The 288,358-nt window shown below is 41.3% G+C and overlaps 3 protein-coding genes across 9 annotated transcripts; 2 read left to right on the top strand and 1 right to left on the bottom strand.

The window, feature by feature from the left end:
- Positions 1 to 62,373: 62,373 nt before the first annotated feature.
- LOC308502958 (ras-related protein Rap-2a-like) lies at positions 62,374 to 63,033 on the bottom strand (the record flags this gene model as incomplete). The annotated part of the gene is made up of 1 exon (XM_081080767.1): positions 62,374 to 63,033. The coding sequence occupies one exon, from the start codon at positions 63,031 to 63,033 to the stop codon at positions 62,482 to 62,484; it is 552 nt and encodes a 183-aa protein (XP_080936893.1). The 3' UTR covers positions 62,374 to 62,481.
- A 2,696-nt stretch (positions 63,034 to 65,729) lies between these two features.
- On the top strand, positions 65,730 to 156,718 carry LOC308502960 (uncharacterized protein). Of its 4 annotated transcripts, none has more exons than XM_081080773.1 (22): positions 65,730 to 66,150; positions 69,573 to 69,687; positions 69,850 to 70,023; positions 75,375 to 75,481; positions 76,783 to 76,920; positions 79,232 to 79,302; positions 91,560 to 91,610; positions 94,242 to 94,275; positions 96,797 to 96,869; positions 107,864 to 107,903; positions 108,274 to 108,332; positions 110,383 to 110,455; positions 112,478 to 112,657; positions 113,317 to 113,350; positions 115,896 to 115,947; positions 120,727 to 120,766; positions 121,140 to 121,198; positions 123,754 to 123,826; positions 125,801 to 125,980; positions 126,653 to 126,686; positions 129,207 to 129,279; positions 154,496 to 156,718. In XM_081080773.1, exons 1-22 carry the CDS (start codon positions 65,900 to 65,902, stop codon positions 154,661 to 154,663), a joined length of 2,079 nt encoding a protein of 692 aa, XP_080936899.1. In that variant the 5' UTR covers positions 65,730 to 65,899; the 3' UTR covers positions 154,664 to 156,718. The 4 variants fall into 4 exon arrangements, with proteins under 4 accessions (XP_080936899.1, XP_080936898.1, XP_080936901.1 ...); XM_081080772.1 differs by having other exon boundaries at positions 120,727 to 120,853; XM_081080775.1 differs by lacking the exon at positions 125,801 to 125,980.
- LOC308502959 (ankyrin repeat domain-containing protein 26-like) lies at positions 154,617 to 237,390 on the top strand. Of its 4 annotated transcripts, XM_081080768.1 has the most exons (17): positions 154,617 to 157,083; positions 159,886 to 159,956; positions 161,129 to 161,269; positions 162,689 to 163,618; positions 164,957 to 165,106; positions 168,625 to 168,695; positions 169,035 to 169,128; positions 175,358 to 175,467; positions 176,746 to 176,800; positions 183,803 to 184,005; positions 191,572 to 191,800; positions 199,691 to 199,893; positions 201,099 to 201,324; positions 221,382 to 221,587; positions 222,810 to 223,035; positions 233,932 to 233,980; positions 235,297 to 237,390. In XM_081080768.1, the coding sequence occupies exons 1-17, from the start codon at positions 157,056 to 157,058 to the stop codon at positions 235,413 to 235,415; spliced, it is 3,111 nt and encodes a 1,036-aa protein (XP_080936894.1). In that variant the 5' UTR covers positions 154,617 to 157,055; the 3' UTR covers positions 235,416 to 237,390. The 4 variants fall into 4 exon arrangements, with proteins under 4 accessions (XP_080936894.1, XP_080936895.1, XP_080936896.1 ...); XM_081080769.1 differs by lacking the exon at positions 233,932 to 233,980; XM_081080770.1 differs by lacking the exons at positions 175,358 to 175,467; positions 176,746 to 176,800.
- The last annotated feature ends 50,968 nt before the right edge of the window (positions 237,391 to 288,358 follow it).

Below are 288,358 nucleotides of genomic sequence, written 5' to 3'. Positions count from 1 at the left end.
ACCTCCCATGTGCCCTTTCAGTGGAGCCATCCAAGTATCCTATCTGAACTTAACCTCTACAAGTGTCTAGCTCATTCTTGCAGCCATTCAATGATTGGAAAGTCAGAGCAATTACACACACCAGTTTTTTATTTCCCTGGAGGCTTCACCGGTATTTAATTTTGTTTAGACTCATCACATAATACTAACAAGGAGGTCCTCTTCACATTTTCTCACTTCAAAATGGGGCACTGAGTCCAAGTGCGGTCTCCATATCTTTCAGATACGTGCAACTTCTGTAAACGATTGGAACTCAGTGTACTAGGCGTAGTCTCTGTGTTTTGTTACGTTTCTATAACGCCTCAGCTCATTCAAGATTTTTCCTACAAAAGCTGTGTGTTGGGGATTTGGTTGCTCAGCAAACTACAAGATATATCTAGGTCCATCTTTAAGTCTACTGGGTCATCTGCTCAGCTAGCTGGTGAATTAAGGGAACAATAGTTGGAAGTGTGAATAAATTATTCCTAATGTACCTATGGTCTCCTGCCACTAAGATGTCACAGGGTCTATCTATTGTTGTGTATTTCTCAGGAAGTAGCAGCGATGATGAGGGAAGATGTCTTCCCATAAACAGAACCCACTCATCAGTTTCCAGCCAGAGATGGGAAAGAAGAGTGCGTGAGCAGCCACGCCTCAAGTTCTACCCTCACAGGGACCCTGCAGAAGGTATTGCGGATCTATGCTCATTAGGTTAATTCAGAATGAAGAATTTTGTGTCCCAGTTTTAACAGAAAACTATAAAAATGCTAAGCCACGTTCTTCTTTTATGCCTGCAAATTTAAGTATCTTCACGAAATTAGTACTGCTGTAACTATGAAGTCAAGATGCATTGAGAACTCAAAATATCGTTCACGTTGAATAGTAAACAATGTCCTGAGCTAATGCTCACATTAGCTGAGTGTTTACCTTTTGCTGAATAGATCCCTCCGGAATACAATGTCTTTAGATTTGGAAACATTGATACACCTTGTTGAGAACAGGTTGGGATTCACAAAGGAGTTGACAAGACGATACACAACGTTCCCACAGCCCACCAAGCCAGTCATTGCAATGACATCAATGTCTTATTGATTAAAATGTGCACAGTTCAGGTTCAGGTTCACGTCTGCTGCGGTGACATTCTATAAGTTGGGCGAAGATCATAAGAGAAGGTGTCACTGTGGGAGGATCCCAGGATATCAGCACACGGCAAGCATGTCATGCTTCACAACAGCCAACAGTTGCAAACTTTTCCAAAGTCCATCAAGTGATGAGTGGATAAATACAGTCTGATATATACCCAGAGTGGACTGTCTTTCAGTCGTGAACGGGAATTGAACTTTGAAATATGCTGCAACATGAAAGGACATTGAAAAAATATCATGCTTAGTAACACCAGGCAGACACGGAGAGACAAATAATGTGTGATTCCACTTACATGAGGTCCCTGCTACAGGCAGATTCACAGTTGAGAGACAAGTAGAGATAACAATGGTTGGAAGGAGGGAGAACGTAGAGTGATTTGTTAAAGGGAACTGAGGTGGATATGATGAAAAAGATTGGATCTAGATAGTAGTGACGAGTCTGTAGCGTTGTACATATAATCCATGCTCCAGACCTATATAGTCACAAATTATGAAAAGCAGCGTAAATAGCATTTCTTTCTCATCACTGTCAAAAAGTTAAGAAAATCCAATAATAGAGATGATGAAGAGAGGACAGCGTATATGAATTCATGGAAAACTGAAATGGTCTTGTAACATTTCAGGAAAAAGGATGACTGTGTTGTGTTTTAAAATGGGCAGAGAAATTCATGAAAATCTCTCACTGAAACACAACATGCATTTATTTGTCTACCGGTTTTAAGAGTATTTCAAATTAATTACATTCTATTTAGCTAGACACCAAAGGCCCCATGTCTCACTTCTTTCCTCGCCTCTCCTTGGCCTTGCTTCTTCCACCAAGGAGTTCAGCACGGCACATGTTCAGCTCATAGATATGAAAAACCCATAGCCACACAGTCTCTCTCACGTTCACATCAAGCTCATCTCCCTGAGTAGGTTTGAGTAGTATAACCGATGACACATTTACTCTGTGTTCTTGTAGTTCTCCGCGACATCCCAGAGGAAGATGAACTTCCTGATGATTGCAATGAGGACATCAAACCTATCACCGTAAGCTTGTTTTTTATCCTCTGAGACATAAATCCCCTTTAATACACTCAGTCAAACGAAGATTGAAAATGTTAGCAAGTCCATTCCCAATAATACAGACAAATCTTCTGGCTGAGGAGAATGTTGAGTGTGAATTTGTTACCAACTGATACTTGTTTTGAATATGCCCTCAACGATGGCAGCATTAGTAACAGAATATATGGGAGTAATCTTTTCCCTATGCAGCATTTTTTGTTTGTTTGTTTGTTTGTTTTGGAATACAACTGTGTAACTGGCAACCCAATATGCCTGTGTGAGATACTTCCTGCAGCAAAAGTTCATGGCTTTTGACCTGAGTACTTTTGCTTGATTTCTTGTTTTGGGTTCCCTTGAGCCACCAGTGTTCCCATTGGTTTTGTATTGTCATTAAGGAAACCAAAGACCTGTGCAAACACAACCCACATGATCTGATCCTTGTCATATTTTCTATCATTTCAGGACACTCCAGTGGACACAGCCTGTGGTACGTATTCTAGAATTCCTCATTTGGTGACATAAAGTAGAGAACATGACAAAATAGGGGCTTTCTTGCTGTCTTTAATATGCTGAGACACTGTAATGTCAGCTCTTTGGTGGCCATGAGAACTGGGGATATGATGATAGAAACTGGCCTCTAGGTACTGAAGTGTTTTCTTCTGACTAATACAGTGTAACGCGGGTGGGCAGTAGTCCACTGTCCTTTTGATTCTTATTTCATTGGTGCTTTGTGCTGTCGAGCATGTTTTCAAAGGTCTGTTGGTCACTTATATGTCTTCTGTGTATAAATTTCTTTTTTTTCAGTGTTTTCCCCTTCTTCAATCGGGTCCTTTCCTTTTTTTCTTTATAATGAAGTTTTGGCGTGTCATACATATTTGGATATTAGCTCCTTTTCATAGATGAGGTTTCCAAGCGTTTTCTCCTATTCTGTGGGTGCTTTTCCATTGTGTTGATTCCTGAAGAGATTTCCCTTCTTCCATGGAGTGATATTGGCACCGTTCTTGAAAATCATTTGGTCATATATGTGTGTTTGAGAATTTAGTCTTCTGTTCCACAGAACAATGTGTCTGCCTTTATACCAGCAGCATACTGTTTTCTGTAGATTCCTGTAGCATTGCCATGTGTTTTGAAGCCAGAAAGTATGGAGCTTCTATCTTTGTTCTTCCTTCTCAAGATGCTTTTGGCTACAGGGGTTCTTTGTAGTTCCATAACCATTTTTTGATTTGTTTTTCCTGTCTCTGTAGAAATGGCATTGAGCTTTTCATAGGAGTTGCACTGACTCGCAGATCCCTTTGATTTGTATGGGAATGGTAACGATGCTAAGCCTTCCAAGCCAGGAACACAGTGCATCATTCAAATTTTGTGTCCTTTTTAACTGTTGCAGCAATTCTGTGTAGTTTTCACAGTACAAGTCATTCACCCTCTTAGGGGTCTTTGCCACTAACTTCCTGCAGCTCTAATCCAGTGTTCAGGTGGATGAAGAGGGGATTCCTGAGGACAGCAAAGTGGCCCCTACTCAGACCATTACTCTGATTCCACCTAGCAGAGGGGTACCAGCCCTGCTGGTCTTCTCAGCTTGCAGTCGGGCCCCCTGCTGCGAATCCTTTAATAGCTGGTGGTCACCTTACTGTTTGAGTGTCCCCAGAGTCTGCAGAAGCACCTGGCACATTCACATGAGTCCTTGAATTCTTATGAGTGAATGATCAGTTCAGATCTGTGAACAACTCTGCAGGAACAATCTGGGGAGGGGAGAAGACACCTTCCACATCTTTCAGTTCTTGCTTTGGCCAATCCGTTTGGGGAGCCAGTGGCCAGCGGTGCCACTTTCAATTTATTTCACTTGATCATTTATTAACTTAATGAATTAAAAGAAGATAAATATCGAGTTGTGCAGTCACAGGAGCCACACTCAAGTTTGTATATAACAGCTGCAATTGCAGGTTGATGAGTTTGGAGGGGAGAGCAATTGTGGGCCAGTGGGAACAAGAAGGTGATTCCTTCCACGTATCACTGATTGGAAGGTTGGCATCTCTGACCAATGCCTCGTTGAAGGGCTCTGACCTCACAGAGTCCCGGGATGGTCTGAGAACCTGCAGGGAAGATGAGGGTGATGCTCTGTGTCTTCTCATATCCTCAATTGGAGGAGGCCGAATGGGGGAGACAGACACTCTTTCTAATAAATGTATTGCTCATCTTTCTGTTTGCAAAGACTGGCCGGTGGAGAACTTCTCGGACTCTAGCAGTGAGGAAGAAGACTCTACGCATTACTACAAAGACTCGGGTTGGATCTAATGGGAGAGGGTCCCTGCGAGTGGTTAGGTGGTACTTGATGCTTGAAGACTGACGAAGGCACATATGGAATCAGAGACGAAAAGGAAATGTGTGGAAGTCTGATTTGTTCCTTTGCTATATGAATGATGTCTTAGAAAAAGGAATTGTGTCCGTGGGCTCTGAGTGTGCTGCGGCTGACATCAACATTTTCTGCTTTGCTATGTAAAAATTATCTTTCCCGCAGAACCAGCCGAATCTCAGAGCATGGTTTTTTGTCATGTTTCATTGACAGCTGACATTCAGCATTATTTTATATTAGTTTCAGGTGAACTACATAGTGTGAAACCTTTATATAATTTATGATGTGATCACCCTGTTTTCACTAGTACCTGCCTGGCACTATACGTAGTTGTTAGAGCATTATTGAGTAGATTCCCTATGCTGTACTTCACATCCTCGTGACTGTTTTGTAATCAGCATTTTGTACATCTTAAAACTTTACCTGATTCACCCAGGCCCCAGCCCCCTCCCTTCTGGCAACCATCATTTTGTTCTCTGTACCTATCCATCTGTTTCCATTTTATTATTGTTTCTTGAGAGTCCACATACAAGTGAGATCACATGGTATTTGTCTTTCTCTGTTTGACCTATATTCCTTAGAATAATACCCTCTAAGTCCATCCATGTTGTCACAAATGGTAACATTTTTTTTCTGGCCGAGTTGTGTTCCATTTTATATATGTGCCACCTGTGGTTGTTTGTTGTTGTTGTTGACGATGTTTTTCTTGTTTTGATCCAGTTGTCTATTGAATGGGAACTACGTTGCTACCATATCGGGCCTGTTGTAAATAGAGCTGCAGTAGCCATATGGGTGCATATGTCTTTGATATTCATGTTTTGGATTTCTTCCGATAAATACCCAGAAGGGGAATTGCTGGGTAATAAGCCAGTTCTATTTTTTATGTTTTGAGGAACCTCAGAATTGTTTTCCATAGCGCCTGCACCAGTTTCCCACCTCAGCTACAGCACAGCAGGATTCCCTTTTCTTCACATCCTGGCCAACATTTCCTGGTTGTTGAATCATTCTGTGCTGCAGCCATTCTGACAGGTGTGAGTTGATTTTACATTGTGATTTTGATTTGCAGTTTTTCTCATGATTCGTGACTTGGAGCATCTTTCATATGTCTATTATCCACCTGTATGTCTGTTAAGTTCTTTGTATAGCTGTTAAGTTCTTTGGCCCATTTCTTAATTGGATTCTTTGTTGTTTGGGTGTTGAGTTATATGAGCTCTTTATCTATTTGAATGATAATCTCTTATTGGATATTATGGTGACTATCTGCTGAAATTCAGTTGTTGTCTTTACATTTTGTGGATGGTTTCCTTTGCCATGCAAAAGTTTTTAATTTGATGGTCTCCGGTTTGTGTGTGTGTGTGTGTGTATGTGTGTGTCTGTGTGTGTGTGTGTGTGTGTGTGTGTTTGTGTTTATTTCCTTAGCCCAGGAGATATATGTTATTCAGAGCAATGTCAAAATCTTTACTGCTTATATTTTGTTCTACGAATTGATGGTTTCATTCTCATACATTTAAATCTAATTTATTTTTAGTTTATTCTTGTATATGGAGTAATAAGGTACGTATTTTTCTATACTGCATCTATGTGAGTATTGCATGTCATATATTATACATTATTATGCATACATAACATGTATTTTATATTTTCTATAGTACACATAGTATATTACAATGTATATGCATGTTCACATTTTCTATATATTTTATATGGTATGTATACATCTACTTATATAAGCACATATCCTAACATGTTATGTCTATTAAAATTGTATATTTTATGTCACATATATTATTTTTTAAAAGTAGCAACATAAAAAAAATTAAAAAAAAAAAAGTAGCAACATATACATTAGAAATAAGTAAATAAGTTAGCAATATAATAAGACAAGGATCCTGATCCAACTATTCAGTACAGGAATATCTGAGATCTATTTATTAATTTAATATAAATTTTAAAAATATATCATATAGGATATATTCTGTGTGTTATTCCTCATTTTTAATCCTCTTGTTTCCCGTCATTTAAAGTTAAATACTACCTGAATTTGTTTAGGCATATCATTGTTTTCTTCATATATAACCAATAGTTATTACATGTATTATGTATATAGTACGGGGACATTATCAATATGGTGACATACTCAATGCCTTTTTTATATTACTAGCTTTTTATGAAATGGCATTATTTTTAATTACCATATTTGATTTCACTCTGACTGCGACTTTTAAAATCCGTTATCCTATTGATGATCATTTGAGTTGTTTCGTGTTTATTTTAAAGAACAATATGGCAGGGACCTGGTTTTGTAAATATCCCCAGGTAAACCTATGATCGAGTTACCCCGGAATATGTACAGTGATGAGTGGATGCACTGTGTTCTTATTTATAAATGTAAAGACTTTTAAAATAACGCAAATTGTTTTCCAAAGTGGTTGTACCAATCCACATTACCACCAGCACTGACTAGGAGTTATCAGGGCTCCACATTTTCAATAAAACTTGGTTTTCCCAGACTCTCAATATCTGCCATTCTGGTAAATACAAAAATTGAAAATTTTGCTTTAGTTTTATGTTTATCTAACTATTAACAATATTAATGGCTTCTTATATGTTTCTGGCCAAAGTATATTCACTGTTGCTTTTTGAATATTCTAAATATGTTTTTATATACTGCATCTATTTGAGTATTGTATGTTATAGATTATACATTATTATGCAAACATAAGATATATTTTTATATTATCTATAGTACACATAGTATATTACAATGTATATGCATGTTTATATTTCCTATATATGTTATATGGTATGTATACATATATTTACATGAGAACATATCCTAACATATAATGTCTATTATTATCATATATGTATATATGTATATGTAGCGTCAGGGGTAGGGGTAGGGTCAGGGAGAGGGGTAGGGTCAGGGAGAGGGGTAGGGTCAGGGTCGGGGTAGGGTTAGGGTCAGGGTCAGGGGTAGGGGTTGGGTCAGGGGTAGGGGTAGGGTCAGGGGTAGGGGTAGGGTCAGGTGTAGGACTAGTGGTAGGGTCAGGGGTAGGGGTAGAATCAGGGGTAGGGGTAGGGTCAGGGATAGGGTTAGGGTCAGGGGTAGGGGTAGGGGTTGGGTCAGGGGTAGGGTTAGGGTCAGGGGTAGGGGTAGGTTCAGGGGTAGGGGTAGGGTCAGGGGTAGGGGTTGGATCAGGGGTAGTGTTAGGATCAGGGGTAGAGGTTGGGTCAGGGGTAGGGGTAGGGTCAGGGGTAGGGGTAGGGGTAGGGTCAGAGGTAGGGGTAAAGGTAGAGTCAGGGGTAGTGGTAGGGGTAAGGTCAGGGGTAGGGGTTGGATCAGGAGTAGGGATAGGGTTAGGGTCAGGGTTAGTGGTATGGCTAGGGTCAGGGGTAGGGGTAGGGAAAGGGGTAGGGTAAGATGAAGTGTTTGGGTCAGGGGTAGGGGTAGGGTTAGGGTCAGGATAGAGGTTGGGTCAGGGGTAGGGGTAGGGTTTGGGTCAGGGGTAGGGGTAGGGGTAAATTCAGTGGTAGGGGTAGGGGTAAGGTCAGGGTTAGGGGTACAGGTAGGGTCAGGGGTAGGGTTTGGGTCAGGGGTAGGGGTAGGTGTAGGTTCAGGGGTAGGGTTAAAGTTAGAGTCAGGGGTAGGGATAGTGTCAGGTAAGGTCAGGGTTAAGAGTCGGGTTACAGTCAGGGGTAGGTGTAGGGGTAGTTTCAGGGATAAGAGAAGGGGTAGGTGTAGTGGTTGGGTCAGGGTTAGGGGTAGGGTCAGGGGTATGGCTAGGTGTAGGGTCAGTGGTAGTGGTAGGGTCAGGGGTAGCGATAGGGTCAGGAGTGGGGTAGGTTCAGGGGTCGGGGTAAGGGTAGGGTCAGGGCTAGGTGTTGGGCCAGAGGTAGCGGTAGGTGTAGGTTCAGGTTTAGGGGTTGGGTCAGGGGTAGGGTTAGGGGTATGGTCAGGGGAAGCGGAAGGGGTAGGGTCAAGGACAGGGGTTTGGTCAGGCGTAGAGATAGGGTCAGGGGTAGGGGTAGAGTTAGAGTCTGTGGTAGGGGTAGGGTCAGGGATAGGTGTAGAGTTAGGGTCAGGTGCAGGGGTAGGGTCAGAGGTAGGGGTAGGGGTAGGGTCAGGTGTAGGGGTAGGATCAAGGGTACGGATAGGGTCAGGGGTAGAGGATGGGTCAAGTGTACGGGTAAGGGTAGGGTCAGGGTTAGGGTTTTCGTCAGGGGTAGGGGTAGGGTCAGGGGTAGGGGTAGGGGTAGGGGAATGATCAGGGGTAGGTATAGGGGTAGGGTCAGAAGTAGGGGTAGGGGTAAGTCTGGGGTAGGGGTTGGGTCAGGAGTAGTGTGAAGTGTATCGTCAGGGTAGGGGTAGGTTCAGGGGTAGGAGAAGGGATAGGGTCAGGGGAATGGGCAGGGTCAGGTGTAGGGGTAGGGTCAGGGGTAGGGGTAGGGTTTGTGGTAGGGGTAGGGTAAGGGCTAGTGGTAGGGTTAGAGGTAGGGGTAGGGTTAGAGTCAGAGGTAGGGGTAGGGCTAGTTGTAGTGTTAGGGGTAGGTTCAGGTGTAGGAGTAGGCTCAAGGGTATGGATAGGGTCTAGGGTAGGGGATGGGTGGATATGGGTAAGGGTAGGGTCAGGGGTAGGTTTGGGTCAGGAGTAGGGGTAGGGTCAGGGCTATGGGTAGGGTAATGGTGAGGGGTAGGTGTAGGGGTAGGATCAGGGGTAGGAATAGGGATTGGTTCAGGGGTAGGGGAAGGGTCAGGGATTAGGGGTAAGGGTATGGTCAAGGGTAGGGGTTTGGTCAGGGATAGGGGTAGGGGTAGGGTCAAGGGGACGGGTAGGGTTAGAATCAGGGTTAGGGGTTGCGTCAGGTGTGGGTTAGTGTTTGGGTCAGGGGTAGGGGTAGGGGTTCAGTCAGGGGTAGGGGTAGGGGTAGGGTCAGGTGTAGGGGTAGGGTTAGGTTCAGGGGTAAGTGTTGGCTCAGGTGTAGGGATAGGGGTAGGGTCAGGTAGGGGTAGGGGTAGGGTCAGGGGTAGGGTGTGGATCAGGTTTAGGGCTAGAGTTAGGGTCAGGTGTAGCGGTTGGGTCAGGGGTAGGGGTTGGGACAGGGGTAGGGGTAGGGTCAGGGTAGAGGTAGGGGTAGGGTCAGGGGTACGGTTAGGGGTAGGGTCAGAGTATAGGTAGGGGTAGAGTAGGGATAGGGGTAGTAGTAGGGTCAGGGTTAGAAGTAGGGTCAGGGGTAGGGTCTGGCCAGGGTAAGTGTTGGGTCAGGGGTAGGAATAGGGTAGGTTCAGGGGTAGGGTTTGGGTCAGTTGTAAGGTAGGCGTAGGGTCAGGGGTAAGGGTAGGGGTAGGGTTAGGATCGGGGGAGGGGTAGGAATAGGTGCAGTGGTAGGGGTAGGGTCAGGGGTAGGGGTAGGGGTAGGGTCCGGGGTAGGGGTAGAATTAGGATCAGGGGTACGGGTTGGTTCAGGAGTAAGGACACCGAGGTGCCAAGGACCAGCACTGCCTTGGCTGGAGAAAGCCGCCCGAGGCCGTTTGGAGGCCGGCGCCGGCAGGCACCCCTGGGCTTGGGCTTTGGGGGCAGCGTAGTGGGCGCGGCGAAGGGCTGCCGGTTGACCGCTTGCGCTTGCGGGGGGAAAAATGAGGATTTAGAAGGGGCCGTGGGGCGCAGACCGGGCCGAGGCGCCTGGCGTGAGGCCGGGACTGCGAGGCTGTAGGTCCAGGCGGCGGCCCCGACCCCATCCTCCCACTACCCACCCCACCCACCACGCCCAGCCCCGCTGGCCAGGGGTCCTGCGGCAGGTTTGGCGGCTGCAGAGGGTCCAGGAGCGTGGCGGCCACAAAAGGAGTGGCGGGCAAAAGCCTAGAGCACCCGGTATTCCCAGGCGGTCTCCCATCCAAGTACTAACCAGGCTCGACCCTGCTTGAGTGCGAGATCGGGCCCGTGCAGGGTGGTATGGCCGTAGACGCTGGGACCGGGCTCCTGGCGCCCCAAGAGCAGCCGCCCAGCCTGCCTGGTGAGCGCGCGCCAGGTTGTTGGGCAGCGCCGGCGGCGAGCCTCTCCCCTCTTTCCGCTGGCCGGCTCCAGCAGCGCCGCGCCTCCCGCCTGCTCTCCGCCTCCACAGGACGTAGTGGGCGTGGGCAGCGGGTGACTCCTTACCCACAGCGAGGCCCCTTTGCGCTACCCATTGGTCTACTCAGCCTCTTCCACTACCCTGGCAGTGACAGAAGCCAGAATGACAGGGGTTGGGAGTTGGGGGGGGGGAAGGAGGGACGCACAGGCTGAATCACGGACTGGGACAGACGCACGGAGGCTGTGTTGAAGTGGCAGCTCCCCCACCGGAGTGCTGTCGCGCCCAGGACTGGACTCCGTTAAGCAGGCAGTGCCCGGGGAGTGGGCAGTCACCGTGGGACCCCCGGGCAGGCCTCCAGGGTCTGCGGAGTGCCGGTGGGGTTCGAGCCACGCCCGGGGTCCCGCACGCGGGAGGAGAGGCTCAGGCCCAGGCACCCTCCTCCTGTGGGTTGTGTACCTGCCTGCCGGCCTGCCTGCTTTTCCCCTGTGGTGCTCTGTCCTGGAGCCCCGGGGCGCGGGCCACGCGCACACGCAAGAGTAGCGCTCTCTCATTCCACTGGTTTGTCCGGGCTCTTTTTTGGCTGTGCGCCTGGGGCCCCCGCGGCCTGCAAGGGGGAACCAAGAGCGCAGGGCTCACGAGAAAGAAGGAAGGGCGGTGGGGGAGGGGTCGCGGTGCCTGCCAGCAGAGATGGAGGCCTCCGGTGGGGTGGGGCGGCTGGGCGTCCCCTTGGCCCGCGATCCTGGGATAACTGGGGCCTCAGTCTCCGGGCCCTAGTGCAGGCAGTAAGATTGTCACCCCTGTGACAAGGACCCCGAGGTGCCAAGGACCGGCACTGCCTTGGCTGGAGAAAGCCCCCCAGAGGCCGTTTGGAGGCCGGCGCCGGCAGGCAGCCTTGGGCTTGGGCTTTGGGGGCAGCGAAGTGGGCGCGGTGAAGGGCTGCCGGTTGACCGCTTGTGCTTGCGGGGGACAAAAGAGGATTTAGAAGGGGCTGTGGGGGGCAGACCGGGCCGAGGCGCCTGGCGTGAGGCCGGGACTGCGAGGCTGTAGGTCCAGGCGGCGGCCCCGACCCCATCCTCCCACTACCCACCTCCCCCACCACGCCCAGCCCCGCTGGCCAGGGGTCCTGCGGCAGGTTTGGCGGCTGCAGAGGGTCCAGGAGCGTGGCGGCCACAAAAGGAGTGGCGGGCAAAAGCCTAGAGCACCCGGTATTCCCAGGCGGTCTCCCATCCAAGTACTAACCAGGCTCGACCCTGCTTGACTGCGAGATCGGGCGCGTGCAGGGTGGTATGGCCGTAGACGCTGGGACCGGGCTCCTGGCGCCCCAAGAGCAGCCGCCCAGCCTGCATGGTGAGCGCGCGCCAGGTTGTTGGGCAGCGCCGGCGGCGAGCCTCTCCCCTCTTTCCGCTGGCCGGCTCCAGCAGCGCTGCGCCTCCAGCCTGCTCTCCGCCTCCACAGGACGTAGTGGGCGTGGGCAGCGGGTGACTCCTTACCAACAGCGAGGCCCCTTTGCGCTACCCATTGGTCTACTCAGCCTCTTCCACTACCCTGGCAGTGACAGAGCCAGAATGACAGGGGTTGGGAGTTGGGGGGGGGCGGAAGGAGGGACGCACAGGCTGGGTTATGGACTGGAACAGACCCATGGAGGCTGAGCTGTGCTGTGCTGAGCTGAGCTGAGGTGTGCTGTGCTGAGCTGTGCTGAGCTGTGCTGGGCTGTGCTGAGCTGAGCTGTCCTGTGCTGTGCTGAGCTGTGCTGAGCTGTGCTGGGCTGTGCTGAGCTGAGCTGTCCTGTGCTGTGCTGAGCTGTGCTGACCTGACCTGAGCTTAGCTGAGCTGTGCTGAGCTGAGCTGTGCTGAGCTGAGCTGTGCAGTGCTGTGCTGAGCTATCCTGTGCTGTGCTGAGCTGTGCTGACCTGAGCTGAGCTGAGCTGAGCTGTGCTGAGCTGAGCTGTGCTGAGCTGACTGTTCTGTGCTGAGCTATGCTGTGCTGAGCTGTGCTGAGCTGAGCTGAGCTGAGCTGAGCTGTGCTGAGCTGAGCTGAGCTGAGCTGATCTGTGCTGTGCTGAGCTGAACTGAGCTGTGCTGAGCTGAGCTGTGCTGAGCTGTGCTGAGCTGAGCTGTGCTGAGCTGAGCTGAGCTGAGCTGAGCTGTGCTGTGCTGTGCTGAGCTGAACTGAGCTGAGCTGAGCTGAGCTGTGCTGTGCTGAGCTGAGCTGAGCTGAGCTGTGCTGAGCTGAGCTGAGCTGTGCTGTGCTGTGCTGAGCTGAACTGAGCTGTGCTAAGCTGAGCTGTGCTGAGCTGAGCTGAGCTGAGCTGAGCTGTGCTGTGCTGTGCTGAGCTGTCCTATGCTGTGCTGAGCTGAGCTGAGCTGAGCTGAGCTGTGCTGAGCTGAGCTGTGCTGAGCTGGCTGTCCTGTGCTGAGCTATGCTGTGCTGAGCTGTGCTGAGCTGAGCTGAGCTGAGCTGAGCTGAGCTGAGCTGTGCTGTGCTGAGCTGTGCTGAGCTGTGCTGAGCTGAGCTGAGCTGACCTGATCTGAGCTGTGCTGTGCTGAGCTGTGCTGAGCTGAGCTGAGCTGATCTGTGCTGTGCTGAGCTGAACTGAGCTGTGCTGAGCTGAGCTGTGCTGAGCTGTGCTGAGCTGAGCTGTGCTGAGCTGAGCTGAGCTGAGCTAAGCTGTGCTGTGCTGTGCTGAGCTGAACTGAGCTGTGCTGAGCTGAGCTGTGCTGTGCTGAGCTGAGCTGAGCTGTGCTGAGCTGAGCTGAGCTGTGCTGTGCTGTGCTGAGCTGAACTGAGCTGTGCTAAGCTGAGCTGTGCTGAGCTGAGCTGAGCTGTGCTGTGCTGTGCTGTGCTGAGGTGTCCTATGCTGTGCTGAGCTGAGCTGAGCAGAGCTGTGCTGAACTGAGCTGTGCAGAGCTGAGCTGAGCTGAGCTGTGCTGTTCTGAGCTGAGCTGAGCTGTGCTGAACTGAGCTGTGCAGAGCTGAGCTGAGCTGAGCTGTGCTGTGCTGAGCTGTGCTGAGCTGTGCTGAGCTGACCTGAGCTGGGCTGTGCTGTGCTGTGCTGAGCTGTGCTGTGCTGTGCTGTGCTGAGCTGAGCTGAGCTGTGGTGAGCTGAGCTGAGCTGAGCTGAGCTGTCCTGTGCTGTGCTGAGCTGTCCTGTGCTGAGCTGAGCTGACCTGAGGTGAGGTGAGGTGAGGTGAGCTGAGCTGAGCTGCCTTCTCAGCACAGCTCAGAACAGCACAGCTCAGTTCAGCTCAGCTCAGCACAGCACAGCTCAGCTCAGCTCAGCACAGTTTAGCTCAGCTCAGCTGAGCACAGCACAGGACAGCTCCGCTCAGCTCAGCTCAGCACAGCTCATCTCAGCACAGCTCAGCACACCTCAGCACAGCACAGCTCAGTTCAGCACAGCTCAACTCAGCTCAGCACAGCTCAACACAGCTCAGTTCAGCACAACTCAGCTCAGCTCAGCACAGCACAGCTCAGATCAGCTCAGCTCAGCACAGCTCAGCACAGCACAGCTCAGCACAGCTCAGCAAGCTCAGCACAGCACAGGACACCTCAGCTCAGGTCAGCACAGCTCAGCACAGCACAGCTAAGCTCAGCTCAGCTCAGCTCAGCTCAGCTCAGCACAGCTCAGCACAGCACAGCACAGCTCAGCTCAGCTCAGCACAGCACAGCTCAGCTCAGCTCAGCTCACCTCAGCTCAGCTCAGCACAGCTCAGCACAGCACAGGACAGCTCCGCTCAGCTCAGCTAAGCACAGCTCAGCACAGCTCATGTCAGAAGAGCTCAGCACAGCTCAGCACAGCACAGCTCAGCTCAGCTCAGCACAGCACAGCTCAACCCAGCACAGCTCAGCACAGCACAGCTCAGCACAGCACAGCACAGCTCAGCTCAGCTCCGCTGAGCTCAGCACAGCTCAGCACAGCTCAGCTCAGCTTAGCTCAACACAGCACAGGACAGCTCCGCTCAGCTCAGCTCAGCACAGCTCAGCACAGCTCAGCTCAGCTCAGCACAGCACAGCTCAGCTCAGCACAGCACAACTCAGCTCAGCTCAGCTCAGCTCACCAGAGCTCAGCACAGCTCAGCAGAGCACAGCTAAGCTCAGCTCAGCACAGCTCAGCACAGCTCAGCTCAGCTCAGCTAAGCTCAGCTCATCACAGCACAGGACAGGTCTGCTCAGCTCATCTCAGCTCAGCTGAGCACAGCTCAGCTCAGCTCAGCTCAGCACAGCCCAGCTCAGCTCAGCTCAGCTCAGCTCAGCTCAGCTCACCACAGCTCAGCTCAACTCAGCACAGCACAACTCACCACAGCTCAGCACAGCACAGCTCAGCTCAGCTCAGCTCAGGTCAGCACAGCTCAGCCCACCTCAGTACAGCACAGCACAGCTCTGCTCAGCTCAGTTCAGCTCACCACAGCTCAGCTCAGCTCACCACAGCTCAGATCAGCTCAGCACAGCTCAGCTCAGCTCAGCTCAGCTCAGCACAGCTCAGCTCAGCTCAGCACAGCTCAGCTCAGCTCAGCACAGCACAGCTCAGCTCAGCTCAGCTCAGCTCAGCTCAGCTCACCACAGCACAGCACAGGACAGCTCCGCTCAGCTCAGCTCAGCACAGCTCAGCACAGCTCAGCTCAGCACAGCACAGCTCAACCCAGCACAGCACAGCACAGCTCAGCTCAGCTGAGCTCAGCTCAGCTCAGCTCAGCACAGCACAGCTCAGCTCAACTCAGCTCAGCTCAGCTCAGCTCAACTCACCACAGCTCAGCTCAGCTCAGCGCAGCACAGCACAGCTCAGCTGAGCTCAGCACAGCTCAGCACAGCTCAGCTCAGCTCAGCTCAGCACAGTACAGGACAGCTCCGCTCAGCTCAGCTCAGCACAGCTCAGAACAGCTCACCTCAGCTCAGCACAGCACAGCTCAGCACAGCACAACTCAGCTCAGCTGAGCACAGCACAGCTCAGCTCAGCACAGCTCAGCTCAGCTCAGCACAGCACAGCTCAGCTCAGCTCAGCTCAGCTGACCACAGCTCAGCACAGCTCAGCAAAGCACAGCTCAGCTCAGCTCAGCTCAGCTCACCACAGCTCAGCACAGCTCAGTACAGGACAGCTCAGCTCAGCTCAGCTCAGCTCAGCTCAGCTCAGCTCAGCACAGCACAGCTCAGTTCAGCACAGCTCAGCACAGCACAGCACAGCACATCTCAGCTCAGTTCAGCTCAGCACAGCTCAGCACAGCTCATCTCAGCTCAGCTCAGGTCAGCACAGCTCAGCCCACCTCAGCACAGCACAGCACAGCTCTGCTCAGCTCAGCTCAGCTCACCACAGCTCAGCTCAGCTCACCACAGCTCAGCTCAGCTCAGCACAGCTCAGCTCATCTCAGCTCAGCTCAGCACAGCACAGCACAGCACAGGACAGCTCCGCTCAGCTCAGCTCAGCACAGCTCAACCCAGCACAGCACAGCACAGCTCAACCCAGCACAGCACAGCACAGCTCAGCTCAGCTCAGCTCAGCTCAGCTCAGCACAGCTCAGCTCAGCTCAGCTCAGCTCAGCTCAGCTCAGCTCACCACAGCTCAGCTCAGCTCTGCTCAGCACAGCACAGCTCAGCTGAGCTCAGCACAGCTCAGCACAGCTCAGCTCAGCTCAGCTCAGCACAGCACAGGACAGCTCCGCTCAGCTCAGCTCAGCACAGCTCAGAAAAGCTCACCTCAGCTCAGCACAGCACAGCTCAGCACAGCACAACTCAGCTCAGCTGAGCACAGCACAGCTCAGCTCAGCACAGCTCAGCTCAGCTCAGCACAGCACACCTCAGCTCAGCTCAGCTCAGCTGACCACAGCTCAGCACAGCTCAGCACAGCACAGCTCAGCTCAGCTCAGCACAGCACAGCTCAGCTCACCTCAGCACAGCTCAGCACAGCTCAGCTCAGCACAGCTCAGCTCAGCTCAGCTCACCTCAGCACAGCTCAGCTCAGCTCAGCTCACCTCAGCACAGCTCAGCTCAGCTCAGCTCAGCACAGCTCAGCTCAGCGCAGCTCAGCTCAGCTCAGCTCAGCACAGCTCAGCTCAGCTCAGCTCAGAAATAAAAGGCGTCCAAATTGGGAATGAAGAAGTTAAAATATTACTCTTTGCAGATGACATGATGCTATACATAGAAAACCCTAAAGACTCCACCAAAAAGCTGTTAGAAACAATCAATGAATACAGTAAAGTTGCTGGCTACAAAATCAACGTACAAAAGTCCATTGCATTCCTATATACTAACAATGAAATCTCAGAAAAAGAAATACAAAAAACAATTCCCTTTGCAATTGCAGCAAAAAGAATAAAATACCTAGGAATAAAGTTAACCAAGGATGTGAAGGATTTATATGCTGAAAATTATAAGACATTTATGAAAGAAATTGAAGAAGACACAAAGAAATGGAATGACATTTCGTGCTCATGGATTGGAAGAATCAACATAGTTAAAATGACCATATTACCTAAAGTAATATACAGATTTAATGCAATCCCATCAAAATCCCAATGGCATTTTTTAAAGAAATAGAACAAAAAAATCATCAGATTTGTTTGGATCCCCAAAAGACCCCGAATAGCCAAAGCAATCTTAAGAAAATAGAACACTACTGGAGGTATCGCACTCCCTGACTTTAGCTTGTACTACAGGGCTACAATAATCAAAACAGCATGGCATTGGCAGAAAAACAGACACATAGACCAATGGAATAGAATTGAGAACCCAGAAATAAAATCACATAAATATGGACAGGTAATTTTTGACAAAGAAGCTAAATACATACAATGGAGGAAAGACAGCCTCTTCAATAAATGGTGCTGGGGGAATTGGACAGCCACGTGCAAAAGAATGAAACTGGACTGCTATCTGTCACCATGTACCAACATTAATTCAAAATGGACCAAAGACTTAAGCATAAGACCTGACACAATAAACTGCATAGAAGAAAACATAGGCACTAAACTTATGGACCTTGCGTTCAAAGAGCATTTTATGAATTTGACTCCAATGGCAATAGAAGTAAAAGCTAAAATAAACAAATGGGACTATATGAAATTAAAAGCTTCCGCACAGCAAAAGAAACCATCAACAAAATAGAGGCAACCAACTGAATGGGAGAAGATTTTTGCAAACAGTGCCTCCGATAATGGGCTAATATCCAAAATATACAAAGAACTCATGAAGCTCAACAACAAAGAAAGCAAACAACCCAATTGAAAATTGGGCAGAGGACCTGAAGAGACATTTCTCTAAAGAGGACTTACAAATGTCAAATAGACATATGAAAAAATGCTCAACATCACTAATCATCAGAGAAATGCAAATAAAAACCACAATGAGATATCACCTCACCCCAGTCAGACTGGCTATCATCAACGAGACAAATAGTAACAAGTGTTGGAGAGGCTGTGGAGAAAAAGGAACCCTCATACACTGTTGGTGGGAGTGCAGACTGGTGCAGCCGCTATGGAAGGCAGTGTGGAGGTTCCTCAAAAAATTACGAATAGAATTACCATATGACCCAGCAATCCCCCTCCTGGGTTATCTACCCCCAAAATTTGAAAAAATTTACACATAAAGACACGTTGCTCCAATGTTCACTGCAGCTTGGTTTATGGTGGCCAAGACATGGAAACAACCAAAATGTCCTTCGATAGATGAATGGATAAATAAATTGTGGTACATATACACAGTGGAATACTATTCGGCGGTAAGAAAGATGAAATAGGACCATTTGTGACAACATGGATGGATCTTGAGAGTATAATGCTAAGCGAAATGAGTCAGACAGAAAAAGCAGAGAACCCTATGATTTCACTGATATGTGGTATATAAACCAAAAACAACAAAAGAACAAGACAAACAAATGAGAATCAAGAACTCATAGATACAGACAATAGTTTAGTGGTTACCAGAGGGTAAGGGGTTGAGGGGAGGGAGATGAGGGTAAGGGGGATCAAATATATGGTGATGGAAGGAGAACTGACTCTGGGTGGTGAACACACAATGGGATTTATAGATGATGTAATACAGAATTGTACACCTGAAATCTATGTTATTTCACTAAGAATTGTCACCCCAATAAATTTAAAAAATAAGATAAAATAAATAAAATAAAATTACATAGGTTTCAAGGGTTGTCATGAGTGCCTGTAAGTGACATTTCAGTCTCTTCCCGAAAGTCAAGGGGACATTAACCCCTCCACCGGGCCGTATGTCACTGTGTGGTACTCGTGACGTAAGTTGGGAACAAAGTCCTTTCACACAGGTTCAGGTAGAGTGAGTAGCACAGCTTTATTTTGGTACCAATGTCCCTCCAGAGGCCAATGCTCTCCTAAGCAGAGAAGATTATGCAGAGTAGAATAGAATTTAATAATGAACCATGTCGCAGGGTCAATTGAGGTGGAGAAGGTCGCTGGTCCAGGAGAGACGGCAGGGCCCCGGACAGGTCTGAGGCAAGATGGTCTTGCAAGGAAGAACTTCAGAGAGTCCCGGAGTATTGTGGCTTGCACCCCACAGAGGACTGTCAGATTTCCCAGAGGAACATCGCAGTGGATCATTCCGGACTGTCTGGTTCAGAGCCTCGCAGAGGGTCTTTGCTCCCAGTCAGACCACTCATAGTATTGCTCTTGAACTCTGCTTTTGTCCTCTCTTCCTTGGACTTGTTTCCTCTTAGGTGAGAACCAGAAGTTGTTTTAGTGAACACGTTTACCACTCAATTTTGTTATGCTCAGTTTCACACATAAATATAATCATGCTGACTTACATGTTTATGCTCTAAACATAAACACGTTTACTTTCACTTTACTCTTATCAGTCTCACACATGTGCAGCCATAGTCCTGTCCCTACCAGTAAACAACTTGCTTTGCACACCTCAATCTGACATATGTGATACATTTTATATGCTCTATACAAGGGTACATTTCTGTATTACATCATCCATATATCACATTGTGTGATACCACCCAGAGTCACTTCTCCTTCCATCACCACATATTTGATCCTTTTACCCTCATCTACCACCCATCTCCCTGCTTACCCTCTGGTAACCACTAAACTATTGTCTGTGTCTATGAGTTTTTGTTCACTTGTCTGTCTTGTTCTTTGTTGCTTTCAGATCCCACATATCAGTGGAATCATATAGTTCTCGACTTTTTCTGTCTGACTTATTTTGCTTAGCATAATAATCTCAAGTTCCATCCATGTTGTCGCAAATGGCACTATTTCATCTTTTCTTATGGCAGAATAGCATTCCATTGTGTATATACACCACAATTTCTTTATCCATTTATCTACCGAAGGACACTTTGGTTGTTTCCAGTGCTGCAATGAACATCGGAGCACCTATACCAATGGAATAGAATTGAAAACCCAGAAATAAACCCACATAAATATGGGGAGATGATTTTTGACAAAGAAGCCAAAAACGTGCAAAGGAGAAAAGACAGCCTCTTCGATAAATGATGCTGGGAGAGTTGGAAAGCCAGGTGCAAAAGAATGAAACTAGACTGTTATCTGTCACCATGTAGCAAAATTACTCAAAACGGATCAAAGACCTAAATATAAGATCTGAAACAGTAAATTGCATAGAAGAAAACATAGGTACTAAACTTATGGGCTTTGGGTTCAAAGAGCATTTTATGAATTTGACTCCAAAGGCAAGGGAAGTAAAAGCTAAAATAAATGAATGGGACTATAGCAAACTAAAGAGCCTCTGCACAGCAAAAGAAACCATTGGCAAAATAAAGAGGCAACCAACCAAATGGGAGAAGACTTTTGTAAACAACACCTCTGATAAGGGACTAATACCCAAAATACGTAAGGAACTCATACAACTCAACAACAAAAAAACAAACAATCCAATTAAAAAACGGGCGGAGGACCTGAATAGACATTTCTCCAAAAAGGACATACAGATGGCTAATAGACATATGAAAAAATACTCAACATCACTAATTATCACAGAAATGAAAATGAAAATCACAATGAGATGTCACGTCATGGCTTTTTTGCCTCGCCTCGCCTCGCCTCACCAACAGAGGGCTATGAAAAGATTTTTTAGTAGAAGTGGAATAGAGCAAAACTTATAGTGTAAAAACTTAATTTCTGATATTGTGGAAGGCAAAGTAAAGGAAAAAAGGGTCTGAAGGAATTTTTGTCTTATGTCTTAAATGCTCATTCTGAGGTGGGGCCTGTCATGCACAAGCCCCTTCTCCACAGATAGAGCTTGCAATAAATATTTTTGTTTCTTTGTTCTTAAATGTGTACAATCAGATATTTGTATATAAGTGAAAGAATATGAGTGAGCCTGAAAATAATGAGAGAGATATCAGAACTTGGGAACAAATCACAGGGAAATGAAATCTGCATCCTTTCGCATGGTTTTTTCTCCATGAACCCTGGGAGGCACTCACACAAGAGCTGGAGAATCCTAAGAAATGCTTCTCCTGGTGAAAAACGTGATGGGGAAGAGCGCCGCTGTAGAAGGAGCATTGAACTCCACTGGGACACTTTCTCTCTACCTCCTCTTTTGAATAGGAGCCTTGATCTGTGGGGCAGGGGAACCAAACACTTTGCTCTTAGAATACTAGTGAAAAGAGATTGCAGCTGGAGAAGAGAACAAGACAATCTATCCTTAGTTGAGGGGCAGGGAAGTACTTGAATTACTAAGAGGATCAGCATGCTGCCTTGAAGGATATGATATCTGGATAAGATTTAACAAAAAAATCAGCAGGTCAAAAATTTAAGGAAAAATAGTATCTTTCAGTCGTAAAGTATCTCCATTAAATATTATTTATCGAGGGGGAAAAGGGAACTTCTCAATGAAAAAACATGGTAGACATTACGTGAATAAAATGACCAAGTTTAACATAACCAGTAATAATGCAGATTTACATCATGCCCTCCCTGAAATTGTGCAGTGAGAAGGGCGTGTCACCTCTCTGATAGTCATCTCAAAAACCCATAACTGTATTGTACTTATAAGGATATATCAGACAAAATCAAAATTGAGGAGCTGCCTATAAAATAGCTGAGAATTACGCTTAGCATGTGTCAAAGTCATGAAAGTCAAGGAAAATCTGAGGAACTATTACAGATTAGAGGAGAACTATGGCAATCAAAGATTGGATTGGACTGGATCTTGAAACAGAAAGACAACACTTTAGGGGAAACTGGTGAAATCCAAATAAAGTCTCGAGTTTAGAAAACAGTATTGTACCAATGTTTATTTCTTTTTTTTAATTGAAGTTTGTTTGGGTGACAATTGTTAGTAAAGTTACATGGATTTCAGGTGTACAATTCTGTATTACATCATCTATAAATTCCATTGTGTGTTCACCTTCCATCACCATATATTTGATCCCTTTTACCCTTATCTACCACTCCCCTCCCCCCTTACCCTCTGGTAAAATGTTTACTTCTTAATTTTGATCATGCTAACATTAGGAAATTCTAGCTAATGGAAATAAGGGCACTGTGTACTATTTTTGTAGCTCTTCTCTAAATCTAAAATATTAAAATATTAGAAGCTATTTACATGTATAAATGTATGTCAAAATGTATGAATTTGAGGACACTAAGGAATCCAGGAAATACTGAAATGAGTTAGTATAAGTACCAAGAAAACCAGTAGAAGATCAGATTTTTGGAAAATGTGGTCCAGAGATAAAAATCAGATTCAATGGAATATATAATTATTGAGAGCTTAGAAAAATATTCCAGATGTAATAAATTCATGAAAGACAGATAATTCATTTAAATTTCATGACAGAACTTCCTTTTTGTGGGGCAGAGGAGTCACAGCAATGGACCTACAGAGTAGGGAATGGAATTCTAGCACCCTTCTTGGGTAGGGAGAGAACTCATGTACTTACCGAGCGTCAGCCTCCTCCTGAGCCTTACAGGTGTCCTCATCTTAACGAAATGTGAAGTCAAGAGATTTTGGCTCTGGTTTGTGGGATAGGAAATGCAGGTGTACGTATCTTGTTTGAATTTGCATAGTTGACAAATCAGAATAGTGATTCAATAAATTACCCAAAAGAGTAGATAGGGGATGTAAGGGAGATCATCCTCATCTATCATATGAGGAAGGCAATAGTTAAAATATAACATCAATTGCAGAATAACGTTTAGATACAGAAGCAGTATTTGGAGAATAAACATTAATCACCCAAAGAACTCAAAAAGAAAAACTGATGGAGGGCATGTGTTGGACTTGTACAGGAAGGGCAAGATTGAGACAGACACGTATAGTTAGTTCTTTATTGTAAACCTATGATCTTTTACCACATATTTGGAGATATTTTGTTTGCAATATATAGCAAGTAATCTGTTAGAACCATAAAATGATGGGTAAGACAAATAAGTGTGAATATGTTTTTCTTTACATTCTTTTGTGTGTTTATGAGTATATACACATGCATGTGTGGGTATCTATTTAAATGTCAGATACACACACATAGATAGATACGTACGTACATAGATACGTAGATATAGATAGGAAAGAATCATATGCATTCCATATTATAGGTTACCAAATGTAATGCTCAATCACCAAGAAAGATTTTTAGCAATAGAGGCAGACAGTGAAATAGCTCATTTCATAAGCTCTTATATAAGAAAAGACTGCTTTTCTAAGTTGAAGACAAACATTGCGGGGCATATTCCTTTACATTGAAAAATCCTCAGCTCTCAAATCTAGAGCATATTTCAACCAAACTTTCCAAACCAATGTTATTACAACATGATTTATATAAAAGTCACTTGAGAATCACTTGTATTCTTTGATAGGTTGGCTGGAAATGGAATGCACACAGTCAGGCAACTTAAGAAAGCTTTATTGTAAGAGAGCAACAGTATATTGGCTGTGCAAAAGATGGCTACAATCCGGACTGCATGTCTAAAGGAGACTTCCAGTCCTGAAGAGGGGATGAGGAGGTTTTTATAGGGGCTGTGCAGACAGGATAGCATTGTTTGAACATGAAATGTTGAATGACAGCAAGCTAGTAGCTCTTTTGTGGTATTTTTTGTTGTTACAAGCATGGCTCTGTTTGTGTAGGTCAGCCAACATGGCTCTGTCTGTAAGTCAAGGTCTCTGAGACCTAACATTAAATGAAGGTCTCTAACATTCAGAGACCTACCCTTCCAGACTTGTTTGTTATTAAAATGTAGAAAGGCCACCGTGTCTCTATTCTGTAGTTTCTTCAGGCTGAATGAAGGTGGAGAGAGGAGGGAGACATTGTGGAAGGGGCTGGTAATGTTGTTGTAGGTGAAGCATTTTATGGACAGCTCCATTTGTGCACACCTGGAGTAGGCTCTGCAGGACTTGGGTGAAAAGGTGGAAGAGGCAAAGACCAAAGGCTAGGACCATAAAAGATAATAGTTAAAGGCCCTATGAGGAGAACAAATCAAGAGCCACTCTTAGCTGTAAACTCGGATCGCCACTTGGTTCCTGAGGTGGTGTCTGTGATTCTGGGCCTGGCTGAGATCCTGTGGCAGGGTTTGAAATTCATGTAAGGGGACTCCTAGCCCTGCCGTTCCTTTCGTTACTCCCACAGAGATGTTCAGTGACACTAAAAGCGGATAAGGAGAACGACCATCTTTGGTGCATGAGAGTATATGTGGGGAGAGGTAGAAATTGACTATTGGGGGTGATCTCAATATCTGGAGAAAGGAAACCTAGAATGTAAGTCCCTGTACAATTGGTGAGCAGGCAAGCATATATGGAAGATGAAGAATTAGCTTGTGAGCTGGGTAGAGATAAGGGGTAATGGTAGGCAAAGTGTTATGAGAGGGAAGAGTCATATAATAAAGACAATAATGGGACTCAAGTCTTCTTGGGTTGAAAATCAGGTGATGGAATCAAAGAAAAGGAGCTCTAAAATGGACAAGTAGAGATAAGGAGAAAGGTAGAGATAACGGAGAGGATTTGGAGGGAGAGAGAAGGGGCTGGAGTGAGGTTGGAGTTGTGTGGTTCACGCAATGAGGAAAAGAGGAGAGGGTAGGGATCACAGTTCGTTAGTCTCTGAGTTTTTCCTGCAGGATGTTACAAAGTCAAAACGAGGTGGAGTGGAAATCAGGTGCCATATCACGGAGCCTGGGTGGAGTGGCAGGACAGGGGGTTCAGCTGTTTTTGCAGCTGAGACAAATGAAAGCAGGAGGGGTGATCCAGCAATTGCTGCTGTGGATGTGGTGAGAAGATGGTGGCAAGGCTCTTTCCCAGTTTGTCAACGTCTGACAGGTTCAGGTGTTTGAGATGGACCAAGTTTCCTGGAGCTTAGGGAATGTGAGAAAAACCGAGGAAGTGTCTTGGGGTCGGGGAAAAATGCAGTGTGCATGCTCCCCATGGATCTGCGGAATGAGGCTGATGGCTAGGAGGTAGTCGACCATTGGTGAGCTATTAGCTGTGAGGTTGTCTGGAAGGAAGGATCTGACATGAGGGAGCTTCTCCCCATCTTCCCTTCCTCTGAGGTCACAACTGACAAGAGCTTCCTGGCTGCTCAGAATGGAGTCTGGGGTGACACCTTCCCTATGGAGGGGTGCGTGAGCCTCAGACAGGTGCAGAGCTGGCTTCTGTCTCCTCCAAGCACTAGCTGTGTGACTTCAGACAAAGACATGGGAAGTCAGTGTCCTCACCTGTCAGGTGGGGATAACGGCTCCCTCTCAGGGTGGCTGTGAGATCAGTGAGGTGATGCAGGTCAGCTCCTGCCCCACAGGAGATGGTCCCTCACTCCCCCTCCCTCTTCCCTTCTCAGTCCTTTCTCTACCTCCATGGGCTGGAAGGATCTATGAGCAAATAGAAGGACTATTAGCAGATAGTCTCCTGGTGGCAGAATGCGCTCTCCTGTTGGTGTCCACACAGCCAGTCCCCTGAGTGCTGACTCTGGCATCTGTGCCAGCTTCGTCCACAGGGCAGCGCTCACCACAGCCCCTCCCTGGTCTTCAAACCCTGCTCATCTCCAAATTCAAGGCCCTTGTCTCAGCTCAGGCCAGAGCGCCTCTCACCGCTCTTCTCACGGGTCTCCCTGCTGCCGTCCTTCCCTCGTCCAGGGCAACCTGCACACTGGGACCAGCTCCATCTTTCTAACTAAGGTGGGGTCTAACCCCGTCACTTCCTGTGCCTACAACCACCAGCAGCTTCACTGGGGCTGGAGAGGAAAGTCTCTGTCATCAGCACAGTGTTGCGACTTTATCAGGCCTCATGTTCTTCTCCTGGTCTCATTTCCTATCATAACACCCCAGTTCACTCACCAGGTACCCCCAGCTGTCACCATTAACCTGTCTGGTGCGGGCTTTGACAGACAGAGGTGTCAGCACTGAGACTGGGCCTGAAAGCAGGAATCTGAATAAAATACAGACTTCAGTGAACAGTCATGCATCACCATGTGTACGTTGATTGTAACAATTCTGGAAAGAGAGGAGAAAGTAAAACTAAAGTTAAGATACACCTATTGCGTCGAAATGGGTGATTTCCATGAACAAAATGGACCCTAAAATAAGGAAAATGCTAAGCAATGATGCATCCAGGACCTCATCTTCCCACTTATTCTCGTCACATTGCTGTGGAGTTCCCTCTCCTGGGACAGGGAAGGAAAGGGGACAAAGCAGTTTGGAAGTTCCCCTGAGATCGATCCCTACCCAGTGTCCTCATATCCTGCACCCAGGAAGTCTTGATTTTGATATGTCAGGTAGGACTGGAAGCCACTGAGTTCCCTGGAAGCTGAGGTGCTGGACTGGGGCCAGAGAACAGATGCTGGGTCAGGAAAGCAACAGATTGCACATCACTGAGCCCTAACCCTAACCCCAAACCAAACACCTAACCTGTAAAACCTAAACACTAAACCCTTAGCCCTAAGCCTAAATCTAAACCTTAACATAAACGTAAAACCTTACAACCATAAACCATAACCAACAGCATAAACCGTAACCTAAACCCTCAACGTAATACTAAACTATCTCCAGAAACCACAAACTATGAACCATATCCATAAACCGTGACTATAAACTATAACCAAAAACACATAGCCATAAACCATCCATGTAATCCATAATCAATCTCATAAACCATATAACATACATGTAGCCATAAACAATACACATAAACCCTAACCAAACTGTAACCCACAATCTTCACTTTAACCCCTGACTCAGCACCACACTGCCCCTCAGCCCCAACCCTAGCCCTGTGGGGACACTACTAGCCCCTAACCAGTCAAATCAGAAGTAGGTCACAAAGACAGAAGACACAGATCTATGTCCCTTATAGAGTTGTAGTGATGTTCTCTATGTGAAAGGAAGAACTGAAACTGTCTATGCACAGATGACAAGTCGCATCTTAAATACATAACTTCCAAAAGAATCAACAAAAAAATTATTATTACTGTAAAGTAATTCAACGTTGAATGACAAAATATCAATACACAGGAATCTGTTTTATTTGTATACGCTAGCAAGGAGTAATCTAAAAAAGAATTTAAGAACACAATTCCATTTTAAATAACATCAACGTTGATAAAATACTTAGGAATAGTGCAAGGCTTCTACACTGAAAATTACAAAACATAATGTCTTTGTTTGCTGAAAGAAATTAAAGGAAACTACCTACATAAATGTGAGGCCATCTCATGGTGATGGAAATTGTTAGGATGGCAACAGAACAGATGCGATGTAAGGATTCAGTGTCATTCCTGTGAAAAGGCCCCAAGGCCTTTGTGGAAAAACGTGCAAGCTGATCCTAATATTCACAGCAAATTTCCAGGGAAGAAAAGAGCCATAAGGATCTTCAAAAACAAAGTCAGGTTGGAGGCTCACCCTTCCCAAACGTAATTCGTAATTAGTACAAAGCCACAGTAAGGAAAACATGGTGACACTGGCATAGAGATATACATAGAGATCAATGGAATTGTATTGAGGACCCAGAAATAAACACGTCGGTCTAAATCAGTAGATTATTTTTGAACATACACATGAAATTTATCATTGTCATTTACAACTTTAATTTATAAAACACAGAAATACGCTTTTTTTCTATTTTTTCTGTTCCTTTTTTTTTTGCTAAGGAGGGCGCAGCTCACAGTGGCCCATGTGGGGATTTAACCAGCAACCTCGGTGTTAGCAGCACCATGCTCTAACCAAGTGAGCTAACAGGCCACCCTCAGAAAGACATTTTTAAAAGTGCTCTATGACTGGAATTTAAACGCTACAAATATTAGTTTTGTGAGTGTAATTTGTATAAATTACAATCCGATAATTGGAGATTTCTTTTCAGTATGGTTACTATATAAATGAAATAAATGGCAAAAGGACTTAATAGCAATATTTTGTTATCTATGTATTATCAGATACTTTAGGACCTAAACCAAGATTCTGAGTATTCAGACTTCATTTACTGTGTTTCATCTTTAAATACTTCCCTACCTGTATTCTGAGTCAAGTCACTTGATGAAAGGGTGTGACTTGGGATAGCATTTTGTTTCATACCAAAACTTTTCCTATCTACAGTCACCACCTTCAAGGAATTAACATTACAAGGCCAAAGTAATCTGCTGGGTCCCTTTTTCGAACAGTTTGCAAAAAATTGTGGCAACACCCTCGAAAGCCAAACAGATACCCCCAAAATGGGACAATCACGCACGGTCCTGTAAAGTATGTTAAGTTTTCCCCCATCTAAAAGTTAAGCTATAAAATATATGAACTACAGTTGACTTGGTTTCAGGAGAAGCACATCTGAGGATTTACGTTAGTGTTCTCATCTTCAGGCATTACCAGGGAGTCTGTAGGCCACCATGCGATTTACTCTGGATAATGGCAGTGAGGCAGGAAGGCAGACGTGCTCACAATTGGTGATCAACTATAGTCCTGACTCTTCCCATTTTTCAGGCACAACCTAATATTTGTATAAATCAGTAGATCAAATGAACAAGAAACTTCCAATAGTGGCAGGAATGTCACTGTAGCTGTGATCTGTCTGAACACAGAACGAGTTTCATTTTGGAGACCTTTCTGAGCCTTTTCTCTGAGTGGACTGTCATTTTTGGCAGTCTTGTCACAATCAATATCAATTATCATCTTTTAAGGACCTCACCCCTTTCAATATTTGAGAGGACTGCCACCAGTTTCTGAACTAAAACTTTCTGTAATGAAATGTCCAGTTGTCCCACCACATGATTTAGGTATTTCATGCGTTCAGGATGAGTAGTTACAGGCGAGGTGAGGCCACGTTTCGGCGTTCGGCGTCGGAGTCAAGGTTTCAGGTGGATGTATGCACGCATGTTATATCCTACCATGCTGTTGGCGTCAAATAGAAACTCAGCCGCAGTTGTACTGCTCCCATGCAGGAAGGTGGTCGCAGGGCCATGTCCAGACCCACAAAGGCCAGACACCCTGACATTGGGGAAAGAAGGGTTTTCCAACAAATGGTACTGGGCAAATGACCATCCAAATGAAGAGAAATGAAATTGGACCCCAACCTCACACCACACACAAAACTTAAAATACATGAAGGGCTTAAATACAGGCAGTAAAAGTATAAACTCTCAAACAAAACGTGGAGATACATTGTCACGACCTTGGATTAGCGATGGTTTCTTAGATATGACAGCACATACAACAAAAAAAAGATAAATTAGACTTCCTCAAAATTAAAAACATACATGCATCAAAATAAGCAATCCAGAAAGCGAAAAGACACGCCATAAAATGGAACCAAATACGTACGCATTATATATCTGATAATAGTCTGCTATCCAGGAGACAAAGAACTTTTACAACTCAAGAACAAAAAAAGAAAATGACTAACATTTTAAAATAGAATTGAATAGAACCTTGTCCAGATGAGACCTGCAAAGTGTCAACAAGCACAGTAAGATGTTCCACATCCTCAGTCCTGATGCAAATGCAAATGAAAACCACATGTGATACCCCCTCACATAGTACCAGAAGGGCTATAATCCAGAAACTAAAACTAACAAACAGCAGCAACAATGTAGAAAAATTAGAACCCTTAAACATTGAAGGTGAAAAATTACAATGGTGTGGCTTCTGCATACAACACTTGGAAATTTCCACCCCACAAAAAAATGCCCATGTGGCTCAACAGACCCACTTCTAGAAATATACCCCCAAAATTGAAAACAGTTGTTAAAGGTGGATACATGAATCCACAGAAGCGCTCTTCACAATAGCAGAGACTTAAACAATTCAAATGTCCATCTTAATCAGCAGTGGAAACTAAGTGACCAATCCTGCAGCTACACCAGGATTCTTTAGCTTGATGCAATTATGAACATATTTCATAACTTCTAGAAATATGTTTCCTCTTAGCACAAAAATTCTAACGTGGCAGAAGACATGTTTACTAATACACCCAAAAATATTTAGTTCATCTACAATAAATAGCAAAAAAGTTGATAAATCAATGTTCAGTACTTAGTGTTTCATTATTCTGCTACTTGGAAATGCTCTAGACATTCAATAATGATGCATCATTTAATTTATAGGATAAAACTTTATAATTTCCAATTACCAAAGACACCTGGAAAATCTTTTCCATGTATATATACAATGTAATTATCACTTAAAAGTTTACCTTTTATTTTAATTGTACCTATTTGATATAGTAGTTAAAACTTTGAGATTTCAAAGTCAGTAATGACCAAAGCTATTTTCTTGACATATTTTTAACAGATAACTAATTTTTATAAACCCAGTTAGAAAAAATTGTATTTTGTGCTGATAATTTTCAAACGCATGACTGTGTAATCAAACCAAACTAAAACCAGCTTTAACATCAACTATTTCACCAGATCATAAAGTATTTCTGTTTGTTTGTATTTTATTTCTTACTTTATATAATCATTTAACTTGTTCAAGCCAATCAAATATCACAAACTGGTAACACCGTACGGAGCTACAAAACGTCTTACCACACACAAACACAAACTGGTTTCACACAGAGATCACAAATTAACAGAGTTAGTAACAACTATAGAGAACACACACGATGTTTTACCAAGAAAACAGCTGGTTGTCACAAGAGTTCTATAACACAATGTAAATTTATAAGTTTTCCCCATTCCAAGGACCCATCGTCTTGATGTGGACAGTGAGGTCTAAATAGTGAGACACCAAGCAGCCTCTTTACTGCTCAGGCCAGGAAGCCAGAGGCCCCTCCACACCGAGTGCAGAGGAAGCAGCCCTCCCAGAGCCAAAGGGTCACCCCCAAAGACAGTCAGAGAAAGCACAGACCTTCATCACATAGGCAGTAGGGATGGTGGGGTGGACAGAGTGTCTCAGGTCTCCCACAAAATGTGAGGCACCTCCAGCCCCAAACCCACTAATCTGTGGCCCCGAGCAGGTGCTACTAGACCGGGATCTGACCAGCACTAAAGGGTAAGGAAGGCTGGGGGGGACAGATGCCCCTTATGGGCAGAGGCCCCTCAGAACACAGTCCCCTGGGAGCTGGCACAGCCAGGCAGAGGTGCACTGGGAACCCCAGCTTATCTCACTGGCCACCAGGTGCAATGGAGTAAGTGCACCTGGCCGAAGGTGGGGACCAAAGAGGATTAGCTTCTTTGGTCACAAAGCCAAGCTCCCAGGACTCAGAACAAGAAGGAAAGAAAAACCTAAAGATACTTTTAGAGAGGGACCCACAGCAAAGTTTGTCTCTGCAGACACGGGTCTGGAGAGAAACACTTAACTCCCCAGCCAGTGGGGCCGGCTCCAATGACAGTCTTACTGGAGCCTGTGCCTGTGTTCTGTCCCCATGGTAGTTCCTTCTTAGGGCAAAGGATACGCAAGACACAGACACAAGAAACAAAGAACATCTCTGGGAGGAAAGAATAAAGAACATCTCAGGGAGGAAAGAATACAGAAAACCCTCGAGTCTCTAGGTGCAGGAAGTAGCTGCACAGATACTTTTTCTGCCTACCTAAATTCAGAAAGCAGACAAAGGCCTCGCACCCCTGCTATCTTCTGTCCAACTGCTGACAGAGACCAGGAATTGTAATCTATGAGCACCTAGAATTCACACACACACACACAAATTCCAAAGACAGTGAGGAGAAATCAGGTAAATATGACATTTTAGACAAAGGTGGCAGTTGGCTCTTAGGCTTTAGACGTAAAAATGGGAGATTTACAGGTAATTCAGGAAAAGCTAAACACACATGGCAGGTAAAGTTTTGTGAGGCTCCTGCATGGAGTCTTCCTGTCTACTGCTAAGGGGATTGTGCTCAGGGTTTTATTTGTGCTTCATAGTCTTTAAGGAGGCTGGGAAAGGGGAGCCAGGCTGGAAAGGGGAGGCTTGTATTGTTAAAACTGCCCCTTTGAAATTTTTATTTTATTTACCTCAGCGGGCCTGGGACAGTTGTGGGCTCTGTTTCCGTTTCAGATCTACTCAGCAGAGGGTCCAGGGTGATGCTGAGACTTTCTCACGTCTATCGGACTGAAAAATCAGCTTCCATTTTTCTCAGGTTTCTGATTGGTTATTAAATCCTTTCAAGCCAGTTTCAACATACCAGTTCTCAAAATCTTAAATCTCCGTAAAGATTTTTAACACTTACACATCTCTTGATTTTCTCTTCTGCGTATTTTAAATCTAATGTTGACATTAGCATCTATTAAGACCCAAGAAGCTGAAGAACTAATTCAAAATCTTAAGAATAGTTAAATTTCCTTGTATCCGTTAGTATTAAACATGTGGTCTATCTCTAGGGTCCAAAAAAACAGCTTTGTTATGAGAGTTCTCTAACACATTTTCCAATTTAGAAGTTTTTCCAATTCAAAGGATCCATACTCTGGCCACTGATGGTAGGATTTTAATAGCTACTCAAACCAAAAAGCCTTTTGACAGCTTGACCAAGGAAGCCAAAGGCTTTCTGTCACTGTGGTATTTCCTTGTCAGGACCAACGACACAAGAGACACAGAGACACAAAAAATGACCATCTCTGGAAGGGAAGGCGGGAAGGGAGGGTCAGGGTTGGAGATTAGGGTCCAGGGTCCCTGGTAAGGTGTCCTAGTCAGGCCCTGGTGTCTGGCTATGTGGGACAATGGTCCATTTAGAGGTCTGGATCTGGGGTCCATGGTCCAGCTCTGGTGTCTTCTCTTATCTGAACACACAGGTGAGTACACATGTGAGTACTTTCGCCAAACTGGTTTCCCACGCACATTTCCTCCAGGCCCTATTGAAGTGATCACTTCATTAAAGAAAACCTGTGGACATATCCCCTCATGAGAGGGAAGAGAAAAAATAAACATGTGGGATTACATCAAACTAAAGAGTGTTTTCACAGCAAAGGAAACCATCAATAAAACAAAAAGGGATCCCAATGAATGGGAAAAGGTATCTGCCAATGATATATCTGATAAGGGGTTAATGTCGCAAATTTATAAAAAACACACTCAACTCAACTCCAAAAAAACAAACTACCCAATTAAAAAATGGGCAGAGGACTTGAAGAGATATTTTTCTAAAAAGGGCATACAGATGGCAAACAGACATATGAAGAAATGCTCAACCTCACTAACCATCAGAGAAATGCAAATAAAAACCACAATGAGATACCACCTCACCCCAGTCAAAATGGCTATCATCAATAAATCAACAAACAACAAGTGCTGGCGCGGATGTGGAGAAAAGGGAACGCTTGTGCACTGTTGGTGGGATTGCAGATTGGTGCAGCCACTATGGAAAACAGTATGGAGGTATCTCAAAAATCTGAAAATGGAACTACCCTATGATCCAGTAATTCCACTCTTAGGTATCTATCCGGAGAAATCCAAAACTCCAATTCAAAAATCTTTATGCACTCCTATGCTTATTGCAGCACTATACACAATAGCCAAGACATGGAAACATCTGAAATGCCCATCGGTAGATGACCGGATTAAGAAACTGTGGTACATTTATACAATGGAGTATTGCGCAGCCATAAAGAAGAAAGAAATCTTACCATTTGCAACAACAGGAATGGACCTAGAGAACATTATGTTAAGTGAAATAAGTCAGACAGAGAAAGACAAATACCATATGATCTCACTTATATGCAGAATCTAAAGAAAAGAATAAGTGAATGAACTAATCAGAAACAGTTTTGGGGACAAAGAGGAAAAACTGAGGGTTGCTAGATGGGTGGGGGGGGGGATAAGGGGGAAGGTGAGGGGATTAGAAAACAGTCGGTAACCACAAGATGGCCACGGGGTTTTGAAAATTGATTTGGGGAACGTAATCAATAATGTTGTAAAGATTTTGTAGGGTATCCGATGGACACGTGTCCCATTTGGGAGACCACCTCAGGGATGATGTGGATGCCTGATCACTGCACTGTACACCTGAAGCTGAACAATAATGAATGCCAACTCTAATTTTATATATATAGATATGTGTATATATATGTATGTATATACTTACAAGTGGAGTACAGCATTAGGAATCGAGACAGTGGAAATGTAATGGCTGTGTGCGATGTCAGAGGGGTAGTGGATGGGGGGAGAAGGGTTCACACAGTGTGAGGGATATAAATGATAAATGTCTAAGTATTACTTTGTCTTGTGCACCTGAAACTAATAAAAATATATTTGATAACTAGGATACTTCACTAATTTTGGCAAACCTACATGACCTAGTTCTTCAAAATCAACAAGATTCTTCTCTCCTGAAAGAACTCTCCCTCACAGTCTCAAATAGATAGGCAGTCCTTAAGACAAATAACTAATTTATAACTGTTTCTAAAACCACATAGTGAGTCCATTTCCGTCACTATTCATTGCCATTGGTACAGCAAGAAGAGAGGGGCTCATATACACTATGTTTTCTTTGATAGTGAAAAGGGGAAAAAATTCCTGAGTCTTCAAGAGGGGAAAGATCAATTCTTAGCCTCCCAAATCCACAAAGATGATGGGAACTTTGGTGCCATTATAATTTTGATTGAGCAATGTTGAACGAGGTTTTAACTGTTTTTTGAAATAGGGAGATTTTCTAAACTAACCGAAAATGAACGTCTTGCACACTACATATTTTTATTTCTGAACTGTAAGCTGCAAGCCCGATGGAATCAATATACCCTAATTTCCTACATCCTCATACAAATTAATATTTTACTAATATTTATCAATAATAGAACCATATATTTTACTTTAGGTTTTAGTAAAAATAACTTGTATTTTCACAAGAGATATATTTTAATTTCATTTAAAAAAAAGAAAAGAAAACCTGTGAGTCTCTACTCTCGAGAAGCTAGGTTCACAAATATATTTTCCTGCCAGTCTACTTGTAGAGGAGGGGAAAAGGACGTGCAGTACTTCTAAATTCTCTCAAACCCTGCATAAATACATACACCAGAAAGGCTCACAGCATGAACAAAAACACCGCTTACCTCTGGCGGCAGACGTCCTTGCCAGCTGCGGTGGTTGCCAGGAGCCAGCAGTGCCCTGGCCATTAATTCTCCTTGCAGGCTTCCCCAATACTGTGGGAGCTTCACAATTATTTGTTTTGCTCTGACCCAGTAAGTGTGTTATTGGAGAGCAGGTCAGTCATCACAGGAAGGCATTCCAGGATGTAGGAACAACTCGTGAGCAAAGGCAAGCAGGAGGAGGATTTGTTTTTAAAAAGAAAATATATCCCCAAAATGCAGGAGTGCACAGGCACAGGAGGAGAGCGACTGTGCTGAAACAAACAAAATTTAGGATTATATTTTAATGAGGGTGGGAAACAATCAGGAGTGGAGTCACAGGTGGAGCCTAGGGCGTTTCCAGGGCGTTCCCAGGGTGTGTCTCTGCTGATCACTCCCTCCCATCAGGAAGAGGGATTTCCTTGTGGGAACTGTCCTGAGGACACAGGGGTGGAGATTTTTCCCAGCCTGCAATGCTAATAGTGTTATAACCCTTTACAATTAGCTGTAGCTGTAGCATTTCTGAGGAGTGATCTCATCTCCCTTTTCTTTGTTTCACAAATCATCTTCCTTCCTTTCCTTCTGTCTGTCCCTGAGGCACTGTTCTCTCTGTCCAGAAGAACAACTTCTTCTAGCTGAGCTAATCATCAAATTAAGAATCGGGTTAATAAGATAAAATTGAATTTTAACCTACGTGCATGGGGAATTCACGTATGCCAGTCGTCTAAAAGTACAACAGCTGCAATTACGTACAGTTCATAATACTTGATAGTAATAAATGATCATGTCCATGGTTAGTGTATTGATTTCAACTTTACCCTTATTTTTATGCTACTTGGGCCTTTATGCACCTTACTTTAGTAAACGTGTACTTGTTTGAAAGGTCTTATAAACTGAATGAACGCCCACTAATGTGAGATATAAGTCATTCCACTCAGCAAGGTAATTTTTTCAGGGGATATTGTTACGGAACTCTTTTTCATCGCACTGTAGTTACATGAATATCAGATGTAATGACACGTACAACCTAAATAAGACAGGATAACCGAGAATGTACACGTTGTAAAAATACACATATTTCCCAAGTTAGCCCTGTGGACAGATAGGTGTTGTGGCGTGGAATTTACAAAAGGTGAAAGCATTCACAGACTCTACAAAGGAAGCTTTTATGACAGTTAGGGCAGAGAGAGAATGCCCATGGCAGTGTCCAACAATGACGGCTGCCTCTGGTAAGAAAGAGAGAAACACGGGGGGTTGGGGGTGAGGGGGAGTCGCCGGCGCAGAGTCCAGTGTCTGAGGGTGGACAGCTGCACCTAACTTCGGGTTAGCTTTTTCTTACGTAGGAAAGGAGGAGTCGGTCAGGCTGGTTTGAGGGCTGACATCCTTCCTGGGGTCTGGTCTGTTTGAAGACAAAGTTATGTCCGGACTCCAAACTAGGAGTTAGCCATAGCGGCCTGGGACTCGAATGCATCACCAGTAAAAAAGTGCAAGAAGTTGTAAATTGGATTCCAGTGTCCGGGTGCCTGGGGATTACGAAATTGCTCTTTCCCAGGTTAGGATGTTAGTTCACAAGGTATGGGTTTACTTGAGAAAGGGAACAAACAGTTAATCATTGAGGGGAGAAACAAAGAGAAAACAGCTGAATATCAGGGTGGATCAATAACTGGGTTTAATTACAGGTGGCTAGATAGCGAGCTCTGCGGTGAGTCACACTGCAAACTAGCTAAGTCTAAGTGTGTTAATGATTCCCCGAATCTCACCGTTACAATAGAGGCATGCAGTGGGAGGAGTGGGCGATGCGATGTTTGCAGACCCAGGCCCCATATGCAGTAACACTGCCTCGTCCTCTCATTATAGTAAATAAGGTCCAGGCACTGCTGCCAGTGTCCCCCACACAGCTCAGTGCACAGGGGGCCGCTGCCACTTCCCTGGAGGTGGAAGAAGACAGACAAAGAAGGGTTGGGAGTTGGGGAGGAGGGGGGACGGACGCACAGCATGAGACACCGACTGGGACAGACGCACTGAGGCTGAGTTGAAGTGGCAGCTTCCCCACCGGAGTGCGGTGGTGCCCCGGGCTGGGCTCCGTTACGGAGGCAGTGCCCGGGCGCTGGCAGTCACCGTGGGACCCCGGGGAAGGCCTCCAGGGTCCGCGGATTGCCGCAGGGCTCCGAGCCCCGCCCGGGGTCCCACTAGCGGGAGGAGAGGAGCGGCTCCAGGCACCCTCCTAGTGTTTGTGGTGTGCATGCCCGCCTGCCTGCTTTTCCCCTGTGGTGGTCTTTCCTGGAGCCCGAGGGCAGGTGCGCTCTCTACTCCAGCCATTTTGTCCTGGCTCTTTTGGTGCTGGGGGCGGGGCCACCAAGGCGGGCGGGAACGGACCGCGCCTGGTGCTCCTGGGAGATGAAAGCGGGGCGGGGAGGGGTCCCGGTGCCGGCTATCAGAGATGGAGCTATTAGGTGGGGTGGGGCGGGTGGCGTTCCCCTTGGTCCGGTGTCGGGCGACACACCGAGTCTCTGTGTCGGGGCCCAGGTGCAGGCAGAGCGATGGTCGTCCCCTGGGCTCGGTCCCAAGGTGCCAAGCACCAGCACGTCCCTGGCTGGAGTAAGCCGCCCAAGGTCGCTACAGGCCTGCGCCTGCAGGCAAACCCAAACTTGCGCGTTGGGGGCGGGGCGAACGGCTGCTGGCTGAAGGCTTGAGGGAGGGAAGGGGACTAACAAGGGGGTGGGGGGGGGTCGCAGTGTTGGCCAGCGGACACTCAGCTATCCGCTGGGGTGGGGCGGGTGGCCTTCCCCTTGGTCCGGTGTCGGGCGACACCCGGAGTCTCTGTCTCAGGGCCCAGGTGCAGGCAGAGCGATGGTCGTCCCCGGGGCTCGGTCCCGAGGTGCCAAACACCAGCACTTCCTTGTCTGGAGAAAGCCGCCCAAGGCAGGTGCAGGTCTGCGCCTGCAGGCAGACCCGGGCTTGGGCGTTGGGGGCGGGGCGAACGGCTGCTGGCAGAAGGCTTGCGGGAGGGAAGGGGACAAAGAAGGGGGTTCCGTGAGGGGGAGCCCGGGCTGAAGGTCCTGGCGTGAGGCCGGGGCAGCGAGATTGTAGTGCCAGGTGGCGCCAGCCATGCCTCTCCCCCTGCCCTCCAGCCCCTAAAGCACCACCCCTGGCGTGGGTTTATTAGGCGGGCTGGGCCACTCCCGGAGGACGAGGGGCGTGGCGGCCGCAAAAGGAGTGGCGGGTCAAAGCCTAGGGCATGCGGTATTCCCGGCGATGCCCCATCCTAGTACTATCCAGGCCCGACCCTGCTTAGCTTCGCAGATCAAAGGAGGTAGGGCGCCTTCAAGCTGCTGTGGCCATAGACGCTGGGAGCAGGCCCCCAGCGCCACAAAGCAGCGGACCCGCCTGCGTGGTGAGCGAGAACCAGGCTGCCGGGCTGCTCCCGTCCGGAGCCTCTCCGCGCCTTCCGGCTCCGCCAGGGCCCCGCCTCCCGCCTGCTCCCCGCCTCCTCAGGACGCCGCGGGCGTGGGCAGCGGGTTACTCTTTGCCCGCAGTGAGGCCCCTTCGGGCCACCCGTGGCTCCACGGGGCCTCTGCCACTTCCCTGGCGGTGACAGAAGCCAGAGAGACAGCGGTTGGGAGTGGGGGGGGAGGAAGGTGGGACGCACAGGCTGTGTCACGGAATGGGACCGACGCACGGGGGCAGTGTTGAAGGGACAGCTCCTCCACCGGCGGACGGTCGCGCCCGGGGCTGGGCTCCGATAAGGATGTAGAGCCCGGGGGGAGGGGGGGACGGGCAGTCACCGTGGGACCCCGTGGCAGGCCTCCAGGGTCTGCGGAGTGCCGGTGGGGTTCGAGTCTCGCCCGGGGTTTCGCACGCGAAAGGAGAGGCTCTGGTCCAGGCACCTTATAACTGTGGGTTTTGGGCCTGCCTGCCTGCCTGCTTTTCCCTGTGGTGGTCTCTCCTGGAGGCCCAGGGAGATGGCCGCTCGCGTGCAGGCGTGGCGCTCCCTCCCTCTGCTGCTTTGGCCAGGCTCTTTTGTGGCTGTGCGCCTGGGGGCCGGAGCGGCCGGCGGGGGGGAACCGAGCGCACACAGCTCTCCTGGGAGAAGGAAGGGCGCTGGGGGAGGGGCCGCGGTGCCTGCCCGCGGAAACGGAGTCCTCCGGTGGGGTGGGGCGGCTGGGCGTCCCCTCGGCTTGCTGTCCTGGGACAACCAGTCCCTCTGTCTCCGGGCCCGGGTGCAGGCAGTGGGACGGTCACCCCTCTGCCAAGGACACCGAGGTGCCAAGGAGCCGCACTGCCTTGGCAGGAGAAAGCCGCCCGAGGCCGTTTGGAGGCCTGCGCCGGCAGGCAGCCCTGGGCTTGGGCTTTGGGGGCTGGGTCGTGGGCGCGCGAAGGTCTGCGGGTTGACAGCATGCGCTTGCGCAGGGGAAAAAAGAGGCTATAGAAGGGACTCTGGGGGGAGATTTGGCCCAGGCACCTGGCGTGAGGCCGGGTCTGCGAGGCTGTAGGTCTCGGCGGCGGCCCGGACCCCACCCTCCCACTACCCACCCACCCCACCCCGCCCAGCCCCGCTGGCCAGGGGTCCTGTGGCGGGGTTGGCGGCTGCAGAGGGTCCAGGGGCATGGCGGCCGCAAAAGCAGTGGCGGGCAAAAGCCTAGTGCACCCGGTATTCCCAGGCGGTCTCCCATCCAAGTACTAACCAGGCCCGACCCTGCTTAGCTTCCGAGACCAGAGGAGATCCGGCGCGTGCAGGGTGGTATGGCCGTAGACGCTGGGACCGGGCTCCCGGCGCCCCAAGAGCAGCCGCCCGGCCTGCTTGGTGAGCGCGCGCCAGGTTGTTGGGTCGCGCCTGCGGCGAGCCTCTCACCGCCTGCCGGCTGCAGCAGCGCCGCGCCTCCCGCCTGCTCCCCGCCTCCTCAGGACGCCGCGGGCGTGGGCAGCGGGTTACTCTTTGCCCGCAGTGAGGCCCCTTCGGGCCACCCGTGCCTCCACGGGGCCTCTGCCACTTCCCTGGCGGTGACAGAAGCCAGAGAGACAGCGGTTGGGATTGGGGTTGGGGAGGAAGGAGGGACACACAGGCTGTGTCACGGAATGGGACCGACGCACGGGGGCAGTGTTGAAGCGACAGCTCCTCCACCGGCGGACGGTCGCGCCCGGGGCTGGGCTCCGTTAAGAATGTAGAGCCCGGGGTGGGGGGGGGGCGGGCAGTCACCGTGGGACCCCGGGGCAGGCCTCCAGGGTCCGCGGATTGCCACCGGGCTCCGAGCCCCGCCCGGGGTCCCGCATGCGGGAGGAGAGGAGCGGCCTCAAGCATCCTTCTTGTGTGGGTTGTGTGCATGCCCGCCTGCCTGCTTTTCCCCTGTGCTGGTCTCTCCTGGAGCCGGAGGGCACGTGTGCTCCCAACTCCTGCCGTTTTGTCCCTGCTCTTTTGGTGCTGTGGGCGGGGCCACCGAGGTCTGCGGGAACGGAGGGCGCCTGGTGCTCCTGGGAGATGAAAGGGGGGCGGGGAGGGGTCGTGGTGCCAGCCATCAGAGACGGAGCTATCCGGTGGGGTGGGGCTGGTGGCGTTCCCCTTGGTCCGGTGTCGGGCGACACCCGGAGTCTCTGTCTCGGGGCCCAGGGGCAGGCAGAGCGATGGTCGTCCCCTGGGCTGGGTCCCGAGGTGCCAAGCACCAGCATGTCCTTGGCTGGAGAAAGCCGCCCAAGGCCGAGGCAGGCCTGCGCCTGCAGGCAGATCGGGGCTTGGGCCTTGGGGGCGGGGCGAATGGCTGCTGGCAGAGGGCTTGCGGGAGGGAAGGGGACTAAGAAGGGGGTGCGTGGGGGGGAAGCCCGGGCCGAAGGGCCTGGCGTGGGGCCGGGGCAGCGAGATTGTAGTGCCGTGTGGCGCCACCCATTCCTCTCCCCCTGCTCACCAGCCCCCCCAGCGCCACCCCTGGCCTGGGTTTATTAGGCGGGCTGGGCCACTCCCGAAAGACGAGGGCCGGGGCGGCCGCAAAAGCAGTGGCGGGCGGAAGCAGAGGGCACCCGGTATTCCCGGGCGGTCCCCCATCCAAGTACTGACCAGGCCCGACCCTGCTTAGCTTCCCAGATCAGAGGACATCGGGCGCGTTCAAGGTGCTGTGGCCACAGACGCTGGGAGCAGGCCCCCGCGCCACAACCATAAAATATCTAGAAGAAAATATGGGAAGAAACTTCATGGACATTACCCGGAGTAAGATTTTTACTGATATATCCCCTCGCGCGAGCGAAGTAAGAGAAAAAATAAACATGTGTGATGACATCAAACTAAAAAGTTTTTTCACAGCAAAGGAAACCATCAATAAAACAAAAAGGGATCCTACTGTATGGGAAAAGATATTTGCCAATGATATATCTGATAAGGGATTAATATCACAAATGTATAAAAAACTTACTCAACTCAACTCCAAAAAAACAAACAACCCAATTAAAAAATGGGCAGAGGACTTGGGGAGACATTTCTCTAAAAAGGACATACAGAAGGCAAGAAGACATATGAAGAAATGCTCAACATCACTAACCATCAGAGAAATGCAAATAAAAAACCACAATGAGATACCACCTCACTCCAGTCAAAATGGCTATTATCAATAAATCAACAAACAACAAATGCTGGCGCGGATGTGGAGAAAAGGGAACGCTAGTGCACTGTTGGTGGGACTGCAGATTAGTGCAGCCACTATGGAAAACAGTATGGAGGTATCTCAGGAATCTGAAAATGGAACTACCCTATGATCCAGTAATTCCACTCCTAGGCATCTACCCGGAGAAATCCAAAACTCCAATTCAAAAATCTGTATGCACTCCTATGTTTATTGCAGCACTTTACACAATAGCCAAGATATGGAAACGACCAAAATGCCCATCGGTAGATGACTGCATTAAGAAGCTGTGGTACATTTATACAATGGAGTATTACGCAGCCATGAAGAAGAAAGAAATCTTATCATTTGCAGCAACATGGATGGATCTAGAGAGCATTATGTTAAGTGAAATAAGTCAGAAAGAGAAAGACAAGTACCATATGATCTCACTTATATATGGAATCTAAAGAAAAGACTATGTGAATGAACTAATCAGAGACAGTTTTGGGGACGCAGACAAAAAACCGAGAGTGGTTAGATGGGTGTGTGGGAGGGGGTTGGGCATAAGGGGAAAGGTGAAGGGATTTGGAAGCAGCTGGTAACCACAAGATGGCCTCAGGGTTTTTTTGAAAATTAATTTGGGGAAGGTATTCTATAATGTTGTAAAGATTTTCTTGGGTATCCGATGGACATGCGTCCTATTTGGGAGACCACCTCAGGGATACAGTGGATACCTGATCATGGCATTGTACACCAGAAGCTAAACATTAATGAATGCCAACAATAATTTTATATATATAATGTGATGGTTCAGTATGAGGTCGGAGGGATAGTGGATGGGGGTGGGGGGTTCACAGTATGAGGGATATAAATGATGAACGTCTAAGTATTACCTTGTTTTGTACACCTGAAACTAATAAATGAATTAATTAATAAAAAAAATAAATAAAATTTTAAAAAAATGAGCAGCGGACCAGCCTGCGTGGTGAGCGCGAACCAGGCTGCCGGGCTGCTCCAGTCCGGAGCATCTCCCCGCTGGCGGGCTCCACCAGGGCCCCGCCTCCCGCCTGCTCCCCGCCTCCTCAAAACGCCGCCTGGGTGGACTGCCTTTTACTCCTTGCCCGAAGCGAGGCCCCTTCGCGCCATCCGAGACTCCACGGGGCCTCTACCACTTCCCTGGAGGTGGCAGAAGACAGAGAGACAGGGGTTGGGAGTTGGGGAGGAGGGGGGACGGACGCACAGCGTGGGACAGCGACTGGGACAGACGTACTAGGTCTGAGTTGAAGTGGCAGCCTCCCCACCAGACTGTGGTTGTGCCCGGGGCTGGGCTCCGTTACGGAGGCAGTGCCCGGGCGCTGGCAGTCACCTTGGGACCCCGGGGCAGGCCTCCAGGGTCCGCGGATTGCCGCCGGGCTCCGAGCCCCGCCCGGGGTCCCGCATGCGGGAGGAGAGGAGCGGCCCCAGGCACCCTTCTTGTGTGGGTTGTGTGCATGCCCGCCTGCCTGCTTTTCCCCTGTGCTGGTCTCTCCTGGAGCCGGAGGGCACGTGTGCTCCCAACTCCTGCCGTTTTGTCCCTGCTCTTTTGGTGCTGTGGGCGGGGCCACCGAGGTCTGCGGGAACGGAGGGCGCCTGGTGCTCCTGGGAGATGAAAGGGGGGCGGGGAGGGGTCGTGGTGCCAGCCATCAGAGACGGAGCTATCCGGTGGGGTGGGGCTGGTGGCGTTCCCCTTGGTCCGGTGTCGGGCGACACCCGGAGTCTCTGTCTCGGGGCCCAGGGGCAGGCAGAGCGATGGTCGTCCCCTGGGCTGGGTCCCGAGGTGCCAAGCACCAGCACGTCCTTGGCTGGAGAAAGCCGCCCAAGGCCGAGGCAGGCCTGCGCCTGCAGGCAGATCGGGGCTTGGGCCTTGGGGGCGGGGCGAATGGCTGCTGGCAGAGGGCTTGCGGGAGGGAAGGGGACTAAGAAGGGGGTGCGTGGGGGGGAAGCCCGGGCCGAAGGGCCTGGCGTGGGGCCGGGGCAGCGAGATTGTAGTGCCGTGTGGCGCCACCCATTCCTCTCCCCCTGCTCACCAGCCCCCCCAGCGCCACCCCTGGCCTGGGTTTATTAGGCGGGCTGGGCCACTCCCGAAAGACGAGGGCCGGGGCGGCCGCAAAAGCAGTGGCGGGCGGAAGCAGAGGGCACCCGGTATTCCCGGGCGGTCCCCCATCCAAGTACTGACCAGGCCCGACCCTGCTTAGCTTCCCAGATCAGAGGACATCGGGCGCGTTCAAGGTGCTGTGGCCACAGACGCTGGGAGCAGGCCCCCGCGCCACAACCATAAAATATCTAGAAGAAAATATGGGAAGAAACTTCATGGACATTACCCGGAGTAAGATTTTTACTGATATATCCCCTCGCGCGAGCGAAGTAAGAGAAAAAATAAACATGTGTGATGACATCAAACTAAAAAGTTTTTTCACAGCAAAGGAAACCATCAATAAAACAAAAAGGGATCCTACTGTATGGGAAAAGATATTTGCCAATGATATATCTGATAAGGGATTAATATCACAAATGTATAAAAAACTTACTCAACTCAACTCCAAAAAAACAAACAACCCAATTAAAAAATGGGCAGAGGACTTGGGGAGACATTTCTCTAAAAAGGACATACAGAAGGCAAGAAGACATATGAAGAAATGCTCAACATCACTAACCATCAGAGAAATGCAAATAAAAAACCACAATGAGATACCACCTCACTCCAGTCAAAATGGCTATTATCAATAAATCAACAAACAACAAATGCTGGCGCGGATGTGGAGAAAAGGGAACGCTAGTGCACTGTTGGTGGGACTGCAGATTAGTGCAGCCACTATGGAAAACAGTATGGAGGTATCTCAGGAATCTGAAAATGGAACTACCCTATGATCCAGTAATTCCACTCCTAGGCATCTACCCGGAGAAATCCAAAACTCCAATTCAAAAATCTGTATGCACTCCTATGTTTATTGCAGCACTTTACACAATAGCCAAGATATGGAAACGACCAAAATGCCCATCGGTAGATGACTGCATTAAGAAGCTGTGGTACATTTATACAATGGAGTATTACGCAGCCATGAAGAAGAAAGAAATCTTATCATTTGCAGCAACATGGATGGATCTAGAGAGCATTATGTTAAGTGAAATAAGTCAGAAAGAGAAAGACAAGTACCATATGATCTCACTTATATATGGAATCTAAAGAAAAGACTATGTGAATGAACTAATCAGAGACAGTTTTGGGGACGCAGACAAAAAACCGAGAGTGGTTAGATGGGTGTGTGGGAGGGGGTTGGGCATAAGGGGAAAGGTGAAGGGATTTGGAAGCAGCTGGTAACCACAAGATGGCCTCAGGGTTTTTTTGAAAATTAATTTGGGGAAGGTATTCTATAATGTTGTAAAGATTTTCTTGGGTATCCGATGGACATGCGTCCTATTTGGGAGACCACCTCAGGGATACAGTGGATACCTGATCATGGCATTGTACACCAGAAGCTAAACATTAATGAATGCCAACAATAATTTTATATATATAATGTGATGGTTCAGTATGAGGTCGGAGGGATAGTGGATGGGGGTGGGGGGTTCACAGTATGAGGGATATAAATGATGAACGTCTAAGTATTACCTTGTTTTGTACACCTGAAACTAATAAATGAATTAATTAATAAAAAAAAATAAATAAAATTTTAAAAAAATGAGCAGCGGACCAGCCTGCGTGGTGAGCGCGAACCAGGCTGCCGGGCTGCTCCAGTCCGGAGCATCTCCCCGCTGGCGGGCTCCACCAGGGCCCCGCCTCCCGCCTGCTCCCCGCCTCCTCAAAACGCCGCCTGGGTGGACTGCCTTTTACTCCTTGCCCGAAGCGAGGCCCCTTCGCGCCATCCGAGACTCCACGGGGCCTCTACCACTTCCCTGGAGGTGGCAGAAGACAGACAGACAGGGGTTGGGAGTTGGGGAGGAGGGGGGACGGACGCACAGCGTGGGACAGCGACTGGGACAGACGTACTAGGTCTGAGTTGAAGTGGCAGCCTCCCCACCAGACTGTGGTTGTGCCCGGGGCTGGGCTCCGTTACGGAGGCAGTGCCCGGGCGCTGGCAGTCACCTTGGGACCCCGGGGCAGGCCTCCAGGGTCCGCGGATTGCCGCCGGGCTCCGAGCCCCGCCCGGGGTCCCGCATGCGGGAGGAGAGGAGCGGCCCCAGGCACCCTTCTTGTGTGGGTTGTGTGCATGCCCGCCTGCCTGCTTTTCCCCTGTGCTGGTCTCTCCTGGAGCCGGAGGGCACGTGTGCTCCCAACTCCTGCCGTTTTGTCCCTGCTCTTTTGGTGCTGTGGGCGGGGCCACCGAGGTCTGCGGGAACGGAGGGCGCCTGGTGCTCCTGGGAGATGAAAGGGGGGCGGGGAGGGGTCGTGGTGCCAGCCATCAGAGACGGAGCTATCCGGTGGGGTGGGGCTGGTGGCGTTCCCCTTGGTCCGGTGTCGGGCGACACCCGGAGTCTCTGTCTCGGGGCCCAGGGGCAGGCAGAGCGATGGTCGTCCCCTGGGCTGGGTCCCGAGGTGCCAAGCACCAGCACGTCCTTGGCTGGAGAAAGCCGCCCAAGGCCGAGGCAGGCCTGCGCCTGCAGGCAGATCGGGGCTTGGGCCTTGGGGGCGGGGCGAATGGCTGCTGGCAGAAGGCTTGCGGGAGGGAAGCGGACTAAGAAGGGGGTGCGTGGGGGGGAAGCCCGGGCCGAAGGGCCTGGCGTGGGGCCGGGGCAGCGAGATTGTAGTGCCGTGTGGCGCCACCCATTCCTCTCCCCCTGCTCACCAGCCCCCCCAGCGCCACCCCTGGCCTGGGTTTATTAGGCGGGCTGGGCCACTCCCGAAAGACGAGGGCCGGGGCGGCCGCAAAAGCAGTGGCGGGCGGAAGCAGAGGGCACCCGGTATTCCCGGGCGGTCCCCCATCCAAGTACTGACCAGGCCCGACCCTGCTTAGCTTCCCAGATCAGAGGAGATCGGGCGCGTTCAAGGTGCTGTGGCCACAGACGCTGGGAGCAGGCCCCCGCGCCACAACCATAAAATATCTAGAAGAAAATATGGGAAGAAACTTCATGGACATTACCCGGAGTAAGATTTTTACTGATATATCCCCTCGCGCGAGCGAAGTAAGAGAAAAAATAAACATGTGTGATGACATCAAACTAAAAAGTTTTTTCACAGCAAAGGAAACCATCAATAAAACAAAAAGGGATCCTACTGTATGGGAAAAGATATTTGCCAATGATATATCTGATAAGGGATTAATATCACAAATGTATAAAAAACTTACTCAACTCAACTCCAAAAAAACAAACAACCCAATTAAAAAATGGGCAGAGGACTTGGGGAGACATTTCTCTAAAAAGGACATACAGAAGGCAAGAAGACATATGAAGAAATGCTCAACATCACTAACCATCAGAGAAATGCAAATAAAAAACCACAATGAGATACCACCTCACTCCAGTCAAAATGGCTATTATCAATAAATCAACAAACAACAAATGCTGGCGCGGATGTGGAGAAAAGGGAACGCTAGTGCACTGTTGGTGGGACTGCAGATTAGTGCAGCCACTATGGAAAACAGTATGGAGGTATCTCAGGAATCTGAAAATGGAACTACCCTATGATCCAGTAATTCCACTCCTAGGCATCTACCCGGAGAAATCCAAAACTCCAATTCAAAAATCTGTATGCACTCCTATGTTTATTGCAGCACTTTACACAATAGCCAAGATATGGAAACGACCAAAATGCCCATCGGTAGATGACCTAAATTTTCTTGAACATTAGAAGCAAAAAATAAAAATAAAAAGAAGAGAGAGAGAGAGAGAGAGAGAGAGAGAGAGAGAGAGAGAGAGAGAGAGAGAGAGAATTTAAAAATATTTTTAAAATCCTAACCTTTTCCTGGCTTTGCAAATTCAACCTAGGCTGGGGCACTCCTTCAGCGCTTAGCCAGGCCATTCACAAGTGCTTCTTACCCTTTCCTTCCTGCTACACTGAGCCCAGAGATCAGCCAATGGTGAAAGCTTAGAGTTTTCTTGTGTCTTTCCTGAGCAGGCATCCTGCCTTGAGGATGTGTGTGTCTAAATTTCCAGCATACAGGAGTGCCTTTGAATACCTCAATTTTACAAAGAAACTCCATCTCTAGCTCTTCACCCATGGCTTTCACTGGTCTATTGTGTGCCTCAATCTATAATGTTTTGTCCTTACTGGCTGTGGGTTGACAGTTTGCCTTACATTGCTTTTGCAGACCGCCTGCCTCTTTTCACCAGGAGTGAGTTCTGAAGTAGTCAAAAGGGGGCAGTGCTTTGTGTGTCTTTTAGCTTTCAGACAGGTTTGAACATACAAATACCTCTTTGTTAACAAGCTCTGTTCTGCGCCCTCTGAAACACAGCCAAGGGTCCCATATCAGGAATACAGGCCCCCTTCTTGAAGACCACCACCAGCACTGTCCTTACCAGGCAGTGGGTTGGAACAAAGGCTAATTAAAATGCCACAAAACATTCTATCATTTTAAGTTGTTTTTTTCTCTCCCAGATTTAGTGTTCACTTTGTTGATATAAAGATTGGCTTGTTTTCTAGAGTTCTGTCAGAGTTGATTTTGACAATTTTATGTAATTTTTTAAAGTTTCTGTGGTGAAACAGGCTCTACGATTAGCCTCTTCTCTTTTGTGCACTTATGTCAACCCAGATATATTTTGCAGTGTGTTGTGAGTTCAATCCAGGGCCCCAAACCAACAAATTTCATAACCAAAGTAAATTGCTTTGTTACGATAAATCTTGATTATGATGAAGACTTTCTTAAATTAGAGTATCAGTTTATAAAAGTTTAAGATAAAAGTACCTAAGGTAAATTTTGAAATCTGAAAGATTAATGAGGACAACAGTTGTATATGACGTTAATTCTCATTCTATCTTTCAAATTTCTGTATTTTGTGATGTAATTTTTTCAGAGAATGGAGAGACTAAAGTATATTATTGGGTATTGTGACATGACTTGACTAGTTGAGGTGTTGACTTTCTCTACATGACCTATATTTTAATGTTCAGTAGACAATGGGAGAAAAGATTTGAAGGTGGAACACCATAGGAGTTCAGTGAATAGACTTGAAGATATTCCAGTTACCAAGAAGGCAATCATTTAAGCAGTTTATCAGAATGAACGAGAAGAGTGTAAAAACCTTAGATTCCCTGGAACCCAGCGGTCTAGATTCTGATTTAATAGGTTTGTAGTGAAGCTTCAGAATCTTGTGTCTAAAAATTTACTGATATAATTCCAGTGCTCAAGCTGATTTGGACATCACTGGCAGCAAAATAGCCAATTTCTTGAATTTTCAATTCACATAGTATGGAAGGCCTCAATTAGAAAACCATCTATATGTTTGGTGAGGAATTCACATCTCCTTTGAAAAGGATCATGAGCAAGGAGTAGTTTACTGTATATTTGAGAGGCACAGATTTTTCCAGATTTTATCGTCAACTGACCTATTTAGTATAAGTTTTGTCATTTCCAAAATGTCAGACAATTTTGAAATAGTTTACAAGCTCAATATACCACTACATGCCATAGAATGAAATTCCTTTTGGAGCATAACCTTTTAAAAACGTCTCACTGTTGTTCAAATGCATCTCTACAAAACAATAAGTATGGAACCCTAGGTTGTATTTGCATTAGGGTCTGTCTGAGGTGAATGCAGGTAGGCAAAGAATAACCATCACATATGAGTGTGTGTGAGACAAACAGGATGGGGATATCTTAGGGATGGTCGAGGAGGTGCTGTCCAGAAAAGAGTTGAAATTCTCAGGATAACAGAGAAGTAACAGTGAGAGATGTCCAAAGAACTTTCAAAAGCACTCACGTGAGGATGAGTTTTATATTCAAGCCCAGAGAAGGCATGTATTAGACCATCATGGCCGCATGTGTGACTTAAGAATTTTCCTGCTCCCTATCCTTTTCTCATTGGGCATATTCCCACCCAGGAACCAACTTGACAAGATGGAAAGGAGAAGAATCTATGGTTGTGAGGCCTGGCAAAAAAAAAAACAAACAAAAAAGTTTATTCTACTAATTACACAACAGAGTGTTTTCATTCTGCCTACCCCCATGCTTTTTTGGTTTGTTTTCTAAGAGATGTTGTTTCCTCTCCAGAATAAGGAATTTATGAGGCAATTTATTAGTGGTACTCACAGTGGCCACGTCCTTATACCTACTGGGGCCATGTTTCTCCTCCTTAAAACTAGGCCAGAAACCAGTATTCACAAGGAATGGAGTTGGCTCCTTGCTTGGCTTGGGCTCAGCTTGTGCTCTGACAACCAGAATATCTCTGGGCCCTGCCCCAATGCTGGTCTCAGTTTAGGGCCCTGGATCTCAGGCTTACAAAACCTGTGACTTAGGGCCAGTTGTGTGGCTTGGATATGGCCCCTGCTCCCATACTTATCTTTTTTCTAGATCTCCCATCTTTCCTTTGAGGACCCCAGTGTCTCTGACCCCTGTTCTGACTGACGACTGCTAAGAAACCCTCTGGGGTTGCCAAAGAGCTCCCTGCCCTGACTCCATTTCTGGTTCCAGACTTGCTTCTGGTTCTAGCCTTGCTTCTGGTTTTAGGCTCCCTTCAAGCTAGGATCAGACTGGGCTTGGGATCTGCCTCTTACACAACCTTAGAGGGACTGAGGATCATGTCCTGGAAAGAGAGGCAATGTTCTCAAACAACAAAGTGTCAACTGATTGTCATTGGTGCTAATTCAATGTCAAGAGGATTTACAATTTGTGGTGTGGTGAAAGAGGGAAGTTTATTCAATGTAAACTGCTCAAGTGTGATACAGCAAAGCTATGGTGGAGCTCAATAGTGCTACAGTTCAATTAAGAGACAGCACGACTGTGCGTCTGCATGGATTTGAGATGGCCCTGGGGCACGGCCCCTCTCTGGCTTGATAGTTCTGCTCTGCTACAGTCTTGTCTGGCCCACTCCACCTGCTCTCCTCCACTCAGCTCTGGTCTGCCCTGCTTTGGTGAGATGTCTTCGGTATTTCAACTCCAACTAGGTCAACTCAGCCTTCAATAACAAGGGAGAGTGTGGTCTCGAATGGGGTTGGAGGGGGTGATTTATACAGAGAGAAGTCCCCACCCCAGGTCCCTGATTGGTCTTTATGCCCATGAGAATGTCAAATCTCAATTTAATTGGTCCAAAAATCACGGTCTTATTTGGTCAGAATGGAGCCACTCTGTTTGGTCGGTGTAAATGCTAATGGGGTTATAGCTGTGCAGTTCCAGCTCTTATTGAAAGAAGAAACAGCTCAATCCTTTTGGTTGAAATACAATTCCAGGATCTCCTCTGTACAGGTTAGCTCCAATGGTAGGAACACAGTGCAGGCAGAATGTTCTGTTCAGTGTGGGAGGCACGCAGCTTAGAGCAGGTTTCTCCCTGAAGGGCAGTTTGCCTGAGAGGCCCTTGTTTAGAAATGGCTGCTAGGCTCTGTTATCATAATTGAGCTCAGTTAGCCATCAGGAGCCCTTCTTGGTGGGTATCTTCTCAAGATCACCAAAAGTAGCTGCTGGATATGTTGCCCATCTCCACCCTACCCAACAGTTTCCGGGAGAATTTCCAAGGAAGTCAGTTTGAGCTCTGATTACTTGCATGCAGATGCTGGAGCTCTGTTGGGCAGCACGTTATTTGCCCTGTAGCCTGACCACCCCCATATGTGTCTGTGGCCTGTCCTCTCAGGAGTCCAGTTAATACAAGGAACATTTTAAAGGCAAATAATGTGTGTGCCTGTCTTACATGATCCACGTTATTGGAAGACTTTAGCTTGTTCACAGGCAAACACATACATATCACACAGATATTACATGTGTTGTGATTGACATTTTTTTTCCTTCATGAGACTCATCCGGTGGCATATTTCTCAGTGAAGGCTTTAATGAACCTGGTTTCACCTAATTTATTTTTTCTAACTACAATTATTTTTCCTAACTACACATGTAATATATACACATATGTTAGAAATAATTATATACAATGAAAGTTGAAAATAAAAAATCCAAAATCTATCCCTAAACCATCTTTCTATCCCATTCCTCTCTTTGAAGAACATGGAAGAAAGTGGGTGTTTGTCCTCACAAACTCTATGCATTTATAGGAATATCAAAATATATGTAAATATATATTTTCATAAATATTATTGAATTATTTGTACATGCAAATTACATTTTTGACCTAAGATGTACAAAGAGCTCACCATAACATATAAGTGCATATAAATTTATCTTCTTCTTTTAAATTGCTCCATAATTTTTCCAGTGTATGGGTGAAACATAAATTAATGAGTCATAACCTTATTGATAGACCTGTGAGTGGTTTAGAGTCTTTTACTGATACAAGCAGTGTCGAATGAATGAATGTCTCTTATTTAGAGAATAAGAACTGTGTGTATGAGATAATTTTAGAAGTAGGTTTACTAGGGCAAAGGGTATCCCCCTTTTAAATTTCTACAAATATTGATTAAGATATGTAGAAGTTGTATCAATTGACACCTTCATAAACAGTGTATGAGGTTTTGTTTTTCTATAGCCTATCTCAGAATGTCAGTCAAGTGTTTGATTTGTTCCATTGGCATATTATTTTGGTTTTATTTTTAATTTATTGCTTAGAATCACCATATTTCCTCTTTGGGTGAACTATCTTCTATCTTTTGCCAGTTTTCCTTTTGGATTGTGGGGATTTTCTTCTGGATGTATAGGAACCATTTATATATTGAAATGATTATGTTTTACTGTCTTTTGAGTCATGAGCCTCCACCCTGCCTCACCCATATTGCTGCTTGTCAAGGCTGTGTTTTCAGTTGAATTAACTAATTCTTTTCTTCTATGAGCTCTGGATTTTGTGTCATAATTGACAGACTTTTCTTTTTTTCTGTTATTATAATTACCTACTTTTTTTCATTTAAGTATTGATCCATCTGGGGAATTCATTTTACTGAAATACATGAAAGTAAGAATCAATGACATTGAGTGCTTGCTGTCAATCAAAAATTGTGTTACCTTTCCATAATATAAAACTGAAATGGAAACATGACAGCCACATCAAGGACGGATTTTCTAGTCCTTTTGACTCGAATGTGTGACCAGTAAACAATTATAAAATATGCAAAGAAGTGGTATGTGTCACCTACAGGCCAAGACTTTTAAGAAGTTCTCTGTCCGGTTTACCATCTAGACATAGGCAACACAGGAGCCTATTTGAAATATGGTAACATAAGTTACCAGGAACTTGGGTCTCTGAATCACCAGGGGCAAGATAACTGCTCAGTGACCAGTCACATCTTCAGTGACTGTTACATGAAGGAGAAATACACTTCCATTGTAATAAGCCACTAAAATCTTGGGGCTTATTTATTAAAGTGGCTGGCATGGCTTTACCAATAAAGAGTCCAATGAAGAGATAGGTATCTCTAACCACTCGTATGTGAGCACACTTCATTTTATTTAGTGAGTGTTCTGCCCACTGCCGATGAAAGGGAATTGCTAGTAACCTAGCATCTGTAAAGGACCTGGAATGGAGGTGCTTTATCAGCTGGTGATGTTTAGAGTTAACCACATATTCAAGTGAGAATTCTGTTCAGTGCACCTGTGTCATCCACATGAGTAGACCAGAACTTGGCAGAATCTGAAAGTAAAAAACAGAGGTATATCAAACCAGTGAAAGCTTCTTATAATTCACCTATTAAACATCATAATGCATTTCAAAGAAGACATCTAGGACAAAGTTAAATTAGAGTTGTATACCAGGACAACAGTAGAATACTAGTTCTGGCTGAAGGCAACAGAGTTACCTATTGCATAGGAAATTTATTAATGACCTATACCATCCAAAATAGGCATCATTTGTCAACACGAATGGAGAACCAAAGATTTATCTGCGGAATACATGAAGAAGGAACTTGATGAACAAATAAAAAACAAATATTTGGTGCTTAAGCTGAGGTTGATTGAAAAGCGTGACTGTATGAACTTTTCCTCTTGGCTGTCTGGCATGAGCCAGATTTTACAAGTAGTTCTTTGAAGAACTACTTGGAAAACCAATCTAGTGCTTTACAGTAGTATTGAAGTAGTTTGTGAGTGCATCTTCTATTCATTTTTGCTGCAATCTCTTCAAAACCATTTGTGAATCTTTAATCAAAGCGTTCAATGAAGGGAACACCTTGGAAACTGAAAGTTTTGAAGCCTTTAGCAAATTGGAATTATTAAAAACGGAGTGTGTAAATAGGAAGCCATTGAATTTGTCACTACCAAAGCGAGGAAGGATGTGAATTAAACACAGAGAGCTCGGTGTATCTGGTTTAAGTTTGAAATGTTATAACTGTGTTTTGTAATTTCCTCCCTTTTGAGAAGAATTTTTTGATGAGCTTCCTGGGGATGAATTTGCATTTGTATTGAATGGAATGAAATAGAAAAGGCCTGTTATTTTGCAACATCTCCATTTGGTTTGGCAAAACATTCAAGATAATCAGAAATGGAAACAACTTATTTGCTGAGTTTTATGGCATAAAATATTTATCTAAGAATGGCAGTGTCAATGAAATAATGAAGACAATGATGACGAAAATATTTGGACTAAAATATTTAAACATTTTCACATATAAAAGCATAAATCATAAGCTCTACATAGTAGAGTTTCCTTGAACTTTCCAGGAATCTCACCATAGGTAGAAACAGCATTTTTTTTCCAATAAAATATGGGCTACAGAGAAGTGTCAATTAAAGGCATCAATAAATTCAAATTCATTAATGATAAAATGCAAACTTGAAGAATATTGCCATTTTATAAACCGACTAAAAATAACAAGTTGGAGCACCAGAAAAGGAGGAGAAATATTTGAAGAAATAAAGGTTAAAATATTTTCAAGTATGATGGAAAATATCAAACAGGTTCAACAGCTCAAAGAGAACCTTAGAGGCCTGAATAGAAAACACATCATACACAACCATATCATCGTCAAATTCCTGAAAACCAATCATGAAGAAAAAATATCTCAAAAAGTAGCGAGAGAAATAAAAAAGGCAGATTTTATAGAGAAGAACTATGTAACAGGGAAGGCTGACTTCTAATCCAAGCATTACATCAAGAAGACAATGGAATTACATTTTCAAAGTGCTGAAAGAAAATAACCATGCCAACATAGAATTCTATGCCCAGTTAAAGAATTCTTTAAAAAGAAAGAGGAAATAAAGGCATTGATTGATCCCTAGTCAAAGAAGAAATCACAAGGGAAATAGGAACTTATTTTGAAATGAATGGTAATGAAAATTTCTGGGTATAGTTAAAACTGCATTTAAAACAAAATGTGTAACATTAAAGGCTTTCAGAGAAAAGAATAAATGTTTAAATCCATGGCTTGAACTACCACATTAAAAAGCTTGAAAATAGAAAGAAAATTAAAGTAAAAGTAGAAAACAAGAAGCAATAAAGAAAAGAAATCAATGAATTAGTGAATGGAGAAATCATAAAGAAAATTCAGAAAGCCAAAATTTGGTTCTTGGAAAAACATGATGTCATCAGTAATCCCTTGATCAAGACATAAAAGGATGTAATACACATGGTCAATATCAAGAATTGCACAGGAGACATCACTGGGAGCTTTAAAATGATGCTAAGAAAATAATTAATGGCCACTTATGAATATGGGTCCTTGTAAGATAAGACATACCTAAACTGACCCAGTAAGAAACACGACATCTGAATGGTATTTCATTTGTTAAAGAAAATGAATTTGAAATGCAAAGCCTTCCCAGAAAAACTGAAGGCCCCAATGATTTCACTGGTGAATTCTTCAAATATTTAAGGGAAAAATAAAGAAATGATATTAATTATACATCATAAATTTCAAAAAATAGAAGAGGAGGATTATTGACCAGCTCATTTCCTGAAGGCAACATAACCCTGATATCAAAACTTGAGAAAGATGGTACAAGTAAATGGAAGTACAGACCCATATGTCTCATCATCACAGGAACAAATATTGACAAAGTAGTCACAAAACAGAGCAATATTGAAAATCATCATATGACATGATCAAATGTGAGTCATCCTAGGAATGCAATGTTGGTATCATATTTTTTTAAATTTATGTATTGGGGTGACAATTGTTAATGAAATTACATAATTTCAGGTGTACAATTCTGTATTACATCATCTATAAATCCCAGTATGTGTTCACCACCCAGAGTCAGTTCTCCTTCCATCACCATATATTTGATACCCCTTACCCTCATCTCCCTCCCCCCACGCCCCTTACCCTCTGGTAACCACTAAACTATTGTCTGTGTCTATGAGTTTTTGTTTCTCATTTGTTTGTCTTGTTCTTTTGTTGGTTTTGGTTTATATACCACATATCAGTGAAATCATAGGGTTCTCTGCTTTTTCTGTCTGACTTATTTTACTTAGCAATATACTCTCAAGATCCATCCATGTTGTCACAAATGTTCTTATATCATCTTTCCTTAACGCTGAATAGTATTCCATTGTGTATATATACCACAACTTCTTTATCCATTCATCTATCGAAGGACATTTTGGTTGTTTCCATGTCTTGGCCACCGTAAACTAAGCTGCAATGAACATTGGAGCACACGTGTCTTTATGTATAAATGATTTCAAATTCTTTGGGTAGATACCCCGGAGAGGGATTGCTGGGTCATATGGTAATTCTATTTGTAATTTTTTGAGGAACCTCCACACTGCCTTCCATAGCGGCTGCACCAGTCTGGATTCCCATGTTGGTGTCATATTAAGAAGTCATTCAACATAAAGAGAATTAGATTAAAGTAAGAAATGACATGATAATCTTAAAAGATGGATGAAAATTGTATGATAAATTTCAGTATCTATTCGTGATAAAGCATTTCAGCTTACTCAGAGTAGAGAGGATCTTTCGCAACCTGATAGAAACCACTATGAAATACCTCCAGGTAATTATTATACTTGATGTTTCCCATAGAGATGGGAACAAGGCAGTGATCCTGCACTTAGTATGTTTTCCCACGTTTTTCTGGATGTTTTAAACCAATATAATAAGACAAGTAAGAAATAAAGATTATATCAGAAGAAATAAAATGGCTTTTATGTGCCCTTCCCATAGTTGTATAGATATACTACTAAAATCTGCAAGAACTAATAAATGGACATAATCAAGTTACACTATATAAGGTAAGTTTACAAAATCAATTGTATTTTTATGTACTAGAATAACATGGGAAAGGAACTTAAAATTAGTGTTATTCAAAATGCCATAAAAATAAACAATACTTGGAAGTAAATATGCCTAAATCTATAAGATGTTCTTGAGACAAATTAAGGACATAAGTCAATACACACATAGACTATTTTCACAGATGGAAGAATCCACATTGCTAAAATGGCTATTTTCCAAATTGATCTGTAGATTCACCATAAACTCGTCATGATCCCAGAAGGCTTTCTCTCTCTCTGTCTCTCTCTCTTTTTTTTTTTTGGATAAATTGACAGGTGATTCTAAAATGAATATTTAAATCTAAAGAAACTAGAATAGCAAAAACAATTTGGAAAAGAAGAAAAATGTTGGACAACTTACACAACCTAATTTCAAGAATTACTGTACAGCTTTAATAATCAAGGCAGGGTGATATTGGCTTTAGTACAGATAATAAGATCAATGATTAGAAAAAAGCCACACATAAATTGTCAACTGATTCTTTGACAGAGGTGCCAAGTTAATCCAAATTAATTAGGGAAAGGTTAGTCTTTTTACTAATGATGCTGAAAAAACCAGAAAACTATTATGGAAATAAATGAATCTCTTTGCATACTTCCTGACAAACACAAGTTTATGGATCAAATGTAAAATCAAAACTACCGTGTTTCGCCCAAAATTAGACCTAGCCGGACAATCAGCTCTATCGCATGTTTCGGAGCAAAAAATAATATAAGACTGGGTATTATATTATATCACATTATATTATATAAGACCCGGTCTTGTATTACAGTAAAATAAGACCGGGTCTTATATTAATTTTTGCTCCAAGAGATGCATTGCAACTGATTGTCCAGCTAGGTCTTATTTTCAGGGAAAGACGGTGTCTGTCTTGAGAACAACACAGGGATGAATTTTTTTTGTAATCTTGGAATAGGCAACATTTTCTTAGAGAAGACACAGAGAGCTCTAACCAAAAATGGAGAACGAAGGGGAAGAGGAGGAGAAGATGGAGAAGGAGGAGAAAGAGAAGAAAAATGGGATTTCAAAACTTTAAAAACTTTAGTTCATCAAAATACACCTCTAAAAGAATGCATAGCAGAGCCCCAGATTGAAAGAAAATGTAAGTTGAACTTTTACATAATAATGCATATTGGAAATATAATGAAAATAATACTCTATGCAAGCATAACATAAAAATCTGAAAAATACTCTTCATCTAGAGTAAAATATTGTGTCATGTAGAATCGTAACTTGCTAAATTTCAAAGATCGAAAATTTTTGCACTTGGAAACAGCTACGTCCACTACTTAGGAGGTGCATAATGTATAGAAGCACTGCCAAAAACTTGCACTCAGTGCTTGTGACAAAAAGGCCAAAATACTCTCCAGAGCATCAGAAATAGTCTTTCTCTGCTGGAATCCATTTCTGAAAACTCAGAAAAACGCAACAGCTAAAATTGGACTCTTTCCTCTGAAATGGTAGATTAGAAAAATAGTAGATACTTTTTCCACTAGCTGCCAAACTTACGTAGTGATTAAGGAGAAGTGATTATTAGTGCATAGCATTTTAGGTTCAAATGTATATGCAACTTAAAAGCACAAAAACCTAATAGTAGCCTTAACGTGTTATAATGTAAGGGTTTCATCCCAAGAAAGTTGTCAGAGCTATTACTGGTTTTACCTCGATTACCTCGATTTTTACCTCGATTTTTAGCTATAATCTTCCATGATTTATTTCTAATGATTTATATATTTAATTTGTTTCACTTGACGTAAGGATGTTTCTCAGAATGCCTAATGATGTCTTAGTTTAATAATTGTATTATGTCTGTATGATCTGTGCTTCTGGGTGTTGGTAAATTCATTTTTATATTTCCCACTCAGTTTTATAAGGACAAAAAGATGATTAAATACTCAAATATTGGCAAAATAATTGTACAGACAAGTGTGGTGACACTGCCAAAAATGAACAGTCAGTAGTGTGGTTAGTTATGAACTGATTAACTTAATGCAAACTCACCTTTGGAAAGACAACTGAAGGATTTAAGTGACAAATTTAAGGTGGGTTTTTATTTTTTTTTATTTTTTTTATTTATTTATTTTTTTTTCATTAAATAAATTTATTTGTTAAAATAATTTAACTCCAAATACAACTGTTGAATTTGCATTGAGTTATAACTACAATTCATGTTTTAATTGAAACGTCAAAGTTTAACAACTGACATTGTTACAAAACAATAAACTGTTGTTCAATTTTAAATGGTCAGTTGTATTAGAGCTCAACAATTAACTGTGAACTATGTTTTTCTCTGGGAAACCCCAAATCAATAATGATAAGTCTGTTTCCAAAACCCACTGCAGTCATTCTTGAAACCCTGATCAAGATTTAATAGATGCACAATGACGCATTAAAAAAAAAATAGACCCTCCCCCATAGTCTTTAACATTTGATTGGCTAAGGAGACAATTAAAGCTTACCCAGAGCTAACACAAGACTACAAAAAACTAAAAAACAAAACAAACAAAAACTCAACACAATAAACAAAATAGCACTTTCATATTCATACACGCACAGACAATATTCCCACTGGACAACTCTTGAAAACAAAGAGCAGACATCCTTAGGCAACATTTCTTTACATAGAAAAGCAGATATCAGTAGTTTTACCACAGAAAAGTGATGGCAACTATAGCGATTAGTCAAGTTCAGTCTTAATTCTATAAACCAAAGGAGAAAATCATCAAAGCACCTTTCAATAGTTTAAGATATTATGTAATACTTTTGATCAGATGCTGGCTTGTTTTGTGTAAGTGGAACAAAATGAAAGGCATCAGTTACCATCACTACCACAGCGTAAAAGAACCAAAATAAAAGCTGCAATATAAAAGAAAAAAAATTTAACAAATGCTGCCTTTGTATAAAAAATAAGACAAAACAAAAACAAAAAAATCCTTAGCATAATAGCTAAAAAAAAAAAGTGGGTCTTTGGATCAAACCATAATATTTTTAAGGCATGTTAGAAAAACTTTCACTTATCTAGTTGCTAGTCTGATCAGGGCATAAAATAAATAGTGACACAAGGTCACAAACTTTTCTCTGTAGCCACTATTTTACTTCATGTGCCAACAAATTTAATCTTGTTCTTAAGCTTTTTATTAACATCTCAACAAACACATTCATTCAAGCTGAGTTATAGTCATACCAGATGAAATACCAACAGTAAGAGCGCACGAGGGTTTCCCCGTTTCTGGATCTTTGATGCTTTGTCACTAAATATGTAGGCTGTGTGGAAACACTGTGATCAGGCAGCCACTAAGTCAGTTATTAGTAACATCTTTACAGTAAAAGCCCACCTTATTGTCTGACACAATCACTTCTAAGTAAAACCCCAATTTGAAGATAATCTTTTCCACCTTACATTTTGCCATACTGTTCATATTATTTTTCTTATCTGCATAGCAATCCATAATGTGAATGTTATTAGATGTTTCTAATAAGTAATTTTAGTTGTGATAAATTGCTATTAAATATGGAATTCTAAAAATCAATCATTCTGAGAAGTGAGAGGCTTTAAAACTCAACCAATTCACTAACAAAATATTTGTTTCAGTAGATAAATCGTATTTCTCGAATCTTTGATTTCTCTACATGCTGAGTCGAATTTTACACAATGAAATTTGTTTCAATAGAACTGGTTAGGGCTTTTGTTCTATAAATGAGGTGCTTATAATTGGGGTATAAGAAAACCTATACTGAAGAATGCAAACATTCACAATTCAAAGACGCTGATCACCATGGCCTGGTTTCCCCCACATAGTCTGTTTTCTTATCTATGAAAAGTCCACCTTTTTCTATCCTCTAAGCTTAATGCCAATTTACTAAACACTTGGGGAGGGGGGGTGTGGGCACCAATGATTTCAATTATGTATAATAAACATTTAAATAATTTATATTCTGCAGTACGGATTTTCAGTATAGGCAATTATCTCCAACTTGTGCCAAATTCTTAGGAACAATAAACACACATGCACACATACAGTCTTCTCTCAGTTACACACATAAGACCAGAGGTTACTTGCACAAGAGTGTGAAACCAACAAAACATGGGGCAGTATGTAGATCACAGGCTCAGTGATATTGCAGTTCAAGGCCAAATTTATCTCCAGAGAATCAGCTCAAGATACTCTCTTTAGCATTTGTAACTCTGAAGTTAGTTAAAAACCCTTCTACACTTGATTGTAAAATGTATGAATAGATTTTTCCTGTGCCATTACTCATGCAAATGATAAATACTTCACGGCTATGAAAACCAAGAGTATCAGAGCTTGAGCACCTTTTCACAACAAAATATTCTCTAGCTTTATTTGCCACTTCAGTAATCAGAGCAAAATTGTTATAAGAAAATCTTAATATAATTCTCCAGGAAAATGAAAGATAAAAGGTTTTTCTGTCCCTTACCTTCCACTCTATAATTTACGTTCTACTTTTAAGCCCAAATTATTTCACATGGTTATTCAATTTTTTTAAATGCCTGCAATAAAGCTCTGCTAGAGCAAACTCGATTTTGAAAGCAGGTTAACCAAGAATCACACCACAACCATAGCCCTTAAAGGCAAGAAGGAATTTGCTGCTTAAACAAACGTAAAAATGCAAGATATTTGTAGTGTCCTGTGAGGTTCTACAAATGGGAACATGTGGATGCAGCATGGCTTCATTTTCCTTACATGATGGTACTAGTCAGTCTATCAGAACGCTTCTCGTTAGTAAGGCGAGGCAATCTCTTTGCATCCCAGTTGCTCTTCCTTCTTGTTCAGTAAAGTAATCAAGACCATACCTGCTTGGTTAACAGAGGGTGGGTTTGGGGTTGTAATTCGGATCAAACCCTTGTGAGAGCCTCCATTTTCTGTGGCAAAGCAGGTGATTTAACACATTTAAAACCAGATTGTATTTTTACACAACCTGTTCTGACTTATGCTCTACTAAGGATTGATGCATGAATTAGTTCCGTGTCACAAATTAGGATAACATCTACAATTAAGCATCAATTTTGAAAAACAGAAATGTGTCGGCTGAGCAAAGAATCTCTCCCTGTAATGCTGCTGGCAGGTCAGCTGTTATTATGTTACTTGACAGAATACATTGGTTAGAAGCACTATCTCAATGCCTGAAAATTCAGTACTCTCGTAGGAAAATATTTCTCCTTTACTTATTTCTTTTTTAAAGAAGACAAAATATTTTAATTGTAAGTGGTCACAGGAATTCTTCTGGGTTCTCTCTTGTGATTATTTTTAATTTATACAATAGTTGCTTCTGTCAACTCAGGGACCATGCCATCATAGCTTTCAAAGGAGATCACCCTGAAGATCGATTGGCTATGCCTTAAAGTTGCAGGTGCATACAGGAGACTGAGGACAATGGTGAAAACTGTAGTTACTGAACCCAAATGTTACTCAGAGACGTCAACTGACAATCACGGCTGAATTCTGAATAAGGGCAGCTATTTCACTGTAGATCACACCACATGTCCTGCAAACTCCGCAGTCGAGTAGACGGCGTTTGTATCGCCTAGGATATGGGGCAAATCCTGTCCAGGAGAGCCATTTTTGAATGCTATTGTATGTTACATGCGGAACAGCATGGGTCGTCTTTGTCAGGCTGCGCGGCATAGTTCATTTGCCTCACAATTTCTGCAAAGAGTTCATCCACCATTGTTTTACTTTTAGCAGAAGTCTCCATACAGGGGCAGCCCCACTCTTCAGCAAGGGCTCGGCCTTCATTGGATGACACTTCTCTCTCACTTTCCAGGTCCACTTTGTTCCCAACCAAGATGACTGGCACTTTCTCATACCGCTTCACGCGGATGATCCGGTCCCGCATGGGCTTGATGTCCTGGAAGCTCTGCTGGTTGACGAGGCTGTAGACGAGGATGAAGCCCTGGCCGTTCTTGATGTACAGGTCCCGCATGGACGCGAACTGCTCCGTGCCCGCCGTGTCCAGGATCTCCAGCACCGACGACGACGAGTCCACCTCGATCTCCTTGCGGTAGAAGTCCTCGATGGTGGGGTCGTATTTCTCGATGAAGGTGCCGGTCACGAACTGCACGGTCAGGGCGGATTGGCCGACCCCGCCCGAGCCCAGCACCACCACTTTGTACTCGCGCATCGTCCCTCCGCGGCCGCCCGCGACATAGACCTACGCCCGCCGCGCCGAGCTCCCGGACCCTGCCCCGGCGGCCGGCACCGCTGCCTGCCGCGGCCGCCCCCACCTCACAGCTGTCGCGGCCCCCCGGGCGCCGGCGGAAGGAGCGGCGGCCCAAGACATGGACCGATCCCGGCGGCAATGCGCCCCGCGGGGGCCGGCAGGAACTAAGGGCGAGCAGCGAACGCGAGCCGCCCGAGCCGCCCGAGCCCCCCGAGCCGCCCGAGCCGCCCGAGCCCCCCGAGCCGCCCGAGCCCCCCGAGCCGCCCGAGCCGCCCGAGCCCCCCGAGCCCCCCGAGCCGCCCGAGCCCCCCGAGCCGCCCGAGCCGCCCGAGCCCCCCGAGCCGCCCGAGCCCCCCGAGCCGCCCGAGCCGCCCGAGCCCCCCGAGCCGCCCGAGCCGCCCGAGCCCCCCGAGCCCCCCGAGCCGCCCGAGCCCCCCGAGCCGCCCGAGCCGCCCGAGCCCCCCGAGCCGCCCGAGCCCCCCGAGCCCCCCGAGCCCCCCGAGCCGCCCGAGCCCCCCGAGCCGCCCGAGCCGGCCGAGCCCCCCGAGACCCCCGAGCCGCCCGAGCCCCCCGAGCCCCCCGAGCCGCCCGAGCCCCCCGAGCCGCCCGAGCCCCCCGAGCCGCCCGAGCCGGCCGAGCCGCCCGAGACCCCCGAGCCGCCCGAGCCCCCCGAGCCGCCCGAGCCCCCCGAGCCGCCCGAGACCCCCGAGCCGCCCGAGCCGGCCGAGCCCCCCGAGCCCCCCGAGCCGCCCGAGACCCCCGAGCCGCCCGAGCCGGCCGAGCCGGCCGAGCCCCCCGAGCCCCCCGAGCCGCCCGAGCCCCCCGAGCCGCCCGAGCCCCCCGAGCCCCCCGACCCGCCCGAGCCGCCCGAGCCCCCCGAGCCGCCCGAGCCGGCCGAGCCGCCCGAGCCCCCCGAGCCCCCGGAGCCGCCCGAGCCCCCCGAGCCCCCCGAGCCGCCCGAGCCCCCCGAGCCGCCCGAGCCCCCCGAGCCCCCCGAGCCGCCCGAGCCCCCCGAGCCGGCCGAGCCGGCCGAGCCGCCCGAGCCCCCCGAGCCCCCCGAGCCGCCCGAGACCCCCGAGCCGCCCGAGCCGGCCGAGCCCCCCGAGCCCCCCGAGACCCCCGAGCCCCCCGAGCCCCCCGAGCCGCCCGAGCCCCCCGAGCCCCCCGAGCCGCCCGAGACCCCCGAGCCGCCCGAGCCGCCCGAGCCCCCCGAGCCGCCCGAGACCCCCGAGCCGCCCGAGCCGCCCGAGCCGCCCGAGCCGCCCGAGCCCCCCGAGCCGCCCGAGACCCCCGAGCCGGCCGAGCCGGCCGAGCCCCCCGAGCCGGCCGAGCCGCCCGAGACCCCCGAGCCGCCCGAGCCGCCCGAGCCCCCCGAGCCGGCCGAGCCGCCCGAGACCCCCGAGCCGCCCGAGCCGGCCGAGCCCCCCGAGCCGCCCGAGCCCCCCGAGCCGCCCGAGCCGCCCGAGCCCCCCGAGCCGCCCGAGCCCCCCGAGCCGCCCGAGCCGCCCGAGCCCCCCGAGCCGCCCGAGCCCCCCGAGCCCCCCGAGCCGCCCGAGCCGCCCGAGCCCCCCGAGCCGCCCGAGCCCCCCGAGCCGCCCGAGCCCCCCGAGCCGCCCGAGCCGCCCGAGCCCGCCCGAGCCCCCCCGAGCCCCCCCGAGCCCCCCCGAGCCGCCCGAGCCCCCCGAGCCGCCCGAGCCGCCCGAGCCGCCCGAGCCCCCCGATCCCCCCGAGCCGCCCGAGCCCCCCGAGCCGCCCGAGCCCCCCGAACGGCCCGACCCCCCCGAGCCCCCCGAGCCCCCCGAGCCGGCCGAGCCGCCCGAGCCCCCCGAGCCCCCCGAGCCGGCCGAGCCCCCCGAGCCGCCCGAGCCCCCCGAGCCGCCCGAGCCCCCCGAGCCGGCCGAGCCCCCCGAGCCGCGGGCCCGCAGTGCTGCCCGCCAGCCTCCTAAGGTGGCTTTTTAAAAAGGTGTCTGAAAATCAAACCGGCTATAATAATACTGGTCCAGTTGTCACAAATTGACAAGTGAATATAATACCAACTAAAGAAAGGATTGGAAATGTGGATCTTTTCTGGCCATTCTAGACTGAATAAATCGGTGAAATCCTGAGGCAAAACAGCAAATTTCCTTTCTTTCTTAACATATATACTGAAAAGAGAAAGAGATTTCTAGTTTCACAGGCCTTATTCAAAAAGCAGATAAGTACAAAGTATACTCCAATTTTTAAAGAAGATTTTTGGGTCTAAGGTGATAGATATTGAGGTTGAAAATAAAACGTTTCAAAATACAAGAGTTTTCTCTGGGAAATCAAGCTTTTAAATGCTTTTGTGTTTTATACATCGAAATTAATACATTTCAGTTTTAGGGTACATAAAGTTTTTTTTTTCTTCTCTCATTTATGGTTTTTGCTTCCCCCAAGTTCTCTGCCTGTTACATACCTGTTTTCTTAATTCAGGAAATGAAATTTCCTATTTCATTTTGCTCAGACGACCCAGCAGAAGCCTGGGCCAGCGCCCACCGAGGTCCGAATGGAACTCAGCGCTGCCCACAGGCCACCTCTGAAGCTTGAGGCGCCTGGGCCTTGCACGTGGGCTCCGGGTGCCCTTGACCTTGGCCCCGGGGCTCTGTGCGCATGCGCAGCCCTCGGCCTCTGCCCCGTGCACCGTTGCTTGGTGACGGCCGTTCCGGGCGGAGAGATTCCAAACCGCCTTGCTGTCCTGCGGGGATACTGTGGCGACTGGAGTTGGCTGCTCTAGAGGCTACTGTTGGCTGGGCGCGGAGAAAACAGGCGTGAGAAGTGCGGAGGAGGTTCTGAAGCCCGTGGCTTGGCCATGAAGAAGTGTTTTGGCTCTGGGCTTCAGAAGGTCAGGTCCCGCTTGGGTTTCCGAAGGAGACCCCAGAGCGATGGTGGTGGCTGGCAGCCTGAGGCCGGAGGTGGGGTCACCTCGGAGTCCGGGTACTGCAACCAAGGCAGAGATCGCATACAAATCTACAGAGCTGCCGCCAGGGGCAACGTATCAGAAGTGCAGAGGCTGCTCTCGCTCCATCCAGAGAGACTGGATGACAGAGACCTGCAGAAGAGGTGAGCGGGCCTGGGGGGCCGCAGGGCACGGGCCGGAGGCGGCGGGGGCCTGGGAGAGGGGCCTGGGAGGGGCGGTACGCTGGTGGGGCCCTTACCCCGGGGGCAGGGCCCAGGCCGCCGTGGTGAGCACCAGGACAAACTCTCAAGGTCCCGTCACTCATAATTCCCCTTACAAAGCACTTTACTGACAATTTTAAACAAATTCAACTAAATATCAGTAATAGAAATGAAAAGAAGTATAGCATTTGAAAAAGAAGCATTTTACTTTTGATGTGCACAGTTTTAGACCATGTTGTTAAACACTACAGAAAAGTGCGTAATGAGAAAACTGATTCCCATAATAGAGCGACTTGTGGGCTAAAAAAATCAGCTAAAACCCAGTATCCGTTTTACATCAGTGTCCACCCATGTATGTATGGTGTTTATTGAGGGGCCTTAGAAGGGAAGCTTCCAGTGGAAGATGGCTGTGGTCTGTCTAGGAAGACTCGTTTTCTCACCGCGTGTGCTCTTCCTCTAGTTATCAGTTTTCCACAAGCCAACTAAACTCTCAGGGTTTTAAAAGTTTTGGGTTGCACATGGTGTCTCTTTGATTGTAGTGATAAAATTAAGAATCATTCTGCATAGTAGACGAAGATTTGCCCTTCTAGGTGTCAACGGGTGCTCTATTGCCACCATTTCTTTACTAAGAGCTGAAAAGAGAGATAAATGATTGGAATATAGCAGAAAATGCCCAAACACCCTAATATATGCAGGATGTTAGAGCTTCATAGTGATGACATTTCGCGTTAGTAGAAAATATGAATTACTCATGAATGATGGAGAAATACCTGTTAAGTATTTGGAGAAAATTTGTTAGATTTTCATGTCACAAAAATAAGTTCCAGATGTACTGTAGATTAAAAATTATAAATATACAAAATGAGGAAGGTACCAGAAGAAAACAGAAATGCCTATTTATACAATTTTTTATGTTGGCGAAGACTTCAAAAAAACCAAGAGTTCAGAAGGTTGGTTGAGCAATATAAGAAATCAATAGTCTCTGTATATCAGAAAATAATACTAACAAAATAAAAGAAAAGGTACTTGCAAATTATGTACAGCATACACATATCAGGGAAAAGTGTATCTTTGTTTTATAGAGAAGTGTCTGAAATCAACAGAAAAAAGCGCTCGAATTTTGAATTGGACCAAGTTCTTTCTGTGTATCTATAAGTGACCAATATTTAGTGCCCCAGGTAAAAAAAAAAAAAGGAATTAAAGTTGAAAGAGAAATGAAAACTTCTTTTCCATCCTCAAAGGTTGAGAAGATGAGGAGTCATGGTACTTGTACTTCTGCTTCAAATTAAAGTTGCTTCAGACTTTTCAAAGTTTGGTGACTTTTCATTTTGGTGATAAGTACCACATTTAAAAATGTATATTCCCTTTACTCATCAATTCCAAGTGCTAAAATGTTTTTATGAAATAATTATATAAATCACATACAATTTGCTTTTCTCAGCACTGCTTACAATATCAATGTATTGTGAAAAACTCACATCAACACATTTCGTAAATAAATTGCAGTGCATCTGTAGGATGGAATTACCTGAGACCGCTGAAGGTGGTATGGATAATACATACATGTTTACATGCAAAGATGTACTTTGGTAGATTGGAAAAGGAGAAAGAATTCCTTTGATTATACACACACACAGACTACGATGTTATTTTAGCCAAAAATATGTGCAAACTTGATTACTGAGTATTTGTACAGTGACATTTTCTTTTTTAAAAAGTCTGATCTCTACACTGAACATATACAGAAATTCTAGTAACAGTTTATTATTAATAAAGTAGTCCCAGGTAATATTTCATTATTCCCAGGAATATGAATCTTGTACAGATTAAAACAATTTCTCACTTCTATTTTCAATTTTTTTTTTTTAAAGATTGGTATTTTCTGGCAACTTTTAGCCTCTTCAGAAGTAAAGGCAGTCTTTTTATCTGTGCCGGTAGAAGTTCATGTATCTATATTTCTGTACACACTTATTTTTTTATTATATAGAGCTTCATTACCTATAACATTAAGTGATTTTTGATTCATCATTTTGGTTCTGTCTTTATGGAAATCAAAAATAGCACATATAAGTGATTATTACTATTGCAGAAGTACTGCTTTACTATAAACATTTTGTTTAAAAACATTGAACTCTCCAGCTGTAGTTATCCCTTCTTTCAATCCATTTATTCATCAAATATACACTGAATAACTGTTACGGAGCAGACACAGTCTACTCGGGACTCTCAGAATCTATCTCTCAGGCCCTCTTCATCCTTAAAAACTTTATGTTGCCCAGTAGGAGCGAAATGAAAAATTGTAAATGGACGTAATAGTACCTAATCTCCATTGAAGCTTTTCCTCCCTCGTTTCAAATAAAAGGATTTCTACAGTTAGGACATTGTGAACAGTAACCAAACTTGCTGTTTACCTAGTGTACAATAGTATTAAATATGAGTATCGATCACTGGAAATCGTCCGATTTTCATATAATCTATGACTCGAAACAGACAATGAAAGGAGCCATCCTTAGTCACTTGAATGCTGAGTCTCCTTTGGCTTCAAGTTTCTTGAAAATCAAAACAAGAATTACTTTGTGATTTTAGTCCTCTTTCCCCATGATGCCCTTAAGAATGAACATTTATTTAGATGCCAATTTATGACGAGAACTGCGGAAGGTCTGGTGTGTTTCCATTATTTCACTTCACGTCAGGGTGGTAAGATGCCGGTTCTTGTAAATACCAGTAAGAAATTATTTAAATGCTGCCAACTATACTTTCAAGGCACTCTGAATTGTACATTGCCTTCCAGAGTCAGAGGTGTTAAAATATGAGAAAAGAAGCATCTTAGAACCACTGAAATACAGTGTTCTTTCTTAATCCTTAAAACATAGCTGCAAAGTAGGTGGAATGATATCATTTTACTTAATTGAAATGTTGTCTTGTAAAGTAGTAGTGATGGTAATAATTCTGATAATATTACCAGTTACTGAGCTGTGTGTTTTGTGCTAGGAACCTAAGTAAACACTTTACATAGATTCCCATGTGAGCCCACAACAGTGTTAACTACTGTTTTTATCCCCACTTTGTTGATGAGGAAATGGAGGCACACAAAGGCTAAGGGACAGCTAATAAGTGGTCGAATTAAATTAGGATCAAACCGAGTTGAGCTGATTCCCCAGGGCATGCTCTCTGTAGTCACATAGGCTGCTCTTTCCTTAGTGTGGCGAGTAAGCAGAGCTCGTGAATATTGTACTTTGTGCAGAAGAAAACTCCATGTTGGTTCTGAAGGCATTGGAGTGGCGTGTCATGTTTACAATTGCGTGCAGAGCTGCATGTTTGAGACAGTGCCCTGTAATGTCCTAAATGTCCTCTCACCCTCATAGGACTGCTCTCCATTTGGCCTGCACCTTTGGCCATTCGGAAGTGGTGACTCTTCTAGCAGAGAAAAAATGCCAGATGAATTTCGGTGACAACAGAAACAAGACAGCTCTAATAAAGGTATGTGGTAGCCAGCTCTGTCAACAGGAGATGGATTTTATTTTAGTATTTAGAATAAAAATGAATTTATCTCAATTAACTATAACTAATTGTGGAAACTTGTGGAATGCTTACTTTGAATTCCCATAATTTACCGTTTATTTAATGACGTAATCCTGACAGGCCGTGGAGAGCCAGGAAGAGGAGTGTGCAACAATCCTACTACAACATGGAGCGGATCCACATGTGAAGGACGATTGTGACAACACGGCTCTCCACTACGCGGCCATAGGGCAAAACACCGCGATAGTTGAACAGCTGCTGCAACATCAGGCAGATATGGAAGCAACCAATGAGGTATAGATCCACAGACTGTATTTACACAATATTTGTTATACGTGTGTTTCAGTCACAAGCATTTTATTTCTAGTCGACATATACTGCATGCTGTACATCGCTCCCTGTCGCCATAGAAACAAGTCCAAAGCCAAGTCAGGAAGGGGAAATGAGGTGGCCACAGAAAGGGCCCAGCTCTGTCCTGTAACAGTCCTGTTACTGCGTGGGAGTGGGTGGCAGGCTCAGAGCCCACCAAGGACTGACGACCCGGGGGGAGGGAAGTATGTGGGGGTGGCTGCTGCAGGGCAGGGCCTAGGAGATGGGTGAGCCTGGGTCCCGCCAGGGAGCTGGGGGGTGCAGGTAGGGAGGGGAAGCAGCAGGACACAGGCCCTGAGCACCCCAGGCCTCGGGGATTCTGAAGATCGGGGCAGGAGGGCCAGCACGTTTGGACATCCAGCAAGGGCATCGGCCTGTGCTCCTAGCCACTCTGCCAGCCACGGCCCCCCTTGGGGTCTCCACCTCGGAGTGGGGCTCCTGCTCAGGCTGGCGGAGGTGCTGGGCGGGTTTTAGGTGTACAGAGGGAGCAGGTGATGGGGACGCGTTCACCCCTTTTTGTTCTTGGACATACATCACCGCTCGCCACTGCAACCCCAGCAGGAATGCCCTTGGTTGACAGAGGAAGGGTCAATTTTACACCTTTGGAAGCTCAAGTGTTCCCTGAATGCAAACAGTTGGAACTTAATTTTCTAAAATTTTACTTTACGTGATGATACCTCTAAAGTAGCAGTAGAGGGCACAGCTCTCTTTTATGCACTTATGATAAATTACTTGTGAAAACAACACTTGTAACAGGCAACACTTCCTTTTTTAAGTGTTTTTTCACGTCCGAGTTGTTTTCCAATTAATGCAAAACAATGCAGGAAAGCAAAATTTGCCTTTGAAATCGGCTTTACCTTAAAACTCAAACAAACAAAAGCATTTTACAATATCATAGTAATCTTCCCGCTGTTGACAAATTGCTATTTATAAACAAATGATTTATATAAAGCTATTTAGTTTTCATTGGCTAAAGCCTAAGAGGTAAAAAGGAAAGGGAAAGGAAATAACTATCAGAAATATGCAGGGCAATTTGGAAATTTGGCTATTGAGGGGAAATAACAAGAAGAGGTTTTTCAAAACCTCATGGACACAGACAGCAGTTCAATATTTGCCAGAGGGTAAAGGCGGGAGGGGTGATAGATGAGGAAAAAGGGGTCAAACATAATGGTGGTGGAAGGAGAACTGACTCTGGTGGTGAGCACACAATGCGATATACAGATGCTGTATCATAGAAATGACACTTGCAACCAACGTGATTTTACTAATCAATGTCACCCCAATAAGTTTAATTAATAAACAGAGGTTTTTTTATTTTTGTTTTCCTTCAGTTTATATGCTTAGTCAAGGTCCTCTTCAGTTTTGGGGGATAATAATCCTTAGTTTGGGAGAGAGAGTTAGTGAGTTTTAAATTCCCCTAAGACCACATCTAGGAAGGCTCCGAATCCACCAGATTACAGTGAACAGGTGGCAATTAAGTGGGAAAGGAAGGAAAGACAGATAATTAAGTGACATATCATCTGTTCTGGCAGAAAGAGCCACCTAGGTAAGAGTCTAAACTCTGCTGTGAAATGTAGACTGTCCCATGAGAAGTAAGGAGTTTAGCAGTAATGAAATCAAGTTGCATTTTAATTGTTAATCCCGTTTCCACTCCTACCCAGGAAATTAAGTGTGGTTTTCATAAGTGACATGTCTCTTCCACTTTTATTTGGCCTAATCCTCAATATCAGAGGAAATTGGTGACATAGGCGAGAGAAGAGGAGACTGAAGTGATCGTCTACTGGACTAGTTCTTGGCTAGAATTATGCTGGCGAATCACAGTCACCCTAGGAACTTTAAAAACATTCACAACCATTTACAAGCTAGGCTCTTCCTGAAGGTTTTGACTATGTAAAGCTAATAAGGCCTGGACATGTGTTGTTTAGAAATATTTCCCTGAGATTCTGATACAACTCTTGGTTAAGAACTACTAGTGCAATATATCAATTCGCAGATCTCAAATACTTAAGAAATCTCTAGAAGAGGTGGAGTTTGAGAGGTGATTTTCCTTCAGCTCTCTCCTTCCCAACACTCTTTGCCTGACTTTTGAACTGTCTGTACCTCTGGGCTCGAGAAGTGGAAGGAAATATCATTGGCAGTATCTACTGGCTTAAAGAAGAACACCTTTTTCCTTTCAGCCATCAGTCATTCACTGGTGCTCTGAGAATCTTTAGAAACTTGCTGATGGGTGGTCTCCTAATGCATAGAATCGGGCCCTTTAAGAGTTTTGCCGATGGACATGCGTCCTATTTGGGAGACCACCTCAGGGATACTGTGGATACCTGATCATGGCATTGTACATCAGAAGCTAAACATTAATGAATGCCAACTATAATTTTATATATATAATGTGATGGTTCAGTGTGAGGTCGGAGGGATAGTGGATGGGGGCAGGGGGGTTCACAGTATGAGGGATATAAATGATGAACGTCTAAGTATTACCTTGTTTTGTACACCTGAAACTAATAAATAAATTAATTAATTAAAAAAAAAAAGAGTTTTGCATGTTTGTTTGTGCTCAGGTTGTTAGATCAACAAATGCTTACTGCATGCGGGGTTTTCCTGCAGTAATAGGAAATTGTGAACCTGCTTTTTTTGCCTGTTGTTCTGTAAATCTCCAGTTTTCTTTTCTTTGTTTTTAATTAAATTTATTAGGATGACAATGGTTATTGTATTTAAATAGGTTTCAAGTGTACATTTCTATAATGCATCATCTATATGTCATAGTATGTGCTCACCACCCAGAGTCAGTTCTGCCTTCACCGTATATTTGACCCCCCTTACCCTCTTCTACTATCCACCGTCCCCCCTTATGTTCTGGTAACCACTGAACTGTTGTCTGTGTCTGTGAGTTTTTGTTTCCTTGTCTTGTTCGTCTGTTGCTTTCAGTTTCATATCCCTCATATGAGTGAAGTCGTATGGTCCTCGACTTTTTCTGTCCGATTTGTGTTGCATAGCATAATACTGTCATGATCCATCCATGTTGTCCCAAATGGCAGCATTTCATTTTTTTCTATGGCAGAGTAGTATGCCATTGTGTTTGCATACAACATCTTTTTTATCCAGTCATCTATTGAAGGACAGTTTTGTTGTTTCCATTTCTGGGCCACCGTAAATGTTGCTGCAATGATCGAAGGTGTGTGATAAACTCTCTCAGTATGTCTGTGAAATTCATAGAGCCGTGGCATAATCACGATGGTAGGTTTAAACATGAAATCCCGTGAAGTTAGTAGCAATACAGATGGGAAGTGTCAATAATTTAGTGTCAGCAGTTCTATAATGTAATTATCCATTGGGTTAACAATCTGAAAAATGAATACAAATAGATTATGGTTTGAATAAGAATGGGAAAAATTCTTGAAGTGGGTGTAATGAGTCTAAATGACAGTTTTATTGCATGTTGGGGCCCAGTTTTTTAATGAAGCATATGATACTAAAAAACAGAAAGATTTTACATACAAATATTCACATTATACACAAACATTTGGAAACAGCAGATAAAAAATTCCAAGTGGGCCACGGACTAATTATGGCTCCTCAATATGTTTCGTTTGCCTCCATATGTTGAGTCAACATCGAAAGTTTTGGAGACTCATGAAGAAGTAAGGATGTCAAGCTTCTCTGAAAGAATCAAGCCTGGTCCCCTTGAGCCCTGACTACAGTTGGGTGTCCTGTGGCGAGGCTGCACCTCTTATATGAGACATGTGTTCCCTAGTGTGCCACTGTCCCCACCTGGGTTCTTCACTTACTTGGGTCACCTTCTTTGCCTCCGTAAGCACTGGAGTGTGCGATTCCTGTTTTATAGAATATTTTGATAAACGCTTCAAGATTTTCAAGACAGTCTATATTGATTTATTATATGTATTCTATATTAATCTCCTTAGAATGAGAGTGAGTTTTTCAAGCTAGAATTCTAAGTTTTTCTTTTTAAAAAACAAAAACCAAAAAACTTCCTTTTTCATTATATGTCCTATAAAGAATCATACCCATTGAAATGTCTTTAAGTCTTATGAGGTCAATGATGGTTATAGTTGTAGATGTTATGCATATTGCAGGCAGTATTCTATCATCCTCCTCAACGTGGTTCCTTAAAAATGCAAGTGATTTAGTCGCTTTCATGATGCTAAAAATCATCCATATAGATCAGCATTAAAACGTGAACTGATAAGCCATGATATTTTATTTCGGAGTTACATTTTGCCTGAGCTATAAAATAATTTTAAGTAGCAATTAAAATAGAACCAGAATAAAAAAGAGATTTTTTCAGAAAGTAGATAGGCATTGGGGTCCCAAGGTTATCATTGTAACTGAGAATAAAATTTCACATTGAGCTTACCAACAGCTAAGATAAAAACCCATCGTCTTATAATGGGAGAAAACCAATGGACCATTTAGTGATAAGCAATCAAAGGTCATTTGAAGCCTAACTCTTTTTAATTTAGAGTCCACTTCCTTAGTGACCCTTTTGGAGCAGGAGAGCCTGAAGTTGACATCTGGGATCCTGAGAACATGGATAGAAGAGAAGCAAGCAAGTTTGTATAAGCTGCAGAAAACCTCACCTCTGTTGGAAAGCTCTCCGAACTGTATCCCTGAAATTCTGTGATATTTCAAACGTTAATGTTTGCCACAGAAAAGTATTGTCAAATCGGGATTAAGCAACCTGAAACACTTCTTTAGTAATAACCATATAAAGCACAGTTTTATAATACTTCTCAAACACAGGTGATCTTTCTGGAATCTTCCTACTGGGGCACAGTAATTAATTTCTGCTAAAGTACATATTCTTTGGAATATAATGTAACAAACACTACCCCAGAAATAATTATTTAGGTTATCAATTCAATGAAACGACTTAAAGCATTTACGTCTATGTTTTCGAGCTTGGAGATACAGGGATGGAGAATAGCCCCTGCCCTCAGAAGGCTCTGGGTTCAGGTGGGGAACGATAAAATAACTGCAGTATAGTGCGATAGAGATTGTGATGGGAGCAAAGTTCTTGGCACCAGGACTGTCAGTGTTTGAAGGGAGTTCTGGAGAATGAGGTGGAAGTCCATCTGTTGGAGAGGAAGGGGGAGGATATTTTAAAGGGAAGGAGCAGCAGACGACAACACAGAGGGCTACTTTTTATTTACTTTCTCTAGTGTATGTTCAAGTTTAGAGGATCTTTTATGAGTTTTCAAATTCAATTTAGAACTACGTAGTTTTTTAAGCTATAAATTGTTTTCTCTGTTTTACAGTTTGGTTTTACACCACTTTTATTTGCTGTGAATGAGAACTGCCCGAAAATGGTGGAATATTTACTCGAGAGACATGCAAACATACATGCAGTTGATAAGTGGAAAAGGTACTTGTTTGTTTGTTTTTTAACTTAGAACTGTTTTAGAGCGGTAACAGTTACTCAAGTCAGAAAGATTAAATTAAGAAGAAGAGGATTAACCTATAATTACAAAGTGAAAAATATCAGCACATCGTCAGTTAGGTAGAATAGCAATTATTCTGACTGGTGAACAGGAAGAACCGTATCCTGCAGGATTCATATTCATTTATGATATCGACTGATGTCATTTGTCATTGCAGTTTTTGGTCACATGGTATTATATTAGCTAAAGGGTTTTCACGGTAATTTTACTAGTTTTGTATAGTATGGACTCTAACTTAGTTTATGATACAATATTGGGTTTAGTCTCTCTGACAGTTTTTTTAACCTCTACTGTGTATTCAGGTTTCCTTAAAAGATGCACGTTAAACATAAATAGGAGTTGATTTTGTTGTTTGGATGACTCTGCTTTAAATTGTTTTCCTGAAGGAATACTGATGTTATAGGGTTTTCCCTAAATGACTGTGAATTACTACTACCAGATATTCCTCAGTTTTTATTCTTTTTTCATTTCTAGTCTATTTTGATGTTTTTTTAAATCATTTTTAATTGGTATGGGTAGAAGGGAGAAAGACAACATTAACTGAATAAACTTCTTCTTTAATGAAACAAGTCATAGATGGGTGATTAAAAAAGAGATGGGCTTTCAGTTCACTCAGGACTGGGTTAAAAGCTCAGCTTTCCTACGTGTCACGTGTGTGACCGTGGGAACATTACTGTCATCACCAAACATGTTTCCCGATGTGGAAACGAGGGAAATAATATCTCCTTCAAGTACGGTCGTGTGTCATGACCTGGCATGTGATTCAGTGCCCAGCACATGCTTATGAGCACCGTTAACTCAACGATGACAATGTTTACTAGAATTATCACTAATATTATTGTTTTGAGCCTGCCAAGTAGCTTTAACTTACTTGAATTCTAGCTGACTTTGGATGCACCATATATAAGACTAAGGAAGAAACGGGAAATTCTTCATTGAAATCTTCACCTACTTCAGTTAAGTGACCTCAGCAGAGTTACTTGGCTATTAGAGAACTTTAAATTAGCACCTTCTAGGTAATACCCAGTGGGGCAAGAGGCTTTTTTTTTGTTTTTATGTCCCTTCATTTTAGCCTTGGACATAATTTACAAAGATGAACACTTAAGCATGTAAATGGTCGATTGTATACAGATAAGCACTGTATTGAACTTGGTAAAGTCTCTCAATGTTGCTGTGTACGTAACTGAAAGTTCCTAAGGGTGAAGTTGTCTCTCCGTTATTTCAGAACAGCCCTCATGCTTGCTGCAAGGAATAAGTCCTCAAATACAGTCCGGCTTCTGCTTCAGGCAGGTGCAGATGTCTTTGCTCGAGATGACACTGGGCGCACCGCGGAAGAATATGCTTTCTCTAAGGGTTTGAAGGAGTAAGTGTGTACATTGAAATGCTAGTTATCACCAAACTGGGCTTCCAAACACTTGAACTGTTACTTCTTAGGGAACAGGTGAGACGTCCTAACTGGGGTCAGGCAGGGGGGGAATGGCAGTGAGTTAGTAGACATCCTTAGCCAGAAACCAAGCAAACGATCAGACGTGTAAGACGTAGCAAAGGGACAGATTCCTTATCCCAGAACTTTGAAGACCTTTATCTTTAGGGATCCCCACATTCTCCGTTTCATTCCAAGCATAACCCCTGTGTGTCAGGTACCAATAATGTCTCTTCTCTGACTTTTCCTACTAGTTATTTGGGGGTGTAAAATGTACAGTTTAGCAGGAAATTCTGTATTTTCTGGAGGCTATTGGCTATGCTCCCCCCTTGAATTTTTCAAGAAGCCAGAGTGTTCCCTAAGTCCAAGGGGGACCATCCTCTTTCACAAGTCAGATGGAGAGGGAAGGAAGGTCATTCTGGTCATTCATTGGTTTCCATCGATTGTGTTGCTGCATGGTTGCTATAGAAACGGATCCTGTCGTCATGACTCCCCGTGCTCCCAGGTTCCCTTGCTGATCCCGAGTCCTCTGTGTCCATGGTTTTCCACATTTGGACTTCGAAGTGGCGATATTTTTAACTTGACATGCAGATGCTTGCTTACATTCTCAGCCCCTATTCCAGAGCACCAGCTCCCTGTCCCGGGAGCCAGGACTTCTAGCTTTAGCCACACACAGCCTTCCCTAACACTGAAAAACTATGCGGGGCCCACATCTTAGCCCAAACCTCATGATGACTTACCCTTTGGAGTGTCTTGTTGTGTCTTCTGCCAGCACATGTTAGTTGGAACTTTCTGAGCTGTCAGAGAGGTGCTAGTAATGCTGCAGGAAAAGATCAGACTTTCCTTTCTCCTTTGTTACCAGATCTGTACCCCAAGGCCACTTGCTATCCCATGGAGTATCTTTCCTTAGGTCCTGGAAGGTCCCATAACGCCTTTCCCAGAGTAGACACTAACTTGCCTGTGATTCCTTAGTTAAGATGAGGCTCAGTGATCTGTTTTCCAAAATAATGAAAATCTGGCCAGTGACTTGACTCTCCCTCAGGTTTCAGAATATTTAAAGTTTTGCCTGACATGGAAGCCAGTAAACAGAAAGCTCTGGATCTAAAGGAGGTTACTTGGTGTTAGAATAGCTGCACCCCTTCCACGCCTCATGAGTGTGCATATATGTTCTATCTTTCAAGTCAACTGGGGATGCCTAGGAAGGTTAGAAAGATCTGATAGGTCAGAGTTTCAGCAGGTAGACATGAGACGGAAGTAGTCCAAGCCAGGTCTTGACTTCTGTGACTTTTCTGCCACTGGTGTGATTAGCTACGATAATAGGGGCAGTTATGTTATCTACCTTATTGAGGTAACATATTTCTAAACGCATTTAATTACAAATTACATAATAGCTGAGATGTACTGAATTACAAACCACAAAGAGAGTAGCTGATAACCAAAATTAAAAACATTTTCTGTAAACTGCAACATTTGAATGTTAAATAGAACCTATGAAAAGCACACATTAGGTTTATTTGGAATTCCAAAATAATTTCAAAAACTAAAGCTCAAAAAAACTTATTCCGTTGCCTTACAATTTTGCTGTATTATCTATTTGATCCTCTGACAACCTGTAAAATAAGGCAGTGAGATGCTTGGTTTGTAGAGGAAAGCTCTGAGCCTAATAGCGGTGACTTCCCCGAAAACGGATCTTGTGGACTATAGAACTAGGATTTCTGAGTTCTCAACTCTCGCCCCTGCTAATTCTAATTAACTGACTGAACTATACTGCCCTCAACATGACTGGTTCACCTTGTTTTTTTGTCTTCTTTAATCACATGCTTAAGAAAAATTTTGTACAACTTACTATGGTTTTTTTTTTAACTTAAATTTATAGGGGTGACAATGGTTAGTAAAATTACATAGGTTTCAAATGTACAATTCTTTAATATATTGTCTATATATCACATTGTGTGATATACCACCCAGAGTCAGTTCTCCTTCTGTCACCATATGTTTGACCCCCTTTACCCTTTTCTACTATCCCCTCTTCCACTTACTCTCTGACAACTACTGAACTGTTGTCTGTGTCTATAAGTTTTTGTTTCTTTATTTGTTTGCCTTTAGAACTTACAAAATTGAAGCGTATGGGATAATTCAAGTTTTTATATTAGTTCAGATATTACCTGAAATACTCTAAGAATTCCATGTTTTGATAAATGTTTTCCTGTCAGTATTAAGACAGTAATATTCTCACCTCTTTTATACATAGCAACGTCCAACTAATTTCTGGTTATAAAAAAGGATGGAGATGTGAAACGTCTTCTGACAGTAACAGTCGAGGTAAGACTCTTAATAGTGAAGTATTCTTTGTGGTTCTACCAGACATACAGTAAGACTAAGAAAGTTTTGCTATTGAAAGAGCTGTTAAAAAATGTGTATATTGCATGTATATTTTTTCTTTGTTAGTTAATGTCTTTCTTAATAGTCTAGTATTCAGAATTATTATAAAAGTTAATTGTAGGTAATTTAAAATCTGAGAGAGTATTGTGTGAAAAGAAACTCATTTATCTAGTCATGACCCCTACAATCCCATATGATATTTGTGTAAATAAGAAAAATGATTTTTAAGTTAGTATGTTGTATGTTGCTTCTATAATCACCTTATAAGTTGGACAATAAGTTGGACTTGTAAAAATGGATATTTGTTTAAATTTTACAGCAAATGGATTACACGTAGTGAATGAATTCTTGTTATTACATTGTGGTTTGTCTCACCATAATGTAACTAAAACTAAGAACTCAACAATACCTTCATAGTCCCATAAACAAATGGCAAACAACAAGAACTACAAAACTTAGCCAGTGTGAAGGAATCGCAGTGAGACTGTTTTTTTAAAAAATTTATTTATTGGGGTGACAATTGTTAATGAAATTACATAATTTCAGGTGTACAATTCTGTATTACATCATCTATAAATCCCAGTATGTGTTCACCACCCAGAGTCAGTTCTCCTTCCATCACCATATATTTGATCCCCCTTACCCTCATCTCCCTCCCCCCACCCCCCTTACCCTCTGGTAACCACTAAACTATTGTCTGTGACTACGAATTTTTGTTTCTCATTTGTTTGTCTGTTCTTTTGTTGTTTTTGGTTTATATACCACATATCAGTGAAATCATAGGGTTCTCTGCTTTTTCTGTCTGACTCATTTCGCTTAGCATTATACTCTCAAGATCCATCCATGTTGTCACAAATGTTCCTATATCATCTTTCCTTAAGGCCGAATAGTATTCCATTGTGTTTATATACCACAACTTCTTTATCCATTCATCTATCGAAGGACATTTTGGTTGTTTCCATGTCTTGGCCACCATAAACAAAGCTGCAATGAACATTGGAGCACAAGTGTCTTTATGTATAAATGAGTTCAAATTCTTTGGGTAGTTACCCAGGAGAGTGATTGCTGGGTCATATGGTAATTCTATTTGTAATTTTTTGAGGAACCTCCACACTGCCTTCCATAGCGGCTGCACCAGTCTGCATTCCCACCAACAGTGTAAGATGGTTCCTTTTTCTCCACAGCCTCTCCAACACTTGTTGCTATTTGTCTTGTTGATGAAAGCCATTCTGACTGGGGTGAGGTGATATCTCATTGTGGTTTTTTATTTGCATTTCTCTGATGATTAGCGATGTGGAGCATTTTTTCATATGTCTATTTGCCATTTGTAAGTCCTCTTTGGAGAAATGTCTCTTCAGGTCCTCTGCCCATTTTTCAATTGGGTTGTTTGTTTTTTTGTTGTTGAGTTTCATGAGTTCCTTGTATGTTTTGGATATTAGACCCTTATCAGAGGAACTGTTTGCAAATCTCTTCTCCCATTCAGTCGGTTGCCTCTTTATTTGTCGATGGTTTCTTTTGCTGTGCAGAAACTTTTAAGTTTCATATAGTCCCATTTGTTTATTTTAGCTTTTACTTCCATTGCCTTTGGAGTCAAATTCATAAAATGTTCTTTGAATCCAAGGTCCATAAGTTTAGTACCTATGTTTTCTTCAATGCAGTTTATTGTGTCAGGTCTTATGCTTAAGTCTTTGATCCATTTTGAATTAATTTTGGTACATGGTGACAGATAACAGTCCAGTTCATTCTTTTGCACGTGGCTATCCAGTTCTCCCAGCACCATTTATTGAAGAGGCTGTCTTTCCTCCATTGTATGTTTTTAGCTTCTTTTGTCAAAAATTATCTGTCCATATTTATGTGGTTTTATTTCTGGGTTCTCAATTCTATTCCATTGGTCTATGTGTCTGTTTTTCTGCCAATACCATGCTGTTTTGATTACTGTAGCCCTGTAGTACAAGCTAAAGTCAGGCAGTGTGATACCTCCAGCATTGTTCTTTTTTCTTAAGATTGCTTTGGCTATTCAGGGCCTTTTGTGGTTCCAAACAAATCTGATGATTTTTTGTTCTATTTCTTTAAAAAATGCCATTGGGATTTTGATGGGGATTGCATTAAATCTGTATATGGCTTTGGGTAATATGGCCATTTTAACTATGTTGATTCTTCCAATCCATGAGCACGGAATGTCTTTCCATTTTTTTGTGTCTTCTTCAATTTCTTTCAAAAATGTCTTATAGTTTTCAGCATATAAATCCTTCACTTCCTTGGTTAAGTTTATTCCTAGGTATTTTATTCTTTTTGCTGCAATTGCAAAGGGATTGTTTTTTGTATTTCTTTTTCTGAGATTTCATTGTTAGTATATAGGAATGCAATGGACTTTTGTATGTTGATTTTGTAGCCAGCAACTTACTGTATTCGTTGATTGTTTCTAACAGCTTTTTGGTGGAGTCCTTAGGGTTTGCTATATATAGCATCATGTCATCTGCAAAGAGTGATATTTTAACTTCTTCATTCCAAATTTGGATGGCTTTATTTCTTTCTCTTGCCTGATGGCTCTGGCAAGGACTTCCAACACTGTGTTGAAAAGCAGAGGTGATAGGGGACAGCCCTGTTGTGTTCCTGAACGTAGAGCAAAGGGCTTCAGTTTTTTACCACTAATTATGAGATTAGCTGAGGGCTTGTCATAGATGGCCTTTATTACGTTAAGGTATTTTCCTTCTATGCCTTTTTTTTTAAGTGTTTTAATCATAAATGGATGTTGTATCTTATCAAATGCTTTTTCCTCATCAATTGATATAATCATATGATTTTTGTCCCTTATTTTGTTCATGTGATGTATCACATTGATGGATTTGCGGATGTTGAACCATCCTTGTGCCCCGGGGATGAACCCCACTGCATCGTGGTGAATAATCTTTTTGATGCATTGTTGTATTCGCTTTGCTAGAATTTTGTTCAGGATTTTTGCATCAGTATTCATCAGAGATATAGGTCTGTAGTTTTCTTTTTTTGTGTTGTCCTTACCAGGTTTTGGTATCAGGGTAATGTTGGCCTCATAAAATGAGTTAGGGAGTACTGACTCTTCTTCAATTTTTTGGAAGAGTTTGAGCAGGATTGGTATTAGATCCTGTGTGAAGGTTTGGTAGAATTCACTAGTGAAGCCATCTGGTCCTGGACTTTTCCTTTTGGGAAGGTTTTGGATGACTGATTCAATTTTGTTACTGGTGATCGGTCTGTTTAGATTTTCCAGTTCTTCATGGTTCAGCCTTGGAAGGCTATATGTTTCTAAGATCTTATCCATTTCTTCTAGGTTATTGAATTTGGTGGCATATAGTCCTTCATAGTATTCTTGCATGATCCTTTGTATTTCTGTGGTGTCCATGATAACTTCCCCTTTCTCATTTCTGATTTTGTTAATTAGTGTCTTCTCTCTTTTTATCTTAGTGAGTCTAGCCAAGGGTTTGTCGATTTTATTAATTTTTTCAAAGAACCAGCTCTTTGTCACATTAATTTTTCCTATTGTCTTTTTGTTCTCTATTTCATTGAGCTCTGCTCTGATTTTTGTTATTTCCTTTCTTCTGCTGACCTTGGGTTTCACTTGTTCTTCTTTTTCTAGTTCTTGGAGGTGTAACATGAGGTTGTTTATTTGGGATTTTTCTCGTTTCTTGAGACAGGCCTGTAATGATATAAACTTCCCTCTTAAAACTGCTTTCGCTGCATCCCAAAAATTTTGGTAGGATGTACTTTCATTGTCATTTGTTTCTATGTATCTTTTGATCTCTCCTCTAATTTCTTCTTTAACCCAGTCGTTCTTTAAAAGTATGTGGTTTCATCTCCATGTATTTGTGTTTTTTCCTGCTTTCTTTTCGCAGTTGATATCCAATCTCAATTTCAAAGCCTTGTGATCAGAGAATATGCTTGGTATGATTTCAATCTTCTTAAATTTGCTGAGGCTGCTTTTATGCCCCAATATATGGTCTATCCTTGAGAATGTTCCATGTACACTCAAAAAGAATGTATAGTCTGATGTTTTAGGATGAAGTGCTCTATATATGTCAATGATGTCCATTTCATGTAATGTGTCATTTAGGGCTGCTATTTCGTTATTTATTTTCTGTTTGGATGATCTATCCATAGCTGTCAATGATGTATTTAAGTCCCCTAGTATAATTGTGTTTTGGTCAATTTCTCCCTTTAGTTCTATTAGTAGTTGCTTGGTATATTTCGGTGCTCCCTGATTGGGGGCATAAATATTGATGACTGTTATGTCTTCTTGTTGTATAGTCCCCTTTACCATTATGAAATGTCCATCTTTGTCTCTTGTTATCTTTTTCACCCTGAAGTCTGTTTCATCGGAAATCATTATGGCTACACCTGATTTTCTCTGGGTACCATTTGCTTGGAGTGTCAATTTCCACCCTTTCACTTTGAGTCTATGCTTGTCCTTGTAGCTGAGATGTGTCGCTTGGAGACAGCATGTGGTTGGGTTTAGTTTTTTGATCCAATCTGCTACTCTGTGCCTTTTTATTGGTGAGTTCAGTCCATTTACATTTAGGGTGATTATTGATACGTGAGGATTTCCTGTCATTCTATCTTTAGTTTTCTGGTAAGGCTGTGACTCCATTGTTTCTTTGCCTTTTTGTTGTTGTCTATTATTTCTGTGTGGGGTATTCTATGATGTTTCTCTCTGTTTCTTCTTTTATTACAGTATATATTTCAGTTCTGGATTTTTTTTGAGTTGTTACCCTTAAGATTATGTAAAAGAAAGTTTGATATTTAGAGTATTCCATTTTCTTCAGCACGCTTACTTTCTCCATTCTCCATTCCCATATTCTGGTTCAGGCCTTTACACTCCCCCCCTTTTTTTTTTTATGTTTCGGTTGCCACAAATTGTCCCTGTTGATGGTGGTCTAATAGCCTCCTTTAGTGTTTCTTGTAGTGCAGGTCGTGTATTAGAAAATTCCCTCAGCTTCTGTATGTCTGGAAAAGTCTTTATTCCTCCTTCATCTCTAAAGGATATCTTTGCTGGATATATTATTCTTGGCTCATGATTTCTCTCTTTCAGTAGTTTGAATATTTGGTTCCACTCCCTCCTGGCTTGTAGAGTTTCTGCTGAAAAATCTGATGATAACCTAATGGGGTTTCCTTTGTAGGTTACCGTCTTCTTTTCCCTGGCTGCCTTGAGGATTCTTTCTTTGGTGTTAATTTTAGACAGCTTCAATATAATGTGCCTTGAAGAAGGCCTGTTGGGATTGAGGTAATTAGATGTTCTATTTGCTTCTTGGATTCGAGGATCCAGTTCTGTCCACAAATTTGGGAAGTTCTCATTAACAATTTCTTTGAATATATTCTCTATTCCCTTCTCTCTTTCTTCTCCTTCTGGTATGCCCGTTATTCTTATATTGCTCTTTCTGATGGAGTCAGATACTTCTTGTAGAGTTCTTTCATTTCTTTTAAGTCTCAAGTCTCTTTCTTTTTCCATCTGTGTAATTTCCAGGTTTCTATCTTCGATGTCACTGATTCTTTCCTCCATATGGTCAACTCTACTACCTAAGCTGGTTATTTCATTCTCAATTTCTTCTATTGAGTTCTTAATCTCCAGAAATTCCATTTGGTTCTTTTTCAAATTTTCAATCTCTTTCATAAAATGCTCATGTTGTTCTTTGATTGCGTTTCTGAGTTCATTAAATTGCCTACCTGTGTTTTCTTGCATCTCTTTGAGGTTTTTCAGAACTGCAATCTTGAATTCTCTATCATTTAAGTCACATATTTCCATATCTTTAAGTTCCTTTTCTGCAGACTTCCCTTTCTTTCTGAGCTGTCTTGTTGCCTTGGTTTTTCTTGGCAATTACTGATTTATTATTTCTCTTCTTAGACATCTACAGGAGAGGCTTCTGCAACAGGTTGATAGGAAGAGGTCTTTCTTTTGTTTTCCAATACTTGTTGGTAGAACATTTTATTTTCTCTCTGACTGCAGCCTTTTTTTTTCTCTCTGACACAGTAGTGCTATGTTTTCTCTGCACTATTCCAGCTTCTCACACAATGGGGGGATTTCCTGGGAGACGGGCCTCTCCTCTGTTAACAGTTCACCTGGGTCATAGGGCGCCACGTCCTTGTGGGGGTGCAGAGAACTTTTGAAGTTCCAAAGCTCTTTTTGCACCCGATTAAGAGCCCGTATGTTTTAGCAGTTCTGTTTACTCCTGCAGGGATCCGCCCAGATAGGTTGGGCCAGGGGCGGGGTGAGTTGTGAGAGGTGGCCCAGAGCAATGGCGGCGATCACCACCACAGCCGGTCCCGCTTCCATAGCTCCCAACCCTTCACCGGAACTAGTTGAGCTGCGAATCTGTGTCTACGGTCCACAGTTCTCAGATCTGCAAATATCCTGTCCTTTTGATCTGACACTGCTACTTTTTCGCTTCTAGCACCGGGCAGGTGGGGGTGGGGCGAGCTCTGGGAGGGTTGGGAGGAGGCGGCTAGTCTCCGTGCCTAAGGCTTCCGTTCTCTGCTCGGCAGTGAGGGCTTAAACCACCGTTTTCAGCCTTCTTCCCTCAGTCTTCACTCCGAGTTCTCTGCCGTGAGCGTTGGGTTCAGCTGTGTTATATGCTGCCCCCTCAGTGCTGTGGGCCGTAAGCAGAGCCCTAGCAGTCCGAGTCATTCCCTCTCCCGCAGCTGCGGTAGTTCCGGGATGCAGCGAGCTTGGAGCTCTGAGCTAGGTCTGCGTGCATCCTCGCCCTGCGCGGCTCCATCCCCACACTTCTCCCTTCCCTCCTCCCCGGCTCACGCAATTCGCCCACCTGGAGGTGAATTCAGTAGTGGGCCTCTTCATCTTGCCTGTCTGCTGTGCAGGGAGTCCTTTGTGGAGTTATTGTTGTCCGATTAGTTGTAAATTCCAGGGGAGCGTTACAGAGGCTCACCTCACGCCGCCATTTTTGGTAGTTCTCCGCAGGGAGACTGTTTTTAAAAGGTATCTACTGATACAAGTCAGTAAAGCTGTGCCTTGTTGAGAAGCATGGATTATTTTCCATGTGGATATGCCAACCAGGTCTCCCTATTATCACCTTTTTTTCTCATAAGTCAAAACAGAGTGAGACATGTTGACCTCATTAGAAGAAAATGTTTTCTTCTGTTAGTTGGATAGTTGTCATAACAGTGTAATTTCTCTAGAACAAGATGCTTTGTAGCCATTAGTCAAAAGATAATCATAATAAATGTTCCCATAGCCTAACTTAGGACTCAAAAGATTATAATAAAAGTACAGAAAAGTTTCACAATGACAAAAACACTATTCTGCTCACTGAATGTGGCACATTGTGCAATCTGAAATGCCCGAGGACCCCTTTAACTTAGTAGACCTCTATCAAAGCACTTGTGTCGGTGGTTTTGCAAATTATAGGAAACACAGAGATGAAATGGAATTTGATCTTTAATGTGCCCCTAAGACTTTAGAGCTGTCCCTGGCTTATTTCTATGGTTTCTTAAAACAGAATTTTCAAGGACAATCTTTTCATTCATGTATTTATTTGCCTCTGCAGCCATTTGCTATGTAACCATCAGGAGTCTTTTAGGCACTAAGTGTTATTTTGATGTTGCAGAAGGCAAGCATTTTAAAACCACAGTCCCTACCTCCAAGAGCGTGTTCTTATCATTGTCATTTTTATTATTTATTATACTTTACACAGTGCTTACTAGGTGCCAGAGCCCACTGAGAGCTTATAATTATCATTATTGTTTGTTATTCGGTGTGTAGCATCAGATCTGACAATTAAGTTTGAGAACTTGCCACTGTGCGCTTACATTGGCAGCACTGTACAAACAGCTCAGTAAGGTTTCATAACCTTGGTATATCAGTGTCTCAGAGCTGTGTTCGTGTTGATGTGTGGCGGTGTCTTGCTGAGTAGCAGTGTCTTGCTCGTTGTTGTTGCATGTTTTTGTGTGCCATTGCGAGGCTGTTTGAGCTTGAATCAGAGCTATGATCAAACATTAAATTTCTTGTTAAACTTGGCAAGAGTAGAAGTGAAATCAGGAACATGTTAGTCCAGGTTCATGGGGATAATGTCACGAGGAAAACGGCCATGTAAAAATAGATTAAACATTTTTCTGAGGGGAAAGATTGCGTCACTGATGAAGAGACGTCATGGTGGCCAGTAACGACCAGAACGGAGGAAAACATTGCAAAAATTCATCGAATTGTGAGTCAAAATCATTGGCTGACTGTGAGAAGCATAGCAGACCAAGTAAACATCGATACAGAAACAGTTAGGAAAATTTTAACTGACAATCTTGGCATGAGAAAGGTGTGTGCAAAAATAGATCCAAAGGAGCTCACCGATGAACAAAAGCAAAGGAGAGTCAAAGGCTGCCAAGACCTTTTGGAGAGGCAAGACAATGTTTTGAGCCGTGTTTTCAATGGTGATGAAACGTGGGTGTACCAATACAATTCTGAAACAAAGCATCAAAGTACACAATGGAAGTCAGCCAATTCTCCACGACCAAAAAGTTCTGTCAGTCGAAATCAAGAGTCAAAACAATTTTGCTAAACTGTTTTGACATCAGAGGGATTATTCATTATAAATTTGTACCAACTGGACAAACAGTTAACCATGTTTAGTTTTTGGAAGTTCTGAAAAGACTGCATGAAAATGTTAGAAGAAAACAACCTCAACCTTTGGCCCACTATTCATGGCTGTTGCATGACGGCAATACATCAGCTCCCATGGCACTGTCTGTGAGAGAGTTTTTAGCCAGTAAACAAATAACTGTATTGATACACCCACCCTACTTATCCGATCTGGCCCCCAATGACTTCTTTCTTTACCCGAAGATAAAGGAAATACTGAAAGAAAGACATTTTGATGACATTCAGGACATCAAGAGTAATACAACAACAGCTCTGATGGCCATTCCATATAAAGAGTTCCAAAATTGCTTCGCAGAGTAGACTAGGTGCTAGCATTGGTGCATAGTTTCCCAAGAGGTGTACTTCGAAGGTGACCATAGTGATACTCAGCAATGAGGTATGCAGCACTTTTTCTAGGATGACTTCGTGAACCTAATTGTCAGATCTCGTGGGCCAGACACTTTATGACCATGATGACGATTTCGGTTGTGAAAATCTGGGTAGGATTTAAGGGAAGTATGCAGTGTGAGTGGGAGTTGGCCAGATAAAGAGGCAGAAGGACCGTGTTGGGCAGGGGAAACAATAATCAAGATTATAGGTTTGGCAGAAGGAACTGCAGACATAGGCTAAGATATACAATGAACTTTGCAGGATTTACAAGCAGTTCAGTTTTGATGGTATAAAAAGCGTGCTGTGGGAATGGTTGAGAAGGTGGTGAATACCTAGGTAAGGCAAGCTTAGGAAAGTCTTTAGTTCTAGAGAAAGGAGTTGCTCTTATCCTGTAGGCCTTGGGAAATATGTCAGTTAGAATGTTTTAGCTGCAGGTAATAGGTGACCTAATTAACAGTGGTTACAACAGGAGGCACCAGGATGGTTTTGGTGGTTCTGTGATGCCATGAGTTGCCTGTTGTTGTCCCTATTTCAGTTGTGAGGTTGTCAGTGTTTCGTTTAAGTCTCATTTGCTGGCTGGTTAATTAGCAACGGCTCCAAGCATCATATTCTCACAGGACAATATCCAAAGGCTGAAGGACTGCGTTTCTATAGGTTTTCCATTTTCTTTGCTGGCTGGTTAATTAGCAATGGCTCCAAGCATCATATTCTCACAGGACAATATCCAAAGGCTGAAGGACTGCGTTTCTGTGTTATATAGTTGGCATACAACATTATATCCGTTCAGGTGTACAACATAGTGATTTGACATTGATATGCCTTGCGAGGTTATCACCACAATATGTCTAGTAAGCATCTATCACCCTTCAAAGTGACTGTAATATTATTGATATTTTCCCTGTGCTGTTAACTACATCCCTGTGGCTTAGATATTTCATCACTGGAAGTTTGTACTTCTCATACACTTTCTTTTTCGTTCATCTCTTCAACTCCCTTTCATCTGGGAACAATCAAGTTAGTTTTTTGTAGCTATGGGTCTGTTTCTGTTTTGTTTGTTTTGTTTTTTTAGGTTCCACATATAAATGAGATCATAAGGTATTTGTCTTTCTCTGTCTTCTTTCACTTACATAATACCTCTAGGAACTTCCATATTGTTACAAAGGGCAAGATTTCATCTTTTATGGATGAGTTATTATTATATCAGTTATATTATGGATGAGTTAATTATTCTAATATCAGTTATAGTATTACTGTATACACACACATACACACACACACACACACACACCCCACACACACATATCAAATCCTCTTTATGCATTCATCTATCGAAGGACGCCTATGTTGCTTCCATATCCTGGCTATTATATATACTGCTGCGGTGAACATAGAGGTGCAGATGTCTTTTCAAATTACTGTTTTGGTTTTCGTTGGACAAATACCCAGAAGTAGAATTGCAAGATCTCATGGCAGTTCTATTTCTGATATTTTGAGGAATCTCCATACTGTTTCCCACAGTGAATATAACAATTTACAAATCCAAAAACAGTGCAGGCTCTGTTTTCCCTTTCCTCCACTTCCTTGCCGACATTTGTTATCTGGTGCCATTTTGATGATAGCCATCTGACAGTAATGAGGTGGTATTGCTCTGTGGTTTTGATTTCCGTTTCCCTGATAAACAGTGATGATCAGCTATGTGATTCTTTTAAATAGGAAGAAGACTGAGAGGCTGCCAGTAGATCCCTTAACATTTCCAGGCTGGGGTACAGCACATGCTGGTTCCCACAGCAGTTAGGGGTAAAGCAGTCACTGTGATTAGCATAGTATAATCATTTTTCTTTGTGGAGCTGGAGAGAGGCCATGTTCTTTGTGTATTGGGACAGTAAATATCCACACAGCATTGTGGTTCTCCAGTGAGAATGAAGATGAAGAAATGGCAAGTGGGCAGGGACTCAGCAATGGTTACTGCAGGGATCATGGGAGAGTTTTGAGCAGACTAGGAACAAGATGAGACAGCATTCGGACACTCTGGTTGTGGTATAAAGCAGGGACCAGCAAGCTTATCTGTAAAGGGCCTGATTTTAGGCCATGTGGTCTCTGTCATACCTACTCAAATCTGCCATCATGGTATGAAAGCAGTCGTGGGCCAACTGAATAGGCAAGACCGTGCTACAGTAAAGCTTTATTTACAAAAACTGATGGCAGGTTGGAGTTTGCTGGCCCCTCACATAGAGGATAGATTGAAGAAAAGCACATAAAAATAAGTCGCAGACAAAGGAAGCTTTTACTTCCTTGGACTAGTATCAGTCCATTGTGATGTTTTCACCCATCCATTTTGAAAGAAAAGAAAGTCAGGAAGGTTAATTTATTCAATTTAACATGTTGGTCTTTGCTGGCTTATGTCTTTCTCATTTGTTTTGCTGAAAATAAATCCTATTCATTTAGGAAGCAACAATAACAGTCGGTGGTGTCTCATTTTTCCCCCTGTGAAAGCCATCTGCTAAGAGCCCCTGTTTGACTAGGGCAGTGGCTGTGGAAAAATAAAGCAGAGCCTGGAGAGTGTTATGGTTAATACAATTTAGTGATAATTGAATGTAAAAAGTTAGTGGGGAGTGAGAAAACTAAGATGATTCCTAGGTTTCCAGAATGTGCACTAGCATTTCAATGGGACATGAGAAGAGTGACTAGGACATTATCAGATGGAGAGAGAAAAGCAGCAGGTCAATAGGGAAGACATGTTTTTTTCCTCTGAATGTTGAGTTTCTTGGTATATCCAGGGGTAATTCATCCTACATGGATATAATTTTTTGTTTCATTTTCACATATTCTGTTAACCACTGCCTTTTCACACGAGAGCTATGTTTTTAGTTTTATAAGAAATAAAGAAGTTTAGAAAGCAAAGGAACTCTATAATCAGTGTACATTATTATACTACAAGTGATAGTTATATGTTTTTCTGTAATTATCCCAGTTACTTGATTGATTCATAAGTATTATAAAAAGAACATAAACCTTGCCTAGTTGTAGAAAATTGACAGTGCGATCTCTTCATTTGCTATATAGGAACTGATAGAACATGTTGTCATTAGGATTTTTTATTTTTTATTCTGATTAAAATAGGATGGTTGCTTGTTTTACAGTATTTTCTGACATCATTTCATTTATCCTCTTTATGCCTTTATTCAAATATATCTAGCTCTACAGGAATCTGCAAAAGAAGAATCAAAAAAAACAAATTTAATGACAGGTAATCTGCAAAATCACCTTCTGACCTTAATCATGTAGAAAGCATCAACCCACAGAATGAAAATTTCATATAATGCCATTTATTAGAGGTTCTTAATACCACCCCTGGGTTTGGTTATTCACTAGAGCACTTTACAAGACTCAGCTTATAGCTGTACTAGTGCCTGTGATTTGTTACAGTGAGAGCAAAATCAGCAAAGAGAAAAGGTGTGTGTGGCAATGTCTATGACAGGAGGGAACCAGGCGCAAGTTTCCAAGACGCATGTCCTGTGGAGTTAGCAGGATGTGCTTAATACCCCACTATTAAATTCTGGCACCACATGTGAAATGCTGTCTAGTGGTACTGGAGTCTCATTAGACTCAGTGCCTTCATGGAGTGCTTTCATGGCACGCCAGTCACATAGGCAGCGTCCCCCTAGCAGATGCTAACATTCCTGATTCCCAGAAGGAAAGCGAGTGTCCAGCATGAACCACCTTGTTTGTACAAGCAGTTCAGGCACGGTGAGCCACACTTAGTTAGGGAATGGTGGGAACCCTCCCCATATGCAGGTTTCCAGATACCAGCCAAGGGCCAGCCATTCAAGCAGGACTTTCAAAGGATAGCAGTCAGGCCTGCTGTATGAAATCTTTTCTGCACAGCAGTTATAGGCCTGACTTAATTTTTAGTGTAGCTTAAAATTTTATTTTAATAGCAAGGAATATGGTGACGTGCCTTGGTATTGGTTTCAGTTGTATCATCCATTAAACATTGCAGTGCTGGTTACTTTTTTGCCTTTTCGTGAGTATTTCACAGGTATTGCACATACATTACTATGGCAATAACCATGGCAACTCCAATCTTTTTGTGTGATTAATGTTTCAATATAGCTTTTGAATAAAATCAGCACAATGATTTCTGATTTACAATGAGAATCAAAGTTGCCCTGTAAGTACAGGGACGATTCCATTTTGATTCACTTGGCATCACTATTCAGCATGCTAAAGCGAGATGTTCAGTCACGTTTATCAGTGATTTTCTTGTGTAAGTATTCCAAAAATGACTTGCTTTGTTTATGGCTTTTCATACGCTTCATTCGGTTGGGTGAATAATCATATTCTGATACTGGACCTTGATATTCATTTTCAAGGTGACTGTAGTTTGAAAATAGCATTAATGTGTTCATATCTGGTAATAGCAGTTTCAGTGGAAATTTTTTTTTTTTTTATTAGTAAGCCTTCGTTTTTAGAGCAGGTTTAGGTTCAGGGCAAAATTGAGTAGAGAGTAGAGAAAGTTCCCTCAAAACCCACATCCCCGTCCACACAGAGCCTCCCTCGCTGTTGACACCTGCACCCGGGTGGTACATTCACGACGATCTATGAATTGCACTGACTCAGCATGACCACTCACAGCCCACACTTTACGTTAGAGTTTACTCTTGCTGTTGTACAATCTGTGGGGTATGACAAACGTATAATGACAGGTCTCCACCCTTCCAGTATCACACAGAATAGATTCACTAATAGATACTCTCTGCCGCATTTCCTCAGCCCTCCCTTCTCCCTAACCTCTGGAAACCACTCGTCTTTTTACTGCTTCTATAGTTTTGTTTTTTTCTGAATATCATATAGTTGGAATCATACAGTGGCCATCTTTTTGAATGTTTAAAAACTTAAAACTCCAGGGTCATTGAAGGTTGTTATTCAAGATAACCTCTTTGTCTTTTGGGGGGGGTGTGTTTGTTTGTTTGCTGTTATTCATCGGCTTAGGATTTGATGATATATGACTTACAAGGTAAAAAACCATGATTTCTATACACATTTGCCACTAAGGGGAGGGATGAGAAAAATGGCATCACACGCTGCTGTACAGCAATAACCCTTTGGACCTTCCTGCTCTATGAGGTGAGCCGGATAGACTCTCCAGCAATGGAGGGAAACAGTCTCAGGGGTTAGACTTGATAAAACTGGAATCGCAAAGTCTTTCATACTTACCCTGCACTGGAGAGAGGGCCAGAAAGAGTCTATTTCCTGTGTTTTGCCGTGCTGCAAAGTAGACTGCTTCTTGACTAAGCTGCTAATGACAGGGTGTTTCATCCTAAACTGAACACCCTTGACTGAAGAGCGGCACAGCGGTACTGTGTCAGAGCAAAACAAGTGGACTCTCTTCTAACTGCTCTTCATGACAGAAGTGCAGAAAAATCATGCTATTTAAATTGCACCGTGTTAGTTTATGATACTGATTTTACTGCTGATACCGTTTCGTTGACTGCAATGGGTTTGGGAGGATTACAATCATTGTAAGTAGCACTTGACTTGTAGCTATCAAATGATTGCACATCCCGTTTATTTTTCTTTCATTAGATATAAATGTATAATACATACAAACATGCATAAGTACATGCATGTACATATATGTGTACGTATCTATGTATGAATATATAAATATAAATATATGTACACACATATAAATAGGAGTGGAAGTAAAAGTTCTGCACGTATTAATTTCCCACCAATAGTATCATTAACATTCATTCTACTGTAGTCTTCAGGGGTTGTCCCAAAAATATTTTTTCATAAGTTCAGCCTGATAATTTTAAAGTTCTGTGTTTTTCTGTTGTGTATTTACAATGTATGTAAATTTTTTCTTTAACAGTGGATGAATGCTCTAAATGCAACTCTGCAAGCAGGTAGGATTTTATGGATTTCTAAAATTGCATGTTAACTGAGAGACTGCCCAGAGAAGCCAGTAAGCTTTAATGAGTGTTCTGCTCTGGCCTAGATCCTATACTATGTGCCTAACATTGGTAATCCCAGGTCGTCGGCACAGTAGATTCGCAAAGTAGCTGTGCTGTTCGGCCTAGATTTATTCATTAGCCGAGCTTCCGGGAGGTGGATTAACTGACCCTTGGTTCCATTGTTACCAAGTGGCTGACCTGTGATGTGACGTTCACCTGCTTGGCTTCCCAAGTCCGTTCTCTTGTCCCTCGGCCTGTACTGAAAAGTGCCTGGACAGGTCTGGATTCAAGATTCAGGTGCACGTCAGGTGGCCTCAGAGAGTCCCGTTTAGTGATGCCTTAGTGCTGATTTAGAAGTTTCCTACCAAGCCCAGTTAGCCCAAGCTCTTGTCTGAATGTACTTGACAGTTGCAGCAGTCACGAGAACCTTGTTTTCACCATCAGTGTTTAGGGCAGATCTCAGTTCGTTGTGGCCACCAAACCACAGGTTGTACATAAGCAAGACCTAATCAGATAAATGTTTTCAGGTATAATGCGATGTACACTTCTTGGGATGAATCGTTGTTCTGTAAGTGAAGAACATCTATGTATAGACCATGTTGTGTTAATGCAGCACAAATTGAGATGATATTTCTAATTGATTCCTCTACTGACTGACTTCCCAGCCTGTGTTTCCCTTCTGGCTAATACCTTTCCCTTGTTCTAGGAAGTTTTTTCTCTTTTTCCAGAGTCTTTCTTCCCTCTTCCATGAGTTTTCTTGATTTTTCCCCTTTTTCTCTGCATTCTCGGGGTATTATTGTTGCCGTTGTTGTGTTATTTTTTTCCACTTCTGCCAGCTAAGTGTTCTCCATTTTTCTTGACAGAATCAAAAGTACATAGAATTCCAGGTGTTAAAGGAATGTTAGCAATTAATTATTCAAAACACCCCCTAGTACTTCATGCTGCCATTAATGTTTTGGTCAAGTAGTTGATCACATGAGGAGTTTGAGCCCCAAGAGATTAAAGTGACTTATTTGAGTATAGTGAGTGATGAAATGAGATTAAGTGTAGGTTTCTAAGCCCAGCACACTTCCTTCTTTATCATCCTTTGGGTGAGGGTTTAATTATGGAAAGGTCTAGTGAATGCAGTGGAAGAGGATAAGAATGGAATTAGCAGGGGAATCCAAGTCTCAATAGGACCAACACTGGGTTGGAATAGGAATAAAGCTTTTAGAATAGAGATCAGAGATCAGATAAGGGAAAAGAGATCAGAAGAGTAGGGTATGACAAGGTAAAGAGAAATTACAAGCAAGAAGGACACCGGATGTTGGTAGTTGTCTAAAGAAGCAGATTAAAGTAAGGGGTTCAAGGGTATCTGAACAGGTTGCTGCTTTTTCGTTTGTTGAATTGGAGGAACCAGCAAAATTTAAGGTTGTATGAAAACATATTAAACCTTTGAGCCTCTGGAAACATTCTCTTAATAGCAAGTAGGAATGTGGTATCATCCACCTGCACCCGAAATTACAGAGGGGGTCCCCTCGAGTCCAAAGGCACTGGAGATTGCTGAACTACATAGATCTATGGCCCACGGCAGGTGTCTCGTCACCTCCACCTCTTTTCCCAACGGGCTGATGTCCTTCCCAGGGAGATGGAGGGTTGGGCAGAGGGAGGACTGATTGTGAAAACAGTAATGGAGTTGGGTAGGTGGTAACATGCCTGTGTTGGGAGTGGATGACTGAGGCTCCATTGAGCTTATTTTCCAGGAACAGGGAAATAGAAAAGTCCTACTGTGGGTCATTTGAGCCCAACCTTGTTTCAGGAGTCTCTATGCCTTCGTAGGCTGAAGTTTTCAAGGTTGGAGATTGCCAGGAAGCTGTGCGGACAAGTGATCGGAGAGTGGGGAGGCTAACAACATACATTATTTGTTCTTTGACTTTTGTACGTGTAACTTGCAAACATTTCACACATTTCAGGGACCTCACTGTAATGTTTCAGGGTGAAAGGAAGGAATGGGGTCAATTTAATAACTGCTTTCTACGTTAAAGACGCAAGACTGCCGTTTTTGACCCACACAGATTAATCTTTGAACCAGGGACAGACCGTGGAGAAGGCTCAGTGTATCGTTCTACCTTGGTTTAGGTCATTGCTTTTGTCCCAGTTCAGGTTCCTCTTGTCAGCTATTAATTGCGTTTTCAATTCAGCCCTGGGGACTTTTGGTGAAAACAAGGTACTTTCAGGTGTTGCCAACATATTGGCTGTCATTCTTTGTTATGGAAACTTAGAGTGTATCTTCATTAACTCGTGCACGAGTTGGGAGTGGTGCATTCAGAAATAGATAACTGATCGCTTTTCTAGAACATCATCTAAATTTTAATCATATAAAGAAACTTCATTTCATATGCAGATAGCTGAATTTTACTCCTTTTGTTGTTGTTGTTGCTGCTTTTGTAAAGAAATGAATTCACTTGTTTCTTTTGTGTATCTTTCCCCGAAGTCTTTCCTGGAAACATGGCAGTGATGATTCATGGTCTTCGTCAGACGATGGACTCTTCGATGTTGGTACCAAGGTAAAAGGCTCCTGTGTGAAATTAACTGTTGTGCTCTTAATTTAGTTTTGTGTAGCACCGAGTTGTAAAATTTGGTAGTGTTCCACCTATCATTGTTTTATGTTTGTTATGGAAAATTGGTCAGTGTGAAACATTTTATAACATATGACCATTTGACGCTTCATTGTTTTGTTGTTGTTCTTTTAACTTTAGTAAGTATCGAAGATGGGAGCTGAGAAAAAGAAGGGGCTGGGATATGTATAGTGATAGTAAAATTCTATAGGGAGTTTTCCCACAGTGACGGAGATATGCAATTTGGTTAAGGGTAAGGATTTTTAATGTGACTTTTACGTTATACCAGCCTGACTTTTATCATACTCGTGCCTAAATGGAATCTTTAATGGATTCCGGTACTCATTGTAACAGTCATGAAATCTTCCTGGTAGCTTTCAGTTATAAAACTATATAGCATAAGACATATAGTTTTATTTTTTTACACTTTGTATGTTGGTATGGTATACTTGTTAGGAGGAAGTGTTTTCTCCATTTTCTTTTTCGCTTACAGTCCGTGGACATTCCATATTGTTTTATATTAGTTTCCAGGATATTAGGTTCATCATTTAGACTAAAATAATAGTAGAGTTTTGAAAGTTTCGAATTCACGTTCTCCATCTCAAAACCCATATTACAAAAGGATTGCACTATGATCTAAATCATTGCATTGTGAATATATTTAAGTGTCTTCATCTAATTGAAGAGTACATGTGTTGCATAAAATAATAACCAATTTGAAAAGCAGAGATTCTTTTTTTTGTTTGTTTAGTGTTTGTTTTTTTTTTTAATTAATTTTATTGGGGTGACAATTGTTAGTAAATTTACATTCATTTCAGCTGTACAATTCTGTATTACATCGTCTATAAATCCCATTGCGTGTTCACCACCCAGAGTCAGTTCTCCTTCCATCACCATATATTTGATCCCCTTTACCCTCATCACCCACCCCCCACCCCCTTACCCTCTGGTAACCACTGAATTATTGTCTGTGTCTATGAGTTTTTGTTTCTCATTTGTTTGTCTTGTTCTTTTTGGTTTATATACCACATATCAGTGAAATCATAGGGTTCTCTGCTTTTTCTGTCTGACTTATTTCACTTAGCATTATTCTCTCGAGATCCATCCATGTTGTCACAAATGCTCCTATATCATCTTTCCTTAACGCCGAATAGTATTCCATTGTGTATATGTACCACAACTTCTTTATCCATTCATCTATCGAAGGACATTTTGGTTGTTTCCATGTCTTGGCCACCGTAAACAAAGCTGCAATGAACCTTGGAGTACACGTGTCTCTATAGAGAGATGCTTTTATATTTTTGGGGTAGATACCCAGGAGAGCGATTGCTGGGTCATATGGTAATTCTATTCGTAATTTCTTGAGGGACCTCCACACTGCCTTCCATAGCGGCTGCACCAGTCGGCATTCCCACCAACAGTGTATGAGAGTTCCTTTTTCTCCACAGCCCCTCCAACACTTGTTACTATTTGTTTTGTTGATGAAAGCCATTCTGACTGGGGTGAGGTGATATCTCATTGTGGTTTTCATTTGCATTTCTCAGATGATTAGCGATGTTGAGCATTTTTTCATATGTCTATTTGCCATTTGTATATCCTCTTTGGAGAATTGTCTCTTCAGGTCCTCTGCCCATTTTTCAATTGGGTTGTTTGTTTTTTTGTTGTTGAGTTTCATGAGTTCCTTGTATATTTTGGATATTCGCCCCTTATCAGAGGAACTGTTTGCGAAAATCTTCTCCCATTCAGTTGGTTGCCTCATTATTTTGTCAATAGTTTCTTTTGCTGTGCAGAAGCTTTTCAGTTTCATATAATCCCATTTGTTTATTTTAGTTTTTACTTCCATTGCCTTTGGAGTCAAATTCATAAAATGCTCTTTGAACCCAAGGTCCATAAGTTTAGTACCTATGTTTTCTTCAATGCAGTTTATTGTGTCAGGTCTTATGCTTAAGTCTTTGATCCATTTTGAATTAGTTTTGGTACATGGTGACAGATAGCAGTCCAGTTTCATTCTTTTGCACGTAGCTATCCAATTCTGCCAGCACCATTTATTGAAGAGGCTGTCTTTTCTCCATTGTATGTTTTTAGCTTCTTTGTCAAAAATTATCTGTCCATATTTATGTGGTTTTATTTCTGGGTTCTCAATTCTATTCCATTGGTCTATGTGTCTGTTTTTCCGCCAATACCAAGCTGTTTTGATTATTGTAGCCCTGTAGTACAAGGAAAAATCAGGGAGTGTGATACCTCCAGTATTGTTCTTTTTTTTTAATATTGCTATGGCTATTCGGGGTCTTTTGTGGTTCCAAACAAATCTGATGATTTTTTGTTCTATTTCTTTAAAAAATGCCATTGGGATTTTAATGGGGATTGCATTAAATCTGTATATGGCTCTGGGTAATATGGCCATTTTAACTATGTTGATTCTTCCAATCCATGAGCACGGAATGTCTTTCCATTTCTTTGTGTCTTCTTCAATTTCTTTCAAAAATGTCTTATAGTTTTCAGCATATAAATCCTTCACATCCTTGGTTAAGTTTATTCCTAGGTATTTTATTCTTTTTGCTGCAATTGCAAAAGGAATTGTTTTTTTCTATCTCTTTTTCTGAGATTTCATTGTTGGTATATAAGAAAGCAATAGACTTTTGTACGTTGATTTTGTAGCCAGCAACTTTACTGTATTCATTGATTGTTTCTAATAGCTTTTCGGTGGAGTCTTTAGGGTTTTCTATATATAGCATCATGTCATCTGCAAAGAGTGACAATTTAACTTCTTCATTCCCAATTTGGATGCCTTTTATTTCTTTCTCTTGCCTGATAGCTCTGGCGAGGACTTCCAACACTATGTTGAAAAGCAGAGGTGATAGGGGACATCCTTGTCGTGTTCCTGAACGTAGAGCAAAGGGCTTCAGCTTTTCACCATTAATTATGAGATTAGCTGAGGGCTTGTCGTATATGGCCTTTATTATGTTGAGGTATTTTCCTTCTATACCAATTTTAATAAGTGTTTTAATCATAAATGGATGTTGTACCTTATCAAATGCTTTTTCTGCATCAATTGATAGAATCATATGATTTTTGTCCTTTATTTTGTTTATGTGATGTATCACATTGATGGATTTGCGAATGTTGAACCATCCTTGTGCCCCGGGGATGAACCCCACTTGGTCGTGATGAATAATCTTTTTAATGCATTGTTGTATTCGATTTCCTAGAATTTTCTTTAGCATTTTAGCATCTGTATTCATCAGAGATATAGGTCTGTAGTTTTCTTTTTTTGTGTTGTCCTTACCAGGTTTTGGTATCAGGGTAATGTTGGCCTCATAAAATGAGTTAGGGAGTACTGACTCTTCTTCAATTTTTTGGAAGAGTTTGAGCAGGATTGGTATTAGATCCTCTTTGAAGGTTTGGTAGAATTCACTGGTGAAGCCATCTGGTCCAGGACTTTTGATTTTGGGAAGGTTTTTGATGACTGATTCAATTTCGTTACTGGTGATCGGCCTGTTAAGATTTTCCAGTTCTTCATGATTCAGCCTTGGAAGGCTATATGTTTCTAAGAACTTGTCCATTTCTTCTAAGTTATTAAATTTGGTGGCATATAGTCCTTCATAGTATTCTTGGATAATCCTTTGTATTTCTGTGGTGTCCGCGATAACTTCCCCTTTTTCACTTCTGATTTTGTTAATTAGTGTCTTCTCTCTTTTTATCTTAGTGAGTCTAGCCAAGGGTTTGTCGATTTTGTTAATCTTTTCAAAGAACCAGCTTTTTGTCACATTAATTTTTTCTATTGTCTTTTTGTTCTCTATTTCATTTAGTTCTGCTCTGATTTTTGTTATTTCCTTTCTTCTGCTGACCTTGGGTTTCGCTTGTTCTTCTTTTTCTAGTTTTTTAAGGTGTAACATGAGGTTATTTATTTGGGATTTTTCTTGTTTCTTGAGATAGGCCTGTAATGATATAAATTTCCCTCTTAAAACTGCTTTCGCGGCATCCCAAAAATTTTGGTAGGATGTATTTTCATTGTCATTTGTTTCTATGTATCTTTTGAGCTCTCCTCTAATTTCTTCTTTGACCCAGTCGTTCTTTAATAGTATGTTGTTTAATCTCCATGTATTTGTGTTTTTTCCTGCTTTCTTTTTGCAGTTGATATCCAATTTCAAAGCTTTGTGATCAGAGAATATGCTTGGTATGATTTCAATCTTCTTAAATTTGCTGAGGCTGATTTTGTGTCCCAATATATGGTCTATCCTTCAGAATGTTCCATGTACACTAGAAAAGAATGTATAGTCTGATGTTTTAGGATGAAGTGCTCTATATATGTCAATGATGTCCAATTCATCTAATGTGTCATTTAGGGCTGCGATTTCGTTATTTATCTTCTGTTTGGATGATCTATCCATAGCTGTCAATGATGTATTTAAGTCCCCTAGTATAATTGTGTTTTGGTCAATTTCTCCCTTTAGTTCTGTTAGTAGTTGCTTGGTATATTTCGGTGCTCCCTGATTGGGGGCATAAATATTGATGACTGTTATGTCTTCTTGTTGTATAGTCCCCTTTACCATTATGAAATGTCCATCTTTGTCTCTTGTTATCTTTTTCACCCTGAAGTCTGTTTCATCGGAAATCATTATGGCTACACCTGATTTTCTCTGGGTACCATTTGCTTGGCGTGTCAATTTCCACCCTTTCACTTTGAGTCTATGCTTGTCCTTGTAGCTGAGATGTGTCTCTTGTAGGCAGCATATGGTTGGGTTTAGTTTTTTGATCCAATCTGCTACTCTGTGTCTCTTTATTGGTGAGTTCAGTCCATTTACATTTAGGGTGATTATTGATATGTGAGGATTTCCTATCATTCTGTCTTTAGTTTTCTGGTAAGGCTGTGTCTCCATTGTTTCTTTGCCTTTTTGTTGTTGTCTGTTATTTCTGTGTGGTGGTATTCTATGATGTTTCCCTCTGTTTCTTCTTTTATTACAGTATATATTTCAGATTGGATGTTTTTTGAGTGGTTACCCTTGAGTTTATGTAAAAGAAAGTTTGATATTTAGAGTATTCCAGTTTCTTCAGTACGCTTACTTTCTCTATTCCCATATTCCAGTTCAGGCCTTTACGCTCCCCCTTTTTATGTTTCGGTTGCCACAAGTTGTCCCTGTTGATGGTGGTCTAATAGCCTCCTTTAGTATTTCTTGTAGTGCAGGTTGTGTATTAGAAAATTCCCTCAGCTTCTGGATGTCTGGAAAGGTCTTTATTCCTCCTTCATATCTAAAAGAGATCTTTGCTGGATATATTATTCTTGGCTCATGATTTCTCTCTTTCAATAGTTTGAATATTTGGTTCCATTCCCTCCTAGCTTGTAGAGTTTCTGCTGAAAAATCTGATGATAATCTAATGGGCTTTCCTTTGTAAGTTACCGTCTTCTTTTCCCTGGCTGCCTTGAGGATTCTTTCTTTGTCATTGATTTTAGACAGCTTCAATACAATGTGCCTTGGTGAAGGCCTGTTGGGATTGAGGTAATTGGGTGTTCTATTTGCTTCTTGGATTCGAGGATCCAGTTCTGTCCACAACTTTGGGAAGTTCTCATCGACGATTTGTTTGAATATATTCTCTGTTCCCTTCCCTCTTTCTTCTCCTTCTGGTATGCCCATTATTCTTATATTGCTCTTTCTGATGGAGTCAGAAAGTTCTTGTAGAGTTCTTTCATTTCTTTTAAGTCTCAAGTCTCTTTCTTCTTCCCTCTGTGTAAATTCCAGGTTCCTATCTTCGATGTCACTGATTCTTTCCTCCATCTGGTCAACTCTACTACCTAAGCTGGATATTTTATTGTTAATTTCTTCTATTGAGTTCTTAATCTCCAGAAATTCTATTTGGTTCTTTTTCAAGATTTCAATCTCTTTTGTAAAATGCTCATGGTGTTCTTTGATTGTGTTTCTGAGTTCATTAAACTGCCTTTCTGTGTTTTCTTGCATCTCGTTCAGTTTTTTCAGAATTGCGATCTTGAATTCTCTGTCATTTAAATCACAAAGGTCCATATCTCTAAGTTCCTTTTCTGGAGACTTTTCACTTTCTTTCTGAGCTATCTTGTTGCCTTGGTTATTCATGGCAATCACTGATTTACTATTTCTCTTCCTAGACATCTACAGGAGTGTCTTCTGCAACAGGTTGATAGGTATGCGAAGAGCTTTTGGAGTTCCAAAGCTCTTTCTGCACCAGATTCAGAGCCCGTATGTTTCAGCAGTTCTGTTTACTCCCGCAGGGATCCGCCCAGATAGGTGGGGCCAGGGGCGGGGTGAGTTGTGAGAAGTGGCCCAGAGCAATGGCGGCGACCACCACCACAGCCAGTCCTGCTTCCACAGCTCCCTCCCCTTTGCCAGAACTAGTTGAGCTGCGAATCTGTGTCTGCGGTCCACAGTTCTCAGAGCAGCAAATATTCTGTCCTTTGATCCGACACTGCTACTTTAATGCTTCTAGCACCGGGCAGGTGGGGGCAGGGCGAGCTCTGGGAGGGTAGGGAGGGGGCAGCTAGTCTCTGTGCCTAAGGCTTCCGTTCTCCGCTCGGCAGTGAGGTCTTAAACCACCGATTTCAGCCCTCTTCCCTCAGTCTTTGCTCCGAGGTCTGCCGTGAGAGAGCATTGTGTTCAGCTGTGCTATATGCTGCCCCCTCAGCCCTGTGGGCCGTAAGCGGAGCCCTAGCAGTCCGAGTCCTTCCCGCTCCCGCAGCTGCGGAGGATCCGGGAGCAGCGGGCTCCGAGCACTGAGCTAGGTCTGCGTCCTGCGCCCGCGCGGCTTCGTCTCCGCACTTCTCCTCTCCCTCCTCCCCCGCTCGCGCGATTCACCCACCTGGAGGTGAATTCAGTAGTCGGCCTCTTCGTCTTGCCTGTCTGCTGTGCAAGGAGTCCTTTGTGGAGTTATTGTTGTCAGATTCGTTGTAAATTCCAGGGGAGCGTTACAGAGGCTCACCTCACGCCGCCATTTTTTTTGATCTCTTGATTAGTGTTTTAATGGCCTGTTTGATTATGTGGTATTGATGCATGGGCCCTGGCCTGTATAAGCAAGAGCGACACAGATTTTCTTTTCACTGATATGGTGAAATACTCCATAGTCAAATCAACACTTGTTCTGGACCTATTCTGTAACCAGCACGATGTGAGTTAATCCTCAGAATAGCTTTGTGAAGGAAGGGAATCTTCATCTTCAGAGATAAGTAAATGGAGACCAAGACAGTCTAGGCAGCATGACTTGCAGTAGCCAGGGAGAAGTTTGAGGGTTTGATGCAAAATCCACTTGGCTCCAAAGCTGATGATGCTCTTGGCTGCTCCCTATAAAAATATGTCCGTGAGATTCTATGCCCATGTCCATGATGCATTGACCAAAGTAAAGAAAGGAGCCGTGTCTATAAAAGATAGGATCCTTTCTTTACTCTGGTCAAAAGCAGAGATTCTTAAAAACCATATAGTCAAATGTCAAGTTTCAGAAAGTTTTTAGTTTTGTTTTTTAAATGTAAAATTTTTCATTTCTGTTACAGCTGACATTCAATATGATGTGAGCCTCAGGTGTACAGCATCGTGATTAGGCATTTATATAATGTGCAAACTGGTACCCCGATTAGTGTGGTATCCCTGACACCGTACTTCGTTATTACAATCCTATTTACTGTATTCTTTGTGCTGTACTTGACATCTTCACGACTATTTTATATCTGCCACTTTATACTTCTTAGTGTTGTTTCCATTTCAATCATTCCTTTAACAATCCTCGAACCGGGCAAGGATCAGTTCGTTCTCTGCTCCTATGAGTTTGTTTCCCTTTTCTCTGTTCATTTATTTTTTTTTTTTTGGACATAACCAATAAGTGAAATCATGTGGTATTTGTCTTTCTCTGTCTGACTTTTTTCACTTAGAATAATACCTTCTAGGTCCACACATGTGTCACAAACGATAAGTATTTATTCTTCATTACAGACAAGTAGCATTTTGTTATATATATATGTCCATCTTCTTCTTTCTCCAAGATGATGGATTTTTTGGTTACTTTCTTATCTGGACTATTGAAAATAATGCGGCAAACAATAAAAAAAAAATAATGTGGCAACGACCATAGAAATGCATGTTGTTTTCAAATTAGTGTTTTGGATTTCTGTGGAGGAAAACCCAGAAGAGGGACTGCTGTGCCACATGGTAGTTCTATTTCTAAATTTTTGAGGAACTTCCATATTGTTTTCCATTGTCTGCCTGGATTTGCAGTCTCACCAACAGTGCACGAGGACTCCGTTTTTTTTCATATCCTCACCAACACTTGTTGCTTGTTGATTCATGGATCATGGACATTCTGACAGTTGTGAGGTGGTAGCTCATTGTATTTTTAATTTGCATTGCTCTGATGATTAGTGACACGGAGCATGTTTTCGTATGTCTCTTGGCTATATGTGTGACCCCTTTGGAGAAAAGTCTATTCAGGTACTCTTCTCATTTTGTAATTGCATTGTTCGTCTTTTGGTGTTAAGGTTTATGAGTTCCTTATATGTTTTGGATGTCAACTCTTTATCAAATATATCAGTGGCAAATATTTTCTCCATTCTTCCCGTCGTGACTTCATGTTGTTGTTGGTTTCCTTTGCGGTGAAGAAAGTTTGTAGTTTGATTGTCGTGTGTATGGGTCTTGCATTCTTAACCATTCAGCTACCTTATGTCTTTTCTGGAGCATTTAATCTATTTACATTTAAAGTAATTATTTGTAGGTACGTAGTTATTGGCATTTTCTTATTCACTTCTCCCCCTCCTGCTCTTTCTCCTCCTTCTCCTCATCCTCCTTTTTTTTCTAGTCGTGGTTTTACATTTCTTGTGATAGTGGTTTCCTGGTGCTGAACTGCAACACCTCCTTTTTCTCTGGCAAGCTCTTTTCCTCTCGTTTGATTCGAAATGAGAGCCTTGCTGGATACAGTGCTCTTGGTTGTAAATTATTGCGTTTCATCACATTTCTATATTTCTTCCCCATTCCTCTGTCCTTCGGATTTACTTTTGAGAGATCACCTGACAGTCTTATGCAAGCTCCCTTGTATGTACCTAACTGCTTTTCTCTTGCTGGTTTTAATATCTCTCTGTGTCTTTACCCTTTGGTGTTTTAATTCTGGTATGTCTTGGTCTGGGCCTGTTTGCTTTATTTTGTTTGGAGCTCTGTGTGTTTCCTACTCTTGCGTATCCTTCAACAGGTTAGGGAAGATTTCCGTCATTATTTATTCAAATAGGTTTTCAATTCCTTTCTGTCTCTCTCTTCTCCTTTTGATAGCCTTACGAGTGCTGTTACACTTTATCTTGTCCCAGAAGTCCCTTAAAGCCTTCTCTCTCTCGTTCTTTTTGACACATAATCATTTTTCATATCTTTTTCTTCTGTTCTGATTGTGTGTTTTCTGCTCCCTTGTCTTCCAAATCACTGATTTGAACGTCTGCTTCAACCAAATCTGGTGCTGATTCCATCTATTAATTACTCATTTCAGATGTTGTATTTTTCATAGTCGACTTTCGTTAATGATTTCCATGTCCATTTTTTAGGTTTGCTGTCTCTGTTGATGTGTTACAACGTTTATCTACTTTTCCCCAAAGTTCATTGACATCCTTAGAAGTAGTATTTTGAACTGTGTGTCTGGTAAATAACTTGTCTCCATTAGGTTTAGTTCTTTCTCTAGTTTTTTTTTCCTGGTCTTTCATTAGAGAAAAATTTCTTTCTCTCTTCTTTTTTCACTTCCTCTCTGTGTTTGTTTCAGTGTTTATGTGGATCTTCTAATTCTCCTCATCTGGACAGTATTGCCTTATATACCAGGTGTCGTGTGGCGCCCAGTGGTACAGGCCCCAGTTACCTGAGCCTTGTGTTCCAGAAGCTCATGTGGGTGATGTGTGCCCTCCTGTTGTACTTGAGCCTTATTGCTGTTGGCACATCTGGGTGTGGAATTGACCCTCAGGACGACTGGCTGTGACGACAGTAGATGAACCCCTGTGTGTGGGCTGACCTCGCAGAGTGAGATCGGCTGTAGCAGGGCTCCGGTGTCTGCTCAGTCCATGGCTTGGCTTTGTCATTTGTGAAGCTAATTTGGTCATGTTCTGGTGTCACTTGAAGCTGGTCCCAAGGTGTGTTGGATTTGGGGCTCTTGTGAGGGGCTGTCTGGCAGGCCCAGATCAGCTGCTGCTTGTGCCCAACCGGGAGCCACTAGGGGAAGGTACAAAGTGACCTGTTGTTGGTAGCTGCGTTTGTGAGTTTGTAGGCAGCTGCGAGGCGCTATGTCGTGAAGCAAGACAGGCTGATGGATAGGCTCCTAGAAAGAAATGGAACTCCTCAATATCATAAATGGTGCCCGAGTGGCTGTTGTAAACTAGAATTGTGATGATGCAAACCTCTGTTTACTGAGTGACTCCCCATGACGTGAGGGTAGAATTCATCTGCTAGCATGACACGTGCCTTCTTTGATTTGGTTCTGATTCTGCAGTTGTCTCTCCATCCCATTCTCAGAGTTCCAGGCTTACCCCATTCTTCTTCTGCCCTCACTTACAATATGTTGTTTCATACGCAGGCTTTTGCGCCCGCTGCCCTTTCTGGACTCCCCTTCATGGTTTCCCTCCGCACCTCGTATGTCTTTCAAGATGCAGCCCTGTTTTTGCAGCATGTGGTACAACTGATTGTTGTTTCTTTTGTGCCCGTACTATACTTTATTGATCTGAGGTGTAGGACTGGAGAGCGGTACTTTTCTGTTCTGATTGTTTTCACAAATTATAGTATATCGACCTCTACTAGAATATAGGACAAAGTCTTTCATTTCTATTTCCAGCTTCCCCTGGGTCTATGCCTGTGATTTGATGGCTATGATAGCGGTTTGTTGTCTTACTGACTGAAGGACTGAGTGAGCGAGTGAATGAGTAAATGAATATGATGTTTTCTGAAGTTGGGTTTTTCTTTTCTTTTTTTTAATAGAAAGAAGCAACCAAGCCGCCAATTGGAAAAAGAGAAAAAGGTGTGGATATTATTGAAAGTGCTCCACAAGAGCAAACAAAAACTGATATCTTGACTTGTGTTGATGGAGCACACCAAAATAATACAAGTGATAATTTAGTGACTATCTATGAATTCTTTCTAGCTTAAGTGCTGCTATACACAAATCTAACACGTGTAGATCCAACTGTGATTTTCATTTCTTATAAGCATTTGTTCCTATCTTTTTTGCAAAAGTATCCCCATTACTAACAACTGCTTCTTCTTGCAAATGCTTCGACCCCCTGAAATTCTTTTCTGCTGTTACTTTTATGGAAATATTCATGACTTGGATGTGTATTTAAAATGCATAGAAATATATGTTCACATTAATGTTCTGTGACGTTTTATAGTTAAAACATCGGCATTAAGATTGAAAGAAGAAGCTGAAAAATTATGTTGGGATTCTGAGGTACTGTCATTCACTACTATTATTTTTATCATTATTATTTTAAATGTCACCATCCGGTGATGTTAAAACATAAAAGGTATGGTTTGACTATACTTTCTTACCTCTGCATTTCCCCACCTAAATTATTTTATTATGGTATAGCCTATAATTAATAAAATACATATGTGCTGAATATAATGAGACTGCATAGTACAGCTTGGCTAACTTGCATGGGTCACTGAAGGCGGTCGGTGTAGAATAGTATAAAACGAGAAGGCTTCCAAGTCATAAGGAATCAGTTGGGTTCTGAAGTTAAGTTTACCTAAAAGCTAAAGAATCATTCCAGCTTGAAGTATGCCCAAATGCATGCTTCTGTGGTTTTTACGGTTGTGTAAATGTCCTAATGAGATTCAGAAAGAAAGAATTTGGAATTTAGGGTTTTTTATACCTTGGAATTTGAAAAGATAATGCCTGCTACATGCAAGTATTATTGTATTTGTATTCTCCAATAGATCTGCAAGGAACTTTTCCAGGGAAGGAAGAGCATTGTTAATAGTAATACTGTGCAGGATTATACTAACAACAATCGGCCGAGTGCTGCTTTAATACACAACAACTGTCCTGTTCAGTTAAAATAGCATGCATTGAGTATCTTGATGGCAACCATGCTTGTAGTAATAGAAGTACAAAGTAATGATGAGCCAATGTGAGATGACAGCTGTGAAAAGAGACAGGAGGAGTGTGATCTTCTGATATAGGCAGCTGCTGCCTACTGGTGTAGACACTGTGTTTGACGATAAGAACACACTAGAACCCTGGATAGGTCACTTAGTAGCTGTGGGATCTGGGGGAAACTTCTTTTTAACCTGTTGGATGTCAGTGACCTCATTCATCATAAAGGTACTTATGCCTACCTTTCAGGGTGTGAAATGAACTAATGTGGTAACAAATGTGAAAACACTTTGTGAAGTGTAAAGGGAGCTATAGAAATGTAAAATCAATGATCACAGTGGGTGGTAGTGACTTACCAAATGGTGGGGACACTTTTTGTAAACCTGAAGGACAATCAAATGGCTGTAGTGTGAAGAACAGAGTGGAAAAGTTAGAAGGGGCATGTGGATTTCTAATCTGGGGGATGCTAAACTTCAGGAGACTGTGATAGGCGATACCCTGTTGATGTGTAGTGTTTCGGTACTTGAGGCTCTATTGGTGCGAGCTCAGTGTTTTGACCTGAAGTAAATGTCTGTGTGGGATACTGCCACGTGAAGCATGAGAAGGAGCCAGTCATGTGAAGGTCTAGGAGCGAAACCTGCTGGGCAGGGACAGCAATGGATCCTGTGGGTTCATCATTTTATTCTAGTGTCTTGGAATGGTCAGGAAGCAGGAAGAGGGTCAACCACCATCAAACCATTTTTATATTTGTTGTTTGTGTGGATAAGAAATAAACTGTGCATGGCAGATGCCTGGTACATTTGAGATGGTTAACATATAAATGTTCTTATTTTACCCTGATTAGATCTTATTAAACTTTTTGAAAAGTTGCATAACTATATATAACATTTTCCTATTATTTATTTAAATATAACTTAAAGAAAGGTTTTTCTTACACCTTTGTCATTCTGTTTAACCACTTTTCCTATCAAAATTTTTATCAAATAAGAGTTTGGTTTTGCCAAGCACTTGTTGACCTAGATGAAGTAGGTTCTAATATGTTCTGTTTAGACTCCACAGGACATACACCAAGGTTTCTTACCATGTCGGTCAAGTATCTTGTTTTAACACTAAAAAAACAAACAAAAAGAATGTATCATTAGAAATATTTCAAAGTATAGGAAGTACACTTTTCAAGGTATTTAGTTCGCTGCAAAAGTAATTGCAGTTTAAAAGGTTTTAAAAAATTGCACAAACTGCAATATCATTTGTACCAACCTAATATTTGCTTAAATACCTATTTTTCAAAAAGTCCTTTTCTTGGAGTTTATAACGTTAATATTGTTATCCTGAATTGTTAGCTAGAGATTGCATGAAGTGTCCATTAGTTACTAATCATCTTGTTTCCTAACCCCTTCAGCCGAGCATTGAATTGGAAGATCCTGTTCCTAACAAAGCTGTAGGAATGGATTTGGTGCAACTCTTCGGACCAGGTACACTTTGTAATACCAATTTAATTTTGCGCAGGAGTACGCAAGGACATGTGACATGCTTGCAGTCTTCTCTTTCTCATTCCTTTTTTTTGTTACAAATTTAATTGAAGGATTTGACATAAATAATGTGATGTCATTGTTGGTATCGGTGTTTGAGAAAAGGTATTCACAGGAATAAGAAAATGAGATTTTAAATTGGTGACTTCACTAAGATGGTTCTCCGTTTGTTCCATAGCCTAAATGTCCCAGTTTAAAATCCCTGTACTTAATAGCGTTACCAGAGGTCAATTATCACACTGGAAGATTTTTCCAGCGTTTTCAAATGGTCATTTGAATTTTGACGTTTACCCAAGTTAGCCTCAGTTGCTACCATGACAATTGTTTTTTAACTTTACTTCCTCTTAGTGTTGTAACACTGATGGTCTTAAGCCAACCAGATGTTCTGCTGAGCAGACACTGGCGGCATGTGTATGTGCGCCTATGCTATCTTCGATTATTAAAAATGGGAGAAGTAGTTAATGGTAATGAATATTTGGTAGACACAATCTTTGAAAACAGGAATTCTGAAGCTTTTGTGCCTTGGGATGCTTTTATGCGATTAAAAATTATTGAGCATTCCAAAGAACATTTTTAAGTCGGTAGGCTCCATACATCGTGACAATATTAGAAATAAAAACTGAACAATTTAAAATAGGAGCACACACAGTCATGCATTCTGTGAGCCATTGGAGCTACGACCCAGTAACCGTAGACCTATGATGTCACCATCAGAGCTGTGATATCACGGCTGTGGAAAACTCTACTGTACACTTAGAAGAGAATGAGAGTGAAAATGGCAAATGACATTCAGTATTTCTGTGAAAATAGTTTTGACCTTTTCGGGCCCCTCGACTGACAGACCTTGGGACTTCACGGATTCTCACATGACATTGGAAACCACCGTCTTAAATGATGTACGGGCTTCCTGGATGTGAAGTGATAAAAGAGGCTTTAAAGCTTCACTTCTACAGTGTGGTTTTCTTTCACTTGTCTCGTAGATTTAAGCTGAGATTTTGTTTAAAAAGCAAAAGGAAAATGTTTTGTTATGTATTTGTTTTCTGTCTCATGGTGCCCTGTATTCTTTGGAGCTAATGTATACCTAGTTTGAACGTATTTTTTTTTAAGATTTTTTTTTTATTGGGGAAGGGGAACAGGACTTTATTGGTGAACAGTGTATTTCCAGGACTTTTTTCCAAGTAAGGTGTTGTCCTTTCAATCTTAGTTGTGGAGGGTGCCATTCAGCTTCAACTTGTTGTCCTTTCAGTCTTATTGGTGGAGGGCGCAGCTCAGCTCCAGGTCCAGTTGCCATTAGTAGTTGCAGGGGGCGTAGCCCACCATCCCCTGCGGGACTCGAGGAACTGAACCGACAACCTTGTGGTTGAGAGTCCACTGGCCCCTGTGGGAATCGAACCGGCAGCCTTCGGAGTTAGGCGCATGGAGCTCTAACCACTTGAGCCACCGGTCGGGCCCTGATCGTATTTTACTTGGAAACAATAAGGTCACCCAAGCCTGTCATTTGTCATTTGAATTTCAATTATCAAAGGCTTAAAAAGTGAATTCTGAACGTATTGGAGCATTTAGAAAAGACCATTTTCTTGTAATAAGTAGTTTCTTATTTGAAATAGTACGATTCATTGAAACTTGTTTTAAACCCATGTTTGTCACACATATTTAAACTTAAGCGGTTAGACATAACTTTTGATAATGACAAAAAGATTCATACCCACACCATTTTAACTATTAAGAAGAAAAGCTTTAATTGGAAACACATTATATAACAGAAATTGCTGAGTGACAATAGTTAATTCAACTTAACTTACGTGAATGGCAAGTATAGGACAACTAAAATAAAATGTACTAAGAAGGAACAGAGTGTTTGGGAGAAAGGAGGACGTGGGACTGCTTCTCTGAAGAAGGACGTTTTACAAGATGGTCAGCTTTGTGTTATTTTTACCTCCTCATAAACGAAAATTTTATTTTCAGATTCTCCCAGCTGGAATGTTGCTTCTTTGATTTTCAATCATGAAACTTGTCAAAGATCCTGGGATTCGAAATTTCGTGATAAATGGCCATTTGTCACACACTCATTTAGAAAACCTCTGTCAGCATCCACAGAGTTTGGACAGATGGCCGCAATAGACAAACGAAAGACGCAAATTGGAGGTGTGTTCCTCTTACATAATTCTTCCCTCCATGACTAGTGTGAATCACAGCCACCAGGAAACAGAGAAAGCAAAGAAGGAAATAAAAAACACACAAAGAGTTCAACCCTAGCCTATCTCTGTGTAGGATGATCGTAGTTCTGAATTTCCTACAGTCATTTTGTAGCAAAATCTGCTTTATGTTTACTCTGTTTACACAACTTACAGCCAAATAGAATAACTTTTAGCAGGACATTGGCATTCTTCCTCAATCAGAGTAACATAAGGAAATAAGAAAGGGAATAAGGAGAAAGTGTGATTCCATTTAGACTAGTATTTAGCGTACACTGGGGAGTATATATGCATACATACACACATATGTAGGTACATACGTATATATGTATATATATCTGTGCATATGTGTATGTGTATGAATATATATTAAAATATATATGTGTGTATACACACACACACACACACACACAGACAGACATAGAGCAGAGGAAGTAAAAGTTCTTCATGTATTAATTGCCCACCAGTTGTATCAGTAACATTCACTCTACTATAGTCTTCAGGGGTGTTCCCAAAGAAACATTTTTACATCACTTGAATCTGATGCTTTGAAAGTTCTGTGTTTTTCTGTTGTGTATTTACAATGTATGTAAATGTTTTCTTTAACAGTGGATGAGTGTCCTAAATGCGACCCTGCAAGCAGGTAGGATTTTATGGATTTCTAAAATTGCATGTTAACTGAGAGACTGCCCAGAGAAGCCAGTAAGCTTTAATGAGTGTTCTGCTCTGGGCTAGACCCAATATTATGTGCCTAACTTTGGTAATCCCAGGTCGTCGGCACAGTAGATTCGCAAAGTAGCTGTGCTGTTCGGCCTAGTTTTTATTCATTAGACGAGTGTGGTTCCGGGAGGTGGATTAACTGACCCCTGGTTCCATTGTTACCAAGAGGCTGACCCGTGATGTGACCTTCAGCCTGCTTGGCTTCCCAAGTCCGTTCTCTTGTCCCTCGGCCTGTACTGAGAAGTGCCTGGACAGGTCTGGATTCAAGATTCAGGTGCACGTCAGGTGGCCTCAGAGAGTCCCGTTTAGTGATGCCTTAGTGCTGATTTAGAAGTTTCCTACCAAGCCCAGTTAGCCCAAGCTCTTGTCTGAATGTACTTGATAGTTGCAGCAGTCACGAGAACCTTGTTTTCACCATCAGTGTTGAGGGCAGATGTCAGTTCGTTGTGGCCACCAAACCACAGGTTGTACATAAGCAAGACCTAATCAGATAAATGTTTTCAGGTATAATGCGACGTACACTTCTTGGGATGAATCGTTGTTCTGTAAGTGAAGATCATCTATGTATAGACCATGTTGTGTTAATGCAGCACAAATTGAGATGATATTTCTAATTGATTCCTCTACTGACTGACTTCCCAGCCTGTGTTTCCCTTCTGGCTAATACCTTTCCCTTGTTGTAGGAAGTTTTTTCTCTTTTTCCAGAGTCTTTCTTCCCTCTTCCATGAGTTTTCTTGATTTTTCCCCTTTTTCTCTGCATTCTCGGGGTATTATTGTTGCCGTTGTTGTGTTATTTTTTTCCACTTCTGCCAGCTAAGTGTTCTCCATTTTTTTGACAGAATCAAAAGTACATAGAATTCCAGGTGTTAAAGGAATGTTAGCAATTAATTATTCAAAACACCCCCTAGTACTTCATGCTGCCATTAATGTTTTGGTCAAGTAGTTGATCACATGAGGAGTTTGAGCCCCAAGAGATTAAAGTGACTTATTTGAGTATAGTGAGTGATGAAATGAGATTAAGTGTAGGTTTCTAAGCCCAGTACACTTCCTTCTTTATCATCCTTTGGGTGAGGGTTTAATTATGGAAAGGTCTAGTGAATGCAGTGGAAGAGGATAAGAATGGAATTAGCAGGGGAATCCAAGTCTCAATAGGACCAACACTGGGTTGGAATAGGAATAAAGCTTTTAGATTAGAGATCAGAGATCAGATAAGGGAAAAGAGATCAGAATAGTAGGGTATGACAAGGTAAAGAGAAATTACAAGCAAGAAGGACACCGGATGTTGGTAGTTGTCTAAAGAAGCAGATTAAAGTAATGGGTTCAAGGGCGTCTGAACAGGTTGGTGCTTTTTCGTTTGTTGAATTGGAGGAACCAGCAAAACTTAAGGTTGTATGAAAACATATTAAACCTTTGAGCCTCTGGAAACATTCTCTTTATAGCAAGTAGAATTGTGGTATTATCCACCTGCACCCGAAATTACAGAGGGGGTCCCCTCGAGTCCAAAGGCACTGGAGATTGCTGAACTACATAGATCTATGGCCCACGGCAGGTGTCTCGTCACCTCCACCTCTTTTCCCAACGGGCTGATGTCCTTCCCATGGAGATGGAGGGTTGGGCAGAGGGAGGACTGATTGTGAAAACAGTAATGGAGTTGGGTAGGTGGTAACATGCCTGTGTTGGGAGTGGATGACTGAGGCTCCATTGAGCTTATTTTCCAGGAACAGGGAAATAGAAAAGTCCTACTGTGGGTCATTTGAGCCCAACCTTGTTTCAGGAGTCTATGCCTTCGTAGGCTGAAGTTTTCAAGGTTGGAGATTGCCAGGAAGCTGTGCGGACAAGTGATCGGAGAGTGGGGAGGCTAACAACATACATATTTGTTCTTTGACTTTTGTACGTGTAACTTGCAAACATTTCACACATTTCAGGGAACTCACTGTAGTGTTTCAGGGTGAAAGGAAGGAATGGAGTCTATTTAATAACTGCGTTCTACATTAAAGACGCAAGACTGCCGTTTGTGACCCACACAGATTAATCTTTGAACCAGGGACAGACCATGGAGAAGGCTCAGTGTATCGTTCTACCTCGATTTAGCTCATTGCTTTTGTCCCAGTTCAGGTTCCTCTTGTCAGCTATTAATTGCGTTTTCAATTCAGCCCTGGGGACTTTTGGTGAAAACAAGGTACTGTCAGGTGTTGCCAACATGTTGGCTGTCATTCTTTGTTATGGAAACTTAGAGTGTATCTTCATTAACTCGTGCATGAGTTGGGAGTGGTGCATTCAGAAATAGATAACTGATCGCTTTTCTAGAACATCATCTAAATTTTAATCATATCAAGAAACTTCATTTCATATGCAGATAGCTGAATTTTACTCCTTTTGTTGTTGTTGTTGTTGCTTTTGTAAAGAAATGAATTCACTTGTTTCTGTTGTGTATCTTTACCCTGAACTCTTTCCTGGAAACGTGGCAGTGATGATTCATGGTCTACATTAGACGATCGACTCTTCAATGTTGATACCAAGGTAAAAGTCTCCTGTGTGAAATTAACTTTTGTGCTCTTAATTTAGTTTTGTGTAGCACTGAGTTGTAAAATTTAGTAGTGCTCCACCTATCATTGTTTTATGTTTGTTATGGAAAATTGGTCAGCGTGAAACATTTTATAACATATGACCATTTGACGCTTCATTGTTTTGTTGTTGTTCTTTTAACTTTAATAAGTATTGAAGACGGGAGCTGAGAAAAAGAAGGGGCTGGGATATGTATAGTGATAGTAAAATTCTACAGGGAGTTTTCCCACAGTGACGGAGATATGCAATTTGGTTAAGGGTAAGGATTTTTAATGTGACTTTTACGTTATACCAGCCTGACTTTTATCATACTCGTGCCTAAATGAAATCTTTAGTGGATTCCGGTACTCATTGTAACAGTCATGAAATCTTGCTGGTAGTTTTCAGTTTTAAAACTGTATAGCATAAGACATATAGTTTTATTTTTTTACACTTTGTATGTTGGTATCCTATCCTTGTTAGGAGGGAGTGTTTTCTCCATTTTTTTTTCATTGACATTCCGTGGACATTCCATATTGTTTTATATTAGTTTCCGGTATACTAGGTTCATCGTTTAGACTAAAATAATAGTAGAGTTTTGAAGTTTCGAATTCACGTTCTCCATCTCAAAACTCATATTACAAAGGGATTGGACAATGATCTAAATCATTGCATTGTGAATATATTTAAGTGTCTTCATCTAATTGAAGAGTACATGTTTTGCATAAAATAATAACCAATTTGAAAAGCAGAGATTTTTTTTCCCAAGTTTAGTGTTTTAATGGCGTGTTTTATTATGTGGTATTGATGCATGGGCCCTGGCCCGTATAAGCAAGAGCGACACAGATTTTCTTTTCACTGATATGGTGAAATAGTCCATAGTCAAATCAACACTTGTTCTGCACCTATTCTGTAACCAGCACGATGTGAGTTAATCCTCAGAATAGCTTTGTGAAGGAAGGGAATCTTCATCTTCAGAGATAAGTAAATGGAGACCAAGACAGTCTAGGCAGCATGACTTGCAGTAGCCAGGGAGAAGTTTGAGGGTTTGATGCAAAATCCACTTGGCTCCAAAGCTGATGATGCTCTTGGCTGCTCCCTATAAAAATATGTCCGTGAGATTCTATGCCCATGTCCATGATGCATTGACCAAAGTAAAGAAAGGAGCAGTGTCTACAAAAGATAGGATCCTTTCTTTACTCTGGTCAAAAGCAGAGATTCTTAAAAACCATATAGTCAAATGTCAAGTTTCAGAAAGTTTTTAGTTTTGTTTTTTAAATGTAAAATTTTTCATTTCTGTTACAGCTGACATTCAATATGATGTGAGCCTCAGGTGTACAGCATCGTGATTAGGCATTTATATAATGTGCAAACTGGTACCCCGATTAGTGTGGTATCCCTGACACCGTACTTCGTTATTACAATCCTATTTACTGTATTCTTTGTGCTGTACTTGAAATCTTCACAACTATTTTATATCTGCCACTTTATACTTCTTAGTGTTGTTTCCATTTCAATCATTCCCTTAACAATCCTCGAACCGGGCAAGGATCAGTTCGTTCTCTGCTCCTATGAGTTTGTTTCCCTTTTCTCTGTTCATTTATTTTTTTTTTTTTGGACATAACCAATAAGTGAAATCATGTGGTATTTGTCTTTCTCTGTCTGACTTTTTTCACTTAGAATAATACCTTCTAGGTCCACACATGTGTCACAAACGATAAGTATTTATTCTTCATTACAGACAAGTAGCATTTTGTTATATATATATGTCCATCTTCTTCTTTCTCCAAGATGATGGATTTTTTGGTTACTTTCTTATCTGGACTATTGAAAATAATGCGGCAAAACAATAAAAAAAGAGAAAAAGACAATAATGTGGCAACGACCATAGAAATGCATATTGCTTTTCTAATTAGTGTTTTGGATTTCTGTGGAGGAAAACCCAGAAGAGGGACTTCTGTGCCACATGGTAGTTCTATATCTAAATTTTTGAGGAACTTCCATATTGTTTTCCATTGTCTGCCTGGATTTGCAGTCTCACCAACAGTGCACGAGGACTCCGTTTTTTTTCATATCCTCACCAACACTTGTTGCTTGTTGATTCATGGATCATGGACATTCTGACAGTTGTGAGGTGGTAGCTCATTGTATTTTTAATTTGCATTGCTCTGATGATTAGTGACACGGAGCATGTTTTCGTATGTCTCTTGGCTATATGTGTGACCCCTTTGGAGAAAAGTCTATTCAGGTACTCTTCTCATTTTGTAATTGCATTGTTCGTCTTTTGGTGTTAAGGTTTATGAGTTCCTTATATGTTTTGGATGTCAACCCTTTATCAAATATATCATTGGTAAATATCTTCTCCATTCATCCGGTCGTGACTTCATGGTGTTGTTGGTTTCCTTTGCGGTGAAGAAAGTTTGTAGTTTGATTGTCGTGTGTATGGGTCTTGCATTCTTAACCATTCAGCTACCTTATGTCTTTTCTGGAGCATTTAATCTATTTACATTTAAAGTAATTATTTGTAGGTACGTAGTTATTGGCATTTTCTTATTCACTTCTCCCCCTCCTGCTCTTTCTCCTCCTTCTCCTCATCCTCCTTTTTTTTCTAGTCGTGGTTTTACATTTCTTGTGATAGTGGTTTCCTGGTGCTGAACTGCATCACCTCCTTTTTCTCTGGCAAGCTCTTTTCCTCTCGTTTGATTCTAAATGAGAGCCTTGCTGGATACAGTGCTCTTGGTTGTAAATTATTGCGTTTCATCACATTTCTATATTTCTTACCCATTCCTCTGGCCTTCAGATTTACTTTTGAGAGATCACCTGACAGTCTTATGCAAGCTCCCTTGTATGTACCTAACTGCTTTTCTCTTGCTGGTTTTAATATCTCTCTGTGTCTTTACCCTTTGGTGTTTTAATTCTGGTATGTCTTGGTCTGGGCCTGTTTGGCTTTATTTTGCTTGGAACTCTGTTTTTCCTACGCTTGTGTTTCCTTCAACAAGTAAGAGAAGATTTCCGTCATTATTTACTCAAATAGGTTTTCAATTCCTTTCTGTCTCTCTCTTCTCCTTTTGATAGCCTTACGAGTGCTGTTACACTTTATCTTGTCCCAGAAGTCCCTTAAAGCCTTCTCTCTCTCTTGTTTTTTTTTGACCCATAGTCATTTTTCATATCTATTTCTTCTGTTCTGATTGTGTATTTTCTGCTCCCTTGTCTTCCAAATCACTGATTTGAACGTCTGCCTCAACGAAATCTGGTACTGATTCCATCTATTAATTACTCATTTCAGATGTTCTATTTTTCATGTTTGACTTTCGTTAATGATTTCCATGTCCATTTTTTATGTTTGCTGTCTCTGTTGATGTGTTACAACGTTTATCTACTTTTTCCCAAAAGTTCATTGAGTGTCCTTAGAAGTAGTATTTTGAACTGTGTGTCCTGTAGATAACTTGTGTTCATTAGGTTTAGTTCTTTCTCTAGTTTTTTTTTCCTGGTCTTTCATTAGAGAAATTTTTTTTCTCTCATCTTTTTTCACTTCCTCTCTGTGTTTCTTTCTGTGTATTCTGTGGATCTGCCAATTCTCCTCATCTTGACAGTATTGCCTTATGTACCAGGTGTTGTGTGTGGCCCAGTGGTACAGACCCCGGTTACCTGAGCCTTGTGTTCCAGAAGCTCATGTGGTTGGTGTGTGCCCTCCTGTTGTACTTGAGCCTTATTGCTGTTGGCACATCTGGGTGTGGAATTGACCCACAGGACGACTGGCTGTGACTGCAGTAGATGAACCCCTGTGTGTAGGCTGACCTCGCAGAGTGAGATCGGCTGTAGCAGGACTCCGGTGTCTGCTCAGTCCATGGCTTGGCTTTGTCATTTGTGAAGCCAATTTGGTGCTGTTCTGGTGTCACTTGAAGCTGGTCCAAGGTGTGTTGGATTTGGGGCCTCTTGGGAGGGGCTGTGGGGCAGGCCCAGGTCAGCTGCTGTTTGTGCCCTATCGGGAGCCACCTAGGGGAAGCTACAGAGTGACCTGTTGTTGGTAGCTGTGTTCGTGATTTGTAGGCAGCTGCGAGGCGCTATGTCGTGAAGCAAGACAGGCTGATGGATAGGCTCCTAGAAAGAAATGGAACTCCTCAATATCATAAATGGTGCCCGAGTGGCTGTTGTAAACTAGAATTGTGATGATGCAAACCTTTGTTTACTGAGTGATTCCCCATGACGTGAGGGTAGAATTCATCTGCTAGCATGACACGTGCCTTCTTTGATTTGGTTCTGATTCTGCAGTTGTCTCTCCATCCCATTCTCAGAGTTCCAGGCTTACCCCATTCTTCTTCTGCCCTCACTTACAATATGTTGTTTCATACGCAGGCTTTTGCGCCCGCTGCCCTTTCTGGACTCCCCTTCATGGTTTCCCTCCGCACCTCGTATGTCTTTCAAGATGCAGCCCTGTTTTTGCAGCATGTGGTACAACTGATTGTTGTTTCTTTTGTGCCCGTACTATACTTTATTGATCTGAGGTGTAGGACTGGAGAGCGGTACTTTTCTGTTCTGATTGTTTTCACAAATTATAGTATATCGACCTCTACTAGAATATAGGACAAAGTCTTTCATTTCTATTTCCAGCTTCCCCTGGGTCTATGCCTGTGATTTGATGGCTATGATAGCGGTTTGTTGTCTTACTGACTGAAGGACTGAGTGAGCGAGTGAAGGAGTAAATGAATATGATGTTTTCTGAAGTTGGGTTTTTCTTTTCTTTTTTTTTAATAGAAAGAAGCAACCAAGCCGCCAATTGGAAAAAGAGAAAATGGTGTGGATATTATTGAAAGTGCTCCACAAGAGCAAACAAAAACTGATATCTTGACTTGTGTTGATGGAGCACACCAAAATAATACAAGTGATAATTTAGTGACTATCTATGAATTCTGTCCAGCTTAAGTGCTGCTATGCACAAATGTAACACGTGTAGATCCAACTGTGATTTTCATTTCTTATAAGCATTTGTTCCTATCTTTTTTGCAAAAGTATCCCCATTACTAACAACTGCTTCTTCTTGCAAATGTTTTGACCCCCTGAAATTCTTTTCTGCTGTTACTTTTATGGAAATATTCATGACTTGGATGTGTATTTAAAATGCATAGAAATATATGTTCACATTAATGTTCTGTGACTACGTTTTATAGTTAAAACATCGGCATTAAGATTGAAAGAAGAAGCTGAAAAATCATGTTGGGATTCTGAGGTACTGTCATTCACTACTATTTTTTTATCTTTATTATTTTAAATATCACCATCCGGTGATGTTAAAACATAAAAGGTATGGTTTGACTATACTTTCTCACCTCTGCATTTCCCCACCTAAATTATTTTATTATGGTTTAGCCTATAATTAATAAAATACATATGTGCTGAATATAATGAGACAGCGTAGTACAGCTCAGCTAACTTGCATGGGTCACTGAAGGCGGTCGGTGTAGAATAGTATAAAACGAGAAGGCTTCCAAGTCATAAGGAATCAGTTGGGTTCTGAAGTTAAGTTTACCTAAAAGCTAAAGAATTATTCCAGCTTGAGGTATGCCCAAATGCATGATTCTGTGGTTTTTACGGTTGTGTAAATGTCCTAACGAGATTCAGAAAGAAAGAATTTGGAATTTAGGGTTTTTTATACCTTGGAATTTGAAAAGATAATGCCTGCTACATGCAAGTATTATTGTATTTGTATTCTCCAATAGATCTGCAAGGAACTTTTCCAGGGAAGGAAGAGCATTGTTAATAGTAATACTGTGCAGGATTATACTAACGACAATCGGCCGAGTGCTGCTTTAATACACAACAACTGTCCTGTTCAGATAAAATAGCATGCATTGAGTATCTTGATGGCAACCATGCTTGTAGTAATAGAAGTACAAAGTAATGATGAGCCAATGTGAGATGACAGCTGTGAAAAGAGACAGGAGGAGTGTGATCTTCTGATATAGGCAGCTGCTGCCTACTGGTGTAGACACTGTGTTTGACGATAAGAACACACTAGAACCCTGGATAGGTCACTTACTAGCTGTGGGATCTGGGGGAAACTTCTTTTTAACCTGTTGGATGTCAGTGACCTCATTCATCATAAAGGTACTTATGCCTACCTTTCAGGGTGTGAAATGAACTAATGTGGTAACAAATGTGAAAACACTTTGTGAAGTGTAAAGGGAGCTATAGAAATGTAAAATCAATGATCACAGTGGGCGGTAGTGACTTACCAAATGGTGGGGACACTTTTTGTAAACCTGAAGGACAATCAAATGGCCGTAGTGTCAAGAACAGAGTGGAAAAGTTAGAAGGGGCATGTGGATTTCTAATCTGGGGGATGCTAAACTTCAGGAGACTGTGATAGGCGATACCCTGTTGATGTGTAGTGTTTCGGTACTTGAGGCTCTGTTGGTGCGAGCTCAGTGTTTTGACCTGAAGTAAACGTCTGTGTGGGATACTGCTACGTGAAGCATGAGAAGGAGCCAGTCATGTGAAGGTCTAGGAGCGAAACCTGCTGGGCAGGGACAGCAATGGATCCTGTGGGTTCATCATTTTATTCTAGTGTCTTGGAATGGTCAGGAAGCAGGAAGAGGGCTAACCAGCATCAAACCATTTTTATATTTGTTGTTTGTGTGGAAAAGAAATAAACTGTGCATGGCAGATGCCTGGTACATTTGAGATGGTTAGTAAATAAATGTTCTTATTTTCCCTAATTAGATCTTTTTTTTTAATGTATTTTTAAAAAGCCAAAGGAAGTAAAAAGAGTAATAAATTTAATATTCTGTACTAGAACAATACCCAAACTCCTAATATATAAACTTAACTCTTAGTTTTGAAAATGTAAACTAAATGTTAATATAATTGTATTCAAGGGCAGCCGCAACCATGGAACCCTGTTACCTTACAGAGGAAGGGAAGGGCTTCCTCAAATTGTTCTTTTTTTTTTTTTCATAAATTTATTTATTTATTAGTTTCAGGTGTACAAAACAAGGTAATACTTAGACGTTCATCATTTATATCCCTCATACTGTGAACCCCCCTCCCCCCATCCACTATCCCTCCGACCTCACACTGAACCATCACATTATATATATAAAATTATAGTTGGCATTCATTAATGTTTAGCTTCTGATGTACAATGCCATGATCAGGTATCCACAGTATCCCTGAGGTGGTCTCCCAAATAGGACGCATGTCCATCGGATACCCAACAAAATCTTTACAAACTTTTTGAAAAGTTGCATTACTATATATAACATTTTCCTATTATTTATTTAAATATCACTTAAAGAAAGGTTTTTCTTACACCTTTGTCATTCTGTTTAATCACTTTTCCTATCAAAATTTTTATCAAATAAGAGTTTGATTTTTCCAAGCTCTTCTTGACCTAGATGAAGTAGGTTCTAATATGTTCTGTTTAGACTCCACAGGACATACACCAAGGTTTCTTACCATGTCAGGCAAGTATCTTGCTTTAAAACTAAAAAAGCAAACAAACAAACAGAAAGAATGTATCATTAGAAATAAGTCAAAGTTATAGGAAGTACACTTTTCAAGGTATTTAGTTCGCTGCAAAAGTAATTGCGGTTTAAAAGGTCTAAAAAAATTGCACAAACTGCAATATCATTTGTACCAACCTAATATTTGCTTAAATACCTATTTTTCAAAAAGTCCTTTTCTTGGAGTTTATAACGTTAATATTGTTATCCTGAATTGTTAACTAGAGATTGCATGAAGTGTCCATTAGTTACTAATCATCTTGTTTCCTAACCCCTTCAGCCGAGCATTGAATTGGAAGATCCTGTTCCTAACAAAGCTTTAGGAATGGATTTGGTGCAACCCTTCAGACCAGGTACTCTTTGTAATACCAATTTAATTTTGGGAAGGAGTACGCAAGGACATGTGACATGCTTGCAGTCTTCTCTTTCTCATTCCTTTTTTTTGTTACAAATTTAATTGAAGGATTTGACATAAATAACGTGATGTCATTGTTGGTACCGGTGTTTGAGAAAAGGTATTCACAGGAATAAGAAAATGAGATTTTAAATTGGTGACTTCACTAAGATGGTTCTCCGTTTGTTCCATAGCCTAAATGTCCCAGTTTAAAATCCCTGTACTTAATAGCGTTACCAGAGGTCAATTATCACACTGGAAGATTTTTCCAGCGTTTTCAAATGGTCATTTGAATTTTGACGTTTACCCAAGTAAGCTTCAGTTGCTACCATGACAATTGTTTTTAACTTTACTTCCTCTTAGTGTTGTGACACTGATGGTCTTAAGACAACCAGATGTTCTGCTGAGCAGACACTGGCTATGTGTGTACATGCGCCTATGGTGTCTTCGATTATTAAAAATGGGAGAAGTAGTTAATGGTAATGAATATTTGGTAGACACAATCTTTGAAAACAGGAATTCTGAAGCTTTTGTGCCTTGGGATGCTTTTATGCGATTAAAAATTATTGAGCATTCCAAAGAACATTTTTAAGTCGGTAGGCTCCATACATAGTGACAATATTAGAAATAAAAACTGAACAATTTAAAATAGGAGCACACACAGTCATGCATTCTGTGAGCCATTGGAGCTACGACCCAGTAACCGTAGACCTATGATGTCACCATCAGAGCTGTGATATCACGGCTGTGGAAAACTCTACTGTACACTTAGAAGAGAATGAGAGTGAAAATGGCAAATGACATTCAGTATTTCTGTGAAAATAGTTTTGACCTTTTCGGGCCCCTCGACTGACAGACCTTGGGACTTCACGGATTCTCACATGACATTGGAAACCACCGTCTTAAATGATGTATGGGCTTCCTGGATGTGAAGTGATAAAAGAGGCTTTAAAGCTTCACTTCTACAGTGTGGTTTTCTTTCACTTGTCTCGTAGATTTAAGCTGAGATTTTGTTTAAAAAGCAAAAGGAAAATGTTTTGTTATGTATTTGTTTTCTGTCTCATGGTGCCCTGTATTCTTTGGAGCTAATGTATACCTAGTTTGATCGTATTTTTTTTTAAGATATTTTTTTTTTTTATTGGGGAAGGGGAACAGGACTTTATTGGGGAACAGTGTGTACTTCCAAGCCTTTTTCCAAGTCAAGTTGTTGTCCTTTCAGTCTTAGTTGTGGATGGTGCAGCTCAGCTCCAGGTCCAGTTGCCATTAGTAGTTGCAGGGGGCGTAGCCCACCTGCGGGACTCGAGGAACTGAACCGACAACCTTGTGGTTGAGAGTCCACTGGCCCATGTGGGAATCGAACCGGCAGCCTTCGGAGTTAGGAGCATGGAGCTCTAATCACTTGAGCCACCGGTCTGGCCCTGATCGTATTTTTAATTGGAAACCATATGGTCACCCAAGCCTGTCATTTTTCATTTGAATTTCAATTTCCTAAGGCTTAAAAAATGAATTCTGAAGCTATTGGAGCATTTAGAAAAGACTATTGTCTTGTAATAAGTAATTTCTTATTTGAAATAGTACGATTCATTGAAAGTTGTTTTAAACCCATGTTTGTCACACATATTTAAACTTAAGCGGTTAGACATAACTTTTGATAATGACAAAAAAATTCACACCCACACCATTTTAACTATTAAGAAGAAAAGCTTTAATTGGAAACACATTATATAACAGAAATTGCTGAGTGACAATACTTAATTCAGCTTAACTTACGTGAATGGCAAGTATAGGACACCTAAAATAAAATGCACTCTAAAGGAGTAGAGTGTTTGGGAGAAAGGAGGACGTGGGACTGCTTCTCTGAAGAAGGACGTTTTACAAGATGGTCAGCTTTGTGTTATTTTTACCTCCTCATAAACGAAAATTTTATTTTCAGATTCTTCCAGCTGGAATGCTACTTCTTTGATTTCCAATCATGGAACTTGTCAAAGTTCCGGGGATTCGAAATTTGATGATAAAGGGCCATTTGCCACACACTCAATGAGAAAACCTCTGTCAGCATCCACACAGTTTGGACAGATGGCCGTAATAGACAAACGAAAGACGCAGGTTGTAGGTGTGTTCCTCTTACATAATTCTTCCCTCCATGACTGGTGTGAATCACAGCCACCAGGAAACAGAGAAAGCAAAGAAGGAAATAAAAAAACAAAGAGTTCAACCCTAGCCCGCCTCTGTATAGGTTGATCGTAGTTCTGACTTTCCTACAGTCATTTTGTAGCAAAATCTGCTTTATGTTTACTCTGTTTACACAACTTACAGCCAAATAGAATAACTTTTAGCAGGACATTGGCATTCTTCCTCAATCAGAGTAACATAAGGAAATAAGAAAGGGAATAAGGAGAAAGTGTGATTCCATTTAGACTAGTATTTAGCGTACACTGGGGAGTATATATGCATACATACACACATATATAGATAGGTACATACGTATATATGTATATATATATATATATGTGCATATGTGTATGTGTATGAATATATATTAATATATATATGTGTGTATACATACACACACACACACACACACACACACAGAGACATACAGCAGAGGAAGTAAAAGTTCTTCATGTATTAATTGCCCACCAGTTGTATCAGTAACATTCACTCTACTATAGTCTTCAGGGGTGTTCCCAAAGAAACATTTTTACATCACTTGAATCGGACGCTTTGAAAGTTCTGTGTTTTTCTATTGTGTATTTACAATGTATGTAAATTTTTTCTTTAACAGTGGATGAGTGTCCTAAATGCGACCCTGCAAGCAGGTAGGATTTTATGGATTTCTAAAATTGCATGTTAACTAAGAAACTGCCGAGAGAAGCCAGTAAGCTTTAATGAGTGTTCTGCTCTGGCCTAGACCCTATACTATGTGCCTACCATTCGTTATCCCAGGTCGTCGGCACAGTAGATTCGCAAAGTAGCTGTGCTGTTCGGCCTAGTTTTTATTCATTAGACGAGTGTGGTTCCGGGAGGTGGATTAACTGACCCCTGGTTCCATTGTTACCAAGAGGCTGACCTGTGATGTGTCCTTCAGCCTGCTTGGCTTCCCAAGTCCGTTCTCTTGTCCCTCAGCCTGTACTGAGAAGTGCCTGGACAGGTCTGGATTCAAGATTCAGGTGCACGTCAGGTGGCCTCAGAGAGTCCCGTTTAGTGATGCCTTAGTGCTGATTTAGAAGTTTCCTACCAAGCCCAGTTAGCCCAAGCTCTTGTCTGAATGTACTTGACAGTTGCAGCAGTCACGAGAACCTTGTTTTCACCATCAGTGTTTAGGGCAGATCTCAGTTCACTGTGGCCACAGAACCACAGGTTGTACATAAGCAAGACCTAATCAGATAAATGTTTTCAGGGATAATGCGACGTACACTTCTTGGGATGAATCGTTGTTCTGTAAGTGAAGATCATCTATGTATAGACCATGTTGTGTTAATGCAGCACAAATTGAGATGATATTTCTAATTGATTCCTCTACTGACTGACTTCCCAGCCTGTGTTTCCCTTCTGGCTAATACCTTTCCCTTGTTGTAGGAAGTTTTTTCTCTTTTTCCAGAGTCTTTCTTCCCTCTTCCATGAGTTTTCTTGATTTTTTTCCCCTTTTTCTCTGCATTCTCGGGGTATTATTGTTGCCGTTGTTGTGTTATTTTTTTCCACTTCTGCCAGCTAAGTGTTCTCCATTTTTCTTGACAGAATCAAAAGTACATAGAATTCCAGGTGTTAAAGGAATGTTATCAATTAATTATTTAAAACACCCCCTAGTACTTCATGCTGCCATTAATGTTTTGGTCAAGTGGTTGATCACATGAGGAGTTTGAGCCCCAAGAGATTAAAGTGACTTATTTGAGTACAGTGAGTGATGAAATGAGATTAAGTGTAGGTTTCTAAGCCCAGTACACTTCCTTCTTTATCATCCTTTGGGTGAGGGTTTAATTATGGAAAGGTCTAGTGAATGCAGTGGAAGAGGATAAGAATGGAATTAGCAGGGGAATCCAAGTCTCAATAGGACCAACACTGGGTTGGAATAGGAATAAGGCTTTTAGAATAGAGATCAGAGATCAGATAAGGGAAAAGAGATCAGAATAGTAGGGTATGACAAGGTAAAGAGAAATTACAAACAAGAAGGACACCGGATGTTGGTAGTTGTCTAAAGAAGCAGATTAAAGTAATGGGTTCAAGGGCGTCTGAACAGGTTGGTGCTTTTTCGTTTGTTGAATTGGAGGAACCAGCAAAATTTAAGGTTGTATGAAAACATATTAAACCTTTGAGACTGTGGAAACATTCTCTTTATAGCAAGTAGGAATGTGGTATCATCCACCTGCACCCGAAATTACAGAGGGGGTCCCCTCGAGTCCAAAGGCACTGGAGATTGCTGAACTACATAGATCTATGGCCCACGGCCGGTGTCTCGTCACCTCCACCTCTTTGCCCAACGCGCTGATGTCCTTCCCATGGAGATGGAGGGTTGGGCAGAGGGAGGACTGATTGTGAAAACAGTAATGGAGTTGGGTAGGTGGTAACATGCCTGTGTTGGGAGTGGATGACTGAGGCTCCATTTAGCTTGTTTTCCAGGAACAGCGACATAGAGAACTCCTACTGTGGGTCATTTGAGCCCAACCTTGTTTCAGGAGTCTATGCCTTCGTAGGCTGAAGTTTTCAAGGTTGGAGATTGCCAGGAAGCTGTGCGGACAAGTGATCTGGGAGTGGGGAGGCTAACAACGTACATATTTGTTCTTTGACTTTTGTACATGTAAGTTGCAAACATTTCATGCATTTCAGGGACCTCACTGTAGTGTTTTTGAGTGAAAGCAAGGAATGGGGTGAGTTTAGTAACTGCTTTCTATGTTAAAGAAGCAAGACTGCCGTTTGTGACCCACACAGATTAATCTTTGAACCAGGGACAGACCGTGGAGAAGGCTCAGTGTATCGTTCTACCTTGATTTAGGTCATTGCTTTTGTCCCAGTTCAGGTTCCTCTTGTCAGCTATTAATTGCGTTTTCAATTCAGCCCTGGGGACTTTTGGTGAAAACAAGGTACTCTCAGGTGTTGCCAACATGTTTGCTGTCGTTCTTTGTAATGGAAACCTGGAGTGTATCTTCATTAAATATTGCACGAGTTGGGAGTGGTGGAGGCAGCAATAGATAACTGATAGCTTTTCTAGAACATCGTCTAAATTTTAATCATATCAAGAAACTTCATTTCCTATGCAGATAGCTGAATTTTACTCCTTTTGTTGTTGTTGTTTTTGTAAAGGAATGCACTCACTGTTTTTGTTGTGTATTTTTACCCTAAAGTCTTTCCTGGAAACCTGGCAGGAATGATTCACGGGCTCTATCAGACGATGGACTCTTGGATGTTGGTACCAAGGTAAAAGGCTCCTGTGTGAAATTAACTTTTTTACTCAGAATTTAGTTTTGTGTAGCACTTGTAAAATTTAATAGTGTTCCCCCTATCATTGTTTTATGTTTGTAATGGAAAATTTGTCACTGTGAACCATTTTATAAAATATCACCACTTGAGGGTTTTTTTCCTTTAAATTAAAGTTTATTGGGGTGCAATTGTTAATAAAGTGACATGGATTTCAGGTGTACAATTCTGTAATATATTATCTATATCTCACATTGTGTGGTCACCAGCCAGTCAGTTCTCTTTCCATCACCCCATTAGACCCCATTTAGCAATAGTTTTATTTCATCTTTACTTACCACCGAATACTATTCCATTATTTATATGTACCACAACTTCTTTATCCGTTCATCTATCGAAGGACGTTTTGGTTGTTTCCGTTGTCTTACCCACCGTAAGTAAAGCTGCAATGAACACTGGAGCACACTTGTCTTTATGATTAAAAGTTTTCAGATTATTTGAGTAGATACCCAGGAGAGAGATTGCTGGGTCATGTGGTAATTCTATTTGTAATTTCTTGAGGAACCTCCACACTGCCTTCCATAGCGGCTGCACCAGCCAGCATTCCCCCCAACAGTGTATGAGGGTTCCTTTTTCTCCACAGCCTCTCCAACACTTGTTACTATTTGTCTTGTTGATGATAGCCATTCTGAATGGGGTGAGGTGATATCTCATTGTGGTTTTTATTTGCATTTCTCTGATGATTAGTGATGTGGAGCTTTTTTTCATATGTCTATTTGCCATTTGTATGTCCTCTTTGGAGAAATGTCTCTTCAGGTCCTCTGCCCATTTTTCAATCGGGTTGTTTGTTTGGTTTTTTGTGTTGAGTTTCATGAGTTCCTTGTATATTTTGGATATTAGCCCCTTATCGGAGGCACTGTTTGCAAACTTTTTCACCCATTCAGTTGGTTGCCTCTTTATTTTATCGATGGTTTCTTTTGCTGTGCAGAAGCTTTTAAGTTTCATATAGTCCCATTCATTTATTTGAGCTTTTACTTCCATTGCCTTTGGAGTCATAAAATTCATAAAATGCTCTTTGAACCCAAGGTCCATAAGTTTAGTAACTATGTTTTCTTCAATGCAGTTTATTGTGTCAGGTCTTATGCTTAAGTCTTTGATCCATTTTGAATTAATTTTGGTACACGGTGACAGATTTCAGCCCTGTTTTATTCTTTTGCATGTGGTTTTCCAATTCTACCAGCACCATTTATCGAAGGAGCTGTCTTTTCTCCATTGTATGCTTTTTGCTTCTTTGTCAAAAATTGTCTGTCCATATTTATGTGGGTTTATTTCTGGGATCTCAATTCTATTCCATTGGTCTATGTGTCTGTTTTTCTGCCCATACCATGTTGTTTTGATTATTATTGCCCTTTAGTACAAGCTAAAGTCAGGGAGTTTGATACCTCCAGCATTGTTCTTTTTGCTTAGGATTCCTTTGGCTGTTGATGTCTTTTGTGGTTCGATACAAATCTGATGATTTTTTTGTTCTATTTTTTAAAATGTGCTATTGGGATTTTGATGGAGATTGCATTAAATCTGTATATTGTTTTGGTAATACGGGCATTTTAACTATGTAGATTGTTCCAATCCATGAGCATGGAATGTCTATCCATTTCTTTGTGTCTTCTTCAATTTCTTTTAAAAATGTCTTATAGTTTTCAGCATATAAATCCTTCACATCCTTGGTTAAGTTTAATCCTAGGTGTTTTATACTTTTTCTTGCAATTGCAAAAGGAATTGTTCTTTTGCTTTCTTTTTCTGAGATTTCATTGTTAGTATATAGGAATACAATGGACTTTTGTACATTGATTTTGTAGCCAGCAACTTTACTGTATTAGTTGATTGTTTTCAATGGCTTTTTGGTGGAGTTTTAGGGTTTTCTATATATAGCATCATGTCATCTGCAAAGAGTGACAATTTAATTTCTTCATTCCCAATTTGGATGCCTTTTACTTATTTGTCTTGCCTGATTGCTCTGGCGAGGACTTCCAACACTATCCTTAAAAGCAGAGGTGATAGGGGACAGCCCTGCGGTGTTCCTGAACGTAGAGAAAAGAGCTTCAGTTTTTCATCATGAATTATGAGATTAGCTGAGGGTTTGTCATATATGGCCTTTATTATGTTCAAGTATTTTACTTCTATACCTATTTTATTAAGTGATCCAATCATAAATGGATGTTGTATCTTGTCAAATGCTTTTTCTGCATCAATTGATATAATTATATGATTTTTGTCCTTTATTTTGTTTATGGGATGAATCACATTGATGGATTTCTGAATGTTGAACCATCCTTGTGCACCTGGGATGAATCTGCTTGGTCATGATGAATAATCTTTTTAGCATATTGTTGCATTCGATTTGTTAGCATTTTTCTTAGGATTTTTGCATCTGCATTCATCAGAGATAATAGTCTGTAGTTTTCTTTTTTTGTGTTATCCTTACCAGGTTTTGGTATCGGTAATGTTGGCCTCATAAAATGATTTAGGGAGTATTGTCTCTTCTTCAATTTTTTGGAAGAGTTTGAGTAGGACAGGTATTATATCCTCTTTGTAGATTTGGTGGAATTCACTAGTGAAGCCATCGGGTCCTGGACTTTTGCTTCTGGGAAGGTTTTGAATGACTGATTCAATTTCCTCAGTGGTGATCGATCTATTTAGATTTTCCAGTTCTTTATGATTCAGCCTAGGAAGGCTATATGTTTCCAAGGACCTGTCCATTTCTTCTAGGTTATTGAATTTGGTGGCATGTAGCCCCTCATAGTATTCCTGGATGATGCTTTGTGTTTCGGTGGCGTCCGTGATAACTTCCCTTCTCATTTCTCATTTTATTAGTCTTTCTTTATCTTACTGAGTCTACCAAGGGTTTGTCAATTGTATTAATCTTTTCAAAGAACCAGCTCTTTGTCACATTAATTTTTTCTATTCTCTTTTTGTTCTCTGTTTCATTTAGTTCTGCTCTGATTTTTATTGTTTTCTTTCTGCTGCTGACATTCAGTTTCATTTGTTCTTCTTTTTCTAGCTCCATAAGATGTAAAGATGAAGTTATCTATTTGGGATTTTTCTTATTTCTTGAGATAGGCCTGTAATGATATAAATTTCCCTCTTAAAACTGCTTTCGCTGCATCCGCAAAATTTTGGTAGGATGTATTTTCATTTTCCTTTGTTTCTATGTATCTTTTTTTCTTCTGTAAGATAGTTTTTGTTTTTTTATTTTTTTTGAAGCTTTTCATTGTTCCCTTTCCAGTTTACTGTTTTTTTGGTTTTTCACATTCTTTTATTTGTTTCAGGTGCACAAAACAATGTAATAGCTAGACATGTATCATTTATATCCCTCACACAGTCATAACCCCCTCTCCCCTCCACTGCCTCTCTGACATCTCACACAGCCATTACATTTCCACTGTCTCTATTCTTAATGCTGTACTCCACTTCTTGTAACTATATGTAATATATATGTAATATATATATTTATATAAGATATATATATAGTATGTATATATATTTTTTATATAAAATATGTATATGTATTATATGTATATGTAAATTGTACTTGACATTCATTATTCAGCTTCAGATGTACAGTGCAGTGATCAGCCATCTACATCATCCCTGAGGTGGTCTCCCTAATGAGACAAGTATCCATTGGATACCCTACAAAATCTTTACGAAATTATTGATTACATTCCCCAAATTGACTCTCGTATCCCCGTGGCACTCTTGTGGTTACCAACTGTTCATTCTGATCCCCTCACTTTCCCCCTAATCCCCACCCCCTCATCTAGCAACCCTCAGTTTTTCCTCTGTGTCTTTGAGACTGTTTCTGATTAGTTCATTCATTTATTATTTTCTTTAGATTCCCCATATGAGATCATATGGTATTTGTCTTTCTCTGTCTGACTTATTTCACTTAATATAATGTTCTCTAGGTCCATCCATATTGTTGCATGGTAAGATTTCATTCTTCTTCATGGCTGAGAAATACTCCATTGTATAACTGTACCAGTTTCTTAATCCAATCGTTTACCAATGGGCATTTCGATTGTTTCCATGTTTTGGCTATTGTGTATAGTGCTGCAATAAAGATAGTGGTGTATAAATTTTTTTGAATTAGAGTTTTGGATTTCTCCGGATAGATACCTAGGAGTGGAATTGCTGGGTCATAGGGTAGTTCCATTCTCAGATTTTTGAGATACCTCCATACTGTTTTCCATAGTGGCTGCACCAATCTGCAATCCCACCAACAGTGCACAAGCGTTCCCTTTTCTCCACATCCAGGCCAACACTTGTTGTTTGTTGATTTGTTGATGAAAGCCATTTTGACTTGGGTGAGGTTGTATCTCATTGCGGTTTTTATTTGCATTTCTCTAATGATTAGTGAAGTTGAGCATTTTTCATATGTCTGTTTCCCATCTGTATGTCCTTTTTAAAAAAATTACTCTCCATGTCCTCTACACATTTTTTAACTGGGTTGTTTGTTATTTTGGAGTTCAGTTGACTGAGATTTTTTATAAATATGGGATTTTAACCCCTTATCAGATATATCATTGGCAAATATCTTCTCCATTCAGTAGGATCCCTTTTTTTTATTATCATTTTTTTATTTTTTATAGTTTTATTTTATTTTATTTTATTTTATTTTTACATCCCTCACACCGTGAACCCCCCTCCCCCCAGCCACCACCCCCCCGACCTCACACTGATCCATCACATTATACACCTAAAATTATAGTTGGCATTCATTAATGTCCAGCCTCTGGTGTACAATGCCATGACCAGGCATCCACAGCATCCCTGAGGTGGTCTCCCAAACAGGACACATGTCCATCGGACACCCAACAAAATCCCCAAACACTATTGAATAAGTTCCCCAAAGTAATTCTCAAAAAACCCTGAGGCCATCCTGTGGTCACCAGCCGCCCCCCAATCCCTTCACCCTTCCCCCCATCCCCAACCCCCTCCCCCCCGCCCATGTAACAACTCTCGGTTTTTTGTGTCCCCAAAACTGTTTCTGATTAGTTCATACACATATTCTTTTCTTTAGATTCCGCATATAAGTGAGATCATATGGTACTTGTCTTTCTCTTTCTGACTTATTTCACTTAACATAATGTTCTCTAGATCCATCCATGTTGTTGCAAATGATAAGATTTCTTTTTTCTTTATGGCTGCGTAGTACTCCATTGTATAAATGTACCACAGCTTCTTAATCCAGTCATCGACCGATGGGCATTTCGGTTGTTTCCATATCTTGGCTATTGTGTAAAGTGCTGCAATAAACATAGAAGTGCATACAGATTTTTGAATTGGAGCTTTGGATTTCTCCGGGTAGATGCCTAGGAGTGGAATTACTGGATCATAGGGTAGTTCCATTTTCAGATTCCTGAGATACCTCCATACTGTTTTCCATAGTGGCTGCACTGATCTGCAATCCCACCAACAGTGCACTAGCGTTCCCCTTTCTCCACATCCCCGCCAGCATTTGTTGTTTGTTGATTTATTGATAATAGCCATTTTGACTGGGGTGAGGTGGTATCTCATTGTGGTTTTGATTTGCATTTCTCTGATGGTTAGTGAGGTTGAGCATTTCTTCATATGTCTTCTTGCCTTCTGTATGTCCTTTTTAGAAAAATGTCTCCTCAAGTCCTCTGCCCATTTTTTAATTGGGTTGTTTGTTTTTTTGGAGTTGAGTTGAGTAAGTTTTTTATAGATTTGTGATATTAATCCCTTATCAGATATATCATTGGCAAATATCTTTTCCCATTCAGTAGGATCCCTTTTTGTTTTATTGATGGTTTCCTTTGCTGTGAAAAAAACTTTTTAGTTTGATGTGATCCCACATGATTATTTTTTCTCTTACTTCTCTTGGCTGAGAGGATGTATCAGTAAAAATCTTACTCCAGGTAATGTCTTTAAAGTTTCTTCCTATATTTTCTTCTAGAAATTTTATGGTTTCAGATCTTACACTTATGTCTTTAATGCATTTTGAATTTATTCTTGTATATCGTGTAAGGAAGTGGTCCAGCTTCATTCTTTTGCATGTGTCTGTCCAGGTTCGCCAACACCATTTATTGAATAGACTGTCTTTACCCCACCATAAATTCTTGCTTCCATTGTCATAGATTGAATGACAATATAGGCATGGATTTATTGCTGGGCTCTCTATTGTGTTCCATTGATCAATGTATCTGTTTTTATACCAGTATCGTGGTGTTTGATTACTGTAGCCTTGTAGTATAATTTGATGTCAGGTATCGTTATACCTCCCACTTTATTCCTATTTCTCAAGATTGCCGAGGCCAACCAGGATCTTTTATGGTTCCATATAAATTTCAGGATTATACGTTCTATTCCTGTGAAAACCATCCTTGGTAATATGATGGAAATTGCGTTGAATTCGTATGTTGCCTTAGGCAGTATGGACATTTTCACTCTATTAATTCTTCTTATCCATGAGCATAGTATGTGCTTCCATCTATTTGTATCCTCTTTAATTTCTTTCTTCAGTGTCTTATAATTTTCTGAGTATAGATGTTTTACTTCTTTCATTAAATTTATTCCCAGGTATTTTATAGTCTTTGGAGCAATTGTAAATGGGATTCTTTTCTTAATTTCTCCTGATATTTTATTATTGGTATATACACATGCAACTGATTTCTGAATATTAATTTTGTATCCTGCTACTTTACTAAATACATTGATCAGTTCTAATGGTTTTTTGGTGGAGTCTTTAGGGTTCTCTCTATATAGTATCATGTCATCTGCATATAATAACAATTTTACTTCCTCCTTACCAATTTGGATGCCTTTTATTTATTTTTCTTGTCTGATTGCTGTGGCTAGGACTTCCAGCACTATGTTGAATAGAAGTGGAGAAAGTGGGAAACCTTGCCTTGTTCCTGATCTTAAGGGGAATATTTTAGCTTTTCCCCATTGAGTGTGATGTTAGCTGTGGGTTTATCATATATGGTCTCTATTATGTTGAGATATGGTCTCTCTATTCCCATTTTCTTAAGAGTTTTTATCATAAATGGCTGCTGGATTTTGTCAAATGCTTTTTCTGCATCTAATTGATATGATCATATGATTTTTATTTTTTATTTTGTTAATGTGGTGTATCACGTTAATTGATTTGCGGATGTTGAACCACCCTTGCATACCAGGAATGAATCCCCCTTGATCATAGTGTATGATTTTTTTAATGTATTGCATAATCCTGTTCAGTAATATTTTGTGGAGGGTTTTTGCATCTATGTTCTTTAGAGATACAGGCCTATAGTTTTTTGTTTGTTTGTTTGTTTTTTGTAGTGTCTTTGTCTGATTTGGGGATCAGAGTGATAGTGGCCTCGTAAAAAGGTTTTGGGAGCCTTCCCTCCTTCTGAATTTTTTGGAATAGCTTGAGGAGAATAGGTGATAATTCTTTTTTGAATGTTTTGTAAAATTCACCTGTAAAGCCATCTGGTCCAGCACTTTTGTTTGTTGGGAACTTGTTGATTACTGATTCAACTTCCCTGGTGGTAATCAGTCTATTCAGGTTTACCATTTCTTCTTCTTTTTTTTTTTTAATTTATTTATTGGGGTGACAATTGTTAATGAAATTACATAATTTCAGGTGTACAATTCCGTATTACACCATCAACAAATCCCATTGTGTGTTCACCACCCAGAGTCAGCTCTCCTTCCATCACCATATATTTGATCCCCCTTACCCTCATCTCCCTCCCCCCACCCCCCTTACCCTCTGGTAACCACTAAAATATGTCTGTGTCTATGAGTTCTTGTTTCTCATTTGTTTGTCTTGTTTTTGGTTTATATACCACATATCAGTGAAATCATAGGGTTCTCTGCTTTTTCTGTCTGACTTATTTCGCTTAGCATTATGTTCTCAAGATCCATCCATGTTGTCAGAAATGTTCCTATATCATCTTTCCTTAACGCTGAATAGTATTCCATTGTGTATATATACCACAACTTCTTTATCCATTCATCTATCGAAGGACATTTTGGTTGTTTTCATGTCTTGGCCACTGTAAACAAAGCTGCAATGAACATTGGAGTACATGTGTCTCTATAGAGAAATGCTTTTATATTTTTGGGGTAGATACCCAGGAGAGCGATTGCTGGGTCATATGGTAATTCTATTCGTAATTTCTTGAGGAACCTCCACACTGCCTTCCATAGCGGCTGCACCAGTCTGCATTCCCACCAACAGTGTATGAGGGTTCCTTTTTCTCCACAGCCTCTCCAACACTTGTTGCTATTTGTCTTGTTGATGATAGCCATTCTGACTGGGGTGAGGTGATATCTCATTGTGGTTTTTATTTGCATTTCTCTGATGATTAGTGATATTGAGCATTTTTTCATATGTCTATTTGCCATTTCTAAGTCCTCTTTAGAGAAATGTCTCTTTAGGTCCTCTGACCATTTTTCAATTGGGTTGTTCGTTTTTTTGTTGTTGAGTTTCATGAGTTCCTTGTATATTTTGGATATTAGACCCTTATCGGAGGAACTATTTGCAAAAATCTTCTCCCATTCAGTCGGTAGCCTCTTTATTTTGTCGATGGTTTCTTTTGCTGTGCAGAAACTTTTAAGTTTCATATAGTCCCATTTGTTTATTTTATCTTTTACTTCCATTGCCTTTGGAGTCAAATTCATAAAATGCTCTTTGAACCCAAGGTCCATAAGTTTAGTACCTATGTTTTCTTCTATGCAGTTTATTGTGTCAGGTCTTATGCTTAAGTCTTTGATCCATTTTGAAATAATTTTGGTACATGGTGACAGATAACAGTCCAGTTTCATTTTTTTGCACGTGGCTATCCAATTCTCCCAGCACCATTTATTGAAGAGGCTGTCTTTTCTCCATTGTATGTTTTTAGCTTCTTTGTCAAAAATTATCTGTCCATATTTATGTGGTTTTATTTCTGGGTTCTCAATTCTATTCCATTGGTCTATGTGTCTGTTTTTCCGCCAATACCATGCTGTTTTGATTATCGTAGCCCTGTAGTACAAGCTAAAGTCAGGCAGTGTGATACCTCCAGCACTGTTCTTTTTTCTTAAGATTGCTTTGGCTATTCGGGGTCTTTTGTGGTTCCAAACAAATCTGATGATTTTTTGTTCTATTTCTTTAAAAAATGCCATTGGGATTTTGATGGGGATTGCATTAAATCTGTATATTGCTTTGGGTAATATGGCCATTTTAACTATGTTGATTCTTCCAAGCCATGAGCACGGAATGTCCTTCCATTTCTTTGTGTCATCTTCAATTTCTTTCAAAAATGTCTTATAGTTTTCAGCATATAAATCCTTCACATCCTTGGTTAAATTTATTCCTAGGTATTTTATTCTTTTTGCTGCAATTGCAAAGGGAATTGTTTTTTGTATTTCTTTTTCTGAGAGTTCATTGTTAGTATATAGGAATGCAATGGACTTTTGTACGTTGATTTTGTAGCCAGCAACTTTACTGTATTCATTGATTGTTTCTAACAGCTTTTTGGTGGAGTCTTTAGGGTTTTCTATATATAGCATCATATCATCTGCAAAGAGTGATATTTTAACTTCTTCATTCCCAATTTGGATGCCTTTTATTTCTTTCTCTTGCCTGATAGCTCTGGCAAGGACTTCCAACACTATGTTGAAAAGCAGAGGTGACAGGGGACAGCCCTGTCGTGTTCCTGAATGTAGAGCAAAGGGCTTCAGTTTTTCACCATTAATTATGAGATTAGCTGAAGGCTTGTCATAGATTGCCTTTATTATGTTGAGGTATTTTCCTTCTATACCTATTTTATTAAGTGTTTTAATCATAAATGGATGTTGTATCTTGTCAAATGCTTTTTCTGCATCAATTGATGGAATCATATGATTTTTGTCCTTTATTTTGTTTATGTGATGTATCACATTGATGGATTTGCGGATGTTGAACCATCCTTGTGCCCCGGGGATGAACCCCACTTGGTCATGATGAATAATCTTTTTAATGCATTATTGTATTCGATTTGCTAAAATTTTGTTTAGGATTTTTGCATCAGTATTCATCAGAGATATAGGTCTGTAGTTTTCTTTTTTTGTGTTGTCCTTACCAGGTTTTGGTATCAGGGTAATGTTGGCCTCATAAAATGAGTTAGGGAGTACTGACTCTTCTTCAATTTTTTGGAAGAGTTTGAGCAGGATTGGTATTAGATCCTCTTTGAAGGTTTGGTAGAATTCACTAGTGAAGCCATCTGGTCCTGGACTTTTGCTTTTCAGAAGGTTTTGGATGACTGATTCAATGTCTTTACTGGTGATCGGTCTGTTTAGGTTTTCCAGTTCTTCACGGTTCAGCCTTGGAAGGCTATTTGTTTCTAAGAACTTGTCCATTTCTTCTAGGTTATTAAATTTGGTGGCATATAGTCCTTCATAGTATTCTTGGATGATCCTTTGTATTTCTGTGGTGTCCGTGATAACTTCCCCTTTCTCATTTCTGATTTTGTTAATTAGTGTCTTCTCTCTTTTTATCTTAGTGAGTCTAGCCAAGGGTTTCTCGATTTTATTAATGTTTTCAAAGAACCAGCTCTTTGTCACATTAATTTTTTCTATTGTCTTTTTGTTCTCTATTTCATTTAGCTCTGCTCTGATTTTTGTTATTTCCTTTCTTCTGCTGACTTTGGGTTTCACTTGTTCTTCTTTTTCTAGTTCTTTGAGGTGTAACATGAGGTTGTTTATTTGGGATTTTTCTTGTTTCTTGCGATAGGCCTGTAATGATATAAATTTCCCTCTTATAACTGCTTTCGCCGCATCCCAAAAATTTTGGTAGGATGTATTTTCATTGTCATTTGTTTCTATGTATCTTTTGATCTCTCCTCTAATTTCTTCTTTGACCCAGTCGTTCTTTAAAAGTATGTTGTTTAATCTCCATGTATTTGTGTTTCTTTTTGCTTTCTCATCGCAGTTGATATCCAATTTCAAAGCCTTGTGATCAGAGAATATGCTTGGTATGATTTCAATCTTCTTAAATTTGCTGAGGCTGCTTTTATGTCCCAATATATGGTCTATCCTTGAGAATGTTCCATGTACACTCGAAAAGAATGTATAGTCTGATGTTTTAGGATGAAGTGCTCTATATATGTCAATGATGTCCATTTCATTTAATGTGTCATTTAGGGCTGCAATTTCGTTATTTATTTTCTGTTTGGATGATCTATCCATAGCTGTCAATGATGTATTTAAGTCCCCTAGTATAATTGTGTTTTGGTCAATTTCTCCCTTTAGTTCTGTTAGTAGTTGCTTGGTGTATTTTGGTGCTCCCTGATTGGGGGCATAAATATTGATGACTGTTATGTCTTCTTGTTGTATAGTCCCCTTTACCATTATGAAATGTCCATCTTTGTCTCTTGTTATCTTTTTCACCCTGAAGTCTGTTTCATCTGATATCATTATGGCTACACCTGATTTTCTCTGGGTACCATTTGCTTGGAGTGCCAATTTCCACCCTTTCACTTTGAGTCTATGCTTGTCCTTGTAGCTGAGATGTGTCTCTTGGAGACAGCATATGGTTGGGTTTAGTTTTTTGATCCAATCTGCTACTCTGTGTCTCTTTATTGGTGAGTTCAGTCCATTTACATTTAGGGTGATTATTGATATGTGAGGATTTCCTGTCATTCTGTCTTTAGTTTTCTGGTAAGGCTGTGTCTCCATTGTTTCTTTGCCTTTTTGTTGTTGTCTATTATTTCTGTGTGGTGGTATTCTATGATGTTTCCCTCTGTTTCTTCTTTTATTACAGTATATATTTCAGTTCTGGATTTTTTTTGAGTGGTTACCCTTAAGATTATGTAAAAGAAAGTTTGATATTTAGAGTATTCCATTTTCTTCAGCACGCTTACTTTCTCCATTCCCATATTCCGGTTCAGGCCTTTACGCTCCCCCTTTTTATGTTTCGGTTGCCACAAATTGTCCCTGTTGATGGTGGTCTAATAGCCTCCTTTAGTATTTCTTGTAGTGCAGGTCTTGTATTAGAAAATTCCCTCAGCTTCTGTATGTCTGGAAAGGTCTTTATTCCTCCTTCATATCTAAAGGATATCTTTGCTGGATATATTATTCTTGGCTCATGATTTCTCTCTTTCAGTAGTTTGAATATTTGGTTCCACTCCCTCCTGGCTTGTAGAGTTTCTGCTGAAAAATCGGATGATAATCTAATGGGCTTTCCTTTGTAGGTTACCGTCTTCTTTTCCCTGGCTGCCTTGAGGATTCTTTCTTTGGAGTTAATTTTAGACAGCTTGAATACAATGTGTCTTGGAGAAGGCCTGTTGGTATTGAGGTAATTAGGTGTTCTATTTGCTTCTTGGATTCGAGGATCCAGTTCTGTCCACAAATTTGGGAAGTGCTCATTGACAATTTCTTTGAGTATATTCTCTGTTCCCTTCTCTCTTTCTTCTCCTTCTGGTATGCCCATTATTCTTATATTGCTCTTTCTGATGGAGTCAGAAAGTTCTTGTAGAGTTCTTTCATTTCTTTTAAGTCTCAAGTCTCTTTCTTCTTCCATCTGTGTAATTTCCAGGTTTCTATCTTCGATGTCACTGATTCTTTCTTCCATCTGGTCAACTCTACTACCTAAGCTGGTTATTTCATTCTTAATTTCTTCTATTGAGTTCTTAATCTCCAGAAATTCCATTTGATTCTTTTTTAAAATTTCAATCTCTTTCGTAAAATGCTCATGTTGTTCTTTGATTGCGTTTCTGAGTTCATTAAATTGCCTTTCTGTGTTTTCTTGCATCTCTTTGAGGGTTTTCAGAACTGCAATCTTGAATTCTCTATCATTTAAGTCACATATTTCCATATCTCTAAGTTCTTTTTCTGGAGACTTTTCACTTTCTTTTTGAGCTGTCTTGTTGCCTTGGTTATTCATGGCAATTACTGATTTATTATTTCTCTTTCTAGACATCTACAGGAGTGGCTTCTTCAACAGGTTGATAGGAAGAGGTCTCTCTGACACAGTAGTGCTATACTTTCTCTGCAGTTTTCCAGCTTCTCACACAATGGGGGGATTCCCTGGGAGACGGGCCTCTCCTCTGTTAACAGTTCACCTGGGTCATAGGGTGTCAAATCCCTGTGGGGGTGCGGAGAGCTTTTGAAGTTCCAAAGCTCTTTCTGCACCAGATTCAGAGCCCGTATGTTTCAGCAGTTCTGTTTACTCCTGCAGGGATCCGCCCAGATAGGTGGGGCCAGGGGCGGGGTGAGTTGTGAGAGGTGGCCCAGTTGTGAGAGGTGGCCCAGGTGAGTGTGTGGTGGTGGCGGCGACCACCACCACAGCCGGTCCTGCTTCCACAGCTCCCTCCCCTTTGCCGTAACTAGTTGGGCTGCGAATCTGTTTCTGCGGTCCACAGTTCTCAGAACAGCAAAGATCCTGTCCTTGTGATCTGACACTGCTAGTTTATCGCTTCTAGCACCGGGCAGGTGGGGGTGGGGCGAGCTCTGGGAGGGTAGGGAGGGGCGGCTAGTCTCTGTGCCTAAGGCTTTTGTTCTCTGCTCGGCAGTGAGGGCTTAACCACAGTTTTCAGCCTTCTTCCCTCAGTCTTTTCTCCGAGGTCTGCCGTGAACGTTGGGTTCAGCTGTGCTATATGCTGCCCCCTCAGCCCTGTGGGCCGTAAGCCGAGCCCTAGCAGTCCGAGTCCTTCCCTCTCCCGCAGCTGTGGTAGTTCCGGGATGCAGCGAGCTCGGAGCACTGAGCTAGGTCTTTGTCCTGCGCCCGCGGGGCTCCGTCCCGCACTTCTCCCTTCCCTCTTCCCCCGCTCGCGCGATTCACCCACCTGGAGGTGAATTCAGTAGTGGACCTCTTCGTCTTGCCTGTCTGCTGTGCAGGGAGTCCTTTGTGGAGTTATTGTTGTCCGATTAGTTGTAAATTCCAGGAGAGCTTTACAGAGGCTCACCTCACGCTGCCATTTTGATCAAGACTCTCACCATTTCTTCTTGAGTTAGCCTTGGAAGGATGTATGCTTCTAGAAAATTTTCTATTTCTTCCAGATTGTCTAATTTGTTGGCATATAGATGCTGATAGTAATTTCTTAAATATTTTTGTATTTCTGTGGTGTCTGTTGTCACTTCTCCTCTTTCATTTCTGATTTTATTAATTTGGGTCCTCTCTCTCTCTCTTTTTGATAAGTCTGGCTAAAGGTTTGTTGACTTTGTTTATTTTGTCTAAAAAACAACTCTTGGATTCATTGATGTTTTTTATTGTTTTTCTGGTTTCTATTTCATTTATTTCCGCTCTGACCTTTATTATGTCCCTCTTTGTACTCCCTTTGCGGTTATTTTGCTGTTCTTTGTCCTGATCCCTTAAGTGTGAAAATAAACTGTTGATTAGTGATTTTTTTGGTTTCTTTAGGTAGGCCTGCAATGCTGTGAATTTCCCTCCTAGGACTGTTTTCGCTGCATCCCATAGATTTGGTTTGTCATGTTTTGATTTTCATTTGTCTCGAGACATGTTTTGATTTCTTCCTTGATCTCATTGTTGATCCATTCATTATTTAGTAACATGTTATTCATGCTCCATGAATTTGTGTGTCTTCCAGTTTTTTTCCTGTAGTTGATTTCTGATTTTATAGCGCTGTGGTCAGAGAAGACAATTGGTATGATTTCAATTTTCTTACATTAATCAAGACTTGTTTTCTGGCCTAACACGTGGTGTATCTTGGAAAATGTCCCGTGTGCGCTTGAGAAGAACGTGTATTCTGCAGCTTTGGGGTGAAATTCTCTGAAAATGTTGATTAAATACAAATGGTCCAATGTGTCATTTAAGGCCATTGTTTCCATATTGATTTTCTGTCTGGAATACCTGTCCCTTGTCAGAGGTGTGTTGAAGTCCCCTACTATGATAATATTACTGTTGAGTTCTGTCATTATGTCAGTAAATATCTGTTTTATATATTTAGGTGCTCCTCTGTTGGGTGCATAGATGTTTACTAGGGTTATGTACTCTTGTCGGACCAATTCCTTTACTATGTATAGTGCCCATCTTTGTCTTTTAATATATTCTTCAGTTTAAAGTCTATTTTGTCAGATATAAGTATTGCAACTCCAGCTTTTTTCTCATTTCTGTTTGCATGAAATATCTTACTCCAAGCCATCACTTTCAGCCTGTGTGTGTCTTTTGATCTGAGGTGAGTCTCTTGTCTACAGCATATACAAGGGTCTTGCTTTCTTATCCACTCAGCCACCCTATGTCTCTTGATTGGAGCATATAATCCGTTTGCATTTAAAGTGATTATTGATAGGTACATAGTTATTGCCATTTTTAAATTTGTAGTTAGATTGTTTTCATCTTTCTTCTGTTTACAGAAGCCCTTTTAATATTTCCTGCGATGCTGCCTTAGTGGTAATAAATTCCTTTAGCTTATTCTTTTCTGGGAAGCTCTTTATCTCTCCTTCAATTTTAAATGATAGCCTTGCTGGATAAAGCAATCTAGGTTGTAGGCCCTTGTTTTTCATCATTTTGAGTACCTCCTGCCCCTCCCTCCTGGCCTGCAATGTTTCTGTAGAAAAGTCATTTGATAGTCTTACAGGAGTTCCCTTGTATTTAACTTGCTATCTTTCTCTTGCTGCTTTTAGGATTCTGTCTTTGTCTTTAATCTTTACCGTGTTAACTGTAATGTGTCTTGGTGTGGGCCTGTTTGGGTTTATCCTGGTTGGAACTCTCTGCACTTCCTGGAGTTATACGTCGGTTTCCTTCACCAGGTTAGGGAAGTTTTCAGACATTATAACTTCAAATATGTTCTCGATCCCTTGCTTCCTTTCTTCACCTTCTGGTATTGCTGTGATGCGCATGTTGTTGCACTTGATGTTATCCCAGAGGACTCTTAAGCCATTTTCGTTGTTTTTTACTCTTTTTTCTTTTTGTTGTTCCATGTGGGTGATCTCTGCTGACTTGTCTTCATGTCGCTGATTCGATCCTCTGCTTCATCTAGCCTGCTGTAATTCCTTCAAATGGGTTCTTTATTTCAGTTATTGTATTCCTTAGTTCTAACTGGTTGTTCATTATGATTTCTCCATCCTTCTTTATGTCGTCACTAAACCCCTTCAGTATTCTTATCATCAGTGTTCTGAACTCTGTCTCTGACAGGTTGGTTACCTGTATTTCATTTGGTTCCAATTCTGGAGGTTTCTTCTGTTCTTTTATTTGGGACATGTTTCTTTGTTTCCCCATTCTGGCTGACTCTCTGTGTTTGCTTTGATGTATTAGGTAGGTCCCTTATGGGTCTTTGTTTTTATTGGTTATCTTACGTAGTATGCGTCCTTTATATTTGACTTGCATGACTTTCTTCTTCTCCTCTGCGTGTGCACCAAAGGTGACTCTCGTTTTGTGTATATTGTCCTGTTAAAGTTGATCTTGAATTGCTTTTGGCTGGTCAGTAGGTGGGATTGACTCCTAGGCTGACTAGTTGTGAGACTTGGCTCTGCCCACAGTGGTAGTTCTGCTGAGTGAGGGTTGACTGCTCAAATGAGGCTTGGCCCCTATGGGCTCTTGTGCCTGTAGAGAATTCCTTCTGGGTGTGTCACTTGTAGGTCAAACCCGATAATACTCTAACTTGGTCTGGAGTCGGCCTCAGGGTGTTTTGAATCTTGTGCCTCTTGAGCTGGGCCCTGGTGTAGAGCAATTTCAGAACAAAGCAAATCACCCAGCACAACAGCAACACCAACAGCAAAGAAAAAACAAATACACCCATGTAAAAACAACTGATAACCCACACTCAACACCGGCAAAAATATCAAAAATACACAAACAAAACAAAACCAAAAAAGCAGCGTCAGTCTTTGCTTAAGCCTACCAAGTAATCTCCAGGTTGTCCTCTCCTGTACCAAAGAGTCCTCTGCGTCTTGGGCAGGCAGAGATGCTCACCTGGTGCCCAGAGTGACCCTGGGACGGCAGTTTTAGATGTGTGGTGCCATAAATTCTGAATGTCAGTTTTTACAAAGTCAGTGCATTTTCCTCTCTTGCCTGCACATATGCGCACTGAGAGTAACACAGCCAGCCCTGTGCCCAGGTCTCCTGAGTCTTAGGGTACTTCTTCCCTATGTGTGTGTGGAGGGCAGGAGATTTCTGAGTTGATGAAAGCCCAGAGCTGCGTCTGCCACCTACTGCTGATCCCTGGGAGTGCCTCCGCAGTTGTAATTGCCCTGCCCTAGGCAGGCCAGAAAAGGTGAGAGCTGGAGATGGAGGAGTCTTCTCTCTCCCAACCCAGTAGCGTCACACTCTTCCCAGCCTCTTCCCTGAGTCAGAGCTGCAAACCGGGTCCTCCCAGATCCTGAGTGCTCTGACTCCTCTGTAAACTGACACTGCTCTTCAGTTCAGGGGCCAGCTTGAGTCTCTGGAAAGGCAGGGGTAGGATTGGGAGAGTGGGCGGAGGGGCCCAGGTGTGTTGATCATGTCCTTTGTCCGACCTAGGGCCCAGCTGGAGGTCTCAGCTGAGGTGACTGCCTCAAATGCTGGATATGCTGCTCTCTTGGCAGGAGAGATCAGCTGTGGGATGCAGGGAAAGAGCCTATGTCTTGGCTCTTGTGGTCTCTGTTCTGTCCTGGGATCCTCTGTGTCTCCACAGCCGCAGATGCGGGCTGAGGTCGCCACTCCGCCCCCTTCTGTCTTCCCCTGCTCGCCCAATTTGCCCACCTTCAAGTAATCCTCGAACGAGTCTCTTACCTTTTCTGTGTGATGAGCAGAGTCCATTGACCTGGTCAAAGAAGAAATAAGAGGATAGATCAAAAGATACATAGAAGAATGACATCATAGGAATGGCAGCAGTCGCTGCTGCCATTCGTATGATGTCACTCTTCGCTGCTGCCATTCGTATGATGTCACTCTTCGCTGCTGCCATTCCTATGATGTCACTCTTCTATGTATCTTTTGATCTATCCTCTTATTTCTTCTTTGACCAGGTCGTTCTTTAAAAGTATGTTGTTTAATCTCTATGTATTTGTGGTTTTTCCTGCTTTCTTTTTGCAGTTGATATCCAATTTCAAAGCCTTGTGATCAGAGAATATGTTTGTTTGGTATGATTTCCATCTTCTTAAATTTGCTGAGGCTAGTTTTATGTCCCAATAGATGATCTATCCTTGAGAATGTTCCATGTACACTCGAAAAGAATGTTTAGTCTGATGTTTTAGGATGAAGTGCTCTATAAATGTCAGTTATGTCTAGTTCATCTAATGTGTCATTTAGGGCTGCTATTTATTTATTTATTTTGTTTGAATGATCTATCCATAGCTGTCAATGATGTGTTTAACTCCCCTAGTATAATTGTGTTTTGGTCCATTTCTCCCTTTAGTTCTGTTAGTAGTTTCTTGGTATATCTTGGTGCTCCCTGATTGGGGGCAGAAATATTGATGACTGTTATGTCTTCTTGTTGTATAGTCCCCTTCATCATTATGAAATGTCCATCTTTGTCTCTTGTTACCTTTTTTATCCTGAAGTCTGTTTCATCTGATATCAATCAGTATGGTTACACCTGACTTTCTCTGGATACCATTTGCTTGGAGTGTCAATTTCCATCCTTTCACGTTGAGTCTATGTTTGTCCTTGTAGCTGAGATGTGCCTCTTGGAGGCAGCATATGGTTGGGTTTAGTTTTTTGATCCAATCAGCTACTCTGTGCCTTTCTATTGGTGAGTTCAATCCATTTACATTTAGGGTGATTATTGATATGTGAGGATTTCCTATCATTCTATCTTTTCTTTTCTGGTAAGACTGTGTCTCCATTGTTTCTTTGCCTTTTCGTTGTTGTCTCTTATTTCTATGTGGTGGTATTCTATGATTTTTCCCTCTGTTTCTTCGTTTATTACATTATGTATTTCAGTTCTGGATTTTTTTTGAGTGGTTACCATTAAGTTTATGTAAAAGAAAGTTTGCTATTTAGAGTATTCCATTTTCTTCAGCATGCTTACTTTCTCCATTCCCATTTTCCGGTTCAGACCTTTACTCTCCCCACTTTTATGTTTTGGTTGCCACAAATTGTCCCTGTTGATGGTGGTCGAATAGCCTCCTTCAGCATTTCTTGTAGTGTAGGTCATGTATTAGAAAATTCTCTCAGCTTCTGTATGTCTGGAAAGGTCTTTATTTCTCCTTCATATCTAAAAGATGTTTTTGCTGGATATATTATTCTTGGCTCATAATTTCTCTCTTTCAATAGTTTGAATATTTGGTTCCACTCCCTCTTGACTCGTAGAGTTTCTGCTAAAGAAATCTGATGATAATCTAATGGGCCTTCCTTTGTAGGTTACCATCTTCTTTTCCCTGGCTGCCTTGAGGATTCTTTCTTTGTCATTGATTTTTGACAGCTTCAATATAATGTGCCTTGGAGAAGGCCTGTTGGGGTTGAGATAATTAGGTGTTCCATTTGTTTCTTGGATTTAAGGATCCAGTTCTTTCCATAAGTTTGGGAAGTTCTTATCAACTACTTGTTTACATATATTCTCTGTTCCCTTCTCTCTTTCTTCCCCTTCTGGTATGCCCATTATTCTTATATTGCTCTTTCTGATGGAGTCAGAAAGTTCTTGTAGAGTTCTTTCATTTCTTTTAAGTCTCAAGTCTCTTTCTTCTTCCATCCCTGTGATTTCCAGATTTCTAGCTTCGATGTCACTGATTCTTTCCTCCATCTGGTCAACTCTCCGACCTAAACTGGCTGTTTCATATGTCATTTCTTTTGATTTCTTAATCTCCAGAAATTCTATTTGGTTCTTTTTTAAAATTTCAATCTCTTTTGTAAAATACTCATTTTGTTCTTGATTATGTTTCTGAATTCATTAAACTGCCTGTCTGTGTTTTCTTGCATCTCATTGAGTTTTTTCAGAACTGCAATCTTGAATTCTCTGTCATTTAAGTCACATATTTCCATATCTTTAAGTTCATTTTCTGGAGACTTTTCAATTTCTTTCTGAGCTGTGTTGTTGCCATGGCTATTCATGGCAATTGGTGATTTATTATTTCTCTTCCTAGACATCTATAGGAGTGGGTTGTGCAACAGGTTGATAGAAAGAGGTCTTTCTTTTGCTTTCCAGTAGGTTTTGGGATAATGTTTTATTTTCTGTGTGACTGCAGCCGTTTGTTCTGTCTCACACTGTAGTGTTATGTTTTCTGTGCGCTATTCCGGCTTCTCACACAGTGGTGGGATTCCCTGGAAGGCGGGAGTCTCCTCTGTGAACAGTTCGCTGGGGTCACAAGGCCCTGCTTCCGTGGGGAAATGCGGAGAACTTCTGAAGTTTCAAAGCTCTTCCTGCACCAGATTCAGAGCCCCTGCATTTCAGCAGTTCTGTTTATTCCTGCAGGGGTCCACCCAGATAGGTGGGGACAGGGGTGGCACCGGTGGGTTGTGAGAGATGGCCCAGAGCAATGGTGGTGACAACCACCTCAGCGGGTCCTGCTTCCACAGCTCCCTCCTCTTTGCTGGAAGTACTTGGGCTGTGAGTCCTTGACTACAGACCACAGTTCTCAGAACTGCAAATATTCTGCTCTTTTGATCTGACACTGCTACTGTTCTGCTTCTAGCACTGGGCAGGTGGGGGCGGGTCGAGCTCTGGGAGGGCTGGGAGGGGGCAGCTAGTCTCAGTGTCTAAGTCTTCCATTCTTTACTCTGCAGTGAGGGCTTACCACTGTTTTCATCCTTCTTCCCTCAGTCTTTGCTCTGAGGTCTCTGCCATTAACGTTGGGTTCAGCTGTGTTATATGCTGTCCTCTCAGCCCTGTGGGCCATAAGCGGAGCCCTAGTAGCACGAGTTCTTTCCTCTTCTGTAGCTGTACTAGTTCCCGGACTCAGGGAGCTCGGAGCACTAAGCTAGGTCTGGGTCCTGAGCCTGCATGGCCCCGTCTCCGCACTTCTCCCTTCTCTCCTCCACCGCTCGAGCAATTTGTCCACCTGTAGGCTATTGCAGTAGTACGCCCCTTAGTCTAGCCGGTCTGCTGCGCAGGGAGTCCTTTGTGGAGTGATAGTTGTTCAACTTGTTGTAAATTCCAGGGAAGATTTCAAGAGGCACACCTCACACTGCCATTTTCACGACATCACTCTTTCTTTTTTCCCCTTAACTTTAGGAAGTATTGAACATGGTGACTGAAAAAAAGAAGGGGCTGGGAAATACATAGTGATAGTTAAATTTTCTTGGGAGGTTTCCCACAGTGATGGAGCTATGCAATTTGGTTAAGGGTAAGGAATCTTAATGTGACTTTTACATTACATCAGTGGGTCTTTTATAATACTCGTGCCTACGTGAAATCTGTAATGGATTCATTTACTTATTGTAATAGTCATGAAATCTTCCTGGTACATTTCAGTTTTTAAAACTATGTAGCATGTAATATATAGTTTTTATTTTATTACACTTTGTATTTTGGTATCACATAGTTGGTAGGCGTGAGTGTTTTCTCTATGTTTTTTTTTCTTTTTTTAAGTTATATTCAGTTGACATTCAGTATTATTTTATATTAGTTTCAGGTATTCTGGGTTCATCATTTAGACTAAAATAATAGAAACTTTGAAAATTTAGAACTCAAGTTCTCTATCTCAAAACCCATATTACAAAGGGATTCCACTATGTCCTCAATCATTACATTATGAATATATTTAACTGTCTTCATCTAATTGAAGAGTACATGTTTTGCTTAAAATAATAACTAATTTTAGAAGCAGAGGTTCTTAAACCATATACTAAAATGTCAAATTTCAGAAGGTTTTTAGTTTCGCTTCTTAAATGTAAAATTTTTCATTTCTGTTATAGTTGACATTCCATGATGTCAGCCTCAAGTATACAGCATAGTTGGTAGGCATTTATATAATGTGAAAACTGGTACCCCGATTAGTGTGGTATCCCTGACACCGTACTTAGTTATTACAATGTTATTTACTGTATTCTCTGTGCTGTGCTTGACATCTTCATGACTATTTTATAACTGCCACTTTGTACTTCTTAATCCTTTTTCCATTTCAAGCATTCCCCCAACAATCCTCGAACCGGGCAACGATCAGTTAGTTCTCTGCATCTATAAGTTTGTTTCTCTTTTCTATGTTCATTTATTTTTTTTGCATATCACCAATAAGTGAAATCAGGTGGTATTTGTCTTTCTCTGTCTGACTTTTTTCACTTAGAATAATACCCTCTAGGCCCACACACGTCACAAACGATAAGTACTTATTGTTTATTACAGACAAGTAGTATTTTGTTATATATATGTCCCACTTCTTCTTTATCCAAGATGATGGATCCTTTGGTTACTTTCTTACCTGGACTATTGAAAATAATGTGGCAATGACCATAGAAATGCATATTGCTTTTCAAATTAGTGTTTTGTGTTTCTGTGGAGGAAAACCCAGAAGAGGGACTGCTGTGCCACATGGTACTTCTATTTCTAAACTTTTGAGGAACTTCCATATTGTTTTCCATTGTCTGCCTGGATTTGCAGTCTCACCAACAGTGCACGAGGACTCCGTTTTTTTTCATATCCTCACCAACACTTGTTGCTTGTTGATTCATGGATCATGGACATTCTGACAGTTGTGAGGTGGTAGCTCATTGTGTTTTTAATTTGCATTGCTCTGATGATTAGTGGCACTGAGCATGTTTTCGTATGTTTCTTGGCTATCTGTGTGACCTCTTTGGAGAAAAGTCTATTCAGGTACTCTTCTCATTTTGTAATAGCATTGTTTGTCTTCTGGTGTTAAGGTTTATGAGTTCCTTATATGTTTTGGATGTCAACCCTTTATCAAATATATCATTGGCAAATATCTTCTCCATTCACCCGCTCGTGACTTCATGTTGTTGTTGGTTTCCTTTGCTGTGCAGATATTTTGTAGTTAGATTGTCGTGTATATGGGTCTTGCATTCTTAACCATTCAGCTACCTTATGTCTTTTCTGGAGCATTTAATCTATTTACACTTAAAGTAATTATTTGTAGGTACATAGTTATTGGCATTTTATTATTCACTTTTCTTCTCCTCCTCCTGCTCTTCCTCCTGCTCTTTTTCCGTCTTCTCCTCCTTCTCTTCCTCCTCCTCCTCCTCCTTCTCCTCCTCCTTTTTTTTCTCGTCGTGGTTTTACATTTCTTGTAATAGTGGTTTCCTAGGGCTGAACTGCATCACCTCCTTTTTCTCTGGCAAGCTCTTTACCTCTCGTTTGATTCTAAATGAGAGCCTTGCTGGATACAGTGCTCTTGGTTGTAAATTATTGCGTTTCATCACATTTCTATATTTCTTGTCCATTCCTCTGGCCTTCAGATTTACTTTTGAGAGATCACCTGACAGTCTTACGCGAGCTCCCTTGTATATAACTAACTGCTTTTCTCTTGCTGGTTTTAATATTCTCTCTGTGTCTTTACCTTTTGGCGTTTTAATTCTGGTATGTCTTGGTGTGGGCCTGTTTGGCTTTATTTTGTTTGTAACTCCCTGTGTTTCCTACACTTGTGTTTCCTTCAACAGGTTAGGGAAGATTTCCGTCATTATTTATTCAAATAGGTTTTCAATTCCTTTCTGTCTCTCTCTTCTCCTTTTGATAGCCCTACGAGTTCTGTTACACTTTATCTTGTCCCAGAAGTCCCTTAAAGTATTTTCTCTCTCTTTTTTTTTTACTCATAATCATTTTTCATATCTCTTTCTTCTGTTCTGATTGTGTGTTTTCTGCTACCTTGTCTTCCAAATCACTGATTTGAACGTCTGCCTCAACCAAATCTGGTGCTGATTCCATCTATTAATTACTCATTTGAGATGTTGTATTTTTCATATTTGACTTTTGTTAATGATTTCCATGTCCATTTTTTATGTTTGCTGTCTCGGTTGAAGTGTTACAACGTTTATCTATTTTTCTCCAAAGTTCACTGAGCGTCCTTAGAAGTAGTATTTTGAACTCTGTGTCTGGTAGATAGCTTGTGTCCATTAGTTCTTGTGTTTAGTTCTTTCTCTAGAGTTTTTTCCTGGTCTTTCATTAGAGAAATGTTTCTTTCTCTCTTCTTTTTTCACTGCATCTTTATTGTTGTTTCTCTGTATTCTGTAGATTGCTAATTCTCCTCATCTGGACAGTATTACCTTACATACCAGGTGTTGTGTGTGGCCCAGTGGTACAGACCCCGGTTACCTGAGCCTTGTGTTCCAGAAGCTCGTGTGGGTGATGTGTGCCCTCCTGTTGTACTTGAGCCTTATTGCTGTTGGCACATCTGGGTGTGGAATTGACCCTCAGGACGACTGGCTGTGACTACAGTAGATGAACCCCTGTGTGTGGGCTGACCCCACAGAGTGAGATCGGCTGTAGCAGGGCTCTGGTGTCTGGTCAGTCCATGGCTTGGGCGTGTCATTTGTGAAGCTAATTTGGTGCTGTTCTGGTGTCATTTGAAGCTGGTCCAAGGTGTGTTGGATTTGGGGCCTCTTGGGAGGGACTGTGGGGCAGGCCCAGGTCAGCTGCTGCTTGTGCCCAACCGGGAGCCACCTAGGGGAAGCTACAAAGTGACGTGCTGTGGGTAGCTGCGTTTGTGAGTTTGTAGGCACCTGCGAGGCGCTATGTTGTGAAGCAAGACAGGCTGATGGATAGGATCCTAGAAAGAAACGGAAGTCCTCAATATCATAAATTGCAGCCCGAGTGGCTGTTGTAAACTAGAATTGTGATGATGCAAACCTTTGTTTACTGAGTGACTCCCCATGACGTGAGGGTAGAATTCATCTGCTAGCATGACACGTGCCTTCTTTGATTTGGTTCTGATTCTGCAGTTGTCTCTCCATCCCATTCTCAGAGTTCCAGGCTTACCCCATTCTTCTTCTGCCCTCACCTACAATATGTTATTTTATACGCAGGCTTTTGCGCCCGCTGCCCTTTCTGGACTCCCCTTCATGGTTTCCCTCAGTACCTCGTATGTCTTTCAAGATGCAGCCCTATTTTTGCAGCATCTGGTACAACTGATTGTTGTTTCTTTTGTGCCCGTACTATACTTTCTTCATCTGAGGTGTAGAACTGGAGAGTGGTACTTTTCTGTTCTGATTGTTTTCACGAATTGTAATATATCGACCCCTACTAGAATATAGGACAAAAATCTTTCATTTCTATTTCCAGCTTTCCCTGGGTCTATGCCTATGATTCGATGGCTACGATAGCGGTTTGTTGTCTTACTGACTGAAGGACTGAGTGAGCGAGTGAACGAGTAAATGAATACGATGTTTGCTGAAGTTGGGTTTTTCTTTTCTTTTTTTTAATAGAAAGAAGCAACCAAGCCGCCAATTGGAAAAAGAGAAAATGGTGTGGATATTATTGAAAGTGCTCCACAAGAGCAAACAAAAACTGTTATCTTGACCTCTGTTGATGGAGCACACCAAAATAATACAAGTGATAATTTAGTGACTATCTATGAATTCTTTCTAGCTTAAGTGCTGCTATACACAAATCTAACACGTGTAGATCCAACTGTGATTTTCATTTCTTATAAGCATTTGTTCCTGTCTTTTTTGCAAAAGTATCCCCATTACTAACAACTGCTTCTTCTTGCAAATGCTTCGGCCCCCTGATATTCTTTTCTGCTATTACTTTCATGTAAATATTCATGACTTGAATGTGTATTTAAAATGTGTAGTAATATATGTTCACATTAATGTTCTGTGACTACATTTTATAGTTAAAATATCAGCATTAAGATTCGGAAAAGGAGCTGTAAAATCATGTTGGGATTCTGAGGTACTGTAATTTTTTATCATTATTATTTTAAATATCACCATTCAGTGATGTTAAAACGTAAAAGGTATGCTTTGACTATACTTTCTCACCTCTGCATTTCCCCACACTAACTATTTTCTTATGGTTTAGCCTATAATTAATAAAATACATATGTGCTTAATATAATGAGACAGCGTAGTACAATTCTGCTAACTTGCAAGGTTCACTTAAGGCGGTCGGTGTAGAATAGTATAAAACAAGAAGTCTTCCAAGTCATAAGGAATCAGTTGGGTTCTGAAGTTAAGTTTACCTAAAAGCTAAAGCATTATTCCAGCTTGAAGTATGCCCAAATGCTTGATTATGTGGTTTTTATGGTTGTGTAAATGTCCTAATGAGATTCAGAAAGAAAGAATTTGGAATTTAGGGTTTTTTATACCTTGGAACTTGAAAAGATAATGCCTGATACATGAAAGTATTATTGTATTGGTATTCTCAAATAGATCTGCAAGGAACTTTTCCAGGGAAGGAAGAGCATTGTTAATAGTAATACTGTGCAGGATTATACTAACAACAATCGGCTGAGTGCTGCTTTAATACACAACAATTGTCTTGTTCAGTTAAAATAGCATGCATTGAGTATCTTGATGGCAACCATGCTTGTAGTAATAGAAGTACAAAGTAATGATGAGCCAATGTGAGATGACAGCTGTGAAAAGAGACAGGAGGAGTGTGATCTTCTGATATAGGCAGCTGCTGCCTACTGGTGTAGACACTGTGTTTGACGATAAGAACACACTAGAACCCTGGATGGGTCACTTAGTAGCTGTGGGATCTGGGGGAAACTTCTTTTTAACCTGTCGGATGTCAGTGACCTCATTCATCATAAAGGTACTTATGCCTACCTTTCAGGTATGTGGAATGAACTAATGTGGTAACAAATGTGAAAACACTTTGCGAAGTGTAAAGGGAGCTATAGAAATGTAAAATCAATGATCACAGTGGGCGGTAGTGACTTACCAAATGGTGGGGACACTTTTTGTAAACCTGAAGGACAATCAAATGGCAGTAGTGTCAAGAACAGAGTGGAAAAGTTAGAAGGGGCATGTGGATTTCTAATCTGGGGGATGCTAAACTTCAGGAGACTGTGATAGGCGATACCCTGTTGATGTGTAGTGTTTCGGTACTTGAGGCTCTGTTGGTGCGAGCTCAGTGTTTTGACCTGAAGTAAACGTCTGTGTGGGATAGTGCCACGTGAAGCATGAAAAGGACCCAGTCATGTGAAGGTCTAGGAGTGAAACCTGCTGGGCAGGGACAGCAATGGATCATGTGGGTTCATCATTTTATTCTAGTGTCTTGGAATGGTCAGGAAGCAGGAAGAGGGCTAACCAGCATCAAACCATTTTTATATTTGTTGTTTGTGTGGAAAAGAAATAAACTGTGCATGGCAGATGCCTGGTACATTTGAGATGGTTAGTAAATAAATGTTCTTATCTTTTCCTGATTAGAATTTATTAAACTTTTTTGAAAAGTTGCATAACTATATATAACGTTTTCCTATTATTTATTTAAATATAATTTAACGAAAAGCTTTCTTACAGCTTTGTCATTCTATTTAATCATTTTTCCTATCAAAATTTTTATCAAATAAGAGTTTGGTTTTTCCAAGCTCTTGTTGACCTAGATGAAGTAGGTTCTAAAATGTTCTATTTAGACTCAACAGGACATACACCAAGGTTTCTTACCATGTCAAGCAAGTATCTTGTTTTAACACTAAAAAAACAAACAAACAAAAAGAATGTATCATTAGAAATATTTCAAGTTATAGGAAATACGCTTTTCAAGGTATTAGTTCGGTGCAAGAGTAATTGCGGTTTACAAGGTTTAAAAAAAATTGCACAAACTGCAGTATCAGTTGTACCAAACTAATATTTGCTTAAATACATATTTTTCAAAAAGTCCTTTTCTTGGAGATTATAACATTAATATTGTTATCCTGAATTGTTAACTAGAGATTGCATGAAGTGTCCATTAGTTACTAATCATCTTGTTTCCTAACCCCTTCAGCCGAGCATTGAAGTGGAAGATCCTGTTCCTTACAGACCTATAGGAATGGACGATGTGCAACCCTTCATACCAGGTACACTTTGTAATACCAATTTAATTTTGGGAAGGAGTACGCAAGGACATGTGACATGCTTGCAGTCTTCTCTTCATCATTCCTTTTTTTTGTTACAAATTTAATGGAAGGATTTGACATAAATAACGTGATGTCATTCTTAGTATCGGTGTTTGAGAAAAGGTATTCACAGGAATAAGAAAATGAGATTTTAAAACGGTGACTTCACTAAGATAGTTCTCCGTTTGTTCGATACCCTAAATGTCCCAGTTTGGAATCCCTGTACTTAATACGGGTTACCAATGATCACACTGGAAGATTTTTCCAGCGTTTTCAAATGGTCATTTGAATTTTGACGTTTACCCAAGTAAGCTTCAGTTGCTACCATGACAATTGTTTTTAACTTTACTTCCTCTTAGTGTTGTAACACTGATGGTCTTAAAACCAGATGTTCTGCTGAGCATACACTGCCTATGTGTGTACATGCGCCTATGGTGTCTTCGATTATTAAAAATGGGAGAAGTAATTAATGGTAATGAATATTTGATAGACACAATCTTTGAAAATAGGAATTCTGAAGCTTTTGTGCCTTGGGATGCTTTTATGCTATTAAAAATTATTGAGAATTCCAAAGAATATTTTTAAGTCGGTAGTCTCCATAGATAGTTACAATATTAGAAATAAAAACTGAACAATTTAAAATACGAGCACACACAGTCATGCATTTCGTGAGCCATTGGAGCTACGACCCAGTAACCATAGAGCTATGATGTCACCATCAGAGCTGTGATATCACGACTGTGGAAAACTCTACTGTACACTTAGAAGAGAATGAGAGTGAAAATGGCAAATGACATTCAGTATTTCTGTGAAAATAGCTTTGACCTTTTCGGGCCCCTCGACTGACAGACCTTGGGACTTCACGGATTCTCACATGACATTGGAAACCACCGATTTAAATGACCTAGTTTGATCCCATTTTTCCTTGGAAACAATAAGGTCGCCCAGGACTGTAATTTGTCATATGAATATCTGTTTATCTAAGGTTTAAAAATGAATTCTGAAGATATTGGAGCATTTAGAAAAGACCATTTTCTTATAATAAATAGTTTCTTATTTGAAGTAGTACGATTCATTAAAAGTTTTTGTAAACCCATGTTTGTCATGCATATTTAAACTTAAGATAAGTGGTTACACATAACTTTTGACAGTAACAAAAAAAATCATACCCTTCACCATCTTAACTATTAAGAAGGAAATATTTAATTGGAAACACATTATGTAATAGAAATTGCTGCGTGACAATAGTTAATTAAACTTACCTATGTAAATGGCAAGTATAGGACACCTAAAATAAAATGTATTCTGAAGGAATAGGTGTTTGGGGGAAAAGAGGACGTGTGACTGCTTCTCTGAAAAAGGAAGTTTTACAAGATAGTCAACTTTGTGTTATTTTTACATCCTAATAAATGAAAACTTAATCCCAGAATTCAGATTGGGATTCTACTTCTTTGACCTCCAATCATGAAACTGGTCAAAGATGCAGGGATTGGAAATTTGGTGATAAAAGGCCATTTGCATCACACTCCATGAGCAAAACTCTGTCAGCATCCACAGAGTTTGGACAGATGACCGTAATAGATAAACTAGAGACTCAGATTGTAGGTGTGTTTCTGTTAGGTAATTATAGGCTCCATGACTTGAGTGAATCACAGCTACCAGAAAACAGAGAAAGCAAAGAAGGAAATAGAGAAACAGAAAGTGTTCAACTCTAGCCCACCTCTATGTAGGTTGATCGTAGTTCTGACTTTCCAACAGTCATTTTGTGGCAAAATCTACTTCATGTTTACTCTGTTTATGGAACTTAACAGCCAAACAGAATGACTTTTAGCAAGACATTGGCATTCTTCCGGAACCACAATAACATATGGAAATAAGAAAGAGAATGAGGTGAAAGCGTGATTTCCTTTAGACTAGTATTTAGCGTACTCTGGGGAGCGGGCAGCAGAATTATACTTAGAACATTAGGACCAGATGGGAAAACTTCATAAAGATCTAAAGGTTGCCTAGTGAAACAAAACATAGTTTCTTAGCTTTAGTTTCATATTCTGAATTCAAAAGTATCAGTTAAAACTGTATGTATTGTAAATGAAAAAGCACCTTCCGAAACCAACAATCAAATATTTCTTGGATTTTCTATGGCTTTATATATTTTAGAATTGACTTTCCCAGCAGTGATGGGAATCTCAGCTGTGTCCGCAGTCTGTCTCCTCTTCTCTGTCTTCTTCCTTAAACCCCAGTGCTGAATCCTCAAAGGTGAAAAGAAATTTTCAGAATAGTGGAGGAAAACATTTCAGATATAAGGAAGGGTGATGATAAATGCATCAGAAGTAAGTCATTCTGGAAACAATGAATGACATTGCAGTTGAATCTTAGGGTGTTGTTCAAAAGGTATATTACGAGGTAGAGAACAGAGTATATAGTGCAACTCGATATGTTTGTACTGCATTTCTAAATTGTAGGTTTTTTTTTTCTGATTGTTTTTCCATCGATGTTCAATGAATGAATTTGTGGATGAATTTTTGACATGTTTGTATGCCTTTCACTTTGTGACATCTCATATTTCCCAAATGGTTTGTTAGCTAATTAGAAGTGTTAGCTAATTAGAAGTATTTCTTAAGTAAAGTAAATATTCAGGAAAAGATGACGCTTAATTTGAAGTCTCAGTTGATAAGATGTTATTTTCTGTATTTATAAAGATTATAGCTTTTATCTAATTGTTCTAAGCAGTTCGTTTTAACTAATACATAGATTTGTCAGCAGGACAACACCTAGGAATGACATCAGAGGAAGGACAAGCGAGGCTTGATGGAAATGAAAAGAACTACACACATGTATGTGGAATTTAATTTTAAATTTCTAGTATAATATGGTTTTCTGTGCTTTAATAATATAATAGAGTCCAATTGAAATTACCTTTCATGCTAGCCTTTTAGAGTCAAAAGGTCATAACTGAATGATATTTATAACATTTGAACTAGTTACAAAACTTAAAATATTGTTAGAAACTATAGATATTCATAGCTCAACTTTATCTTTGGATTGAGGCAAAAATAATAATAATAAAGTCCTGAATGTTGTTTGCTCCTTTAATTTTTATAAGTCCCTTAAATAAAAAAGAAAGTAACATCAAATATTGAATCACATGATGAGACAGTTGAAATTATGAACCATGTAAAAATGATGGCCACTGATTCAGGCTCACGTGAAAGGAGTCATGGTTTTCAGGGGTTCAAAATGTGCAGTTCCGTATGGCTGGTCACTAAGGCCAAGGTTAGAGATGGATTCTTTCTTGTGACCTCTGTGTAATGGACTCTGCGTCTACATTGAGGGAGAGAAAGGGGTCATGCACTCAACTCAACTGCTTTTTAAGAGAATCACATCTTCTCAGGATGGAACCTTTGGTTGTTAGGACACAAACAATAACTTTCTAATATCTTTCCTTTCAGTGTAGGAAATCAGTAAATATGATTTAATTTTTTGTCTGCTCTTACTAGTGGGTATTGAATAAGTTAGAATTGGATGCAACAGATAATTATGTCAATGTATAACACAATGTGTAACACTCATAGTGTATAATGTGAATTAATATTTAGGAATTTACTTCTCTTACTGATTGATGTTAATGATGTGGGCTTCTAATTAAAGTTTGCCTATTCTCCAGTTATTAATCTTTAAAAAATATTCTTAAATTCACTGTAGGGGCTCACTATTTAAGACATGGTGAGGTGAACTATTTTAAATGAGAAAGCCTCTGTGACATTAAAAATCATCTACTATTTCATTTTTTGGGTGGATTTAACATATAACCAATTGTTTAGTTCAAACAGTGACAAAATTAGTTTTGCGGATTCATGTTTTTCTTCTAATTTAGACTAAGGCAAGTTATTTTTCACTTTCTAATTAAAGTCCGATAATTTGGGAGTAAGTAAACGTAGATTAAGATTTTTAACAGTTAAATTTTAGTTATATTCTAATTTTTCTTTGTTCATATTCGATTCTCTAGCTTGTACAAGAGGAAAACAACACTTTCCCGAGAACACTTTCCCGAGAACAGGACAACAAAATATTACATGACACAATTCTGACCAATTGCCTTCAACAACAAAAGGAGACAGAAATAAATCTTAAGAAAATGAATTCTGAGGTATTTTGTTTAGTCATTTTCAAATGTGTGTTTATGTACATATTTTAAAAACCAATGTTGTACATATGGGAATTGTAGAGGATTTTAAAAGTGTGTGTGTGTGTGTGTGTGTGTGTGTGTATGTGTGTGTGTGTATTTTAGGGAGAGTGACATTTTTGGTCCATTGCAATAAATGATATTCTTGATTGAAATCCTTTTATGTCCAACAGTCAAGTAGTGACGTTCCCAATGTGTCATCTAAAGGGGAGGTTTTCAATACTTTTTACAGGGATCAATGAGCTTTCTACAATCTCAAAACTATTGTTACTAATAACAGAAGTTTCAATTTGAGGCAGTGATTTCATCCCCTTGCTGTATTAGTAGAGAGGTTAGTTTTCACTTCCGCTGATTGTAAGGAGTAGAAGTATAGCCAGTGCAGAGACCGTCTTTTAGATCTACTTTTGAGAAAAGGAACAATTTGTTCCAAGTAGAGTCCTATTTCAGTGCTAGGAACTTTTGAAGAAAATTGTATGCCATGATGCATACTTAGCGATAATTTATTGGTGAGTATTTTATTCAAAGAAGTCAGTGTGTTTTCCCCTATTACACATTTATTTCTCCTTTAAACATTATGAAAAGGAAACAACACTTAAGCAGCAGCAAATATTTTCTAACAATAATTTTCTATTTTCTAAGAAGAGCTCTATAATTTTTAGCCTATTTACCCTGAGTTTTTTTTTTTTTTTTGAAATCTAAGGCTTCTTTTGAATTTATATATTTACACTAGAAGAGCAGCAAGCACACTATTGTAGAGTCCAAAGTCCTGGGAAAAAATCCTGAACTTGCTCATCTTTGTAATCATTCTATTTGAAACTGTGATAACGAAGAGTTCATTGATGTATAAAGAAGTGCTTAGCGTAATGCCTAGATTTATCAGTGATTAGTAGATTTCATCTTACAACTGACTCTGAAAATATTAGAAAAGTAGAATATCTTTTGAGTATTCTTGGGAAAAAAAATTCTAGGAAATGTAATCAGTCCAAATGTATGCAGAGTGAATACTCTTACTGTGGGATAGGTGTATATTCACACGGTGACCTCTATTTTAAAATGTAGTCAGACTTCTTAATCTTCCATTTGATGCCTTCTGGGTTTGCTGCCTTTCCAGTTCTGAGACTCTTAAAATGCTCTGATGATTTTAAAATTCTCTTGTTCACTTTCATGGATTCAGCATCTTATATTATTTTTTTTTTAACTTTGGGGAATTTATGCTTATATAAAGTTGGAGGTTTGGATTCAACTTTGTATTTTCCCAGTGGGATATCCACTTACTGCCACCTTTTCATTATATAAACATTTAGGTTCTTCTTTAATTTCAGAGGATATCATGATATGTCATTTCATTGAGTGCTAGCTACAAGTCTCCTTTGTTTTACTTAGGATTCTGAGAGTTACGAAAGAGCAAAAGACCTGTTGCATGAAAATCACGTGTTGCAGGATGAAATCGCCATACTAAGACTACAAAGGGACACACTCATAACTCAGAAGCAGGAAATGGAAAAAAAATACTTTGAGGACACTGCAAATGTAAAAGAAAAGAAGGACCGTCTTCAAAAGACAGTAAAACAGAATGACAAAACGCTAACAAAAAGAGTATTTGAATATAACAGACAGCTTAATGTCCCAACAGCTGAGAATACAATGCTGAACTCTCAACTGGAGAATGAAAGACAAAGCAAAGAAAGATTGAAAACAGAAGCGGAATCCGACCATCATCATGAGTTTAGTAAGCAATTAAGACACCTACAAAATCCTTTCCAGGGATTAAGAGATAAATGCTTGCATTTCGTGGACAACATCGGGTTTGCTGTGTGTAACCTAAAAGAAAACAGTGAGATTCATTCTCAGCAACTTCCTAAAGCTGGAAGTAAATCCAATAGCTTAGACACTGAGCTCCCTCACGCAAGATACGATGTCAGAGAAAGGACATTGGTTGCTGAACCTGTACTGAAAGACCTAAACCAAACTCAGTGTCAAGAGGAGGAAATTGAACACATGAATCAAAGGGAACAAGGAAAAATGAACCCGTATATTGGAAAGCTGGAATCCCTAAAGGAGGAAGGATCTGACCTACAGAGTGGAAACATGCTTCTTCGAAGGCAACTGGATGATGCGTTCCACAAAAGTGACAATAATGAAAACTCAGGAATGAATATTGAAGAGCAGCTTCAGGGGCTTAGAAAAGTGCGTCAAGCTGAATGTGAAAAACAAGATCCAGTGGTGAAAGAGAGCCATAAGGAGTTAGTCAGCAAATTGAATCACTTGAAAGGAAGAATGTGCCAGTATGAAAACGATATATCAGAAAGAGAGGTAAGTATCCAGAAAGATAGTTTTCAGATTTCCTGAAAGAAAATTCAGTGTTCAAATATTTGATGATGGCTAAATGTTGAATCTAGCAGAATATTAAAAATATATAGATTACAAATGTATTTGCTCTAACAGCTTAAAAGCGTCCATTGTATCCAGCAAACAAAACTTAGACCTGTGAGGAGCTTTACTTTGAGTAAAGGCATTGTGTTGACTATGAAATTTTAAGGTATAAATTGTTATTAGATACATATTGATATGAATGATTTAGTCTTATACTGCTACAATAATAATTTTCATCTTTCTGTTACCACACTGTAATACCATTATGAAGCAGATAAATGGAAATGCTCCTATGCAAACAGAGTTTTTAGAGATAAAGGTTCAATTAAGTGGATTACCTAGAGAGTTAATTCTAGATTTCCCACATGAACTGAAGTGTAGATGCTGTCCCTTTCCCTCAGTAGTTTCTTCCACATTTTAGTTGGTATAATTTTGTTTTTATTCATGTCAATTTGATATAAATTGGAACTATTTCAGTCTCAAATAATGTATTCTTAGGACCTGTGACCTCTTTAAAGGCAGCTAATTTTTCATTAAATCATAATTTGGGACAAATGTGAGGAGTTTTATCAAAACTCTACTTGATTTAATCTTCCCACTGCTATCTATAATTGTCCTTGAATATTTTTACAAATTCATTTTTCTCATCGCAAGGCCCATTTACTATCATTTGGACATAAGTTTGTCCATTTCAAAGAGAATTTAGCAGTCTCTGATTTATTAATTTGGCACTGGGTCTCCATTTTCAGACGAGTGAGGGGAGGCAGGATTCATGTGTAGCAGGGAGAGAGGTCCAGGCCATGAAGACCACTGGAATGAGTTCGCTTTTCTTCTAAGATACAGGAATCTGTTGGAAGGTTGTGAGCAGTGGACTGCATATGTGAGGACCTGTGAAGTCAATTTAAGCCTGTGATAAAAAAAGGGGAAAACATTCCACAATGTATACTTGACGACCGCTAGTCCCACCAACATACCAATTTCCCCTTGAGATGTCAGTAGATTGTTAAACTCTGCGGCTTCATCAGGGGAAGTGGAGAGTGGGGCTGAATCTGTTGTTCAAGTAACCTACGTAATAGTGAGTGGGCAGCAGGATAACACCTTCTGTGTCTTACCCAGATTCAGTAGACAGAATTGTGTCCAAAAGAAGAAAAGAAGGTGAACTGATGCATGGGGTGATCTTTTTCGAGTTACATATTATATTAATATGTTAGAGTTAGCAAATTTTAACATAATTTAATAGGTGTGTTTATGAGATCACTAACAGAATCATCTTCCTAGGTGCTTGGGAGACGATTTCAACAAGAGCTACCTGACTCCACAAAAAAACTGTCTATGTCAGAGGCTTCACTGGAGGATAGATCACGTTACCGTATGAATTCAGAAGCTGAGACACAGGATTTCAAGACATTAGAGCAAATCAGACATCAGGTATGTGTGAAATGTAACCTGTCAACAGTTCATCTATAGTTGATTAATATAAAGTGTTTTAAGATCCTGATTTTCAAGGGCAGCTTTCTTTTGTGTTTTCGGTGTAATTAATTTATTATAATTTTATTGTCTTTATAATGCACTTCTTAAACTCTGGCTTCTATCCTGCTATTTGCAACGTATGTTTTTTCTTATATCTATACCCTTGGTAACGTTGAGAAATAGGCAGCATTCCTCATAGAAATCGAGAGACTTTCTTCCTACTAAACAATATTTTGTAGTGATATCTCCATTACCAGGATGAAGCAGCCATTTAAAATCAGAAGATAATGCTTACTAGAACGATTCAGAAATTTGTCTTATTTCTTATCATCACTTTTGTAAATGGTTACAGCATTGGTATATATTTCATGGACTTCAAACTAACTTGTACAGAAAGTTCATTATACAAACCAGTTGAAGTAGGCATTTCCTTCATTTTGTTTTCATTTTTGAAATATTGTAAAAGTGTAGAAATATGTTGATCATTATAGTATGCACACCCACAATAGAGAATTAAGAAAATAATCCAGATTCACTATATTTGTGTTTTTTTAATCTTCATTGGGATGCAATCCCCATATCATATTTCACCATTTAAAATATACAATTCAATATCTCTTGTTACATTCAGAGAGATGTGGAACTATCACCACAATTATAGAACATTTCCATTACCCCCAAAAGAAACCCCACATCCCTTAGCTGTCACCCTATCTTCCTGTCTCTCCCAGCCTCAGGCAACCACCAATCTACTTTCTGTCTCTGTAGATTTGCCTACTTTGGATATTTCATGTAAATGGAATCACACGATGTGAGGTCCCTTGTGACTCGCTTCTTTCACGTAACATCACGTTTCCAGGGTTCCACCGTGTTGTAGCACACATCAGTTGTGAGCTATTTCTTCCTATTGCCCAATGTTGCTTCACCTTGTGGACAAAATACTTACCCATTCATCAGCTGATGGAACTTTGTGTTGTTTCCACTTTTTGGCTGTTAATAATTCTGCTATGAACATGAGTTTACAAGTTATGGTGGGAGCCAGTGTTTTGATTTCCCTGCCCCCCGGATTTCTGGCTCCCAATCTGGCCTCTCCATGAAGCTTTCTCTCACTGTTTGAACTCTCATTGAACTCGTGTTCCTCAGCACTTGTCAGATAGTCTGTGCAGAGCAATCAAGCCCTAAATTTGACATAGTTTCAATTTTTCATGAGAGAGAATTCTGTCTTTCTAAGTATAACTTTGTCTAAGGGGAAATAGTATTTGATATGATGGCACCTATCCTTGCATAAATTGAAAATGTTTTCTTCAACAGTTGTTAGGATAAAATTAAATATTTTATACCAAACCAATACTTCCCCTTGGAGACATTGATATAATTAAACTTTTATTCTGAAAGTATTTCTCACAATTATATATAAAACTGAAAGCACGAATCTAATAGAAAATTGTTCAGTGAAATGCTCATGTTCCCCCTCTCCATAAAAATAAAAAACTAAAATAAAAGGGAGCCAGCCCTTCCTGTCTACAGCCAGCCAGGGTGTACAGGTGGATAGCACATTCTAACTACAGCTCTGAGGACAGCTTTTCTGATCTGCCAGAGCGTGCTGCTTCCATCTGCTCCTCTGAGTTCTGACACATCCCCACAGAACCAGTTGCTGGGAAGGAATTGATTTGGAAAGTTGGCTTTAGCACTAGAGTCCGTTATTTCCATATCAGTGGCTTTACCCTGCCTCTCACGGTCATATAAATTGTATGCTCAATCCAGGAGGTGGTATTTGCATTGTAGTCCATACTCATTATGGACTACACTGAGTGTACATAGGAACGTATACATTATTACAAGCAGAGAAAATGTACTATTGGCTCTTGGAATTGGTAAAAGGATTTTAGTACTGGGGTTATATTCTGGGCTTAATGCTCCCCATTTGCTGACATTGCCGATAGTTTGATGAATGATTTCAGTGTAACTGGTGTACTCTTACACTGGTTCCACTTCCATTGGCATCCCATCTGTGTAAAATATCAAATTTTATTAGAACCTAAAATACAGCAACAATAATGCTAACTGCAAACCCTTTGATTTTACTGTGTGCCATGTCCTTTTCTATTACATATGTTCCCTAATTTAATCTTCCCAATATCTCAGTGAGGTAGATGCCACTATTGTCTCATTTTATACATGAAGAAACTGAGACCCCCAAAATTTAAGTATTTTGCTGTCGGTGCCTGCTGACGAGACAACAGTCCCTGAAGTGGGGAGTGAGGATTGAGAGAAAAGAAGAGAGACAAAGATGGGATCTGGAGGGCAGGCAATTCTAAGTAGACTGATGCAGTTCTAAGTAGAATGCCTCAGTTCTAAGTAGAATGCCTCAGCCCAAGTTTATTTTTGCAGCTTATATACTCTGGGCATCAAAAAGTAACAGAACTGTCTGCAATCTAGTAGTTACAATGTTTGCATGAACAAGGGCTTGTTTTTTGGCCAGCTCCACACTTCCTGACCTTGTCTAGTTCTGTGTTCTCAAAGTAGCAAGTTTTGCCTTGCTGGGAGCACAAACCACTCAAGGAAGTCAAAGGTTCAACATTTCACAAAACAACACCTGCTAGCACTTCAGCACGGTTTCCCACATTTTGCTCAAGGTTACCCAGCTAATAACTGATGGACTTGGGATAAAAACCCAGGCATTTTGGCTCTTATTTAGTTACTGCCCCTCAAACTATTCCATGACTATCTGACTGCCCCCAAGAGTAGCCTGTTAACTTTCATAATCACTGGACTAGCCTGGTAATTCACGTATGTGAATATTTAAAATTAGAGTTGATGGGATGCTTGGAATACAGTATGTTTGATTTCTTGGGTCATTTGTACCACAAGGTATGATAATTAAGTGTGAGAACTCATTCAAGCAAAAGTGCTCCATACCTCGTTGCTGAATATCACTGCGGTCACAACGGTCCCTTTGGGAAACTCTGCACCAATGCCACCGCCTAGTTCACAGTTCAAAGCACATTGGAACTCTTTTTCTAGAATGGCCATCATTGCTGTCATCATATTACCCTTGATGTCCTGAATGTCATCAAATAGTCTTCCTTTCCATATTTTCTTTATCTTTGGATAATGACATATTTAGTCACTGGGGACCAGATCAGGTGAGTAGGGAGGGTGTTGCAATACAGTTATTTGTTTACAGGCTAAAAACTCCCTCAGACACAGTGCCCTGTGAGCTGGTGCATTGTCGTGATGCAAGAGCAATGAGTCGTTGGCTAAAAGTTCAGGTCATCTTAACTTTTTCACACAATCTTTTAAGCAATTCCAAAGAGTAAACTTGGTTAACTGTGTGTCCAGTTGGTAGAAATTCATAATGAACAGTCCCTCACATATATATAAAAAAAGGGGAGCAACATCATTGCAACAAGTTTGCGAACTTAATTGTCAGATGTCATAGATCATCAGTAAACATAACTTTTTCTTTATTTTAGCTGCAAGAAGCAGGAGCTCGACATCCAGAGGATGCACGATGCACTGAGAAGATGCAAGATCACGTGCAAAAGTATAAGTTAAAGCAGCACAGAAAATAACTTGAGTATTTATAAAGCAGATGTGTAGTGTAGTATGACTATTAGATCAGTTATAACAATAAACACATGAGTGTGAAGCTGGGTCAAAATGTCAGCTTTGAGCTACCTTGAAAAGAATAATTTGTGTACATTATCTCTAATTTTGCATATTATGCAAAATTCACAACTAGAAAAATAGCACAATTGCCAAATCATGCGCTTTTCAAATTGTAAGATTTTATGTAGTTGCACCTTAGATATTTGTTCAGTGATTATGTGGTATGCTTTAAAGTCAAGGTGTGAGAATAATTATGTCAAAATATTCACTTTAGGCTTGCAGCTGAAAATACTGACCTAAGACTGACAAATAAAAAGCTAGTGGGCATAATCGAACAGCTTCTCAGGCACCTGTCAGGTACAAGTTTGGTAAGTGAATCTCTTCATTTCTGTCATACTGCAAAGGAATTTCTATGTCTGTCATAGTAGCATATAAGGATATTTTAGACAATAAGAACAGTCTCATTAATAAAAGTACTGTATTCATGTTGATACTACTTGCTGGGAGTAACGTAATTCCTCTCCACAGAGAAAGAAATCTCAGTTCATAAAATTAATGATTTTTGTAGTAAGATTTTTATAGAAAAAGATTGTGATAGTCTAAAGGCAACATTTGATATACACCATGTTTCATTTATCCTTTCGTGTGTACAACATTTGGGTTTTTCCAACTGTTGGCTGTTGCTATTTATGCTGCCACAAACATCGGAGTACAAATATCTGTTTGAGTCCAGGCATTTGAGTAATGATTTGATCCAGAATTCTAAATTTCCCTTGAAATCTAAACCCTTTAGTGAGATTTGGAGAATGAATTACTTTTAATGTTCTAATTTGTTTTCTTCATCATTAACGAATACTGGGTCATTAGGCAAATGTTTCCTGAAAAGAATATACTTTTCTCTTTGTTGGATTTTGAAAAAGAAAAGAGATGCCAGTGTAAAAGTAGAAATGAATGCCCAATCAAGTCCTTACATAGTAACATAGTGCTTCTAGCTTTGCAAGTTTAGAAACTAATCTTTTTCCATTCACTTGAGTTAATCATACGCTTTTAAAAATTTAACAGTTCGATGTCAGAAAAGATTGATGTGTCATCCAGGATGACAATTTCCTGATGGACAGTGAAAACCGTGTCACTATCTTTCCTAAGCAGAACAACATTCCCCTGCCATCCTTCTGTCCTCTGTAGGAGAGGCTCCCTAGGATTTCCCATCACAAGATCGCATTGTGACCCCTGAGGTGGACCAATGACATAGATGTATCTTCCAGCTGGTGTCTTTCAGTCACAGTAGCCAGGGCTAAGCAATTTCATTAGACAGTCATGCCCATCAAGGGAAACAGAAGATTGTTCTGATGGTCCTTCTTGTGGCCAAAGAAACTTTGAAAAAAAATTTTTGTCTAGACTTCTTGTCAATTAAGTCACATTATGTTGCTAACATACTTTTCATATGAGTGACATGATAATGTGTTGATAAGGAGTCTTACATGAATTTGAGTTCCATGAGTTGTCACATCACAGCTTTATAGAGAAATCTATTATATTAAGGTATCAAAAATTGAAAAATTGGGGATTTGTGGTCAAGATAGCAGAGTAGGTAAATGCCATGCTTGCCTCCTCTCACGACCACATCAAAATTACAACTAAACTACAGAACTATCATCACTGAGCATCACCTGAAGTCAAGCTCAACCAAAGTCGTCCTACCTCTAGGGACATACAGAAGAAGTCACGTCGAGACTGGTAGGAGGAGCAGAAAAACAGAACGAGCTGATGCCAGACCCTTGTGCGACTGTCAGAAGTCTAGAGGGATATCTTGCTTGTCGAGGTCCACTAGGGGTGTGAGAGGTCCCAGCTCCACACCAGGCATCCTAGCCCAGGATTCCAATGCTAGAGAGAGATGTCCCCATAGCTTCTGGCTGTGGAAACCACTGGTCATTCTGGTTGGGTGAGATAAAAGGATGGCTAGAGTCCCAGTTGATTCTTTTATAGGGCTTGGAATGGGCTTACTAACTGACAGATTCATTTGCCCTGAACTCTAACACTGGGCAGTAGTTCAGGGATATAAGGGGGGGAACTAAGTTTTTTGCCTTTAGGGTGATGGCTGGAGGGGAGCTTCTTCCCACACAGAGGTGCTTGTAGAATCCATTGTTTCTGTACTGATCCATCACCCGTCGCAGTGTGAGACATAGACGGCCTCCATCAGTTGAGTCTACATCAACCTGGCTAACACTGTCCCTGAGAACAGTGATTCCCTGAGAACCTGCCCCACCTAACTTGAGAGCCAACCCAAGCTTCTTCCAGTGACTTTTCCAAAAAAAAAACATCCTGTCTTGGCTCATGCTGCAGACTTGCCTAAAATCTCTCAAAGGTTCACAAAACCTAAATAAGCGTTACGTGGCCTCAGCTGTCTTTTACTTCTTGCTGTGTAGACCCAAGATGGCACTAATGGAAGCTGGCTATGGTTCATAACTGGAACTCTTGAGGCACCTCCAAAGCCGGTGCAGGTGGCAGCCATCTGCATCCTGCTTTGTGGTCAAGCTAGGTGGCCCTCGCAGGACATAGGCTGCGGCTGAACTAGGCCTGTGGCCGGGCCACTTCTAGGAGTCCCTAGGGCTGACATACCTGGTGGCCATCTTTGGACAGAGCAGGAGCATCACCGCTCTGGTGCCTCCCAGAAAGACACAACCAAAGTGTACACAGGGCAGACACCAGTGCCCTGCTAAAGCAAATCCTGCTCTGTAGGGGCAGCCCCTGCAAAACAGCTCCTCCACTGTAGTCATGGTCAGTCCTCACAACCACACAGTCTGACGATCAATGCCTCCCATTGACATACAAAGAGCAACAGAGGCTGCACTACAACAGGAGAGCACAGAGAACTCACACAAGGGGCAGAGCTGCAGCGCCTGGCTCTGGGTACCAAGGAGGCTGTGCCACACGGCCCCACAGGACACCTACTATATAAGGCCACTCAGATAGGCCTGGGAGACACAGCAGTCCTACCTCATACACAGAAACATTCAGAAGGAGGGAGCCAACATGGGGAGTCAAAGAAACATGCCAAATAAAAGAACAGAAGAAACCGCCAGAAAAATACTGAGCAAGATAGAGACAAGCAATCTATCAGATGCAGAGTTCAAAACACTGGTTATTAGGATGCTCAGGGACCTCAAGAAGAACTTCCACTAAGACATAGGAAACATAAAAATGAAGATAGAAAACATAAAAATGAACCAGTCATAAGTAAAGAATAAAATAACTGAAAAAGCGAATGTCTTAGAGGGAATGAAAACTGACTAGATGAAGCAGAGAATCGAATGAGTGATTTAGAAGATACGGTAGCAGAGAATACCCAGTCAGAACAGCAAAAAGAATCCAAAATATGAGGACAGTTTAAGGGACCTCTGAGAATGTCAAGCATACCAACATTATCATATGGGGTACTACGAGAAGAAGAAATGAAGGAATTCGAAATGTACTTGATAATGACTGAGAACTTCCCTAACTTGGTAAAGGAAATGGACATATAAGCCCAGAATTTCAAAGAAGATGAGCCCAAACAGGCCCATACCAAGAATACGTCATAATTAAAATGCCAAAGTTTATAGGCAAATAAAGACTTTAAAACAGCAAGAAAAAAGCAGTTAGTAACCTGTAAAGGAGCACCCATAAGACTAGCAGGTGATTTCTCAAGAGCAACTTTGTAGGCCAGAAGGGATTGGCACAAAATATTCAAAGTGATGAAAGACATGCCTACAACTAAGATTTCTTTACCCAGCAAAGCTATAATTTAGTATCATAGGACAGATCAAGAGCTTTCAGGAGGAAAAAAAAAAAAACTGAAGGAGTTCATCAGTACCAAACCAGTATTACAAGGAATATTAGAGGGACTTCTTTAAAAGGAACAAAAAAGGAAGAACAAAAATATCAATCATAAAATAGCAGTAACTACATATCTATGCACAATTACTTTATGTGTAAATAGATTAAATTCTCCAATCAAAACACAGGGTGGCTGAAAGGATAAGAAAATAAGATCCTTACATATGCTCCCTACAACAGACTTGCTTCAGATCAAAAGACACAGAGACTGAAAATAAAGGGATATTTCATGAAAACAAAATAAAATTTAAAAAGCTGTGGGAGCAATACTTATATCACACAATATAGACTTTTAAACAAAGGCTATCACAAGAGTTGAAGAATGACCCAGATATCCCACTTCAGAGTATTTATCCAAAGAAACCGAAAAATGCCAATTCGAGGCGACGTGTACATCAATATGTTCACTGCAGGATTCTTTACAATGGCCAAGATGTGCATGCAGCCTATCAATGGATGAATGGATAAAGAAGAGATGATACATGTATGCAATGGAATATTGCTTGGCCACAGAAGGAAATGGGCTCTGGCCATCTGTGGCGGTGTGGATGGACCTGGAGAGTACAGTGCTGAGTGGAGTGTGTCAGACCGAGAAAGATGCACTGTGATTGTGCTTCTAAGTGGGATTTAAGAACAGAACAAACAAACAGAAAAATGTTCATACATACAAAGAACATTTTGTTGGTTGCCAGCTGGAAGGGGGTTTGTGAAGTGGGTTAAAAGGGGAGAGATTAAAAAGTACAAATTGGTTGTTACAAAGTAGTCATGGGGATCCAGGGTATAGTATAAGGCATGTATTAATGATATTGCAATAACAACACATGGCATCAGATGAGTACTAGATAATTTAGGGTGATAGATGGGAGAGGAGTTAGGAGCAGGGCGGAAAAGGTGAAGGGGTTAAAAAGTACAAATTGGTAGTTACTAAATAGTCATGGGGATGTAATGTAAAGCATAGGGAATATAGTTAATACTATGACAATAACTATGTATAGTGCCAGGTGGGTACTGGATGAGTCAGGGGAATCACTTTGTTAAATTACTTAAATTCTAACCACTATGCTGTACACCTAAAATTAATATAAAATAATATTGAATGTCAAAAAATAGAAAAATTTGTAAGCACACCCACAACTGATTAAGCTTATACCAAAATAATGAGGGACGATAGGTTCCTAGGGGAAGTAATTAGGATCTCGACAGAATTATCAGCCACCATAAGGTCTACCCTGTAAATCAAAAGTTTAATTATGACAGGTTTCAACGAATTCGATCAATAGCCCCCAAGGTGAGAGAGTACCTGGGTTAAGATATTTGATTCACACAATGTGAGAGGAAGCATCTGGACTGGGAAGAAAGGATAGCTCCAACTGACTTAAGCTGTCAAACAAGATGGTGGAGTGTACTTGCAAAAGGAATTTCAGAACACTTCCATAGGTCAGGTCAGGTCCCAAGGAATAGGAAGTTATTCAATAGAGCAAACAAAAATGGAAAGGCGAATAGTAGATAATGTGAACCTTATGAAAAAACTTATGCATTCTGAGAGAAAAATAGGACAAAGTATGCTGGTCAACATCCTAAGGGTGAGGAGCTGCCAAGATCTGAAAATAACGCTATGTTCGTAGTAACAGTGATAAGAATCCCCATGAAATGTACCAGATGAGCTGATCCACAGCAAGTCATGGTTTATGAGTGTGTGGTTGAGGGACACTGTCTATGAGGAGCTCGAGGGGAAAAAGGAAAGTACAGATGACCTCAGTAAAGGGGTCAAGGCTGCCACTGTAGATGAGGGAATGTGGTTTGAAGCACTAGGATTTAAGGACCTGAGAGCATTTAAAAAGAGGAATAGAAAAGGGTCAAGGCCTGCCCACCAGGACTGCTGTTTAGAGATGAGTGGGGCTGAGAAGACTATAGAAAGGGTGTGGGCATCCTTATCAGTTGCTGCTGAGAAGTAAAGCAGGACAAGGACTAAAGAGATGACCCTGAAAAATGTTTTCGCGCAATTATAAGGACAGAAAGTCAGGCTCTCATGTAAAAGAAGAGAATAAGTGGCGAAAATATGGACCTGGGGATGAGACCACATATTAAAGAGGGTTAGAGTCTAAGAAGAAAAACAGGATGACAGAAAAAGTTACAGGAATCAAGAAAAAGTTATGTTTTTACATAATATAGAGAAGATAAACTTTAAAGAGAAAAATATTTACTAGAAAAGGAGAAATTGAAACCTATGGAAGAACGCTTACAGAGAATGAGAGTCTTCATCTGATGCTCATGTCAGATTATCACAATCTAAGGGGGACTGCACAGGAAGTTTTCAAAGATTATCATACGAAAATGTGATTCCATAAACCCTGTAAAATCTTGAAATGTTGATGAAAATGTCTCTGGGAGCATTTCTTGAAACTAAAATGTAAAGAGAACCACTATTTAAATCTATTCTTTAACACTTAGTATTTTTACATGTAAAAGCCTCTGTTTTTAAGAAAGTTTGGCAATTTAAATTCCAGGAAACCAATGATGACACTGCAAAATCCATTTCAGCTGCTTTAAGAAATGTCATTGTTTTTGAACTCTGTCCTTATTGGTATCAGGTCTACAACTACATTTTATACACCTGTGTACACATATTACTCATGAGCTCATGAGGAATCATATTTTAAAGAAAGAAGAGTGAGTCTCTAGATTTTTAAAATTAACTTTCTTTAAAAATGTTTTTCAAAGTCTGAGGATGAAAAGGAACAATTAAAGTACTATGAGAAGTTAGAATCTCTGCAATATAATATGAATCAACAAAAGAAGAAAAATGATGAATTAGAGACAGAGGTTACCAGGTAAGGTTTTAATATTTCAGATCATGTCAACCATTAATTACTATTTCATTATAATTCTCACTTTATGAAAACCTAAGTACAAATGTATTTCATACCTGTAATTTTCATAATTAAAAAAGCTATCCTACTTACAAATTTACATCAGAAACTCAGCATAGTCAAACTTGTGTGAATGCCAAAATATTATACCTACTTTTGAATGATTCCTAAAACTATAATGACCGTGTCTTTTGCATATACTGTCAACTGCACTCTTCCTGGTCTCCCTTGAATCTTTATTTCTGCAGGATGTCTGTGCTCTCTTTGGTAATCTTTCCTTCTTTTCGTAGTGTTCTTGCCTTCAGCATTCTAACAGTTTAATGTCTAAAAACCTATCTGTGGTATTGTTTAACAACATCAGAATTGTTATTGATTTGGCTTCTATGTTCTTTCTACTTTTTTGTCAGTTATAAAATATGTCATACATACCAAACCATATGTATAACTTAAAAAAGAATGAGATGAGTAATCATCTCACTCAAATAATAATGGAATCTTTCCCAACGTCTGGGAAGCCCGCACGTGGCTTGCTTTCTGTTTACTTGCTGCTTACTGAATGAAGTTCTTTCTCTGATTCTCCTCAGTGTTTTTTCTCCCATGTCACTGTCTTTCTCTGCATTGTTTTGTATTCTCATTTTGTTAACTTTGTGCTAGCAAAGATCTCTTCGTAAGACAGACTCGAAGAGACTGTGACACATTATCTCTCCAATTTCCTTTCTTCTAAAGCCCTGCCCCTTTCCTTTCCCCTCCACTCAGACTTCAGATTTTTCTTTCCGGTTTCTCTTTCTATTTTGAATGATCTCTTGTTGGTACGTACTTTCTTTTCTTCTGGTAGACTGTGGTCAGTAGGCACCGAATGGTATTTTGGCGTGTTTTCAAAACATCCACATATATTATACTTTTCTTCTTCACCTTGGATACTAATCTCTGGTTTATAGCTGATATTTAATATGTTTGATACTAACAATCTTAAGTGGATATTAATAATACTTTAATTATAAGAACCTTACATTGTTACAATGTGAAGTCTGTATCATATGTATCACAATTGTTTTATGTTACTTACCTAAGATTATAATTTAATTAGTATGCTTTCAAACTCTTATACTGGAACAAATAGGAGAGGATCATAATTTATAGATTTGTTTATTTTGTATGATAGACATATCATCTCTTTAAATAATTCCTAAACATTTACTCTTAAAGAATTTGACTTACTCGTTTTCTACAATTCTGCAGACTGAAGACCCTCTTTCAGAATACAAGGATGCTACATGACAGTCAAAATGGAGAGGTTAGTTTCCTTGGAGATTTAGAACCCAATCAATCTGAAATGGATATTCAGATGGCTAGGTTAAAACAGAAGGTACTTTGTAATCCGTTTGGGACCCAGAAATCACTTAATTTGGGGAAATAGAAACCACTCAATGCTTTGAGCAGTACAATACTGATTTCTCTCTTAATTTTACAGACTCAAGCAGTGAAAAAGATAGCTTATTTTCTATATCATTTTTCTATAAAAGGGCATACTGTTACCTCTCCTATGTCTCAACCCTGGCTAGTGATCTAAAGCCAAGAAGGACACCGTTGCATGACCCCAAAGCACTGGCTCCAATCTTCATTGAGATATAATGAACATAGCATGCAGTTCCATCATTTAAAGTGTGCAGTGCAGTGGCTTTTAGTGTATTAAAAGCTTTATGCAGTCATCATCACAATCAGTTTTACAACATTTTCATCACCCTGGAAAGTATCTGTGTACTGTTAGCCTTCACCGTGTGCCAGTCTGCCCTTCCCACTCTTCCTAGCCCTAAGGAACCACTAGTGAACTCTCTGCTCCATATTGTGGTTTTGATGTAGTTTTTTCTGATGAATAATGATGCTGAGCAATCTTTTCCCATGCTTATTATCCATTTGTATAACTTTTTTGAAAAACTGTTGTTTCAATTCCTTTGCCCTTTTAAAATTGCACTGTCTCTTTCTTGTTGAATTGTAAGAGTTCTTTATATATCCTGGATACAAATCGCTTATCAGATATAGGATTTTCAAATATTTCTCCCTTTCATTAGCTTGCTTATTTAGTCTTTCAATGGTATCCTTTAAAGCACAGAAGCATTTTATTTTAATGGAGTCCAGTTAATCTATTTTTTTAAACACTCAATTACGAACTCTTTCATGAAGACGTATACCTATGCTTTCTTCTAAGCTTTTATAATTTTAGCTTTTACATTTTGAGATACTTTTTATATCTGGTATGATGTAGAGCTCTAATTTTTTCTTTTGCATGTGGATACCCAGTTGATCCAGTATCATTTGCTCAAAAGACTATTCACATCCAATTGGATTTTTTAGCACCCTTGTCAAAAATCACTCGGCTCTACATATGAGGTTAATTTCCGGATCCTTAATTTTGATTCATTGATCTATAGATCTGTCCTTACGCCATTACCAAATCAAATGTTATGAGAACGCTTCCCCAGTCATCTTGCATATTACCAGATGCCTTATGGAATAATAAAATGTCAATGTAGGGGAATATCTTTAATTCCACTTCTGTGGAGATGTTTTGCTTCTGGATGGAGACTGTGGCCCGCAGACCTTGGTGATCTTATGACATGATGGGATATTAGGCTTACAAAGTCGACTCATTCCTTTTGTTTTCTTCATTCAAAACATTAATCTTTAACCCAGTGCTTCCCTTTCCCTCCCATTTCCATCAAATGTCGGTAATTAGATCTGATACTTGGTGGACAACTTTCTTCATTTTGTCTATCTCCTAATCCATAGCCTCTTCCATAGATTTCACTGTCTAGGAAAGAGAAGATGAAACCTGGACCATCTGCTTTCCTCTTTAGAAATCTCTCTAATCCATCATCTTGCAATTGAAAAGTAGATTCTGTTTGACCCGGTTCTTTTCTGAAACACTGGTGCCAATCTTGTTCTTGGCATAGATCCTACATTCTCAGAAACACATTGAGATGCATAGTTGTACCTTTAGCTTCATATATAATTAATGGAATAAATATTTCATCCCATCCAAAGAAAACATTTCAAAAGTACAGCTGTTAAAATTCAGGAAGTAATTAATCAATCAGAAACAAATAATAGATTCGTGATGTGAATTGTAAAATGTCAAAGCCTTTTTATGTGATACGGAGAAGCATTTCAGTATAAGATTCAGAAGACATGGTCTTCCCTTTTCATACAAACAAGCTTGAAGTATGGTAAAGGAGAGATTGTATTTAAATAGTGCCAGAGGACACTATGATTGTTTTACTACTGAGATTAAAAATTATTCCATAATGCTCTCTATTTTCTCACCGAGGAAAAGGAAGTGAAGATTGAGTACTAGATTGATGAATAAATATTGAAAGCTGCCTATCTCTTTTAGAATTTTAGGGAATGGAAATCAGGAAAAAGGTTTGATTTTGGTTATTAACTGGCTATTTCTAGTTTTACAACTATCATACTAGAAATCATATGTCTCCTTGCCAGTCTTCCTTATCCTGTACGTTGAGGGAAGCTTCTAAAGATGCCTACCTGCCTAGCTGTCATTGAAGGGAACCCTTGAGAAACTTCTTATGCCTTTTTTGTATTCACTGCTTCTTCTCTTTAGCATTGTGTGTCATTAATAAGTCAATCTCCACATTACTTAGATTACACCATAAAGGAGACTAAAGGCATACCTCGGAGATATTGCAGATTTGGTTCCAACCACAGCAATACACTAGTAACCCAATAAAGTGAATCACAAGAATTGTGCATATAAATTTATTTTACACTAGTCTGTAGTCTATCAAGTGTGTGGTAACATTATGTCTAAATAAACAGTGTACATACCTTAATTAAAAAGTACTTCATTGCTAAACTGCCAAACATAATCCAACTTGGTCGGAAAAGTGGTATTCATACACTTGCTAAATGCATGATTGTCCAAAGCTTTCAATTTGTAAAACATAGTTGCAAAACAGAATACAGCAAAGTGCAATAAAAGAAGATAACTGTAATTAATAACTTATAAGTTACGTTTACTATTATCTCTTTTTTTAATCCAGAAGGTGTGGCTATTTTTTCCTTAACTCTCCAATGGAGTGGTTGAAATAAACAACAGTTATTTGACTCACAGATCCATACTTAAGAAGAGTGTGGCCAAGGCCATCTGTCTCCGTTCCCCTCAGCTTCAATTGGGGCAGCTCGATGGCTGGAGGCTGCAATCATTTGAAAGTTTGTACAGCAATGTGTCCGGTAGTTGGTGCCTACTGTTGGTCGGCTCTCTAGCTGGAGGAGACAGCAGGAACAACTACACCTGAACACCCGGCTCGCATTGTGGCCCGAGCCTCCCCACAACACGGGGCTGGATTCCAAGGTTCAGATCCTCAGAGACATAACCAACAGGAGCTGTGTTGCCCTTTGTGAAGGAGTCTTGGAATTCACACGAAATGTCTTTCAACATATTCTGTTCATTAGGAGCAAGTCACTAATGTTGACCCATACTCCAGTGGTTTTATGCAATGAATATTTCAAAATTTACGGACACATTTAAAAACCACCTTGATCTGTCCACTGGCCACAATTCTTTATATTCCCCCCACATGGAAAATACACTCATCCCTACGCAATACTCGCCACAAGTCTCAATTTAATGGCATCAGGCTCAGGTTCGAATCTAAGATTTTACCATCTTAGTCTGGTGCAAATGGGGGTGAAGGGCCTGGGTTTTGGTTTCTAGGATAAAGCTCCTTGAGGACAATTCCTTTCAATATGAAAACATGAGAAAGGAAGAGACAAGTTATCTACCACCCACACACCCAACATTCTGCTCGACTGCTGAAGTTTCCCCTGCAGAAATAGAAAGTGGAAGGCACGTTAGTCCATAGCAATTCTGAAATACAGCCTGATGTGTGCTGTCCGTTCTTTGATTAGGACTTAGTCCTAATCATGCCAATGCTCTCCATGGCCCTTTGCTGTCCCCTGTGAGCTCTTTGTTCTGTCCTTTTCATAAGAAATGACCTGTGCTTGCAGCTCTTCCCTCAGAGTCATTCCTCCACCCAAATGTCTAAGACCCACAAGCCTCCTCTTATTTTTCACTCTCTTGGTTTTTATTAGTCCAAGGTAACAAGGTGGTTTTTTGCTACTTGATTATCCTAAAAACTTGGAGTTGCGTGAGAGTTTATTGGGGTTCGTGCCATTAGAAAAGCCACCGTCATAAATTGTTTTGAGATAAGCTCTTGGGCTTCCTGTAGCTGTTGTAGGACCATGCCTATAAAATTATTTTCCTTTTAAGAGCCTTCCAGGATTTAAGGCCCCACCTTAACTCTTTCGAAGTCTTGAGGAAGGCTTTACAGTCTTGTCCTCATCCGTAGATCATGTCTTCCTGGGAGCACAGCGAATTTGATCTTCACTCAGAAGCCATTTCTTCATTTTAGCATGATTTGACAACAGGGCATGTGGGAGAGGCTGTAATTGGGAAACACATTTGAACACAATAAGTCCTGGTTCCTTTACAGTTCACAGTCTTTTGTTAGCTCATGTATCTCATGGATGTTACTTGGTTACTTCACAGCAAAAGTCCCCTTTTATCCGGATTTCAGACTCATTTTCTTCACTAGCTGAGAAGTCTTTGTGGCCAGCCTCTTTAGGGGCCCGCAAGCCCCCAATAACCGTCTCTTGGAGGCTCTTGTGGGTGTCGTTCTCATTCTTCTCCACATCCTTTCGGGTTCCACCTACCTCCTGGTGGAAAGGCACTCCTACAGGTTTTAGATTGCTTTTCTTTGTGGCCTCACACCATTTTGAATATCAGTATCAATGCCAGTTGTTCATTGCTGCTCAAGAAACCAACTCAAAAGCTAGTGGCTCAAAACAGCATCTGTTTTGTTCACCAGTAATGCAGTTGAGTGAAGCTCAGTGAGACTAGCTCATTTCTGTTCCACTTGGCATCAGCTGCGTTGCCATGAAGCTGCGAATGAGAATCATCTAAAGGCTGTTACACACACGTGTAGCAGTTGAAGCGGGGTTTTGGCCGGGATGCCCACTGGGGCCGTCTCAGCGCGAACATCTGTAGGAGGCCTCACTGTGTGTCCTGGGCTTCTTCATCTGCACAACATGGTGGCTGGGTTCTCAGGGCGAGCTTCCCTGAGATACAGATGGAAGCTGTATCACATTTTCTGCCGCAGGCATAGCATTCTCACAGCAGTTCTGCCCTATTCCATGCACTAGAATCCAGTTACTTCCTAAGGCCAGCACATATTAAAAGGGAGGGAATTTCATGGAGAAATGTCAAGAATTTGTAGCCATGTTTTAAAAACACTACATCCATCCACTCACCTCATCTTACCAAATAAGCATTGTATCTAAGGAAAGTAGTTCTACGCAACTCAGTATCACTGAAATTCCAGCAGATTTGTTGTTGTTATTATTGCTGTTTAGGATGTTCTTGTATACTGTGGAAAGAGGATTACAAGATAGCATTATCGAATTAAGACACTTTTTTGTTGTTGAAAAAAATGTAGCGATCATCTCACTAAACATTCACAGTGTGAGATGTGATTTCTCCTTAACCTTGGGAATCATTTCTTCTTGAAAGCAATTCAAATTACCATGAAACATTTGTAGCTGACGGAGGCCTAACTAACTCAAGATGAGTTACTCGTAACTCCCTACAACTTCGTAAGAAATTACGGAGAGTTAAAATGGGGAACAGGTGAGAGACTATCAACTCAAAGGTGACTTACAGTCATTTTATAGAAGAAAAACGTGAACCAATCATTCAGGAAATCGTAGAAAATCAAGTACAGATGTTGTGTGGCAAAGTCGATGACAATAAAGGATACATTTTTGAGTCTCCTGGTGCTTTTCTCTTTGTTCTTCATTCTGAGTAATGCAAGTTTCCACATAATAAGGATCTACTACAGTACGGATGACATTTTATGGCAACTGAGTTTATTTCACAAGTTGATACTGGTTTGGGGTTAGACTATTCTCAGTCAACTTCCTTCGTAACCAAATCATACTATCTTACTCATTCAGAATGAGGCTCTCAAAGCAAAACTGGAAACTGCATCTTCAGAATGTCTCCATCTGTGGGGTGGCCAGTTGGCTCCATGGTTAGAGCATCGTGCTGGTTACAATCCTCGGTAACGAAGGTCGCTGGTTCGATTCCCACATGGACCAGTTAGCTACACCCTCCACAACTAGGTTGAAAACAATGGCTGGAGCTTGGAGCTGAGCCCCCAGTGGGCGGCCGGCCAGTTGGTTCAGTGGTTAGAGCGCAGTGCTCATAACACCAAGGTTGCCGGTTCGATTCCCGCATGGGTCAGTGAGCTGTACCCTCCATAACTAGTAGATTGAAGAGAACAATTTGACTTGGAGCTGAGCTGCGCATCCCACAACTAGATTGGAAACTGTTACTTGACAGGGAGTTGATGGGTCCTGGAAAAAACACTGTTCCCCAATTATAAAAAAAAAATTTGTTTTAAAAAGTGTTTTTAAAAAAAGATATCTATACCTTGTTGAAGAAAATCAATCTTAAACAGGAGTTATTATCTATGAAAGGAGTACAAAAGTCATGTGAAAAAGTAGAGAATAAAAAGAGTGGAGATAAAAATTATTAAACCTCAAAATTCATATAGTCACGAATGTGGTAGAAAAGAGTGAAGCAGAACACAGTAAATTCTGGGATATTGAAGACTGAGCAAGACAGGATGTAGTAGAAAAAGTTTTTAAATCTATTTTTACAGGTTAATTCATTGATTTTTAACACACCTTAATTCATTTTGCTGCAAATTACGTTTTCGATATGCATAGTGTATGTGATTCTTCTACTCCCCTTAATGGCAGTTGTTTTTATTTTTTATTTTTTTAGATTTTCTGGAACTAAGGTGCTATTTGCTTCTCCTTTTAAATATTTCAGTTCCCATCATTATTATCACTCAATTGATCTTTGAGATTTGTTCTTTCTGGATAATCATTTGATTTTTAAGACCAATTGATATAAAACGAGACTATTAGGAAATAAAGAAAATAAAATGCACCATATTCTTAGATTATTAAGTCATATTGTTCAATTTTTAAAATTTAAAATTGATTCTCTTATTGGAATTGTTAGATGAGATGATTCAAAATATTTTCATGATTCAGATTTATTTTATTCCGTATTGATGATAAATATTTTAAACTTCAGCTTTTTTCACATTTAAATTGCCGTCCAAATCATTGACTTAAAACTAAAGAATACTAACAGACTGTAATTATTCAGTTTATAATTATTTTTAAAATGTATCCTTTCCGTTGGCTTTAGGAACCAGCAGCATCTCAAAAAAACGTACACCCGTTAAATGACCATGTTGGCGCTTACATAAGTGACATGGAACTCAGATTTAAACGTCTGGAATCTGAACTCTTCAAAGTGAAAACTTCTTGTAAAATAGAATTGGAAGAATGTAAACACCTCTACCTAGAGGAATTAAAACTTAGATCATCATTGGAAAACAAACTAAACAAGTAAGTCCAAAGTCAGAGAAAATCAATCGAGCTCATTAATTTGCCTCTAAAGTATAATTTTTATCCAGGCAGATTCCTGAGATTGATAGGAAATGAAAGCTTACTAAATAGTATAATTTTGGAAAATGATGTTAGTGAATAAATTACTTTTAAAATGTTAGTTAGTTCAGGACATTTGCATCTCTCTCCATTTTTGGTTTTACATGATTGTATTTTTCCTTCTCGCGGTTTTCATAGAGTTAATCTGATCTACCAGTCTTTAAGCAAAGTGTTTTTGAAGCTTTATGATTTAGACAACGCTATTTATTATAAAATTTCTTGTCAGAATTCCCCTAAATAGTTTTTAATGAGGTAACTATTTATTATAAGATAACAACTTAAACCAAAAGGGTTAAGTACTCCGCATATTCTGGCACTTGGTACATGTACTGTCTCCATTGTGCTCTGTGTTATTATCTCTAGAGGTCGCTTTCAGACAAGCTCTTCTTTCTAGTCTTTCTGATGTCCACAAAGGCATATATGTGAAATATAGCAGAGGGTTAACAACGTAGGGGTGAGGGTAGTATAACCCAAGAAGTGGCTAAAAAGATAAGGTGGTGAGCCTGAGGGGGTGTGTGGAAGACAGAAAGCGCAGAGCCCACGCCCAGCGCCTTGGTCACAGTGTTATATTATAAGCTACAGGCCTGCTGAGCGGTTTCGGTTCAGTCGGATCACCCACCAGGCTCCCTCCTTCTCCCCCAGAGGCTGCTGTTCTACATGACACCTCAGTCCTCAGGGTAATGAGGGCGTTACCCAAGGGCGGGGACAGCAAAGGCTTGAAAATATCTTGGTGGGATTTTTTTTTTAATTAATTTTATTGGGGTGACAATTGTTAGTAAATTTACATAGATTTCAGGTGTACAATTCTGTATTACATCGTCTATAAATCCCATTGCGTGTTCACCACCCAGAGTCAGTTCTCCTTCCATCACCATATATTTGATCCCCTTTACCCTCATCACCCACCCCCCACCCCCTTACCCTCTGGTAACCACTAAATTATTGTCTGTGTCTATGAGTTTTTGTTTCTCATTTGTTTGTCTTGTTCTTTTTGGTTTATATACCACATATCAGTGAAATCATAGGGTTCTCTGCTTTTTCTGTCTGACTTATTTCACTTAGCATTATTCTCTCGAGATCCATCCATGTTGTCACAAATGCTCCTATATCATCTTTCCTTAACGCCGAATAGTATTCCATTGTGTATATGTACCACAACTTCTTTACCCATTCATCTATCAAAGGACATTTTGGTTGTTTCCATGTCTTGGCCACCGTAAACAAAGCTGCAATGAACATTGGAGTACACGTGCCTCTATAGAGAAATGCTTTTATATTTTTGGGGTAGAAACCCAGGAGAGCGATTGCTGGGTCATATGGTAATTCTATTCGTAATTTCTTGAGGAACCTCCACACTGCCTTCCATAGCGGCTGCACCAGTCTGCATTCCCACCAACAGTGTATGAGAGTTCCTTTTTCTCCACAGCCTCTCCAACACTTGTTACTATTTGTTTTGTTGATGAAAGCCATTCTGACTGGGGTGAGGTGATATCTCATTGTGGTTTTCATTTGCATTTCTCTGATGATTAGCGATGTTGAGCATTTCTTCATATGTCTATTTGCCATTTGTATATCCTCTTTGGAAAAATGTCTCTTCAGGTCCTCTGTCCATTTTTCAATTGGGTTGTTTGTTTTTTTGTTGTTGAGTTTCATGAGTTCCTTGTATATTTTGGATATTAGCCCCTTATCAGAGGAACTGTTTGCGAAAATCTTCTCCCATTCAGTTGGTTGCCTCATTATTTTGTCAATAGTTTATTTTGCTGTGCAGAAGCTTTTCAGTTTCATATAATCCCATTTGTTTATTTTAGTTTTTACTTCCATTGCCTTTGGAGTCAAATTCATAAAATGCTCTTTGAACCCAAGGTCCATAAGTTTAGTACCTATGTTTTCTTCAATGCAGTTTATTGTGTCAGGTCTTATGCTTAAGTCTTTGATCCATTTTGAATTAATTTTGGTACATGGTGACAGATAGCAGTCCAGTTTCATTCTTTTGCACGTAGCTATCCAATTCTGCCAGCACCATTTATTGAAGAGGCTGTCTTTTCTCCATTGTATGTTTTTAGCTTCTTTGTCAAAAATTATCTGTCCATATTTATGTGGTTTTATTTCTGGGTTCTCAATTCTATTCCATTGGTCTATGTGTCTGTTTTTCCGCCAATACCAAGCTGTTTTGATTATTGTAGCCCTGTAGTACAAGGAAAAATCAGGGAGTGTGATACCTCCAGTATTGTTCTTTTTTTTTAATATTGCTATGGCTATTCGGGGTCTTTTGTGGTTCCAAACAAATCTGATGATTTTTTGTTCTATTTCTTTAAAAAATGCCATTGGGATTTTAATGGGGATTGCATTAAATCTGTATATGGCTTTGGGTAATATGGCCATTTAAACTATGTTGATTCTTCCAATCCATGAGCACGGAATGTCTTTCCATTTCTTTGTGTCTTCTTCAATTTCTTTCAAAAATGTCTTATAGTTTTCAGCATATAAATCCTTCACATCCTTGGTTAAGTTTATTCCTAGGTATTTTATTCTTTTTGCTGCAATTGCAAAAGGAATTGTTTTTTTCTATCTCTTTTTCTGAGATTTCATTGTTGGTATATAAGAAAGCAATAGACTTTTGTACGTTGATTTTGTAGCCAGCAACTTTACTGTATTCATTGATTGTTTCTAATAGCTTTTCGGTGGAGTCTTTAGGGTTTTCTATATATAGCATCATGTCATCTGCAAAGAGTGACAATTTAACTTCTTCATTCCCAATTTGGATGCCTTTTATTTCTTTCTCTTGCCTGATAGCTCTGGCGAGGACTTCCAACACTATGTTGAAAAGCAGAGGTGATAGGGGACATCCTTGTCGTGTTCCTGAACGTAGAGCAAAGGGCTTCAGCTTTTCACCATTAATTATGAGATTAGCTGAGGGCTTGTCGTATATGGCCTTTATTTTGTTGAGGTATTTTCCTTCTATACCAATTTTAGTAAGTGTTTTAATCATAAATGGATGTTGTATCTTATCAAATGCTTTTTCTGCATCAATTGATAGAATCATATGATTTTTGTCCTTTATTTTGTTTATGTGATGTATCACATTGATGGATTTGCGAATGTTGAACCATCCTTGTGCCCCGGGGATGAACCCCACTTGGTCGTGATGAATAATCTTTTTAATGCATTGTTGTATTCGATTTCCTAGAATTTTGTTTAGCATTTTAGCATCTGTATTCATCAGAGATATAGGTCTGTAGTTTTCTTTTTTTGTGTTGTCCTTACCAGGTTTTGGTATCAGGGTAATGTTGGCCTCATAAAATGAGTTAGGGAGTACTGACTCTTCTTCAATTTTTTGGAAGAGTTTGAGCAGGATTGGTATTAGATCCTCTTTGAAGGTTTGGTAGAATTCACTGGTGAAGCCATCTGGTCCAGGACTTTTGATTTTGGGAAGGTTTTTGATGACTGATTCAATTTCGTTACTGGTGATCGGCCTGTTAAGATTTTCCAGTTCTTCATGATTCAGCCTTGGAAGGCTATATGTTTCTAAGAACTTGTCCATTTCTTCTAAGTTATTAAATTTGGTGGCATATAGTCCTTCATAGTATTCTTGGATAATCCTTTGTATTTCTGTGGTGTCCGCGATAACTTCCCCTTTTTCACTTCTGATTTTGTTAATTAGTGTCTTCTCTCTTTTTATCTTAGTGAGTCTAGCCAAGGGTTTGTCGATTTTGTTAATCTTTTCAAAGAACCAGCTTTTTGTCACATTAATTTTTTCTATTGTCTTTTTGTTCTCTATTTCATTTAGTTCTGCTCTGATTTTTGTTATTTCCTTTCTTCTGCTGACCTTGGGTTTCGCTTGTTCTTCTTTTTCTAGTTTTTTAAGGTGTAACATGAGGTTATTTATTTGGGATTTTTCTTGTTTCTTGAGATAGGCCTGTAATGATATAAATTTCCCTCTTAAAACTGCTTTCGCGGCATCCCAAAAATTTTGGTAGGATGTATTTTCATTGTCATTTGTTTCTATGTATCTTTTGAGCTCTCCTCTAATTTCTTCTTTGACCCAGTCGTTCTTTAATAGTATGTTGTTTAATCTCCATGTATTTGTGTTTTTTCCTGCTTTCTTTTTGCAGTTGATATCCAATTTCAAAGCTTTGTGATCAGAGAATATGCTTGGTATGATTTCAATCTTCTTAAATTTGCTGAGGCTGATTTTGTGTCCCAATATATGGTCTATCCTTCAGAATGTTCCATGTACCCTAGAAAAGAATGTATAGTCTGATGTTTTAGGATGAAGTGCTCTATATATGTCAATGATGTCCAATTCATCTAATGTGTCATTTAGGGCTGCGATTTCGTTATTTATCTTCTGTTTGGATGATCTATCCATAGCTGTCAATGATGTATTTAAGTCCCCTAGTATAATTGTGTTTTGGTCAATTTCTCCCTTTAGTTCTGTTAGTAGTTGCTTGGTATATTTCGGTGCTCCCTGATTGGGGGCATAAATATTGATGACTGTTATGTCTTCTTGTTGTATAGTCCCCTTTACCATTATGAAATGTCCATCTTTGTCTCTTGTTATCTTTTTCACCCTGAAGTCTGTTTCATCGGAAATCATTATGGCTACACCTGATTTTCTCTGGGTACCATTTGCTTGGCGTGTCAATTTCCACCCTTTCACTTTGAGTCTATGCTTGTCCTTGTAGCTGAGATGTGTCTCTTGTAGGCAGCATATGGTTGGGTTTAGTTTTTTGATCCAATCTGCTACTCTGTGTCTCTTTATTGGTGAGTTCAGTCCATTTACATTTAGGGTGATTATTGATATGTGAGGATTTCCTGTCATTCTGTCTTTAGTTTTCTGGTAAGGCTGTGTCTCCATTGTTTCTTTGCCTTTTTGTTGTTGTCTGTTATTTCTGTGTGGTGGTATTCTATGATGTTTCCCTCTGTTTCTTCTTTTATTACAGTATATATTTCAGATTGGATGTTTTTTGAGTGGTTACCCTTGAGTTTATGTAAAAGAAAGTTTGATATTTAGAGTATTCCAGTTTCTTCAGTACGCTTACTTTCTCTATTCCCATATTCCAGTTCAGGCCTTTACGCTCCCCCTTTTTATGTTTCGGTTGCCACAAGTTGTCCCTGTTGATGGTGGTCTAATAGCCTCCTTTAGTATTTCTTGTAGTGCAGGTTGTGTATTAGAAAATTCCCTCAGCTTCTGGATGTCTGGAAAGGTCTTTATTCCTCCTTCATATCTAAAAGAGATCTTTGCTGGATATATTATTCTTGGCTCATGATTTCTCTCTTTCAATAGTTTGAATATTTGGTTCCATTCCCTCCTAGCTTGTAGAGTTTCTGCTGAAAAATCTGATGATAATCTAATGGGCTTTCCTTTGTAAGTTACCGTCTTCTTTTCCCTGGCTGCCTTGAGGATTCTTTCTTTGTCATTGATTTTAGACAGCTTCAATACAATGTGCCTTGGTGAAGGCCTGTTGGGATTGAGGTAATTGGGTGTTCTATTTGCTTCTTGGATTCGAGGATCCAGTTCTGTCCACAACTTTGGGAAGTTCTCATCGACGATTTGTTTGAATATATTCTCTGTTCCCTTCCCTCTTTCTTCTCCTTCTGGTATGCCCATTATTCTTATATTGCTCTTTCTGATGGAGTCAGAAAGTTCTTGTAGAGTTCTTTCATTTCTTTTAAGTCTCAAGTCTCTTTCTTCTTCCCTCTGTGTAAATTCCAGGTTCCTATCTTCGATGTCACTGATTCTTTCCTCCATCTGGTCAACTCTACTACCTAAGCTGGATATTTTATTGTTAATTTCTTCTATTGAGTTCTTAATCTCCAGAAATTCTATTTGGTTCTTTTTCAAGATTTCAATCTCTTTTGTAAAATGTTCATGGTGTTCTTTGATTGTGTTTCTGAGTTCATTAAACTGCCTTTCTGTGTTTTCTTGCATCTCGTTCAGTTTTTTCAGAATTGCGATCTTGAATTCTCTGTCATTTAAATCACAAAGGTCCGTATCTCTAAGTTCCTTTTCTGGAGACTTTTCATTTTCTTTCTGAGCTATCTTGTTGCCTTGGTTATTCATGGCAATCACTGATTTACTATTTCTCTTCCTAGACATCTACAGGAGTGTCTTCTGCAACAGGTTGATAGGTATGCGAAGAGCTTTTGGAGTTCCAAAGCTCTTTGTGCACCAGATTCAGAGCCCGTTTGTTTCAGCAGTTCTGTTTACTCCCGCAGGGATCCGCCCAGATAGGTGGGGCCAGGGGCGGGGTGAGTTGTGAGAGGTGGCCCAGAGCAATGGCGGCGACCACCACCACAGCCAGTCCTGCTTCCACAGCTCCCTCCCCTTTGCCAGAACTAGTTGAGCTGCGAATCTGTGTCTGCGGTCCACAGTTCTCAGAGCAGCAAATATTCTGTCCTTTGATCCGACACTGCTACTTTATCGCTTCTAGCACCGGGCTGGTGGGGGCGGGGCGAGCTCTGGGAGGGTAAGGAGGGGGCGGCTAGTCTCCGTGCCTAAGGCTTCCGTTCTCCGCTCGGCAGTGAGGGCTTAAACCACCGATTTCAGCCCTCTTCCCTCAGTCTTTGCTCCGAGGTCTGCCGTGATCGTTGGGTTCAGCGGTTTTGTATGCTGCCCCCTCAGCCCTGTGGGCCGTAAGAGGAGCCCTAGCAGTCCGAGTCCTTCCCTCTCCCGCAGTTGCGGAAGATCCGGGCGCAGCGGGCTCCGAGCACTGAGCCAGGTCTGCGTCCTGCGCCCGCGCGGCTCGTCTCCGCACTTCTCCTCTCCCTCCTCCCCCGCTCGCGCGATTCACCCACCTGGAGGTGAATTCAGTAGTCGGCCTCTTCGTCTTGCCTGTCTGCTGTGCAAGGAGTCCTTTGTGGAGTTATTGTTGTCCGATTCGTTGTAAATTCCAGGGGAGCGTTACAGAGGCTCACCTCACGCCGCCATTTTTTTTTATCTCCCCCGGGATTTCTAAAAAATTCTAAACTCGTTTGCTATGTATGTCTCATGGCAATCCTCAAGAATCTTATTGGTTCAGCCATTGCAGAAGGCAGCAAGTATTATCTGTGAAGCCGTGGATGTCACTGATAGCCCTTTTCCTCCCCTCCCTACTTTGAATTTCTTCTTAGTCTGGCATCCCCATAGAAACATATGTGCTTGTTTAGGATAATTTGAAACCTATCCTTGTGCATGGTAGGTCTGCCCTGACGCATTTTCAATGTTAAAATGCTGTTTAATGGGGGCCGGCCGGGTGGTGCAGGTGGTTAGAGCTCTATGCTCCTAACTCCGAAGGCTGCCGGTTCGATTCCCACATGGGCCAGTGGGCTCTCAAAAACCAAAAAAAAAATAAAAATAAAAAAAAATTAAAAAAAAATGCTGTTTAATGGGAAATTTCTTTTACTATTTATTATGGCAACTTGAAAAAAATGCAAGTCATTCAGGAAAAATAAAATACTAAGCCTTTGTTCTTACAATCTTCACAGTGCTAATGACACGCTGGCAGAGATGAGAGCCCAGCTTCTCATGAAGACACCACGGAACACTTTACTCAGCCGCGCTCCTGGGAGGCCTGTCCTGCTGCCACCTTGTATTGGAAGGATAAGTGATGGGTTCCTACCTCGAGGAAATCTCGCTCCAAGAGAACAGTCGGTGATTCCTAGGTCAACCCCACAGACTTCTAATAATAATGACACGTTCACCTACTTCATGAAGGTTAGTTATATTATCTTCTTTCCTTTGGGTTTCAGATGTCCGATATAATTCTTGTTCTTAACTTGGTGAGATTCTCAGTTGTTTCATTGACTAATGCACACAATGTGAAAGGCATAATTATGTGTGTTAATGTAGGAAGGAGACAGAAATTTTACAATCTTTTGTAAGTCCCTGCATCTCCCATGTTTTAAGAGCTACCTGTCATTAACTGTATTCAATAAATGTAATTAACTGACACATTTTAAATTTCTGGAAAAGCTGCTTTTCAATTAGATTTTACAAATGAAATGTTATTGCCTAACAACGAATGGTATGCTTTGAGATGCTTTGGCTTACTTCTGCATTGGTTTTAATTTGGCGATGGTTTATAACAATTTTAGTTTTCCTACAGCCCAGTTTTGCCACCCCTAAGCGTAAGTGAATGATTGACATTCACTAACTATAGGTTGATGTTTCTTATTTCCATGAAACCGAGGTAAATCCTTGTTATGAATTCTGCAAACTTGTAACACTGAAAAGATTAATTTGTTCTTTCTAAGTTAAAAGTTGTTCTCTTTGTACATAATAGTACATCCTTAATTTCTATTTTACTTATAGCATTTTTTATTTTGATGAGTTAAAATGTTTTGCTTAAAAAGTAATAATAAAATAAAATATCTTGCTAAGCAACAGTACATTTTCTAAAGAGGTAAATTGAGCAAATATTTGAATTTTTAAAATGAAGTTCACTTATATCTGTACATCTTTTTTTTTAAATGGAGATTTAAGGAGATTAAAAAGAAATAGAAGTTGTAGCTCTAGAATTTTTTTTAATTAGTTTCAGGTGCACAAGACAAGGTAATACTTAGACGTTCATCATTTATTGCCCTCACACTGTGAACCCCTCCTCCCCCATTTCCCCTTCCACTATCCCTCCGACCTTGCACCGAGCCTTCACATTATATATATAAAATTATAGTTGGCATTCATTATTGTTCAGCTTTGGGCGTACAGTAGTACATTGATCAAGCATCTACATCTTCCCTGAGGTGGTCTCCCAGATGGGACCTGTGTCCATCAGATACCCTACAAAATCTTTACAACATTATTGATTACGTTCCCGAAATTATTTTTCAAAAACCCTGAGGCCATTTTGTGGTTACCGACTGTTTTCTAATCCCCTCACCGTCCCCCTTATCCCCCCCCCATCTAACAACCCTCAGCTTTTTCCTCTTTGTCCCCAGAACTGTTTCTGATTAGTTCATTCACTGATTCTTTTCTTTACATTCCGCATATAAGTGAGATCATATGGTACTTGTCTTTCTCTTTCTGACTTATTTCGCTTAACATAATGTTCTCTAGATCCATCCATGTTGTTGCAAATGGTAAGATTTCTTTTTTCTTTATGGCTGCGTAATACTCCAATATCTGTACATTTTGGCATCACTTGAATAATTGATGACTGAGGTGGCAATGATATGGCATCTTTAATAGCAACTTGTTTTCTTTGTGTAATATTGTTATTAAAATGTCCATTTTTAATCTCATTTCTTAAGTTCTTCATTCAGCTCCAGGATTTCTGTTTGGACCTTTTTTATAGTTTTCATATCTTAGATAAAGTACTCCTTCTGTTCGTTAATTTTACTCCTGAATTCGTTGAACTGCCTTGTGAGTTTTCTTGTATCTCATTGAGATTCTTCATGACTGCTGTTTTGAAATCTCGGTCACAGAGATCACAATCTTCATGACTTTGACTTGGTTTCTGGAGAAGTGTCATCTTCTCTCAGTGTTACCATGTCACCTTGGTTGTTCATGCTGCTGGATAGCTTGTTCTTCTGCAGGCTCATTTGAAGTAGTGAACACTTTCTTATTTACGTACATTTTGATTCGAGCAATTCAGCAGCTAGATAATTAGACGTCTCTGTTTTGTTTTTCAGTAGCTGATGCAATAGCACAGTTTCTGTTGTCTCTCACTGGTGCTACTTGAGCCTGGGGGGTCCAGGTGTGGGGGCTTAGCTGTGAGTGTGGGAGTGCTGGCCTGGGTGACCAGGGTGATGGGTGTTGCCGCTGTATCCAGATCACCAGGGAGTCTGGGCACCAGCACCGTGGGAGGGAACAGGAGAAGGGGGTGGTCAGGGAGAGCCTGTCTTGAGTCCACTGAGCCCACCTGGTTCCCCGTGGCCCTGGTAGCACTGTGCTGTGGGTGGAGGCTGGAGAAGTATTTCTGCTGCTGCTACTGGTCTCTGGTGGTGCCAGCACTGCTCTTCCTTCCTTCCTTCCTTCCTTCCTTCTTTCCTTCCTTCCTTCCTTCCTTCCTTCCTTCCTTCCTTCCTTCCTTCCTTCCTTCTTTCCTTCCTTCCTTCCTTCCTTCCTTTCTTTCGTAACAGCTTCAAGGAGATGTAATGAACATAGCATGCAGTTCACTCATTTAAAGTATGCAGAGCAGTGGCTTTTAGTGTATTCAAAGCTTTATGCAGTCATCATCACAATCAGTTTTACAACATTTTCATCACCCTGGAAACTATCTGTGTACTGTTAGCCTTCACCGTGTGCCCGTCTGCCCTTCCCACTCTTCCTAGCCCTAGGGAACCACTAGTGAACTCTCTGCTCCATATTGTGGTTTTGATGTATTTTCTGATGACTAATGATGCTGAGCTATCTTTTCACTTGCTTATTGTCCATTTGTATAACTTCTTTGAAGAACTGATGATTCAATTCCATTGCCCATTAAAATTGATTCGTCTTTTTCTTGTTGAATTGTAATAATTCTTTATATATCCTAGATACAAATCGATTATCAGATATAGGATTTTCAAATATTTCTCCCTCTCATTAGCTTGCCTTTTCAGTTTTTCAATGGTGTCCTTTAAAGCATAGAGTTTTTTTTTTTTATTTTAATGAAGTCCAGTTATCTACTTTTGTTTGGTACTGTCATATCTAAGACACGATTGCCAACTCCAGTCATGAAGACATGAAGCTTCTTCAAAGCTTTTATAGTTTTGGTTTTTACCTTTTGAAATAATTTTATATATGGTATGATGTAGAGGTTTAATTTTTCTTTTGCATGTGGATATCCAGTAGAACCAGTATCGTTAGTTCAAAAGACTGTTCATGCCCAACTGGATTTTTCGGCACCCTTGTCAAAAATCACTTGACTATATATATGAGGGTTAATTTTTGGATCATCTTTTCCAATTTATTGGTCTATAGATCTGTCCTTACGCCATTACCAAATCAAATGTTATGAGAACGCTTCCCCAGTCATCTTGCATATTACCAGATGCCTTATGGAATAATAAAATGTCAATGTAGGTGAATATCTTTAATTCCACTTCTATGGAGATGTTTTGCTTCTGGATGGAGCCTGTGGCCCGCAGACCTTGGTGACCTTATGACATGATGGGATATTAGGCTTACAAAGTCGACTCATTCCTTTTGTTTTCTTCATTCAAAACATTAATCTTTAACCCAGTGCCTCCCTTTCACTCCCATTTCCATCAAATGTCGGTAATAGGATCTGATACTTGGTGGACAACTTTCTTCATTTTGTCTATCTCCTAATCCATAGCCTCTTCCATAGATTTCACTGTCTAGGAAGGAGAAGATGAAACTTGGACCATCTGCTTTCCTCTTTAGAAATCTCTCTAATCCATCATCTTGCAATTGAAAAGTAGATTCTGTTTGACCCGGTTCTTTTCTGAAACACTGGTGCCAGTCTTGTTCTTGGCATAGATCCCACATTCTCAGAAACACATTGAGATGCATAGTTGTACCTTTAGCTTCATATATAATTAATGGAATAAATATTTCACCCATCCAAAGAAAACATTTCAAGAGTACAGCTGTTAAAAATTAGGAAGTAACTAATCAATCAGAAACAAGTAAAAGATTTGTTTGGGGCAGACAGCAGGAAGACCTACACCTGAACACCCAGCTCGCATTGTGGCCCGAGCCTCCCCACAACATGGGGCTGGATTCCAAGGTTCAGATCCTCAGAGACATAACCAACAGGAGTTGTGTTGTCCTTTGTGAAGGAGTCTTGGAATTCACAGGGAATGTCTTTCAACATATTCTGTTCATTAGGAGCCAGTCACTAATGTTGACCCATATTCTAGTGGTTTTATGCAATGAATATTTCAAAATTTACGGACACATTTAAAAACCACCTTGATCTGTCCACTGGCCACAATTCTTTACATTCCCCCCACATGGAAAATACACTCATCCCTACACAATACTCGCCACAGGTCTCAATTTAATGGCATCAGGCTCAGGTTCGAATCTAAGATTTCACCATCTTAGTCTGGTGCAAATGGGGGTGAAGGGCCTGGGTTTTGGTTTCTAGGATAAAGCTCCTTGAGGACAATTCCTTTCAATATGAAAACATGAGAAAGGAAGAGACAAGTTATCTACCACCCACACACCCAACATTCTGCTCGACTGCTGAAGTTTCCCCTGCAGAAATAGAAAGTGGAAGGCACGTTAGTCCATAGCAATTCTGAAATACAGCCTGATGTGTGCTGTCCGTTCTTTGATTAGGACTTAGTCCTAATCATGCCAATGCTTCTCCATGGCCCTTGGCTGTCCCCTGTGAGCTCTTTGTTCTGTCCTTTTCATAAGAAATGACCTGTGCTTGCAGCTCTTCCCTCAGCGTCATTCCTCCACCCAAATGTCTAAGACCCACAGGCCTCCTCTATTTTTCACTCTCTTGGTTTTTATTAGTCCAAGGTAACAAGGTGGTTTTTTGCTACTTGACTATCCTAAAAACTTGGAGTTGCGTGAGAGTTTCTTGGGGTTCGTGCCATTAGAAAAGCCACCGTCATACATCGTTTTGAGATAAGCTCTTGGGCTTCCTGTAGCTGTTGTAGGACCATGCCTATAAAATTCTTTTCCTCTTAAGAGCCTTCCAGGAATTTAAGGCCCCACCTTAACTCTTTCGAAGTCTTGAGGAAGGCTTTACAGTCTTGTCCTCATCCGTAGATCATGTCTTCCTGGGAGCACAGCGAATTTGATCTTCACTCAGAAGCCATTTCTTTATTTTAGCATGATTTGACAACAGGGCATGTGGGAGAGGCTGTAATGGGAAACACATTTGAACACAATAAGTCCTGGTTCCTTTACAGTTCACAGTCTTTCGTTAGCTCATGTATCTCATGGATTTTACTTGGTTACTTCACAGCAAAAGTCCCCTTTCATCCGGATTTCAGACTCATTTTCTTCACTAGCTGAGAAGTCTTTGTGGCCAGCCTCTTTAGGGGCCCGCAAGCCCCCAATAACCGTCTCTTGGAGGCTCTTGTGGGTGTCGTTCTCATTCTTCTCCACATCCTTTCGGGTTCCACCTACCTCCTGGTGGAAAGGCACTCCTACAGGTTTTAGATTGCTTTTCTTTGTGGCTCACACCATTTTGAATATCAGTATCAATGCCAGTTGTTCATTGCTGCTCAAGAAACCAACTCAAAAGCTAGTGGCTCAAAACAGCATCTGTTTTGTTCACCAGTAATGCAGTTGAGTGAAGCTCAGTCAGACTAGCTCATTTCTGTTCCACTTGGCATCAGCTGCGTTGCCATGAAGCTGCGAATGAGAATCATCTAAAGGCTGTTACACACACGTGTAGCAGTTGAAGCGGGGTTTTGGCCGGGATGCCCACTGGGGCCGTCTCAGCGCGAACATCTGTAGGAGGCCTCACTGTGTGTCCTGGGCTTCTTCATCTGCACAACATGGTGGCTGGGTTCTCAGGGCGAGCTTCCCGAGAGAAAGTCAGATGGAACCTATATCACATTTTCTGCCGCAGGCATAGCATTCTCACAGCAGTTCTGCCCTATTCCATGCACTAGAATCCAGTTACTTCCTAAGGCCAGCACATATTAAAAGGGAGGGAATTTCATGGAGAAATGTCAAGAATTTGTAGCCATGTTTTAAAAACACTACATCTATCCAATCACCTCATCTTACAAAATAAGCATTGTATCTACAGGAAAGTAGTTCTACCCAACTCAGTATCACTGAAATTCCAGCAGATTTGTTGTTATTATTGCTGTTTAGGATGTTCTTGTATATTGTGGAAAGAGAGGATTACAAGATAGCATTATCAAATTAAGACACTTTTTTGTTGTTGAAAAAAATGTAGCGATCATCTCACTAAACATCACAGTGTGAGATGTGATTTCTCCTTAACCTTGGGAATCATTTCTTCTTGAAAGCAATTCAAATTACCATGAAACATTTGTAGCTGACGGAGACCTAACTATCTCAAGATGAGTTACTCGTAACTCCCTACAACTTCGTAAGAAATTATGGACAGTTAAAATGGGGAACAGGTGAGAGACTATCAACTCAGAGGTGACTTACAGTGATTTTATAGAAGAAAAACATGAACCAATCATTCAGGAAATCGTAGAAAATCAAGTACAGATGTTGTGTGGCAAAGTTGATGACAATAAAGGATACATTTTTGAGTCTCCTGGTGCTTTTCTCTTTGTTCTCCATTCTGAGTAATTCAAGTTTCCACATTCCAAGGATCTACTATAGTATGGATGACATTTTATGGCAACTGAGTTTATTTCACAAGTTGATACTGGTTTGGGGTTAGACTATTCTCAGTCAACTTCCTTCGTAACCAAATCATACTATCTTACTCATTCAGAATGAGGCTCTCAAAGCAAAACTGGAAACTGCATCTTCAGAATGTCTCCATCTGTGGGGTGGCCAGTTGGCTCCATGGTTAGAGCATCGTGCTGGTTCCAATCCTTGGTAACGAAGGTCGATGGTTCGATTCCCACATGGACCAGTTAGCTACACCCTCCACAACTAGGTTGAAAACAATGGCTGGAGCTTGGAGCTGAGCCCCCAGTGGGCGGCCGGCCAGTTGGTTCAGTGGTTAGAGCGCAGTGCTCATAACACCAAGGTTGCCGGTTCGATTCCCGCATGGGTCAGTGAGCTGTACCCTCCATAACTAGTAGATTGAAGAGAACAATTTGACTTGGAGCTGAGCTGCGCATCCCACAACTAGATTGGAAACTGTTACTTGACAGGGAGTTGATGGGTCCTGGAAAAAACACTGTTCCCCAGTTATAAAAAAAAAATTTGTTTTAAAAAGTTTTTTTATAAAAAGGTATCTATAGCTTATTGAAGAAAATCAATCTTAAACAAGAGTTATTATCTATGAAAGGAGTACAAAAGTCATGTGAAAAAGTGAGAATAAAAAGAGTGGAGATAAAAATTATTAAACCTCAAAATTCATATAGTCACAAATGTGGTAGAAAAGAGTGAAGCAGAACACAGTAAATTCTGGGATATTGAAGACTGAGCAAGACAGGATGTAGTAGAAAAAAATTTTTAAATCTATTTTTACAGGTTAATTCATTAATTTTTAACACGTCTTAATTCATTTTGCTGCAAATTACGTTTTCAATATGCATAGTGTATGTGATTCTTCTACTCCCCTTAATGGCAGTTGTTTTTATTTTATTTTTTTTAGATTTCTGGAACAAAGGTGGTATTTGCTTCTCCTTTTTAATATTTCAGTTCCCATCATTATTGTCACTCAGTTGATGTTTGAGATTTGTTCTTTCTGAAAAATCGTTTGATTTTTAAGACCAATTGATATAAAACGAGACTATTAGGAAATACAGAAAATAAAATGCACCATATTCTTAGATTATTAAGTCATATTGTTCAATTTTTAAAATTTAAAATTGATTCTCTTATTGGAATTGTTAGATGAGATGATTCAAAATATTTTCATGATTCAGATTTATTTTATTCCGTATTGATGATAAATATTTTAAACTTCAGCTTTTTTCACATTTAAATTGCCGTCCAAATCATTGACTTAAAACTAAAGAATACAAATAGACTGTAATTATTCAGTTTATAATTATTTTTAAAATGTATCCTTTCTGTTGGCTTTAGGAACAAGCAGCATCTCAAAAAAACGTACACCCATTAAATGACCATGATGGCGCTTCCCTAAGTGACATGGAACTCAGAATTAAACGTCTGGAATCTGAACTCTCCAAAGTGGAAACTTCTCGTAAAATAGAATTGGAAGAATGTAAACACCTCTACCTAGAGGAATTAAAACTTATCACATCATTGGAAAACAAACTAAACAAGTAAGTCCAAACAAAGTCAGAGAAAATCAATCGAGCTCATTAATTTGCCTCTAAAGTATAATTTTTATCCAGGCAGATTCCCGAGATTGATAGGAAATGAAAGCTTACTAAATAGTATAATTTTGGAAAATGATGTTAGTGAATAAATTACTTTTAAAATGTTAGTTAGTTCAGGACATTTGCATCTCTCTCCATTTTTGGTTTTACATGATTGTATTTCTCCTTCTCGCGGTTTTCATACAGTTAATCTGATCTACCAGTCTTTAAGCAAAGTGTTTTTGAAGCTTTATGATTTAGACAACGCTATTTATTATAAAATTTCTTGTCAGAATTCCCCTAAATAGTTTTTAGTGAGGTAACTATTTATTATAAGATAACAACTTAAACCCAAAGGGTTAAGTACTCCGCATGTTCTGGCACTTGGTACATGTACTGTCTCCATTGTGCTCTGTGTTATTATCTCTAGAGGTCGCTTTCAGACAAGCTCTTCTTTCTAGTCTTTCTGATGTCCACAAAGGCATACATGTGAAATATAGCAGAGGATTAACAACGTAGGGGTGAGGGTAGTATAACCCAAGAAGTGGCTAAAAAGATAAGGTGGTGAGCCTGAGGGGGTGTGTGGAGGCAGGAAGCGCAGAGCCCACGCCCAGCGCCTTGGCCACAGTGTTATATTATAAGCTACAGGCCTGCTGAGCGGTTTCATTCAGTAGGATCACCAACCAGGCTCCCTCCTTCTCCCCCAGAGGCTGTTGTTCTAAATGACACCTCAGTCCTCATGGTAATGAGGGCGTTACCCAAGGGCGGTGACTGCAAAGGCTTGAAAATATCTTGGTGGGATTTTTTAAAAATTCTAAACTCGTTTGCTATGTATGTCTCATGGCAATCTTCAAGAATCTTATTGGTTCAGCCATTGTAGAAGGCAGCAAGTATTATCTGTGAAGCCGTGGATGTCACTGATAGCCCGTTTCCTCCCCTCCCTACTTTGAATTTCTTCTTAGTCTGGTGTCCCCATAGAAACATATGTGCTTGTTTAGGATAATTTGAAACCTATCCTTGTGCATGGTAGGTCTGCCCTGACGCATTTTCAATGTTAAAATGCTGTTTAATGGGAAATTCCTTTTACTATTTATTATGGCAGCTTGAAAAAAATGCAAGTCATTCAGGAAAAATAACATTCAAAGCTTTGTGTCTTACAATCTTCACAGTGCTAATGAAAGACTGGCAGAGGCTAGAACCGATCTTCAGGCAAAGGAACAGCCCAAGGAGTTTCTCAGCACTGCTCTTAGGAGGGGAGTCCTTGAGCCACCATGTGTTGGGAGTTTGAATACTGAGTTACTCCTCAGTGGAAATCCTGCTCCAAGAGAAAATTTGGTGATTCCTAAGTCAACCGCACGGGCTTCAAATGACATCATGGGGTATTACTGTCCCAAGGTTAGTTATATTAGCTTCTTTCCCTTGCGTTTCAGATTTCTTTCTTTTTTATTTCTTTGATATAATATTGTTTTGTTTTGTCTTATATATTCATTGGGGTGATATTGGTTAGTGAAATCATATGGGTTTCAAGTGTACATTTCCATAATACATCTTGTATATATTTCACTGTGTGTTCACCATCCCGAGTCAGTTCTCCTTCCATCGCCATGTATTTGACCCCCTTTTCCCTCTTCTACCTCTCTCTCTCCCCCCTCACCCACTAAGTGTTGTCTGTGTCTATGAGTTTTTGTTTCTTTGTTTGTCGTTGATGAAATTTTGAGTTGTTTCATTGACTAATGCACACGAAGTAAAAGGCATAATATGTGTGCTAATATGCATAGAAAGGAGATAGAAATTTTACAGTCTTTTTTTAAGTCCCTAGAGCTCTCATGTGTTGAGTTATTTATTATTATTTAATAAATGTAACTAAAGTGATACATTTAAAATGCTTGAAAATTTGCCTTTAAATTTTATTACAGATGTTAAATATCATTGCCTAATAACCAATGGTATGCTTTGAGATGCTTTGGCTTCTTAATTGGTTTTAGTTGGAGATGATTCATAAAAATTTTAAAGTTTTGTGCATCCCAGTTTTTCTTCCCCTAAGTGTAAGTGAATGATGGCTGGCCAAACACCTAACCACAAATGGATGTTTATTATTAAATGAAACAGATATAATCCTTTTTATTAATTCGGCAAACTTATAATACTGCAGAAAGATTAGTCTCTGTTTTTATGGTTAATGTTATCTTCTAACAAGAGAGTATATCCTTAATTTTTATTTTATTCATAGCACTATCTATTTCAGTGTTTTAAAATGAGTTGCTTCACAGTTGTACATATTCTAAATAGGGACATTAAGCAAATAATTGAATTTTTAAAATGAAGTTCACTTATGTCTATATGTCTTGACAGCATTTGGGTAATTGATGAATAAGGTGGCAGTGCTAGGGAGTCTTTAAATCACAACTCGTTTTCTTCGTGTGACGTGGTTGTTAAAAATACTCATTCTTGAGTTCTTGACCAGCAGGAGTTCTGTTCGGTTCTGTTTCATAGTTTCCATCTCTTTGATAAAGTTCTCCTCCGGGTCATTAATTTTACTCCTGAACTCATTGAACTGCCTTGTGAGTGTTGTTATATCTCAGTGACATTCTTCATGCTGTTACTTTGTTTTGTTTTACCCTCCAAAATGTTTATTACATTTAAGCAACGTGGAGAATACAGGAAGGAAAGCACAAATCATCTGCTCGGAACAATTGGTCTAATTTATATGCAGCATACAATATAGAAAATTAGTTTAAAACGGTTAGTGGAGGTCAAATTGAGGAGGGCTTTAAGTGAGTTTGATTTTTTTTCTCTAGGCAGCAGTAGGCATAAAAAGGATAATGAAATAATAATTCTTTCATGGGGGAGTATATAATATGTGGCAGAGAGTCTGTTATCTCCTTTGTATTTGAAAAATTAAGTGAAGTATAATGTATGTCGTTAGTTTCAGGTGAACAAGCTTTCCCTGGTTCGTGCTAATCTTTGGCCCTAGAAGTAAATACTGTATGTCTTTTGACTATTGACATATAGTATTTTATATAATATAGTATATAATATACTCAGCTTCTTGCTGGGGCTACAGCTGAAAATAGCTCAGCCCTGTTTCTCTTTGCCCATGACTCGACTGTGTTGAACTGGGTTATTTTAAGCTGAGGGCCAGATTGCTGATTGACAGGTGTTATATATGTGCCTGAAAGTCACCAAGAAGTGCTATTTTTGTTTGTTTGTTTGTTTTACTGTGCAGAAACTAGTTCTGGGTGTCTTCTTTTTTTTCAGTGAATGAGTATTACTATTTTTAACTCTTTTTTATTATTAGTTTCAGGTGTACAAAACAATGTAATAGTTACACATTTATAATTTGTATGCCTCACATAATGATGACCCCTCTCCCCTCATCAACGACCCCTCTGACATCACATACAGCCATTACATTTCCACTGCCTCTATCCCTCAGGCTGTACTCTACTTCTTGTAAACATATATATACATACATATATATGTGTGTGTGTGTATAACAATTGTAGTTAACATTAACATTCATTATTGTTCAGCTTCAGCTTCAGGTGTACAGTGCAGTTGTCAGGCATCTACATCATCTCTGAGGTGCTCTCCCTAAGAGACAAGTGTAATCAGATACCCTACAAAATCTTTACATTATTGATTACATTCACCAAATTGACTTTCGTATCCCCATGGCAATCTTGGGGTTATCGATTGTGCTTTGTAATCCCCTCACCTTCCCCCTTATCCCCACCCCCCTCCCATCTAGCAACCTTCAGTTTTTCCTCTGTGTCTCTGAGACTGTTTCTGATTAGTTCACTCATTTATTGTTTTCTTTAGATTCCACATATAAGTGAGATCATAAGGTATTTGTCTTTCTCTGTCTGACTTATTTCACTTAACATAATGTCCTCTAGGTCCATCCATATTGTTGCAAATGGTAAGATTTCCTTCTTCTTTATGGCTGCGTAATACTCCATTGTATAAATGTACCACAGTTTCTTAATCCAGTCCTCTACCGATGGGCATTTTGATTGTTTCCATATCTTGGCTATTGTGTATAGAGCTGCAATAAACATAGGGGTGCATACATTTTTTTGAATTAGAGTTTTGGATTTCTCCGGATCGATGCCTAGGAGTGGAATTGCTGGGTCATAAGGTAGTTCCATTCTCAGATTTTTGAGATACCTCCATACTGTTTTCCATAGTGGCTGCAGCAATCTGCAGTCCCACCAACAGTGCACAAGGGTTCCCTTTTCTCCACATCCTCACCAGCGCTTGTTGTTTGTTGATCTATTGACGATAACCATTTTGACTGGGGTGAGGTGGTATCTCAATGTGGTTTTTATTTGCATTTCTCTGATGGTTAGTGAGGTTGAGCATTTCTTCATATGTCTGTTTGCCATCTGTATGTCCTCTTTAGAAAAATGTCTCTTCATGTCCTCTGCCCATTTTTTAATTGGTTTGATTGTTTTTTCGGAGCTGAGTTGAGTGAGTTTTTTAATAAAGTTTGGATATATCAATGGCAGATATCTTCTCCCATTCAGTAGGACCCTTTTTTGTTGTAATGATGATTTCCTTTACTGTGAAAAAAATGTTTAGTTTGATGTAATCCCATATGTTTATTTTTTCTGTTACTTCCCTAGCCCAAGGGGATGATGTATCAGTAAAAATCTTACTCCGGGTCATATATGTAAAGTTGCTTCCTATATTGTCTTCTAGGAGTTTTATGGTATCAGATGTTACATTTAAGTTTTTGACCCATTTTCAATTTATTCTTGTATATGGTGTAAGGAGGTGGTCCAGCTTCATCTTTTTGCATGTGTCTGTCCAGGTTTCCCAGCACCATTTATTGAAAAGACTGTCTTTACCTCACCGTAAATTCTTGCTTCCATTGTCGTAGATTAAATGGCCATATAGGCGTGGATTTATTTTTGTTCCGCTTGTGTGTTCACTGTTAACTTGTCTTCTGAGTCGCTGATTCGATTCTCTGACTCATCTAACCCACTGGTAATTCCTTCAAGCGTGTGCTTTATTTCACTTGTTGTATTCTTTAGTTCTAACTGGTTGTTCATTATGATTTCTCTATCCTTCTTTATGTCGTCACTAAGCTCTTTAAACATTCTTATCGTCAGTGTTCTGAACTCTGTCTCTGATAGGTTGGTTACTTCTATTTCATTTGGTTCCAATTCTGGAGGTTTCTTCTGTTCTTTTATTTGGGACATGTTTCTTTGTTTCCCCATTCTGGTTGACTCTCCGTGTTTGCTTCGATGTATTAGGTAGATCCCCTAGGATTCTCGGTCTTTGCTGGCTTATCTTATGTAGTGTGTGTCCTTTATATCTGACTTGCACCACTTCCCTATTCTCCTGTGCGTGTGCTCCAAAGGTGACCCTGGTGTTGTGTATATTGTGCTGTGTAAAGTTGAACTTCCATTGCTTTTGGCTGGTCAGTAGGTGGGGTTGATCCTAGGCTGCCTAGTTGTGAGACTTAGCTCTGCCCTCGGTGGATGATCTGCTGCGTGAGGGTGGACCACTCCGATTAGACTTGGCCTCTATGGGCTCTTGTGCCTGTAGAGAATTCCCTCTGGGTGTGTCACTTGTAGGTCAAACCCAATAATACTCTGGTTGGGTCTGGAGTTGGTGTCAGGAGGTGTCGAATCTTGTGACTCTTGGGCTGGGCCCTGGTGTAGGGCAATTTCAGAACAAAGCCAATCACCAAGCACAACAGCAACAACAAAGTCAAAACCAAATACACTCACGTGTGAAAACAACCAGTAACCCACACTCAACACAGGCAAAAATATCAAAGATACAAAAACAAAACAAAAAAAAAACCCAGCGCCAGTCTTGGCTTAAGCCCACCAAGTAATCTCCAGGCCGTCCTCTGCTGTACCAGAGAGTCCTCTGTGTATTGTTCAGGCAGAGCCGGTCACCTGGTGCCCAGAGTGACCCTGGGATGGCAGATGTAGATGAGTGGGGCTATTGGGTCTGGATGGTAGTTTCTACAAAGTCAGTGCAGTTTCTGCTCTTGCCTGCACATATGCGCACTGAGAGTAACACAACCAGCCCTGTGCCCAGGTCTCCTGAGTCTTAGGTCACTCCTTCCGTGTGTGTGTGTGCGTGCGTGCATGTGTGCGTGTGTGGTGGGAGATTTCTGAGCTGCTGAAAGCCCAGAGCTGCGACTGCTGCCTACTGCTAACCCCTGGGCATGTCTCCACAGTTGTAATTGCCCTGCCCTGGGCAGGTCAGAGAAGGTGGGGACTGGGGATGGAGGAGTCTTCTCTCTCTCAGCCCAGCAGTGTCACACACTTCCCAGCTTCTTCCCTGGGTCGCAGTAGCTACAAACCGGGTCCTCCCAGATCCTGAGCACTATGGGTCCTCTGTAATCTGACACTACTCCTCAGATCAGGGGCCAGCGTGAGTCTCTGGAAGGGTGGGGGTAGGATTGGGAGAGTCGGGGGAGGGGCCCAGGTATGGTGCTTACTTCCTTTGTCCTACCTAGGGCCCAGCTGGAGGTCTCAGTGAGGTGACTGCCTCAAACTCTGGATATGCTGCTCTCTGAGCAGGGAGATGAGCTGTGGGACACAGGGAAAGAGCCCACCTCCTGGCTCTTGTGGTCTCTGTTCTGTCCGGGGACCACCTGCGCCTCCGCAGCCATGGATGCGGGCCACGTCTCCCTTCCCACTTCCCCTGCTCGCCCAGTTTGCCCACCTTCACGTCATCCTCCTCCAAGTCTCTTAGCTGCCCTGTGTGATGAGCAGAGGGCATGACTGCTGTTTTGAAATCGCGGTCACAGAGATCACAATCTTCCGTGACTTTGACTTGGTTTCTGGAGAAGTGTCATCTTCTCTCAGTGTTAACCATGTCACCTTGCTTCTTCATGCTGCTGAGTGGCTTGTTCCTCTACAGGCACATTTGAAGTAGTGAATACTTTCTTATGTAGGTACATTTCGATTTGAACAATTAAACAGGTATATAATTAGGGGTCTTTCTTTTGTTTTCAGTAGATGGTACAAGAGTGTAGTTTCTGTTTTCTCCCACAGGTGCTCCTTGAGTATGGGGGTTCCAGGGGCGGGGGCTTAGCTGTGGGTGTGGGAGTCCAAGCCTGGGTGACCAGGGAGATGGGTGTTGCAACTGTATCCGGGTCTCCAGGGTCTCTGGTCACCACCACCACGCAGGTGGGGGTAGTGGGTGGTTGAGGAGGCCTGTTCTTGAGCCCGCTGCGCTGCTACCTGGTTCCCTAGGTCTACTGGTAGCACTGTGTGTGGTCGTGAGCCTGGAGAATTGTTTCTGCTGCTGCTACTGGTCCCTGGTGGTGCCAGCACTGCTGCATCTGGAGAGGGGTGGGGGGATGCTGCTGCTGCCCCGCTTAGCCTCCCCTGGGCAGTGATGTGGGAGCTGCACCCCGTCCCCTCCACCGCCACTGCCTTTGCTGGGGCTTCAGGCTCAGCCTTGTCCCCCTGGAACTGCAGCTGTGGGCTGTCCCTGTGCTTTCCTCCATCCTGCCTCCCTTTCACATCCAGTGCACCCTCCTTCCCTTTTACAGATGCGTGGTCTTTTAAGGAATCGTAGTGTGTTGAGCAGAAGATCCTTTCTTGGGCTATAGATGCCCGATGAGTTGTAGATATCGTGGAGATAGAAAGGGGTTGTCTCTCTTGACATGATGTTTACATCATTCCAAAGAATATCCATTTTGATCAATGCAAGGTGGTTTGTGGTTTTGATGGTGTTTTGTGGCCTCCTTTTTTTTTTTTTAGTTTTATTTTATTTTTACATCCCTCACAACGTGAACCCCCCTTTCCCCATCCACCACCACCCCGACCTCACACCGAGCCATCACATTATACACATAAAATTATAGTTGGCATTCATTAATGTCCAGTCTCTGGTGTACAATGCCATGACCAAGCATCCACCGCATCCCTGAGGTGGTCTCCCAAACAGGACACATGTCCATTGGACACCCAACAAAATCCCCAAACACTATTGAGTAAGTTCCCCAAAGTAATTCTTAAAAGACCCTGAGGCCATCCTGTGGTCACCAACCGCCCCCCAATCCCTTCACCCTTCCCCCCATCTCCAACCCCCTCCCCCCCACCCATCTAACAACTGTGGCCTTCTTAATGCAGAGAAACATAGCACAGGCCTGTTCTAAATGGAGCTCCAACCTTGTGTTTTCATTTAGCTTCCCCTTAATAAATCATAGGAGAACAAAGCCAAGGATTTTCGGACAGCCCTTCGGCTAAATGGAGTCCAAGTCCTTCAAAGAGGTGAACCTGGAGGAAGGACTGGGTACAAAAAGAAAGTGAATGGCCAACGCTTCTGTAAATTCTTAAGCATGATGCACAATTAAAATGTTCTCAGTGGTTTCACCACAGAAATCAGAAGATGAAAGAGTGTAAAGGCAGGAGCAATGAGAGAGAATATGCTTGTGGACATTTTTCCTTTAATTATTTTTTGGTAGGAAAGAGGTGTTTAGTTTTCAGTATTTCCTCATAAATTGGAAAATTGTTTATGTTAAAGTCAATGCCCTCATTCCAAGGCCAACGTTGTTCCCTTGTGAGGCGTTGGGTTGCCCAATCATGCAGGGCTGAATAAGAGATGGAAAAGCCCCACTCTGTCGAGATCCAGAGATAAGTGTCCCAAATCACTAGGGAACACTGGAAAGACTGATGATGCAGTTGTGATGATGTGAGGTTGGACACAAGTGCACTAGATGGTAAAGAGAAATCTGTTTTGTGTTTCCCATTTCGCTATATTTAACCCCCACCATGAATATTACCTGTGTTGGTTTATATTGGTCAGCCAAATTTGATTCTGAGGAAAAGACAAGTCATTTTAAGGAAGAATTTCCTCAACTTGAGTTTGCTTTCTTTAACTCATGATTTTCTCCTTCAAGTTCCCTTTTCTGTGTTTAGAAATGTTTATGCTTTATAAATTGAGTGTGTTTGACTTCTGTTAATAGGACTTGTGATATTAATCTGTCTTTATTTTTATTAATGACTTTAAAGATAATACTTGAGTTAGAAAGCTACTATTTTGTTTCTCATGCTTTAACATTATTGAGCTACATGACAAAGTTTTACATATTCATATTCTTTGAGTTGTACTCAGAAATTGATGGAATTTTCCGGAATATGAGGTAGTAGCTGGCATAGCAGGCTAGCCTCAATAGGGAGACTTATCCCATTCCTGGCCCGCAGCTCCTTGGTTTGGTGACCTCAGGTGACCTATATAATCTCTGTGAGTCTTGGTTGCCTCTTATGCAAAATTAGGGACTTTCACTAAATCAGTGACTTTCAGACCTGAAAAATATTCTTTTTATCAAAGAATAGTACCGTTCTTTGAGAAAATTTTTTTTGTTTAATGACTCTGTTTACCCAAAAATAAGACCTAGCCGGACAATCAGCTCTAATGTGTCTTTTGGAACAAAAATTAATGTAAGATCCGGTCACATCACGTCACATCATATCATATATCATACGCGGTCTTATATCATAGTAAAATAAGACCGGGTCTTAATTAATTTTTGTTCCAAAATGCATTAGAGCTGATTGTCTAGCTAGGTCTTATTTTCGGGGAAACACGGTATATAAAAACAGAGACCAAGGGTGGCCAGTTGCCTCAGTTGGTTAGAGTGCAAGTTCTTAACAACAAGGTTGTGGGTTCGATTCCCACATGAGCCAGTGAACTGCGCCCTCCACCGCTAGATTGAAAACAATGGCTTGAACTTGGAGATGAACCATGGTGGGCAGCCGGTTGGCCCAGTGGTTGGAGCACTGTGCTCATAACACCAAGGTTGACAGTTCGATTCCCACATAGACCCGTGAGAAGCAATGGGTTGAGCTTGGAATAGGGCTGCTGGTGGGGAGCCTGTTGGCTCAGTGGTTGGAGCGAGGTGCCCATAACACCAAGGTAACCGGTTCAAGTCCCACATTGGCCAGTGAGATGTACAATCCACAACTAGATTGAAAAAAAGAACAATTTGACATCTAGGAAAAGCAAACTGTTCCTCAGTAGTCCCCAATTAACACAAAACAAACCAAAGCAGAGACGTGTAGAGCTACCTAGCTAAAGGAGGGATGCAGACTCCTAAGCTGTGCTATCCCATGGGTGTCCCCAGTGGAACCTGAGCTTTCTCCGAGACGTAGTCTAGTGAGAACTGCCAGTAATGAGAAAATCCTTCTAGTTGAAATCCTTTGAATTAAAGTTTGCTGATACATTTTTTGTGTATAATTTTCTCACCTTTCTATATATTTGATAAATGGAAAGTATAAATAAGACTGCAGAAATGTTGTCCTTATTCATGTTGGACTTCAAGCTACTTCCACCATCTGAACACACTCCTCACCTAGAAATAAACATACCGTGTTTCCCCGAAAATAAGACATAGCTGGACCATCATCTCTAATGTGTCTTTTGGAGCAAAAATTAGTATAAGACCTGGTCTGATATTATTTTATATTACATAAGACCCGTTCTTATATTATGTTAAAATAAGACCGGGTCTTATATTAATTTTTGCTCCAAAGGTCGCATTAGAGCTGATGGTCCAGCTACATCTTATTTTCGGGGAAACACGATAGAAAGTGCTGAAGTAAATATTTAAGAAAAGAGCTGTTTTGGGGGAAAATAATAATAATGCTACGTTGGTAGTTCCTCAATTCAAGTCGTGTAAAAATGTGATTTACATTTTATATTGTTGATTAACAATAACTTAAAACTGTTTCATGAAAGTCTTTTCCCTTCCTATGGTATTTAGTTATTGATTTTACACGGTCTGTCTGGTGATGTTGTTGTCACATTATTCACGTTATAAGCCCTTTCTATCAGGCCATTCACAAAAAAAAGTGTTATGCAAATATTGGAAAACAAATTTGTCTTCCCCTGTCGGTGCCTGCCGATGAGACGAACACTCCCTGAAGTGGGGAGTGAGGATTGAGAAAAAAGAAGAGAGACAAAGATGGGATCGGGAGGGCAGGCAATTCTAAGTAGACTGCCGCAGTTCTAAGTTGACTGCCGCAGTTCTAAGTTGACTGCTGCAGTTCTAAGTAGAATGCCTCAGTCCAAGTTTATTTTTGCAGCTTATATACTCTGGGCATCAAAAAGTAACAGAACTGTCTGCAATCTAGTAGTTACAATAAAGGTAATACACAAGGGCCTGTTTTTTGGCCAGCTGCACACTTCCTGACCTTGTCTAGTTCTGTGTTCTCAAAGTAGCAAGTTTTGCCTTGCTGGGAGCACAAACCACTCAAGGAAGTCAAAGGTTCAACATTTCACAAAACAACACCTGCTAGCACTTCAGCACGGTTTCCCACAGGTCCCCCTTCTTTGTTATATATATATATATATATATATATATATATATATATATATATATATATATATATATATATATATAAATTAACACAAGGGTCGCGCGCCTGGCTTAGGTGGTTGGTACAGATATGTCCATTTACCCATCATAGGAGACCATCCCTCTAGCGAACGGTTCCTGTCTTAGGTTATGTACATTCTTACCAAATCCTTACCCGTCTTTGGCTGCCGACCCATTGTAGGGGCTTTATACACGGGTGTCAGTGACACGGTGAACCTGGGCAGATAATCTCAACTCATGAACATTTGTTTGGAGATTGATGAAGCCCTTGAGTATTATCTTTCTGAGCAACGGAGTAAAACACATGAATAGAAGAACACCAACAAAGATTATTACAAAAGGCAGTAGCAAATGGAACAGAGCTAGAAAGGAGGGGAATTCTCCTCTGAGGTCCGAGTACCAAGGACCTGAAATGTTAACAGGTACCATAATGAAAGATGATCGGTGGAGAACTATAGCTCTACTTTTGTCATTTGACCAATTGATGCTATTACTTAGGTTACACTGTATACAAGATACATTAAACTGGACCCTGTCAATAGGGGTGATGTTAGAATTACCAATCATAAGCACATACGGAGCCTTGACACAAGCAGTGGTATTGCCTTCTACCTTGCCTTGTCCCTCGTCCATACTCATAGTCACTGTATCCACTGCTCCCACTAGTTTCCAAATATGTCTTGGGGGCCGGGAGGTATACTGTCTCCAAATGATGGATCTGTTGTTTTTTCTGTTCTCCTCACCGCAAGGACCATGGGCTTGTTGTGGAGGTGGGTTTTTATCCCTGATGTTTTTCCATCCTGCTGGCTGATGGAATGTGACACTCTGTCCTTGGTTGTCTCCGTGACTTGTCTGGTTGCCCACACGGAAACATCCGGTAACATTGACAGTCTTTGTGAAGCATATGAGGAGTCCTAAGCCCAAGCCGCTATGATTGAATCCAACAGCTTGTAGGATGGCAGGAGCGAATGGATGTCCTAATAGCCTAGTGTCATTTGTCCCACCAATGACTTCAGGCCCGTTCCACACAGTGGGGTGTAGCATGGGAGGGTCAGGAACATATGCCCAGTATGTCTCACCCTGAGGGATCTGTGCAACCAGCAGGATCTTGAAGACGCTCATCAGCAAGCCGCACCAACCTCTCAGGCAGCCACCGCGCACCTCCTTTGTCCTGTGAATAAACACAAACATGCCCTCGTCCCCAAATTAGGACTGGGTCTGGCCCATGCCACTGGTTAATAACTGGATCCTGCCATCTCACTTGGGCATAATCTTGTTGAGTGTTAGGATGCCAGAAGCGATCTGCGGCAGATCTGCCACGCGCATCCAGGTTTAAAAAATTTAGAACAAAGAGTGTGATTAAGGATTGTATGTGGGGAGACGGGGTAGACTCTAACGCTGCTGGCACACATTCTTGACATAGAGTAGGGCTATTAGCCATACCTTGAGGCAGCACCAGCCATTGATATCTCTTCATAGGTTCTTGTAAGTTAGTTGAAGCAAACCTTTTACAGTCCTTGGGGCACAATGGTATGGTATAAAAACAATCCTTTAAAGCCAGGATTATCTTATATGTGTTTTGGGGTATAGCAGAAGGATTAGGCAATCCTGGTTGTAAAGCCCCCATGAGCTCCATAGTCTCATTTATTTTTCTCCAATCTTGTAACAACCTCCATTTACCTGATTTTTTCTTAATTACAAATATGGGAGAGTTCCATGGAGAGTTAGAAAGTGCTGTATGTCCCTTATCGAGTTGCTCCTGTTCCAGCAACCTTGCAGCCTGTATCTTTTCTGATGATAGGGGCCACTGTTCTACCCAAACAGGTGTGTCGCTTTTCCAAGTGATAGCATCTGCATGGGGTACAGGAGGAGTAGTGACCCCCGTTAAAAATATCCCAAGCCAGCTCTTTGTGGTAAGGGCGAGGGAAAGATAGGCTCTTTTCTCCCTTGTCCAGAGGGACCTGAGCCATCTCTAGGCAGATGTCCCTGATCGAACATCATCATAGTGACCTGTTGATTAGGGCTGTACAGGTAAACTCCCATCTGACTCATGACATGTCTGCCCCATAGATTGACAGGCAATCCTGCCACTATGTATGGTTGAAAGGATCCTTCATGTCCCTCTTGATCTTTCCACAACAATATATCACTGCTCTGTTCTGGTGACTGAGATTGTCCTATGCCTTGTAACTGGGTTAGTGTTTGCTGCTTTGGCCAGTGGCTAGGCCACTGATCTGCAGTTAAAACAGAGACATCGGCCCCCGTGTCTAAAAGGCCCATGAAGGAACGGCCATTAATGGATAGTGGTAATTCTGGCCTGGTGGTGAATGGCCTGGACCCAATAAGCATCTGATGAACCAAGGCCCGCGTCGCCTCGGGATTTACGGCCTGCTGTTTTACCCGGTTTGACATGTGGAATTAACAATGATTGTGCTATGCGTGGGCCCTTAGGGATCACTGAAGTGCCTCCAGGCGAATGTGTCATAATCTTGATCTCTCCTGTATAATCCATATCCACAACTCCCGGAGCAACCAATATCCCTTTCATGGTAATACTACTCCTTCCTAGGATGAGTCCCACAGTCTGTGGAGGCAGAGGCCCAAAGACCCCTGTAGGAATAGCTCGCATTCCCATCTCAGGTGTTAGTACTGTGTAGGCGGCGCTACTGAGGTCCAATCCTGCGCTGCCTGGGGTTGCTGGGAAGAGTTCCTGAATGGATTTCCCTGGTGGGGGACCAACTGCGGCAGCGCCCCATAGCATTGTTGCGGGGCCTGGGGCTGGCCCCTCTTCCTGTTTCCTGGAAGAAGAGGATTACCGGAGGCATCCCTCTTAGATTTACATGCATTGGCCCAGTGTTTACCTCTCTTACATTTTGGGCATAATCCAGGTTGTTTTGGGCCCTCCTTCCTTTGAGGCTGACCTTGTTTATTAGGGAAGTTTTTGATCATATGGCCCGGCTGTCCACACCCAAAACAGATGCCCTGTCCCTTTATTTTCTTTTGTTGTTGTTGTTGGAATAACATTTCTCTAACAGTCTTTCCTTGCAAAGCAGCGGCCATTGCAAGACCCTGTGTATAAGAAGGTCCTATTTTTGAGCACAACCAGACATAATCTGACAAGTCACTCTTATTTTTGTAAGGTCATAATGCAGCCTGGCATGCAGAATTAGCATTCTCAAAAGCGAGCTATTTAACTAACAGCATGCTGGCATCTGAGTCTCCCAGAATTCTTCCAGCCGCCTGCATTAATCGCGAAAGGAAGTCTTGGAAAGTCTCATCAGGCCCCTGGATAATTTTAGAGAGGTCCTCAGAACGTTTTCCAGGCATAGGAAAATTTTTCCATGCACGCCTGGCGGCAGCACTTGTTTGTGCATAAGCAGCCGGGTCAAAACTTAATTGTGTTTGCAAGTCTCTATAAGGTCCTTCACCTGCCAACATATCAAAGGAGATAGGAATGTTTTGTGTCTGATTTATCTCTGCAGTACTCTGACAGAATTCTGCAAAGTCAGACTGCCATAAGATATAGTCCCCTCCTGATAAGCAAGCCCTAGCAAGTTGCTTCCAATCACTAGGCGGCAGGGCTTCTGTAGCTAGTGATTCTAGCAGGGCCTGGGTGAACGGGGCATTAGGACCATATTGAGAACATGCCATTTTTAATTCTTTTAAACTTTTGAATGCAAAAGGCACATGGTCTCGGACAGGATTTCCTTGTGCGTCCTGTCTTTCTATCACTGGAAATGCCAACCCAGAATCTCCAGTATCTTCCCCTAACTTGCAGGCGGTTTGCAAAACCTTACGCAGAGGAGAATCACGAGGGCAAGTCTGTTCTGCCTGCCTCGATTGTACCATCTGCACCTGCACAGAGAGGGAGGCAATTGCTGACTGCAATCCATCAATCTCTGCCTGGAGAGGATTCAGATGTCCTGTCTTAGCACCTGTTTCTGTCTGAACCACCCCATTATAATCTTCAGGGTCATGATATCGAGGACCGGCTTCCTCTAGGCCTTCCTCATCTAGGCCCTCCTCATCTTGGGGGTCCAGTCCGTTTAGCACACTTTTTAACATTTGAGTAAAAGACATTCTGCTTTTACCCTGTCCCATGATTTTTTACTCCCGACTGTGGTATCTCACCGCACCCCTTACCTTATGTGACGCGTCTCAGCTCCTTGCGGTGTCCTTCACTTTATCCCCAGTATTCAGGTCCCTGTTCGGGCGCCACTTGTCGGTGCCTGCCGACGAGACTAACAGTCCCTGAAGTAGGGAGTGAGGATTGAGAAAAAAGAAGAGAGACAAAGATGGGATGGGGGGGGGGGGGAGGGGGGGCAGGCAATTCTAAGTAGACTGATGCAGTTCTAAGTAGAATGCCTCAGTTCTAAGTAGAATGACTCACCCCAAGTTTATTTTTGCAGCTTATATACTCTGGGCCTCAAAAAAGTAACAGAACTGTCTGCAATCTAATAGTTACAATGTTGGAATACACAAGGGCTTGTTTTTTGGCCAGCTCCACACTTCCTGACCTTGTCTGGTTCTGTGTTCTCAGAGTAGCAAGTTTTGCCTTGCTGGGAGCACAAACCACTCAAGGAAGTCAAACGTTCAACATTTCACAAAATAACATCTGCTAGCAATTCAGCACGGTTTCCCACATTAGTGTATTCAAAGCTTTATGCAGTCATCATCACAATCAGTTTTACAACATTTTCATCACCCTGGAAAGTATCTGTGTGCTGTTAGCCTTCACCGTGTGCCCGTCTGCCCTTCCCACTCTTCCTAGCCCTAGGGAACCACTAGTGAACTCTCTGCTCCATATTGTGGTTTTGATGTATTTTCTGATGACTAATGATGCTGAGCTATCTTTTCACATGCTTATTGTCCATTTGTATAACTTCTTTGAAGAACTGATTATTCAATTCCATTGCCCATTAAAATTGGTTTGTCTTTGTCTTGTTGAATTGTAAGAATTCTTTATATATCCTAGATACAAATCGCTTATCAGATATAGGATTTTCAAATATTTCTCCCTTTCATTAGCTTGCCTTTTTAGTTTTTCAATGGTGTCCTTTAAAGCATAGAGTTTTTTTTTTTATTTTAATGAAGTCCAGTTATCTACTTTTGTTTGGTACTGTCATATCTAAGACACAATTGCCAACTCCAGTCATGGAGACATGAAGCTTCTTCAAAGCTTTTATAGTTTTAGCTTTTACCTTTTGAAATAATTTTATATATGGTATGATGTAGAGGTTTAATTTTTCTTTTGCATGAGGATATCCAGTAGACCCAGTATCGTTAGTTCAAAAGACTGTTCATGCCCAACTGGATTTTTCGGCACCCTTGTCAAAATTCACTTGACTATATATATGAGGGTTAATTTTTGGATCATCTTTTCCAATTTATTGGTCTATAGATCTGTCCTTACGCCATTACCAAATCAAATGTTATGAGAACGCTTCCCCAGTCATCTTGCATATTACCAGATGCCTTATGGAATAATAAAATGTCAATGTAGGGGAATATCTTTAATTCCACTTCTGTGGAGATGTTTTGCTTCTGGATGGAGCCTGTGGCCCGCAGACCTTGGTGACCTTATGACATGATGGGATATTAGGCTTACAAAGTCGACTCATTCCTTTTGTTTTCTTCATTCAAACATTAATCTTTAACCCAGTGCCTCCCTTTCACTCCCATTTCCATCAAATGTCGGTAATAGGATCTGATACTTGGTGGACAACTTTCTTCATTTTGTCTATCTCCTAATCCATAGCCTCTTCCATAGATTTCACTGTCTAGGAAGGAGAAGATGAAACCTGGACCATCTGCTTTCCTCTTTAGAAATCTCTCTAATCCATCATCTTGCAATTGAAAAGTAGATTCTGTTTGACCCGGTTCTTTTCTGAAACACTGGTGCCAATCTTGTTCTTGGCATAGATCCTACATTCTCAGAAACACATTGAGATGCATAGTTGTACCTTTAGCTTCATATATAATTAATGGAATAAATATTTTATCCCATCCAAAGAAAACATTTCAAGAGTACAGTTGTTAAAATTCAGGAAGTAATTAATCAATCAGAAACAAGTAAAAGATTTGTTTGGGGCAGACAGCAGGAAGACCTACACCTGAACACCCGGCTCGCATTGTGGCCCGAGCCTCCCCACAACACGGGGCTGGATTCCAAGGTTCAGATCCTCAGAGACATAACCAACAGTTGTGTTGCCCTTTGTGAAGGAGTCTTGGAATTCACACGAAATGTCTTTCAACATATTCTGTTCATTAGGAGCCAGTCACTAATGTTGACCCATATTCTAGTGGTTTTATGCAATGAATATTTCAAAATTTACGGACACATTTAAAAACCACCTTGATCTGTCCACTGGCCACAATTCTTTACATTCCCCCCACATGGAAAATACACTCATCCCTACACAATACTCGCCACAAGTCTCAATTTAATGGCATCAGGCTCAGGTTCGAATCTAAGATTTTACCATCTTAGTCTGGTGCAAATGGGGATGAAGGGCCTGGGTTTTGGTTTCTAGGATAAAGCCCCTTGAGGACAATTCCTTTCAATATGAAAACATGAGAAAGGAAGAGACAAGTTATCTACCACCCACACACCCAACATTCTGCTCGACTGCTGAAGTTTCCCCTGCAGAAATAGAAAGTGGAAGGCACGTTAGTACATAGCAATTCTGAAATACAGCCTGATGTGTGCTGTCCGTTCTTTGATTAGGACTTAGTCCTAATCATGCCAATGCTTCTCCATGGCCCTTTGCTGTCCCCTGTGAGCTCTTTGTTCTGTCCTTTTCATAAGAAATGACCTGTGCTTGCAGCTCTTCCCTCAGCGTCATTCCTCCACCCAAATGTCTAAGACCCACAGGCCTCCTCTATTTTTCACTCTCTTGGTTTTTATTAGTCCAAGGTAACAAGGTGGTTTTTTGCTACTTGATTATCCTAAAAACTTGGAGTTGCGTGAGAGTTTATTGGGGTTCGTGCCATTAGAAAAGCCACCGTCATACATCGTTTTGAGATAAGCTCTTGGGCTTCCTGTAGCTGTTGTAGGACCATGCCTTTAAAATTCTTTTCCTCTGAAAAGCCTTCCAGGAATTTAAGGCCCCACCTTCACTCTTTGGAAGTCTTGAGGAAGGCTTTACAGTCTTGTCCTCATCCGTAGATCATGTCTTCCTGGGAGCACAGCGAATTTGATCTTCACTCAGAAGCCATTTCTTCATTTTAGCATGATTTGACAACAGGGCATGTGGGAGAGGCTGTAAATGGGAAACACATTTGAACACAATAAGTCCTGGTTCCTTTACAGTTCACAGTCTTTCGTTAGCTCATGTATCTCATGGGTTTTACTTGGTTACTTCACAGCAAGAGTCCCCTTTTATCCGGATTTCAGACTCATTTTCTTCACTAGCTGAGAAGTCTTTGTGGCCAGCCTCTTTAGGGGCCCGCAAGCCCCCAATAACCGTCTCTTGGATGCTCTTGTGGGTGTCGTTCTCATTCTTCTCCACATCCTTTCGGGTTCCACCTACCTCCTGGTGGAAAGGCACTCCTACAGGTTTTAGATTGCTTTTCTTTGTGGCCTCACACCATTTTGAATATCAGTATCAATGCCAGTTGTTCATTGCTGCTCAAGAAACCAACTCAAAAGCTAGTGGCTCAAAACAGCATCTGTTTTGTTCACCAGTAATGCAGTTGAGTGAAGCTCAGTGAGACTAGCTCATTTCTGTTCCACTTGGCATCAGCTGCGTTGCCATGAAGCTGCGAATGAGAATCATCTAAAGGCTGTTACACACACGTGTAGCAGTTGAAGCGGGGTTTTGGCCGGGACGCCCACTGGGGCCGTCTCAGCGCGAGCATCTGTAGGAGGCCTCACTGTGTGTCCTGGGCTTCTTCATCTGCACAACATGGTGGCTGGGTTCTCAGGGTGAGCTTCCCGAGAGAAAGTCAGATGGAAGCTGTATCACATTTTCTGCCGCAGGCATAGCATTCTCACAGCAGTTCTGCCCTATTCCATGCACTAGAATCCAGTTACATCCTAAGGCCAGCACATATTAAAAGGGAGGGAATTTCATGGAGAAATGTCAAGAATTTGTAGCCATGTTTTAAAAACACTACATCCATCCACTCACCTCATCTTACCAAATAAGCATTGTATCTACAGGAAAGTAGTTCTACCCAACTCAGTATCACTGAAATTCCAGCAGATTTGTTGTTATTATTGCTGTTTAGGATGTTCTTGTATATTGTGGAAAGAGAGGATTACAAGATAGCATTATCGAATTAAGACACTTTTTTGTTGTTGAAAAAATGTAGCGATCATCTCACTAAACATTCACAGTGTGAGATGTGATTTCTCCTTAACCTTGGGAATCATTTCTTCTTGAAAGCAATTCAAATTACCATGAAACATTTGTAGCTGACGGAGGCCTAACTATCTCAAGATGAGTTACTCGTAACTCCCTACAACTTCGTAAGAAATTACGGAGAGTTAAAATGGGGAACAGGTGAGAGACTATCAACTCAGAGGTGACTTACAGTCATTTTATAGAAGAAAAACATGAACCAATCATTCAGGAAATCGTAGTAAATCAAGTACAGATGTTGTGTGGCAAAGTCGATGACAATAAAGGATACATTTTTGAGTCTCCTGGTGCTTTTCTCTTTGTTCTTCATTCTGAGTAATTCAAGTTTCCACATTCTAAGACTCTACTACAGTATGGATGACATTTTATGGCAACTGAGTTTATTTCACAAGTTGATACTGGTTTGGGGTTAGACTATTCTCAGTCAACTTCCTTCGTAACCAAATCATACTATCTTACTCATTCAGAATGATGCTCTCAAAGCAAAACTGGAAACTGCATCTTCAGAATGTCTCCATCTGTGGGGTGGCCAGTTGGCTCCATGGTTAGAGAATCGTGCTGGTTCCAATCCTTGGTAACCAAGGTCGCTGGTTCGATTCCCACATGGACCAGTTAGCTACACCCTCCACAACTAGGTTGAAAACAATGGCTGGAGCTTGGAGCTGAGCCCCCAGTGGGCGGCCGGCCGTTGGTTCAGTGGTTAGAGCGCAGTGCTCATAACGCCAAGGTTGCCGGTTCGATTCCCGCATGGGTCAGTGAGCTGTACCCTCCATAACTAGTAGATTGAAGAGAACAATTTGACTTGGAGCTGAGCTGCGCATCCCACAACTAGATTGGAAACTGTTACTTGACAGGGAGCTGATGGGTCCTGGAAAAAACAGTGTTCCCCAGTTATAAAAAAAAAATTTGTTTTAAAAAGTTTTTTTATAAAAAGGTATCTATAGCTTATTGAAGAAAATCAATCTTAAACAAGAGTTATTATCTATGAAAGGAGTACAAAAGTCATGTGAAAAAGTGAGAATAAAAAGAGTGGAGATAAAAATTATTAAACCTCAAAATTCATATAGTCACGAATGTGGTAAAAAAGAGTGAAGCAGAACACAGTAAATTCTGGGATATTGAAGACTGAGCAAGACAGGATGTAGTAGAAAAAGTTTTTAAATCTATTTTTACAGGTTAATTCATTGATTTTTAACACGCCTTAATTCATTTTGCTGCAAATTACGTTTTCGATATGCATAGTGTATGTGATTCTTCAACTCCCCTTAACGGCAGTTGTTTTTATTTTATTTTTTTTAGATTTCTGGAACTAAGGTGGTATTTGCTTCTCCTTCTTAATATTTCAGTTCCCATCATTATTGTCACTCAGTTGATCTTTGAGATTTGTTCTTTCTGAAAAATCATTTGATTTTTAAGACCAATTGATATAAAACGAGACTATTAGGAAATAAAGAAAATAAAATGCACCATATTCTTAGATTATTAAGTCATATTGTTCAATTTTTAAAATTGATTCTCTTATTGGAATAGTTAGATGAGATGATTCAAAATATTTTCATGATTCAGATCTATTTCATTCCGTATTGATGGTAAATATTTTAAACTTCAGCTTTTTTTTTCATTTAAATTGCCCTCCAAATCATTGACTTAAAACTAAAGAATACAAATAGACTGTAATTATTCAGTTTATATTTAATTTTAAAACGTATCCTTTCTGTTGGCTTTAGGAACAAGCAGCATCTCAAAAAAACGTACACCCGTTAAATGACCATGATGGCGCTTCCGTAAGTGACATGGACATACTCAGAATTAAATATCTGGTATCTGAACTCTCCAAAGTGAAAACTTCTCATGAAATAGAATTGGAAGAATATGAACACCTCTACCTAGAGGCATTAAAACTTATCACATCATTGGAAAACAAACTAAACAAGTAAGTCCAAATAAAGTCAGAGAAAATCAATCGAGCTCATTAATTTGCCTCTGAAGTATAATTTTTATCCAGGCATATTCCCGAGATTGATAGTAAATGAAAGCTTACTAAATAGTATAATTTTGGAAAATGATGTTAGTGAATAAATTACTTTTAAAATGTTAGTTAGTTCAGGACATTTGCATCTCTCCCCATTTTTGGTTTTACATGATTGTATTTTTCCTTCTCGCGGTTTTCATAGAGTTAATCTGATCTACCAGTCTTTAAGCAAAGTGTTTTTGAAACTTTATGATTTAGACAACGCTATTTTTTATAAAATTTCTTGTCAGAATTCCCCTAAATAGTTTTTAATGAGGTAACTATTTATTATAAGATAACAACTTAAACCCAAAGGGTTAAGTACTCTGCATATTCTGGCACTTGGTACATGTACTGTCTCCATTGTGCTCTGTGTTATTATCTCTAGAGGTCGCTTTCAGACAAGCTCTTCTTTCTAGTCTTTCTGATGTCCACAAAGGCATATATGTGAAATATAGCAGAGGGTTAACAACGTAGGGGTGAGGGTAGTATAACCCAAGAAGTGGCTAAAAAGATAAGGTGGTGAGCCTGAGGGGGTGTGTGGAAGACAGAAAGCGCAGAGCCCACGCCCAGCGCCTTGGTCACAGTGTTATATTATAAGCTACATGCCTGCGGAGCGGTTTCATTCAGTAGGATCACCAACCAGGCTCCCTCCTTCTCCCCCAGAGGCTGTTGTTCTACATGACACCTCAGTCCCAAATGGTTAATTTCCTCAGGGTAATGAGGGCGTTACCCAAGGGCGGTGACAGCAAAGGCTTGAAAATATCTTGGTGGGATTTTTAAAAAATTCTAAACTCGTTTGCTATGTATGTCTCATGGCAATCCTCAAGAATCTTATTGGTTCAGCCATTGCAGAAGGCAGCAAGTATTATCTGTGAAGCCGTGGATGTCACTGATAGCCCGTTTCCTCCCCTCCCTACTTTGAATTTCTTCTTAGTCTGGTGTCCCCATAGAAACATATGTGCTTGTTTAGGATAATTTGAAACCTATCCTTGTGCATGGTAGGTCTGCCCTGACGAATTTTCAATGTTAAAATGCTGTTTAATGGGAAATTTCTTTTACTATTTATTATGGCAACTTGAAAAAAATGCAAGTCATTCAGGAAAAATAACATTCAAAGCTTTGTGTCTTACAATCTTCACAGTGCTAATGAAAGACTGGCAGAGGCTAGAACCCATCTTCGCGCAAAGGAACAGCCGAAGGAGTTTCTCAGCACTGCTCTTAGGAGGGGAGTCCTTGAGCCACCATGTGTTGGAAGTTTGAATACTGAGTTACTCCTCAGTGGAAATCCTGCTCCAAGAGAAAATTTGGTGATTGCTAAGTCAACCGCACGGGCTTCAAATGACATCATGGGGTATTACTGTCCCAAGGTTCGTTATATTAGCTTCTTTCCCTTGCATTTCAGATTTCTTTCTTTTTTATTTATTTGATATAATATTGTTTTGTTTTGTCTTATATATTCATTGGGGTGATATTGGTTAGTGAAATCATATGGGTTTCAAGTGTACATTTCCATAATACATCATGTATATATTTCACTGTGTGTTCACCATCCCGAGTCAGTTCTCCTTCCATCGCCATGTATTTGACCCCCTTTTCCCTCTTCTACCTCTCTCTCTCCCCCCTCACCCTCTAAGTGTTGTCTGTGTCTATGAGTTTTTGTTTCTTTGTTTGTCGTTGATGAAATTTTGAGTTGTTTCATTGACTAATGCACACGAAGTAAAAGGCATAATATGTGTGCTAATATGCATAGAAAGGAGATAGAAATTTTACAATCTTTTTTTTAAGTCCCTAGAGCTCTCATGTGTTAAGAGTTATTTATTATTATTTAATAAATGTAACTAAAGTGATACATTTAAAATGCTTGAAAATTTGCCTTTAAATTTTATTACAGATGTTAAATATCATTGCCTAATAACCAATGGTATGCTTTGAGATGCTTTGGCTTCTTAATTGGTTTTAGTTGGAGATGATTCATAAAAATTTTAAAGTTTTGTGCATCCCAGTTTTTCTTCCCCTAAGCGTAAGTGAATGATGGCCGGCCAAACACCTAACCACAAATGGATGTTTATTATTAAATGAAACAGATATAATCCTTTTTATTAATTCGGCAAACTTATAATACTGAAAAAAGATTAGTCTCTGTTTTTATGGTTAAAGTTATCTTCTAACAAGAGAGTATATCCTTAATTTTTATTTTATTCGTAGCACTACCTATTTCAGTGTTTTAAAATGAGTTGCTTCACAGTTGTACATATTCTAAATAGGGACATTAAGCAAATAATTGAATTTTTAAAATGAAGTTCACTTATGTCTATATGTCTTGACAGCATTTGGGTAATTGATGAGTAAGGTGGCAGTGCTAGGGAGACTTTAAATCACAACTCGTCTTCTTCGTGTGACGTGGTTGTTAAAAATACTCATTCTTGAGTTCTTGACCAGCAGGAGTTCTGTTCGGTTCTGTGTCATAGTTTCCATCTCTTTGATAAAGTTCTCCTCCGGGTCATTAATTTTACTCCTGAACTCATTGAACTGCCTGTGAGTGTTGTTATATCTCAGTGACATTCTTCATGCTGTTACTTTGTTTTGTTTTACCCTCCAAAATGTTTATTACATTTAAGCAACGTGGAGAATACAGGAAGGAAAGCACAAATCATCTGCTCGGAACAATTGGTCTAATTTATATGCAGCATACAATATAGAAAATCAGTTTAAAACGGTTAGTGGAGGTCAAATTGAGGAGGGCTTTAAGTGAGTTTGATTTTTTTCCTCTAGGCAGCAGTAGGCATAAAAAGGATAACGAAATAATAATTCTTTCATGGGGGAGTTTATAATATGTGGCAGAGAGTCTGTTATCTCCTTTGTATTTGAAAAATTAAGTGAAGTATAATGTATGTCGTTAGTTTCAGGTGAACAAGCTTTTCCTGGTTCGTGCTAATCTTTGGCCCTAGAAGTAAATACTGTATGTCTTTTGACTATTGACATATAGTATTTTATATAATATAGTATATAATATACTCAGCTTCTTGCTGGGGCTACAGCTGAAAATAGCTCAGCCCTGTTTCTCTTTGGCATGACTCGACTGTGTTGAACTGGGTTATTTTAAGCTGATGGCCAGATTGCTGATTGACAGGTGTTATATATGTGCCTGAAAGTCATCAAGAAGTGCTATTTTTTTTTTGTTTGTTTGTTTTACTGTGCAGAAACTAGTTCTGGGTGTCTTCTTTTTTTTCAGTGAATGAGTATTATTATTTTTAACTCTTTTTTATTATTAGTTTCAGGTGTACAAAACAATGTAATAGTTACACATTTATAATTTGTATGCCTCACATAATGATGACCCCTCTCCCCTCATCAACGACCCCTCTGACATCACATACAGCCATTACATTTCCACTGCCTCTATCCCTCAGGCTGTACTCTACTTCTTGTAAAAATATATATACATACATGTATATGTGTGTGTGTGTATAACAATTGTAGTTAACATTAACATTCATTATTGTTCAGCTTCAGCTTCCGGTGTACAGTGCAGTTGTCAGGCATCTACATCATCTCTGAGGTGCTCTCCCTAATGAGACAAGTGTAATCAGATACCCTACAAAATTTTTACATTATTGATTACATTCACCAAATTGACTTTCGTATCGCCATAGCAATCTTGGGGTTATCGATTGTGCTTTGTAATCCCCTCACCTTCCCCCTTATCCCCACCCCGCTCCCATCTAGCAACCTTCAGTTTTTTCTCTGTGTCTCTGAGACTGTTTCTGATTAGTTCACTCATTTATTGTTTTCTTTAGATTCCACATATAAGTGAGATCATAAGGTATTGTCTTTCTCTGTCTGACTTATTTCACTTAACGTAATGTTCTCTAGGTCCATCCATATTGTTGCAAATGGTAAGATTTCCTTCTTCTTTATGGCTGCGTAATACTCCATTGTATAAATGTACCACAGTTTCTTAATCCAGTCCTCTACCGATGGGCATTTTGATTGTTTCCATGTCTTGGCTATTGTGTATAGAGCTGCAATAAACATAGGGGTGCATACATTTTTTTGAATTAGAGTTTTGGATTTCTCCGGATCCATGCCTAGGAGTGGAATTGCTGGGTCATAAGGTAGTTCCAGTGTCAGATTTTTGAGATACCTGCATACTGTTTTCCATAGTGGCTGCACCAATCTGCAGTCCCACCAACAGTGCAGTAGCGTTCCCTTTTCTCCACATCCGCGCCAGCATTTGTTGTTTGTTGATTTATTGATAATAGCCATTTTGACTGGAGTGAGGTGGTATCTCATTGTGGTTTTTATTTGCATTTCTCTGATGGTTAGTGAGGTTGAGCATTTCTTCATATGTCTGTTTGCCATCTGTATGTCCTCTTTAGAAAAATGTCTCTTCATGTCCTCTGCCCATTTTTTAATTGGGTTGATTGTTTTTCGGAGCTGAGTTGAGTGAGTTTTTTAATAAAGTTTGGATATGTCAATGGCAGATATCTTCTCCCATTCAGTAGGACCCTTTTTTGTTGTAATGATGGTTTCCTTTACTGTGAAAAAAATGTTTAGTTTGATGTAATCCCATATGTTTATTTTTTCTGTTGCTTCCCTTGCCCAAGGGGATGTATCAGTAAAAATCTTACTCCGGGTAATATATGTAAAGTTGCTTCCTATATTGTCTTCTAGGAGTTTTATGGTATCAGATGTTACATTTAAGTTTTTGACCCATTTTCAATTTATTCTTGTATATGGTGTAAGGAGGTGGTCCAGCTTCATCTTTTTGCATGTGTCTGTCCAGGTTTCCCAGCACCATTTATTGAAAAGACTGTCCTTACCTCACCGTAAATTCTTGCTTCCATTGTCGTAGATTAAATGGCCATATAGGCGTGGATTTATTTTTGTTCCGCTTGTGTGTTCACTGTTAACTTGTCTTCTGAGTCGCTGATTCGATTCTCTGACTCATCTAACCCACTGGTAATTCCTTCAAGCGTGTGCTTTATTTCACTTGTTGTATTCTTTAGTTCTAACTGGTTGTTCATTATGATTTCTCTATCCTTCTTTATGTCGTCACTAAGCTCTTTAAACATTCTTATCCTCAGTGTTCTGAACTCTGTCTCTGATAGGTTGGTTAACTTCTATTTCATTTGGTTCCAATTCTGGAGGTTTCTTCTGTTCTTTTATTTGGGACATGTTTCTTTGTTTCCCCATTCTGGTTGACTCTCCGTGTTTGCTTCGATGTATTAGGTAGATCCCCTAGGATGCTCGGTCTTTGCTGGGTTATCTTATGTAGTGTGTGTCCTTTATATCTGACTTGCACCACTTCCCTATTCTCCTGTGCGTGTGCTCCAAAGGTGACCCTGGTGTTGTGTATATTGTGCTGTGTAAAGTTGAACTTCCATTGCTTTTGGCTGGTCAGTAGGTGGGGTTGATCCTAGGCTGCCTAGTTGTGAGACTTAGCTCTGCCCTCGGTGGATGATCTGCTGCGTGAGGGTGGACCACTCCGATTAGACTTGGCCTCTATGGGCTCTTGTGCCTGTAGAGAATTCCCTCTGGGTGTGTCACTTGTAGGTCAAACCCAATAATACTCTGGTTGGGTCTGGAGTTGGTGTCAGGAGGTGTCGAATCTTGTGACTCTTGGGCTGGGCCCTGGTGTAGGGCAATTTCAGAACAAAGCCAATCACCAAGCACAACAGCAACAACAAAGTCAAAACCAAATACACTCACGTGTGAAAACAACCAGTAACCCACACTCAACACAGGCAAAAATATCAAAGATACAAAAACAAAACAAAACAAAAAACGCAGCGCCAGTCTTGGCTTAAGCCCACCAAGTAATCTCCAGGCCGTCCTCTGCTGTACCAGAGAGTCCTCTGTGTATTGTTCAGGCAGAGCCGGTCACCTGGTGCCCAGAGTGACCCTGGGACGGCAGATGTAGATGAGTGGGGCTATCGGGTGTGGATGGTAGTTTCTACAAAGTCAGTGCAGTTTCTGCTCTTGCCTGCACATATGCGCACTGAGAGTAACACAACCAGCCCTGTGCCCAGGTCTCCTGAGTCTTAGGTCACTCCTTCCGTGTGTGTGTGCGTGCGTGCATGTGTGCGTGTGTGGTGGGAGATTTCTGAGCTGCTGAAAGCCCAGAGCTGCGACTGCTGCCTACTGCTAACCCCTGGGCATGTCTCCACAGTTGTAATTGCCCTGCCCTGGGCAGGTCAGAGAAGGTGGGGACTGGGGATGGAGGAGTCTTCTCTCTCTCAGCCCAGCAGTGTCACACACTTCCCAGCTTCTTCCCTGGGTCGCAGTAGCTACAAACCGGGTCCTCCCAGATCCTGAGCACTATGGGTCCTCTGTAATCTGACACTACTCCTCAGATCAGGGGCCAGCGTGAGTCTCTGGAAGGGTGGGGGTAGGATTGGGAGAGTCGGGGGAGGGGCCCAGGTATGGTGCTTACTTCCTTTGTCCCACCTAGGGCCCAGCTGGAGGTCTCAGTGAGGTGACTGCCTCAAACTCTGGATATGCTGCTCTCTGAGCAGGGAGATGAGCTGTGGGACACAGGGAAAGAGCCCACCTCCTGGCTCCTGTGGTCTCTGTTCTGTCCTGGCACCACCTGCATCTCCGCAGCCATGGATGCGGGCCACGTCTCCCTTCCCACTTCCCCTGCTCGCCCAGTTTGCCCACCTTCAAGTCATCCTCCTACAAGTCTCTTAGCTGCCCTGTGTGATGAGCAGAGAGCATGACTGCTGTTTTGAAATCTCGGTCACAGAGATCACAATCTTCCGTAACTTTGACTTGGTTTCTGGAGAAGTGTCATCTTCTCTCAGTGTTAACCATGTCACATTGCTTCTTCATGCTGCTGAGTGGCTTGTTCCTCTACAGGCCCATTTGAAGTAGTGAATACTTTCTTATGTAGGTACATTTCGATTTGAACAATTAAACAGGTATATAATTAGGGGTCTTTCTTTTGTTTTTAGTAGATGGTACAAGAGTATAGTTTCTGTTTTCTCCCACAGGTGCTCCTTGAGTATGGGAGGTCCAGGGGCGGGGGCTTAGCTGTGGGGGTGGGAGTCCAAGCCTGGGTGACCAGGGAGATGGGTGTTGCAACTGTATCCAGGTCTCCAGGGTCTCTGGTCACCACCACCACGCAGGTGGGGGAAGTGGGTGGTTGAGGGGAGCGTGTTCTTGAGCCCGCTGCGCTGCTACCTGGTTCCCTATGTCTACTGGTAGCACTGTGTGTGGTCGTGAGACTGGAGAATTGTTTCTGCTGCTGCTACTGGTCCCTGGTGGTGCCAGCACTGCTGCATCTGGAGAGGGGTGGGGGGATGCTGCTGCTGCCCCGCTTAGCCTCCCCTGGGCAGTGATGTGGGAGCTGCACCCCGTCCCCTCCACCGCCACTGCCTTTGCTGGGGCTTCAGGCTCAGCCTTGTCCCCCTGGAACTGCAGCTGTGGGCTGTCCCTGTGCTTTCCTCCATCCTGCCTCCCTTTCACATCCAGTGCACCCTCCTTCCCTTTTACAGATGCGTGGTCTTTTAAGGAATCGTAGTGTGTTGAGCAGAAGATCCTTTCTTGGGCTATAGATGCCCGATGAGTTGTAGATATCGTGGAGATAGAAAGGGGTTGTCTCTCTTGACATGATGTTTACATCATTCCAAAGAATATCCATTTTGATCAATGCAGGGTGGTTTGTGGTTTTGATGGTGTTTTGTGGCGTCCTTTTTTTTTTTTTTTAGTTTTATTTTATTTTTACATCCCTCACAACGTGAACCCCCCTCCCCCCATCCACCACCACCCCGACCTCACACCGAGCCATCACATTATACACATAAAATTATAGTTGGCATTCATTAATGTCCAGTCTCTGGTGTACAATGCCATGACCAAGCATCCACCGCATCCCTGAGGTGGTCTCCCAAACAGGACACATGTCCATCGGACACCCAACAAAATCCCCAAACACTATTGAGTAAGTTCCCCAAAGTAATTCTCAAAAGACCCTGAGGCCATCCTGTGGTCACCAACCGCCCCCCAATCCCTTCACCCTTCCCCCCATCTCCAACCCCCTCCCCCCCACCCATCTAACAACTGTGGCCTTCTTAATGCAGAGAAACATAGCACAGGCCTGTGCTAAATGGGGCTCCAACCTTGTGTTTTCATTTAGCTTCCCCTTAATAAATCATAGGAGAACAAAGCCAAGGATTTTCGGACAGCCCTTCGGCTAAATGGAGTCCAAGTCCTTCAAAGTGGTGAACCTGGAGGAAGGACTGGGTACAAAAAGAAAGTGAATGGCCAACCCTTCTGTAAATTCTTAAGCATGATGCACAATTAAAATGTTCTCAGTGGTTTCACCACAGAAATCAGAAGATGAAAGAGTGTAAAGGCAGAAGCAATGAGAGAGAATATGCTTGTGGACATTTTTCCTTTAATTATTTTTTGGTAGGAAAGAGGTGTTTAGTTTTCAGTATTTCCTCATAAATTGGAAAATTGTTTATGTTAAAGTCAATGCCCTCATTCCAAGGCCAACGTTGTTCCCTTGTGAGGCGTTGGGTTGCCCAATCATGCAAGGCTGAATAAGAGATGGAAAAGCCCCACTCTGTCAAGATCCAGAGATAAGTGTCCCAAATCACTAGGGAACACTGGAAAGACTTATGATGTAATTGTGATGATGTGAGGTTGGACACAAGTGCACTAGATGGTAAAGAGAAATCTGTTTTGTGTTTCCAATTTCGCTATACTTAACCCCCACCATGAATAATACCTGTGTTGGTTTATATTGTTCAGCCAAATTTGATTCTGAGGAAAAGACAAGTCATTTTAAGGAAGAATTTCCTCAACTTGAGTTTGCTTTCTTTAACTCATGATTTTCTCCTTCAAGTTCCCTTTTCTGTGTTTAGAAATGTTTATGCTTTATAAATTGAGTGTGTTTGACTACTGTTAATAGGACTTGTGATATTAATCTGTCTTTATTTTTAATAATGACTTTAAAGATAATACTTGAGTTAGAAAGCTACTATTTTGTTTCTCATGCTTTAACATTATTGAGCTACATGACAAAGTTTTGCATATTCATTTTCTTTTGAGTTGTACTCAGAAATTGATGGAATTTTCCGGAATATGAGGTAGTAGCTGGCATAGCAGGCTAGCCTCAATAGGGAGACTTATCCCATTCCTGGCCCGCAGCTCCTTGGTTTGGTGACCTCAGGTGACCTATATAATCTCTGTGAGTCTTGGTTGCCTCTTATGCAAAATTAGGGACTTTCACTAAATCAGTGACTTTCAGACCTGAAAAATATTCTTTTTATCAAAGAATAGTACCGTTCTTTGAGAAAATTTTTTTTGTTTAATGACTCTGTTTACCCAAAAATAAGACCTAGCCGGACAATCAGCTCTAATGTGTCTTTTGGAACAAAAATCAATGTAAGATCCGGTCACGTCACGTCACATCATATCATATATCATACGCGGTCTTATATCATAGTAAAATAAGACCGGGTCTTAATTAATTTTTGTTCCAAAATGCATTAGAGCTGATTGTCTAGCTAGGTCTTATTTTCGGGGAAACACGGTATATAAAAACAGAGACCAAGGGTGGCCAGTTGCCTCAGTTGGTTAGAGTGCAAGTTCTTAACAACAAGGTTGTGGGTTCGATTCCCACATGAGCCAGTGAACTGCGCCCTCCACCGCTAGATTGAAAACAATGGCTTGAACTTGGAGATGAACCATGGTGGGCAGCCGGTTGGCCCAGTGGTTGGAGCACTGTGCTCATAACACCAAGGTTGACAGTTCGATTCCCACATAGGCCCGTGAGAAGCAATGGGTTGAGCTTGGAATTGGGCTGCTGGTGGGGAGCCTGTTGGCTCAGTGGTTGGAGCGAGGTGCCCATAACACCAAGGTAACCGGTTCAAGTCCCACATTGGCCAGTGAGATGCACCATCCACAACTAGATTGAAAAAAAGAACAATTTGACATCCGGGAAAAGCAAACTGTTCCTCAGTAGTCCCCAATTAACACAAAACAAACCAAAGCAGAGACGTGTAGAGCTACCTAGCTAAAGGAGGGATGCAGACTCCTAAGCTGTGCTATCCCGTGGGTGTCCCCAGTGGAACCTGAGCTTTCTCCGAGACGTAGTCTAGTGAGAACTGCCAGTAATGAGAAAATCCTTCTAGTTGAAATCCTTTGAATTAAAGTTTGCTGATACATTTTTTTGTGTATAATTTTCTCACCTTTCTATATATTTGATAAATGGAAAAGTATAATAAGACTGCAGATATGTTGTCCTTATTAATGTTGGACTTCAAGCTACTTCCACCATCTGAACACACTCCTCACCTAGAAATAAACATACCGTGTTTCCCCGAAAATAAGACATAGCTGGACCATCATCTCTAATGTGTCTTTTGGAGCAAAAATTAGTATAAGACCTGGTCTGATATTATTTTATATTACATAAGACCCATTCTTATATTATGTTAAAATAAGACCGGGTCTTATATTAATTTTTGCTCCAAAAGTCGCATTAGAGCTGATGGTCCAGCTACATCTTATTTTCAGGGAAACACGACAGAAAGTGCTGAAGTAAATATTTAAGAAAAGAGCTGTTTTGGGGGAAAATAATAATAACGCTACATTGGTAGTTCCTTAATTCAAGTCGTGTAAAAATGTGATTTACATTTTATATTGTTGATTAACAATAACTTAAAACTGTTTCATGAAAGTCTTCTCCCTTCCTATGGTATTTAGTTATTGATTTTACACGGCCTGTCTGGTGATGTTGTTGTCACATTATTCACATTATAAGCCCTTTCTATCAAGCCATTCACAAAAAAAAGTGTTATGCAAATATTGGAAAACAAATTTGTCTTCCCCTGTCGGTGCCTGCCGATGAGAAGAACAGTCCCTGAAGTGGGGAGTGAGGATTGAGAAAAAATAGAAGAGAGACAAAGATGGGATCGGGAGGGCAGGCAATTCTAAGTAGACTGCCGCAGTTCTAAGTAGAATGCCTCAGATCTAAGTAGAATGCCTCAGCCCAAGTTTATTTTTGCAGCTTATATACTCTGGGCATCAAAAAGTAACAGAACTGTCTGCAATCTAGTAGTTACAATAAAGGTAATACACAAGGGCCTGTTTTTTGGCCAGCTCCACACTTCCTGACCTTGTCTAGTTCTGTGTTCTCAGAGTAGGAACTTCTGCCTTGCTGGGAGCACAGACCACTCAAGGAAGTCAAAGGTTCAACATTTCACAAAACAACACCTGCTAGCACTTTAGCACGGTTTCCCACATTCCCCCTAAATTTGTACAAGGATTGGCTGTCACATTGTTGTCACCATAGTGTCTATTAGTTTCTGGATATTATTTTAAGCACTACTTTGGACATTTTGTGAGAGGATAGCTTTCAGAAGAAAGGTTTCAGTAAGACCACTCTAGACTGGGACACTTGTAATATAGTTTGAAATACTCCCACACATTTCATAATTAAATAGACTATAACTACAGCTATTTTAGTGTTTCAAAAATTGGACCTGATTTCTAAGGAACAAAGTCACATTTAAAAATTATATATTATTTTTTGTTTCTAACTCTACAAAGTCATAAATGAGAAAGTAAATTTGAAAACTGGCTCTAGGTCATACTTTATTCAAGCAGCTTTTCGGAAATCTTTCTGTGCATACGAATACGGTAATGTTTCAGTCATAGACTGCAAAATCGTTTTGGTTATTGTTTCTGTCAGTAGAATTTTCACATGACGGCACAGTACCACTTTCATCATTTTATGTCTTTAAGGTTCTATGCTGAAAAATGAATAGCCTAGAATACACCTTGAGATTACTTTTCTAGAAGTGCAAGAATGGAAAGCTCATTTTAAGGAAAAGTCCATTAAAGTAAAAACAAAGAACAAGAAACATTTATAAAGGACAATTTTTCTAAAAATTGCAAAGTAATGCATTCAGTGTAAAATATGACTTGACTTGTTTAAACTTCATTGTACCAATCAAATCAAACGTCACTCTTTTGAAATTATGTATCTTAGGTAGACCAATATCAATTGCACTGTTGGTCAGATTAATCTAAATAGCATCTCATATAGATGGTCTCTATTATGTACAATCAAAATAAGCAGTAATTTATGTTATTCATTTTTAAACTTTTTTGTATTTATATAAATCATACGTTAAGTCTATTCTCTAAAGGCATTATTTAAAGAGCACATTTCATAAGATATATCATTTCTACAATAAAGTCTCTTGTTTACCTTAAATACTATAATAAGATTTGATTTATTTCAGTCGCTGCTGGAGTACCAGGAAAAAAAAACTAAAGAACTATACAAAGACGGTATGTTGCCAAAATGTATTAATTCAAGTTAGATATCATTGATTTCTGGAATAAAATGTAAATATTAAATGGCATCCCTTTCCATGTTCTGATAATAGATACTACATTAAATATTTTCTTGGCCTTAGCAAATAAAAAAGGTGAAAGCATAAACATTCATAGTGAAGACAAGGTCATATGAGTAATATCTCAAGAGTCTATGTATCTCTTTTTATTTATGGCCTGTCCCCTTCCTTTCTTCTGCCATCCCTATGGAACTTTCCACGTGCACGTTGAAAACGGGGCTTCATCAACTTTTATGTTTTTGCCAGTGATATGAGGCCCAATAACAAGACTTATCTAGTGATACTTAAGCAATTACTGTTCATATATGGTGTTTCCCCGAAAATAAGACCTAACCGGAAAATAATACCTAATGTGTCTTTGGGAGCAAAAATGAATATAAGTCCCGGTCTTATTTTTGGGGAAATACGGTACCTCCTAGAAGGGCCAAGCTACCATATTTCCCCGAAAATAAGACCAGGTCTTATATTAATTATAGCTCCAAAAGACGCATTAGGGCTTAATTTCTGGTTAGTCTTATTTTTGGAGGAAACACTGTAGCTGTCACCTGATGGGTGACATTTAAATCTCCAGTCATTTACTTTGTCATTAGTTTACCATGTACCCTCAGGAGAAACTCCACATTGCTTTGCATGGAATGAAAACACCCAAATCAATGTAGTTCTCACCAAACATCTCAGCCTATATCTTGCTACCAACCCTCGTTTGCCCCTTTGCTCTAGCATTTAGCTAAACCAGACTACTTCTCGTTCCGTAGTGTTCTCCCCCACACTAGTCTTCGCATCTGCGTCTTCCCTCTCTCTGGCATCCTCTGTCCTTGTCCTTCAGGCATCAACATCCATGTCACCTCCACCAGAGAGCAGACAATCAACACTGGGATGTCCCTTTTGTGGGTCCCACTCGCGTCCTGTTGTGCATTTGTATGGTATAGGGGCCTCTGAATGGAAATTGCCTGTTCATCTGTTCCTTCAGCTTATAGTAGATGATGGGTCAGGGCTGGACCGTGTCATCTTCGTCTTGTAACTTCAGTGCTTGTCGTACGACCTTGTTTATAAATGAATGAAGGATGAGACAACCAGAAGCTCTGATACTTGGCCACAATAGCAGTCAAGTCAGTGTGCAGCCGTGGGCAAACTGTATTGAATATGATCTCCTGTTGTGAGCTGTGGCCTCATCTAGAGGTTTTCTCATTCTTCTTAACACTTATACTTAGTTGTATTTTAAAGAACATAATTCTGTCTTTTTCTTTCCAGCTCCTGCTGAATATGAATCTAAATTCAATCGAAAAGTTCCTCTATCACCTATTGATAATCTACTTGAGAATATAAAACTAGAAATCGTCTACGATTTGAAAAAAAAGTATAAGCTCTAAAATATAAATAGTACAAGTGTATTTACTGGGCTGTTTAAACAACATGTTAATTGTATCCCAAAATATATGGCATGTGAAATCCTTATTACAGGAAAATATTTTTGTATCATATGTTGTGGGGACAGAGCCTGTGGGGACAAAACCCCAAAAAACAGTTTCCAGGCTCTCGGCCTCACATAGAAAGGTGCTGGCTCGGGTAGTAAATGGCCATAAACTGTGATCAGATGCCAGCAGCTGTGGCTAGTTGGCCGTCAGCTGTAACCCGTAAGCCATTGGCCACTAATATAACGGCTGTGGCTATGCTAGCAAAAAGGAATGAGGGCTAGCAAGAAGATGGTGGCTGGCAAGCGCGGACTGCTGTTAGGCAGATTATGTAGATCCTACTTCCTGTGTCTCCAGCCCAGCCGCCAGCGAGAATATATTGGTTTGACTCCCCTATCTATGGCTCCGTGGGTGTTCCTTTTTGGCCTTACCGTGTCCTGCGTTCTTGGGCGGGGAGCGGTAGCTGAGACCCTGCACGACAAATGGCGCAGTGAGCAGGGTCCCCTGCGTGACACATGGCGTAGTCGGCAGGATACGGTGCTGGCCAAAGCTCTCCGAAGGGCAGTGGAGCAGTTTGTGCGTATGAAAGCTCAGTCTGAGGAAGACCAGGAGGAGCAGCTGCCAGAGAGCTCGATTTCCGTGGAGCGGTGGGAAGATGTGGATGGTTCCCCAACCAGCAGAGGCCGGAGAAAGTGGAGAAAGCGAAGGTTGTTGTGGCCCTGTGGGCTGGGAACTGCTTGCTGACGCAGCCTGGATGCGGGACTTGTCCCAGGAGGAAACGCTTGCTGAGTCCTCATTGTGAGATGAGGGTGAAGTCAAGGTCATCCCTCACCCCCAGGACAGCCCTGGCGAATGACTATGGACTATGAGGAATTGCCTTCTATCCCTAATTTAATGGACGCTTGACTGTTTGGGAACATACCATCATGTAGTGGGACTGGCGGATGTTTGCTTTTGTGTCTTGACTGGCCACCATTGATAATATGTAAGCACCTTGATGTGAGCCACTGTTGTTCCAGCACAGTACCCCGAGAGGCCCAGAGAGAGAGTGGCAGTGCCCTGAGAGCCCTGGCTGTGTCCAGGAAGTCTGGCTGTGCCCAGAGAGAGTGGCGGTGCCCTGAGGCCCTGGCTGTGTCCAGGAAGTCTGGCTGTGTCCAGGAAGTCTGGCTGTGTCCAGAGAGAGTGGCAGTGCCCTGTGAGCCCTGGCTGTGTCCAGGAAGTCTGGCTGTGCCCAGAGAGAGTGGCAGTGCCCTGAGAGGCCCTGGCTGTGTCCAGGAAGTCTGGCTGTGCCCAGAGAGAGTGGCAGTGCCCTGAGAAAAGCTGGCTGTGCCCGGGGAAACAGGTGGTACCCTAAGAAGCCCAGGATGTCTGGCTGTGCCCAGAAGTACTGGGGTGGTGCCCTGAGAAACCCTGGCTGTGCCCGGGGAGACTGGTGGTACCTTAAGAAGCCCAGGAAGTCTGGCTGTGCCCAGAAGTACTGGTGGTGCCCTGAGAAACCCTGGCTGTGCTCAGAGAGCCTGGCTGTGTCCAGGATATTGCATTCACCTCCAGGCTCCTCGCACAGGGACCCTCGCGGAAGACACTTGTCGCGTAGATTGTGAGGCGAGAACCTGTAGGGGTGGAGTGTGGGGACAAAACCCCAAAAAACAGTTTCCAGGCTCTCGGCCTCACATAGAAAGGTGCTGGCTCGGGTAGTAAATGGCCATAAACTGTGATCAGATGCCAGCAGCTGTGGCTAGTTGGCCGTCAGCTGTAACCTGTAAGCCATTGGCCACTAATACAACGGCTGTGGCTATGCTAGCAAAAAGGAATGGGGGCTAGCAAGAAGATGGTGGCTGGCAAGCGCGGACTGCTGTTAGGCAGATTATGTAGATCCTACTTCCTGTGTCTCCAGCCCAGCCGCCAGCGAGAATATATTGGTTTGACTCCCCTATCTATGGCTCCGTGGGTGTTCCTTTTTGGCCTTACCATGTCCTGCGTTCTTGGGCGGGGAGTGGGAGCTGAGACCCAGCACGACAAATGGCGCAGCGAGCAGGGTACCCCGCACGACAGAGCCCCAGAGAGCAGTTTCCAGGCTCTCGGCCTCACGTGGAGGGGTGCTGGCTCAGGTAGTAGATGGCCATCAACTGTGGTTGGATGGCCGTCAGCTGTGGCTAGTTGGCCGTCAGCTGTAACCAGTGAGCCACTGGCCACTAATATAACTGCTGTGGCTACACTAACTGTCGGTGCCTGCCGACGAGACGAACAGTCCCTGAAGTGGGGAGTGAGGATTGAGAAAAAAGAAGAGAGACAAAGATGGGATCAGGAGGGCAGGCAATTCTAAGTAGACTGCCGCAGTTCTAAGTAGAATGCCTCAGCCCAAGTTTATTTTTGCAGCTTATATACTCTGGGCATCAAAAAGTAACAGAACTGTCTGCGATCTAGTAGTTACAATAAAGGTAATACACAAGGGCCTGTTTTTTGGCCAGCTCCACACTTCCTGACCTAGTCTGGTTCTGTGTTCTCAGAGTAGCAAGTTTTGCCTTGCTGGGAGCACAAACCACTCAAGGAAGTCAAAGGTTCAACATTTCACAAAACAACACCTGCTAGCACTTCAGCATGGTTTCCCACAGGTCCCCCTTTTTTATATAAAATTAACACAAGGGTTGCGCCTGGCTTAGGTGGTTGGTACAGATATGTCCATTTACCCGTCATAGGAGACCATCCCTCTAGCGAACGTTTCCTGTCTTAGGTTATGTACATTCTTACCAAATCCTAACCCGTCTTTGGCTGCCGACCCATTGTAGGGGCTTTATACACGGGTGTCAGTGACACGGTGAACCTGGGCAGATAATCTCAACTCATGAACCTTTGTTTGGAGATCGATGAAGCCCTTGAGTATTACCTTTGTGAGCAACGGAGTAAACCACATGAATAGAGGAACACCAACAAAGATTATTACAAAAGGCAGTAGCAAATGGAACAGAGCTAGAAAGGAGGGGAATTCTCCTCTGAGGTCCGAGTACCAAGGACCTGAAATGTTAACAGGTACCATAATGAAAGAGGGTCGGTGGAGAACTACAGCTCTACTTTTGTCATTTGACCAATTGATGCTATTACTTAGGTTACACTGTATACAAGATACATTAAACTGGACCCTGTCAATATGGGTGATGTTAAAATTTCCAATCATAAGCACATATGGAGCCTTGACACAAGCAGTGGTATTGCCTTCTACCTTGCCTCGTCCCTCGTCCATACTCATAGTCACTGTATCCATTGCTCCCACTAGTTTCCAAATATGTCTTTGGGGCCGGGAGGTATACCATAATCCCACAACCACTCCAGTCTTAGTCCCGTGTTGGACATCAGCACCTGTGTCATGGCCTCTGGGCCATCTATAACAGCTTGATTAAACCCAGGGACACTATATTCCCCGGGTTCTTTATAACATTGTCTCCAAAGGATGGATCTGCTATTTTTTCTGTTCTCCTCACTGCAAGGATCATGGGCTTGTGGTGGAGGTGGGTTTTTATCCCTGATGTTTTTCCATCCTGCTGGCTGATGGAATGTGACACTCTGTCCTAGGTTGTCTCCGTGAATTGTCTGGCTGCCCACACGGAAACATCCAGTAACGTTGACATTATCGCGAAGCATATGAGGAGTCCTATGCCCAAGCCGCTATGATTGAATCCAACAGCTTGTAGGACGGCAGGAGCGAATGGATGTCCTAATAGCCTAGTGTCATTTGTCCCACCAATGATTTCAGGCCTGTTCCACACAGTGGGGTGTAGCATGGGAGGGTCAGGAACATATGCCCAGTATGCTGAGGCATCTGCGCAACCAGCAGGATCTCGAAGACGCTCATCAGCAAGCCACACCAACCTCTCAGGCAGCCACCGCGCACCTCCATTGTCCTGTGAATAAACACAAACATGCCCTCGTCCCCAAATTAGGACTGGGTCTGGCCCATGCCACTGGTTAGTAACTGGATCCTGCCATCTCACTTGGGCATAATCTTGTTGAGTGTTAGGATGCCAGAAGCGATCTGCGGCAGATCTGCCACGCGCATCCAGGTTTAAAAAATTTAGAACAAAGAGTGTGATTAAGGATTGTATGTGGGGAGACGGGGTAGACTCTAACGCTGCTGCCACACATTCTTGACATAGAGTAGGGCTATTAGCCATACCTTGAGGCAGCACCAGCCATTGATATCTTTTCATAGGTTTTTGTAAGTTACTTAAAGCAAACCTTTTACAGTCCTTGGGGCACAATGGTATGGTATAAAAACAATCTTTTAAAGCCAGGATTCTCTTATATGTGTTTTGGGGTATAGCAGAAGGATTAGGCAATCCCGGTTGTAAAGCCCCCATGAGCTCCATAGTCTCATTTATTTTTCTCCAATCTTGTAACAACCTCCATTTACCTGATTTTTTCTTAATTACAAATATGGGAGAGTTCCATGGAGAGTTAGAAAGTGCTGTATGTCCCTTATCGAGTTGCTCCTGTTCCAGCAACCTTGCAGCCTGTATCTTTTCTGATGACAGGGGCCACTGTTCTACCCAAACAGGTGTGTCGCTTTTCCAAGTGATAGCATCTGCATGGGGTACAGGAGGAGTAGTGACCCCCGTTAAAAATATCCCAAGCCAGCTCTTTGTGGTAAGGGCGAGGGAAAGATAGGCTCTTTTCTCCCTTGTCCAGAGGGACCTGAGCCATCTCTAGGCAGATGTCCCTGATCGAACATCATCATAGTGACCTGTTGATTAGGGCTGTACAGGTAACCTCCCATCTGACTCATGACACGTCTGCCCCATAGATTGACAGGCAATCCTGCCACTATGTATGGTTGAAAGGATCCTTCATGTCCCTCTTGATCTTTCCACAACAATATATCACTGCTCTGTTCTGGTGACTGAGATTGTCCTATGCCTTGTAACTGGGTTAGTGTTTGCTGCTTTGGCCAGTGGCTAGGCCACTGATCTGCAGTTAAAACAGAGACATCGGCCCCGTGTCTAAAAGGCCCATGAAGGAACGGCCATTAATGGATAGTGGTAATTCCGGCCTGGTGGTGAATGGCCTGGGCCCAATAAGCATCTGATGAACCAAGGCCCGCGTCGCCTCGGGATTTATGGCCTGCTGTGTTACCCGCTTTGACACGTGGAATTAACAATGACTGTGCTGTGCGTTGGCCCTTATCCATCACTGAAGTGCCTCCAGGCGAATGTGTCATAATCCTGATCTCTCCTGTATAATCCATATCCACACTCCCGGAGCAGCCAATAGCCCTGTCATGGTAATACTACTCCTTCCTAGGATTAGTCCCACAGTCTGTGGAGGCAGAGGCCCAAAGACCCCTGTAGGAATAGCTCGCATTCCCATCTCAGGTGTTAGTTCTGTGTAGGCGGCGCTACTGAGGTCCAATCCTGCGCTGCCTGGGGTTGCTGGGAAGAGTTCCTGAATGGATTTCCCTGGTAGGGGGACCAACTGCGGCAGCGCCCCATAGCATTGTTGCGGGGCCACAGTAAGCTGGGAAGGCGGCCAGGCCGCTGTGCCAGGTGAGTGGCCGCAATAAGACTGCCACAACCACGCGTGCACCTGCCGGGAGTCCTCGCGGGCGCTCAGCTGCGCGGGTTTCTCCCGGGGCGCCACGGCCTCCGGCGACTTGCAGCCGACCGGCTCGGGCAGCCCTGCCCTGGAGCTGGATATCGCATCCCCGCGCTTCACAGGCTCGCACTGTGGCTCGCACTCCTGGGCGGTGGCCTTAGTGGAGGCGAGGCCCGCGGCTCGTCCCAGGGATGCGGGGTGGCGGCAGGAGGGCCCGTCAGAGAAGTGACGGGCTCTTGGTCTCCTCCACCTTTGCCCCGCCCGGGACGGTGGCCTCGGGCCTCGTCCGGCCCCTCTGCCATCCTCTCAGCCCCACTCTGCTGTCTTGTCCCTGCACCGTCTACCACCCTCACTGGCCCCTCCCCATCTAGGCCCTCCTCATCCTGGGGGTCCAGTCCGTTTAGCACACTTTTTAACATTTGAGTAAAAGACATTCTGCTGTTACCCTGTCCCATGATTTTTTACTCCTGACCGTGGTGTCTCACCGAACCCCTTACCTTATGCGACGCGTCTCAGCTCCGTGCGGTGTCCTTCACTTTATCCCCAGTATTCAGGTCCCTGTTCGGGCGCCACTTGTCGGTGCCTGCCCACGAGAGGAACAGTCCCTGAAGTGGGGAGTGAGGATTGAGAGAAAAGAAGAGAGACAAAGATGGGATCGGGAGGGCAGGCAATTCTAAGTAGACTGCCGCAGTTCTAAGTAGACTGCTGGAGTTCTAAGTAGAATGCCTCAGCCCAAATTTATTTTTGCAGCTTGTATCCTCTGGGCATCAAAAAGTAACAGAACTGTCTGCAATCTAGTAGTTACAATGTTTGGATACACAAGGGCTTGTTTTTTGTCCAGCTCCACACTTCCTGACCTTGTCTGGTTCTGTGTTCTCAGAGTAGCAAGTTTTGCCTTGCTGGGGGCACAAACCACTCAAGGAAGTCAAAGGTTCAACATTTCACAAAGCAACACCTGCTAGCACTTCAGCACGGTTTCCTACAGGTTCGGATTGTCCGCGTTTGAGTTTGAGTTCGGGTTGGAGTTCAGAGATCAAAAATTCACGACCAAAACCATTGTCATCCTATGGTGACTGTAGTTACATGCAAAGCTGCACCTCCTTGGGGAGTAACAATAGAGGCTTAACAGTGGGGGAGGAAACATAGGCTTCAGGAAAGTAATGCAAACATGTACTGAACACACAAATAAGCCAATAACAATAACAATACATCAATAGCAGGTTAGACATTCATTTCAGGTACCCAAGGAACATTCTCTAGGATAGACATTGTGCTAGGCCATAAAAAAATTAAAATAAATTTAAAAGAAAAGAAATAACACAAATTATGTTTTCTGACAATATGGAATAAAAGCAGAACTAGCAGCAGAACAACACACTAATATATACTAATCGGTCAAAATATAAATCACAAAGGAAATCCTAAAAATAAAAAATATTTTGAAATGAATAAAAATAAAGACAAAATAAATAAAGTTTTCTGATGCATCTAAAACAGTACTTAGAGGAAAATATACAGCTATAAAATATGTATATTAAGAAAAAGAAATATCTCAAGTAAATAATCTAACCTTTCATCCTCAAATGCTGAAAAGAGAGGAACAAACTAAACCTAAAGAAATTGTGAAGGAAATAATATATATTAGGGCAGAAATTAGTGTAAGAGAGAAGAGAAAAATAATAGAGAAAAATCAATAAAAATGTCAGCAAAATTGATAAACATTTAGCTATATTGATCAAGAGAAAAAGAGAGAAGACTCAATTCTAGAATCATAATCAAAAAAGGGGGCATTACCTTACAGAAATAAAAAGATAATAAAGGAATACTATGAAAAACTGTACACCAACAAATAAGATAACTTGATGAAATAATAATTCCTAGACAGACACAAACTAACAAAGTTGACTCAAGAAGAAATAAACCGATTAAGTAAAGATATGAATAGGTAACGAAAAATGAGTCATAAAGAAATGCCCAGAAGTTCTCACTACTGAATTCTACCAAAGGTTAAAGAATTAATGCCAATTCTTCACAAACTATTCCAAAAGGTAGACGAGGGAACGTATCTCAACTCATTTTATGAGACCAGTGTTACACTGATTCCAAACCAAACACATCAAAAGAAAATATACCTAAAGGCTAATATTTCTTATGAAAGTGGATGTAAAAATCCTCAGCAAAATACTAGCAAATCATATTCAGCAAAATACAGAAAAAAAGCATATTCCATGACCATGTGAGATATCCCTGAAATACAAAGTTGATTTAAAACTCAAACATCACTTAATGTAACACATCATATTAATTAAACAAAAAACACTATCATGATCATTGCTACAACTTCAGTAAAAGCATTTAACAAAATATAATGCCATTTCATGAAAAACAAAACAAACAAAAAACAAAAACAATCAACAACAACAACAACAAAAATACCTCAACCAACTAAGCATGTGAGATAATTCTCTAAACCTGAAAAGAGCATCTATAGAACAGCTATAACTTGCATAATATTTAAGAGTGGAAGCCTGGATGCTTTCTTCCTAAGACAGTGAACTCGAAACGATGACAACTGTGGCCAGTTCTATTCAATATTGTACTGAATATTTTATCCAGAGCAATTAGGTAAGACATGGAAATAAAAGCCATTCATATTGGAAAGACAGAAGCAAAATGCTCTCTATTCACAGATTACATAACCTGTAGTATACGACATTATGAGAATTCCGCTTAAGAACTACAGTAAGTCCTCACTTAACATCATGGGTAAGTTTTACGCTTTAAGTGAAACCACATATAAGGAAACCAATTTTACCATAGGCTGACTGCTATAAACAAGAGGTGCATTCCTGCCACAACTCATGCAAGTTATAAGGAAACAACTCTGACCAAGGCCCAGCTGTATTTGCATGTATAAGTCAGCAGATTTGCAGGATTCAAGATCAATATATAAAAATCAATTGCATTTCTGCATACTTCAACTCAATTTGCAACAGCATCAAAAATAATAGAATACTTAGGAATATATTTAACAAAATAAGAGCCAAACTTATTCTCTAAAAACTGCAAAACTGATGCAAATAAATTAAAGACAACCTAATTGCGAAAATATTCCACGATTTTGGTCTGAACACTGTTAACATGGCCATATTCCTCAACCTATTAGGTCAGATACGGGCATGGTCAAAGAGGCCGGGAGCAAAGTCATACCCCTCTGCCAAGTCAGACCCCTCCTCGCATGATGGAAACTGGGGCCCCTGGCATTTCCCAGAAGAGGCAGCAGACCTTGGTGCAATAAACAACTCCAGACACAGCCACTGGGGCCCTATCTGCACTGGGGGTGCGGGCTTGCTCATCTGCCACCTCACTCAGCCAACCCCCTCCCCCAAATCGCATATCTGCCTCCCTCCTCTGCCCTGGGAGCCACTTCACCGGCCCCGTCTGCGGACCGCTGCACCTCGCCCGGGAGCGCAGAATAAAGCCCTCACTTTTCTCAACCTGCCTGACTCTCTTAGCTTCATTATCTCGCCTCAAGCCTTACACAACCTAATCAACAAATTCAACAGGAATCTTTCTAAGAATCCCAGCTAATTCTTTGTGCAGCAATTGACAAGCTGATTCTAAAATCCATTCAGAATTGCAAGGGACCCAGCATAGCCAAATCAATCCTGAAAAAGAAGAATAAAGTAGGAGGACTCAAACTTCCCAATTTCAAAATTTACTATGAAACAATGGTAGCAACCCCCCCCACACACACACACACACAAAGTTTCACTTTCCACAGGTTCAGTTACCTGCAGTAAGCCCTGGTAGAAAAATATTAAATGGAAAATTCCAGAAATTAACAATTCATAAGTTAAATTACAGGCCATTCTGAGTAGTGTGATTAAATCTCATGCTGTCCCACTCCAACACATGCTGCCCAGGATGTGAACCACCCCTTTGTTCATCACACTGTATACAATACCCCCCATCACTCACTTAGCCACCTCAATTATTAGATGGACCATCATGGTATGGCAGTGCTTGTGTTCAAGTCACCCTTGTTTTACTGAATGCCCCTAAAGTGCAAGATTAGTAATGCTGGCAATTCAGATAGGCCAAAGAAAAGTGGTAAAATGCTACCTTTAAGTGAAAAGGTGCAAGCTCTTGATTTAATAAGGGGAAAAAAAGCCATATACGCAGGTTAGTAAGATCTACGGTATTAAAAAAAATATATTTGTGAAGCAAGATAATTTGAGATAGAAACCACATTCACGTAACTTTTATTACAGTATATTGTTATAATTGTAATTTATTATCAGTTCTTGTTGATCCCTCACTGTGCCTACTTTTTAAATTAAATTTTATCATCGGTATATATAATATGTGTAAGAAAAATCATTCTATATTTAAGGTTTGGCATTATCCGAAGTTTCAGGCATCAACTTGGAGTCCATTAAATTTATTGTGTCAATTATGTTCTTTGATTGTAAATGCTGCTTATGGATGTTTTTGTGCATATGCTAATATGTGTGTCCGAGGAGTTAATTAGGTATGAAAGTTATCTTCAAATCGCTCGATATATTTATATATTTCTTAATTTATTCATGTATTTCTATCAACTTTTGATTTATATATATTGAATATATGTTACAGCATAAAGGATCAGCTATAAGAATTTTCATTTGGTTGGTGTTTATGTGACATATTTTGCTCATATTTTAGTGACACATATTTTAAATTATATTTAGTTTTTTTTTGTAAACAGCATGTAGTTGGATTTTCCTTAGTCTATTCTGTTAATGTAAATTTAGTAAATCTAGAATTCTGTGTATTTACCATTATTTTAAATAGTATTGCATTTAGACCTTTCTGTATACTCAAATTTTGAACTTCCTATTTGTACCGTTTCTTATATTTCCTTTCTTTTCTTGTCTTCTTTTCAATTGAGCAGTTTGTCATTTTGTTTTCTCACATTCATTGCCTCGAAAAATATACATTCTGTTTACATTCTGCAGTTGTTTTGACCATAATGTCAACACACATACTTAAACTGGATCCGTCAGGATTCAGTGACTGAAACCTAAACCATCCAAAGAATATTAAGGAGCAAAAGACATCTAATATGAGAACTCAGTGGTTATAAAATTATTGAAAGCCTTGGAGGAATATTCCCCAGAGGCTGTCACTAGAACTCTTGTGAAAAAAATTCATACCATTGTGCAGTTGCTCTCCAAAGATGAGGATGTCATTGTATAACACGTCACCACCACCACAACTGCAATTACCCCTGGACATGTATGAATAGGGAATAAGTGAATCCATCCAATGTCCTGCAGACATAGGAAAAAGCAACAGAAAATTGACAGTTCTGTCATCTCAAACTTTAGTCGCTGCTTCTTAGTGATAAAACCCAATTTAGTACCAAGCATGCCAATTGCAAACAACCCAAGATAAGAAGTTTTCAGATTTTCATCCTCTATGTGACGGGGAGTTCACTAGATGCAAGATGGATAGGGGACAGAGTACCAATCAATCAAAGCCACTCTAGCCAATTAAACTATTCAGGAACTCAAATCTTTAAAAATGTACAGCAATAACATCATCCTGCGTAATACAATTTAAATCTTGCTATTCCAAAAGAAAACATGCTTAATCTCTCTCTCAAAAAAAACAAAAAGAGAGAGAGAGACTAAATCATCCTCAGTCACTCTGTCTTGTTGAACTTCAGTCACATTCTAAACTTGAAATATTGATGGGTTGTCTGCCTCATGGGGACTTAGTGTCCCATGACACCACTTTCTTCCTGGACCCAATAATATGCCAAAAATAAATTCTCAATTTTTCTCCTTTGCCAAAGAAGGTCGGAGCTTTATTTGAACATCTTTTGTCTCTCATCGAGGTTCTCCTCAGGGCTAATGTCTGAGATTTTTCTAGGGATGTGATAGAACCTAGATATTCCTTACAGGAAAGTATTGTACAAGATATTGGGACTAGAAAACAGTGCCTTCTTTCTATCACGCAAGGTGAACCACTGATGACATTTGCATTAGTACGAATTGCTTAATATGTCAAAAAGTCACTTTTTTGAATTACAGATTTTTTTGTTTGTTTGTTTTTATTCTTTACTTCATTTTGTATTGAAATAAATTTGTTTTAAATATTGGAGAATGAGTTAGTGAAATCAACACTTTCACTGAATACTGATCTCTACGGTGATGAAGGTGGCCATTTGCCACTTCAGTTCAGTGAGTCTAGTGACCATGTGACTCACTCTGGCCCCTGAGACATACCTATTTTTCAGTGAGAGCTTTTTAGAAAGTGTGTCTTTCTTTTGCTTGTCCTCCAAAAACAAAGCAGACATACATGGCACTGCCCTCTTTTCTCTGTCATTCTGTCTTGAAAATGAATGTATATTTTGCAGCAGAAAAGTTGTCTTGTGAACAAAAGTAACAAGCGTGCAGAATAAAGCCATTTATTCCTAAAAGCTTTGTATGGGACAATGCCGTGCGAGACCCAGTCTGGCATCTTTGATAGGCTGAATTTATGCAAATTATGTTAACTCCTAGATTTTGTGTTATGTGAGGAAAAAGAATACTTGTTTTTTAAGCTATTGCAGGTTAGATTTTCTGTTACCTAAATCAGAACACAGTCTTAGCTGAAACAAAACCTAAATAAATTGGCTTACTGCATATGTAAACGTTTATTTCTATCTTTTAAAAGCTTCTTTCTCAATAAAAGTCAAGTGTGAATTTGTGTATAAGAATTAACATCCACTTTCTCTCAGTCAACTATGAATGTGTTTATGTTAGTATTCCTCCCTTCTATTATGGATTGCCAGATATTGATATAGGGTACATCTACATGTAAGTTTCAGGAACTCTTCTGGAATGTATTTGTCATTGATTGGCGTTACATTATTAGTTTGTTCATAAGTTATACATTTATTATATATTTCCTTATTTTTATCCGTTGGATTTAGTAAAATGTGTTAATTTACATAAAACAAATGTAAAAAAGCTTTTAAAATAAGAAAACTGTTTTTCATAATATTAAAGTATATTTGGATATCTTATTGGTTGAAGGTATTTCCTAGAGATATGTTGTACCCGTAGTACCTCAGAATGTGATCTTATTATAAACGTAATGAGTTAAGATGAGGTTAGACTGGGACAGGGTGGGCACCTGATCCAGTCTGAGTGGCGTCTTTATAAGAAGAAAAGAAACACGGAGAGGAAAATGCATGTGAAAACAAGGAGACACACAAAGAGAAGACAGCCATGGGGGCAGTAAGAGTTATGCTGTCATAACCAAGGAACATCTCAGGCTACCGGAAAGTAGGAGAGGAAAGGAGGGATATTCCTCTAGAAGCATTAGAGGGAACATGGCCCTGCCAACACCTTGACTCAGACTTCTTGTCTGCCTAACTACAAAATAATGCATTTATGTTGTTTTAAGACGTCCATTTTGTAGTATTTTGTTACAGCAGCCATAGGAAACTAGCCCAGAAACCTTAGAAGGGAGAGAGTATATTTTGCCTGTAGGAGAGACGTGAATCATTGGGAACCGGGGAGGTGACTGTGGTAAGTAGCCACTGACATGGCCCCCAGTGATCCTAACCTCCTAATATACACAGTTCCCGCCATGTGAGTGTGAGCTGGATTTAGCAACTTGCTTCTTACAAATATACTGTATAGATGATAGGATGTCACTTCTGAGGTTCGATTTTAAAGGACTTCACCTTCAATCTCGGATTTTTCCCCCTCTCTTGTTCTCTCAGGTTTCTTGCCCTAGGAGAACCAGGTTGCCCTTACCTGAGGCAGCCCTGGGGAGGGAGAGGCACTGAGAAACGTGCTGCGGGGGATAAAGCCAGTCCCTAGCCATGTGAGAGGATTTGGAAGTGGATCCACCCATGCTGAACCCCAGACGAGTTCTCAGTCCTGGACAGTAGTTTGACTACAAACTTTTGAAAAATCTTCAACCAGAGTTACACAACTAATCCACACCCAGGTTCTTGAGCACAGACCCTGGGAGTTAAAAAACATTTGTTGTTTCAAACCACTAGATTTGGAGCTAATTTGTTAGACTGCAATAGATAACTAACACGGTCAGTGACTAGAAGCTAAGCTGAAAGATGATTTCTGTTGTACACCAGAAGCAGGCAGTTGTGCTTGGCACTTCTTTGCTCCACTTGTGAGGGAGGGATTTCTAGACTAATGTTATAAAGCATGAATGAGCGCATGACAGTGGACACTAGGAACATGAGATAACAACAGTTTAAGAGTCGCATGCACAGCTGAGTAGAAGATATTGCGTGCCATGCATGTCCCATAAGAATTGTACTTGGGAACGGAGTGAACAGGGGCTGTGGAGGGCAGGCTTTGCAGTACTAGAGGAAGAACGCTCCCTGGTTCCTGCAGGAAGATGTGATTGGCTTGTGTGAATAAGTCCACAGACTGGCAGGGAAATCTACTCAGGGATAAGCAGGAACGGTGTCCGGCCCCGTGCTTTGGCGGGGTTGTTTGGGACCTTATCCATTGGAGCAGAATAGGGAAGAGAACTCATTTAAGTTAAAACAATTGAGTCACTCCCAGTTTTACTAGATATCAAGGCAGCTCATAACATTAAAACGTAATTTCAGGATTTAACACCATGTAATTTAACTATGTAATTTATAGGATCCAGAACAAATATTAATTGTGGAGTTACTTCTCTAAAACCCATAAAAACATAGTGTCATTAAAGGTATGCATGAATCTTTGTCTTTCTTCTATGGCCTCGCTATCTTGACGTATAGTGTTTTATGTTTGCTATTTAATGTTGTTCTAAGTAAATAAAGATTCACATTTTAAACTACTAGGATGAATTTTTATTGCTCCTGGTTCATCTAAAATCATGCCGGTTTTAAATGCAAATATCAGACCATTTAACTTTGATGCAGAACCAGCAAAATTAAACAATGTATATCTTGTGTCTGATCTTGAAGGGTGCACCCGGCAGGACAGAAGAGAAAAATCACAGGTCAGAATCAAGAGCGTTGGAAGGAGAACAAAGGATCCCTGCAGGCAAGTAGTGGACTGAAAGATCCAGGTAGAGAGGTCATTTCAAGGCCAGTGCAAACCCTCACAAACGCAATAGTCTGCCAGCCACCAAAATGACGTTCCACACCCCAGCTGGGGAGGAGTGTGAGGAATGTGAGCCAGGAGTTTTCTCATGAGCCCATTGTCACTACCCTTGGTGGATGGATGGTTCCTAAGGATTTCAACCTCTGCACCGGGGCACACTAGTTATTTGAGTGGGGGTGGGTGAGAGGCTCATGGCATTCAAGAAGCTACCTCTGGATGGTTGCCCACCAGATGCAGGGTGGTGCTTCCAGCCTATGTGGAGGGAACACCAGTCCTTGCAGTGAGATGCTGTGTAATGCTGGTACCTAACTCAGCCCTCCCCACACTCATATCCAGGACTCTGTCAGGGGTGGAGAGCAGCAGCCATCATTGTGTGTGTAAAGAAGCGAGAGAGAAGGCCAAGCAGGGTGCGGGCCCCAGGGAATGGGAGTCGGGCTGCTGCGAAGGTACTCTGGAGTCATGGCAGAAAGAGAGACGGCATGTCAGCCAAGTGTCCACATTTCCAGTTCATGTATCATTGTCCCATCTGGCTTCCGCCTGACTTCACTTGGCAAACACGAATTCAAATTTCAAGATGTCAAGGGCAGAGCATTAAAGCTCAAGCATGGGGCCCTAGGAAACGGAACTGGGAGCAGGGATGGAGTTAGCCCTGACCAAATGTCAACACGAAGGATCTGAGTCACAGGAATGCACAGCGCAGGTGAAGGACAAGGAGCAATCGGGTTGTCAAGCAGGTAAGGTGACGGCTCTGGGAAAATCAAGTATGAGAGTGGGAGGTGCAGTTAGGTAATTGGCCAAAGATTAATTCCTTTATATGTTTTGATCCTGCTGATGCCAGATTTGATATATTGACCCAGCAAGTCATCAAAGACCACTTCCGGTAGGAGGAGGGAGACTCTGCATGTGAAAATCTAAACTGGTTGTTCATTGTGGGGTAGGTTCATTGTAACTGTATGTGCAAATATACATGAGGCCAACCAGTGGGGACCTCTCAGCCTCTGTAAAGGCCTGTGGAGAGCCAGGGTCGCCTCACAGCACCATTTTTCAGGTTGAGTGTCTATTGGATTTTCACATATATGTAACAAATCAATCAAAATACAAAAATATTGAAAACTCAGGGCAGTGCTCTGTTAGGATATGGTAAGGTTTGATTACAATCTGCCTATGTTCTTTTTTTCTTTTCCAATTTTTAAGTCTGTATAAGAAGTATAATTGGTTTCATTACATTTAAAACAGCTGTGTCTGTCATCTGTGATCTTTTCACTCCAGACTACACTAAGCCAAAATTTCTTTTATAATAAAATAATTATTAATATTATGATTACCACAACATCATTGTATTTAAATTGCAAGGCACAGAGAAAGCTTCAGGATGTTAAAAGAAACAAAAAAAGATTCCCATTCCCACCAACAGTGTATGAGGGTTCCTTTTGCTCCACAGCCTCTCTAACACTTGTTAATATTTGCCTTGCTGATGATAGCCAGTCTAAAAAGACTGAAATTTAAAAAAGGAAAAGGGAAGAATTCCAGGAGCCTGTCCACATTTACTGTGCTGCTCTCATGCTGGGTGGCTTTGAGTGTGGGTGGAGGGGCAGGGTCACCACTCCCACCTGTCATCGGGCCTCCTGCTCTTCACAGAGCATGGGAGGGGCCGTACTTGGTGTTTCCTTCCTGGAGACCTGGAGTCCCCCTCTTTCTTCTTCATCAGTCTCGCTGAGCAGGGGACCAGTCACCTGAAGCCGGCCTGGCTAAATGTCCAGGTTCAGTTGACTCCTGTCAGACATTTATAGACAGTCCAGGCCAGAGACCTCACCCTTAGCCGAGAGCAGCACACAGGCCTCAGTGCCTCATGACCTAACCCCTGGGGAAATCAGGGCCCATGGTCACTTCTCCAGGGTGTGAGGAATCTCCTGGGTCCCACACACCCTCACCAGGTTCCCTCCTCCGTCTCTGTGACTCCCCAGCAGTCCAGCAGCCATGTTCTCCTTGCACAGCTGGTACCAATACCTGTGCAGGCCCAGACCTGGGGCCTCGGCCTGAGTCTCAGAGGGATGGAGTTGGCACAACTTCAGGGGATTCCATGAGGCCAAGGAACAGGAGCACCCTTCCTGTTCCTCCTCTCCCAGCCCAGCACATATAGTGGTGGTTAATTCATCCCTGAATGTATAGATTTAGGTCTATGTTTTATGTTTACATCTAGAGACTTTTACATGAATGTATTTATTTACTACTGATTTCCTTTTAAATATTTTATGTAAATAAAACACATCCATAGAAAAGCATACCAAACCTGTTAGAACTTAATGAATTATTACACCCGGTCACTTCAGTGACCCTAAGCAAGTCACGCCATCTCTCCCATCAGCCTCACTTAGTATTCCTTCAAAAAAGTAACCTCGAATTTAATACTTACCACATGTCCTTATGCCATTATCTTTCTAGGAATTGTATTTTCTGACGTTTTTCATTCTCCTGGAAGGGGGTTTCTGCGAACAATAATATTATCTGGGGTCGTTCATGCAGGCGTGGCCATCAGTGCCTTCCATACCCATGAGCTCCTCTAACTGAGTACAAGATCGTGGCTCACTGTTCTTCACTAACTATAACGTTCCATTGTCTTCTTGTACCAATTAGTACAAGAAGGTGGATGAGATTCTAATTTTATTTCCCTTACAGGTCACTGGCTTTTTTCCCGCTAGATGACCAACGAACATTTCTGTCTTGAAAGCCCAATAATTTCAGGAGCATATGTTCCGTCATCAGCAAGTCCAAGTCTTCGTTTCCTCCTCCGGTTTCTGTCTTTGTATGCGCATACACACAGGCACACTTTGTTTTCAAGTAGAGACCATCAAAATTCTTCCTTTAGAACAACACAATATTACTTTCTTCCCACTTCTGCTCATTTGGGTAATCCCTAGAGAAACTATGGCACCGTGTATGTTAATGCAGGTTTTATAACTTATTAGTGACCCGTTGCCACCCAATTTTATTTTTTACTTCTAGAAATTAGCCCTGAATCAGCAATGATTTGGACTATGGCCTTTCACACCGTGAAGGGTATCCACTTTGTTTGAAATATGCAATACTTTCATCTTTATCCTAAAATTGTCACTTGTTCCAAATTTTGGGGTCTGATACATACCTTGCTGTAGCAAGTGTGCATGGCCACATTGTAAGATTGTGATTGGGTGTTGCATTAAGAGACAAAACACAACTTGACCTCTAGAGTTTTGAGTTAGGTAAAATTCATTTAGAAAGGCATCGATTATATATATTCACCCAACCCACTGGTAAAATATAGTGATTCGTTTTTCTGAATTACTCTGTGAAGAGCCACTCTTGAAAACGCAGAATGTCAGGAAACTGTTCAGAGAATTGGCAGAGATGGAGACATGAATAAGTATATAGATTTCATTGCATGCAGAGAAAAATAAGTAATATGCATAAAGAATGAGGCAAGGATTATATAATTTGATAATTATATGCTTAGACAGAAATATGACTTTAAAACTGAGTTTCTATCACTTCTGCTTTTTATGTGGAACTGATTTCAAGCTGTTCTTTCTAGAAAGTCTGGAGTCTCAGGAATAGTGAAAATGGTTGAGAGTCATATATCAAACATGAATGGAATTAATTGTGATTATCAACATGTTGGCCTTGTTCGTGTTCACCCTGTAATTTCCACTATCAAATATTTTAGGTGGGCAGGTCACTTTTGTCGTGTAACCTATTTCCATGACATGCATAATAATGAGGGGATTCAGTGTTTGAAACCAAACATGCACTCTTAAATGCCACATGTGTCCATGTAAACACACACTAGTGTAGAAAGCAGAAGTTGGGCCCCTGTGGTAGTGTAGACAGTGGTCTCCCTGAAAGTTCTATGAGGACGGGTCACCATGGTAACATGATGATGCCCAACTGCCTTCCCTTCCAACTGTCACTCTGTGTACTGAGAGGAAAGAGGTGAGACCTTCTTAGGCTCTCACACCTCAGATCCTAGTGATGGGAAATCTCAACTGCTGTGGAGGTACGTTCCCAATGATCGCCTGAATGCTGCTCCTTCAGCAGGCTGCTCACCTTTTACTGCAAATATTTTCCTCATTTTTTAAAGTCCTTTCCACCATTCCCAATTTGACTGTGGAGTGATCAATTCATCTGTAGTTTACTTGTATCACTTAATTGACATTTCTGATTCTTCCAACCAGAGGGCTGACATTTATTTTCCTAAACTTAGAAAAGTGGAGCATTTCCTAGTGCCAGTTTTGCACTCATTCTTCAAGAGAATAGATCAAGCGCAGGCACAGACACGCCGCTTTCACTGGGTCTGGGTCAGGGAAACTTCTCTGACTGCAGTTGTAAAATCCAACACCTGACATCAGCAGTCTTAGTGCAGAGGTTTTAAGAATAGATGGACACAAGATGGTGGGAATCCATGGGTTGAAGTGCACAGGGGACGTGACTGTGTGGGTTCTTCCTGGGAGGTCAGTGCGACATGCCCTTGCCTCGAGTGGGTGCAAAGAACTAGGATTACGAGGGTCTGGGTAGTTCTCAGGGAGGGTCACTGGCTATGACTAAGTAAGGGACCCTCTCAGAGGAACGGGACTCTGCCCCCTGCTTCTTCCGGGTCGGGTGGGATGAGGCGGTTTTAGAGGCTGTGATATAGTGAGGGGGTCCCTGGGCAGGGAAGCGGACACTCAGAGCTGGTGCTGCCACTTCCCCCTCTAAGTCAGGCCTGATTTCAGGCTTCCCAGATGAGTGCTCACATCAGTAGTCTGCACACAGTGGAGGTTTGAGCCATAATTCATTGAACTATCTACCAAAGCACCAGCACAGACGGCTACTTTCCTGGGTCATGTGCATGAACTGCTCATCCAGAGTAGGTCACTTAAAGGGAAGCTAGTTTTTGGCCAAGTGGTCACATGGCCGTCGACCCAGAATGTTCTGAGCTGGCTTGGGAGGCACACAGACCTCTGGCCCCTCAGCGTGGTCACCTGATCACGGGGAAAGCTTCGTGTGGAACACTGATAGTGTGAAGACACTGAGGAAGGATGGCCCAACGTGCGGACTTTCCCTGGTCCTTCAGAGGGGCTTTGTTTCGGGGAAACCTCTGTATCTGTGTCAAGGCTCAAATAGGGAAGGCAGGGCTGAGTGATGAGTGCGGACTGTGCGTAGTTCTGTCACCTCGTTCAGGGCGTCACCTGCCACCCACTGAAACTTTAGGCAGGAGGAAGGGAGGGTTGGTGTGGTTCAGGGGTCCAGGGCACTATCTCAGGTGACCCAGGGCTTGTGATTTCTGTGCCCTGAACACCAACCACTACTTCCAGATCCCAACACAGCAGTGTTGCGAGTCTGGGTGACCCACTTGATATCTCTAAATGCTTGTGCCGTTTGCCGTAAAATATAAGTCAAAGCCCTGCTTTGCCTCTCCTGACGTAGGGCAGCTGTTGTCATCACAGGAGATGATAATGGATACTGTCTGTGAGCTATGAATCATCACACCCTTGTAAAGGAAGAGAAGTCACCTCCCTCCCTTTCTTGCTGTGGAGCCATCCGTATCCCCTCTCTCCATCTAACCACACCATGGGTCTATCTAGCTCAGTCTTGCTGACATTCAATGAGTAGACACTCTGAGTACTTACATTCCACCAGCTATTTGTTTTTCTGGAGGATTTGTCAGTATTGTGTTCTGCCTCATTGCAGAATACCAATAAGGAGGTCGTCCTCACATTCCCGCATCTCAGAACAGGCACTGAGGGCCAGAGGGGTCTCTGTAACTTTCCTTGAGTGGTGCAGCTTTAAGTAAATGTCTGTGTGGGATCCTGCCACGTGAAGCATGAGAAGGAGCCAGTCATGTGACAATCTAGGAGCGAAACCTGCTGGGCACGGACAGCAATGGATCGTGTGGGTTCATCATTTTATTCTAATGTCTTGGAATGGTCAGGAAGCAGGAAGAGGGCTAACCAGCATCAAACCATTTTTATATTTGTTGTTTGTGTGGAAAAGAAATAAACTGTGCATGGCAGATGCCTGGTACATTTGAGATGGTTAGTAAATAAATGTTCTTATCTCCCTGATTAGAATTTATTAAACTTTTTTGAAAAGTTGCAGAACTATATATAACGTTTTTCCTATTATTTATTTAAATATAATTTAACGAAAAGCTTTTCTTACAACTTTGTCATTCTATTTAATCATTTTTTTCTATCAAAATTTTTATCAAATAAGAGTTTGGTTTTTCCAAGCTCTTGTTGACCTAGATGAAGTAGGTTCTAAAATGTTCTATTTAGACTCAACAGGACATACACCAAGGTTTCTTACCATGTCAAGCAAGTATCTTGTTTTAACACTAAAAAAAAAAAACAAACAAAAATAATGTATCATTAGAAATATTTCGAAGTTATAGGAAGTACACTTTTCAAGGTATTAGTTCGGTGTAAGGGTAATTGCAGTTTACAAGGTTTAAAAAAAATTGCACAAACTGCAGTATCATTTGTACCAACCTAATATTTGCTTAAATACCTATTTTTCAAAAAGTCCATTTCCTGCAGATTATAACATTAATATTGTTATCCTGAATTGTTAACTAGAGATTGCATGAAGTGTCCATTAATTACTAATCATCTTGTTTCCTAACCCCTTCAGCCGAGCATTGAAGTGGAAGATCCTGTTCCTTACAAACCTATAGGAATGGACGATGTGCAACCCTTCAGACCAGGTACACTTTGTAATACCAATTTAATTTTGGGAAGGAGTACGCAAGGACATGTGACATGCTTGCAGTCTTCTCTTCCTCAATCCTTTTTTTTGTTACAAATTTAATGGAAGGATTTGACATAAATAACGTGATTTCATTGTTAGTATCGGTGTTTGAGAAAAGGTATTCACAGGAATAAGAAAATGAGATTTTAAAACGGTGACTTCACTAAGATAGTTCTCCGTTTGTTCGATACCCTAAATGTCCCAGTTTGGAACCCCTGTACTTAATAGGGGTTCTCAGAGGTTAATAATCAAACTGGAACATACTTCCAGTGTTTCAAATGGTTATTTGAATTTTGAAGTTTACCCAAGTAAGCCTCAGTTGCTACCATGTCAATTGTGTTTTAACTTTACTTCCTCTTAGTGTTGTGACACTGATGGTCTTAAGCCAATCAGATGTTCTGCTGAGCAGACACTGGCTATGTCTGTACGTGCGCCTATGGTGTCTTCAATTATTAAAAATGGGAGAAGTAATTAATGGTAATAAATATTTGGTAGACACAATCTTTGAAAATAGGAATTCTGAAGCTTTTGTGCCTTGGGATGCTTTTATGCGATTAAAAATTATTGAGAATTCCCAAGAATATTTTTAAGTCGGTAGTCTCCATAGATAGTTACAATATTAGAAATAAAAAGTGAACAATTTAAAATACGAGCACACACAGTCATGCATTCCGTGAGCCATTGGAGCTACGACCCAGTAACCATAGAGCTATGATGTCACCATCAGAGCTGTGATATCACGGCTGTGGAAAACTCTACTGTACACTTAGAAGAGAATGAGAGTGAAAATGGCAAATGACATTCAGTATTTCTGTGAAAATAGCTTTGACCTTTTCGAGCCCCTCGACTGACAGACCCTGGGACTTCACGGATTCTCACATGACATTGGAAACCACCGTTTTAAATGATGTACGGGCTTCCTGGATGTGAAGTGATAAAAGAGCCTTTAAAGCTTCACTTCTACAGTTGTTGTGGTTTTCTTTCACTTGTCTCATAGATTTAAGCTGAGATTGTGTTTAAAAAGCAAAAGGAAAATGTTTTGTTATGTATTTGTTTTCTGTCTCATGGTGCCCTGTACTCTTTGGAGCTCATGGGGACCTAGTTTAATTGTATTTTACTTGGAAACAATAAGGTCACCCAAGCCTGTCATTTGTCATTTGAATTTCAGTTATCTAAGGCTTAAAAAATGAATTCTGAAGATATTCGAACATTTAGAAAAGACCATTTTCTTTTAATAAGTAGTTTCTTATTTGGAATTGTACCATTCAATGAAAGTTTTTTTAAATCCATGTTTGTCACGCATATTTAAAATTAAGATAAGCGGTTAGACGTAAATTTTGATAATGACAAAAAATTTTACACCCAGCACCATGTTAAGTATTAAGAAGAAAAGCTTTAATTGGAAACACATTACATAAAAGAAATTGCTGAGTGACAATAGTTAATTCAACTTAACTAACGTGAATGGCAAGTATAAGACACCTAAAATAAAATGAGCACTGAAGGAGTAGAGTGTTTGGGAGAAAGGAGGACGTGGGACTGCTTCTCTGAAGAAGGAAGTTTTACAAGATGGTCAACTTTGTGTTATTTTTACCTCCTCATAAACGAAAATTTTATTTTCAGATTCTTCCAGCTGGGATTCTACTTCTTTGACTTTCAATCATGGAACTTGTCAAAGATCCGGGAATTCCAAATTTGGTGATAAAAGGCCATTTGCCACGCACTCAATGAGAAAACCTCTGTCAGCATCCACAGAGTTTGGACAGATGACCATCATAGACAAACGAAAGACTCAGATTGTAGGTGTGTTTCTCTGACATAATTCTTCGCTCCGTGAATTGTGTGAATCACAGCTACAAGAAAACAGAGAAAGCAAAGAAGGAAATAAAAAAAAAAAAAACAGAAAGAGTTCAACCCTAGCCTACCACTGTGTAGGTTGATCGTAGTTATGAATTTCCTACAGTCATTTGTAGCAAAATCTGCTTTATGTTTACGCAACTCACAGCCAAATAAAATAACTTTCAGGAAGACATTGGCATTCTTCCTCAATCAGAGTAACATAAGGAAATAAGAAAGGGAATAAGAAGAAAGTGTGATTCCATTTAGACTAGTATTTAGCGTACACTGGGGAGTATATATGCATACATGCACACATATATAGGTACATATGTATATATGTATATATTTATATATATTTGTGTATATGTGTATGTATATATATATTAATATATAAATATAAATACACACACACACACACACACACACAGACATAGAGGAGAGGAAGTAAAAGTTCTTCATGTATTAATTGCCCACCAGTTGTATGAGTAACATTCACTCTACTATAGTCTTCAGGGGTGTTCCCAAAGAAATATTTTTACATCACTTCAATCTGACACTTTCAAAGTTCTGTGTTTTTCTATTGTGTATTTACAATGTATTTGACTTTTTTCTTTTAACAGTGGATGAGTGTTCTCAATGCGACCATGCAAGCAGGTAGGATTTTATGGATTTCTAAAATTGCATGTTAACTAAGAGACTGCGGAGAGAAGCCAGTAAGCTTTAATGAGTGTTCTGCTCTGGGCTAGACCCTATACTATGTGCCTAATATTGGTTATCCCAGGTCGTCGGCACAGTAGATTTGCAAAGTAGCTGTGCTGTTCGGCCGTTTTTATTCATTAGAGGAGTGTGGTTCCAGGAGGTGGATTAATTGACCCTTGGTTCCATAGTTACCAAGTGGCTGACCCGTGGTGTGACCTTCAGCCTGCTTGGCTTCCCAAGTCCGTTCTCTTGTCCCTCAGCCTGTACTGAGAAGTGCCTGGACAGGTCTGGATTCAAGATTCAGGTGCACGTCAGGTGGCCTCAGAGAGTCCCGTTTAGTGATGCCTTAAAGCTGATTTCGAAGTTTCCTATCAAGCCCAGGTAGCCCAAGCTCTGTCTTAATGTACTTGACAATTGCAGCAGTCACGAGAACCTTGTTTTCACCATCAGTGTTAAGGGCAGATGTCAGTTCGCTGTGGCCACAGAACCACAGGTTGTACATAAGCAAGACCTAATCAGATAAATGTTTTCAGGGATAATGCGATGTACCCTTCTTGAGACGAATCGTTGTTCTGTAAGTGAAGATCATCTCTGTATAGACTGTTGTGCTAATTCAGCACAAATTGAGAGGATATTTCTAATTGATTCCTCTACTTACTGACTCCTCAGCCTGTGTTTTCCTTCTGGCTAATACCTTTACCTTGTTCTAGGAAGTTTTTTTCTCTTTTTCCAGAGTCTTTCTTCCTTCTTCCATGACTTTTCTTGATTTTTTACCTTTTTCTCTGCTTTACTCGGGGTAGTTTTGTTGCTGTTGTTATGTTATTTTTTTTTCCACTTTTGCCAGCTAAGTGTTCTCCATTTTTCTTGACAGAATCAAAGGTACATAGAATTCCAGGTGTTGAAGGAATGTTATCATTCAAACATTATCATTATTATTCAAAACACCCCTAGTACTTCATGCTGCCATTAATGTTTTGGTCAAGTGGTTGATCACATGAGGAGTTTGAACTCCAAGAGATTGAAGTGACTTATTTGACTACAGTGAGTGATGAAATGAGATTAGTATAGGTTTCTAAGCCCAGTACACTTCCTTCTTTATCATCCTTTGGGTGAGTGTTTTAATTATGGAAAGCTCTAGTGAATGCAATGGAAGAGGCTAAGAATGGAATTAGCAGGGGAATCCACGTTTCAAGAGGAACAACACAGGTTGGGATAGGAATAAGGCTCTTAGAGCAGAGATTAGACATCAGTAGAGGGAAAAGAGATCAGAATGGTAGGGTATGACAAGGTAAAGAGAAATTACAAGAAGGAAGGACACAGGATGTTGGTAGTTGTCTAAAAAAGCAGATTAAAATAAGGGGCTCAAGGGCGTCCTGCCTGAACAGGTTGCTGCTGTTTTGTTTGTTGAATTGGAGGAACCAGCAAAATGTAAGGTTTGTATGAAAACATATTAAACCTTTGAGCCTCTGGAAACATTCTCTTTATAGCAAGTAGGAATGTGGTATCATCCACCTGCACCCGAAATTACAGAGGGGGTCCCCTTGAGTCCAAAGGCACTGGAGATTGCTGAACTACATAGATCTATGGCCCACGGCAGGTGTCTCGTCACCTCCACCTCTTTTCCCAACGCGCTGATGTCCTTCCCATGGAGATGGAGGGTTGGGCAGAGGGAGGACTGATTGTGAAAACAGTAATGGAGTTGGGTAGGTGGTAACATGCCTGTGTTGGGAGTGGATGACTGAGGCTCCATTTAGCTTGTTTTCCAGGAACAGCGAAATAGAGAACTCCTACTGTGGGTCATTTGAGCCCAACCTTGTTTCAGGAGTCTATGCCTTCGTAGGCTGAAGTTTTCAAGGTTGGAGATTGCCAGGAAGCTGTGCGGACAAGTGATCTGGAAGTGGGGAGGCTAACAACATACATATTTGTTCTTTGACTTTTGTACATGTAAGTTGCAAACATTTCATGCATTTCAGGGACCTCACTGTAGTGTTTTTGAGTGAAAACAAGGAATGGGGTAAGTTTAGTAACTGCTTTCTATGTTAAAGAAGCAAGACTGCCGTTTGTGACCCACACAGATTAATCTTTGAACCAGGGACAGACCGTGGAGAAGGCTCAGTGTATCGTTCTACCTTGGTTTAGGTCATTGCTTTTGTCTCGGTTCAGGTTCCTATTGTCAGCTATTAATTGCGTTTTCAATTCAGCCTTCAGGACTTTTGGTGAAAACAAGGTACTCTCAGGTGTTGCCAACATGTTTGCTGTCATTCTTTGTTATGGAAACTTAGAGTGTATCTTCATTAAATATTGCACGAGTTGGGAGTGGTGGAGGCAGCAATAGATAACTGATAGCTTTTCTAGAACATCGTCTAAATTTTAATCATATCAAGAAACCGCATTTCATATGCAGATAGCTGAATTTTACTCCTTTTGTTGTTGTTGTTGCTGCCTTTGTAAAGAAATGAATTCACTTGTTTCTGTTGTGTATCTTTCCCCGGAAATCTTTCCTGGAAACCTGGCAGTGATGATTCATGGTCTACGTCAGACAATGGACTCTTCGATGTTGGTACCAAGGTAAAAGGCTCCTGTGTGAAATTAACTGTTGTGCTCTTAATTTAGTTTTGTGTAGCACCGAGTTGTAAAATTTAGCAGTGCTCCACCTATCATTTTTTTTATGTTTGTTATGGAAAATTGGTCAGCGTGAACCATTTTATAACATATGACCATTTGACGCTTCATTGTTTTGTTGTTGTTCTTTTAACTTTAGTAAGTATCGAAGATGGGAGCTGAAAAAAGAAGGGTCTGGGAAATGTATAGTGATAGTAAAATTCTATAGGGAGTTTTCCCACAGTGACGGAGATATGCAATTTGGTTAAAGGTAAGGATTCTTAATGTGACTTTTACGTTATACCAGCATGACTTTTATCATACTCGTGCCGAAATGAAATCTTTAATGGATTCAGGTACTCATTGTAACAGTCATGAATTCTTCCTGATACCTTTCAGTTTTAAAACTATATAGCATATGACATATAGTTTTATTTTTTTACGCTTTGTATGTTGGTATGGTATACTTGTTAGGAGGGAGTGTTTTCTCCATTATTTTTTCACTTACATCCCGTGGACATTCCATATTATTTTATATTAGTTTCCGGTTTACCAGGTTCATCATTTAGACTTAAAATAATAGTAGAAGTTTTGAAAGTTTAGAATTCATGTTCTCTATCTCAAAACCCAATTACAAAGGGATTCCACTATGTTCTAAATCATTGCATTGTGAATATATTTAAATGTCTTTATCTAATTGAAGAGTATATGTTTTGTATAAAATAATAACCAATTTGCAAAGCAGAGGTTCTTTTTTTTTCAATTTTAGTGTTTTAATGGCGTGTTTGATTACATGGTTTTTGATGCGTGGGCCCCTGCGTCCGTATACACAAGAGCGACACAGATTTTCATTTAACTGATATGCTGAAATACTCCATCGTCAAATCAACACTTGTTCTGTACCTATTCTGTAACAAGCATGATCTGATTTAATCCTCTGAATAGCTTTGTCAAGGAAGGGAATCCTCATGTTCAGAGATAAGGAAATGGAGTCCAAGGCAATCTAGGCAGCATGTCTTGCAGTAGCCAGGGAGAAGTTTGAGGGTTTGATGCAAAATCCACTTGGCTCCAAAGCTGATGATGCTCTTAGCTGCTCCCTATAAAAACATGTCCATGAGATTTTATGCCCATTGACCATGATGCATTGACCAAAGTAAAGAAAGGATCTGTGTCTGCAAAAGACAGGATCATTTCTTTACTCTGGTCAAAAACAGAGATTCTTAAAAACTACGTAATAAAATATCAAATTTCAGAAAGTTTTTAGTTTTAAATGTAAAATTTTTCATTTCTGTTACAGTTGACATTCAATGATGTCAGCCTCAGGAGCACAGCATAGTGGTTAGGCATTTATATAATGTGTAAAGTGGTACCCTGATTAGTGTGGTATACCTGACACCATACTTAGTTATTACAGTGTTATTTACTATATCTTCGTGCTGTACTTGACATCTACATGACTATTTTATAACTGCCAATTTGTACTTCTTAACCCTTTAACCTTTTCAATTTGTTCCCCAATACTCTTCCCTCTGGGCAACGATCAGTTAGTTCTCTGCACCTATGAGTTTGTTTCTTTTTACTGTGTTCATTTATTTTTTTTTACATATCACCAATAGGTGAAATCATGTGGTATTTGCCTTTCTCTATCTGACTTTTTTCACTTCGAATAATACCCTCTAGGTCCACGCACATTGTCGCAAATGGTAAGATTTTGTTCTTTGTTTACAGCCAAGTAGTATGTCGTTGTGTATATGTACCACTTCTTCTTTATCCACTAGGATGGATACTTCAGTTATTTCTTTATCTGGAGTATTGTAAATAATGTAAATAGAACCATACAGATGCATACATGTTTCAAATCAGTGTTTGGGATTCCTGCAGAGAAAAACCCAGAAGTGGGATTGCTATGCCACCTGGTAGTTCTATTTTCAAATTTTTGAGGAGCTTCCATATTGTTTTCCCTATAGAAAGGGTGTGGGCATCCTTATCACTTGCTGCTGAGAAGTATCTTGGATACTAATCTCTGGTTTATAGCTGATATTTAATATGTTTGATACTAACAATCTTAAGTGGATATTAATAATACTTTAATTATAAGAACCTTACATTGTTACAATATGAAGTCTGTATCATATGTATCACAATTGTTTTATGTTACTTACCTAAGATTATAATTTAATTAGTATGCTTTCAAACTCTTATACTGGAACAAATAGGAGAGGATCATAATTTATAGATTTGTTTCAGTGGCTTTACCCTGCCTCTCACGGTCATATAAATTGTATGCTCAATCCAGGAGGTGGTATTTGCATTGTAGTCCATACTCATTATGGACTACACTGAGTGTACATAGGAACGTATACATTATTACAAGCAGAGAAAATGTACTGTTGGCTCTTGGAATTGGGAAAAGGATTTTAGTACTGGGGTTATATTCTAGGCTTAATGCTCCCCATTTGCTGACATTGCCGATAGTTTGATGAATGATTTCAGTGTAACTGGTGTACTCTTACACTGGTTCCACTTCCATTGGCATCCCATCTGTGTAAAATATCAAATTTTATTAGAACATAAAATACAGCAACAATAATAAGGCTAACTGCAAACCCTTTGGTTTTACTGTGTGCCATGTCCTTTTCTTTTACATATGTTCCATAATTTAATCTTCCCAATATCCCAGTGAGGTAGATGCCACTATTGTCTCATTTTATACATGAAGAAACTGAGACCCCAAAAATTTAAGTATTTTGCTCAAGGTTACCCAGCTAATAACTGATGGACTTGGGATTAAAAACCTAGGCATTTTGGCTCTTATTTAGTTACTGCCCATCAAACTATTCCATGACTATCTGACTGCCCCCAAGAGTAGCCTGTTAACTTTCATAATCACTGGACTAGCCTGGTAATTCACGTATGTGAATATTTAAAATTAGAGTTGATGGGATGCTTGGAATACAGTATGTTTGATTTCTTGGGTCATTTGTACCACAAGGTATGATAATTATGTGTGAGAACTCATTCAAGAAAAAGTGCTCCATACCTCATTGCTGAATATCACTGCGGTCACAAAGCTCCCTTTGGGAAGCTGTGCACCAATGCCACCGCCTAGTTCACAGTTCAAAGCACTTCTGGAACTTTTTTTCTGGAATGGCCATCATTGCTGTCATCATATTACCCTTGATGTCCTGAATGTCATCAAATAGTCTTCCTTTCCATATTTTCTTTATCTTTGGATAATGACATATTTAGTCACTGGGGACCAGATCAGGTGAGTAGGGAGGGTGTTGCAATACAGTTATTTGTTTACAGGCTAAAAACTCCCTCAGAGACAGTGCCCTGTGAGCTGGTGCATTGTCGTGATGCAAGAGCAATGAGTCGTTGGCTAAAAGTTCAGGTCATCTTAACTTTTTCACACAATCTTTTAAGCAATTCCAAAGAGTAAACTTGGTTAACTGTGTGTCCAGTTGGTAGAAATTCATAATGAACAGTCCCTCACATATATATAAAAAAAGGGGAGCAACATCATTGCAACAAGTTTGCGAACTTAATTGTCAGATGTCATAGATCATCAGTAAACATAACTTTTTCTTTATTTTAGCTGCAAGAAGCAGGAGCTCGACATCCAGAGGATGCACGATGCACTGAGAAGATACAAGATCACGTGCAAAAGTATAAGTTAAAGCAGCACAGAAAATAACTTGAGTATTTATAAAGCAGATGTGTAGTGTAGTATGACCATTAGATCAGTTATAACAATAAACACATGAGTGTAAAGCTGGGTCAAAATGTCAGCTTTGAGCTACCTTGAAAAGAATAATTTGTGTACATTATCTCTAATTTTGCATATTATGCAAAATTCACAACTAGAAAATAGCACAATTGCCAAATCATGCGCTTTTCAAATTGTAAGATTTTATGTAGTTGCACCTTAGATATTTGTTCAGTGATTATGTGGTATGCTTTAAAGTCAATGTGTGAGAATAATTATGTCAAAATATTCACTTTAGGCTTGCAGCTGAAAATACTGACCTAAGACTGACAAATAAAAAGCTAGTGGGCATAATCGAACAGCTTCTCAGGCACCTGTCAGGTACAAGTTTGGTAAGTGAATCTCTTCATTTCTGTCATACTGCAAAGGAATTTCTGTTTGTCATAGTAGCATATAAGGATATTTTAGACAATAAGAACAGTCTCATTAATAAAAGTACTGTATTCATGTTGATACTACTTGCTGGGAGTAACGTAATTCCTCTTCACAGAGAAAGAAATCTCAGTTCATAAAATTAATGATTTTTGTAGTAAGATTTTTATAGGAAAAGATTGTGATAGTCTAAAGGCAACATTTGATATACACCATGTTTCATTTATCCTTTCGTGTGTACAACATTTGGGTTTTTCCAACTGTTGGCTGTTGCTATTTATGCTGCCACAAACATCGGACTACAAATATCTGTTTGAGTCCAGGCATTTGAGTAATGATTTGATCCAGAATTCTAAATTTCCCTTGAAATCTAAACCCTTTAGTGAGATTTGGAGAATGAATTACTTTTAATGTTCTAATTTGTTTTCTTCATCATTAACGAATACTGGGTCATTAGGCAAATGTTTCCTGAAAAGAATATACTTTTCTCTTTGTTGGATTTTGAAAAAGAAAAGAGATGCCAGTGTAAAAGTAGAAATGAATGCCCAATCAAGTCCTTACATAGTAACATAGTGATTCTAGCTTTGCAAGTTTAGAAACTAATCTTTTTCCATTCACTTGAGTTAATCATAGGCTTTTAAAGATTTAACAGTTCGATGTCAGAAAAGATTGATGTGTCATCCAGGATGACAATTTCCTGATGGACAGTGAAAAACGTGTCACTATCTTTCCTAAGCAGAACAACATTCCGCTGCCATCCTCCTGTCCTCTGTAGGAGAGGCTCCCTAGGATTTCCCATCACAAGATCGCATTGTGACCCCTGAGGTGGACCAATGACATAGATGTACCTTCCAGCTGGTGTCTTTCAGTCACAGTAGCCAGGGCTAAGCAATTTCATTAGACAGTCATGCCCATCAAGGGAAACAGAAGATTGTTCTGATGGTCCTTCTTGTGGCCAAAGAAACTTTGAAAAAAAATTTAGTCTAGACTTCTTGTCAATTAAGTCACATTATGTTGCTAACATACTTTTCATATGAGTGACATGATAATGTGTTGATAAGGAGTCTTACATGAATGTGAGTTCCATGAGTTGTCACATCACAGCTTTATAGAGAAATCTATTATATTAAGGTATCAAAAATTGAAAAATTGGGGATTTGTGGTCAAGATAGCAGAGTAGGTAAATGCCATGCTTGCCTCCTCTCATGACCACATCAAAATTACAACTAAACTACAGAACAATCATCACTGAGCATCACCTGAAGTCAAGCTCAACCAAAGTCGTCCTACCTCTAGGGACATACAGAAGAAGTCACGTCGAGACTGGTAGGAGGAGCAGAAAAACAGAACAAGCTGATGCCAGACCCTTGTGCGACTGTCAGAAGTCTGGAGGGATATCTTGCTTGTCGAGGTCCACTAGGGGTGTGAGAGGTCCCAGCTCCACACCAGGCATCCTAGCCCAGGATTCCAATGCTAGAGAGAGATGTCCCCATAGCTTCTGGCTGTGGAAACCACTGGTCATTCTGGTTGGGTGAGATGAAAAGGATGGCTAGAGTCCCAGTTGATTCTTTTATAGGGCTTGGAATGGGCTTACTAACTGACAGATTCATTTGCCCTGAACTCTAACACTGGGCAGTAGTTCAGGGATATAAGGGGAGGAACTAAGTTTTTTGCCTTTAGGGTGCTGGCTGGAGGGGAGCTTCTTCCCACACAGAGGTCCTTGTAGAATCCATTGTTTCTGTACTGATCCATCACCCGTCGCAGTGTGAGACATAGACGGCCTCCATCACTTGAGTCTACATCAACCTGGCTAACACTGTCCCTGAGAACAGTGATTCCCTGAGAACCTGCCCCACCTAACTTGAGAGCCAACCCAAGCTTCTTCCAGTGACTTTTCCAAAAAAAAACATCCTGTCTTGGCTCATGCTGCAGACTTGCCTAAAATCTCTCAAAGGTTCACAAAACCTAAACAAGCGTTATGTGGCCTCAGCTGTCCTTTACTTCTTGCTGTGTAGACCCAAGATGGCACTAATGGAAGCTGGCTATGGTTCATAACTGGAACTCTTGAGGCACCTCCAAAGCCGGTGCAGGTGGCAGCCATCTGCATCCTGCTTTGTGGTCAAGCTAGGTGGCCCTCGCAGGACATAGGCTGCGGCTGAACTAGGCCTGTGGCCGGGCCACTTCTAGGAGTCCCTAGGGCTGACATACCTGGTGGCCATCTTTGGACAGAGCAGGAGCATCACCGCTCTGGTGCCTCCCAGAAAGACACAACCAAAGTGTACACAGGGCAGACACCAGTGCCCTGCTAAAGCAAATCCTGCTCTATAGGGGCAGCCCCTGCCAAAACAGCTCCTCCACTGTAGTCATGGTCAGTCCTCACAACCACACAGTCTGACGATCAATGCCTCCCATTGACATACAAAGAGCAACAGAGGCTGCACTACAACAGGAGAGCACAGAGAACTCACACAAGGGGCAGAGCTGCCGCCCCTGGCTCTGGGTAACAGGGAGGCTGTGCCACACGGCCCCACAGGACACCTACTATATAAGGCCACTCAAATAGGCCTGGGAGACACAGCAGTCCTACCTCATACACAGAAACATTCAGAAGGAGGGAGCCAACATGGGGAGTCAAAGAAACATGCCAACTAAAAGAACAGAAGAAACCTCCAGAAAAATACTGAGCAAGATAGAGACAAGCAATCCATCAGATGCAGAGTTCAAAACACTGGTTATTAGGATGCTCAGGGACCTCAAGAAGAACTTCCACTAAGACATAGGAAACATAAAAATGAAGATAGAAAACATAAAAATGAACCAGTCATAAGTAAAGAATAAAATAACTGAAAAAGCGAATGTCTTAGAGGGAATGAAAACTGACTAGATGAAGCAGAGAATCGAATGAGTGATTTAGAAGATACGGTAGCAGAGAATACCCAGTCAGAACAGCAAAAAGAATCCAAAATATGAGGACAGTTTAAGGGACCTCTGAGAATGTCAAGCATACCAACATTATCATATGGGGTACTACGGGAAGAAGAAATGAAGGAATTCGAAATGTACTTGATAATGACTGATAACTTCCCTAACTTGGTAAAGGAAATGGACATATAAGCCCAGAATTTCAAAGAAGATGAGCCCAAACAGGCCCATACCAAGAATACGTCATAATTAAAATGCCAAAGTTTATAGGCAAATAAAGACTTTAAAACAGCAAGAAAAAAGCAGTTAGTAACCTGTAAAGGAGCACCCATAAGACTAGCAGGTGATTTCTCAAGAGCAACTTTGTAGGCCAGAAGGGATTGGCACAAAATATTCAAAGTGATGAAAGACATGCCTACAACTAAGATTTCTTTACCCAGCAAAGCTATAATTTAGTATCATAGGACAGATCAAGAGCTTTCTGGAGGAAAAAAGAAAAACTGAAGGAGTTCATCAGTACCAAACCAGTATTACAAGGAATATTAGAGGGACTTCTTTAAAAGGAACAAAAAAGGAAGAACAAAAATATCAATCATAAAATAGCAGTAACTACATATCTATGCACAATTACTTTATGTGTAAATAGATTAAATTCTCCAATCAAAACACAGGGTGGCTGAAAGGATAAGAAAATAAGATCCTTACATATGCTCCCTACAACAGACTTGCTTCAGATCAAAAGACACAGAGACTGAAAATAAAAGGATATTTCATGAAAACAAAATAAAATTTAAAAAGCTGTGGGAGCAATACTTATATCACACAATATAGACTTTTAAACAAAGGCTATCACAAGAGTTGAAGAATGACCCAGATATCCCACTTCAGAGTATTTATCCAAAGAAACCGAAAAATGCCAATTCGAGGCGACGTGTACATCAATATGTTCACTGCAGGATTCTTTACAATGGCCAAGATGTGCATGCAGCCTATCAATGGATGAATGGATAAAGAAGAGATGATACATGTATGCAATGGAATATTGCTTGGCCACAGAAGGAAATGGGCTCTGGCCATCTGTGGCGGTGTGGATGGACCTGGAGAGTACAGTGCTGAGTGGAGTGTGTCAGACCGAGAAAGATGCACTGTGATTGTGCTTCTAAGTGGGATTTAAGAACAGAACAAACAAACAGAAAAAAGTTCATACATACAAAGAACATTTTGTTGGTTGCCAGCTGGAAGGGGGTTTGTGAAGTGGGTTAAAAGGGGAGAGATTAAAAAGTACAAATTGGTTGTTACAAAGTAGTCATGGGGATCCAGGGTATAGTATATGGAATGTATTAATGATATTGCAATAACAACACATGGCATCAGATGAGTACTAGATAATTTAGGGTGATAGGTGGGAGAGGAGTGAGGAGCAGGGCGGAAAAGGTGAAGGGGTTAAAAAGTACAAATTGGTAGTTACTAAATAGTCATGGGGATGTAATGTAAAGCATAGGGAATATAGTTAATACTATGACAATAACTATGTATAGTGCCAGGTGGGTACTGGATGAGTCAGGGGAATCACTTTGTTAAATTACTTAAATTCTAACCACTATGCTGTACACCTAAAATTAATATAAAATAATATTGAATGTCAAAAAATTGAAAAATTTGTAAGCACACCCAAAACTGATTAAGCTTATACCAAAATAATGAGGGACGATAGGTTCCTAGGGGAAGTAATTAGGATCTCGACAGAATTATCAGCCACCATAAGGTCTACCCTGTAAATCAAAAGTTTAATTACGACAGGTTTCAATGAATTCGATCAATAGCCCCCCAGGTGAGAGAGTACCTGGGTTAAGATATTTGATTCACACAATGTGAGAGGAAGCATCTGGACTGGGAAGAAAGGATAGCTCCAACTGACTTAAGCTGTCAAACAAGATGGTGGAGTGTACTTGCAAAAGGAATTTCAGAACACTTCCATAGGTCAGGTCAGGTCCCAAGGAATAGGAAGTTATTCAATAGAGCAAACAAAAATGGAAAGGCGAATAGTAGATAATGTGAACCTTATGAAAAAACTTATGCATTCTGAGAGAAAAACAGGACAAAGTATGCTGGTCAACATCCTAAGGGTGAGGAGCTGCCAAGATCTGAAAATAACGCTATGTTCACAGTCACAGTGATAAGAATCCCCATGAAATGTACCAGATGAGCTGATCCACAGCAAGTCATGGTTTATGAGTGTGTGGTTGAGGGACACTGTCTATGAGGAGCTCGAGGGGAAAAAGGAAAGTACAGATGACCTCAGTAAAGGGGTCAAGGCTGCCACTGTAGATGAGGGAATGTGGTTTGAAGCACTGGGATTTAAGGAGCTGAGAGCATTTAAAAAGAGGAATAGAAAAGGGTCAAGGCCTGACCACCAGGACTGCTGTTTAGAGATGAGTTGGGCTGAGAAGACTATAGAAAGGGTGTGGGCATCCTTATCAGTTGCTGCTGAGAAGTAAAGCAGGACAAGGACTAAAAGAGATGACCCTGAAAAATGTTTTCGCGCAATTATAAGGACAGAAAGTCAGGCTCTCATGTAAAAGAAGAGATTAAGTGGCGAAAATATGGACCTGGGGATGAGACCACATATTAAAGAGGGTTAGAGTCTAAGGAGAAAAACAGGATGACAGAAAAAGTTACAGGAATCAAGAAAAAGTTATGTTTTTACATAATATAGAGAAGATAAACTTTAAAGAGAAAAATATTTACTAGAAAAGGAGAAATTGAAACCTATGGAAGAACGCTTACAGAGAATGAGAGTCTTCATCTGATGCTCATGTCAGATTATCACAATCTAAGGGGGACTGCACAGGAAGTTTTCAAAGATTATCATACGAAAATGTGATTCCATAAACCCTGTAAAATCTTGAAATGTTGATGAAAATGTCTCTGGGAGCATTTCTTGAAACTAAAATGTAAAGAGAACCACTATTTAAATCTATTCTTTAACACTTAGTATTTTTACATGTAAAAGCCTCTGTTTTTAAGAAAGTTTGGCAATTTAAATTCCAGGAAACCAATGATGACACTGCAAAATCCATTTCAGCTGCTTTAAGAAATGTCATTGTTTTTGAACTCTGTCCTTATTGGCATCAGGTCTACAACTACATTTTATACACCTGTGTACACATATTACTCATGAGCTCATGAGGAATCATATTTTAAAGAAAGAAGAGTGAGTCTCTAGATTTTTAAAATTAACTTTCTTTAAAAATGTTTTTCAAAGTCTGAGGATGAAAAGGAACAATTAAAGTACTATGAGAAGTTAGAATCTCTGCAATATAATATGAATCAACAAAAGAAGAAAAATGATGAATTAGAGACAGAGGTTACCAGGTAAGGTTTTAATATTTCAGATCATGTCAACCATTAATTACTATTTCATTATAATTCTTACTTTATGAAAACCTAAGTACAAATGTATTTCATACCTGTAATTTTCATAATTAAACAAGCTATCCTACTTACAAATTTACATCAGAAACTCACAGCATAGTCAAACTTGTGTGAATGCCAAAATATTATACCTACTTTTGAATGATTCCTAAAACTATAATGACCGTGTCTTTTGCATATACTGTCAACTGCACTCTTCCTGGTCTCCCTTGAATCTTTATTTCTGCAGGATGTCTGTGCTCTCTTTGGTAATCTTTCCTTCTTTTCGTAGTGTTCTTGCCTTCAGCATTCTAACAGTTTAATGTCTAAAAACCTATCTGTGGTATTGTTTAACAACATCAGAATTGTTATTGATTTGGCTTCTATGTTCTTTCTACTTTTTTGTCAGTTATAAAATATGTCATACATACCAAACCATATGTATAACTTAAAAAAGAATGAGATGAGTAATCATCTCACTCAAATAATAATGGAATCTTTCCCAACGTCTGGGAAGCCCACGCGTGGCTTGCTTTCTGTTTACTTGCTGCTTACTGAATGAAGTTCTTTCTCTGATTCTCCTCAGTGTTTTTTCTCCCATGTCACTGTCTTTCTCTGCATTGTTTTGTATTCTCATTTTGTTAACTTTGTGCTAGCAAAGATCTCTTCGTAAAACAGACTCGAAGAGACTGTGACACATTATCTCTCCAATTTCCTTTCTTCTAAAGCCCTGCCCCTTTCCTTTCCCCTCCACTCAGACTTCAGATTTTTCTTTCCGGTTTCTCTTTCTATTTTGAATGATCTCTTGTTGGTACGTACTTTCTTTTCTTCTGGTAGACTGTGGTCAGTAGGCACCGAATGGTATTTTGGTGTTTTTTCAAAACATCCACATATATTATACTTTTCTTCACCTTGGATACTAATCTCTGGTTTATAGCTGATATTTAATATGTTTGATACTAACAATCTTAAGTGGATATTAATAATACTTTAATTATAAGAACCTTACATTGTTACAATATGAAGTCTGTATCATATGTATCACAATTGTTTTATGTTACTTACCTAAGATTATAATTTAATTAGTATGCTTTCAAACTCTTATACTGGAACAAATAGGAGAGGATCATAATTTATAGATTTGTTTATTTTGTATGATAGACATATCATCTCTTTAAATAATTACTAAACATTTACTCTTAAAGAATTTGACTTACTCGTTTTCTACAATTCTGCAGACTGAAGACCCTCTTTCAGAATACAAGGATGCTACATGACAGTCAAAATGGAGAGGTTAGTTTCCTTGGAGATTTAGAACCCAATCAATCTGAAATGGATATTCAGATGGCTAGGTTAAAACAGAAGGTACTTTGTAATCCGTTTGGGACCCAGAAATCACTTAATTTGGGGAAATAGAAACCACTCAATGCTTTGAGCAGTACAATATTGATTTCTCTCTTAATTTTACAGACTCAAGCAGTGAAAAAGATAGCTTATTTTCTATATCATTTTTCTATAAAAGGGCATACTGTTACCTCTCCTATGTCTCAACCCTGGCTAGTGATCTAAACCAAGAAGAACACCGTTGCATGACCCCAAAGCACTGGCTCCAATCTTCATTGAGATATAATGAACATAGCATGCAGTTCAGTCATTTAAAGTATGCAGTGCAGTGGCTTTTAGTGTATTCAAAGCTTTATGCAGTCATCATCACAATCAGTTTTACAACATTTTCATCACCCTGGAAAGTATCTGTGTACTGTTAGCCTTCACCGTGTGCCAGTCTGCCCTTCCCACTCTTCCTAGCCCTAAGGAACCACTAGTGAACTCTCTGCTCCATATTGTGGTTTTGATGTAGTTTTTTCTGATGACTAATGATGCTGAGCAATCTTTTCCCATGCTTATTATCCATTTGTATAACTTCTTTGAAAAACTGTTGTTTCAATTCCTTTGCCCTATAAAATTGCACTGTCTCTTTCTTGTTGAATTGTAAGAGTTCTTTATATATCTTGGATACAAATCGCTTATCAGATATAGGATTTTCAAATATTTCTCCCTTTCATTAGCTTGCCTTTTTAGTCTTTCAATGGTATCCTTTAAAGCACAGAAGCATTTATTTTAATGGAGTCCAGTTAATCTATTTTTTTAAACACTCAATTACGAACTCTTTCATGAGGACATATACCTATGCTTTCTTCTAAGCTTTTATAATTTTAGCTTTTACATTTTGAGATAATTTTTATATCTGGTATGATGTAGAGCTCTAATTTTTTCTTTTGCGTGTGGATATCCTGTTGATCCAGTATCATTTGCTCAAAAGACTATTCACATCCAATTGGATTTTTTAGCACCCTTGTCAAAAATCACTCGGCTCTACATATGAGGTTAATTTCCGGATCCTTAATTTTGATTCATTGATCTATGGATCTGTGCTTACGCCATTACCAAATCAAATGTTATGAGAATGCTTCCCCAGTCATCTTGCATATTACCAGATGCCTTATGGAATAATAAAATGTCAATGTAGGGGAATATCTTTAATTCCACTTCTGTGGAGATGTTTTGCTTCTGGATGGAGCCTGTGGCCCGCAGACCTTGGTGACCTTATGACATGATGGGATATTAGGCTTACAAAGTCGACTCATTCCTTTTGTTTTCTTCATTCAAAACATTAATCTTTAACCCAGTGCCTCCCTTTCATTCCCATTTCCATCAAATGTCGGTAATAGGATCTGATACTTGGTGGACAACTTTCTTCATTTTGTCTATCTCCTAATCCATAGCCTCTTCCATAGATTTCACTGTCTAGGAAGGAGAAGATGAAACCTGGACCATCTGCTTTCCTCTTTAGAAATCTCTCTAATCCATCATCTCGCAATTGAAAAGTAGATTCTGTTTGACCCGGTTCTTTTCTGAAACACTGGTGCCAATCTTGTTCTTGGCATAGATCCTACATTCTCAGAAACACATTGAGATGCATAGTTGTACCTTTAGCTTCATATATAATTAATGGAATAAATATTTCATCCCATCCAAAGAAAACATTTCAAGAGTACAGCTGTTAAAATTCAGGAAGTAATTATTTAATCAGAAACAAATAATAGTTTTGTGATGTGAATTATAAAATGTCAAAGCCTTTTTGTGTGATACGGAGAAGCATTTCGGTATAAGATACAGAAGACATGGTCTTCCCTTCCCATACAAACAAGCTTGATGTACGGTAAAGGAGAAATTGTATTTAAATAGTGCCAGAGGACACTATGATTGTTTTACTACTGAGATTAAAAATGATTCCATAATGCTCTCTATTTCCTCACTGAGGAAAAGGAAGTGAAGATTGAGTACTAGATTGATGAATAAATATTGAAAGCTGCCTATGTCTTTTAGAATTTTAGGGAATGGAAATCAGGAAAAAGGTTTGATTTTGGTTATTAACTGGATATTTCTAGTTTTACAACTATCATACTAGAAATCATATGTCTCCTTGCCTGTCTTCCTTATCCCGTACTTTGAGGGAAGCTTCTAAAGATCCCTATCTGCCTAGCTGTCATTGAAGGGAACCCTTGAGAAACTTCTTATGTCTTTCTTGTATTCACTGCTTCTTCTCTTTAGCATTGTGTGTCATTAATAAGTCAATCTCCACATTACTTAGATTACACTATAAAGGAGACTAAAGGCATAACTCGGAGATATTGCAGATTTGGTTCCAACCACAGCAATACACTAGTAACCCAATAAAGTGAATCACAAGAATTGTGCATATAAATTTATTTTACACTAGTCTGTAGTCTATCAAGTGTGTGGTAACATTATGTCTAAATAAACAGTGTACATACCTTAATTAAAAAGTACTTCATTGCTAAACTGCCAAACAAAATCCAACTTTGTCGGAAAAGTGGTATTCATACACTTGCTAAATGCATGATTGTCCAAAGCTTTCAATTTGTAAAACATAGTTGCAAAACAGAATACAGCAAAGTGCAATAAAAGAAGATAACTGTAATTAATAACTTATAAGTTACGTTTACTATTATCTCTTTTTTTAATCCAGAAGGTGTGGCTATTTTTTCCTTAACTCTCCAATGGAGTGGTTGAAATAAACAACAGTTATTTGACTCACAGATCCATACTTAAGAAGAGTGTGGCCAAGGCCATCTGTCTCCGTTCCCCTCAGCTTCAATTGGGGCAGCTCGAGGGCTGGAGGCTGGAATCATTTGAAAGTTTGTACAGCAATGTGTCCGGTAGTTGGTGCCTACTGTTGGTCGGCTCTCTAGCTGGGGCAGAGAGCAGGAACAACTACACCTGAACACCCGGCTCGCATTGTGGCCCGAGCCTCCCCACAACACGGGGCTGGATTCCGAGGTTCAGATCCTCAGAGACATAACCAACAGGAGCTGTGTTGCCCTTTGTGAAGGAGTCTTGGAATTCACACGGAATGTCTTTCAACATATTCTGTTCATTAGGAGCAAGTCACTAATGTTGACCCATATTCTAGTGGTTTTATGCAATGAATATTTCAAAATTTACGGACTCATTTAAAAACCACCTTGATCTATCCACTGGCCACAATTCTTTATATTCCCCCCACATGGAAAATACACTCTTCCCTACACAATACTCGCCACAAGTCTCAATTTAATGGCATCAGGCTCAGGTTCGAATCTAAGATTTTACCATCTTAGTCTGGTGCAAATGGGGATGAAGGGCCTGGGTTTTGGTTTCTAGGATAAAGCCCCTTGAGGACAATTCCTTTCAATATGAAAACATGAGAAAGGAAGAGACAAGTTATCTACCACCCACACACCCAACATTCTGCTCGACTGCTGAAGTTTCCCCTGCAGAAATAGAAAGTGGAAGGCACGTTAGTCCATAGCAATTCTGAAATACAGCCTGATGTGTGCTGTCCGTTCTTTGATTAGGACTTAGTCCTAATCATGCCAATGCTTCTCCATGGCCCTTTGCTGTCCCCTGTGAGCTCTTTGTACTGTCCTTCTCATAAGAAATGACCTGTGCTTGCAGCTCTTCCCTCAGCGTCATTCCTCCACTCAAATGTCTAAGACCCACAGGCCTCCTCTTATTTTTCACTCTCTTGGTTTCTATTAGTCCAAGGTAACAAGGTGGTTTTTTGCTACTTGGTTATCCTAAAAACGTGGAGTTGCGTGAGAGTTTATTGGGGTTCGTGCCATTAGAAAAGCCACCGTCATACATCGTTTTGAGATAAGCTCTTGGGCTTCCTGTAGCTGTTGTAGGACCATGCCTTTAAAATTCTTTTCCTCTGAAAAGCCTTCCAGGAATTTAAGGCCCCACCTTAACTCTTTCGAAGTCTTGAGGAAGGCTTTACAGTCTTGTCCTCATCCGTAGATCATGTCTTCCTGGGAGCACAGCGAATTTGATCTTCACTCAGAAGCCATTTCTTTATTTTAGCATGATTTGACAACAGGGCATGTGGGAGAGGCTGTAATTGGGAAACACATTTGAACACAATAAGTCCTGGTTCCTTTACAGTTCACAGTCTTTCGTTAGCTCATGTATCTCATGGGTTTTACTTAGTTACTGCACAGCAAGAGTCCTCTTTAATCCGGATTTCAGACTCATTTTCTTCACTAGCTGAGAAGTCCTTGCGGCCAGCCTCTTTAGGGGCCCGCAAGCCCCCAATAACCGTCTCTTGGAGGCTCTTGTGGGTGTCGTTCTCATTCTTCTCCACATCCTTTCGGGTTCCACCTACCTCCTGGTGGAAAGGCACTCCTACAGGTTTTAGATTGCTTTTCTTTGTGGCCTCACACCATTTTGAATATCAGTATCAATGCCAGTTGTTCATTGCTGCTCAAGAAACCAACTCAAAAGCTAGTGGCTCAAAACAGCATCTGTTTTGTTCACCAGTAATGCAGTTGAGTGAAGCTCAGTGAGACTAGCTCATTTCTGTTCCACTTGGCATCAGCTGCGTTGCCATGAAGCTGCGAATGAGAATCATCTAAAGGCTGTTACACACACGTGTAGCAGTTGAAGCGGGGTTTTGGCCGGGACGCCCACTGGGGCCGTCTCAGCGCGAACATCTGTAGGAGGCCTCACTGTGTGTCCTGGGCTTCTTCATCTGCACAACATGGTGGTTGGGTTCTCAGGGCGAGCTTCCCGAGAGAGAGTCAGATGGAAGCTGTATCACATTTTCTGCCGCAGGCATAGCATTCTCACAGCAGTTCTGCCCTATTCCATGCACTAGAATCCAGTTACTTCCTAAGGCCAGCACATATTAAAAGGGAGGGAATTTCATGGAGAAATGTCAAGAATTTGTAGCCATGTTTTAAAAACACTACATCATCCACTCACCTCATCTTACCAAATAAGCATTGTATCTAAGGAAAGTAGTTCTACCCAACTCAGTATCACAGAAATTCCAGCAGATTTGTTGTTGTTATTATTGCTGTTTAGGATGTTCTTGTATATTGTGGAAAGAGAGGATTACAAGATAGCATTATCGAATTAAGACACTTTTTTGTTGGTGAAAAAAATGTAGCAATCATCTCAATAAACATTCACAGTGTGAGATGTGATTTCTCCTTAACCTTGGGAATCATTTCTTCTTGAAAGCAATTCAAATTACCATGAAACATTTGTAGCTGACGGAGGCCTAACTATCTCAAGATGAGTTACTTGTAACTCCCTACAACTTCGTAAGAAATTATGGAGAGTTAAAATGGGGAACAGGTGAGAGACTATCAACTCAGAGGTGACTTACAGTCATTTTATAGAAGAAAAACATGAACCAATCATTCAGGAAATCGTAGAAAATCAAGTACAGATGTTGTGTGGCAAAGTCGATGACAATAAAGGATACATTTTTGAGTCTCCTGGTGCTTTTCTCTTTGTTCTCCATTCTGAGTAATTCAAGTTTCCGCATTCTAAGACTCTACTACAGTATGGATGACATTTTATGGCAACTGAGTTTATTTCACAAGTTGATACTGGTTTGGGGTTAGACTATTCTCAGTCAACTTCCTTCGTAACCAAATCATACTATCTTACTCATTCAGAATGATGCTCTCAAAGCAAAACTGGAAACTGCATCTTCAGAATGTCTCCATCTGTGGGGTGGCCAGTTGGCTCCATGGTTAGAGCATCGTGCTGGTTCCAATCCTTGGTAACCAAGGTCGCTGGTTCGATTCCCACATGGACCAGTTAGCTACACCCTCCACAACTAGGTTGAAAACAATGGCTGGAGCTTGGAGCTGAGCCCCCAGTGGGCGGCCGGCCAGTTGGTTCAGTGTTAGAGCGCAGTGCTCATAACACCAAGGTTGCCGGTTCGATTCCCGCATGGGTCAGTGAGCTGTACCCTCCATAACTAGTAGGTTGAAGAGAACAATTTGACTTGGAGCTGAGCTGCGCATCCCACAACTAGATTGGAAACTGTTACTTGACAGGGAGCTGATGGGTTCTGGCAAAAACAGTGTTCCCCAGTTATAAAAAAAAAATTTGTTTTAAAAAGTTTTTTTATAAAAAGGTATCTATAGCTTATTGAAGAAAATCAATCTTAAACAAGAGTTATTATCTATGAAAGGAGTACAAAAGTCATGTGAAAAAGTAGAGAATAAAAAGAGTGGAGATAAAAATTATTAAACCTCAAAATTCATATAGTCACGAATGTGGTAGAAAAGAGTGAAGCAGAACACAGTAAATTCTGGGATATTGAAGACTGAGCAAGACAGGATGTAGTAGAAAAAAATTTTTAAATCTATTTTTACAGGTTAATTCATTGATTTTTAACACGCCTTAATTCATTTTGCTGCAAATTACGTTTTCGATATGCATAGTGTATGTGATTCTTCAACTCCCCTTAACGGCAGTTGTTTTTATTTTATTTTTTTTAGATTTCTGGAACTAAGGTGGTATTTGCTTCTCCATTTTAATATTTCAGTTCCCATCATTATTGTCACTCAGTTGATGTTTGAGATTTGTTCTTTCTGAAAAATCGTTTGATTTTTAAGACCAATTGATATAAAACGAGACTATTAGGAAATACAGAAAATAAAATGCACCATATTCTTAGATTATTAAGTCATATTGTTCAATTTTTAAAATTAAAATTGATTCTCTTATTGGAATAGTCAGATGAGATGATTCAAAACATTTTCATGATTCAGATTTATTTCATTCTGTATTGATGATAAATATTTTAAACTTCAGCTTTTTTCACATTTAAATTGCCCTCCAAATCATTGACTTAAAACTAAAGAATACAAATAGACTGTAATTATTCAGTTTATAATTATTTTTAAAATGTATCCTTTCTGTTGGCTTTAGGAACCAGCAGCATCTCAAAAAAACGTACACCCGTTAAATGACCATGATGGTGCTTCCGTAATTGACATGGAACTCAGAATTAAACGTCTGGAATCTGAACTCTCCAAAGTGGAAACTTCTCATAAAATAGAATTGGAAGAATATAAACACCTCTACCTAGAGGAATTAAAACTTAGAACATCATTGGAAAACAAACTAAACAAGTAAGTCCAAACAAAGTCAGAGAAAATCAATCGAGCTCATTAATTTGCCTCTAAAGTATAATTTTTATCCAGGCAGATTCCCGAGATTGATAGGAAATGAAAGCTTACTAAATAGTATAATTTTGGAAAATGATGCTAGTGAATAAATTACTTTTAAAATGTTAGTTAGTTCAGGACATTTGCATCTCTCTCCATTTTTGGTTTTACATGATTGTATTTTTCCTTCTCGCGGTTTTCATAGAGTTAATCTGATCTACCAGTCTTTAAGCAAAGTGTTTTCGAAGCTTTATGATTTAGACAACGCTATTTTTTATAAAATTTCTTGCCAGAATTCCCCTAAATAGTTTTTAATGAGGTAACTATTTATTATAAGATAACAACTTAAACCCAAAGGGTTAAGTACTCTGCATATTCTGGCACTTGGTACATGTACTGTCTCCATTGTGCTCTGTGTTATTATCTCTAGAGGTCGCTTTCAGACAAGCTCTTCTTTCTAGTCTTTCTGATGTCCACAAAGGCATATATGTGAAATATAGCAGAGGGTTAACAACATAGGGGTGAGGGTAGTATAACCCAAGAAGTGGCTAAAAAGATAAGGTGGTGAGCCTGACGGGGTGTGTGGAAGACAGAAAGCGCAGAGCCCACGCCCAGCGCCTTGGCCACAGTGTTATATTATAAGCTACATGCCTGCGGAGCGGTTTCATTCAGTAGGATCACCAACCAGGCTCCCTCCTTCTCCCCCAGAGGCTGTTGTTCTAAATGACACCTCAGTCCTCAGGGTAATGAGGGCGTTACCCAAGGGCGGTGACAGCAAAGGCTTGAAAATATCTTGGTGGGATTTTTTAAAAATTCTAAACTCGTTTGCTATGTACGTCTCATGGCAATCCTCAAGAATCTTATTGGTTCAGCCATTGCAGAAGGCAGCAAGTATTATCTGTGAAGCCGTGGATGTCACTGATAGCCCGTGTCCTCCCCTCCCTACTTTGAATTTCTTCTTAGTCTGGCATCCCCATAGAAACATATGTGCTTCTTTAGGGTAATTTGAAACCTATCCTTGTGCATGGTAGGTCTGCCCTGACGCATTTTCAATGTTAAAATGCTGTTTAATGCGAAATTTCTTTTACTATTTATTATGGCAACTTGAAAAAAATGCAAGTCATTCAGGAAAAATAACATTCAAAGCTTTGTGTCTTACAATCTTCACAGTGCTAATGAAAGACTGGCAGAGGCTAGAACCCATCTTCGCGCAAAGGAACAGCCGAAGGAGTTTCTCAGCACTGCTCTTAGGAGGGGAGTCCTTGAGCCACCATGTGTTGGAAGTTTGAATACTGAGTTACTCCTCAGTGGAAATCCTGCTCCAAGAGAAAATTTGGTGATTGCTAAGTCAACCGCACGGGCTTCAAATGACATCATGGGGTATTACTGTCCCAAGGTTAGTTATATTAGCTTCTTTCCCTTGCGTTTCAGATTTCTTTATTTTTTATTTCTTTGATACAATATTGTTTTGTTTTGTCTATATATTCATTGGGGTGATATTGGTTAGTGAAATCATATGGGTTTCAAGTGTACATTTCCATAATACATCATCTATATATTTCACTGTGTGTTCACCATCCCGAGTCAGTTCTCCTTCCATCGCCATGTATTTGACCCCCTTTTCCCTCTTCTACCTCTCTCTCCCCCCTCACCCACTAAGTGTTGTCTGTGTCTATGAGTTTTTGTTTCTTTGTTTGTCGTTGATGAAATTTTGAGTTGTTTCATTGACTAATGCACACGAGGTAAAAGGCATAATTATGTGTGCTAATATGCATAGAAAGGAGACAGAAATTTTACAATCTTTTTTTAAGTCCCTAGAGCTCTCATGTGTTGAGTTATTTATTATTATTTAATAAATGTAACTAAAGTGATACATTTAAAATGCTTGAAAATTTGCCTTTAAATTTTATTTCAGATGTTAAATATCATTGCCTAATATATGCTTTGAGATGCTTTGGCTTCTTAATTGGTTTTAGTTGGAGATGATTCATAAAAATTTTAAAGTTTTGTGCATCCCAGTTTTTCTTCCCCTAAGCGTAAGTGAATGATGCCCGGCCAAACACCTAACCACAAATGGATGTTTATTATTAAATGAAACAGATATAATCCTTTTTATTAATACGGCAAACTTATAATACTGCAGAAAGATTAGTCTCTGTTTTTATGGTTAATGTTATCTTCTAACAAGAGAGTATATCCTTAATTTTTATTTTATTCATAGCACTATCTATTTCAGTGTTTTAAAATGAGTTGCTTCACAGTTGTACATATTCTAAATAGGGACATTAAGCAAATAATTGAATTTTTAAAATGAAGTTCACTTATGTCTATATGTCTTGACAGCATTTGGGTAATTGATGAGTAAGGTGGCAATGCTAGGGAGTCTTTAAGTCACAACTCGTTTTCTTCGTGTGACGTGGTTGTTAAAAATACTCATTCTTGAGTTCTTGACCAGCAGGAGTTCTGTTCGGTTCTGTTTCATAGTTTCCATCTCTTTGATAAAGTTCTCCTCCGGGTCATTAATTTTACTCCTGAACTCATTGAACTGCCTGTGAGTTTTGTTGTATCTCAGTGACATCCTTCATGCTGTTACTTTGTTTTGTTTTACCCTCCAAAATGTTTATTACATTTAAGCAACGTGGAGAATACAGGAAGGAAAGCACAAATCATCTGCTCGGAACAATTGGTCTGATTTATATGCAGCATACAATATACAAAATTAGTTTAAAACGGTTAGTGGAGGTCAAATTGAGGAGGGCTTTAAGTGAGTTTGATTTTTTTTTCTCTAGGCAGCAGTAGGCATAAAAAGGATAATGAAATAATAATTCTTTCATGGGGGAGTATATAATATGTGGCAGAGAGTCTGTTATCTCCGTTGTATTTGAAAAATTAAGTGAAGTATAATGTATGTCGTTAGTTTCAGGTGAACAAGCTTTTCCTGGTTCGTGCTAATCTTTGGCCCTAGAAGTAAATACTGTATGTCTTTTGACTATTGACATATAGTATTTTATATAATATAGTATATAATATACTCAGCTTCTTGCTGGGGCTACAGCTGAAAATAGCTCAGCCCTGTTTCTCTTTGGCCATGACTCAACTGTGTTGAACTGGGTTATTTTAAGCTGAGGGCCACATTGCTGATTGACAGGTGTTATATATGTGCCTGAAAGTCATCAAGAAGTGCTATTTTTTTTTGTTTGTTTGTTTTACTGTGCAGAAAGTAGTTCTGGGTGTCTTCTTTTTTTTTTCAGTGAATGAGTATTATTATTTTTAACTCTTTTTTATTATTAGTTTCAGGTGTACAAAACAATGTAATAGTTACACATTTATAATTTGTATGCCTCACATAATGATGACCCCTCTCCCCTCATCAGCGACCCCTCTGACATCACATACAGCCATTACATTTCCACTGCCTCTATCCCTCAGGCTGTACTCTACTTCTTGTAAACATATATATACATACATGTATATGTGTGTGTGTGTGTATAACAATTGTAGTTAACATTAACATTCATTATTGTTCAGCTTCAGCTTCCGGTGTACAGTGCAGTTGTCAGGCATCTACATCATCTCTGAGGTGCTCTCCCTAATGAGACAAGTGTAATCAGATACCCTACAAAATCTTTACATTATTGATTACATTCACCAAATTGACTTTCGTATCCCCATAGCAATCTTGGGGTTATCGATGGTGCTTTGTAATCCCCTCACCTTCCCCCTTATCCCCACCCCCCTCCCATCTAGCAACCTTCAGTTTTTCCTCTGTGTCTCTGAGACTGTTTCTGATTAGTTCACTCATTTATTGTTTTCTTTAGATTCCACATATAAGTGAGATCATAAGGTATTTGTCTTTCTCTGTCTGACTTATTTCACTTAACATAATGTTCTCTAGGTCCATCCATATTGTTGCAAATGGTAAGATGTCCTTCTTCTTTATGGCTGCGTAATACTCCGTTGTATAAATGTACCACAGTTTCTTAATCCAGTCGTCTACCGATGGGCATTTTGATTGTTTCCATGTCTTGGCTATTGTGTATAGAGCTGCAATAAACATAGGGGTGCATACATTTTTTTGAATTAGAGTTTTGGATTTCTCCAGGTAGATGCCTAGGAGTGGAATTGCTGGGTCATAAGGTAGTTCCATTCTCAGATTTTTGAGATACCTCCATACTGTTTTCCATAGTGGCTGCACCAATCTGCAATCCCACCAACAGTGCACAAGGGTTCCCTTTTCTCCACATCCGCGCCAGCGCTTGTTGTTTGTTGATTTATTGATGATAGCCATTTTGACTGGGGTGAGGTGGTTTCTCATTGTGGTTTTTATTTGCATTTCTCTGATGGTTAGTGAGGTTGAGCATTTCTTCATATGTCTGTTTGCCATCTGTATGTCCTCTTTAGAAAAATATCTCTTCATGTCCTCTGCCCATTTTTTAATTGGGTTGATTGTTTTTTCGGAGCTGAGTTGAGTGAGTTTTTTAATAAAGTTTGGATATATCAATGGCAGATATCTTCTCCCATTCAGTGGGACCCTTTTTTGTTGTAATGATGGTTTCCTTTACTGTGAAAAAAATGTTTAGTTTGATGTAATCCCATATGTTTATTTTTTCTGTTGCTTCCCTTGCCCAAGGGGATGTATCAGTAAAAATCTTACTCCGGGTAATATATGTAAAGTTGCTTCCTATATTGTCTTCTAGGAGTTTTATGGTATCAGATGTTACATTTAAGTTTTTGACCCATTTTCAATTTATTCTTGTATATGGTGTAAGGAGGTGGTCCAGCTTCATCTTTTTGCATGTGTCTGTCCAGGTTTCCCAGCACCATTTATTGAAAAGACTGTCCTTACCTCACCGTAAATTCTTGCTTCCATTGTCGTAGATTAAATGGCCATATAGGCGTGGATTTATTTTTGTTCCGCTTGTGTGTTCACTGTTAACTTGTCTTCTGAGTCGCTGATTCGATTCTCTGACTCATCTAACCCACTGGTAATTCCTTCAAGCGTGTGCTTTATTTCACTTGTTGTATTCTTTAGTTCTAACTGGTTGTTCATTATGATTTCTCTATCCTTCTTTATGTCGTCACTAAGCTCTTTAAACATTCTTATCGTCAGTGTTCTGAACTCTGTCTCTGATAGGTTGGTTACCTCTATTTCATTGGTTCCAATTCTGGAGGTTTCTTCTGTTCTTTTATTTGGGACATGTTTCTTTGTTTCCCCATTCTGGTTGACTCTCCATGTTTGCTTCGATGTATTAGGTAGATCCCCTAGGATGCTCGGTCTTTGCTGGCTTATCTTATGTAGTGTGTGTCCTTTATATCTGACTTGCACCACTTCCCTATTCTCCTGTGCGTGTGCTCCAAAGGTGACCCTGGTGTTGTGTATATTGTGCTGTGTAAAGTTGAACTTCCATTGCTTTTGGCTGGTCAGTAGGTGGGGTTGATCCTAGGCCGCCTAGTTGTGAGACTTAGCTCTGCCCTCGGTGGATGATCTGCTGCGTGAGGGTTGACCACTCCAATTAGACTTGGCCTCTATGGGCTCTTGTGCCTGTAGAGAATTCCCTCTGGGTGTGTCACTTGTAGGTCAAACCCAATAATACTCTGGTTGGGTCTGGAGTTGGTGTCAGGAGGTGTCGAATCTTGTGACTCTTGGGCTGGGCCCTGGTGTAGGGCAATTTCAGAACAAAGCCAATCACCAAGCACAACAGCAACAACAAAGTCAAAACCAAATACACTCACGTGTGAAAACAACCAGTAACCCACACTCAACACAGGCAAAAATATCAAAGATACAAAAACAAAACAAAACAAAAAACGCAGCGCCAGTCTTGGCTTAAGCCCACCAAGTAATCTCCAGGCCGTCCTCTGCTGTACCAGAGAGTCCTCTGTGTATTGTTCAGGCAGAGCCGGTCACCTGGTGCCCAGAGTGACCCTAGGACGGCAGATGTAGATGAGTGGGGCTATCGGGTGTGGATGGTAGTTTCTACAAAGTCAGTGCAGTTTCTGCTCTTGCCTGCACATATGCGCACTGAGAGTAACACAACCAGCCCTGAGCCCAGGTCTCCTGAGTCTTAGGTCACTTCTTCCGTGTGTGTGTGCGTGCGTGCATGTGTACGTGTGTGGTGGGAGATTTCTGAGCTGCTGAAAGCCCAGAGCTGCGACAGCTGCCTACTGCTAACCCCTGGGCATGTCTCGACAGTTGTAATTGCCCTGCCCAGGGCAGGTCAGAGAAGGTGGGGACTGGGGATGGAGGAGTCTTCTCTCTCTCAGCCCAGCAGTGTCACACACTTCCCAGCTTCTTCCCTGGATCGCAGTAGCTACAAACCGGGTCCTCCCAGATCCTGAGCACTATGGGTCCTCTGTAATCTGACACTACTCCTCAGATCAGAGGCCAGCGTGAGTCTCTGGAAGGGTGGGGGTAGGATTGGGAGAGTCGGGGGAGGGGCCCAGGTATGGTGTTTACTTCCTTTGTCCTACCTAGGGCCCAGCTGGAGGTCTCAGCTGAGGTGACTGCCTCAAACTCTGGATATGCTGCTCTCTGGGCAGGGAGATGAGCTGTGGGACACAGGGAAAGAGCCCACCTCCTGGCTCCTGTGGTCTCTGTTCTGTCCTGGCACCACCTGCACCTCCGCAGCCATGGATGCGGGCCACGTCTCCCTTCCCACTTCCCCTGCTCGCCCAGTTTGCCCACCTTCACGTCATCCTCCTCCAAGTCTCTTAGCTGTTCTGTGTGATGAGCAGAGGGCATGACTGCTGTTTTGAAATCTCGGTCACAGAGATCACAATCTTCCGTAACTTTGACTTGGTTTCTGGAGAAGTGTCACCTTCTCTCAGTGTTAACCATGTCACCTTGCTTCTTCATGCTGCTCAGTGGCTTGTTCCTCTACAGGCACATTTGAAGTAGTGAATACTTTCTTATGTAGGTACATTTCGATTTGAACAATTAAACAGGTATATAATTAGGGGTCTTTCTTTTGTTTTCAGTAGATGGTACAAGAGTGTAGTTTCTGTTTTCTCCCACAGGTGCTCCTTGAGTGTGGGAGGTCCAGGGGTGGGGGCTTAGCTGTGGGGGTGGGAGTCCAAGCCTGGGTGACCAGGGAGATGGGTGTTGCAACTGCATCCAGGTCTCCAGGGTCTCTGGTCACCACCACCACGCAGGTGGGGGAAGTGGGTGGTTGAGGGGAGCGTGTTCTTGAGCCCGCTGAGCTGCTACCTGGTTCCCTATGTCTACTGGTAGCACTGTGTGTGGTCGTGAGCCTGGAGAATTGTTTCTGCTGCTGCTACTGGTCCCTGGTGGTGCCAGCA

The sequence above is a fragment of the Rhinolophus hipposideros genome, assembly GCF_964194185.1.
Source record: "Rhinolophus hipposideros genome assembly, contig: SUPER_9_unloc_4, whole genome shotgun sequence".
NCBI classification, from domain to species: domain Eukaryota; kingdom Metazoa; phylum Chordata; class Mammalia; order Chiroptera; family Rhinolophidae; genus Rhinolophus; species Rhinolophus hipposideros.
This window is presented reverse-complemented; position numbering and strand designations above follow the sequence as displayed.

What these genes read in the sequence shown, in the direction of transcription:
- LOC308502960 (XM_081080772.1), top strand. Translation starts at nt 65,900, where the DNA reads ATGAAGAAGTGTTTTGGCTCTGGGCTTCAGAAGGTCAGGTCCCGCTTG. An exon ending in TTCTGACAGTAACAGTCGAG is followed by an intron (nt 79,303 to 91,559) that starts GTAAGACTCTTA and finishes AAATATATCTAG; the next exon opens with CTCTACAGGAATCTGCAAAA. An exon ending in ACGAAAGACGCAAATTGGAG is followed by an intron (nt 112,658 to 113,316) that starts GTGTGTTCCTCT and finishes TTTCTTTAACAG; the next exon opens with TGGATGAGTGTCCTAAATGC.
- LOC308502959 (XM_081080768.1), top strand. Translation starts at nt 157,056, where the DNA reads ATGGACGATGTGCAACCCTTCATACCAG. An exon ending in ATGACAGTCAAAATGGAGAG is followed by an intron (nt 176,801 to 183,802) that starts GTTAGTTTCCTT and finishes CGTTGGCTTTAG; the next exon opens with GAACCAGCAGCATCTCAAAA. An exon ending in TAAAGAACTATACAAAGACG is followed by an intron (nt 233,981 to 235,296) that starts GTATGTTGCCAA and finishes TTTTCTTTCCAG; the next exon opens with CTCCTGCTGAATATGAATCT.